Genomic DNA, 229,886 nt, shown 5'->3' on the forward strand with positions numbered 1-229,886 from the left:
TATACAAAGTTTGAAACTAATAAACTCGAATCTCTTATAATCACCCATATTTTCTACTCGATTTAACAAATTTTCGAATTTTATCATTAAGAATGAACATTTCATTGTGCTTTGACACGTTGAGGAAATCAATTTTTTTTCGGAGATTTCCATCGATGAAAAATTATAATGTTGTGGAGTTGTAAATGTATACAAATGGATTTTCGGATTGATAGTTTTTCTAAAAACATTCAATGAAATAGTTACATTTATTACTAATCTAATCAACATATTTTTATACATTTTTTCTCAATCTTCCACTTTTTTCGTGTAAAATTAACACCGTGCAATTGAGGAGTTGGGGAGCCTCATAAACATACTCTTCCGTTGAGGTTGGTTGGTTTTGATCCTCACTAACTCACCTAAACACAAGGCTGGCTTAAATTATTCGGTTCGTGCAATAGCTCTATCTTTTGATCGATTCAGATCCTTCCCGCAACTGATCGGCTACATAAGATGCTTGAATTCGACGGACGATTTTATGGAAACCTAAAAGAAACCATATATTTGTAATTTAAAAATCAAATCTGTATTTCAGCACTATTTGAAATACCTTACCTGCTGTATCTCTTATTTTGAATAAATTTCACAAGGCCTCCCTTCCGTGGGGCAGCAGCCGTCCTTCAACCAGCGAAAACTTTGGTGAAATTGAATTGGAGTTGTTTCGCGACAACAAATCAGAAAGTGGGGCGAAAGCAGCAAACCAAAACAAACTTTCGGTTGCTATGTCTTTCGACGCTGCATTGTGATGCAAAAATCTTCGGTTGCGTCGCGTCAGCGTTTTAGTACTCGACGACGGCGTTGACAGCTGACGCGACGCGACGTTCGACGCTGTATTGTGTTTCTGCCTTAACTCACTCCGAATATATTATTTTGCCAACTTTTAAGCGGTTATACTGATGCGAGGAAAAATTTTCACGACCGTTACAAAAACGCTAACGATTTTCTTTGTTTCTTCTCTTTTGACGTTTATCGCCCTCTCTCTACACGCTTAAACTAAAGTCTGCTTCATTTAATATTGGAACAAATTCTTTTGCTCATTGTGGCGCTCCTAGTGGACGGATTTGGAAACTTTTTTCACCCACGTGTCGGGAAATTCATTACCTTTCACCATGTATTTATGTCATAACACCAAACGATAGCATTTTGTAAACAACCGCCATGGAAGCCGAACGGAGAGATCAAATTGTGCACAGTTTTCTTGAAAATCCATTGTTGTCGGCATCGAAGCTAGCTAAACAGCTTAAAATGCCCAGAAATACCGTATGGCGTGTTATCAAGCAGTACAAGGAAACATTGACGACGGCTCGGAAGCCGCATTCGAAGCGTCGGAGTGGAACTGTCGACCGGAAACTGCGTGGGAAAGTCATCAAGGCCGTCAAGAGGAATCCCAATCTTTCAGACCGCGATTTGGCCAATAAGTTCCAGGCCGCTCACAGTAAGGTGCGACGAATTCGTCTCCGGGAAGGAATAAGGTCATTCCGAGCCAGCAAACAGCCAAATCGGACGCTGAAGCAGAACAATGTGGCCAGAATCCGTGCTCGAAAGCAGTACGACCAAGTGCTGACCAAATTCGACGGATGTATTCTGATGGACGATGAGACCTACGTGAAGGCAAATCCCAGGTCAAAAATTTTATTTGGCGACGGCTCGGGGGGATGTACCTGCAAAATTTAAGTTCGTGTTTGCGGATGAATTCGCCCGCAAGTACATGATTTGGCAGGGGATATGCAGTTGTGGACAGGATACCAAAGTCTTTCTCACTGACAAGACAATGACATCAGAAGTCTACAAAAAAGAGTGCCTACAGAAACGGATTCTGCCGTTTATTCGTGCCCACGACCGTCCAGTAATGTTTTGGCCGGACCTCGCAAAACGGCTATGGAATGGTACGCAACGAACGGGGTCAGCGTAATACCGAAGGACCTCAACCCCCCAAACTGCTCCCTGTTCCGGCCGATAGAGAAATACTGGGCAATCACGAAGCGGAGGCTTAAGGCAAAGGGAAAACTTGTTAGGAACATGACTCAAATGAAGAACTGATGGAATCAAATCGCCAAAACGGTGGACGAAAAGGGTGTGCGCCGCCTAATGTGCCGTATTACGGGAAAAGTACGAGAATTTCTTCGAAACAGCAATGAATAATTTTTTTTAATTTTTTGTCTTTCTAATTTCATTTTTCGGGTTCTGTATACAATTTGGAATTCTTCAATTTAAGTGCGTATCATCATAAGAAAAAAAGTAAATACTGTTCCGCAATCATGTTTCAAATAGGGTTTTGCATTTCGTTCTAAATCTGATTCATAATTTTCGTAATTCATTTGAAACGCATTTTCAATATTTAGATTAGAGATGCACCCAATATTCGGTCGGCCAAATATTCGGCGCCGAATATCGCTAAAAAATCGTTAAGCCGAACATTCGGCTCAACGGATAGTTGAGTTTCGGCCGAATACACAGTGGTTAAAACCTCGAAAAACGTGATCATGGGCTTTTTGAAGGCTTAAATGTCAAAATAGCTTTATGGTGTGTTCTACAATATTTCATCATTTTGAAATGCCCATATTTTGTTGTAATATTTGTTAGACAGGGAGCACTTTCGGAGTGGAAAGGAGAGACAAAACAACCAACACGTTCTGTGGTTAAAACTGGAATAACTTTATTTTGCGTAAACCGCTTGTTTATATACACGAAAAACTCTTAGCGCACACTATTGGACTGCGTGTGTTGCATTGTTCGGTGAATGCCAACACTCCTCCTCAACACACGCTTGCCACCGTTGCCGTTTCTCACGGCCCTTCGCAATGAATCGAAACTCTCCGCCTCGACGCTCCTCCTGAGACCTGACACCTCCCAGTAGCTCCAGCCCAATGACCTCCACTTGGCGTTCCGGTCCGACGCCCTTCCATGGCACCGGCTTGACGACCTCCCGTGTTTCTCGGCTCGTAAGTCCTCCAGAGGTTCCAGATCCGACGATCACCACCTGGCTTCCAACTTGACGACCTTCCACGGTTCCGGCCCGCCAACCTTCCATGGCTTCCGGCACGACGACCCACAAGTGATTCCGGTCCGCTTCCAATGGCTCCTGCCAAACGACCTTCCAAAGCACCTGTCCGACGACCTCCCTCCCGTGTCTCTTGGCTTGTCGACCTCCAGCTGGCTTCCCGGTCCGACGACCTACCAGGCTCCTGGTCCGACAACCTTACACGGTTCTGGCTCGACGACGTTTCTCTGGATTCCCGGCGCTGGCTTGCCCTTCCATTGGTTTCCTCTTGGCTGGATACCACTACCGATTCCACTCTTCTCTCCTCCTTTCCACTAGTGCTGGGCCCATAACCTGTCGGTGCCCACGACCCGAGAACCCAACGCAGGTAATTATCTTTCGCGTGGAAATAGTAAAAAACCGGGAGGTCGAATAAAAACGCGTGGAATTTTATTTGCTGATTTCGTGCAACTGGTATCGAGTCAATATACGTCACACAGAAGGTGTGAACAAAAGTACATCGTAATGGTATGCGTTTATTGATTAGCGCACTCAGGGATGCCAGTTATCACAACACTCCTCCTCGCTAATCGGATGAACCATTACTCGTTGTGGAGAAGTCCCAAGGTCCTGGAGAACTGTACCATCTTCGTAGAACCCAGCGGCTTCGTTAGCACATCCGCTAACATCGTTTCGGTTGGACAATATCGAAGCTTAATGACACCTTGCGAGCACAAATCCTTGGCTTGATGGAACTTAGTGTCAATGTGCTTGCTTCGCTTATTCTGCCTTTCCAGGGCCACAAAGTCAATGCAGCTGTTGTTGTCCTCGTAGACAGTCGTCGGTTGAACCTGCGGCTCACCAAGGTCTTCCAAGAGCCGTCTCAGCCAAATTGCTTCAACTGCCGCTTCCGAGAGTGCGACATACTCCGCCTCCATCGTAGATGTCGCAACACAGCTCTGTTTTCGACTTCCCCAACTCACTGTTGCCTTGCCGAGTTGGAAGACGAAACCGCTCGTTGACTTTCGGTCTCGTGAGTCCCCTGCCCAGTCGGCATCACTGTAGCCGATGAGCATCAGACTACCTGCTTGTTCACTATCCAGGCGAAGCTCGTACTTATGCGTGCCTAGCAAGTAGCGAACAATCCGCTTCAGCTCTGTCCAGTCGGCTTGTGTCGGACAACTGCTCTTCCGACTAAGGATTGATACCGCCGCGGCAATATCCGGTCTGGTGTTCGTGGACAAATACAGTAATGCGCCAACCAAAGAATGATACTGTACATTGTCCGGCAGTGCTTCGCTTTCTTGCTGCCTCCAATAGCCGGTGTCTAGCGGGAATTTCGAAGGCTTCGCTCCGCTAAGACCAAATCGATCCGTTATCTCCTGCACAAATGCTCGCTGGCTAAGCGAAAACACACCAGAACTGTCCTTGGAAATCTTGATACCCAAGAACTGCGACACACTTCCAAGAGCTGTAATTTCGATCTTCTTGCCAAGAGCTGATTCTACTCGTAGAATCTCCGCCTCATCCTTGCACGCAACAATCAAATCGTCGACATACATCAATAAGTATATCCACTCACCGTTAGCCAAACACTTTGAGTACAGACATACATCGGAATTCGACTGCTTGAATCCCAAGCCCTGCAGAATCTCCTTCATTGTTGCGTTCCAAACTCGAGCCGCCTGCTTTAAGCCGTACAAGCTGCGGTGGAGTTTGCACACGAAATCTTTCTTTTCTGGCACTGCGTACCCGGGCGGCTGTCTCATATAGATTTCTTCTTGGAGGCTGCCGTTTAGGTAGGCATTCTTGACGTCCACATGCCTTACGTGGAACTTCCGATGACCCGCAATCGTCAGCAAGACCCGCAATGTCGATTGCATAGCTACAGGCGCGAAAACCTCTCCGAAGTCAACGCCAGACCGCTGCGCGAAGCCTTGGGCCACCAATCTGGCTTTGAACCGCACAGTCTGACCGGATGAATTCTTTTTCTCCTTAAACACCCACTTTGATCCGATGGCATGGCGACCTTCCGGTAATGGCACGAGAGTCCAAGTTTTGTTCGACTGTAGAGACTCAAACTCCTCGTCCATTGCTGCCACCCACTTTTCTTTGTGAACACTGTTTAACGCTTCCTTATAGGTTTTCGGCTGATATTCACTGGGCTTTGCCACCCCCACTATATAGTCATCCAAGTGTCTTGGTAACACTCCAGCATTGGATCGTCGCGTACGACGACACTCACTTTCACTATCACTTTCACTCATCTCAAAAAACTCTTCGACAGAACTATCTGCCTCTTCAAAACCGCGCAATAAGGGCTCTTCGCGCAAACTGCGCTCTTCTCCGTCACAAATATTCTCCTCCTGTTCCTCTGGAACCAGCTCCCTCTCAGGCTCTTCACCCGACGCCTGAGGAATTCCGCCGATAGTCACAGACTCACGTTGTGCAGGAACATCGGATTCCTTGTACGGACCCGAACCGAGCTCCAAAAATCGAGCATCTCGACTTATCACGATTTTGTTCGTTTGTTTATCGAGGAACCGATATGCTTTCGAACCACAAGCATACCCCACAAAAGTTAACTTCACGGACTTACTGCCGAGTTTTTCGCGCTTCACTTCGGGAATATGGACAAACGCACTACACCCGAACACTTTCAAGTGGCTAACGTCCGGCTTTTCACCACACCACAGTTCGAACGGAGTCTTATTCACAGCACGAGAAGGCAATCGGTTTTGGGTATAGGCCGCTGCCGCCACTGCCTCCCCCCAGTACTGTTTCCCGAGGCCTGAATCAAGGAGCATACAAACCGCCATTTCCTGCAAGTATCGATTACGGCGTTCGGCCACGCCGTTTTGCTGCGGCGAATAACCCGCAGTCAGCTGCATTTCTATGCCTTCGGCATTGTAGAAATCCTTCAACTCCTTATTCAAAAACTCCCCGCCACGATCAGAACGAATCACTTGTGGCTTTCTACCGAACTTATTCTCCACCATCCGAACGAAGTTTTTTATACAGTTCTTCGTTTCTGCTTTATTTTTGAGCAGATAGAGAATCAAATACCGACTAAAATCATCTATTAACGTAAGAAAGTACTTATGTCCACCAGGAGTAACATTCCGCATAGGACCACACAAATCACTGTGAATCAGCTGCAAAGGTTCGGTAGTCTTCCGCTTTGCCTTTTGCGGGAACGGCAACCGTGCCATTTTACCCTCTAAGCACTCTTCACACACCAGATTTGTTCCGCAGTCTACAAGCTTTAACCCCGTCACAAGATCACCTTTCTTAAACTCGTCAAACACTGAAGGATCCCGATGACCAAATCTTCGGTGCCATGTATGCTGGCAGTGCAATGTATGACACTTGCCCTGAGCAATCGCAACACTCTCTGATTGCTTCAGCACATACAACCCGCCACTGCGCTCTCCCACAGCAACCACTCGATCATCGTTGTACACTTTTACACTCTCCTTCGTAAACAAAACACTATACCCTTTATCCGCGATTCGGCTCACTGATAAAAGTCCACTTTCCAAATCAGGAACATAAAGCACTTTTTCTAGATTTACTTCGATGCACTTTCCACTGTTGTCTATTGCACTCACTTTACCGCTTCCTTGTCCGTCCGACTTGGAGCTTTGCCCGTTGGCCATAGACACACTCACACTAAACGATTTATTCATCGTCTCGAAGAACTGCTTATCCGACGTCATGTGGCAGGACGCGCCACTGTCCACCGTCCACGAATGACGAACATCCGGCATCACACTGCAGTGCTTTGCCGAAAAACTAACAGCAGCTGTTTCTTCGGATTCAGCCACCTTCCTGGCTCTAGCTTGCTGTTTCTTCTTGCCAGATGATCTATTCCTTTCCCGGTTCTTCAAGGCTATCCACTCCGGACAATTAGCCTTAAAGTGCCCTGGCTCGTTGCAATGAAAGCAGGTTTTAACACTCGGTGCTCTCTGCGCTTTCAAAACTTGCTCCTCGGTCGAGCGCCCTCCGCCCCGATCCGACCGCTTTCGATATTCGTCCAACAACTTCGAACGAATGAGATCCATGGTGATATCGGCATCTGGGCGAGCTTCGAGTGCCGATATCAGAAAATGGTACGAAGCTGGCATGCTTCGGAGCACCATCGCAATCTTTAACTTTTCGTTCAGGTTCAATCCGGCTCCATCCAATCTGGCAAACAGCGCGTCAAGTTCCAACAGATGTTTCTCAACGCATCCTGTTTCCTCCAGCTTTGCATCACAAAGCTTCATCAGCAGGCTCAACTGGGAGCTGACGGACGTTTTTTCGTGATACGCCCTCAACGCCTCCCACGTCGCTCGCGCACTTTCGCAGTCCTTGATCAAAGTGTACTGGCTTTGATCAACACAAAGGCAAATTGTCGCTCGCGCTTTGCGATCAGCTGCGGTCCAAACCCCTGTAACCGGCTCTGGCTTGACATCCACCACGCAATACCAAATGTCGTCTCTCGCCAACAACATTTCCATCTGGAACTTCCAGGTGGCGTAGTTACCGTTCCCCAACTTATCGATAGAAAATTTTCCGGCGTCCGCCATTTTCTTTTTCCGGGAACTGTACGCGACCAAACAAAGAACGTTCCGAAAAACTACTTATTTCGACCGAAACAATCCGTTTTCACGATTTTCGACTGGGCCCATAACCTGTTAGACAGGGAGCACTTTCGGAGTGGAAAGGAGAGACAAAACAACCAACACGTTCTGTGGTTAAAACTGGAATAACTTTATTTTGCGTAAACCGCTTGTTTATATACACGAAAAACTCTTAGCGCACACTATTGGACTGCGTGTGTTGCATTGTTCGGTGAATGCCAACAATATTTTCCCTGATCAATTCACCTATAAGTGAGATAATTTTTCTATTTTTTGTATTTATAATTTTATCACTATGATGTCTTCGAAAAAGTTGTAGATCATCTAATTTTAAGAAATTTTTTTATTGTCACAATTCTCTTGTTTGGGATTTTTGTAGTCTGTCTCTTCCGCTCAACTCGAGTGCCAGGTTACGCATACTGCCTAGCGCCTGTTTACAATAATAAATTTAGTAATTTATAAATTTATCTGGCGAGAAGAAACTTACTTGGCAATAGGACAATTTTATCCAATCAATAAGCCGTTCTATAAGCCTCAGTGGCTTTGCCGAAAACACGCCTCAACAACGTAAGTTGGCGATTTGCTGGATTCAATGAAAGAACTAATCGAGCCTAACTCACTCCGAATATATTATTTTGCCAACTTTTAAGCGGTTATACTGATGCGAGGAAAAATTTTCACGACCGTTACAAAAACGCTAACGATTTTCTTTGTTTCTTCTCTTTTGACGTTTATCGCCCTCTCTCTACACGCTTAAACTAAAGTCTGCTTCATTTAATATTGGAACAAATTCTTTTGCTCATTGTGGCGCTCCTAGTGGACGGATTTGGAAACTTTTTTCACCCACGTGTCGGGAAATTCATTACCTTTCACCATGTATTTATGTCATAACACCAAACGATAGCATTTTGTAAACAACCGCCATGGAAGCCGAACGGAGAGATCAAATTGTGCACAGTTTTCTTGAAAATCCATTGTTGTCGGCATCGAAGCTAGCTAAACAGCTTAAAATGCCCAGAAATACCGTATGGCGTGTTATCAAGCAGTACAAGGAAACATTGACGACGGCTCGGAAGCCGCATTCGAAGCGTCGGAGTGGAACTGTCGACCGGAAACTGCGTGGGAAAGTCATCAAGGCCGTCAAGAGGAATCCCAATCTTTCAGACCGCGATTTGGCCAATAAGTTCCAGGCCGCTCACAGTACGGTGCGACGAATTCGTCTCCGGGAAGGAATAAGGTCATTCCGAGCCAGCAAACAGCCAAATCGGACGCTGAAGCAGAACAATGTGGCCAGAATCCGTGCTCGAAAGCAGTACGACCAAGTGCTGACCAAATTCGACGGATGTATTCTGATGGACGATGAGACCTACGTGAAGGCAAATCCCAGGTCAAAAATTTTATTTGGCGACGGCTCGGGGGGATGTACCTGCAAAATTTAAGTTCGTGTTTGCGGATGAATTCGCCCGCAAGTACATGATTTGGCAGGGGATATGCAGTTGTGGACAGGATACCAAAGTCTTTCTCACTGACAAGACAATGACATCAGAAGTCTACAAAAAAGAGTGCCTACAGAAACGGATTCTGCCGTTTATTCGTGCCCACGACCGTCCAGTAATGTTTTGGCCGGACCTCGCAAAACGGCTATGGAATGGTACGCAACGAACGGGGTCAGCGTAATACCGAAGGACCTCAACCCCCCAAACTGCTCCCTGTTCCGGCCGATAGAGAAATACTGGGCAATCACGAAGCGGAGGCTTAAGGCAAAGGGAAAACTTGTTAGGAACATGACTCAAATGAAGAACTGATGGAATCAAATCGCCAAAACGGTGGACGAAAAGGGTGTGCGCCGCCTAATGTGCCGTATTACGGGAAAAGTACGAGAATTTCTTCGAAACAGCAATGAATAATTTTTTTTAATTTTTTTTATGAAAGATTAAAGAAAATGCTACATTTGTATGCAAAACAAATTACGAATTCGTTAATAAATGACTGAACTACACGCAATTGTTTGTGTTCCAATATTAAATGAAGCAGACTTTAGAAACCCAATCTGTGGGCTATAATCCCACGCAACATCTCTCATACAAAGTTAGTCTCAAAACTCGCTTCGAAAAAAGTTAAACGAATGTTTTCCTTTTTTCAGGTTAGTTTTTGAAAAAATGTCTTTAAAACATGTTGTTTCAAAAGATAGAGCTTTGACGTCTTCTACAGAGTTTCTTAAAATTAGATGATCTACAACTTTCTCCAAGACATCGTAGGGATAAAATGATAAATACAAAAAATAGAAAAATTATCTCACTTATAGGTGAATTGATCAGGAAAAAAATTACAACAAAATATGGGCATTTTAAAATGATGAAACATTGCAGAACCTCAAGCCTTCAAAAAGCCCTTGATCACGTTTTTCGAGTTTTAAACCACTGTGGAATAGGCCGAATTTTCATTATTTATATTTATACAATAACAGAATTGTCAAATTTTTAAAATTATTTTGAATAATTTATGAAAGTAATGTGGAAAGAGCTAGACAATAATCAAAAACTTATGGTTTCAGCAAAACATCTTAGGGGTCTCTGTATACCTTTCACTGTAGATCGTACAGGAGAATGCTGACGAATATCGCTTTATACTTTTATTATCGTTTATTCCAGATTTTCTTGATACATCCAGGTTTGCCCCTAAATCAAATAAAAAATTCGAGATAAGTTCAATCAGGCCGGAATGCCCAGATATTGTTTAAAACTTTTCGGATTCCAGATTATTTGATAAATCAAACAAAAAAAAATGTTTTTGAAAATTTTAAGATTTCGTATTCAAAAATGATATTAAATGAATTTCCAAATGAACATACATTTTTGTTTGATCCTTCGATACGATTTTTACACTGCTGCTGTAATTAGCTTAGCTTAGCTTGATCGACTACTCACATCCACCTTAAGTCATTGAACCCGAAATGCCACTTATAAACTATTACTGAAACTGACTTGATGCTTTTTTTTTTTTTAAATATGTCTTTATTAGTCTTTTAATCATTACATTTAAGTTACATTATTAAAGTTAAATTAAAGTGTTCAGATCAAATATGATCAGTTCAACTCTTTGATACAGTTAATTTTAAACATTGTTTATTTGATTTAAATTTGCTTAAGCAATAAATAATTTGATTTATAGGAGAATATCCTGTTGAGCAAAAAAAAAAATGTATAAACTTAATCCTAAATCCTAAAAACTAACTTAATTGTAAAGAGAACGAATCTCTGCGATGGAAGACTGCATCCATTTGCCTCTGAAGTTGGAGATGATGTTGTTGGCCATCTCTTCGATCGATTCAATGCCTGCAATCTGATGAAGATCTTCGGTGCTGTGCCAAGGTGGAAGCCGCAAAATCATTTTCAGAACCTTGTTCTGAATCCTCTGGATGGCTTTCTTCCTCGTCGCGCAGCAGCTAGACCAAATCGGAACTGCATACATTATCGCTGGTCGAAAGACCTGTTTGTAGATTAACATCTTATTTCGCAGACACAACCTGGATTTCCTGTTGATGAGAGAATAAAGAGATTTAGTGTATTTATTACATTTAGATTGAATATCTTCAATGTGATTTTTAAAAGTAAGATTCCAATCAAGTGTAAGTCCCAAGTACTTCACGTGATCAGACCATTCTAATGAAACCCCATTAAAAGTTATGGAATAATTTTCATTAGGTTTTAAAAAATTTGCTCTTGGCTTATGGGGAAATAAAATAAGTTGAGTTTTGGAAGCGTTAGGAGAAATTTTCCACATTTTCAAGTAATTCAAAAAGGAATTTAAATTTTGTTGCAATCTACTGCGTACCACCCGTAAATTTCGACCTTTTGCTGAAAGCAAAGTATCATCAGCAAATAATCTTCTACCTTTTCCTTCTGGTACATCAGGAAGATCAGAAGTAAAAATATTATATAAAATTGGCCCAAGTATACTACCCTGAGGGACACCAGCTCTAATGGGTGTCCTTTCAGAGCATGAATTTTGATAACTTACTTGTAAGGTTCGGCTAGTCAAATAATTTTGAATAATTTTGGTGAGATATACAGGAAAATCAAATCGAGCTAATTTAGCTACTAAACCTTTGTGCCAAACACTGTCAAAAGCTTTTTCAATATCAAGAAGAGCAACACCAGTTGAGTAACCTTCAGATTTGCTAGCGTTAATCATATTAGTTACACTCAAAAGTTGATGTGTAGTAGAATGCCCATGACGAAAACCAAATTGTTCATCAGGGAAAATAGAATTCTGATTAATGTGAATCATCATTCTATTCAAAATAACTCTCTCAAATAGTTTACTTAAAGAAGGAAGCAAACTAATTGGTCGATAACTTGAAGGCTCTGAAGCACTTTTTCCAGGTTTCAAAATTGGAGTTACTTTGGCATTTTTCCATTTATTGGGAAAATAAGCCAAGTGAAAACATTTGTTGAAGATTTTAACTAAAAAATTTAAAGTACTTTCAGGCAACTTTTTAATAAGAATATAGAAAATCCCATCTTCCCCCGGAGCTTTCATATTTTTAAATTTTTTGAAAATCAATTTAAGTTCATCAATATTTGTCTCACAAGAACTTTCAAACACATTTTGCTTTGAAAGAATATCATCAAATTCTAGGGAAATTTGAGCGTCAATAGGACTAACAACGTTTAAATTAAAATCATGAGCAGACTCAAATTGTTGGGCTAATTTTTGAGCTTTTTCTGAATTAGTTAAAAGAAGTTTATCCCCATCTTTCAAAGTAGGAATTGGCTTCTGGGGCTTTTTCAGAATTTTTGTTAATTTCCAAAATGGCTTTGAGTAGGGTTTTATGTCCTCTACTGCTTTAGCAAAATTTTCATTACGAATGAAATTTAAACGACGTTTGATCTCTTTTTGAAGGTCGCAATAAATAAATTTTAAATAAGGATCCCTAGTACGTTGATATTGGCGTCGACGAATGTTTTTCAGTCGTATCAAAAACTGAAGATCATCATCAATTAAAGGTTGATTAAATTTATGTTTAACTTTAGGTATTGAAGCGGCTTTAGCATTGACTATTGAAGTTGTCAAATTTTCTACAGCCAAATCAATATCTTCAATTGAATTCAGTGGAACGTTTACATCTAAATTACGTTCAATAAAATTCATATATCGCTCCCAGTTAGCCTTTTGAAAGTTAAAAGTTGATTTTAAAGGGTTTTCAATGGGACTTTGGGATAAAGAAAATGTTACTGGAAGGTGGTCTGAATCGAGGTCCGCATGAGTAACTAATTGACTACAATGCTCGCCTAAATCCGTTAGAACCAAATCAATTGTGGAAGGATTTCTAATTGAAGAAAAACAAGTATGCCCATTAGGATATTCAACAGTATAATAACCTGCAGAGCAGTCATTAAATAAAATATTCCCATTAGAATTTGATGAAATATTATTCCAAGATCGGTGTTTTGCATTAAAGTCACCAATAATAAAAAATTTAGATTTATTTCTGGTGAGTTTTTGTAAATCTCCCTTAAAAAAATTTTTCTGTTCACCGCTGCATTGAAAAGGCAAGTATGCGGCAACAATTATTATTTTCCCCATAGAAGTTTCTAATTCAATTCCAATTGTTTCTAAGACTTTTGTATTGAAAGAAGGAAGAAGTCTAAATTTGAGACGACTATTGATGACAATAGCTACACCCCCACCTTGTCGATCAAGTCGATCATTCCGTAAAATTTTAAAGAAAGCATTGCTTTTCAGGTTATTGTCTGGCTTTAAAAAAGTTTCAGTGATGGCAGCAATATGTATGTTTTGAGTTTTCAAAAATAAAAAGAATTCATCTTGGTTAGCCAGCAAAGATCTAGCGTTCCAATTCATAATATTTAAACATCTATTTGGATCCATGAGGGAATCGTAAAGTCATAATAATTTTGTTAGCATAATTAAAAGAAGTTTGGAAAGCTTCAAACATTGAATTTGCTTTCAACATAAGTTGCATCATTTCCATTAAATTTTGATGCAAAAATTTTAACTTTTCCTCAGTAATCTCACCCAAATCAACAAAATTGTTAGGATCAGAAAATGAAGGAGAAGAACAAGTATTTGAATTTCGGGGATTTTCCCAAGCCTTCGCATGAACGTTGAGACTTGGTTTTTTCCCATTTTTATTAGTTAAACCTGAAGAGGGCAACCCATTTTCAACCACCTCTGAGAACGATAAACAACGAGTCTGTGGCGCAGAATCAGCCCAGGTAACATTAAAATCACTTCGGGTATTACCCAGCCGTGATTCCAATGTAGGCCGAGGCTGACTGCGAACAGGCAGGTTGTTTGCCGGTCTGATGTGTGAAGACGAAAAAGAGGAAGGAGGAGAAGAAACTTTTCTGGAAACTTTGGGATTTTTCCTAGAAGCAACAATTTTTGCCCTAACGGGACAGTCTAGCGAATTCGAGGAATGATTACCTGCGCAATTCGCACACTTAAAAAATTCTGTTTTTGGCTTATCACCACCAAAAAGGCATTTAGATTTTTCATGATCGAATGAGCCGCAAAACATGCATCTGGCATTCATTCTACAATTTTTAGTGCCATGACAAAAAGCTTGACAACGACGACATTGCGTAATATTTTGAAGAAAATTGGTAGAAGATTTACGAAAAGGTTCGAATTTGACTCGACAATGAAACATAAGACGAGCCTTTTCAAGAATTTGCAAATTATTAACCTGATCCTTTTTAAAATGGATCAAATAAAGTTCAGGAGCAAAACCAACACTACTGGTATTATTCGTGTTGGTTCTTTTCCTCATTTGAATTACTTGAATTGGAGAAAAACCTAACAAAGAATTTAATTCAGTTGTGATCTCATCCGGTGTTTGATCGCCAGTGAGACCACGAAGTACAACTTTAAATGGACGATCACTTCTAGTGTCGTACGTAAAAAATTGGTGTTTTTTATTATTCAAATAATTTAAAACCTTTTGAAAATCATTAAAAGATTCCGCCAATATACGAGCAGTTCCCCTTCGACCGATCTGAAAAGAAATCTTCACATCCTTGACGGAAGTGACGATTTCTTTTCGAAAGGCATTGAAGTCAGGAATCGTGACCGTTATTGGTGGAATCTTTTCGTTTTTAAGAGTATAAGAAGAAGAAGGTTTCTTAGTACTCTTATCAGAATTAAATATGAATATTTCCTCATCACCGATGTTATGAAGGACATCGAATGAGTTGGAAATTTCAACTTTTTTGGGCGATGGACCTGAATTAGGCTCGGCAATCCGTTTCCTACCGGCCCTTGAGCCAGCCGATGACTTCCCCATGCTGGAAAGAAAAGAGAAAATATGAATAAAAGAAAATGAAAATAATTTTAGCACTGAAAAGTGCTGATTGAAATACAGGTAAGGAAAAAATAAATAATGTAAAATGTTCCTGCAGGTACACAGCAACGATACGATGCTCCGGCGTACGTGTTGACGGCTCAACGGTACAGATGGAAGTGACTTGATGCTTTTGTGTTCGACTATGTTCGGTCATTATTAATACTTAAACATTCCGAATTCCATAACCGCAGGCGTGGCTAAGTAGAACGAATTCCACATCGCCAATGGATTTTCACACTGCTGCTGTAATTCAATAAAAACTTTAAATTTAAAGTTTTTTCGTTCTTTTCCTCTTGTATGTTTAAGAATAAAGCCTGGATTTCGTTCAGATTTACTCATCTATATTCTTATTATTCAAAATTCAGATGCAGATTCAGCTCAGAAATTAGTTAAGTTTTAAAAATATCAAGATGATTATTTCGTTAAGGATTTCAAACATCGTAGATTTATAATATTGATGGCGGGTAAATCAAATTCGATATTTCATATTTTGAATCACAGTCAATTTGTTCACACAATTCAGCTGAAAATCACAAATGGATTTGAGTTTACTTTCAATTTTTGTTTGGTGAGAAAACTGATTTTTATTTTCCTTAAATTAACCACAAAACTTTATTTATGAAATTTTTTTTAAATGAAAAGTATTCTCTGATAACGAAACATTCACGTGAAAAAAGAACCTGCAGGGAATGCCACATTTTTCTTGGTGAATTCAGTTTTAAATATTGCCATTTTTTAAGAGCTAAATTTCGAACTAAAATCTTAAATTTGGATCGAGTTTGCTAGAATCAAATTTGTACCGTAAAATTTTAATTTCAGTTACTTTTCAAAATTTGATTTATAATTTTCATCGATGAAAAAAAAAACATAAATTTACCCAGAAGTTAGGTAGATTTATTTTACTTTTTTAAGCATAAAACAATTTTTGTTCAAAGAAATTTATAGCCTTTTTTTTTAAAAAAAAAAAACTTATTTTTTCCAAAATCATGTAACTTTTATTTTGTGGTAGAAAAATTCGACTGAAAAAAGGTTTTTTCGGGAAATTTTTTCGGCTTGCAGTTTTGTTTTTAGCAAAAAACGGCGTATTGATTTACGGAAACGTAAATCAATACGTGTTTTTTTGCTTATAACAAGACTGCAAGCCGAAAAAACTCCCCAACATCAAGTAACTTGAATCTTCCAGATTCTTGAGCAAATTCAAAGATTTTAATCAACGATGAAAGTAAGTTCTCTATTTCGTTAATGAAGGCTTCATTATACAAATTTAACTAACCATTTAAAAAAAATATTTAGGACGTTTATTCAAAAGTTACTTTTTATTATTCGAAAACTATTAATAAAAAAGAACTTAAAAATGAATAATCAAATATGTACCTACAGTAGTTTTTCGGTTTTATCACTGCTCGACTTTTTCTCTACTCGCCAAATTCACACTCAATTTTATCACGGTTGTTGTTTCGGTTTTATCACTCTTTTTTAATTAATATCACAAATCATTCAGAAACCGTTTCAAATATTTTCATATTCATTCAAAAATGTAGAACTCTTTGTTCATGGTGTTTTAATGTTTTATGGAGTGATATATGAGCATTAAATAATTTAAAAATGTCACTGATTGGTTTATATTTATATTGAATAGATCTTTAATCGTCATTCGGATTTTTAAAATGTTTTATTTAATCGACATAGGTATTTTAACGTCCAATTACGTGTTGAGTTGGAGATGTGCCCTGTGTTATTTGTGCTTGGTTGATCATTTTTGATTTTTGGTTTTATCTCAACGAAAATCTTGTTGATGAAGCTTAAATTGACTACCCACATGCATCTTCATTCAATGAACTCGAAATGCTTTCCTGAACGATTTATTTTAAGATGTATTCTAGTGTTATATAGTGTAATATATTTCAAAATATATTTTCAATTTAAACATTTCGAATTCCATAATCGCTGGCGTGGCTAAGCAGAACATACTGCTTGAGATTAGCAATAAATTCTCAATGTACTTAACCGATGCACTTTATTATATGATTAATAACGGCGCTGGCCACGTCCTTGTAGTCAATGGAGATAATAAGAATGAATATTTTGTTGATGAAGATAAAATTCTGTTTTCCTTGGCTTGAATATGCTCTAAAAATTTTTTTCTGAAAAATATGGTAAAAGAGAGATGATCGATGGAAGATTATGTGAGGCTTTTGAAGGCAACAACTTTTTTCGAGAAAATACGACTTCAAAATTCTAAGTTGTGCAAGTTCACACATATTTTTAAAAAAGGTAAAGTTTTCTTTTAGAATAAAAGAAGTTGGTTCAAGATACAACCACTGTTTTCCATAGTCATTAGATTCACTCAATGATACACTTCAATGAGTTTAACACTATTAAATTGATGTTTTTTAGGCTTTGGCTTTGAGCAGAAATTGTAAGACTGCTTGGAGGAGAGTATTCAAAACTAAAGTCGATTCTTTGTGCAAGGTAAATTTCTATAAAAAAATTTAATGATCAAAACTGATTGATACAAACCCTATACACTAGTTAGGACACTACAACTAATCATTTAAGACTAAAAATAATACTTGTTTTCGCAACTTTTTAGTTTCGCCAAATTTACGGTTTTCCATTTTCACGGTGAAATTTTTTGTAAGCGTGATAAAATCGATAAATTACTGTACTGCTATTTTTTGTTTGTTTTTTTTTTAGTTCATGCATTGTTTGAGCAAAAATATCATAGAAAACAATCATTCACCAACCCTTTCCCCCACCTCTCTCCCCCATGAGACGGTTCTTCCTACGGCCCTGATGATAACTGATAAATTAATTCATTTCCACATTCCATTTTTTCAAAAAAAAATTATACTATTTTTTTGTAATTTTAGGCTTTTTTTTAAATTTTTTTTACGATTAGAACCCTAATATAATTCAGACCGCAGAACATTTTGATCTATTCCTTTTGAAATCAAAGATTTATGTTATGTTCAAAATTCTTCTGAGAATTCATTGAAGTTCTAACATTTTACCAAATAGTAAATCAAAACTTCTGCAGCATTTTCATAATTAAATCTTTGCATCTTTTAGACATGAACTAATGAAAAATAAACGGATTGAACAAAATCAGCTTTCAGGTGAGTTTCTTCTATTGGAAAAAGCTGTTTGGATAAGCATGAATTTAAGATCAAGTCTTGATAAAAAACAAATGATAATTTTAAAACTGATTAAAATAAGTCTGCTTATTTAATATAATTCTTAAATATCTAGATGCACTCAACATCAATCCCTTATTATTCTTCGTTCTGTCCTTCAATGATTCTGGAATCAATTGAAAAAAAAATCTTCCAAGGCCAATTCTTAAATGCGTTTCAAATCTGAAAGTGAATTTTTCACTGACTTTTAATATATCGAAATCTAATCGTTAAGAAAATAGTCGACTAATAACGAAAAAATTTTAATAATCATTGTGAATATGTTCTCAATTAAGTGCAGGGATCAATTTGAATGTATCGCCATTTCTAGATTTTCAACGTTCAAACTTGAACATTTTAGCCAGCTCGATTCAGGTAAACCTTACCTCGCTGTGCAGTGAGTTTCACCCTGATGAGGTAAAAGTTACCTTTTTGGATTTCAGGACATTCATCGTTGTATTCTCAAAGGGCGCGGTTCGTTTGATTGATTTGTGAACTGAACTAGTGAGTCATTTCAGAAGTTGTTTCATATTTCAAATAAACCATCTTGCCTGGAAAAGTAATTTTATGGTTAAGGGGGGGTAGGGTCTAATATTTTCAAAACATCGATTTTTTTATTTTTTTTTCTTATTGTGAAACATTTCAAGAATGTTGTGTCAAATTTTCAAGTCAATTGAAGCAAAACTGTAGAAGTTATAGGCCTTTATCTCCTCCTATCTAATACTGCAAGAAAGCAAGAGCAGAAACTTCAAACGCGTTTTTCTCGAAAGCACTTTTTTAAAGTCCATGGACATCGTCATTTGAAAACTACTTATCCGATTCTTTTCAAATTTGGTACATATTTTCTATATATAAAATACCAGACCCCAACGTTTTTCTTTTTTGATTTTTTTTATTTTGGGGAGATTTTACAGGTGAAAAATGGCGGATTTTTAAGTGAAAAATCGTAGTGTTTACTTCAAACAGCCACAAAAATTTCATAAAAATATTTTTAAGTTAAATAAAAACGTTGGGGTCCAGAAAAACATCTATTTAAAATATTTTGCTCTGATTTTTTGACCTCAGATGATTCTGTGCTGAGATACAGTGTCCACCGCAAATCCTGTTTTCTAAAAGGCATCCTCGAAAATGCTCCGTCACCGGCTCATTTTTCAATATTTTTCTACGAAAAAATTACTAAATGTTCTTTTAACAATGTTTTGTATAATGCAAAAAAATTGAATACATTTATTTGAACGATAGCTCCAGAAAAAAATCGTGAAAATGGTACTTTTTTTATACCCGTTAGACCCTACCCCCCCCCCCCCCCCCCCCAGAGTTAAACATAAGAAACGATCGTTCGGTTATAATATTGAAATAAATGGTCAAAAAATTTTATGGGTTAGTTTATATTTTATATTGTGAAGGTTGGCTGATCGACTATGCCTATTTTTCAACAGTATTTTTCTGCGATGTATTTTGATTTTGTATACCCTTTGTATCTATTCAAACATCTTTGGCGGCTTTTCCTGGAGCTTAATTTGACAAATATTTATTTGATAAGTATTGTGAATAAGCCAATCTTGAATTTAAATTGGTAATTTGACAAATTTTCAAAAGGAATTAAATTTACAAGAAAATTAATTATCGTAGACGTTCCGACTTCTCATAAATAATGCATCTCGCGCAGAGCACTTCAGCCAACGACGAATTGAGCCAAAAAACCCGTAACGTTGCTCTGCCAGCTCAGCTCCAAAAACCACGACGGCCAATCCAACAGACCAGGCCATCAGCTCGATAGCAAAGAGGGCATCGATCATAGAAACCGGCACAAAAACGCTATCACCAATGCACGGCGGTCGATGATTCGAGTGGGCTATCAGCTCCCGCTGTTGAAAGCCACGCTCACGAAGCTTTAACAATCTGAAACGGAATGGAACGACGACTTAATTCGTTTGTTGATGTAAATTTTACCCAGGATATTACCCAACTTTAACATGCTCCAGATATGGTGAATCCTTGGCCATTGAGAAGTATCCATCCAGTTTGGGAAGAAAATCCAGCGTTTGCAGGTTGCATTTTTCCTCCTCTCGATAGTTATCGAGCATGTACCTGTAGATGTCCGATGTTTCCCCGTGGAAGGCAAACAAACCCTGTCGAATGCGTTCCGAGCCATCCGAAATTGAAATGAAATTATTTTCTTCGAGAATTTTCGTGTAAATAGCGTTTCGAGTAGGGTCAGATTGATTCTGTTAAAGAAAAACACAGAAATGTTGTAAAAACTGTAGAAACTAACGCTATCGACCACTTCATACCGTCATGAAAATTCTATTGATTCGATCATCGTTAGCCGCCAAAATCATTCCGGAATTCAACAAACTATCCAGGCTTCGAATACGGCTCGAGGGTGATTGGATCAATCCCACTATGTTAGCCGAGAAGCAGATGTACAGGAACATCAAACTAATCAGCATCATCATGTTGAGGGTTCTGGATGAAAGACTTCGCGTATTGACCAGTGCTTCCTGTTGACCTACGATGCTGATCATACTGAGCAGAGCTTCACTGAACGTAACCTTTCGCAGATGACGATCCCTGACCAGGGTCATTCGACGCTCGACACTATTGATGGTCACTTCAACAGCGGCAGCCATCAATATTATGACCAAAGTTGAGAGCCAAACTTTTCGGTGGAACGCCGAGGCAAATACGTTGTCTGTATAGGAAAGTTTCGGGGATCGAAACACAAATCTGTAGTTCAGTGGGCCGGTCATGCTAAGGAAACGAACGCGTTGGATGCGTTCAGTAGACATATAGCTTGGAGTGATTCCTATGTCAGACACACCGTTTTGCAGGTCTTGTACCAATCAATTTTCCCAATCCGATGCACAGCGGAAGGAAATTTTCACATTCAACATGTGTACCAAATGTGCTGTAAATACCCGGTTAACTTCCGTTAAAGGATCTTCCGTACCCGCACAAACTATCGAAGCTTTCAAGGTTTTACCGTGCAAATTCCACTGGTTGTAGTTGTTTTGTAATACACGTAGTCCTCTTCCAGAACCCCAATATCCATAAGTGAGTGTTTTCAACGGGTCCTCTGCGGAATACTTTAGAACTTTCTCGATTTTAAAACAATCTCCTTCGTTGATCAGATGATATAAATTGTTGACTTTTATCATATTATAGTTTTGAATCAATTTCGTCAACTTCTCCGCTGAAACCCTGCCAAGTCCAGAACTATTGAAGAAAACCACCTGTGTCTGATTCATGATAGCAAAATCGATTTCACAATTTATTCCGAAAGATAGATCCAGTAGAACAACTGAACTGAAGGCTTCAGTTTCATTTCGAGAATGGCTTAGTTTTCCACCGTTGAACATGTTTTTCAAGAAAACTTGTTGTCTTTCAATACTCCATCCGCTGCAAACGAGCGACACAACCCCTGGACGATTCCAGTGGTTCAACAAAGCTTCTATTGGCGAGGCAAAATCTGGACCGTCCATAGATCCTTGACAAAATACTGTTAAGAAAGTAACGACAAATGCTCCAAAAGGTTCATTAAACTTTTTCATATCGGAAAGTAGACGTATCTATCTGGGGCCTGGAATGGTTGTGGTTCAATTGAAGGGACAGTTGCAATCACTTTCCGTTTATTAGCGTGCAGTTCCCTCGGACCAAATTGAGAAATCAAATCAATTTGTTCAAATGATAGGTTTGCTTAATCGCAATCGTTAAGAAAGTGAAATTGGATGCAGAAATAGTAGAATCTAACAAAATTATTTGTGAAAATTGTTCGCAGGTGCATGCTCATAAGGGTACCGTCAACTGGGGCAACATGCAACAATTTTCAACTTTAATGGCTTCTAAAAAACTTATTTTCACAGTTAATCGTATCCTTTATGCATCAAAAGTTTTAAGGATGCTGGGACATTAAATTGGCGTAGTTAAAAAAATTATTGGTTTCTTCATTTTTTTTTTTAATTTTCTAAAAACATGCGATTTTCACACTCCTTAGAAAATGGGGTAACTTGCAACAAACTTTGTTTTTAATGAAAAATCTTATGAACACGTACGAAAATTCATAGTTTTTAATATATTTGCGATGCCTTAAAGACCATTACGCATGTCAACACCAATTGCAGTAGTTTTTGGGTCTGTAAAAACAAATTTTCACATTTTTTCTGAAAATAAGGATGCTGCATACATTTAGGGGTTAAATAATACTACAAAAAATTCTAAAAGCTGAAATCATGAAAATAAATGTTTGGATGAATGAAATTTTAATGTTTACAAACGCGTGATTCAAAACATTCATATTCCAACATTTTGTTGCATTTAACCCCAGACACCTAACTGAATTTTAAAAATATTCATTTAAAAAAATTGGGTGATTGTTCGAAAAATATTTTTACACTAACAATGTTGGTATAACATGAGGAAACCTGTAAAAAGTTTGTAGGTAATTTTATCAAGCCGATCCGTCATACTGGGTAAAGTTTTTTTCGGCATCAAAAAATGTTAAAATTTGTACATTTATTGCTCGATTTTTCAAATTTTACATAAAAATAAAAAACTTAAGACAACTAGCTTAAGATGCGAGAAATTATGTCACCATCACTTTGTTATCAATAAAATATAACTTTATTACAATACATTAAATTGAAAATTGATTCAATGTAGTATTATATAAATGTTGCATCGAACCCCGCTGTTGCATGATGCCCCGTTTGACGGTAGTTCAAAATTGTATTATTGTGGATCCTAATAAAATTTTTAGAAACGTCGGTGGTGAACTGACAACAAAACACATACTTCCGACAATCTAGTACTTCACTTTCCTTTGTCGGAAGTCGGCGCGTTAATATGGTTGGAATTATGAAAGCCTAACCCACGGTGTACAATAACATAAGGGTTATATATTCCCGATAATGACGGCATTGCTATCCATCTAGTGAGCCTCGGTTTATGCAGCATTAGCTTACGCGGGCAAAGGTCATTGCCTTCCACGCTGTTCGAAGATAGCCAGTTTACATTCAATCGAGTTGTTTACACGTGAGAGTAGCCTATTTTCTGAACATAATGTTTTACGGGAGCTTCAGGTGACTCATGTCACGTTAAAGTTAGTCAGGAACTTCCATCGTCTTTTGAAAGGTTAAAATATCGATAACGGAACTTCTAAGCGATTTTGAAGAAGGTGCGTTGCGTTCGCTAAGCACTTTCTAACAAACCTTTAAGATTTTTCTTGGTGTTTTAAAGAACCTATTTGGGAATTCTAAGCGACATGTCCAAAAATGTCTGTCAATTTTTGTCATGGTATTCGTTTTGTTTATATTAGTACTGATATTTACAAACGGAATTCAAGAATTTTTTTTACGATTTTTTCTTATCAATGTTAAGATATTCGAATAAATTTTTGATGATGAGAATTTTTGTAATTATTCATTAAGTGTACTGAAAGTCCTTTGAACGAAATAAGGTACAATCTATTGACCAACCTATTCAATAATCTTAAATGACATTAAGTTTAAATACCAATTATTACAGTGGCAATGAACTATTGCTGGATTGGTCGAGAAGCATTAATGGTTTCGGGAACTTTGTAGATTTAACTAGTTTCTAACTCATTATTTTATTAAGTTATCATTAAGATCAACATGTGATTCTTTGATGTTTTACACAAATGAACAAGATGGTGAGTTTCATTGCAACCTAGAGAGCAAGGGTTCGATTCTCTAGGCGTAAGTAGGATTTGTAATCAAAACCATATAATTTAAATCAATGAGATAGACCATGATAGACCGGCAACCTAACAATGAGTAATCTGATTGTTAGAGCAATCTTTCAACCAGATTTTTTTTTTCGGCGCGTATAAGTTTTATGACATTCTCTCAAAAGCTGAATAGCATTCTTTTCAGCAAATTAAACGAACTTCAAATTAAATTTAAGAACTTCAATTTTGGGCTGATTAGCATTCTCTTCAGACAGAAACGAGAGCTGATTAAGCTTCTATGGAACCTTTTTAAGGGAATTCTGGTTGCTTGGGTTGTCTTTTTTTACCATGGTTTTTTGCCTTTACAGCATGAACAAATTAAATTGTTGCTCTGATTTCATTAGTGAAAAAATGTATGTAAGTGTGCAACATTTTTTCTCTTAAATTATTTAAAGTTTCTATAGAAAACTTGGCAAAATCCAGACATTTAGTTACAAAATTTTCAATCCAAAATCCAGGCGATATCCAACTTGAAACATCTTTTTGTTATTGAAACACATACATACATAATTTTGAATCTCATTTAAGGATACCAAAAATCGAAAATGATAGTTATTCAATTTGAGTTTCTTTTACACAAGAAATTAAGATTGATGATAAGCAAAATCATTATCATCATGCGGAGCCAGACTGTATTCCATTTTACCGAAAACGTGTGCTTTGAATGATTTTTCCTCAGAAAGACAAACACTAGTCGAAATCAAATTTCGAATTTTCCAGAATGGATCATTCCCCAGAGTTGCACAAAACCGTTAAACTAAAAGATTTTGTCTTCTAGTTTTACATAAAATTTTCTTGTGCTATAAGCCAATTTTTCAAAAGCTTTTGATTATGATAAAATATTGGCAATACAATAACAAAAATATAAGTGGTATGACAATAAAATGAATTACTTAAAAAAATCTGTGACATAAAATTGACAATAAAATGAGAAAATCCGACAAACCTTTGTCAAAAACTTGATAAATGTGATAAAAATAAGATGAAATTAAGACATAATTATAACAAAAATAGACAATAAAATGACAAAATTATGACAAATGTGGTAATAATATGACAGAATTTTGACAAAAATTTGAAAACTATGACAAAATTATGATAAAAATATGACAAAAGTTTGAAAATAAAAATGACAATAATCCGCCTGTTTAAAAATATGACAAAATTGCACAAATATGACAAAAATATATGATATCTGCCAGATTGTTGCCATATGTTTACCACATTTGTCATAATTTTGTCATTTTATTGTTGATTTTTTGTTATAATTTTGTCATATTTGTCAGATTGATGTCATAATATTGTCTTACTTTTATCACATTTGTCATATTTTTGACGAAGGATTATCAGAATGTGATTTAATATACCGGCTTTATCGGTGAGAAGTGATGTCCTTTTTAGTAGGGACATCTTAAGATAATGAAATTTGATAGATGGATAGAAGGTTAGAAGAAATGAAAGATGGTGAAAATGAAATTTTCACTATCTTTCATTTTTTTGCACCTCTATAAAACTTCATTATCTTAAGATGCCCCTACTAAAAAAGACATTACTTTTCACCGATAAAGCTGATAAATTAAATAACAAACATACATTACGATGATTAATCTCTTCATAAGGTTATCAGAATTTCATCAATTTGTTGTTAAATTTATATCATATTTTTGTCATAATTTTGATATTTTTATCATATTTGTCAAAATTTCGTCATAATTTTTGTATGTTTTGTCATACTAATGGGATTTTTTTTTTTATTATCTGACAATTTGCGCCGGGGGTCTTAAGAATTTTTACCAAAATTTAAAAGTGTTTTGTTTCAGCAGCTTTAAAAACGTGTGTTTTTACAAATTTCTAAAACTTTTATTTTTTGAGTTAGATAACGTTGAAGTTTTTTTTTTTTTTTTGAAAAAAATTACCCCCTTTTCTAATGCCCATAACTTTGTCAATTTTCAACGTAGAATATAACATAGCACATCAACACGCATTAAAATTTTAATAACTAAATATTCTATTAATATAACGAAGAAAAATTATCTATTTATTTTCGGTTTAAAATATAGTAAATATGTTAAAAACAACGTCCGAAAATACCGTCTGCACCACCAAAAATTTCGAAACATTTTCCCATTTTATAGTCCTATTAGTTTCACAACTTTTATCTGAATACACCAAAGTGGGCCAACAACTCCTTTAAGAGTTATGATAGAAACAGTGACAATAAATCACTTTTTTTAACGCCCAAAACCAACAATTTTCGAACAACTGCACTCACACATAGGAACTTCTTCTCTTATCGTACGCATGTGCATCAGGGGTTAAAAATCTGTTAAAAAAACCATTTTATAAATCTGCAAAAACACATGTTTTTTTTGGTGGTGAAACGAACCCCGTCGGATCATTTTTTATCACATTTGTCATATTTATGTCATAGTTTTGTCGGATTTTTGTCATTTTATTGTTAAAGTTTTGTCATATTTTACCACATTTATCATATTTTTGTCATATTTTTTAGACTTCCGTCATAGTTTTATCATATTTGTCAGATTTTCGCCATATTTTTACCACATTTGTCATATTTATCAGATTGTCGTCATATTTTTATTAAATTTGTCATACTTTGTCATAAATTAAATCCTCAGGAAATTACGTTCCCCCTTTGAATAATCGTTCAGTCTTAGCGATTTTTTTTTTCGAATCCTAATTCACAATTTGCAGAAATGACAAAAACAAACGCCTACTGAATTATTAGCAACTTTCACAGGCACTGCTTGAATGCTAAAGCTGCATTCACTGATCGTATACACAGAAATGCCTAAGCGAAAAGACGATTTCGCTTAGACGTGGTCTTTGTTCCTGGGTCTTAGGGCGTATGTTAGGCTGGGGAAGTTTTCGGATGGGTGGATTCCTAAAAAATAAATTACACCCAAAATAATCCACACGTAGGGGCTACGTGAAAAACTACATAATTTCTATCAAATTGATTTTCACGTAGATGCTACGAAATCGATATATGAACGCGTCTCTATAAGAATTTGTACTTCATGGAACGCACCTACATTTTACGTGAATTTTTTGTCAGTTGTTTATGAAAGCCACGAGGAATGTTTTTAATATCCGAATTGTTGAAAACGCAGGTTTAAGTGGTGGAATAGAGTTAATCTTTATTCGTTTTGTTCGTCAAGTCCTTAAATAACTACGTATAACATAAGCGATAGTTATTAACATTATTCACTGAAGTGATATCCTCACTTATTAGTTTTCTCAATTTCGTGTGATATTCTGAGCTAACCACTCAGAATATCTGGCAACACTGGTGAGTTACCACGAACCTAAATTGAGTTGTTTGGCTTCACAGTGTGATGATGTAAACATTTGTACCGTGTTTACCATCATCAGCTGTCATCATCAATCATCACCGCTATTGTTTCAATAGCGAATTGACTCAAAGCATGCGGAACCAAAACAAACTGTTTTAGTTTCGCCGACGGAGCGGCAGATTTCCTCTGCCGAAACTGTAAGATCAACACGAATGAAAGTAAGGGTGTTTTTTTTTCATCCTGTTTTTTTTTTCATTTTTGGTAATGATAAAAAAAACTATATCTAGTTGTGAACAAACTTTATTTTACGCACATCTTAACCTTACACTTTTAAGTATAAACAACACTTTCACGCAGTTTTCTTTTTGAAATAATGTGAAAATTGAATAGTATACATTAATAAAAAAAAAAAAGTATTATTTAAATAAAACATAATTTACCTTATCTGTTGTTCCGTAAATGGTGTTCCGTAAATGGTGTTCCGTCAAATATATAATTCGAACAGACCCACCAAAGAACGAAAGCTCATCATCAGGTCCAACGGAAAAGCACTTGTATCCAGAGCCATTGCTATCAGAAAATTGAAAAACAAAAATAAGCTGATTACAATTAAGAATTATTATCACTTACCAAACAAAAATTCAGAACAGTTGAGTATCCGATCATGATGACAACAGGCACAACGGCTTGAAAAAATTTCACAACATGGTACAAAGCTGACGGACCACAATTCCATATTCTAATTTGAATTTACCACCACACGCTGGAGAAAAATGCACAAAACGGGTTTGAAATCATCCGCTTAGACTTTACGTGAAATTCATGAGTCAGTTATTTGGAAGTTAAGTAGTTGCTACCGGGACGTCCTTGCTACACTGGGCTTACTACAAAATTCACGTAGAATCGTTATGATGCATCAAAATCTTAGTTTACGTGAAAAATACCGTAAAAATAATTTCTAAATTATTTTGGGTGTACCTTGGTTTTGAATCAGATATATTCGGCGAATTCTCGATGGGATGCCTCGACGATCGGTCCAAAACTCGAGCTGATGTTTGTTCGGACCGTGGAAATTTGTTGTCGAACTCACTTTTTGCGGAGCGCTTGCTGGAAAAGTCCGTCATCAATCGCCGCCGGAAACCAAGAGACTGGGTGATCGTACATACTATTTAGTAAACACCTTGATTGGTAGCCATATCAGACGGCTTGTACCATGGCTTAGAAATACCTCTCTCGGAAATGGCGATGTACTTTTGCTAAGTCTTTCTATTCAAACTTATGTTTAAATTTGTATTCAATGTTCGGAGATGTAGTAGAACTATCCTTGGAATAGTATCGATCGTTTCCGGGATGTGCGTCTTCGAAAAAGGAAAATAACTTTCATCGTCCAAAACAAAAAAATGTCCGAAATATTTTTTTTATCATCAAGCGGCATTGTGATTTAAGAGTCGAAATCTGATCCTTAGTGTATTCTGGGGTTTTTGTCTTCTTTCGACACTTAATTCCAACTTTTTTTTCAATATCTTGCCAATATATTGATTAAAATTATTGAGCTGTTTGGCGGCATCCCGTCACCGGGATGCAGTTCTTTTCAACCCGTATGGAGCACATCTCTCAGATTTAAGCTTTTATTCTCAGATATAACACTTAATTTTGACACTTCGACGGCGCACCGTAAGGTTTCAAAATCTTACGTAAGAAATATTACATCAAAAATTCATCACAGCCACAGCCATACGAAACCATATTACTCAGGTTTTTTTACTCACTATACCTATTTGTTGGATAATTTTGATGTTATTTTATTTATCTTTTAATGTCTTTTTTTTGTCTTTGAATTAATAAAAAATTTGCAGGTTCTATAAAATTTATGAGAATCAATTCAAACTAACATGCTATCAAAAACACTAAATCACATTATTAAAAAATCGTCGCTTTTCGCTTTCCATCATAAAAATCTTTTTAATTGAGAAATTTATAGAAACAAAAAGGAAAATGGCGCGTTGTGCCGCCACGATTTGAATCCATCATATTTCGAAAATGACTTCATCCAGATAAAAATCTTTAAAAATCAATATAAGGCGCTTTAAATAATGAATTTCTAGACAGTTTTTTCAGTCATAGACAGTGCCAACGCTAAATTTTACAAACGGTTTATCAAAAGAATCCTAAAACTTTATCGCTTACCGCTGAATGAGTTTGAGCTTTTAGGTTAGTTGACAACGTGATTGTCGTTAAACATTTTTGTCCCAATTCTAGTAGTATAGAATGATCTTTATGATTTTCAGGTAAAAACCTTAACAAGTTTGATAAATTTTTTAAGACTTTTATGATTTTCAGGTAAAAAACAAAACAATTTTTATGGTACCTTGTGCTAACCTGATCTCTCTTTTTTAAATCGGAATCTAGATTTTATATTGTTTATTCGATTGTGGAAATTTATTGAAAATTATTGTTACCCCAAACATGCTACGTCTTGAATAATGTTTTCTTTAATCGTTTATGACATTTATCTGTTGTTTTGTATAGTTTGTACAGTTTTTTAATTTTACTTAAAAGGTGCTCTGCTTTGAAGCAAGTAAAATATTCTCAAGCTATTTTTGAAAAAAACTTGTCAATTCCTCAAAGAATAAAAACGTAAGATCTTACTAGGGGGGCAGCGGGGGTTTTGAAAAATCTTACTTTGTCTTACCAGGGGGGGAGGGAGGGTTGGAAATCTCTAAAATCGTGCTTACGTAATGAGTGAACGGCCCCATTGGGCCTCAAAAAAATTCAAAAATTTTAGTTCCCACCCGTTACATTCAGATCCCTACGCAAATCCAATAACAACACTCATTTCATGAAGATTTAAAGTTTTATTGAAGTAAAACAACTCAGGTTACAATAAGTATGAGATGACGTAAAGTTTCAAAAAGTCCAATGCAGTTGTTCTAGCTTATTCTGAAAATTTACGAGAAATGTCAACTTACCCCAGTCAATATCACTGGATTGGTTGTATCTATTTGATGGAATTCCTTTTATTGGAACTGCTAAAATCTGGTAAATAGTAGTTTCTGAAACGGATTTCCGGTAAATGGAATAGTCTGGTATGTATGGTTTCCCAATAAATGGTATACATAGTCGGGAAAATGAAATTTCGGTAAATAGTGCTGGTAAATAGTAGTCCGATAAATGGTTCTTCCGGTAAATGAAATTTCGGTTTTGTTGTTATTCTGGAGCTACCATTCTCTTTCCTTAAGTCCATCTAAGGAAATAAAAATATTTAAACTATTATACTATCAACCATTTAAAAATTGCACAGCCATCGTATCGGGAATAATGGAATCATTGGAGCTCAACCCTAACTCGGATCCGTCATACTTGGGCGAAAGACTCCGTTTCTGAGCTTTGCATTTCTTTTTGCTCTTCTTTTTGATACCCAAATGAACCACCCGATAGTGCCGATTGTAAGCTGGCTTAGAGTGAAACACTTTGGCGCACATGTTACAAACCACTTCCTCACCCAACTTGTGAACATTAATCCGGTGCACCCTTAGCTGCCGAGCATTCATTTCCACACCGCAAATATCACATCGGGCCATTTCGTGTTTGTAACTGTGCAGCACCAGATGGTTTCGGGAGTCAAAAACTTCCGGACAGTGTGGACACTGGAAGAGTTTCTCCTCCTTGGTGCCGTGCTTCCGTTTGATGTGCGCAATGCAGCATCGCTCGCTGAAGAATGTCGCCTCACAGTGATCACATTTTATGGTTCCCGGCTTCTGGTGAAATGCTATGTGCTCCATGATGTGGTGTTTGCTGGTTAACTGACGGTTGCAACAGGTGATGAAGAATTTCTCATTGCGGTGGTGCTCCTTGAAGTGGTCTTTAAGATCTGTGTAGGAAGATCCTCCGTAATCACATAATTCGCAATCCATTTGGAAGAATTTCTCGATAAGAGCCTCGTCCTGATCTGCTTTGTTGGGTATATCTCTAGGCGCAAATTTCTCCGCAGTTGCACTCGGTAATCCTTCCCTATGACGTACCAGGTGTAGTATTATTCGATATCTGGTAGAGATTTTCTTTCCACAACACTGAACGTATAGAGATTGGTTTGGATGACCTATTCGAAAGTGCTCTCGTCGACCGATGTAGGTGGATATCTCTATCCCACAGAGATCACACTTCAGCGGACAATGTTTAGCTATCAGGAAGTCCTGCATTTGAAAAAGTTGTTTCTGCATTTCGTTGAACTTAGCATAAGGGACCTTGGTAGGGGGAGAATAACCTCCTTCGATTAAGTCTTCTCGGAAGTCATACATCAACGGATGATAGGTCGAGCGTAATTTTTGCTTCCAATCACCTTTCATTTGGAGTACATCTTCGGACTCCTGGCGACAAATCTTGGCATAGGTATGTTCTTGAGCCACCTTGTCAACCATCTTCCAGTGTTTGTTCAAATGTCTCATTATACTTATCCGCTGCGAAAATCTTTCACCACAACAGGAAACAAAATATTTCTCCTTCGGATGTTGCTGCCGGAAATGACGCCTTCGCTCATCCTGATCAACAAGTTCGCTGTCACACAGTTCACAATTCAGCTGGAAGTACTTCTTAACCAAGAAATCTTGAACATCGTACAACTTTTGCTGCTCAGCTGAATCTCCTTCAAGTGCCAGCTCCATGTTTGGCAGCGGTTCGTAATCGCCCAAAGCTTCTTCAAAGTCCTCCAATATCGAACCGAAGACCTTGAACACCCTCAGTTTCCAGTTCGATGTCTGCTGCATCGCACTGTTGAGATTGCTTCGAACCATGTGCTTCTCCAGATGTTGAGCGATCATGTTTTCCGTAGTCAGCTTCTGGGCACAGCATATGATGTAGCACCTGCCTCCGTGACACTTTTTGAAGTGACTCTCCAACTTCGTGTACGTATACATGTCTTGCTTGCAAATGTCACAGCTCATGTTCAAATGTCGACTGATGAGGTTTTTCTGAAATCGACTCTTGTTGGTGACCGAAGCTTTTCCTTTCGTTTGTTCTTCCACTTTTGGGGACTCCGATGCTTGAGTTCCATGACGATTTTCCGAGGAAGACGAAGATGACGGTCCATCCGGTGTTCCTGGAGGTGGTGGTGGTGATTCGGAACCCCCGTCTTTAACATCAATAGAGTTTCGTTCCGTAGTTTCAGAGGAAGCTAGCAGACAATTCTTGTTCAACTGCGCATAAAGCTGCAGCTGATTTTGGTGCACGTTTTCAACATAATTGTAGAATTGTTCAATCAAGGCAATACAACAGGAACAAACTGCTTCGGATAATCGTGGATCGGTAATTATCTAAAAGTATGGAGAAGGAAAAATATCGCATAAGCTAGGGCAAATTCACTGGTGTTGGGAAAAAATGGTAGAAATTAAGACATTTCAAAAATTTTGCCATGCAAAACTGTTTTCAAGATCTGGCGGCGTATTTTTTTACAGCACTGTTCCTATTTCAGCCGTATGTGATAGAAATATTTCTATTTTTGCATCACAGCATGCGAAACTACAACACGTGTTGTTAAAAAACTTGAAGGTCGCAGATCTTGAGAATGTTTTTGCATGGAAAATTTTTCAAAACGTGCAAAAAGTGACAAAATTTCTATCACGTTTTCCTTGCTCTTAGTGTATTTCGACTCTGATTTCACTAACAACGCAAACACCTACTTAATGTTAATGTATATGCAGATGAGAAATTATTCTCAACGCTACAGGGGTAATTAATTTGTATCATGTTTAAAAAAAATAGGCCAAACCAATAAATTTCTGTGCCTTCGAAAAATCCCAACCCACTGATTAATATTTATTCCCTACCAATCGAACCGCCACCCAAACAAACTTCCGCAAAGAAAAAGAAAGTGAAACCCGTTGTTGGTTGGTCCTAACGATGGTAACAACAATCAATAAATAATGAGGTGAATGTGAATCGCTTTCATTTATCAAACCGTAAATGCATTCGGGCACACCATAAACCGTTACGAATAAAAACACACGTGGAACGCGTTCCCGCCATAACAACAATTGACAACACTCACCTCAAACTTGAACACGGCACTGATTTGATTCTGTATTTTATGTATGGTGTATCCATTTCCATCCACCAAGTGATCCAAATCCTGGAGGCACAGACGACACGTTGTCATCCTTCCGGTTTGACTGTTTTGCTACGAATGGTTTACCAAAGATAGGTCCCAGAACTTAAAAAACAACTTCTCCCCAGTAGTGCAATTTCAATAATAATTGGACCAACAGGTTATTGGAGTTCATGGTGCAAAGCAAACAGAAACGGCTCTCATGATGCAACTCGGCTCCGGGCATTTCCGGTGCAGTTGGAAATTGTTATACTCCGAGCGAATGGCGTCGCGACGCCCCATTGAGAGAAGTTTGAAACTGACTCTCACCGCGCTTATGATAACACTTGGAAAATTGTAAAACCTACTACGGTGTGTCGATTCTAATCGCTTGGATAGTTCCTATTTGTATAATAGCAACTAGGCCGGAACAAATTTCAAATCCTTCTTTTGTCACTCGGAGTTGGAACATCGCGCGAAGGGGAATATAAAAAATAATGCGAAAAACAAATAAATTGGAATAAATTGCCCGAAAGCTTGTATGCAATTATTGCATATCTACTATATCATTGCGCAAAACCTATAAATGAAGTAACATTTTATCGAAACAATCAATAAAATTAAGATTACAAAAGGTGAAATGACTCCCATCTTCCACAATTTGCTTTTTGATCTTGTAGTCTTTCGGATATTTGATTTTTGGTTCCGAAATTTACATAAAACAATTCAAACTAAATTTATTCACCCCTTCGATGCCAGTTTTACAGATTTAGTATAGCCAATTCAACTGGCTCCCATCTCGGCCCCCTGTTATTTATTTTATACGTAAGTGTTATAACTTGTCTTCTCAAGCAGTCAAATGTGCCAATTTATGCTGATGATATGAAGCTTTATATGAAAGTAAATAGCGAAGAAGACTTCAGAATCTTTCAAAACGAAGTTAATGTATTTAACAAATGGTGCATCAAAAGTCTGCTCAAACTAAACGTGGCAAAATGTTCAAATATTGTATTTACCAGAAGAAAATGTCAGTCATATGAAATTGTCAAATTGGGAGATGATCCTGTCGAGAGAGTCAACAAGTTTAGAGACCTTGGAGTTATATTGGACTCGAAACTTACTTTTGTAGATCACTATAACTCAATAATTCAGACATCGATCAGTATGTTAGCATTTATAAAACGTTTTAATTATAATTTCAAAGACCCATACACAATAAAAACATTGTACACAGCTTATGTTAGATCCATTCTTGAGTATTGTAGCGTTGTGTGGTCGCCTTTTCAAATTTCACATAAAAGCCGTTTGGAATCAGTCCAGAAACAATTTGTTCTATTCGCTTTACGAAATTTAGGATGGTCTCAGAGCCAATAACCTAGCTATGAGTCACGTTGCCTGCTAATAAACATAGAAACATTAAGTAAAAGAAGAGAGTTTGCTGCAATCTGTTTCGTAAAAGACATAATTAATCAGCGCGTTCAGTCTGCTTATCTACTAAATCAATTAAACTTTTATTGTCCTTGCCATCATTTAAGAACAAGAAATCTTTTCATTATAACCTCTACTCGAACTGATTATGGAAAATATAGTCCAATGAATTGTTTAATGTATAGTAACAATAAATATTATGAGAACATAGACTTTACTATGTCAAAACAGCAGCTGAAAAAGGTTAACAGGCACCAAAGAACCTGACTTTGTAAATGTAAAGAAAAATCATTATTATTAAGCCTATTTGAAAATTGTAATCCCTAGCTTTAAGTTATTATATATGTAGCCTACAATGTTTGGCGAAATAAATAAATAAATTCCTCGGTCAGCCAACTATGCCACATTCGTGTTGAAGCAGGAACTTATGTAAGTGTGTGAAAAAATACTGAAATTAGCCAATCTACCATCTTTCATTTACGTTATTTTAGTAGTAAAAACTCATGTGCCCTTTATAATGTATATATTTTTGTTTTGGTATGTTTGCAACTTTCAGATATATTAAACCATAAAAACATGCAAATTTTGAAAGAAATCACCCAAAAAGTACCATTTAACTTCAAAATAGTGACTTCTCAGGGCAGTACAGTTTTGGCAAAAAAGTTATCTCAAACAATAAATATTTAAAAAAAAGGAAAATTTGGAACAGGATATGAGAAAATGACCGTTGCAATTCATTGGACCAGAAAGCTGTTCATCACCTTCCTTTGTGCTTATTTTGGTTTTGAGTTCAAGCTGAAGCATCACACATTTTATCCTGTTGAATCGTCAGACGGACGCTCCGAACTGGCTTAGGATGTGCTATGCTATGAAAGTAAAGAAGTTTCAATTGAGCGTTATAATATGGGTGAAACTTTAGGGTTAGAAAAAGATGAATTGACGATTTTTGATTGACTTGGTTGCCAACCATACAGCTGGCCACCTTGAAGCGCGGCACCACAGTCACCCACGCCACGAGTGGCCGACAGCAGGCTGGTTAACGGCTGATGGCCATATCAGCAGTCGCCGAACAACCCATCACGGTCAAACCATCACCGGATTCCATTCTAATTCCCAACCAGTCACGCTACATAGCTGCGCAATTGCTATGCGGTGACCGGTTGAACAAAAAAGGTTCTGATCGCCCCGTCTTAGCTACCTGAATAGGCCTCGACCAGCGAACATCAGCCGGGAAGCCGTTAGGTAGCCGCAAAGGAGCGACCGAACACGACGAGACTTACATCAAGTCCCGCCAACAGCTAGCAGTCCGAGTGAGTACTCATAATCAGCCCACCCATATCCTCTAGCGATTGTTATACAATCTGATACATGTGTTTTCGCAGCTTGCACCGTATCTTTTGGGCCGGATGTACAAAGTGCTTTTTGCATTTTCTGGCCGGAAAATCTAGTTTTTCAGACCGGCGAGCCGACAAAAGTAGCCTTTTCACCACCCTCGAGGTGGAAAAACCGGAAAATTAAGCAAAACTCAAATCATTTTTCTTCGCAAATTTTCTAAGTTGTTTTGCGAGAAACCAAGCGTCTCCACCGAAATGCACTGCTAGGTAGAAGTTTGAAAGAGGGAAAAATAGTTTAGGCCTAAGACAGTACTATGTAAACACAACACAACACACATAAAAATACAATAAATCGAACTAATTATTGTACCTGAGCAAAATGCGAATGTTTTCACGATGAGAACCTAATTGGGGTAACTCGAAAGGGATTCACACGCTGTTCGTTGTTCGGGATTTATCTTGTATCTTTACTGCAGAGATTGGCCGCGAATCCAATCGATTTCTGTCTCTTTTGATCCAGGTAAGGGGTTTGGTCTCGTCCGATGATTAGCGCCCCTAGCTTGCTTTCGTAACGAACAGCTAACTCTCTTTTCCACGGATTTCTTCCGGGTTTTGTCTCGACTTCGGGGCGGCCCTTAGGGGTCGAAGTACGGATCCCTTTTTAGAGTCCCTGCCGCTTCTTTCCCAAAATCGGGAATCAAAAGGAACTCGCGACCGAGTCTCATCAGCTGGGCAAGATAAGAAAGGGTAGGTGGTCTTCCAAACGGAAGTGACGCTTAAGCCACCTGCTTAAAACCGGAAGCGTGTCGGGCCTCTCGTTATAACTTATGTGGCTAAGCTCCAGTCCGATCCTCCGTATCCTTGTTTCGAAAGTGTTACGTTCGCATGGAGACATCTCATGCTACTCATGCATCTCATGCTACATGCATCTCACAACTCTTTTGTTGGTCACGAGCAGAACTTCGGTTTTTTGGTGGTCTATCTGAAGCTAAACTTCCTCCTTCCAGATGCCAACCCTTTCTACGGATACCGTTGCAAGGTCCTGGAAAAACGCATCCTCTGAAGCGCTTTGGCAATAGCTTTGTTGGAATCGTAGAGACCCTACTTCCCTGCGCTAGCTCAACAGGGGAAACTAAATTCATCACCGGAGAATTATTGAACAACAAATAGAAAAACTGTGATTAATGAGCGGACTTTACAACCTTGCCAAAATTTAAAACTAGAAACGGAAACTATGAGGAAAATCTAGGTAATGCACATTTAATGAAAAAGACTCAACAATTCGGACGAAATTTTAGACTATACATTTATTTTAAGATTTCCAATTATCCCAAATAGTGATGTGGGAAATATTTGTTTTGGGAACCAAGTAACTTTCTTGGAATAACTTTTGATATTTAGGGTAAGTATTCTTTAGCAGAGACAATGATAATTGTATTAGGTTTTGTTTTTGGTACTTGCGCATTTATTTTTAACTTCGATGATTTCGTTGCGGCCGTTTCTCGGTGGTCGACTCGTTGGGGGACTACTGCAGGAACGACGTGACGAGATCCGGATGAGACAGCAACAGGACGATTACAGGAACTGGTAGGATTACACTTCGGGTAATCCAAGCAACCACTCGGCCTGTTGGGCATAGGCCTATCGTTTCACAACGCGGTCCGGGGAGCTTGGTTTCGTGCACTGGTTACCACGCGAGTTTCTCACTTCAATCGAGGGGCTCTAGCTTTTCGGTCGGCACAAGAACTCAAGGGGGGGAATTCCCACCAGGCCTCACCACAGCACGAAGTGCCCCGAAGGGGGTTGTAACGGGTTGGGGCACTGGCACTTGCACGACCTTAGCACTCACGGGACACCGGTGTGTTCTCGAGAAGGCTGATGATGATTCGCGGCACTGGGGGAAGACTATTGTCTCTTGGTTCACTTCACAGAAGCCACACTCGACCGACCAACCGGGAAATAACGGTGTGAAGTCTTCCAGTTGGCCGTTGTTTTTTTCACGGGGATCTCTACTAGATCCTTACTAACGGGGAAGCGGGTCAGAGCCACCCAATTACGGTTTGAAACGATCGTCACGTTGGGTGTGTGACCGCGCAGTTGCTGCTCAACCTCGGACCGGAACTTCATCAAAAAAGCCTCGCGTCTTGCGAGCTCCTTCTATTTATACATTTTCTGCCTCTCATTTCAGCCCTGTTCCCATTTCCCGTCTGTGATGTTCTCGTCCCCTTCGATGACAGCAACATGACAGGAACGAAACAGGAACTTGACAGGTAGAGGGCTGGTGTCTTATTTTCTAACATCTCTTTTTATGGCGTGCATTCCAGAACAAATTATACTACACTAACAAAACTAATTTCTAACAAATAACTAACTAAATAAATAATGAACGCGAAAATAAATAAATAAGCAAATGAATGAATAAATAAATAACGAAAAATTGAAACTAAACAAATAAATAAATAATTATTATTTTATTTATATAGTATTCCGTCTCACGACATAACTTGACGAACATAATTCCTAAAATTCACTCGGTCCATGGCAACCGTTCTCCAATTCCTCGGGCACCCCACGTTCGCCAGATCACGCTCCACTTGGTCTAACCACCTCGCTCGTTGCGCCCCCGCTCGTCTTGTTCCTACCGGATTCGTAGCGAACACCTGTTTTGCAGGACAGTCTTCCGGCATTCTCGCAACATGTCCCGCCCAGCGTATCCGGCCAGCTTTCACCACCTTCTGGATACTGGGTTCGTCGTAGAGTCGCGCGAGCTCGTGGTTCATCTTTCGCCTCCACACTCCGTTCTCCTGTACGCCGCCAAAGATGGTTCTTAACACTCGTCGCTCGAATACTCCGAGTGTACGCAGGTCCTCCTCGAGCAATATCCATGTCTCGTGCCCGAAACAATAAATAAATAAACGAAAACTTTATCCCTAGGTGACACCAGCCGATTGCTATTAAAATTAGGACAAGACACCACACAAACATGTAGATATCTTATCCTAATTTTAGACATCAGCTGTGTAACTTCTTTTTATCAGGGTGAAGTGTTCACGGTAATAAAAGCTATCTTATCGACTTGTTGATGATATTCTAGCTCAATATTTCAATTCATTTTTGAAAGGCATGATGAGAAAGTTCATCTTATCTTGTGTCCGATAACTAGATAGCTAAATTGTTCAAATATTGTCATTAAATTAAAAACTTATTGAATAACTATAAAAGCTTTCGGGAACACTATAAAAACAGTTTTATAATGAAGTTGTGTTTTCAAACAGCCTTTCCGTTCATTGGCAGATGCAACTTAACTCTCCACGAGTTTCGCTCTAACTGTTGTCGTTGTGTTCGTAGGGGAACATGCCCTATTATGCGCCACCTAAGCAAATCGCTGATTTTCTATGTATTCCACGTACAAATTGTGTTAAAAATGGGTGCAATCGTTGAAGAAAATTGTTTTCTACAAACGCCTATGATTTTTTATTGCTTAAATTGCTATAGTTGCTTCAAAAACTTGATTTTTAAAAACCTAATTCAAAGCCACAGAACAAAACTGTGTTGCAAATACGCGCCGCTGTGTATTCAATACGCGCCTAGCAGCCGAACACACCCGAAAGCAGCCGAAGACCGAAAACACACCAATACTTACAGACACTTTGACTGAAAAGAAAATCAAAATGGACTAATCAAAATTTAAAAAAAGAAAAGTAGATTTTTTGGGGTGAATTAACGCTCAAAATATGGTTTTAGACTATTTGTTCATTTTCAATTAAAATTGGCCCTTTTGAACAATTAATGCTATTTTCAGCCTACTACGATTGGCGCGTTATAACGAGCGCATGGGCCGTGATAGAACATACCCATAAAAAGCATACCTTAGCGAGTTCAGTATGATTTTTAGCGTAAAATCATAGTTTAGATTCTCCTCTATCGATGTGTCAGAAAATATTGTCTTATTCGTTTTTCTCTGCTTGGTGACACCTTATTGAAAGTGTTTTAAAATTTAGATCGAAATGGAGAAAAACCTAAATTGTGAAATTATTACGACACAAGGGCATTTTAAGGAAAAATTCATACCTGCCATGATCAATCACAGCATTTAACACAAATTGGTAATATTTTGCAGACTTGAAACGTTTCAGATTCTTCAAAACAAGGGTGGCGCGTATTAGCCACATGGGGCGTTATATGAACTTTTCCCCTATTCCACGTACAAATTGTGTTAAAAATGGGTGCAATCTTTGAAGAAAATTGTTTTCTACAAATGCCTATGATTTTTTATTACTTAAATTGCTATAGATGCTTCAAAAACTTGATTTTTAAAAACCTTATTCAAAGTCACAGAACAAAACTGTGTTGCAAATACGCGCCGCCGTGTATTCAATACGCGCCTAGCAGCCGAACACAGCCGAAAGCAGCCGAAGACCGAAAACACACCAATACTTACAGACACTTTGAATGAAAATAAAATCAAAATGGACAAATCAAAATTAAAAAAAAATAAAAGTAGATTTTTTGGGCTGAATTAACGCTCAAAATAAGGTTTTAAACTTTTTGTTCATTTTCAATGAAAATTGGCCTTTTTGAAAAATCAATGCTATTTCCAGCCTACTACGATTGGCGCGTTATAACGAGCGCATGGGCCGTGATAAAACATACCCATAAAAAGCATACCATAGCGAGTTTGGTATAATTTTTTAGCATTAAATCGTAGTTTAGATTCTCCTCTATCGATGTGTCAGAAAATATTGTCTTATTCGTTTTTCTCTGCTTGGTGACACCTTATTGAAAGTGTTTTAAAATTTAGATCGAAATGAAGAAAAACCTAAATTGTGAAATTATCACGACACAGGAGCACTTTAAGGAAAAATTCATACTTGCCATGACCAATCACAGCATTTAGAACAAATTGGTAATATTTTGCAGGCTTAAAATGCTTCAGATTCTTCAAAACAAGGGTGGCGCATATTAGCCACATGGTGCGTTATATGAACTTTTCCCCTACTGGCTGATTCAGTTAGATTCCGCTCTTCTTACTAAAGCAGCAAAAGTGGTCGCGAAGAGGACTTCGTCTCACCTATGAGAATTTAGTTCTCTTAGATCCTAAGCAAAATTTTACGCTTCAACTCTTGACCACGAGGAGGGCCACCCAAAACGCCATTCTTACCTTGTTAAAAACAGTGAATTTTAATGAAGAATTTACCTTTGAAGATTCATCATTTTTAGTCCTAACTCTCCATTAAATTTGAGATCACTTCTAGAGATGCATAATTGTCTGGTGTCCTCACAATTTGACAGCGCTATTTATAGACCGAGAGTTTCCGCCATGCTCACGACTGCCCATTATTGCGATAGCCCAACCGAAAACATCATTTCACCGCGCGCCTTGTTGTCAAACTCTCCCACGCAGCAGCAGCACATGTTTCAATGTCAATTGTTTTCCCTCCCAGCCAGTCAGTCAGTCAGCCAGGTGTGTCAAGTTCAGCATACTCCCGCGCACATTTTCCATCCTTCCCTTCTACGTTCCTCGTGCGGGAGTTTTGCTGCATGTATGTGAGAGTGTTCATATCAGTGAGTTCCTCCCTTGGCTTTTTTGCCGCTGCCTCGTAGAGTTTCGCTTATTTTAGCGAGACCTTGACGCGCCAAAAAGTGGACCCCAAGGGCTGTGTAGGGGGTGGATGTGGGGGATTCAGTCAGCCGCCGTCGACGTCCTTCGAAAGATGTCTGTGTGTCCCATCAGGATCATCATCATCAACATCATCATACGGCAACAGCAGCAGCAGCAGCAGCAATTATCCTGTTCATTCCTTCGCTCGAGTTGGTCGTTAGCGGTTTGAACTTCCTTCGTGTCCCAGATTCAGTGTGTTTGTTCTGCTATTTTTGGCTGCTGGATAGACTCTTACAGACTGTGGAAGGGTTTCTAGTTTGAAGAAAAAATTCGTTTAAAGAAACAAAACTCGGGTTTCGTGCGTCCGGTGACAGTGAATAGTTACTCCTATTTGCGGAGCGGTTTTGAAAAAAGGGTGGAGTGCAAACTACTATCTGGTGCAAGTTCAAGGGATTTTTTTACGATGGCAAACCACTTGAAGGTGATTATAAGAGAAGGAGGAAATCCAACAAGTCAAACGAATCATCCATCCTAAAGTGCAGCATCAGTGAAAAATCAATACGATGTTTTATGTTTGAAAATGTTCACGGTCCTCCTACTAAGTCGCATAGCATAAATTTCTCCACCTATTTCTGTGTAGTCTTCTTCTATCGCATAACATCATCTTGATTGTTCAAACCTACCTACAGAAAAATGATAAAAACAACCATACATCCATAAACATTAACATTTAGAAGAGCACTCATGTACATGCATTCCCACATAAAAAAAAACTTGCACATCATTCCGCCCTGTCATCCCCATTCATCCAAGTCAGTGTACGGCAGACCGAAGCGTAGCGCTAAATGAGATTCTTCTTGCCCTGGCTCCACCATTTCGTAGATTTGTCTAGTCGATAGTTTCGCTTCCCCAATTCCTCCAGTCTTGGTTCTGTAGCATCTTTGCCATTTCTCCTCGCTCACGTGTCAGTGCCAGTTTATGTCAAGCCACTTCACAACATCAGCCAGCGGATGGGTGTGGGAGGTAATTGTCCTTGTTGAGATAGGCCACGCCACGCCACCGCTTGAAGGATGTGTTCGCTCTTCTTCGGAGCCCTCGAGGCCTTTGCAATTCTGAGCGCAGGTCAGTGATTCGCTTCGCACACGGTAAACGATTGGCAACAACAATAACAAAAGAAACAAACAAAAAAAACATCAAAGAAGGCATTGGGAGAGGCTGTGGATGAGTGGGTGAGTTCCCAACTCCCATTGATGGGTGGGTGGAAAATCTCTCGGAGGAAATTCAGCGCAAAGAGAATACTAGGTATATGTATGTAGAGAATACATTCAAGAATTTGTCTCTGTTGTTTACTTCCGTCGAGAAGCAGTGGCGTACATATCGAGAAAAGTTGAGTTTTGAGTGATATACGACGATTTTTGGTTGATAGTGTCGAATTGACACAATAAACCTGATTAGGGAGGGATTTTGTTTAAGCTTGCAGGAGCCCCGAAAAATTTCATGAAATATTTTGATCAAATTATGGGCCCTGTTGACGGTGGGCGTTACAAAAAACCGATTTTGCTAGCGAAACGCTTCAAACTAAAAAAATATTATAAGTATTATTGAAGCGACTTAAAGTTATGCAACTTACATTAATAGTTTTCAGGTATGTTCAACGCGTCAACGTGTTTGCTGATTATGCCGGGAAACAGTTAGGAAACCTGACTTTCTAATAAATTTCGGTTAATACCATTTAACAATATTTTAACTTGAAATCTAAGCTGCTATGTAGCGGAACCGATTATAAATCAACGGAACCGATGGAATAATAAGCACGGCAAGCTTAATATTCGGGAACAACTATTATAGAAGACAGAAATTAGTTCACATTATTTCACAATTTTTCATTAATTTGTGTGATTCACATTTGTTAACCTCGAAGTAGTCACGTCGGAGAAGTGTGACAAAGTAAGCAAGGAAACGACGGCGATGTCAATTGGATGCCGGTCGTCGTTGCGTCTGTCAAATAGCCTCTGCGTCCGCCCCAAATAGTTTCAAGATTCGTCACGATTGTTTGGCGGCGTCTCGAGGTACTCTCAAGCAGTGCACTCAGTTCTCACAGGCCCTGTTACATAAGACGAGTCGAGTAACTCGACTCAACTCCAGTCACTGTAGTCGAGCGAAATGTCGTATTACGGTAGTCGAGTGAAACAGCTGAGTCACGAACCTTCAAGCAGTCGACTCAGTCGAGCTACTCGACTGAAATTTGACTCGACTCGACTACTGTAATACCAAAATGGCTCACTCGAGTAAAATAACTCGTTACTCGTCTTATGTAATAAGGCTCTGCCATTACCTTTAAAAATGTCAAAACACTCGCTTGTGATTCTTACCACAGGCTTAAAAATACCAAATCAGCCTAGTTTAACACGTGATACGAAGCAGAAGCGAGCAGACTGGTTTCACAGGCAGTCCTCCCTGAGTATAAAAAAAGCTAATGTGGAAAGAACACGTGAATCACCAACTCCCGAAAATTGACAAATTGGTTAAGTTCAATATCAATTTTCGAGGAAACACATAGAACAACTTAGAACCATTTGTCGAATGAACACATAGTAGATTTGTATTTAATGAACGTTTATTTAATATGGCTAACGACAAATCTGCTGCATGCTGATTGGTGTTCATTTCTTATCCTAGGATTACATTTATATTTGATCGAATGTTCCTTACTTCTCCCTGTTTCCAGGGGGTTAAAGTTGTCAGATTGCCCGGTTTTATCCGGCGCTGCCCGGATATTTAATTCTAAATTTAAGAACAGTCCGCCCCGGCACGGTTGCCCGGATTTCATTGAAAAATGCTTGGATTTAGCCCGGATTTTTTCATTTTATTTGGCAAATTAAACAAAAAAAAAACCTCCAAAACGAAATTTTTTGAGCAAGTTTTATAAAAAAATCATGAATGGTTTTTTGGAAGCCTAAAATACGGTTCAAAATCAATCGATGAGTTTTGATTAAAAAAAATGTTTTTTTTTCATTTTTTTTTTTATTTTTGTGAAGGAATTTCTGAGTTTTGGCAAAATTTGCCCGGATATTGTCCGGAATTATGGTCGCTAATTAGAAATCGAATGCCCGGATTTTTCCAGGTTTTTATATAAAAATTGCCCGGATTGTCCAGCCCGGATACGTGCTTCTCAATATGTTCATATCTTCGGTGGACGAACAGCGGATCAGTTCCACGACAGATATTGAAGACGGTGTTTCAGTAAGGATGGTGGCGTGGGAAACGATTGATTGAGTCATCCAAATGACGGCTGACGACTTTTCCGACGATAAAGGCCGGAATCCGAATCCTAACCGTGGAATTGTACCGGAACGAGAACCGCTGGTCTGAAGTTGGCTTTGCATCTGCATATGTACATAACTGTCGAATCACGACAGTTTTTAAATTAAATCACACACAGATTGACCTAGTATTTTTACTTTCAATTATTTTTGATAACGCACACGGAAGCTAAATAATAAATCTTCCTGGGAAGGTACAAGGAGCATTAAAACACTCAAATCAGAAGACACGTGGCATAACGTATCTCACGGTACAAAGACGCGGAACAAGAACCACCTCACTATCTGTTTGTTTGCCACGGTTAAGTTCGGAATAACCCAGTAGATTCAAGGGATTCTTTAGGGGACTCGAGGTACTTCAAGGGACTCGAGGGATGTAGAGCGCAATGTAGCATGTAATTGACCACACTAATGGAGGAATTGTTGTCACTTCTGTCATTTTTGCAATTTTTGTTATCTTTTTGGTTTTTATTTTTTGTTATTTATGTCATTGTTGTTATTTTTGTGCCATTTTTGTCATTCATGTCATATTTTCCATTTTAGTTCACGTAAATTGTTTGAGTTAACTAATTTCTCCACGAGTTTCGCCCTAACTGCTGTCATTGAGTTCATTTATCCATTCAGAAGTCTACGAGTTTTGTCCGAGTTTTGACCCTCAAGCAGGCGGCTGCTACCCCAAGTTATCATTGTTCGGGTAAAAACATGATGGTGAGTGTAGCAACCAGGGGGGTTTTGGGGTTTAACCCTTTTTCCCATGGAGATTTTCTATGTAAAATTTTCATTTCAAGAAATGAATTTACCATAGTAACGGAAAATGACTATCAGAAAAGGTGGTTTAAAAAAGTGTTAACAAAAATATCGCATAATTGGCTAGTCTCCGGCGAAATTTATTTCTAAATCAGACACGGTCACAGATTGAAACTAATTTTTAAATTTTGAATTGAGATTTGTAATTCATAAACCTTCTTTTTATTGAAACTCAAATCTTGACACACAAAACCTTACTCGTCTTTAGAAAGGGTTTTTATTGAGAAGCGTAACTAAACATGTTCAGAATTTGAAGTAATCCATTTTAACTTCATCGAGTAATAATTTTACACCTCAACAAGTTGGTACTTACTGGTGTTTACTACTCACGAAAGTCAACAGAATCAGCAAAAAAAAATATCTAAAACCTACTATCCATTGCTTTATTTCTAATCACTTTGATTATAGAAAGTTGTTTATGCCGTATTTTCTGCTCATTTATGTCATTACTAAAGCTATGATCATTAGACTAGTTCACTTTTCGGCTTTTTTTGCTGATATCAACGCCACTTACAGAGTTTGATCCTCATTCATTTTCAAGTACTCTGGCCGAATTGAGCTCATTTGAGTAAGTTTCCAGCGTGCGCTAGAAGTTTTATTGAAAAAAGTCCATTTTTCTGGAAAATTTTCGTAGATGTGTTCTAGCAAGCTGTTGTTAATATAAAATGATAATTTTATAATGCTCGGTGATTGGTATGACAAGCATTCGTATGGACCTGTTTTAGATAATTGACTAAATCAAACCGAAAAAATTTAAAAAATCATAAACTACCAACTTTTACAGAAAATTTACTCACAAGTTAAGAGCTTAAAATCAATAGTAAATAGAAAAAAATATTTTCGATATAAAATTTTCATAAAAAGATAGCCTTATTTATAACCTTTAATTTGATGTATAACACTTAATTATCGCAACAGTACAAGCAAAGATATTCATACATTCACATCACATTCTTTGAATCATAATGTTGTCTCCATTCAAGTTTTAGCATCATGCAACCTGCAAAACGTGGCATCAAGAGGACTTGCTTACAACTTGATCAAAGCGCGCGCTTTCTTTAACTCCTGGCCCCGTCATGGGGTACTTGATTGAATAAAATATCCTTTCTTGTGCAAAGGTTGGTGTGGAGCAAACTTGAATGAAAAATATTTTATCAAATCAAATTTGATGCATAGATATTTGAATAACTTGGCTCGGACTCTTGCGATCATTGTATAACATCAAACTAAAGGTTATAAATAAGGCTATCTTTTTATGAAAAGTTTATATCGAAATTTTTTTTTTCTATTTACTACTGATTTTAAGCTCTCAACTTGTAAGTAAATTTTGTGTAAAAGTTGGTAGTTTATGAATTTTTAAATTTTTTCGGTTTGATTTAGTCAATTATCTAAAACAGGTCCATACGAATGCTTGTCATACCAATCACCGAGCATTATAAAATTATCATTTTATATTAACAACAGCTTGCTAGGAACACATCTACGAAAATTTTCCAGAAAAATGGACTTTTTTCAATAAAACTCCTAGCGCACGCCGGAAACTTACTCAAATGAGCTCAAATTTGGCCAGAGTACTTGAAAATGAATGAGGATCAAACCATGTAAGTGGCGTTGCGATCAGCGAAAAAAGCCGAAAAGTGAACTAGTCTAATGATCATTTAGTATCCGAACATTTCATTTCGGTGATAGCTACATTACTAGAGATCGTATTTGCAAAACTTTAGCAGCGTTGTGTTGGTTATGAAAAGGACTATTTTGTCTATTTTTGCCAGATTTTGAAGTTAACGTGTGTTTGAAATATTTATGATGCAAAAAGACATGGTAAAAATAATTTTGCACAAATTTGCGCCATTTGCGCATTTTGCGCCTCGAAAATTCTTCATTGTCGACTTGAAAACTCACGAACTGTTGATTTTTTCTGATTTTTTTTTTGGACCAAATGGTTAAGAAGTATAAGGAGCCACTTTAAAATCCACACGAAGTTCAAACCAAGCATCAGAGTGGAACCCTTGATATAAATATGGTAAAAAGTCTATGGTTATTGGGGATAACTTAATGCAGACCCCTTAAATAATGCAATAAATCCATTTCCGGTAGGCAAAAAGTGATGCCTGACTAGTAGACACCATGTAACCGATTTGATGCAGATGTGTTCTGATGGAGAAATAAATTTATGTTAAAACCGAATTTAAGAAATCAAATTCTTCGAGATGCCTACTCATGAAAAGGTTCCAACCAGATTCCAATTGCTTTTTCCAGGTGAGTTTGTGTAAAATATCATGATTTTACAAAGTTTTTGCTCCTGTGGTAAAAATAATAGATCAGAACATGATTTAAAAAGTGTGCAAAGATAAAAAAGAGATTTTATGAAAAAGTATGAGTATTTCTTGAAATCATTTATAAATATTTTTTTATATTTTTACATTAAATGTCATATTAACACCTTCATTTCCTCCATAGAAAGTTTTTCGAGCAAATGAATAGTTATTAATATACACACGTTTGTAACTGTCCGGATTCTAAATGATCATAGCCTTAATTTTATGCTGATATAAAATATTCTGGAAAAAACCAATTTGAGTCTTTTCATTCAAAATGGTTTTGATAAATTACACAAGGCCACACAATTCACAGTTTTCCAAGGTGCACAAAATAGCTCATTTTAATCAATTTGGGTGCAATAAGTTTTTATTCCTTCACCTTTCATTTTTGAAATAACTTCTAAAAAAAGGAAATCATTTATAAATTTCTGATTTATTTTTTGACAAAAATTGAAAACTGTTCGAGCCAAACTCGAAGAATTGGCAACGTCGCAATTGCGCCACCAACGAAAAAAGTCATCACCGATCACCGCCTGCTACTTTTGTGTGTTGTTTGTCCATTCAAGGACATGCATTCATATGTGTACATAGGAAACGCCGGTAAACGCCGGCCGGCGTACAACAACAATTGCATGCTGTTACTTCAGTCAGCGAGCAGTGGAAAGTTCCATTGCGCACACAGATGTTTGTGTGCGTGTGAATGAAGCAATCATTCAAGCAACTGACGTGTTCGCCAATCCATTCAGATCCATTCAAGTTTCCGGCCAGTTAAGACGTGGCTCTTTAAGAAGAAGTTCCAACGAGTTGAAATTAGTTCCTGCTGAGTTAAGTTCCTCCTTTAATTCCTTCCAAGTTAAGTTTTCCTTCCTCCGTTAAGTTATGTTTCCTTCAATTAATTATAAGTGTAAATAGTGTAAATAAAACTGTAAATAGAGAACATTTAAGTGCCAAGTTATTCAAGTCAAATCCCTCCAATTAGCATCCGGAAAATTGTGTCTTCGGACTTTCGAACGGTCCCCAAATTCGAGCAAAATACAGTCCACGGCTCTTTCATTGGTCCGATTCGAACCGGATAAGAACTTTGACTGTTTCGAAAGTCTGCTGCGCTCCGGATGCAAGTGTTAAGTGAGAAAAGGCACGCAAAAAACTTAAGTGAAAAATTTAAAAGCTTTACCGTAAACAAGTGACTTGACAAAATTTTCCTGCCAGTGAATCGGATTCAGCGTTAATTGGTGCTGCTCCAATTTTTAAGTGGTGTTGCTGATTTTCCCAAATTTTTATAACCGAACACAATATGAATTCCCCGACCCAGAAAATGAAGAAAATAGATGCTCTGATTTTCCGCAGGGAACATGAGTTCCAAAAAGTGAAGAAGATTTTCCATGTGCTCCATCCGAGTGATGATTTGAGTATCCAGATGACTGTAGGAAGAATCAGAGCCTACTTTATGTTTATCGGCCAAGCACAAGAAGAATTTTATGCCGCTCATAAACAAATCCTTGATCTAGCTCCCTTCAAGGATCTTGAAGCCCACTTCCAGTATCTTAGTGTCTTTGAGTTGCTCTGTTCTGAAGTTTTGATCGCTCTTCAAAAATTCTCTTCTAACATTTCAACAAGTTGCATTAGCACAACATCCGCCTTAAGTTATGCACCATCTTTAAGAAATGAAATTCCAAGCATAAAATTAAGAGAAAGTTTCTCGATCCAAGAAGAGAACATCTGCCCTAAGTTTGAACAATCTTCCGTTCAGCACCTTAAATCCGAAGAAGAATCAAATGAAGATTTTAAGACCAATTCTGTAGACATTAAGAAAAATCCTGAAGAAGATAAGTCTTACCCTGATGAGGATAATATTCCTCAAAAAAGTGGAGTGAAATTTCCCCCAAAAGAAGACGCGAGTAAGAAGCAACTTTCGGTTCCGCCCCAGAATGAGTTCCATGTCCAATCCGCCAGCCAACTTTCCAATGATTTGTGTTGCAAAAATCTTATCTTCCCTACCGATGATCCCTTCCAGTGTAAGATACCATTTCCACCTGTTGAGAAAAATCCTGAACTTAAGTCAGTGAAATGTAAAATTCTTCGAGAAAGAAACATTCAGCTACAATCTAAGATGCCAAATTTTCCTACCGTTGCTGAAAAACGTCCGGATGAAAATCCAAATTTTAAGTGTAAAAAACTGCCTGAGAAAAATAAGAAGTTAAGCCGTTTCCTTCAAAACCGTGAGTGCCTCAAGAAAATCCAGTTTAAAAAGAGTAGCAGATTTCCTTACTCCAAAAAGCACCAACTTTTCCAACTGAACGACTGTCGTTTGGTGCATTTTCCTGAAAGAATTTTGCTTCGTCGCCATTCCCAAGCAGATCCCTCGACACTCAGGGAAAATTGTGTGTTCCAGTCCTGGCTCGTGAGTGCGGGGTCGACAGTGCGCAAAAAACAAGACATTGCGCGCGCTACTTCAAGGTCCCCAACGTTCCTAACAGCCCGACGTCGAGGAAGATTGAAATTCCGAAGATTCCCGGGGAAGTATGTTCGAGCCAAACTCGAAGAATTGGCAACGTCGCAATTGCGCCACCAACGAAAAAAGTCATCACCGATCACCGCCTGCTACTTTTGTGTGTTGTTTGTCCATTCAAGGACATGCATTCATATGTGTACATAGGAAACGCCGGTAAACGCCGGCCGGCGTACAACAACAATTGCATGCTGTTACTTCAGTCAGCGAGCAGTGGAAAGTTCCATTGCGCACACAGATGTTTGTGTGCGTGTGAATGAAGCAATCATTCAAGCAACTGACGTGTTCGCCAATCCATCCAGATCCATTCAAGTTTCCGGCCAGTTAAGACGTGGCTCTTTAAGAAGAAGTTCCAACGAGTTGAAATTAGTTCCTGCTGAGTTAAGTTCCTCCTTTAATTCCTTCCAAGTTAAGTTTTCCTTCCTCCGTTAAGTTATGTTTCCTTCAATTAATTATAAGTGTAAATAGTGTAAATAAAACTGTAAATAGAGAACATTTAAGTGCCAAGTTATTCAAGTCAAATCCCTCCAATTAGCATCCGGAAAATTGTGTCTTCGGACTTTCGAACGGTCCCCAAATTCGAGCAAAATACAGTCCACGGCTCTTTCAAAAACATTACTAAAATAAAGGTTCTAAATAAATTATCAACTTTCCCCAAAACCGCTAAAAATTTTGACTTCTGCGTCTAAACAAGATATTGAAGTTTTTCATTTGTTCACTTTTCCCCTTTCTGTAAAATAAGAGATTTTTAACAAATTTTTAAAAAAGTCTTAAACCAAATTGCGTATAAAATATTAAAGCAAAAATCAAATCGCTGTGCAGACTCCAACAAATTTGTCAAATGAAATAATACCAAATTCTAAAATTTAAATTTAAAAATTAACTTTAATAGGACCCAATATTTAAATTTAAGGCGACCAAATATTCAGAGCTTGAAATTTTAAACTTTAGGTTAAACCTGTGCTTGACAATTTATAAACTTTTCACTTATTTCTATTATTTATAATCATCTTTTGTGAATCGATCATGAATTTTTAGTAAATTTAAAATTATTAACTTTTAAAAGTTTCAAAAAATGAAGTACCAACTTTAATGCTAAATTATAATTGGAAATGCTAACTCAATTAGTATTTACTTAGGCCTTCAATATTTACACCAAAATTTGAAATTCATTAGTTTTATTTATAAGCGGTTTCTAATCAATTATTAAAAAGTCACTACCTCTACTTTGTCAGTATGTTTTATTATGAATATATTATTTTTATTGTGAACTTCGAAAATGAACTTTGTAGCCTTGTAGTTCTCATTTTGCCCCTACAGTGACTGGTTTTCAGCTTTCGGCAAAAAAATTTAAAATGCATTTTTAAACGTTTTTATCTACTTTTTCAAGTTTCATCCAATTAGGCAATAGACTGTTTGAGTGTCTGAACACGAAACAATGATGTAATTCACATATTAAAGCTGTTCTCTATGGTTAAATAAGCGTTTTCCTTAAGGTGGCCATTATGCCCTTATCTTCCCTATGTGTGTTGAATAAATTTTCTTAAGTTCTAAATGATTTTTTTTCCTAATCGAGTATTCGCTTTTCAAACCAATTTAAATTAGGGATTCAGATTTAACTCAATAAAGGATTTGGAAATAATATTTTATGTATAATATTTCCTTTTATGTCCAAAGCTTAAAATTCTGGTTATATGTAGCAGTTGCACCATTTGAAAATTTCGATCTCCACAAACCGATTCAAGGTATCGGTTTGGCGCCTTCATGTAGTCTATTGGAACTGCTCGATTCGATGTCTTCATCGAACTTATGTTCGAAGATTGAGATCCGTGGCTTATTCACCTCAAGCCGTTTCCTTTTAATGTTTCATAAGGTATGGATTGAGAGGGCAAGATCCAGAATCCAACCAATGAGCGAGCGACGATCTTAAGTAACCAAAATCCCGAAGTTTTTCTAAAGATCGCTCGGGAAAAACGTATTTCCTGCTTAGGTCAACGACCGGGATCACTTGCCCTGATCTGAGGCTGCACTCCACAAATCACTTTGATCTGGGTAGTGAATGTGCGTGGAAGTGCGCCTTTTTGACCGCGTATCGAGTTTTACCTTTCCTTCAGAAAAGGTACATGAGATGATAGTGATTGGATTTCAAAACTGAAAATTAATATTCTTTTTCTTGTGTAGCCCATCGCTTTAGGCTACACCAATTAATGATAGGTCAAAGTGCGTGCTTATCGAAATTAGGCCAGGTAAAGACGTGCGTTATACCGTGCCCGTGTCAGTGCTAACCCCGTTGCCGTAAGGCACATTATTTGTTCGCAGCAGCTTCAGAACACGCCGTTAACACGCATCCAGATTTCTTCGGCAAGACGCCGAAGCCGAGCGACCCGCTAACCTAAGCTCGGTTACCCAATTTCCGAAACATCAGCCTGCCCACATCGGAAACCGTCCGCGTGGTTCCGTCACGTTCCGGTTCGAGGTCGAACCCAGTACCCTGAACCTCTGTTCTACAAGAGGGTCTTATGTTGCGCCCGAGAGGGAAATCCGGAAGTGACCACCAACACGGGGAAGGACCATCGCATCATCGAAATTCAACTCCGCTCAACCAGGAGCGAAGGAACCGCAGCAGTATCACCACTGAACGAGAAGCCGCATCGTCATCATCGCCCGTCATCGCAGCCGTGACGTCATCCGCTCCATCCAGTCGATCGAGCCGAGCGGTAGAAGGTATGATTCTCGCAGAGCACATGGTGAGTCGAAACAATTGTGATGATTTTGTATTTGCCTTTCCCTCCCATAGAGAGCGTCCGCAAAGAACGCAATTATTGCAGTGAAATTGTTTCGCTCGGAATGCGATCTCAACAATTTTAATCGCTTCCGCGAATTCTATGATTTATCCGAAATATTAATGAATTCCCTGCATTAATCTTGGCGAGGCCAATGACGCCCAAAACTGCTGTTTGTAAATCCTTTTGACCCATAAATTGTGTCACATTAGAAATCTATATATATAGTCCTGAATTTTACTTCGGCCGAAGACCGAACAGAATTACCATGATCATGATCGAAAACCTTTATTACTAAAATTCGAATGCATTCGTTTCACGAGTTACGGATGACCACGTAAACTCCAGCGGGAGCAGCTATCCATCATCGTTCCTGATTGGCTGAGTAGAGCACTGCACGGTAGAGATAGTTAGAGAGAATCGCACGCACTGGTAGGCTAGCTAGAAATAAAATGTAAATAAGAAGAAGTATCTTAGCGCTACGAATAAATCCATCTACATTACATTATACTTACCAAAATGAACTAGCAAAATGAAAAACTGTTGATATCACTCCAAAATTAAAATGTTTATTTTTTGAATACAAGATACCAAACTATTATCGTCAAACCTACCTAAGAGTTTTAATTTGATGATTTGGAATTCCATCACTTCGCGAAACGTGTCCACTTTCAATTCAAATGTTTGAATCTTTAGCTCTGGCAACTTCCACTCGCTGCCGCCATCTGGTGATGAGTAGTTTCGTGGACCAATGATGATTATTTCTCAGGTATGAGTGATTTCTACTGGGAGGTTTTTAAGTAAAGTTTCAGGGTTTTGAATATTTTTGAGAGTTGGCCGAGTTAACCTCGAGTTCATCGGTTGCTGGTTTTGGCAAGTCAAACTGTCTCGATCCTTCTGACCTTTTGGAAGAGCTATAAGGACTCGCCTTGTGGAGAGTCTCAGCCGGGCAAATTAATCTTGGTGTGTCGTCCCTTTTAAGGGTGGCGCATAAGCGACACGCTTGCACCGGATCGGACAGTTTACGGCTACAGATTTGGCGCCCAACTGCAGGTTTCTAAGGCTGCATTTACGGGTATTTTGGAGAATCACAGTAATTATATATAGACTTGTTTTTGCTTTAGAAAATAATATTCGGTATATACTATGTACACTAAGGATTCAATTTTCATTTGGAACTTCCTATGAAAGATTATTAATAGATTATTCGGTTCACCTTTTTGAGATTTTTGGGATACTGCGTATAGTAAAATACTATACAGTTGCGTGTGCGAATGCTCACTGCTTAATTACAGCTTTTGCTATAATTCTTCGGTTACTTAAAAACTATACAGTTTTCGTTATATAGACCCGTAATCTTCGGATAAGTCGTTACAGACTGCGTATAGTAAAACACTATACAGACACGTGTGCTAAAGTGCACCATTTCTGATCAAGAAACGAAGTAGTTTCTGTCTTTAAAAAAAAAAAAAACTGCTCAATGTTTTTGTTTAGAATATTTTCTCAACTATTAAGGAGAAGAAATTTGTTGATTTTCTTGTGTTTTTTTTTATTCAATTTAATTTTATTTTTCTAGTTTAATTATTCATATTTTATTTTCTATATTTCCATTTACTATTTTTTTTCTTATTTACTTATTTATTTTTAATACATTATTCATTTTTTTTATTCATTGTTATAATTTTTTTTAAACATTTTTGGAAAGTGCATAACGGTCAAAATTTCTTCAAAATTTGAATTAAAAATGGAGAATTTCCCGCGGGTTGACCATTTGAATAATGACGAAGTGAATTACGAGTTATTGATTCGTGGAGAAGTGAAAGCAATGGAGAGTGATCTAGACGAAAAATGTAGGTTGTTACGGAGGCTTTTCCAAGACGATGTAAAGGAAAATCGGGAACATATTTCTCCGTATACAATTGAGCAGGAGTTTGACCGGATTGCGGGGATTGTAAACGATCTTAGACAGAAGCTGGAGGAGAAACCTGATGAGATCAGTTACTCTCGGCTTAAGCACTACCTCCAACGAACCCTTAGATGTCATGCTCCGGATTCAGCGGCCAAGGAAATGGTCAGGGAATTGGCGAACGATATTCGGTTGGTCTTGGGGAAATTTCGTCCGATCAGGTCTTCAAAGAAAGGCGTTTCGGAGACTGAATCGGATAGGGATCCTCAAAGGTCGAGGCGAGATCCGAGGCAGAGACCGCCTAGTCAAACATCACCGCGAGGTCATCAGTACACGGCACAGGGAAACACCCCTCAGATTAGCGCTCCTATTTTGACAACTTCTCCTCTCGCACCAGGAACGCCAACAGGTGGGGGTGTAATGGGGGTTGCAGGTACACAGCATTCACTTGGGAATGTCTCGGTACCTCAGCCGATCCATGCATCTCCAGTGTTGCCGTTTTCTGTGCCCACCCTGAATTACTACACAGCACCGTCGGTTTGGCCCGTTGGCCAATACACAGCATCTCCTGTCGTGAACACGGTGTGGTCACAGGCTAGACCCAGCACAGGAGCTATTCCGAAGCAGCCAAAAGGACATCAGGAAAGCGGAAACGAGCAGGATACGGCGGCGTTGTTGAGGCGTATCGCGGATCTTGAGCAGCAGCTGCTAGACACGTGGCGTGATAAGAGCGAGAATCCAAAACGACAGCCGGTAAAAATACCACATATGGGATCAGAGCAGACTAGAACGGAACCACAATCGCAGCAGGACCAGTGGATCCAGCCAAATTATGACAGATGGGAGGAGCAAAAATCGGTAAAGCAACGTGGGTATCCTGGGAGTCAATTTCGGCAAATACCAGACGAAACTGAAGACGAAATTCCACATCGTCTTATGTACGGGAATCCGAGGAGATCAGACGGTAAAACTCCCAGAGTTCAGCGTGGTCCTTGGTCGGAGGATCGAAGGACGAGAAACCGACGTCAATTTACCGAACTGGACGGCAGTTCTTCGGAGGAAGGCGCGTTTGTTGAAGTCAGACGTGGCAGACAACAGCGGGTAATCAGTGATGCTGAAATCCAAAACGCTGATAGACGGATGGAGAAATGGCATCTGACCTTCGATGGCGATTCACGCAACCGATCGTTGGAGGACTTTCTTCTCAAAGTCCGGAGATTGGCGAAGATGGACAGGATCGCCGAGGACGTGTTGCTTCAAAGGGTTCATACAATCTTAAGGCGCGAACCATATGATTGGTACTTGTGCTACGCGGACGAGTTCACGAGCTGGCAAGAATTTGAAGAGAACATAAGATATATGTATGGAAATCCTGGTAAAGACTGGGGAAATCGGCAGAAGATTCACGAAAGAAAGCAACAAAGGAACGAAACCTTTCTTTCCTTTAAAATGGAGATTGAAAGGCTTAACATGACTCTTTCAGAACCGATGAGCCAGCGCAGTTTATTCCAGGTCATCTTCGAAAACATGCGGCCGCACTACAGGTCGAGATTATCTTTGAGAACGATAGACAGTCTGGGGAAACTGGAGTACTATGCGTACCGAATTGACGCGAACGATCCTGCATTGCAGAGCTGTCGGGGAGGAATAGTCAAACCGAATCTACACCACATTGAAACGGCCGAGAATTCGGACCACACGTATTCGGGGTACTCAGAAACAGAAGAGGTGAACGAAGTCGCTGGGAGGTTTCAGGATAGGCGCAGAGGACCAAACGCGTACGACAAGAAGACGGTGGGCAAGGAAGTTGCTCAGGCGCCAGCAAGGACTGCGGACCGGCCAGAGGCCTACTGCTGGAATTGCAGGAAACCTGGTCATCTGTGGAGGAACTGTAAGGAGGAGAAACGGATATTCTGTTACATCTGCGGGAATCCGGGTAAGACGTCGACCTTCTGCGACAGCCATCCTCGGAAGTCTCGAACGGGAAACTAGAGGAGGGATGCAATAAAGGGAACAATAGCATTCCGATCAAAGAACCAGTTCCCAGCCAAAAGATGTTCGACGATCCTTTTACGCGTGTGTGTGAGGTAAGGGTACAAACCGAAACTTGCCCACACGTGACGGTGAGAATCTTCGACAACGACTACGACGCACTTCTCGATTCCGGGGCGAGCGTAAGCGTGACCAGCATAACGGACATCGCGGAGAAAAACGGTCTACGACTTCACCAAAGCCCACTCAAGATTGTCACGGCAGACAAGACGGTTCACGAGTGTTTAGGGTTCGTCCAACTGCCGATAGAATTTCGAGGGACTACGCGAGTGATTCCGACGCTGGTGGTACCACAGGTTTGCCGGAAGTTGATACTGGGGTATGACTTCTGGAAATCATTCGGTATCCAGCCAATGATTGAAGGGAGAGACGGTTACGAGCAGATAGCGGTTCTACAGAGCGAAGATAGGAAGTACGCCGGGGAAGGGGTAATCGACATCACACTGTGCCCTATTGAAACGTTGCCTGCTTTAAGACAATCAGACCCCGACGATACCTTGGATATTCCAGCGCTTGAACTACCAGAGCCATCGAAAACTACGCCTGAAACCATCGAAACGGAACACGACCTGACCCCTAGGGAGCGAGCACTGTTGGTGAACACCGTCCGGGAGTTTCCGATTACCACCGAGCACCGCTTAGGCAGGACACATGTTTTGCAGCATGAGATAATTCTTAAAGAAGACGCAAAACCGATTCGACAAGCATTGTACCGATGCTCTCCAGCAATCCAAACGGAAATGGACGCGGAACTGGAAAGATATAAGAAGATGGATGCGATCGAGGAATGCACGAGCGAGTGGGCGAGTTCCTTAGTTCCGGTGAGGAAATCCAATGGGAAGCTGCGAATCTGTTTGGACTCTAGGAAGATAAACGCGCTTACAAAAAAGGACTCGTACCCGATGCGTTCAATGAGCGATATATTCCACAAACTGGGAAGGGCCAAATATTTTTCGGTGGTGGACCTGAAGGACGCCTACTTCCAGATTCCCTTGAAGGAGGAATCGAGAGACTACACGGCTTTCCGCACTAGTCAGGGTCTCTGGAGGTTCAAAGTTTGCGCTTTCGGACTGACCAACGCACCTTTCAGCATGTGTCGACTAATGTCACGAGTCATTGGATTCGATTTGGAACCCCACGTGTTCGTATACCTGGACGACATCGTCATCGCAACGAACACGTTCAGCGAGCACATCAGGCTTTTAAAAATTGTTGCTGGGAGACTTTCGGGGGCCAACTTGACCATTTCGCTGGATAAAAGCCGCTTTTGTAGAAAGCAGGTGACCTACTTGGGGTATTTGTTAACGGACGAGGGAGTTTCGATAGACAATTCGCGTATCGGTCCTATTTTAGATTACGCACGACCAAGATCCGTCAAGGATATCCGCCGTTTGCTAGGGTTGGCGGGCTTTTATCAGCGGTTCATAAAAGATTATAGTAGGATTGTCGCACCGATTTCAGATTTACTGAAAAAGGTTAAATCTAAGTTCTCCTGGACTGAGCAAGCAGAGCAGGCGTTCACCGAGCTAAAAGGAGCTCTGGTTTCGGCACCTATCCTGGGTAATCCTGATTTTAGTCACCCTTTCGTCATCGAGTCGGATGCTTCGGACAACGCGGTAGGAGCGGCCCTTGTTCAAGTAGTCGAAGGGAACACTAGAGTCGTGGCCTACTTCAGCAAGAAGCTCAGTAGCACACAACGGAGGTATGCAGCAGTGGAGAAAGAGTGTCTTGGAGTTCTCTTAGCCATCGAGCATTTCCGGCACTACGTGGAGGGGACGAGATTCAAAATCGTGACCGACGCGCGTAGTTTGCTGTGGCTATTCACAATGGGCGTTGAAACGGGGAACTCTAAACTCCTAAGGTGGGCTCTCAAGATACAGTCTTATGACATTGAACTTGAGTACCGTAAGGGAAAAAGTAATGTCCTAGCCGATTGTCTGTCGAGGTCAGTCGATGCCATTTCGGCCATGCAAATCGATAACGAATACCAGATCCTTCTAGAAAACATCATCAAAGATCCTCAAAAGTATCCCGATTTTCGCGTTGTTGACGGGGAGATCATAAAATATGTTAAAACCGAGGGAAGGTTAGAAGACGCACGATTTATGTGGAAGAAGTATCCACCGAAACCGTTTCGCAAGGAAATCGTAGAGGAAATCCACAATCAAGCTCATCTCGGAGCGGAAAAGACCCTCGCAGCTGTGAAGCAAAAATATTTCTGGCCTCTCATGAGCTCTGAAGTTCGAAAACTTTGTAAGTTCTGCTTGGTCTGTCAGACAAGCAAAGCTACCAACAAAAATACTACACCGCCTATGTCTACGCAGAAAAAGATTGCCGAGTATCCATGGCAATTTTTAACCATGGACTATGTTGGTCCATTACCTGCTTCAGGGAAAAGTAGAAGCACATGTTTGCTCGTAGTCACCGACCTTTTTAGCAAGTTCGTAATGGTTCAACCATTTCGACAAGCAACCGCGGAATCATTAGTTCAATTCGTGGAAAATTCCCTATTTCTTCTTTTTGGAGTACCGGAAGTCGTGCTGTCGGATAACGGGACTCAATTCGCGTCAAATTTCTTTCAGAGTCTGCTCAAAAGGTACAACGTTACTCATTGGAGAACGCCGAATTATCACCCGCAGGTAAACGATTCAGAGAGAGTAAATCGCGTTATCACGACCGCCATTCGTGCGTCTATTAAAACCGATCATAAGGAGTGGGCGAATAACGTCCAAACGATCGCGAACGCTGTGCGAAATTCTGTCCACGAAGCCACGCGTTATTCTCCATATTTCCTGATGTTCGGCCGGAATAAAGTAGAAGACGGGAAAGAATATCGGCACCTGAGGGACACGAACGCGTGCAGTAGCCTGTTACAACCGGAAGAGAGAGAGAAGTTGTTTGAGGATGTCCGCAAGAATCTGAAACGTGCCTACGAGAAACATTCATCGTACTACAACTTGAGGTCTAACGCGAACTGTGCTACGTATGTGGAAGGGGAGAGGGTCCTGAAGAAGAATACCGAACAGTCGGACAAGGGGAAAGGGTATTGCGGGAAACTAGCTCCGAAGTACATCCAGGCAGTCGTGAAACGTGTAGTCGGAAGTCACTGCTACGATCTAGAGACCCCAGAGGGAAAAAGATTGGGGGTTTTTCATTGCAAATTTTTAAAAAAGTTTGCAAATCCTTCTTGAACTATCCTGAGTTCAGAGAACTAAATATTCTAGCTATGAAGTTCTAGTAAAAGAACAGACAATGCACCAGTTTGCTTCGGCACTGGCGGCTTAAAATATCTTTACGATCTTACAATCGGTTATCTAACGAGTGCTTTTGCTAACGTCCTAAGACGACTTAATCATTTTTCATAAAGTATCAGCCAATTGCTTTCCCCTCGACCAGAATGTAAGAGCGAGTTCTTCGGTACACCGTTAGAACGATGACCTACCTAACCAGAAACTCGGAGTCGATGACGTTGATGAGGAGTACGATATTTCGGAAGTTAAAGCGGGAGTCCGGCGGTGGGGAAACCCGGACGCTGATCGCATTCAGACTCAGAAGTCCGTAAAGACGATGTTGAGCAACCCTAGTTAATCGAGCTGGCTGCAACTTTTTGAAAATTTGTTCTAAGAAGTTTTGGGAATCGCAAAACACCGTTTAATGTGGGAGAAGGGATCGCGCCTAACAAAAAAAAAAAAACTTGCACCTACACAAAAAAAAAAACCCGGTCGCGACGGCCCTATACAAAAAAAAAGGTTGGAAATGAGAAATAGGTGGCAAAGCTTGCATTACGCATAATTTCCCTAACCGGAACCTAATTTATCATCACCTTTCTCATTTTTTCTCAATAGTTCTATTTTTTTTTAGTAATGTTAGCAATAGTTCACAATCTTAACCTAATGTTAATATTAAAATTAATGTGGTTTGATTTTCCCACTTACAGAATTTTTCTTCCCTTATATTCTAGAATTACAATTGGTCCTTAGATCTAACATCGAGTACCTTACGTAACTAGGTGGAAGATTTAACTTGTATATATTAGTTTGTAGTTGTTTTATTTTTTTTATATATTATTTTGAATTTGGTTGAATATTTAGATTTTTAGATAATTTTGTTGTTTTAAGGTTCGGTATTAACGTGGAGTTGACCACGTGAAAATGCACAGAGCATTTTAGTCTTCGGCTATCTGACAGCCAGTTTGGGTCCAGGTAGAGGCAATCGGGACGTAAAAGTTCCATATCCTCGTCGAATTGCCGGCTCCAGACTTCCGTGATTCCGTCCGAAGACAACCGTACCTGCACGGTGAAAAAAGCACAGCGTTTTCTTTGCTTTCCGACAGTCAGCGTGAGCGCAGTGTCGGCAACTCGGAAACCGACAAGATTCCATCACCCCATTGTGTCGTAGTTTACGGATTGAAACGGTTCCCATTCGAAAACAGTACCAAGGGAGGCTGATTGGAAAGTGGTTTTATCGGGAAATTAGTATGGATCTTGGATTGCTTCGGTGAAGAGTAATTGAGCGCGAAACGTTACTGGTGCCGTTCGCCAGTTGGATTGGTACCAAGTCGTAACACGGAAGGGGGAGTCAAATATTGTTTCCGAGTCACCTATCGAACCGATTAGCAGGACGTCTCTTGTTCGTAGGGAAAACGATCCGGGAACCGACCAGCTTCCATCAGGTGGCATCATCAAGAACCGGAAACTTCGTTGATTCATCCGGCAAGGTCGTCTTGTTTTACCTAAAAAAAAAAAAAAAGAAGAAAATTAAAATTAGTTCTCTAGCCTTACCTTTGGAACGATAGCAGTTTCCTTGGGTCAAATCCGGAGCTGTCTTCAAGAAGGCCATTGAAATAAGTTCGTTGAGGGGTGGAGGCCAACAATAATTCCAGCCTTGCAGCTCGCGTCAAGAACAATCAGATCTGCCTGAAGATGCATAGCGATTTTTTGTTTCCGGATTTCTGACATTCAGGTATGATCCCGTTCCGCCATGGCGTAAAATTCAAGCTACAAGCTTGGACGCTCTAAGATTGGTTTCCAGCTTTGCGAGCCTTCGGTGAGGTTGCAGTGCGAAGTAACACTGAATGATCATCCAGGGATGACACTCAGAGAGAAGGAAAAAAACATCGCTGATAGCTTCCGTTCGAAGCAACAATTGCTTTCCGGGTGTGAGAATGAACATCTGAGGCAAAATTCCAGATTCATTAGGAATCGTTTTCGACTTTCTCGAAGTACCTTCGGATACCCAACATAGTAAGCAGCAGCACCAGGAAATTTTCGCTCAGAGGTCAAGTCAAAGTTCGAACAACAGCATCCCGGAACAAAAATCGTCACTCACGATTCTCTGTTTCGCACGCAGGAACAGTACCGTCGCTAGCCGCTGCACCTAAAAAAACAAAGGGAAAAGATTACAAAATGTTCATAAAACTTACCTTTGGATCGATAGCTGTTTCCTTAGCAGTCAGTCCGGATCGTTCTTCAAGAGGGTCGCTTCGGGAAGATGTCCAGTCGTCGAGCCAGCGCAGCAGTGGTTCAGCAGATTTCGCGTTTCCATCATAATTCCAGAGAGCCAACGTTGGTGTTTTTGTCCACTGAAATAAACCAATAAATAATCAATTACTCACCGCTAATTCATCGTCAAAATACACCCGCTTACGTTTTTCAAATGTTAAGAACATTTCCGGCACAAATTAGCAGATTAAAACAATAATTTCGTGAAAATTTTGAAAGACACAAAAATTTTCAACAATTTTCGTTTGTTTACATTCACTACCTGACGTTTCTCGCGGCCGTGCGGCCAACTTGGTTTTTGTGTTTTGGAGATTTTAGCTGTTGGGATTAAGGGTATGCGGTACGCATATTCAGTTGCGTATGATATTAATCGAAAGTTTTTCGATGCAAATTTCTCAATTAAAAGATTGAGGTTCTCAAGTATGTTCACTGCGGAAGTGTTCGTTTAACCGAAATTTTGGTTCGGGATTAAAACATTGAACGGTATGATGTTCAAGTGGGATTTCTTTTACCAGATTCGACTTCTTTGACCAGTTGTAAAACTGGGTTTACAGTCGAAATCAGGAAGATTTCCGTTTAAGTAGGAGTTTTAGTTAATCACTTAGGAAAGTGATCTGCGGTATATTCTGTAAAGAATTTTTTCCCAAACAATTGATTGGGGTTGATTTACGGAATTACCTGTTTTGGGGTTAAATATATGAAGAATAATCATTACGCTAGATGGGAGATTGGTGCGAAATTATGTGTTTCAAAATTGTTTGAAGTTTTCAGAGCCAATGGACCATAGTAATGAAGTATTTGGGTTTGGATTCTCAGTGAATGAGATTCATGTGTAATGTGAAATGATTGTGAAACCAAGAAAGCCAAATAGCTTAAGAGAAAAGTCAAGATGTGAATGTTTACATCCTTTTATGGTGAACCTTTCGAATGAATGGATTTTGTAAATATTTAGGATAGTTCTAGTTTTTATTTTGTACATAGTATTTGATTAGTTAGTAAAATTTTCAATTGGTTTTCCCCTCACGAAAATTTGGTTTCCTTCTGAAACCAAATTTTCGTGAAACAAGTCTGGTGTTATGTAGCAGTTGCACCATTTGAAAATTTCGATCTCCACAAACCGATTCAAGGTATCGGTTTGGCGCCTTCATGTAGTCTATTGGAACTGCTCGATTCGATGTCTTCATCGAACTTATGTTCGAAGATTGAGATCCGTGGCTTATTCACCTCAAGCCGTTTCCTTTTAATGTTTCATAAGGTATGGATTGAGAGGGCAAGATCCAGAATCCAACCAATGAGCGAGCGACGATCTTAAGTAACCAAAATCCCGAAGTTTTTCTAAAGATCGCTCGGGAAAAACGTATTTCCTGCTTAGGTCAACGACCGGGATCACTTGCCCTGATCTGAGGCTGCACTCCACAAATCACTTTGATCTGGGTAGTGAATGTGCGTGGAAGTGCGCCTTTTTGACCGCGTATCGAGTTTTACCTTTCCTTCAGAAAAGGTACATGAGATGATAGTGATTGGATTTCAAAACTGAAAATTAATATTCTTTTTCTTGTGTAGCCCATCGCTTTAGGCTACACCAATTAATGATAGGTCAAAGTGCGTGCTTATCGAAATTAGGCCAGGTAAAGACGTGCGTTATACCGTGCCCGTGTCAGTGCTAACCCCGTTGCCGTAAGGCACATTATTTGTTCGCAGCAGCTTCAGAACACGCCGTTAACACGCATCCAGATTTCTTCGGCAAGACGCCGAAGCCGAGCGACCCGCTAACCTAAGCTCGGTTACCCAATTTCCGAAACATCAGCCTGCCCACATCGGAAACCGTCCGCGTGGTTCCGTCACGTTCCGGTTCGAGGTCGAACCCAGTACCCTGAACCTCTGTTCTACAAGAGGGTCTTATGTTGCGCCCGAGAGGGAAATCCGGAAGTGACCACCAACACGGGGAAGGACCATCGCATCATCGAAATTCAACTCCGCTCAACCAGGAGCGAAGGAACCGCAGCAGTATCACCACTGAACGAGAAGCCGCATCGTCATCATCGCCCGTCATCGCAGCCGTGACGTCATCCGCTCCATCCAGTCGATCGAGCCGAGCGGTAGAAGGTATGATTCTCGCAGAGCACATGGTGAGTCGAAACAATTGTGATGATTTTGTATTTGCCTTTCCCTCCCATAGAGAGCGTCCGCAAAGAACGCAATTATTGCAGTGAAATTGTTTCGCTCGGAATGCGATCTCAACAATTTTAATCGCTTCCGCGAATTCTATGATTTATCCGAAATATTAATGAATTCCCTGCATTAATCTTGGCGAGGCCAATGACGCCCAAAACTGCTGTTTGTAAATCCTTTTGACCCATAAATTGTGTCACATTAGAAATCTATATATATAGTCCTGAATTTTACTTCGGCCGAAGACCGAACAGAATTACCATGATCATGATCGAAAACCTTTATTACTAAAATTCGAATGCATTCGTTTCACGAGTTACGGATGACCACGTAAACTCCAGCGGGAGCAGCTATCCATCATCGTTCCTGATTGGCTGAGTAGAGCACTGCACGGTAGAGATAGTTAGAGAGAATCGCACGCACTGGTAGGCTAGCTAGAAATAAAATGTAAATAAGAAGAAGTATCTTAGCGCTACGAATAAATCCATCTACATTACATTATACTTACCAAAATGAACTAGCAAAATGAAAAACTGTTGATATCACTCCAAAATTAAAATGTTTATTTTTTGAATACAAGATACCAAACTATTATCGTCAAACCTACCTAAGAGTTTTAATTTGATGATTTGGAATTCCATCACTTCGCGAAACGTGTCCACTTTCAATTCAAATGTTTGAATCTTTAGCTCTGGCAACTTCCACTCGCTGCCGCCATCTGGTGATGAGTAGTTTCGTGGACCAATGATGATTATTTCTCAGGTATGAGTGATTTCTACTGGGAGGTTTTTAAGTAAAGTTTCAGGGTTTTGAATATTTTTGAGAGTTGGCCGAGTTAACCTCGAGTTCATCGGTTGCTGGTTTTGGCAAGTCAAACTGTCTCGATCCTTCTGACCTTTTGGAAGAGCTATAAGGACTCGCCTTGTGGAGAGTCTCAGCCGGGCAAATTAATCTTGGTGTGTCGTCCCTTTTAAGGGTGGCGCATAAGCGACACGCTTGCACCGGATCGGACAGTTTACGGCTACATATATTCGAAAGTTTTATTCATATTAGTTTTCTAGTGTTTCGGAAATATTTGAAAACTGGACTGCCTGAAATTTTTTTTCAACCAAATTTCTAGTTCAGAATAATGAACATAATTTTGAGTACCGTAAACTGGGGGAACTTTGATCACCGGGATAACTTTGATCAACATGAAATTTTTGCAGATAACCATCATTAACTAAGTATGGAATTAAAATATCTGAAAACTGATTTCTACGTTTGAAAGCTATAGGTATTTGGTTTGTAGTTGGAGATTTTTTATATTTCTTAAAATGTAGTTTTAAAATTTTAAAATATCTGTTTTTTTTCGAAGACTCACAAACAAACACCTATCCTGATAAAATGAGTTTTAGAGTTATTTTTATGTGCCATTCTATGATACTTTTGGATATTAAAAAAAACGGACATTTTCTAAGAATAAGCTTGTATAGAACAAATGGCCAAAAACCCTATCTAATGGTTAAGTTTCAATAAAAAAAAAGTACATAGCAACAGTGGGAGGACCTAGGGAATTGCATGAAGGTAAAATTTAATTTGTTCTTGAGGCCAAAATCTATTAAGAAACGTTTGAAATTTCTTCTATTGATGATCATGCTTTATACTCCTTACTTCTGTAAGTATTTAAAAAAAATTATTATTACAGTATTAGTATTACAAAAAAGCAACCCCTTCCAAAATATTCGAAAATGAACTAAAAAAGTGATCAATGTTTCACCAGTTTACGGTAATTTATTATTGACATACCGGAATCAGAAAAATCAGAAAAAATACCAGAAAAATATTCAATTTTTTAGAGTTTTTTTGATGGCTAAAATGGTTTTAAAAAATAAATATTTTTGTTTTTATTGCGCATTTCTGGTATTCTTATAATTTCTAGCTAAATTCGAAAATCCCCCCATGCCAGTGGAGAAAACGAAAACGCAATACATTTGTCACTTGTTTAATTTTTGTTATATTTGTTATTTTTCTTATTAGGTATTCATATCATTTTTGAAATTCTCGTTCTTAAGGTTATCTCTTTCTTTGATGTGTGAGGCATATTTCAAGTCAATCTAAAAGATTGTTTTAAGTTATCGATTTGTCAACAAAGGTTCAGAAATAGCTTATTAATTTGCGAAATAACGCCGTATCTCAAAATAAAATGCATATTTAATACCCCAATCTTAATGTTTTGAGCTGCATGAGACTGTTATAACATAATGCACAGGAAAATATTACACGCTAGTCATTTTTTACATTTACATTTACATTTACATTAACATTTTTTTGAGAAGTACCGAATAGTGGTATTCGACGAACGGCCGAATACCGAATATTGACCTTTTCAACTATTCGGCCAAACGAATATTCGGTCGAATATTCTGTTGAGTTTTCAATAGTAAAACTTCTATATCTTCTGTTTTCAAGTCGATTATTTTCTAACAAGATGTATCAGGTCTTTTTTAAGCAGAGGTCTCTTTGATTTTCAAAATGTCATCAGCTGAAAGGACATCAGATGAATTGTCGTTTCTTAGACGTTCATCACAAATGAGTTTGAATTCCGGTGAAATCTGAGGCAAAACATTGCTTTTTTATATCGAATTAAATGAATGTAAAGATTTTGCTAGATGTCATCGAAATAGTTGCCAAAAAGAACGATGAACTTTAACCTTGAGCATACAATACTCTCTACGACACGTATCCACACGGCTGGGTTGATCGATTTTTTGAAAAAACCTGTAAAAAATGAAAAATCTGGACAGAGACTAGGCATTATTCTCAAACATATAAGAGGAAAAAGAAATAAAATTACTTGAAAATTAAAGTTTTCGTCGAATTCCAAAGGCAGTGTTCAAATTTTATATAACGAATAAATTTACTCTAAAACATCGTTCTGTAACAGACGATTTCAAAATTTTCAAAGAAATATTTGTTTTTTTTATTCGATTTAGCCAAAAACTCTGAAAAAACACGGTGAAAATCCGGAAAGTTTAAAAAAATATGTGGCCAATTCGGTCAGATTTTACTTTTCTCGAATTCTTTATTTGGTTATGGGCAAGCCTTTATATATCAAGAAAATCTGGAATAAACGATAATAAAAGTATAAAGCTATCTACAGTGAAAAATGCATGGATACATCTAAAATGTTTAACTAAAACCATAAGTTTTTGATGATTTTGAAGGTTTTTCAACATTACCTTTGGATGTTTAATAAATGATCCAACATAAGTTGAAAAATTTGAGATGTCTGTTTTTGTATAAATTTCAAATAATAAATATTCGCCCTTTTTGGCCGAATACTTAGCTCAGCTCAACTATTCGGTGAGCCGAATATTCGGCTTAACGGTTTTTTGGCGGTATTCGGCGCCGAATATTCGGTACATCTCAATTTTTTACCTTTCCAAAAGTTATTACTATTTGCTGGTATTTAAGATCTCGTATGAGAATTTAATTTTTTTTTATTAAGGAAAATAAATTGGATTCTACGATAGATTACGGTTTTCTGAATTTTTATCTTAAATCATGAATAAAAGTTTTTGAGAAAAATTGCGCCATTTATGTTAATTTCAATCAACAATCTAGTTAATAAATGAATTTCATTGCATATTTTTTTCTAAACTGTCTATAGAATCCAGAAATATTTTAAATTCTATAATATTTTCTCTATATTCACTTTGAAAGTTGATTTTGGTTAGAAAATCACATTTTCGTAGATGACGGAAAGAATTAAAGAAACATAAGCTATCAAAGAACGAAAGAACATAAGCCGTAAATATCATGAATTTTTTGAAAAAGATACAACGGCTCAGCGACAGGACTTGAACCTGCAATCTCCGCTTTATTTAAGTTTAACAAACACAGATAAAATAAGAAATAGATACTATATTTTGTTTAACTGTACCTATACGAATTTGAGGTGCAAATGTCAATGTTAATGGATTGTCCTTCTAAGAATTCTGGCATCCCTGGTGGAAATCCTTCCTCTCTCTGAGCACCGAGAATGAGTACCGAGAACGGAAACCAACCCGAACGGTAGCTCATCGGTGGAGTTGGGAAAACTTCGGCGAAAAATCCGTAGCATTGCTTCCACGACCACCGACCATCAAATCGACACCCGAGTTGAGCTTTGGCAGTGAAAGTAACCGGATGGTCGTCGTCCTTGTTCTGTGAGTGCGCGAGTTTGTGGCGTGCGGATTTTCCAACTTTTCCACGGTTTTCTACTCTATTTTCTCTTGAGGTTGACTACCAGGAGTGGGTTGATGTGGAACAGTGCACAATCACGGGTTTCGGCCATTACTGTGTTGTTAAGGAATACAGCCGGATAGGGAAGCAAGCAGCGTGAGATTCCCTCGGGAGAGCCCACTCGTCGGGAGTGGAAAGTTAGTCGTGTGTACGTCGTGTTGCCTACATCAGGGCGGAGATCTGCATAACTTTTCCCTGCGTGTGATGTTACCTAACAAATTTTTGTGAATGGATAGTGAAAATCGATTGGATGTGATTTCGGTTTAGAGGGAATTTGTTTCGGTGTGGAGTGTGTGGTTTCGAGGCTTCCCAATTTGGTTTGAGAGTTTACCTGTGGAGTCTCCTCTAGGAGGTTTAACAACAAGTGCATCCGAATTTCCGGGATAAGCGTTCGAGATTTGACTTTCCATATGTGGGAGGGCGAGCTCAATGATGCGGATAGTGGAAATTTTTGCCAACACAATGGAAATTCCTACGGCGTCATTCAGTGTTCTCTGCTCGTGAAATTCATCCTTCCAAAACAGGACACAAAAGCAATGAAACACAATAACAACAACAAGAAAAACAACAACACAGCATCCTTCCTCATACCATTCTCGGATAACAGAGATCCCATTGATGTTCTCTTCAACTTATATATGTGTATTAATCTATCTGACTCGACTCATCCTGTATCTTTTGTTTCGATGTGAGCTGTATCGATCTTTATGTACATATGAATGAAACCTATCAAAGCTAGAAGTGCTATTTTTAATCATCTCTCGCTTATGGAAATGTGAATCTCTTCCTAATTATCCTGATGGAATAACAAACGATTAGCGACCATCCATACAGAGAGTGGACCGCCATAAATATAACCATATCTTTATGGCCCTTTTCAGTAGATGAATCATAATAAACAGACCGAAAATATTGCCCAGTTGAAAAAAAAAACAACAGCCCAGCATGGTTTATCCATTAAGGGGCCACCCCGGTAGCTTAACTATTTTTCGCACGCAACACTTGTGGTGAACAGTGGACGAAAAATGTGAACACTGAATAAAGTGGAAGTATTTCACAGGGGAACAACATTTTTGGTGCCTCTGTTTCAACAACTGATTCTGGAAGATCTTGACAGCCTGAATTCAAAACGTTCGTTGGATTTTGTCTATCACTTCTAGTTTTGGTGATATGGTGTGAGGAAATTTGAAAATTGATCAGCTTTGGGAAAAATCGATCTTTGATAATTGATAAATTAATTAAGCTAAATGCAAACCTGTTGATTTTGAATCAATTTATTTTCCTTTATTCAATTAAGGATTCAGGTTTTGCCTAGACCTGGAAACGCTTTAAAAAAATTCTACAATTTTAAAAAATTAGATTACATTAGAATATATAAATTGGATTACAACTTTTCCTGACATCATTCCAAAAAGTCATTGAGTAGTTAATGTTGATGATTTTAATTCATTTAACAACTTTGTTTAAGTTTTGCCTTTCTTACAAAGAGGTTTAGCTATCGGTCGATTTGGGAGATCATAAATTATGGGTGTCTAAGATATACCTTTATAGGTACCTATTGAATCAACTCGACGAATTCTAACAATGTCTGTGTATTTGTGTGTTTTGTTGTAAAATTTTGTAACCTTTGTTATCGGCGTTTTTGCTAAACAGGGCTGCATAATTAGAATGATTTTTATCTTGACAAACAGATGGTTTTTCTTTTCAAATTATAAAAGAATGAAAATAAAAACAAAATACTTTGAAAATAAAATGTTTATAGTTAATATCATAGAAATGGTAACTTTAAAAAACGTATCCCTTTGCTAGCAATATCCAGCATTCACAAATCAAGATGATAAAAAATATGACCTCGATAGACGATGGGCTCACTTTTACTAAATGCAATTTCCAATGACATAAAAAATGAAACATAAGATCTGAAAATTTAAATCAATTGATGACTAACCTGAAGTCTAGCTAACCCATTTCTGTCAATAGTGAAAAATCTTTCTCAATTATTTTAAATTTTTGCATCAAGAATCTGCAATTTTAGGATATACTCCTAAAACGGTATAACCAGTGGAGTATAAAATCAAAAATGTAAATGTTTGTACATAAAACTTAATAAAGAAACTAACCTAACTAAACTAAACTAAACTAAACTGTCATGTTTGTCGTTTTAAGTTCTTAGTTTTTGGGTCTCGATTTTTATAGGTAATTGAATTAAATTAAATTAAATTCAATTTTTGATGCATTAAAAAAGTTTGAAATGTTTTGCAGTGTTTTGCAACACTTTTATCTAAAAAAAAACATATAGAGAAGGTTTCGTAACCAGTAGAGTATTAAAATCCCAATTTTCAATTCTTCCCGATTCTCGGATCCCGGGAATTCCCGGGAAAAGGATCGTCAGATTTCCCGATTCCCGAGAAAGCTAAAATGGCCGGGAGATGGACACTCTAGAGTCTAGAGTCAATCGAAGAGTCACTTGCTGAAGCCAATGGAAGATAATAACCAAAGAGTAGCGCTACCAAGTCCTCCATAGTAAAGTTTAGAGCATTTGGGAACATCAAAAGCAGATAAGCTCCTCATGTCATTTTTGACAAAATTGATAAATTGACAAAATTGACCGAATTGACAAGACTGACAAAATTGACAAAATTGACAAAATTGACAGAACTGACAAAATTGACCACATTAACAAAATTGACCAAATTGACAAGAATGACAAAACTGACAGAAATAACAAAACTGACAAAATTGGAAAAATTTAATACAATTGAGAAAATTGACAAAATTGAATAAAATTGACAAAATTGACAAAATCTTCGAAATTCACAAAACTAATAAAATTGACAAAAATTACAAAAATGATAAAATTGACAAAATTGACAAAATATACTAAACTGACATAATTGAAAAATATAACAAAATTGACAAAATAAACAAAAATTGAAAAAATTTATCAAAATGACAAAATTGACAAAATTGATAGAATTGACAAAATTGACAAAATCGACAAACTTGACCAAATTGACAAAATTGACAAAATTGTCAAAATTGTCAAAATTGTCAAAATTGTCAAAATTGTCAAAATTGTCAAAATTGTCAAAAATTACACAAATTACAAAAATGATAAAAATGACAAAAATGACAAAAATGACAAAAAATGACAAAAAATGACAAAAATGACAAAATTAACAAAAATGACAAAATTGACAAAAAAGACAGAAATGACAAAAATAACCAAATTGTCAAAAAAGATGAAATAGACAAAAATGACAAAAGCGACAAAGATGACAAAAATTACAAAAATTACAAAAATTACAAAATTGAAAAAAATGACAAATTAGAAAAATGACAAAATTGCCAAAATATACTAAGTTGACAACGATGAAAAAATTGCCAAAATATACTAAATTGCCAAAATTGACAAAAATGACAAAATTGACAAAAATGACAAAAATGACAAAAATGATAAAAATTACAAAAATTACAAAAATTACAAAATTGAAAAAAATGATAAATTAAAAGAATGACAAAATTGACAAAATATACTAAATTGACAAAGATGAAAAAATTGCCAAAATATACTAAATTGCCAAAATTGACGAAATTGACAGAATTGACAAAACTGATAAAATTGACAAAATTCACAAAATTGACAAAATTGACAAAATTGACAAAATTGACAAAATTGATAAAATTGACAAAATTGACAAAATTGACAAAATTGTCAAAATTGTCAAAAATTACAAAATTGGGAAAAATTTCAAAAATGACAAAAAATAACAAAAATGAAAAAAATGACAAAATTAACAAAAATGACAAAAATGACAAAATTGACAAAAAAGACAGAAACGGCAAAAATAACCAAATTGCCAAAAAAGATGAAAAAAACAAAAAGAATAAAATTGACAAAAATGACAAAAGTAACAAAAATGACAAAAAGGACAAAAAGGACAAAAATGAGAAAAATGAGGAAAATGAAAAAAATGACAAAAAAGATAAAAATGACAAAAATAACAAAATTGAAAAAAATTACAAAATTGCCTAAATATACTAAATTGACAAAGATGAAAAAATTGACAAAATTGAAAAATTGACAAAACTGACTAAATTGACACCATTTAAAAAATTGACAAAATTGAAAAAATGACGAAATTGACAAAATTGACAAAATTGACAAAATTGCCAAATTGACGAAATTGACAAATTTGACAAAATTGATAAATTGACAAAATATACAAAATTGACCAAATTGACCAAATTGACGAAATTGACAAAATTGACAAAATTGACGAAATTGACAAATTTGACAAAATTGATAAATTGACAAAATATACAAAATTGACCAAATTGACAATATTGACAAAATTTACAAAATTGACAACAATGACAAAAATGACAAAAATGACAAAAATGACAAAAATGACAAAAATAATAAAAATGAAAAAAATGACAAAAATGACGAAATTGCCAAAATTGAAAAAAAAATGACAAATTTAAAAAAAATGACTGACAAAATTGACAAATTTGACAAAACTGAAAAAATTGACAAAATTGACAAAATTAACAAAATTGACAAAATTCACAGAAATGACAAAAATGACAGAAATGAAAAAACGACAAAAAAGACAATAGTGAGACAAATGACAAACATTACCAAAATGACAAAAAATTACAAAAATGGCAAAAATGAAAAAAAATTAAAAAATTGATAGAATTGAAATATTGACAAAATGGACAAAAATGACAAAATTGACAAAAATAACAAAATTTATAAAAATAATAAAATTTTCAAAATCGATAAAATTGACAAAACTGACAAAATTGAAAAAAACTGACAAAATTGACAAACTTCAATAAACTGACAAAATTGACAATGACAAAAATGACAAAAACAGACAAAATGACAAAAATTTAAAAAATGACAAAAATGTAAAAAGGACAAAAATTACCAAATTTGCAAAATTGACGAAATTCATAAAATTGACAAAGTTGACCAAATTTACAAAATGGATTAAATTTACAAAATTGACAAAATTGACGAAATTAAAAAAAATACAAAAAATACAAAAATGAGAAAAATGACAAAAATGACAAAAATGACAAAATTGACGAAATTTAAAAAATAACAAAAATGAGAAAAATGACAAAAATGACAAAAATGACAAAATTACAAAAATGACAAAAATGACAAAAACGACAAAAATGACAAAAATGACAAAAATGACCAAAATGTCAAAAATGACAAAAATGACAAAAACGACAAAAATGACAAAAATGACAAAAATTAGTAAAATAACAAAAATGACAAAAATCATGATATTGACAAAAGTGACAAAAATGACAAAAATGACAATAATGAAAAAAATGACAAAAATGACAAAAATGTCAAATTCGACAAAATTGACAAAATTTACAAAATTTAAAAAATTGACAAAATATGGAATATTGACGAAATTAACAAAATTGAAAAAAAAAATGATAAAATTGACAAAAATGATACAGTTGGAAAACTGAAAAAATTGACAAAATTCACAAAACTGACAAAATTGACAATGACAAGAATGGAAAATATGACAAAAATGACAAAAATGACTCAATTGACAAAAATGACAAAAATGACAAAATTATAAAAATTACAAAAATGATAAAAATGACAAAAATGACAAAAATGACAAAAATGACAAAAATGACAAAAATGACAAAATTGACGAACGTGACAAAATTGACAAAAATTACAAAATTGATAAAATTGAAAAAAAACTGACCCAATTGAGAAAAACTGCAAAAATTAACAAAATTCACATAACTGACAAAATCGACAATGACAAAAATGACAAAATTGACGAAAATGTCAAAAATGACAAAAATGACAAAATTGACAAAAATGACAAAATTGACAAAAATGACAAAATTGACAAAATTGACAAAATTGACAAAATTGACAAAATTGACAAAATTGACAAAATTGACAAAATTGACAAAATTGACAAAATTGACAAAATTGACAAAATTGACAAAAATGACAAAAAATAAAAAAATGACAAAATTCACAAAAATGACAAAAATGGCAAAAATGACAAAAATATCAAAACGACAAAAATGACAAAAATGACAAAATGACATAATGACAAAAATGACAAAAATGACAAAAATGATAAAAATGACAACAAAAATGACAAATAAAAAGACCAAAATGAAAAAATTGACAAATTTGACAAAAATTACAGAAATGACAAAAATACCGGAAATGAGAAAAATGACAAAAATGACAAAATTGACAAAATAACAAATTTGACAAAATTGACAAAATGACAAATATGACAAAATTGCTAAAATTGACAAAATTGCCAAAATTGACAAAATTACAAAATGAAAAAAAATTCGAAATTGATTAAATTGACAAAACTATCAAAATTTACAAAATTGACAAAAAGACAAAATTGATAAAAATGACAAAAAATGACTTAATTGATCAAACTGTCAAAATTAACAAAATGGACTCAATTTAAAAATTAGTTGCTCATAATGTTTTCTAAATGAAAATAATAATTATTTCAAAATACTTTAATCCTTTAAACAATTTTACTGCGTTCGAAATTTTTTGATCATAATTCAGAATTTATTAATCTTAAATTTGTTTATTACTTTCTGTCATATGTATCCAAATATAATTTACAGGTTGTAAGAAAGGCTACAATTCACTGTCAAGTGTATTAAATGGGGGTTTTCAAATATCAAAGATTCAATTTAGCTTAAATTTTGTTAAATATTTCATCCGAATTCCCGTGTATTGCAGATTTGTAAAAAAATAAAAAATAGAAAACTTCAACAATTTACTTTCTCAGAAACTAATTTACTCACAGTTTTCTGAAAAGTTGATCATTGTGTTAAAACGTTTATTTTTAAAATATTGATTATGTTTTGAAGCTTTGTCAAAAAGGTAAAACAAATTTATTTAATGAACTTTTATCGATTTTTTTTTTTCAAAGTTATCTCGAAAACAAGAGATGATAGAAAAAAAACTTAATTAAATTTCCAAAAAGCGTTCCAAAATTAGTCAAAATTAGCCCATATATGCTTTGCACGCACCTAGGAAAAACGTGAACTTCTTCGTTGTGTGTGTTTCATTTTAACGACAGTGGACTTACATAATTTTCTTATCCTAGTTGGAGAAGTGGCGGGATTTGATCCCCGATCGTCCGATTACAAACAAGACATAATAGCCATCAGGCTAAACGACCGCCCCTTACTATCTTCTTCAGTAAGCATTTTTGATTGACTCATGGGTAATTTTTAGCACAGCTTTATTGTTTTAACTCATGTAAATTCAACGTAAGAGTTAATTTTTTTTCCAAAAATATGGCTCGGAAGGAAAATTGGCTTTTTCCATTATTTGCTTAGGTTTTATCTTTATGCGTTGGTTGTCAACTTTGTATGGTTATACCTTCATTATTCATGCCCTCGGGTGACGTCCCAAAGCCAAAGGAATTTGGTTTCCCATTCCATATTTGTCCATGCTATTGCTACGTAAGTAGGTATGTATATCTTCCAAAGAACGGTAATCCAAATCTATCAGGCAAAATGTAGCCCACATTCTTTCTTTTCTGTTTGCTTACCTCGCTTCTTCAGTGAATGTGTCCCAAACAGAGCCTGGCGGCTATACATTCTTTAGTAGTTTTTCGTCTTTCCGCCCTGCTGAACCTTCAGGGATGTTACTCTATTTTCACTACTACTTCCTACTACAACTTGATACTACTGTGTGTTGCTACTTCTACTTGTCCCAAGTATATCAATGTCTTGTCGTCAGGAGAGGTGGAAAAAATGTTGCTGGGTTTAGGTGTCATAAAACGAGAATAAGTTTTCTGGTACGTTTTGTCCGTGTAAGTTTCTCCCTGGTAGAACCTACGAAAGGTTCAAGGTTGTACAATTTCATTCGAAGACCTCCAACTTCTACACCTCAATATACACATTGGACTCTTTCTGAAAAATTGAAAACTTTTGATATTCATTCCAAGAGAATTAGCAAATCAGGTCCTTCTGGAACTGGGTTGATCGATCGAAAAACAATTCTGCCGAAAAAGTCTTCAAAGCTCTAGAAAATCACAGAAACGATCCTAAAAATGGCTTGTAAAATAGCTCTGGTTGTGCACCGAACCGTCATAAAATAGATTGGGTATTTCATTTTCGCTTCACCAAACCTGCGGGGCCATCCCAGCTTCTGGTTTCGATTGATACCCTCCCTACCGAATGCCCATCTTTAATTCATTTTCATGGGCTAAGTTTAGATCGCCCCCATCTTTTTCCATCCCATTCCTTGAAACGCAACAACGGCCATCGAACGTGACCGTTTTATAGTTTACGGCTTATCATTTATTACTTGGACTTTGACTTTGAATATTTAATCACAGGGCATCGCAGCAAAGCCGAAGGCTATGGGAATATCGGCTGAGATTTTGTCTTGAGATACACAAAATTTGGTTCAATGATGAATAAATTTAACAACCATGGTGAGATAAGAAGGTGGCATTTTTCAATTGTAAATTTTCATTTCACAGTTCTTTTTACTGAAAATTTTTATTTATTTTATTTATTTACAACATAAAAAATACATTACATACATGAGATTTCTTTTAAAAACAGCACGTCACTGATTTTCAATATTTGATTCAATAACATTCTTATTTCTGATTAATGAAAATTAATGCTTCTAAATAAAATTCTATTTGCTTATTTTCACCATCGTTCATTTCTTCTACCTTTCTATTCAGCTATAATATTTCATAATTTTGAAATGATTTTACCTAATAGAACATAACTTTTCACCGACAGCGCCGATAAACTATGGTTAAAAATCAGTAACTTTACGTGGGAAAAATCGAAGCTTCTTGAAAACATTACAAATCTGGTCGAAAAAAAAAAGTTTATTCATTATGCTCTTTTCAAAAGTTATTGAAATTCATTGATATTTACATGAGGGTTTTTTTTCTAAAATGGCCATATTGTCCAATTATAAATACACTGAGGTTTTTTTTACGCGGTTTTTTTTATATGGTATTTTTTACGCGGCTTTTTTACGCGGATTTTAGAATTAACGCGGTTTTTCAGAGAAAATATTCTAAGACTTTTTCAAAGGAAAACACTTGGAATCTTTTTGTAGTTCGGAAAATCTTAGCTCTGAGACTAAGAACGTGATACATGAGATCTGAGACCTGAGACCTGAGACTTGAGACCTGAGACCTGAGACATGAGACATGAGACATGAGACATTAGACCTATGACAGGAGACATGAGACCTGAGACATGAGACATGAGCCATGAGACATGAGACATGAGACCTGAGACATGAGACATGAGACCTGAGACCTGAGACATGAGACATGAGACCTGAGACACGAGACATGAGACCTGAGACATGAGACCTGATAGCTGAGACATGGAACATGAGACCTGAGACATGATACGATTTGAATTAAACACTGTCAAATAAGCCTCACTATATTCTACTATTCTATAAATCTAATTGATTTTGTTATTTATCTTAAAAATAAACTATCATTGTACGCAAATTTTTAAATAATCATGGTCCTTACGCGTTTTTTTTAGTAACGGGCTTTTTGCGCGAATTTTTTAATTAAAACGGATTTTTTACGTGGATTTTCGAATAAACGTGGTTTTTTTACGCGGATTTTCGAATTAACGCGGATTTTCAAATTAACGCGGTTTTTTACGCGGTTTTTTACGCGGGACGAAATAAAGCGTAAAAAAACCTCAGTGTACACAGAAAACACTGACGAAATTGACAAATTGAAAAAAATTCACAAAATGGACAAAATTGACAAAGTTGACAAAAACATAAAAAATCGACAACATTGACAAAATTGACCAAATAGACAAAATTGACAAAAGTAACAAAACTGACAAAATTGATAAAATTGACATAATCGACAAAATTGTCAAAATTGACAAAATCGAGGAAATCGACAAAATTGACAACATTACCAAATTGACAAAATTGACAAAATTGACAAAAATGACAAAATTGACAACATTGCCAAATTGACAAAATTGATAAAATAGACAAGATTGACCAAATTGACAAAATTGACAAAAATGACAAAAATGACAAAAATGACAAAATGAAAAAAATGACAAAAATGCCAAAAATAACAAAATTGACAACATTGACAATATTGACAACATTCAAAAAACTGACAAAAATGACAAAAAAGACTTAAAATCATAATAAATACAAAATGATAAAAATGACAAAAATGACAAAAATGACAAAAATGACAAAAATGACAAAAATAACAAAAATGACAAAAATGACAAAAATGACAAAAATGACAAAAATGACAAAAATGACAAAAATAACAAAAATGACAAAAATGACAAAAATGACAAAAATGAAAAAAATAACAAAAATGACAAAAATGACAAAAATGACAAATGTGACAAAAATAACAAAAATAACAAAAATGACAAAAATGACCAAAATGACAAAAATGACCAAAATGACAAAAATGACAAAAATCAGTTTGTCATTTTTGTCATTTTCGTAATTTTTGTAATTTTTGTAATTTTTGTAATTTTTGTAATTTTTGTAATTTTTGTAATTTTTGTAATTTTTGTAATTTTTGTAATTTTTGTAATTTTTGTAATTTTTGTAATTTTTGTAATTTTTGTAATTTTTGTAATTTTTGTAATTTTTGTAATTTTTGTAATTTTTGTAATTTTTGTAATTTTTGTAATTTTTGTAATATTTGTAATGTTTGTAATTTTTGTAATTTTTGTAATTTTTGTAATTTTTTAAATTTTTGTAATTGTTGTATTTTCTGTAAGTTTTGTAATTTTTGTTATTTTTTACATTTTTGTCATTTTGTAATTTTCGTAATTTTTGTAACTTTTGTAATTTTTGTAATTTTTGTAATATTCGTAATTTTTGTAATTTTTGTAATTTTTTGTAATTTTTGTAATTTTTGTAATTTTTGTTATATTTGTTATTTTTGTAATTTCTGTAATTTTGGTAATTTTTGTAATTTTTGTAATTTTTTGTAATTTTTGTAATTTTTGTAATTTTTGTTATATTTGTTATTTTTGTAATTTCTGTAATTTTGGTAATTTTTGTAATTTTTGTAATTTTTGTAATTTTTGAAATTTTTGTAGTTTTTGTAATTTTTGTAATTTTTGTAATTTTTGTAATTTTTGTTATTTTTGTAATTTTTGTAATTTTTGTAATTTTTGTAATTTTCGTAATTTTTGTAATTTTTGTAATTTTTGTAATTTTTGTAATTTTTGTAATTTTTGTCATTTTTGTAATTTTTGTAATTTTTGTTATTTTTATAACTTTTGTAATTTTTGTAATTTTTGTAATTTTTGTAATTTTTGTAATTTTTGTAATTTTTGTAATTTTTGTAATTTTTGTAATTTTTGTAATTTTTGTAATTTTTGTAATTTTTGTAATTTTTGTAATTTTTGTAATTTTTGTAATTTTTGTAATTTTTGTAATTTTTGTAATTTTTGTAATTTTTGTAATTTTTGTAATTTTTGTAATTTTTGTAATTTTTGTAATTTTTGTAATTTTTGTAATTTTTGTAATTTTTGTAATTTTTGTAATTTTTGTAATTTTTGTAATTTTTGTAATTTTTGTAATTTTTGTAATTTTTGTAATTTTTGTTATTTTTGTAACTTTTGTAACTTTTGTGTTTTTTGTAACTTTTGTAACTTTTGTGTTTTTTGTAATTTTTGTAATTTTTGTAATTTTTTATTTTTTGTATTTTTTGCGATGTTTGTATTTTTTTGTTATTTCTGTAGTTTCTGTAATTTCTGTAATTTCTGTAATTTCTGTAATTTCTGTAATTTCTGTAATTTCTGTCATTTTTGACATATTTGTCATTTTTGTCATTTTTGCCATTTTTGTCATTTTTGTCATTTTTGTCATTTTTGTCATTTTTGTCATTTTTGTCATTTTTGTCATTTTTGTCATTTTTGTCATTTTTGTCATTTTTGTCATTTTTGTCATTTTTGTCATTTTTGTCATTTTTGTCATTTTTGTCATTTTTGTCAATTTTGTCATTTTTGTCATTTTGGTCATTTTGGTCATTTTGGTCATTTTTGTCATTTTTGTCATTTTTGGTCATTTTTGGTCATTTTTGGTCATTTTTGTCATTTTTGTCATTTTTGTCATTTTTGTCATTTTTGTCATTTTTGTCATTTTTGTCATTTTTGTCATTTTTGTCATTTTTGTCATTTTTGTCGTTTTTGTCATTTTTGTCATTTTTGTCATTTTTGTCATTTTTGTCATTTTTGTCATTTTTGTCATTTTTGTCATTTTTGTCATTTTTGTCATTTTTGTCATTTTTGTCATTTTTGTCATTTTTGTCATTTTTGTCATTTTTGTCATTTTTGTCATTTTTGTCATTTTTGTCATTTTTGTCATTTTTGTCATTTTTGTCATTTTTGTCATTTTTGTCATTTTTGTCATTTTTGTCATTTTTGTAATTTTTGTAATTTTTGTAATTTTTGTAATTTTTGTAATTTTTGTAATTTTTGTAATTTTTGTAATTTTTGTAATTTTTGTTATTTTTGTAATTTTTGTAATTTTTGTAATTTTTGTAATTTTCGTAATTTTTGTAATTTTTGTAATTTTTGTAATTTTTGTAATTTTTGTAATTTTTGTCATTTTTGTAATTTTTGTAATTTTTGTAATTTTTGTAATTTTTGTAATTTTTGTAATTTTTGTAATTTTTGTAATTTTTGTAATTTTTGTAATTTTTGTAATTTTTGTAATTTTTGTAATTTTAGTAATGTTTGTAATTTTTGTCATTTTGTCATTTTTGTCATTTTTGTCATTTTTGTCATTTTTGTCATTTTTGTCATTTTTGTCATTTTTGTCATTTTTGTCATTTTTGTCATTTTTGTCATTTTTGTCATTTTTGTCATTTTTGTCATTTTTGTCATTTTTGTCATTTTTGTCATTTTTGTCATTTTTGTCATTTCTGTCATTTTTGTCATTTTTGTCTTTTTTGTCATTTTTGTCATTTTTGTCATTTTTGTCATTTTTGTCATTTTTGTCATTTTTGTCATTTTTGTCATTTTTGTCATTTTTGTCATTTTTGTCATTTTTGTCATTTTTGTCATTTTTGTCATTTTTGTCATTTTTGTCATTTTTGTCATTTTTGTCATTTTTGTCATTTTTGTCATTTTTGTCATTTTTGTCATTTTTGTCATTTTTGTCATTTTTGTCATTTTTGTCATTTTTGTCATTTTTGTCATTTTTGTCATTTTTGTCATTTTTGTCATTTTTGTCATTTTTGTCATTTTTGTCATTTTTGTCATTTTTGTCATTTTTGTCATTTTTGTCATTTTTGTCATTTTTGTCATTTTTATCATTTTTTGTCATTTTTGTCATTTTTTATGAAATTTTAATTTTTTTTTATTTTATTCATGTTATTTTTGTCATTTTGGTTTGAAATTTATATAATTTTTTGTCATTTTCGTCATTTTCATCATATTTATCACTTCTGTCCTTTTAGAGGTTTTCGTTTTTTTTGTAATTTATTGTCATTTTTGGCAATTTCATTTCTTTTCATTTTTGTCGTTGTTGTTATTTTTTTAGATTTATGTATTTCTTGTCGTTTTTTTGCTACAACAACAAACACATTTTTTGTCATTATTATCACAGCACTTTTGTCAATTTCATCATAATATTCTTATCAACATGGTTTATACTTCAAAAAAATGATTCATTAGACCGTTGCAAGTTATGTCAAAAAAATTCAAATCATGAAATGCTTCCTTATGAGAAAATTTTTCTGTTATTTGGGACGCTAATTAAAATCTCTGTAAATTGAAGAAGCAATTTCATTTAGTTCTGAATTACCGTAAAAGTTTTAATTCAGATTGGGAAAACCAAACTATCATTTAAAAAATCACCAGAGATCCACTGGAAATGAATTACCATATTTTGTATTGTACCTCAACTTCAACAGAATCTCAAAAATTCGATCAACGAATTCAGAATTAATCAACCGCGATATTTCAACAACATTTATGCCCCGATATAAAAAGCAAAAGTATGTAATGTAGCAACAAAAAAAAACGTGATCAACGTTATTCTAAATAACCGTCGAAAATTGTCGACACAAAGTGAAGTACAAATGACCTCTTATTCAAGTAGGAACCGGAAAAATCGTATTCCGTCATCCGATGGGAAATCTCCCTGAAACGAGAAAATTATTTCATCTTCGGGTGTTTTCACTCTGTTGCATTTTTATTTTGGTGAATACAGAGAGAGAGAGAGCGGGCGCCAACAGGTCTGCTAGGAAAGGTTTTTCACTTTTTTTTCAATTTTCGTACTCATTCAATTAGGTTATTCGGGGTAAAGCATTCTATACGTATGTATGTAGGTAAAAACTGCTCAACAACAACGCAACCACCACCAGTTTTACCATCAGAACGTGACCCCGGTCGGAGTTCCTACTTCAGATAGATTGAGATGAGCGCTGTGATATGGGACCCCAAGTTAATTAAGATTAAAATCTGAAAATGGTATGAGGAAGGGTCAGGGACGGTGTCAGGTTTTTGGTGCAAAAAGTGGCGCAGTGAAGTTTTCCGGTATTTTAATCGAATAACAAACTTACACGCTAACACACACCTACTCAAATATTCGACCCACGAGGACGGGTGCTTTTTGAGACTTAACGGAAGGAGAGAAAAAAAAACAACCACATACCCCAACCTTCCCCACAATTTTTCCTCCGGTCACAGGAAACAGGTGTAGCTTGAATTTCGGATCGATACCGGAAGCGATAAACCGCCACCAGCAGGGATATTTGTTTGAGTTGTTGTCAGGAAAAGTCGTTTAACGTTTCTCGCAAAAAGCCCCTACGTTTCCTGCTATGGCAGAGAGTGTTTCCTATCATGATAATGGACAGAGTGCAAATCTCAGGTAAATATCGTAGCCAAAGTTTTTCCCCATAGATTGTTTAGTAGACGAAAAAAGATCCCAAAAACAAATAAATACTGCAAGGTTTTTGAATCCGACCTACAAAAGCAACACAACCCTATACAGCACCTTAACACCGAAAAAAGCTGGTGGAGAAGATGATCATTTTGCTAGCAATTTGCACTGAAACAAATCCCGACTACAGAACGGGGGAAAAACACCCTTCAAATGGAGATATTCCACCTTTTTAACACACTATCTCAGTGCAAGCAACAAACAACAGACAGACCAAAAGCTGCAAGAAGATGTCGTGGTTTCGCTCGAATTGCCTCCATCCCCCCATTTCTTAATTCACAAATTTGTTTTCCCCGAAAAAAACTTGAATTTATGCTCGTGTAAATCCTACTGTTGCTTGAACTCGAAAGTTTTCCTGCTTGCTTAAAAAAAAATAAAAAAAGCTTCTCTCTACTTTTAGCTTAGCATAGCAATTCCTCGTCTTGATCCCCCACGCGCACTTTTACCAGTAACCTTTGTATTGTTGTGATCACTTTACTTGCCAAAATCCACTCAGTTTCAAAGCTTCTCAAAACTCTAAGACGGCGAAAAAAGCCCCCGAAACTCCAAAATGCTGAGCGTGCCACAAACTGGGGTTGGGTGGGATAACTTTTTATTCCCTGTGTATGCTAGCTTTGTGTGTGACACTTTGTGCTATGTATTTCAAAGTTTTTATTTTTTTGATTTTAGGGGTTTTTCTCAAATTGTGTTGCGAACGAAGTTTACAAGCTTCTTGTATTACTTTTTAGAACGTAAATTTGTTATCTTACTACACCCGCATTTCTCGAGAACTTTTTGGTGAGATCGGCTTTCCGAAAAGATTTTGTGGGATAGGTACTTTCGCGAATTGTTGCTTTCTGCTTGCTTGTGAGATACGAGTGAATTTGATGAAAAGCTCTTTTAAATTAGAAAACAGTTCCATATTTTCGTTTGAAAAAAGTGTCGACAGTAGTGAAAAAGTTGATGAATTTTAATGATATGTACCGAAATAATGTCCGAAAAATTTAGATGAATTTCAAAAGGTAAATATCAATAAAAGAAACTGTTCTGTATGAAATTTTAGAAAAATCGACAAAAATGACAAAATAAACAAAATTGAGAAAATTGATAAAATGACTGAACTGAAAAAAATTGATAAAAAAAATGACAAAATTGACAAATATTCAAAAATGCAAGAATGCAAAATTAACAAAAATGACAAAATTGACAAAATTGATAAAATTGACATAGGCGGAATTTGCAAAGTTGACAAAATTTGAAAAAAAAATGACAAAAATGACAAAAGTGGCATTATTGAAAAAAATGACAAAATTGACAAAATTAAAAAGATAATCAAAATTGACAAAAATGACAAAATTGAAAAAAATTCACAAAAATGTCAAAAATTACCAAAATGACCAAACTGCAAAAATGACAAAAATGACAGAAAAAAACAAAAATGAAAAAAATTACAAAAAATGGCAAAATTGAAAAATTTGACAAAATGATAGAAATTTTAAAAAAATACAAAATAACGACAAAAATGACAAAAATGACAAAAATGACAGGATTGACAAAATTGAAAAAATTGACAAAATTGAGGAAAAATTTGCAAAGTTGACAAACATGAAAAATATTTACAAAAATTTATCAAATGGACAAAAATTACAAAAGTGACATTATTGACAAAAATAACTAAATTGACGGAACTGAAAAGATTAACAAAATTGACAAGAATGACAAAACTGATAAAATTGACCAAAATGACAAAGTTGATAAACTTGACAAAATTAACAAAATAGACAAAAATTACAAAAATGACAAAAAACGACAAATATAACGACAATAACAAAAATGACAAAAAAAACAAAAGTTACAAAAATGACAAAAATGGCAAAAATGACAAAAAAAATTATCGAAAAGCCGAAAAACTCTAGAAATTACCAACAAAATTCCAGAAATAACAAAAATTACTTTAAGAACAAAAATATCAAAAATAACAAAAATAACAAAAATAACAAAAATAACAAGAATGATAAAATCGACAAAAATGACAGAATTGAAAAAATTGACAAAATGGACAAAATTCAAAAAAATTACAAAATTGACCAAATTCACAAAATTGACAAAAATGACACAAATGATACAAATGACAAAAATGACAAAATTGACAAAAATTTACAAAATGAAAAAATAACATAAATGAGAAAAGTGACAAAATCGACACAAATGACAAAATTAAGAAAGAATGACAGAAATGACAAAAATAACAAAAATGTCAAAACGACAAAAATTTACAAAATGACAAAATTAATATAATTGACAAAATTGGAAGAGTTAACATAATTGGCAAAAATGAAGAAAAAAATTTCAAAATTTAAAAAAAGTTGAAATTGAAAAAAAATTGACAAAATTGAAAAACTTGACGAAAATGAAAAAAATGACAAAAATAATATAAATGACAATAATGACAAAAATGACAAAAGTGCCAAAAATTACAAAAATGACAAAAATGACATATTTGAACAAATTTACAAAAAAGAAAAAAATGACAAACATTACAAAAATGACAACAATGACAATAAAGGACAAAAAAGACGAAAATGACAAAAATGAAAAGAATGGCAAAAATAACAAAATCGACAAAAAAAGACAAAATTGAAAAAAAATGTCAAAATTGACAAAGATGACAAAATTGACAAAATTGACAAAATTTGCAAAATTGAAAAAATTGACAAAAATTGACAAAATTGTCAAAATTGAAAAAAAATGTCCAAATTGACAAAATAGAAAAAAATCACAAAAATGACGAAATTGACTAAATTCACAAAATTGACAAAATGGACCAAATTGAAAAAATTGATAATAATTGACAAAATTGACAAAATTGACAAAATGGAAAAAATTGTCAAAATTGACAAAAATGAAAAAAATGACAAAACTGGCAAAAAAAAAAATTGACAAAAATATTCAAAATGACTAAATTGGCAAAAATAACAAAATCGACAAAATTGACACAAATGACGAAAATGACAAAAATGACAAACATTACAAAAATGGCAAAAATAACCAAATTGATAAAAAAAAACTAAATTTATTGAAAAAATGACAAAAAGACAAAAAAAGACAAAAACGACAAAAATGACAAAAATTTAAAAAAATTAAAATATTACAAAAATGAAACAATTACAAAAATGACAAAAACGAAAAAATTTACAAAGATGACATAAAATGACAAAAATTACAATAATGACAAAAAAGACAAAAAAGACAAAAATTGATAAACAATACAAAAATGCAAAAATAACAAAATTGATAAAAATGACAAAACTAACAAAAATGACAAAAACTACAAATATTGTAAAAATGACAAAAAATGCCGAAAAAGACAAATAAGACAAAAATGAAAAATGATGACAAAAAATACCAAAATGACAAAAATTTAAAAAAATAAAAAATGACAAAAATGACAAAAACCACAAAATGACAACAATGCCAAATTTGACAAAATTAATAAAATTGACGAAATTGACAAAATTGACAAAATTGTTAAAATTGACCAAATTAACAAAATTAACAAAAATTTCAAAAAAGTCAAAATTGACGAAAAATGACAAAAATTCAAAAATATGACAAGAATGAAAAAAATGACAAAAATGAGAGAAAATGACAAAAAATACTAAAACTACAAAAATAACAAAAATGACAAAATTTACAAAAATCACAAAATTTACAAGTATGGCAAAAATGATAAAAATGACAAAAATGACAAACTGACAAAAATTTCAAAAATGACAAAATTGACGAAAAACGACAAAAATTCACAAACATGACAAAAATGAAAAAATAAAAAATATAACAAAAATGACAAAAATGACAAGAATGAAAAAAATGACAAAACTGACAAAAATGACAAAAATGACAAAAATGACAAAAATTACAAAAATGACAAAACTAAAAATATGACAAAACTTAAAAAATGCCAAAAATGACAAAACTGAAAAAATGACAAAAATTTTAAAAATTACAAAAATGACAAAATGTCAAAAATTCAAAAGAATGACAAAAATGGCAAAAATGACAAAAATGACAAAAATGGCAACAATGTCTAAAGTGACAAAAATGATATATATGACAAAAAATGATAAAATCGACAGAAATGTCAAAAATGAGAAAAATGACAAATATGACAAATTGACAAAAATTCAAAAGAATGAAAAAAATGACAAAAATGACAAAAAATGCCAAAAATGACAAAAATGACAAAAATGACAAAAATCACAAAAAAGGAAAAAAGTGACAAAAATTTAAAAAAATATAAAAATGACAAAAATTACAGAAAAAACAAAAATTACATAAAAGACAAAAACGAAAAAAATAAAAAATGTGACAAAAATGACAAAAAATGACAAAAAATGGCAAAATGAGAAAAATGAAAGGGAATGACAAAAATGGCAAAAATGACAAAAATTTAAAAGAATGACAAAAATTACAAAAATGACAAAAATGACAAAAATGACAAAAATGACAAAAATGACAAAATGACAAACATGTCAAAAATTCAAAAGAATGACAAAAATGACAAAAATGACAAAAATCGCAAAAATGACTAAAATGACAAAAATGACAGAAAGGACAAAAATGACATAAATGACAAAAACGAAAAAAATTAAAAATGTGACAAAAATGACAAAAATGTCAAAAATGACAAAAATGATAGAAATGACAAAAATGACAAAAATGACAAAAATACAAAAATGACAAAAATAACAAAAATCACAAAAATGACAAAAATTGCAAAAATTACAAAAATTACAAAAATTACAAAAATGCCAAAAACGAAACAATGACAAATATAACAAAAATCGCAAAAATGACAAAAATGACAAAAATGACAGAAAGGACAAAAATGACATAAATGACGAAAACGAAAAAAAAAAAAAATTTGACAAAAATGACAAAAATTGACAAAAAATGACAAAAAATGGCAAAATGAGAAAAATGAAAGAGATTGGCAAAAATGACAAAAATTTAAAAGAATGACAAAAATAACAAAAATGACAAAAATGACAAAAATGACAAAAATGACAAAAATGACAGAAAGGATAAAAATGACATAAATGACGAAAACGAAAAAAATAAAAAATGTGACAAAAATGACAAAAATTGACAAAAAATGACAAAAAATGGAAAAATGAGAAAAATGAAAGAGAATGACAAAAATGACAAAAATGGCAAAAATGACAAAAATGACAAAAATGACAGAAAAGACAAAAATGACATAAATGACGAAAACGAAAAAAATAAAAAATGTGACAAAAATGACAAAAATTGACAAAAAATGACAAAAATGGCAAAATGAGAAAAATGAAAGAGAATGACAAAAATGACAAAAATGGCAAAATTGACAAAAATTTAAAAGAATGACAAAAATAACAAAAATGACAAAAATGACATAAATGACGAAAACGAAAAAAATAAAAAATGTGACAAAAATGACTAAAATTGACAAAAAATGGCAAAATGAGAAAAATGAAAGAGAATGACAAAAATGACAAAAATTGTAAAAATGACAAAAATTTAAAAGAATGACTAAAAATGACATGATCGCAAAAATGACAAAAATGACCAAAATGACAGAAAGGACAAATATGACATAAATGACAAAAACGAAAAAAATTAAAAATGTGACAAAAATGTCAAAAATGACAAAAATAACAAAAAAAGACAAAAATGACAAAAATAACCAAAATCACAAAAATGACAAAAATGACAAAAATGACAAAAATGGCAAAAATGACAAAAATTACAAAAATGACAAAAATGCCAAAAATGAAAAAAATGAAAAAAAAGACGAAAATGACAAAAATTACAAAAACGACAAAAATGACAAATATGAAAAATATGATCAAATTGACAAAGTTGACAAAATTGACCAAATTGATCAAATTCACAAAAATGTCAAAAATGACAAAATTTGGCGAAATTGACAAAAATGAATACAATGAAAATATTGACAAAATTGACAAAATTGACTTATTTTGAAAAAATGACAAAATTGACAAAATAACCAAAACACAAAAATAACAACTATGGCAAAAATGACAAAATTATAAAAATTGACAGAATTTACAAAATTGAAAAAAATTACAAATTGACAAAATTGACAAAATTGACAGATTGACAAATTTGATAAGACTGACAAAATTGGCAAAATTTGCATAATTGACGAGAATGACAAAAATGACAAAAACTTAAAAAATAACAAAAATGGCAAAAAGGAGAAAAATGACAAAAATCACAAAAATGACAAAAATCACAAAAATCACTTAAATGAAAAAAAATAAATAAAAAGAATGACAAAAGTAACAAAAAGTGACAAAAAATACAAGAATGACACAAATGACACAAATTATAAAGATTTCTAAAATGACAAAAATGTCAAAATTGACAAAAATGACAAAATTGACAAATTTAAGAAAAATGACAAAAAATGACAAAAAAAAACAAAAATTTCAAAAATTAGGTACAATAATTGCAAAATTTACACAAATAGAAAAAATGACAAAAATTACAGAAATGACAAAAATGACAAAAATTATAAAAATTATGGAAATGAGAAAATAAAAAAAATACAAAATTGACAAAAATAACAATAATGACAAAATTGACCAAATTGACAAAAATGACAATAATTTCAAAAATTACAAAAATGACAAAAATCATAAAAATAATGAAATTGCAAAAATTATAAAAATTATAAATACTTTAAAAAATTATGTAAATAACAAAATTACAAAAGTGAAACAAAATTAATAAAAAATTACAAAAATGACAAAAATGTTAAAAAGGACAAAAATGACAAAGCAAAAAAAATTACAAAAATTATAAAAATTATGAAAATTATAAAAATTACAAAAGTTAAACAAAATTAAAAAAATATATAAAATATACAAAAATTTCAAAAATTATAAAAATTTCAAAGATAGGTAATAGAAAGTACAAAAAAAAATACAAAGATTTCAAAGTTTAAAAATTTCAAATATAACAAAAATTAAAAAAAAAATACAAACATTACAAAAACTATAACTTTTACAACAGTTAAAATTAAAGAAAAGAATTGTATTTTGTGGGACACCCTATAGCTATCAATCTGGTTTTGAAATTTGAAAGAATCAAATCAAATGTTGAAATGCAGCGGCTGGACCGTTGGTCAGATTTCGAACCTGAAACTCATCTAACTTTTTAAAGCATTCCTTATTTTTCAGAAAAATTAACCTCGAAATGGCCCTCGACATCTAATTTCCTGTCAAATTAAAGATTCATACCGAAAAAACCCACCCACATCCGACATTGTACCTGAGCTCAGCCGATTTACTTCTTGACGAACAGCAAAACAAATGGCCTAGAGCAGCAAAAGCTTGTTCTTTTTCTGTGTTGCGTCAAGAGGTACGTCTCCCAGAAGATTTCATCGGAGATAATTCCGTTAACGAAGAGTAAAAGCGAATTTCAATCCTCCGCGCAGGTTATCAGAACCAGTAGTGGCTGAAAGGTCCTTGTTTTGTGCGCTTCCAAGAAGACAGACTAACAGTCGCCAACAGCCGAAAGCTGAAGAGGTACCTACCCGGAATCATCAATCTCGTAAATTTATTTAAGACTTTTCCGGCAAGACTTCGCTCATGTTCATTCGTTGCTTTGTGGCAACGGAAAGGTAAAGTGTTGTCAAACAGAGGCAGCAAAAAAGCCGAAAATTGGAATTGGGCTGTTGGCACGTGCTACGTGATGTTTGAATAAAAGCTGCCTCTTCAACGGGGCACAAATGCCTATAATTCCTCATAGACTTACGAGAATGCTGATGATGGTGGCTCCAGAGAGTGAAAGCACCGGCCTCGTTTTAACTCACGCACCCTTCAACTTCATTGGGTTATTAGAGCCAGGCGAAGCAATCACACTCACTTGAAGGTGAAAGTCTACACTGCTGACTGTTGGGTTTTGGACCACATTTGAAGAAGAAATCTTATCATTTCAGAACAGCAGGGGCGAATCAATATTCTCTTTTGAGTGTTATGGTTATCGTTCCGTTTTTGTCACCCAATCTTTTGAGCTACATTAAACTATAGCGATACTTTACCCCCTGCTTGGCATCTGGCCATTAGCCTGATTAAAGCTTCATTCAGCGTCGTTTGGCATAAAGGTTGCGTTCCACAAGTTTAATCAAAATCAGTAAAGCGTGTAGCGAACCCAGACTATGTCAGAAACAGTGACACCCACCAACTGTTAAATTTTTCGGTTGAATGCTTTTGATGTCTGTAACCCTTAGTTGTTGGCAAAGATTTCATTAAAAAAATACCCAAAAAATTTAAACACTCAACAGAATTAAATCTCTTAAATCAAACTTATAAGAAAACATTCAACCGGCGCTGTTTAACGGCAGAAAATTTCACAGCATCTTTCACCCGTAAAGCGTCTCGAGAGGCCCTTCTTCTGTCGGCTGATAAAGAGGACAGCTAATTTAGTTATCCGCAGCTTGACTTTGTATGATGATATAGGTAGAGGTTGAGTCGGAACGAGAAATTTCCAGTTATTACGGTTGTTTTTCTACGTGCCAGTTAGTTTGTGTGAATATCATCTGCTAGACAGGTTGGTGATTTAAGCATGGCTCAAAATCATCGATATTTTCATTTTCCTTCGAGGGTGTTTACTTCAGAATCATCCTACATCATAGCGGCTTCCATCAGAGGTTCGAGAAGGTTCATCATAACTTAATTCTAATGCTATTCGTTGTTTTCTTAAACCTTCGCCATATTTATCAAGTCCAAGCTCCAAAACACCCAAGAAATCGTGAGCGAATGGAAACTTTTCCGTTTCGGCATCATTCCTAGCACACCAACAACCTATTCGAAAATATGGCTAGCAATTTCGTGATCTCATTCAGTATTCATCGCGCTGCTCAAGGTCACAATCTGGAAGTTTACAGAAAGTTAGGTCTCGTTTCCTCCTCCCAAATAAAGGTCGCGCACAATTTCAGCATCACGACGACAAATTGCGGCTCACAAACATCGAAACGAGAAACGTGAAAGCGTGACACTTCCGATTCGGGTTGGTCCTTCACTCTTGTAGTGCGGATGAATCGACTGGCTCTGATCTTAGAGAAACGTGAGTCGAGGAAGCTCCACTAACTGGAAAGTTAAAAGCATTCAAATCGCTCAGGAAAGTGCTTCCATCATTGATTGAAAATTACCTGGAAGGTATCACGAGCCGGTGCATAATTTTAATGATGCAATTGAGTTGAGCCCGTTATATTTTATTTGTGTGTTTTGCTTTACAGATGAATGGTATGAAATAGGCCATATCTCGCTTGAAGTGCTATTATGCTAAAAGTCGTTATATAACATAGCAAAATTTGGAATCATTAATGTACCTTCCATTATGATTCGAGAATTTAGAATTATGTTTGTCTATTTCCGTTTCCAAAGCGCCTTGTTTGCTAAGATTTCACAAAAAAGACCATTAATAAAGTAAAGTAAAGTAAAGTAAAGTGCCCCAAATTACCCGACTTTTGAAAAAGTTATGTGCTGCAGGCTTATTCCGTCAAAACAAACCGGTGAACCAAATTCTATCTTCCACTTGCCAAAACTCCTAACTTGTTGGAGCATACTTATGATGATAATTTTTCGATTATTCATCGAATTTATGCCGACATCATCCGCAACCGCAAAAGAAAAATTTCAACCACATATGGGCTTAAGCCGGAAAAATAATAATAATTTTCCTTCGACTGAGGTCGTCTGGAACCCAAAAAAAGGGTCCAATCGCTTACAGCGCACTTTCATATCGTAACAAAATATTTGCAATTCGACTGAGAAGGTTCAGACTTTTCACGTTGGTGAAAGTGGTTGCCGGCGGAATAAAAATATTACGTTGAACAATTTTTTTTCGGAAGACAAACAAGACGGTCGGCCATCGTCTCGGTACAAGATACGTAATTTGGCAAGGAGTAGCACCAAAGTTGTCGGTTGCGGTGAAAACCCAACTAGTTTGGGGAGACGAGGGGAAAAGTTTCGCTTCCGTTTGATCTGTTCTGCCGGGTGGTGGAAGAAATTGAATTTGGAAGTGATTTTACCTCCGGCGGCACTGAAATTGATTCAACTCCGGGGTTTTAATTTCTTGCCTCTTGAATTATTGATGCGATAGGTTAATTAGCTAATGGCGATCTGGAATCAATCTGCAGCAGACAGTAATTAGGATGCAAATTGAAAAAGTTTCACCATGCTTTTGAACACTTCCGAATAAGCTTTTCTGGTAATGTGTCATTAGTAGGTCGGAAAGCAACATTTGAAGGAGAGCAGGTCAGCTGTTTATTGACAAATTGATGCTGTCGCGATAAACATGAGTCAAACTTGTGAAGGGAAGACAAATTCAAAGGTGTTTTTTTTCTTAAAATAAAACGTTCCAAAATTTACCAATTTAATTTGAAACAGATATTAGAATCAGAAGACAAAATCAGAAACTAAATATGTACACAGAAATATGAAAAAAAATTAAAAAAATTATGATAACAATTCTTAACTAGAAGGAAAAAAACAGAGAACAGAAGAAATTTAAATAACTAACAAAATTAAGAAACAGCTCTCCTAGTTGAATTTCGAGATTCAATTTGTGGCTGGGTCAGTTAAATAAGTGTCAATTTTCACTTAAGACCCGAATGAACACTCAGCGTTTATAGGTCAGTAATAAAATTTAAAAAAAAAATTCACTTGGCAAGAAATTCACTTGTTTTTTCTTCTACAACAGATGCATCCCAAACATTTGTCAGAGTTGAACGCGTTTACGCTGCACTAGGTCGGACAACAGAATCAGAGATGAAGCCAGCAGTGTCCAGTTTAATAGAAATATTGCTGCGATGGAAAATAACAACAAACTCGATTCAAGGAATATCTAGGCGGACACTTCCGTTATCAGCGTGCTCGCGATTTTTTTTATCCGTTCTTCATACAACTTCAAACGGAATTGCGAAATTATGGACAAATACAATCATGTTTCTAGATTGAATTCTTCAAATTGCAAATCGACGTTGTAAATACATTTTGACTAATATGAACAAAATTAATGCCCTTATTGAATACATAGATAATTTTTGAATCCATTTCTCAATTGAATGTCATGTTTTCAGGCAATTATTAACAACAGTTTCAAATCTAGAATTTAAAAGGTGATTCGGAACTTCCACAGGGATTTTCTCGAAACTCGTTGAGTGGCTCAGACAACTGATTAAAAAAAATCCAGAATTTTTCGAAATTCAATCAAACTCGTTGGGTGATGCTTATAAAGCGCCTTTTCTTAGAGTACAGGTGCGTGGTCTATTCTTGGGTCTAATGTATTTACCCAAGAATTGGATCAACGAAATTAGATCCAATCCAGTGAAAAAACGAGCAACCCCACTCGTGTTCCATTAACTGTCAAACGGATGCGGTTGCTTTGGTCGGAATTGGGGTCTATACTTACCGGCTGTTTGGACCACGGATACAGGTGCTCTCAGGCTCCTAAGTAAAGAACAAATTACCCCGTCAAATGATATTTCACGGCATTTTAATTAGCATTTTGGTTCGCCAGAGGGAACTGAGTGTTAAATCCAATTTTCTACTAAACGTGATATAAAATTCATATTATTCAAATTATCAACCAGTACAGCCCTAATGCCTCGATAAAAGTCCAAATTAGTTGGTAAAATGACTAAACAACAGTGTTTGGCACCGCTAACTGATTTTTTTTTTTTTTTTTTTTTTCAAGGAATTTAACAGCAAGCTGTCATTCTTCCCAAGCTAACTGAAAACCTAGTGCCGCTAATTAAATCGTAAACGTATTCAAAGTTAGCAATCGCTAATTTTTTTTTTTGTTTCGATTATAGTCGTTTTACCATATTTATGGCATTCGCGACTTTATCAACGTTACAGTTGGCGGATCGTTATTGAGAAACTATCCGGTACAACTGTGTTCGATGTTTACTCTTGGGCTCGAACTCGCGGACATCGGCTCAGGAGACAACAGACTTGCCAACTGAGCTATATCACAAGCCCTTCAATGAAATCGCTAAATAAATCTGCTAAATGTGCTGAAAAAGTTATCGCTTCAAGCTAAAAATCCCAATCTATGATTAAATGTCATGTTCTTAGGATTTACAATATATGTACATTTCTTTTGTCTGCGAAGATCCACTGCGACCAACTTTTTGTGATCTATTGTGGAATAACCCAAATTATTTTTTGTCTGATCACGCAATACTGTCACCATTGATAGAGATGGCGGTTGTTGTTGAAATCGAGACATTATTTCAGTTTGGGATGGCATTTCTTCAAAATATCATCGGGCGTTAAGATTCGCTTACCAAGAACTTTTAGTCGATGTGTCATAAGATATCCACAGCCACACATTAAGTGCTCTACAGTTTTTTTTCTTTATTTTTACAAAACCGGCACTTCTCATTACTGAGTTTGACTATTTTATGTAAGTGGTAGTTGCATGGACAGTGCCCTATGACAGGTCTGTAATTGTTGTAGGGTCCCTTTCCGATAGACTTATGAATCTCTTAGATTGTCTAGCACCGAAGGCTACAAGCCATTTGAATTTCATCTTTGAGTTCTCCCATTTTTTAAATTCACTTGTAAGAGCACAAGTAGGTTTAGGGCCAGTCATACGCCTTTCAGATCCTTTCCTAGCGAATGCATCTGCTTTTTCATTTCCTTTTATACCACAGTGGCCTGAAACCCATTATAGGTTCACTTGATTTCAGATTGATAATTGATTCAAAGCATTAATACAATCCCATACAAGCTTTGAATTGCACTTCAGGGCTTTCAGAGCCCGTATTGCTGCTTGGCTATCTATACAAATATTAGCGTGTCTATACATTCTCTTCTAACATATTTCCACACAACAACATATCGCATAGACTTCTGTTTGAAAAACAAGTATACATTTGTTGGATCTCGATTCTTTTGACTTAACCAGTTAAAGCACGTAAAAAAACATTGGGTAAACAACTAAAACTACTGTAAATTTTAAACGCGTAAAGATGCATTTGTAGCACAAAAGCACCCCTCAATCTGACAAGACTAGGCAGTTTAGCTTAACGTCAGCTTGTCACAGAGAAGATGAAGAAGAATTCTTTTGACTCAAAATATTTACAAAAATAGTCCAGATTGGTCATTGTGTCCGAAGCAAAATACTTAACCAGTATTAAATATTTTCAAGCTTGTAGGATAGAAAATGAAAAATTCCTATGATAGAAGATTGCCAAACGTGGATCTTTTTACAATTTATTTATTTGTTTGAGTCTTTGACTACTGTCATACAGACTTAATATTAAATCTAACTTATGAATAAGATTACAATACTATTAAAAATTAGTTAAAAATAAGTTTACATCACGGATTGCACTTTTAAACGAAGATTTAGATAAATGAAAGTCAAATAAGTGCGAGACAACATTAAAAGCTTGACAACATCGGTGTAAGGGGTGACTTTGTCCAAATACTGTTCTGATTCTTGGCTACCAAAAAATCAACTGATTGCGTAATTGTCGAGCTGGAGCGTAGAGGTTTAAACTCTGTAGCAGTTGGGGACAGTCAATAGCGTTGTTCAAAATATCGTAGATGAAGATTCGTTGCAGATAGTTTCTTCTTTGACTCAAAGGCGTCATTGATAGAAGGCCACACCTCTCAGAGTAAGGAGGTAGCCGTACGGGATCTTGCCAGGGCGGACGGCGTAATGCGTACCGCAGATTCTTGCAATCCTGTCGCTGTGGATGGAGTGGTAGGGTGCCCAAACTGGAACCGCATATTCTAAGACGCTGCGTACTAACGAACAGAATAAAGTTTTCAATGCGTACGGGTCTTCAAAACTTGACGTATTCCGACGAAGAAAACCGAGCAAAGCAAAGCCTTTGGCTGTAGTCGTCGCGACATGCTGGGAAAAAGTGAGCTTTTGATCAAAAGTAACCCCAAGATCTTTTATGGAGGTTACCATTTCAAGTGAGCTTCCACTCAAAGCGTAGTCGTGAACGATTGAGGATCTACTTCTGAAGAAGCTTATGCACTTACACTTACCGCCATTGACTTCCATTCCATGTATATTGCACCACGCCGATGTCATCTTGAAGCGCAGCGCAATCCACTATTGAATCTATGATTCGATAGATTTTCAAATCATCAGTAGTTTCGGTGATTGAAGGTATGTTGCTAAATCGTTTATAAACAGCACGAAGATAAGCGGTCCTAAGTGGCTTCCCTGCGGTACACCAGACGGCATGTTGAACACAGTAGAGAGAGTACCACGAATGTTGATAAAACCTCGACGATTAAGCAGGTACGACCACAACCATTTGGTTACCCATACAGGAAAGTCGTAGCAATTAAGTTTTCCTATGACGATTCTGTGTGGAACTTTATCGAAGGCCTTGGCGAAGTCAATGTATATTGAGTCCACTTGCAGTTTCTTATATGTTGCGGTATGCAACATGGGTGTATGGGTGTATAGATAACTGTATTGTGCAAAGTAAATGTGTCAAACACATTAAAACAGGAGGCTGATTAAAGGATGTTAAACAAATTTTTGAACAACTTTTGTTGGATTTTTCTTCTATGAATACTCCTTTTGTCTGACCATCCGAAATGACAATTTCTGCCTAGAGCACATATTGGAGTCGGAATGATACCCAAAGCTTCCTCAACTTGATAAATGACAAAAAGTGACTTCTATCATTAATAATTTATCAGCTTAAAACAAATATACCTAAGTTTAGAAGCTACCGGTCTTCAATTAGCGGAACCAATTCATCAGCATCAGATGAGCTTCATAGAATACAGTTTTGGATAGCATAGCATAGCATAGCAGAGGGTGACTGCACACATCTTGCATTGGCTGATACACGAGGTACAACTGATAATCAAGAGCAACGCAAGATGCCAAAATGAGTATCTGGATTCAAAATTCATTCCAAGTGCTGCTCTTGAAGATCAGTGTGGTACCATGATGCACACCGTGACAAGTCAATGTAATCATAGAAGGGATTATCTGAAACAGCAAAAAGAACTCTTTAGGTGCAGAGAACTCATACGACCCATAAAGCTGTTTCAGAAAGGAATGAGAAGGGATGTTCAAGTGGAAAATCCTACATGGCAAATAGGATTGACGAAATATGTATAAATATAATTAAAATAAAATGAAATAATCTCACCAAAGTCCATTAAAAGGCGATGAGAGAAGGAGGCAGCACGGGTTGATTTATATTTGATGGTCCTGTTGTACAAATGGTGGTCATCCCTGCACCTTCCAGTCACTGTTGCTTGATAATCCAGCAAGCGTTTAAGAGTCAATTTTCGGGATTTGAGTGCTTCTTTTCTTCTGCTGATCTTTTGCTTATCACACTGCTATCCTTACACATATTTCGAAAAAGAAGCTCGAAAACAGATAAGAATTATTGTTTTTCCACGAAAACAAATGAGAAAATTGCGAGGTCGGAAAAAACTCCTTCAACAATCTAGATCTCGTTCAGACATAAAATTGACACTGGTCCTTGTAAGACAAAATGTAGGTATTCACAACACTCGGGTCCGTTCACTGCAATTAATGATACAAAAATCCCCAAATATTTTCCTCTTTTGAGCTTTAAACTTTAAAAAATCCAATCAATTCCTTTCTATTTGAGAACGTTTTCCGCAGCACGAAAAAAAACGCGTGTTGACGCTTCAGCACACGCCTACTCTTTTCATAGAATACAGTTTTGGATAGGTGTTAAAATTGTAAGTCTAGAAAATTTTTGTATTGGAAAGCACAAAAGTGTGGTGGTACGCCTTTGCCGTACAACAGACTACTCTTGAGCTTGAGCTTGAGCTTGCTATCAACTACGGTTCACCTGCGGACCCTCTTGGCCAATGGCATAATAGTTGCACTTCGTGATTGATTCGAGATAATCAATATTGCACAATAAACCAACTAAAAGATTGCTGGTAATAAGCAATTCAATCTCACCGTACAATCTTGAGAATCTTTTACTTTCAAATGAACCAATAACGACGCCGGCCAAGTTCGTGTAGTCGATAGAGGAAAAGAAGTGCAGCACATGTGATGATTTGTTTTGCGGAGACCGGCTGTACGCCATCCCTCCACAATTTTCACGCTGATTGTTTGGGAGTAAAAGTGATGTGGCATGGAAAATACTTTGGAAATTTTGTGGCCACTTGAAACCTATTCTCCTACTCTCTTGAAATGCGTTGCCTTGAAATGCGTTGCCTTGAAATGTTTCCTGTTGAAACTCCTTATTAATCCTAAAGGCCTGACACAGAAAACTTTTTTGACTATTCCGTGTCACTGAAAACTGCAACCTTTAAAATAAATCACCTATAATTAACAAAACCTGTAATTTTAAATTGTTTTCCTTGAATGTTAACGAAGATTCATTTATTATTACAGCACATGTCCTGTAAAAAAGTTGTATGTATGTTGTATGTTGGATATCCACCATGGGTGCACGGATTCACCGCAGTTTCTGCCTAAGTATGTGCTCACATGCATTCTTTAGATTATTAAGTTCGACAAATCTCCAATGCACCGCGTTCATCATACCCGGACCCCATGGCTTCGTGTGAACTGTTATGGAGTGAGTGTATTGTGTTGATGTATGTTTATTTTGGAAGAACGAGTCAATCAGGTGGGCTAGTTTACTTACAGGTATTCCGGCATCCGTGTATATACCTGGCCAGCTGGCAACTGATTGAACATTCTTATTATATAGTCAGTTATATGAGGAAACACATCTTACCTGTCGGCAACTCATGGGATTCGAACCCAAAAGTTTTCTTGCCGATCGGGGGGAATCGAACCCAGTACGCCTGGCATACTAAAACCAGACTCGCGCCAGCCTATCCACTAGACCACATCGGCGCTTGCAAATGTCCTGTAAAAAAGTTGTACACTAAAAATTAAATGTCACGTAATCATGTTTTCGACCTGTAAAATTACGGTAAATGTCCTGCTCCTTTTTGTTACAGGACATTTGCGTAATTTTACAGGAAATAATTTTTGCTGTGTGGAAAGAAGGTTGAAAGTATCCTAAAACTAAGAAGAATATGTGTCAACCAAATGTTTGTATGGAATCATTACTTGCTGTACAACAGACTACTTTGTATAGGAAGCGCTATCGACTTTTGCTCCCACATTCCTAAACACAGCAAGCCAGTTGGATTGTGTACTGTGAATACACAATAGTAATTTAGCGGCATAATTAAACCGCTAACAAAAAGTTAGCGGACTAACTAGCGACTAGCGGATTAGCGTTTTTGTACCGAACACTGCTGAACTAGATATTGTAAACTTTGAACTCATTTTTCTCGAAACCACGTTCATGGCGTTCAGATTGGTCTGGTCGAACCCCGACCTTGGAGAGTATAGAAATTTATTAAAGAATTGTAGTTCAAAGATGGTACAAGCAATAAATTCCTGTATTTCCTGTATTCCTGAAGCGAGTTATTTTCCATATGTCCAAGCTTCATTTATGACGCTTTGGATATGTCAGCAGTGTCGTGATTTTACGAATCTCAATTCAGAGATTTACTTAAACACGTCTGTCGGTCATAAGAATAGATCAATGATTGACTTTGTTTTGTTTGTTTGTCAAGTGTTGCCAAAATAGCAAATGTTGTCATAGTAATTTATTTTATTTTACTTATCTTCAGTGTCGCCGAATACACCTGTTATTTAATTTTATTCTTAATTAAATTTGATTTGACGCGTCAACTTTTGTTCTTTTTTCTTTAAGAGCAAATTTTCTTTTTACCAAATATCCACAATCTTTATTCCACATCTTTATTCTCCATCCTAAAAATATTATTTAATTTCTGCTTATCCTTCATCTCATCTCTACATTACTTCTCAACTCTATTCTCAACAGGATCTTTAATTTATACATTTGTTTTTCTTAAATACAAAATTTTATATCCCAAATATCCCTCATCTATTTTCTTCATTCCATCCTCTGCAAATGCTTACAAATCTTTTTTTTTTTGCATATTCTTCATTTCATCCGAAAATATTCTTCACAAAAGCTTTCCCAATTTGTGATTTCCCTGTCGCTCTGCTTTTATTTACCAGAGCCGGAACAATCCGCAAAAAAAAGCATTCTTAGCATCAGCTTTCTCAAACTGTGCTTTCCTTGTCACTCTGTCCCAGTTTAAAAGAGCCGGAATAATTCGATAGTAAAAGGCTTATTCAAAACAAACAATCAGCAACAGTAGCCTTGAAAATAACAAATCAGAAGCAGCAGCCTTAAAAATCTGTGCTTCTTAAGCCAATTCTGTCCTTTTCCACCAGAAGGCCAAATTAAAACAAACAATCAACAACAGCAGCCTTAAAAATCTGCGCTTCCAAAGCCAATTCCATCTTTTTCCACCGAAAGACCAAATCAAAGCAAACAATCAGCAAAAGCTGCCTGAAAATCTGCGCTTCAAAATCTATTCTGCCTTTTACCACAGGGTGGCCAAATCAAAACAAAAAAGCAGCAGCTTCAAAAATCTGCGCTTCTAACGTAAATTCCGTCTTTTTTCACCGGATGGCCAAATCATAACAAACAATTAGCCGCCATAGTCCTGAAAATCTGTTCTACCAAAGCCATTGCGTCTTTATCCACCGAAAGGCCAAATCAAAATAAACAATCAGCAGAAGCTGCCTGAAAATCTGCGCTTCCAAACCCATTCCACCGGAAAGCCAAATCATAACAAACATAATATCACAATTCCGTCTTGTTCCACCGGAAGGCCAAATCAAAATAACCAGCAGCAGCAGCCTTAAATATCTAGGCTTTCAACGCCAATTCCGTCTTATTTCAACGGAAGGCCAAATCAAAACAATCAACAGCAGCAGCCTTAAATATCTGCGCTATTTATGCTTATTCTACCAACCACGCCATTGTCGTGATTTTACGAATCTTAATTCAAAGATTCACTTTAACACGTCTGTCACTCACAAGAATAGATCAATGATTGACTTTGTTTTGTTTGTTTGTCAAGTGTTGCCAAAATAGCAAATGTTGCCATAGTAATTTATTTTATTTTATTTATCTTCAGTGTTGCCGAATACACCTATTATTTAATTTTATTCTTAATTAAATTTGATTTATTTTCTGTATATCCTTCATATCATCCTACAAGCAGGAACTTTATAACGAACCTAAGCGCACCTAATAGGTTTTGTAGCTGTTTTAGAGGTTAATGCTTAGAACGCTCAAAATGCTCCTAAAACTTCTCGAAACTTCATGAAGATAAACAATATCTGTTATGAAAGCAAAGATTTTTTTTCGTAGATGTATGAACTCTGAAACTTACTTTTTTGTTAAACTTTTTCCGAGTCAGTCAAGTCATGTTGTTTACAAGAATGAGCCTTGTTTTGCAAACCAGCATAAACAAAACCCATCAATCTAACGGTTCTACGTACTAATTCTCTCTGCCCTCAGCCAAACGATCATAACTGTTTAACGCCCATTAGAGAAAGGCGCACTCGCTTCAACAAGCCGTGGAACGCCAACATTAATCGGTCGACAGCGAGTGGGTGCCTGTTGGTGGCTCTAATGGAAATGAAAAATAATCCATGGAAAATCTGACACACATATTTCAGCTGAATGTCAGAACCGCACAATAATGCACAGCACACACACTCAACAACGATTTTCCATTCGCATGCCATCGTGGCATGATAAATCGATTTGAATAAACCAACAAGTTGCTCCACTTGCAGCTGGGTTTCGCTCGACAGGACACGCTCTCTGTCTCTCTATCTGTAGGGTGATTCAATTGGTTCCGGAAATTTATTCCTAATACAAGATGATGGAGATTTCAGGAAGTATCACCCTAGGCTAGTGGTCTTCGATTGAATTTTACATTCCAGCATAACAACAGGGGGCTCATGTGCAACTGACAGATGCTTTTAACATTTTTTTCCTTCGACATTGTATTGTTTTGTTTTGTGTGCTTCAGAATGGGTTCTTCCTGGAAGAATCGTGGGAAATTCCATTCAGTTTTCTTAAAATTGATTGACCTGAAGAACTGATATTCTTATGTATCTTGAAAACAAGTTTTTTTGGACCTGTTAACTCAACAATTTGACTATTCTAGTCCATTATTTGCATTTTGAGAGGATTGAGGTTGACATATTTCTTAAAGCAGTCCAGGAATGTATGGCTTAATAAAAAAAACCAACAAACGGCAATCCCGAAATGAAATCATTAGCCTCTGATTTGGCCTTTCTGAAGCATACTTGAATAGTAAAGCTGCTCAATTTATTACCGGAGCAAGTCGAACCAAAGAAATAATACACCTAATCTAACTCGTTCTGTCTCTAGCTTGAATGACCAAGACCCAATTTAGCCGGGCACAATATGAGCTCGAATTTATCTTATTTGAACCTGACCGAGCCAATTTAGTTTGAGGATGGTGGGAAAACGTGGAAGAAAAAAAAGTCCTCCGGGAGGCATCCCGATCCGGGATGAAATTTTCCCAAAAGATTTCTGTAGCCGGAAAAATGGAATCAAATGGTTACGGTTAGCTTAGGAACTTTTTCCCATCCTTTTATTCCATCGAAGGACGGAACTAAGAATATGAGTATCTTTTACAGGGCTATCAAACAGGATAAGTTATTTTTTCCGAACATATCATGTTGATCTGATTATCTAGTCTACCGATGTCCACTGCTTAGAGTCTTGAATCCTTGAAATTCTCAAAAAAAAACCTAAATAAAACTGCTTTTTCTTCCTATAGACAGTCATATAGGACGAGATCATTCACCGACTGTCTAAAAATTCTTTTCCCACCGAGGCGGCGACAAAAAGCAATAGCTCATTGTGCGAAATCCGACGCTATTCATCTTGTTCGTGTTGTTGGATATCGCCTTTCAACGCCGGCCGCCAAAAGTTCCGTAGGTTGTGAAGAGAGAAGATTGAACAGTCCGGGCCGGTATGAAAATCTGATGACTAACCGAACGAAGAAAAGGTTTTCGCCTTTCTGAACGGAGAAGCAAATCCCTGCGGGTGGATAAAAGCACAGAAAATAAATCGGTAATATGAAGGCTTTCCACTGGTTTCACTGTAAGGGGAGGTAGTTTTGTGCGTTTTGATGAAGGAAGCAAAAATGTGGAAAAAACAATAATAACAAATTTTTTTTCAATGAAAATATGCTTTTTCTTCGTTTAAAAGAATCTAGAATTGCATGATTAAGAGCATAATATAAAGTTGTCGAATGTACGCTCTAGGCCTCAAAAGGGAGTTTTCAAGGGACTTGCAACATTTTTTTTTTCAGCTTTTGCCTAGGTACTTTAAATCCGGAGTTATGTAGAACAAATTACTTTTTTGATAGCGTTTGTGAAATACTGTTTTTGTAGCATTCGTTTACGTTTTTAAATATTGTTGACTATCTTGTCGACGTTTTCTACGAGAGTTGCCATTTTTTAGATGCAAGGAGTTCAAGGCCATTCTCTGAATCAAATTTCGCACTGTATTTGTCAGTAGGGGATCTCCGATAGCACTTCAAGGAGAGAACGATAAAAGAAACATTTATCGCTTTTCTGTTTTTCTATCCCTCCAAAAGAAAGAAGAATGGGCCCCTAATCATCGTAGAAACATTTCTCGTACCCATGTAATCCCCCGTGCCACATTTGGTTCCATTTGCTCCATAACTTCTGATTTATGCGAACGAATTTGCATGAGAGAGTGACCCCTTCCCCATTTTCTGCACCCCCGTCCCCCCCCCCCCACACTGGATGGAGAGAGGGGTTGAAAATAATCATAGAAACATTTATTTAATCCAAATAACCTAGGGTTGCCATCCGTCCCGCAAAAGAGGGACATGTCCCACTTTTTTTTCAAAATGTTCCTGAGAAAACTTTTGTGATTGACTCAATAGACTGAGTCGATTTGGGGTCATTTTGGAATTTCTAAAACCCTGGGGTCTTAAAAACTTCGTCTTGGTCCAAAACTCATCCATGATTTTTTGCAAAATTTTAAAGTAACGTTTACATGAGTAAATTTGAACTTTTAGGTTTGTATGGGAAAATTGAATATTTTGTACTGAAAAATCAACATCATTTTTGTTTCGTCTGTGGAAGCGAGCCAGCTTATGGTTTTTGTGCCAATTTATAAATTTCCTAAAGGAAATTTTCCGCTGAACAACTTTGTCCAACACCGTAACTTCGTATCTTATTAGGGAAAAAAGTTATTAGCTGTTTAACATGGGTATATCTTTTCGCACTGATAAACAATAAATTCAATTGACATCCCTGCAAAGTGCCTAGCGAGGTACTGCGTGACTACTTTCCATGCAACACTTCGCGAGGCTCAAGCAGTGATGTCAATTGAATTTATTGTTTATCAATGCGAGAAGACATACCCCTGTTAAACAGTTAATAGCTTTTTTGCCTAATAAGATACGAAGTTATAGTCTTAAGGAATTTTATAAATTGGCATGAAAACCATAAGCTGGCTCGTTTCCACAGACGAAACAAAAATGATGTTGATTTTTCAGTACAAAATATTCAATTTTCCCATACAAACCTTAAAATTCAAATTTACTCATGTAAACGTAACTTAAAATTTTTGCAAAAAATCATGGATGAGTTTTGGACCAAGACGAAACTTTTTAGACCCCAGGGTTTGAGAAATTCCAAAATGACCCCAAATCGACTCAGTCTATTGACTCAACCTTCTTTGATTCTACCACTTCAAAATATTTGGTCCGTGCTTGATGAAAACGCCATTTATAACATCTCTCCTCGATCAATTTCAACTGCTGTTATTTTCTTCTAATCTTTTTTATCCAAAATTTGATTTTCAAAACTAGAAATTTTCTTACTTGAAATTATCAAAATTCACCGATAAGGCTGTAAAAATTAAATTGGTGGGGAGATAAGGGCATAATGGCCACTTTAAGGAAAAGGCTTATTTAACCATAGAGAACAACTGTAATATGTGAATTACATCATTGTTTCGTGTTCAGACACTCAAATAGTCTATTGCCTTATTTGATGAAACTTGAAAAAGTAGATAAAAACGTTTAAAAATGCATTTTAAAATTTTCTGCCGAACGCTGAAAACCAGTCACTGTAGGGGCATAATGAGAACCCCCCCTGTGGCAGTATAAGCACCACGGGAACAGACGTACAAGCTGGAACAAAAAATCTTCAGAAAAGTGTGTAAAATTTCAAATGCTGGCATCCAAAAAATACGTTAAAAATTGACTTGGAACAGTGCCATCTGTTGCGCCGTTCAAAAGTTACAGATCACATTTTTAAGTGTCCAGTTTTCAAAAAGGCGTAGTCGTATATGAACTCATTAATATTTAAACTAACGTCGCTCTAAAATGGATCAATTTATTGCTAGATAAATGCAATAAGAGTTACTTCTGACTAGAGAGAATGTCACTTCCTTTATTTTTGCACTACTGTTGCAGTCAGAATGACTAACAGTTTTGGATTAAGTTTTTCTATTTCTTGAATGGTTATCGTCAAAGGACGAATCAGCTATATCCAGTCAGATCTGATTCTAGACATCTCAACGCGAGATACTTTCAAGTACCTACCTATCACTTTTGCATCCCATGGTTCAAAATGTAGGTAATACTTCTACGATATTTTTCAATTATGCAATGTTTCGAAAGTGTTAAGAAACTTCAACAGCGATTTTTTTTATACATGCCGAACAGTTCATACGACTTGTTCAAAACTGATCAAAATTTTGCTTTTTTTTCTCAGTTTGGTTTTAACATTCTCTTTGGTGTGTTTGGAGACATCTGGTGGCCCAGTCAAAGAAAAAAAATTGGTTCAAAACGGTCGTTGGAAATTTTACACGAATTTCGTGGGCTAGCTGTACGTCTGTTCTCTGTGTAAGCACCATTAATCGGGGCACGATTAGCGTTTTCTGTCGAGGAATCTAGCAGCGAATTCGACTCGATGAAGTCAACTGAATAATAGAGCTACAGCTTGACTTATTTCATCTGACAATTTGGCCTATTGATAAAGTGTCGGAGAGGTAATCAGTAGAATCGAGTTCGATTCCTGGTCAGGGTGATTTTTTTTCACTCATTTTAGTGGTTTGTGCCAACGTAAGAACTTTTAACTACACAAATAACACACGACGTATTACAGGACACGACACTTAACGTTCTTACTTACGGAAAAAAGGGAACTAAAATTACCTTTTTGTCGACCGGTTTCGGGCTCGATGTTGCCCATCTACAGGACGATGTCCGACTGATTCCGCAGAATTCCGCTGATTTTTTTTCATTCATGATCGATGCATGAAGTGTAACCTGTATATGACGCTCATTAGACCGGGTGTTCTCTACGGGCACGAGACATGGATATTGCTCGAGGAGGACCTGCGTACACTCGAGGTATTCGAGCGACGAGTGTTAAGAACCATCTTTGGCGGCGTACAGGAGAACGGAATGTGGAGGCGAAGGATGAACCACGAGCTCGCGCGACTCTACGGCGAACCCAGTATCCAGAAGGTGGTGAAAGCTGGCCGGATACGCTGAGCGGGACATGTTGCGCGAATGCCGGACGGCTGTCCTGCGAAACAGGTGTTCGCTACGAATCCGGTAGGAAAAAGACGAGCGAGGGCGCAACGAGCGAGGTGGTTAGACCAAGTGGAGCGTGATCTGGCGAACGTGGGGTGCCTGAGAAATTGAAGAACGGTTGCCATGGACCGAGTGAATTTTAGGAATTATGTTCGTCAAGTTATGTCGTGAGACGGAATACTATGTAAATAAAAATAAATTTATGCATTTTCCACTAAACGGTGTGGCGTTGATTCATCAAACAAAGCAATAACAAAATAATCTAGGTCTGTTTGTAGAATTCGAAGAATTAACACATGCACATACATTATGTTTCTAGTGTTTTGTTTGACGGATGATGCTACTAGCCGTATAATGTAACAATCAAAAAAATCAATCATGAATGTTATGTGAAAAAAATATCCTCGAACAGGAATCGAACTCGAGTCTACTGATTACCTCTCCGGCACCTTACCAATAGGCCAAATCGACAGATGAAACAAGTCAAGTTGTAGCTCTATTATTCAGTTGACTTCATCAAGTTGAATTCGTTGCTAGATTATACGGCAGAAAACGCTCATCTTGCCCTGATTGATAGTGCTCTGTTCGCCCCAGGTCAACAAATTTAAATAAATACGCGTTTTAAAATTGATTAAAGTGAAAAATCAAAAATTTTATGATGGTGAAAATTGAGAAACAATGTGTAAATCATGTTGCCGGTCGTACATTTCTGATCAAGATGATTTAAAGGTCATAAAAGCTTATTTGGTGGTGCTCAAAAATTATAATATGTTCGTCACTTGAGAACCCAGCTGGTTATTATTTAATATTTCTGTAAAGATGAAAAGGATATTTCTTTTTTGGTGAAAAATTAATACTATAGGTAGTACGAAATAAATCCTCATGAAAATTGGTTTAAGAAAATACGTACTTTTTTAGAAAAAAGGAGTGCTTATTATGCCCTGGGTGCTCGTTATGCCCTTATCTCCCCTAACACTTTTATGAAGTTTTACCGACTTATACCGGAAATATCAAAATTTAGCCTCAGGAGGCGAAATCCGTGCAATTTTATTTGAAAACTATCTATGCATCTGATATTAAAATTTTCAACACAAAAGCCGTGTAATATCCGAGCAAATTTGTTCCAAACCACGAAATTATTCAATAAAAATCAAAAAGAATCCACTTGAAAATATATTTTTACATCAAAACCAAACAGCATATTTTATATCGTGTTTTAGGCTTCCAGATTTTATCTGGATCTTCCAGACTTTTTGAACTTTTGCCAGAAATTTTTCCAGGTTTCCAGACTTCCAGACTTTTGGCTTAGGACATAAATTGTTCTAATAAACTATGGAAATTCAAAATGGTCATGGTATAATATAGCAGAAATATATTTATTTATTTATTTCGCCAAACTTGGTAGACTACAACAAGGTGTGTATATATAGGAGGTGTAACGATATGAGAAACTCCCGATTCAGCCATTTCGATTTGGCTACTATGGAGTTCGTGGAGTTTATTTACCAACAAAGCCCTCAGCTCGAACAAATTTTCCGATGTTTACAAACAAACTCACTGAACCTCACCGCGCTCTCCTAGCCTACTTTCTGACAAAGTCAGAGAACTTTGTGATCTAATAACCTTGGACTACAATACTTAAAACAAGTTATAACTAATGTAATCTATTATTATTTAGTTGTATGAATTTGTTTTTAAATGCGATTTTTAATTGTGTTTTATTCATTGATACGTCTATAATTTCACCTTGTGCATTGTATTTGTACATCATTTGATTAATGGGTTGATATTTTGCATAGTCCTTGTCATAAAATTTAATGTAAAATAGTTGTTTGTTTCTTAATGGACGGTAGGATGCATAAAAATGGAGATTTGAAAGTAATTCAGGACTGTTTATTCCTTGTGTAATAATATCATTTACAAACGAAATTTGAGAAAATTCCCTACGTTTACTGAGAGGTTCTATGTCAATTAGCTTACAACGTGATCCGTATGATGAAAGAGGGAATGTGATCCAGTTTTTTTTACGGAGTGCATACAATGAAATTTGTTTTTGAACAGATTCAAGACGTTGCTCGTGAATATTTGAATAAGGATTCCATATAACTCTACAATACTCTAATATTATAAGATATATAAATTGATTTTATGGTGTATGGATCTTGAAAGTGGTGGCTGAAACGCTTAACAAATCCTAAAATGCAATTAGCTTTATTAATAATAGTGTTCTGATGTTCTAAAAACGTAAGTTTCGAATCCAAGGTGACACCAAGATCTCTTACAATTTGGCATTTTTGTATCGGTTCACTGCCTAACTTAGTTTCAATGATTGGGTAAATTTGTTTTCTACTAAACGATATGGAGTTGCATTTTTTAACGTTCAATTGAAGTAGACTTTTGTTGCACCATTCATAGAACGAATTGATTTCGTTTTGAAACGCTTCAACATCCTCGGTTGTTTTGATTTTCAGAAAAAGTTTCATATCGTCAGCGTATATAAGGAATTCAATCCGTTTTAGAATGAATGAAATGTCATTTACGAACAGTATGAAAAGAAGAGGTCCTAGATGAGACCCCTGAGGCACACCGGAGGTTACAGCTACGGGTTTGGATAATTCGTTTTTGAAGCGAACAATTTGTGTTCGATCGGTTAAGTATGATTGAAGCCAAGAAAGAAGATTTGGTTGAAAGCCATTTTTGTAAAATTAAGAATCAAAAGGGGTGTGTCGATGCGGTCAAAAGCTTTGCTGAAATCAGTATAAAGAGCCTCATTGTGAAAGCCTTGGCACATGGAATTGATTACGTATGTAACGAATTCGAGAAGATTTGATGCAGTAGAGTGTCCTTTGAAGAATCCATGTTGTTTGCGGGTTACAATATTTTCTACTTGCTGATAAATTTTGTCATTTATGATTGATTCAAAGAGTTTAGGAATGCGAGATAGAATGGCTATTCCTCGGTAATTTCGTACATCTGATTTTTTTTCGGACTTGATAATTGGGATCAAAAATGATTTTTTCCAAAATTCGGGCACTTTTTTATTACTTGTTAAAAAGAAGCAGAAGAGGGTCGCTTAACTCAACGGCTAAATTTTTAAGGAAAATGAGTAGAATTTATGAATTATGTATACAGAAGTGATTGAAGCTATTAATAATGGCATAATGGCAGATGCTTCGAAAATGTATGTTAAATTGAGAGTCAAACAGAATACGTAACTGATACTGTCAGAAACAAACTATCTGTGGCTATCTGCAACACTGGGATGTGGCGACCAAAAAAAAGGACATAACCTTCAAAAAGTAAGCCATCCAGACATATTCAGACATTTCCAGACATTTTTTCAAAATCTTCCAGACTTTTTTTAAAAACAGTTGGCAACTCTGATTGCAATGCGATTACAGATGTTTTCCGGAGAAGGAAATTCTCTTCATCAGCGGATGTGAATGCTCTTTCTCACCCATTTGTGTTGACAATCTCACTCTTGATTGCAGTGCGATTTCACCGCCATTTTTTTTAAATAATTATTTTTATAATTTAGTAACCTGTCTCGGCTAAATGCATCAACCATCCAAACATTAATTTTTATTATTTCAGCTAGAAGCTTTTTATTGGAGTTTTTTACCCCTAAATGTATGCAGCACCCTAACGTTTTAAATATTTTTGACAGAAAAAAAGTAAAATTTCATATATATCACACAAATATATCAAAAACTATAAATTTTCAAACGTTTTCAATTGATTTTTCATTAAAAACGATGTTTGTTGCAACTTACCCCTTTCTCTTTGTAGGGTGAAAATCGAATGTTTTTATAAATTTAAAAATAACTGGTGAAACCAATAATTTTTCTGACTACGTCAATTTGATGTCTCATCAACCTTAAAACATTTGATGTACAAGCTGTATGATTATCTGTAGACATTAAGTTTTTAGAATCCATTGAAGTTGAAAATGTTGCATGATGCCCCAGTTCACCGTAACCACTCTCAATTAAAGATTTTGATTTTTGTAATGAACATTAGAATCCCGACCACTAGACGGTAATAGAGACTGGGAAAAAACTAAGCAAAAATATTAAAAAATATGCCGGTCTAGTCAGTACCGAGAGTACCGACGTGTGAATGTGAATCCTTGACGGGCTGCTGAAAACCCATTTTTCCACTTCGCTTCCTGTTGCTTGCTTGCTTGCTTGTTGGCTTCTAACTGGCATGGCAGTGGTGGTGCTTCAAGCCGTTCTCGCATTGAGGTAGATTGCTTTTGCTTCCTCAAAGCTTTGCTTTTTCAACTGTGTTTTTACGTTTTGTATACAACTAGTCAGGCTGTCTCTATGGACCCCGGAAAAATATGCAAATCAGTTTCGAAGCTTTCATAATGAGAAAGCCTTTTCCCTTGGTAGCGTGAAAGAAACACACCGTATGAAATATCGCAGGATGGAACATTACTAACAACTCGCGCTCAGATATGCTGCCAGTCCAATCATAAATTTGAAGATTATCGCCGGAACTAATTGAATTGTGGCCGATGTGGTTCACTTCTCATAACTTTCGGTTTATTAATTCTATTTGTTAGCTTGATTTGCCAAGAGACTTAAGCCGGAAAATTTCTCCTATTGGGGGAACTTTAATAAATTTGCTCCATTGGCTGTAGAGTTTTGAGGCCATAAGATTGGTACATATACAAGCATCAAAGTTCAAAAACAAACATTGACCTTCCAACTTAATGATAAATTTCTGAAATTGACACCAGCACGACTTTTTAACCGGCACATTTTCCAAATGGTTTGGGTTTGGGTCCCGTGCTGAGTTTTTAATATTAAACATACCAAAATTATTCGTATGACGTTGTTTGCATACGGAATCAGATCACGTATCGGGTAGACTATGGACTAACAAAGTTGAGATGGTTTCTTCGCCGTGTGTTGCATATACAAACATAATTATGAGCCTGATTTTTGAGGTGGGATCAATTCTGTTTAAAATGACCAAAAAGCTTTAATCGTATTTGATTCGTAATATGGTTGTAGAGCCTTTTTTCAACATATCAATAACACAGAAGAAAGGGATGCTAATTATATATGCTAAATTTAATATTTCTTGCTTGTTTGGCCTTTGTATCTAAAATAGGAACCCTAAACATAATCAGATCGAATTTAAAATTCAAGCACATGTCGCAACAGTTCAAACAGTTTCTCAATAACATGCCCTATCATCACACCTTAGCTCACCTTTTGCCAGTCATGTCACATGTTATCACCTCAAATTGCCCGCTTTGTCACGCACATCAGATCACATGACAAAACGAACTCAATTTATCACTCACGATTCACAAACTTCTCCCGCTTTCATAAAACTCGACTTCCGGCACAAACCAGAAAAAAAACGATGATAACACCAAAATTCACATCTGCACTAGGCAGTCGTCACAGCCTCAGAGATTTGCTCGAACAAATAAAAACCATTGGACCCAAAACATTAATATCTTTTATTACGATTGTGCTCTCTGTTGCTTTCTTTCTCCATCAATCATTTCCCGCTCACTCGCCCATCATTTGATTCAACAACCAACAACCACCTGGTGGCGACTGGGCGTACCTGGCCACATCCGGAACATTCCTGCTACCTCGCACCCGACAAAAAAAACAGAACGTCACTTCCGGTGCCCATGTTCTCGCGCAATGACTTCAACATCTGGTCCGTGCTGAAGAATTGTATCGGTAAGGAGCTGAGCAAGATCACGATGCCCGTCGTCTTCAACGAGCCGCTGAGGTGAGTACTGCTAGGCAGTAGATATTCTAAAACTGTATGATTTTGTAAATATGTACGTTCGTTTGTTGGTAGATTTATCATGTGCGTAGATGGTTGGATCCTTTAGCTGCATTGGAATCAGTTCAAGTGTTCACAAAACTAAAATTTTCATGCGCTAGCAAAAATGCAAAATGGCACCCGAAACGTTTCATGATCAAGACCGGAGACACCCGTAGAATAGAACTGCCTTTCATAGCATCAACCATCGAAAACACTTTAGGTTTAGTTTGTTAAAAGCGGCGTCAGATCGTTGTCGTTGCTTAGAGGTTCTGGTATAATTATTCTGTAATACAATCGACAAACATTAAGAAATATTCCTCTAACTTTTTGTTAGCTGAGTTATCGAATTAGAAAGTTCCGTTAACTGAAGACCACCTAATGCGTTCAATGTTTGATGCGGTCTCACATGAGAAACTACATGATTAAACTTGAAACATTCGTCGCCACATGATCCAACAACGGATGACCTTGTTAAAATTATTCTTCTAGGTAAACATAAATATAAAATTGGCTAACCGCGAGACCCTGGTGTTCGTTTAGCCGAAATTTAGAGCCAAAAGGTTATATCTCCATGTCTATTTTTGATATCTTGATCTTACTGGACGACGTTGGGCGACGAACGATATCCTAAGAAAATTTATTAGTGTAGTCAGTTAGTTCACTTTGATTCTAACATTTTTTCTCTTAAAAAATATAAATAAAAATAAGCACTTTTCCATTCAATAGTACATCTTTAATGATAGCAAGAGCTGTTTTACATGCTGCCGTGAACTCACAATTGCTAAATATAATTAAAAGAAAAGTTAATCGATGGAGCTTTCAGTGTAAAATTGATCGCATTTTCGCTTGATGCCCTTCATCAAAGTCTTTACAGTGTCATCCGGTATCAGTTTCTCAGTTTTTTCCCTTTTCATGATGTGTCCTTCTCGTCTTTGACTGTCTTCTTGCTCTTCCGAAGTTCCCGCTTAAGTATTGCCCAGTACTAGTCCAGGTCCGGACAGTTTTGCGGGTTCATGTCCTTTGGAACAAAATGGACAGAATTGGCCTCATACCACTCCAGGACACTTTTAGAATAGTGGCATGATGCCAAATCTGGCAAAAATAGCGGAACTTCGTCGTGCTGCTGCAAGAACGGCAAAAGGCCCTTTTCGAGGCACTCAGATTTGTAGATCTGGCCAAAGGGCACAAAAGGCTCACTCCTCAGTCCGCAAGAGCAGATGGCCTGCCAAACGAGATAGAATAAAGGCCCCTAAGACAACGGCGTAAGGAAGCTGTTTTCAATTTCAATTTCAACTTCAATAGAATTCCTTCCATGTTGGTTTAAAACTGACATTTATTCATTGAACTATATTTCTAATATTGTGCAACGAAACTATGCAGGAAATAGATCAATCCATTACGTACTTTTGAGCCAATTAATAATTTTGTATTTCACATTCAAGTTCCCTCATTGTCGTACCAGGTCCTTACTTCCATCGTACAAGAAGACCGAAATTGTGTGTATGTATGTATGTATGTATGAGAACCCACCAGTGGCTGATAGGTCCTTCGACCCGAGGCGGTACGGGAAGTCTCGATCGCACATTCAAATATTATCTATGCTTAACTCATCAACGATATTTGCAGCGCAATCAAGGGGACGTACAAGAAGACCGAAATTGTCTCAATTTATTCCACCTCTTCAGGGATGAATTAAAAATGTTGCGGGTGTGGTTCATGCAATTGGCATTAGCTTAATTCGAACGGATCAACCGCGCAGGATAACAGCAAACGTTTTTCCAAGTAACCAGTCGCAATAAGCGATGAAACTAGGATAGCTTTATTGTAAAAAGGTTCACCATTGCTTGGCTCATGCGTCTGCAGGCAGCAAAATATTAAAATGGAAGTTTTAATATTTTGCTTAATTCTACCGAATTTATCTCAAGCTACTGCACCCTCTTGAGAGATGAATTTAAAATTTTGCGGTTGCGATTCATGCATATGATATTATTTACTTCGCAAGGATCAACCGCGCAGGATAATTGCAAAGTTCGGATGAGATCTAAGTCGCAATAAAATGGTCTTGCCATGAAACTAGGCAGATCAAAAGGTAGCTTTATTGTAGCTATAGGTACCATTGCTTGGCTAAGGCAATTGCAGGCATCACAATATTAGACCTTACAAATCGAATTCACCCTGCAAATGTGTTTTATACCAACACACTCCCCAACGGATTGGGCTGCCATGAACCAGGATTTGTCTGTAAAATACGAATTTTTAACGATCATCCAGACATTTTTCACAAATTGCTTTGCAAAAATTTACATAGAAACCGCACATATTTAAAGAACATTAACAGTTTTGATAGTACTATATGTTTTTCCACGTAATGAGTCTGAATAGTAAAAGATTTGAGAAGAGGCAGATTCACACATGTGTTTTGTCGACATTTGTATTCTTATGCATGTGGGAACCCTGGCGGAGGATATCGGAACAAAGCAACGCCACGTTGATTCGGGAAATGTGCATTAGACTGGTTCAGCTCATCTATTCGAATTTTTTACGAGTGATAAGAGTTTTGCAAAAAATTTTTTTTCGGAAATTGAAGCTCGTTATTCTAACATTTTGTTGTAGTCAAAGTTGCAAAAAAAATCAGCTAAATGCAAGTTGCAAGTTTATTGCATTGTTTTTCAATGCATCGTAAAAAATCAATAGAAATTGAGGTTTTCTGTCCAGGAATTATTGCCATTATTGATTCCCATTCAGAGAATCTTTGAAAACTGGAGAATTTTTTGTTTTAGTTTTCAAACATCTTAATAACTCAGTGCAGTTTGAATGAAAGAAGTTCAAAAAGTAGAATTCATGTACCTTATGTTACCAATACTTGAGAAAAGTTTAATGTCATCAGTTAATAGATCTAAAAATGATCAAATCTTAAAACATAAAATTTATAAGAAACAATGTCATTTAAGTTAAACGTTGGAAATGTTGTTACGGGCTCACATGTGGTCTAATGCCACGAATAACCAATGTAAAGATTCGCAAACACATTTCCAGTGCAACCTTAATTTATGATTGCAAAATTTTCGAAAATACACATTTTGTTTACCTCCTAATAGAGAAATACTAAAAAAGCGACTTACGTGGTTTGTTGCTCTTTCTGGTTCTCAAGGCCGAAGTGGTTTTCGTGGGACTTTTCTAAGACCACTGACCGACTGTCGTACCAGGGAAACCGAAATAAAAAAAACGGCAAATTCAGCAGAAAAAACAAGCGACGATTCGACGAAATATGCTAAAAAACGCTCTACAGGCGCCTTCTGCCAAGGCCAACCTCGTACCTCGGGTTTCCTGAATCGGCTGTGAACCGTTTTTCGACCACCTGCCAACTGCTGTGCCATGAAACGGTGTTAAAAAGGGGTCCTGTCGGAACAAGAATTTTGGGCCAGGCATGAACTTCTTCTTTTTCCATTTAATTTTATTGTTACAGCACACGTCTGACCCCATTTATGGATCTTGATCTTTGGCCTGTTTCCTGGCCGCTTCTCGGTTTTTGAACCGGCTAACACGCCGTCTTGAGTACACGGAATCTTTTCTCGTGCCTCGTCAGCTTCCCGGTTGTGTATCAACCGGATTTTGTGGCGATCAGTTAGAGACACTGACTTAAAAATCTTTAATTAGCGATCGGCTGAGCTGGAGCTAAATTATACACGGTACTGTTAGTAAATAATTTGTACAAGTTGGTAATAATCTAAAAATCAATCCACTTAATGAATCACCAACCAATTAGCTAAAAAAAAAGACATAAGTTCTTTATTCATTTAAAATCATGCATTTTACGCAGTGCTGAATACTTTCAAGTAATTTATTAATAGAAATAGACTTTTTGCACTTATCTTCTAGCGCATCAAGTTCCTAGCTTCAATGAGGTCAAAATAAACAAAATTACTTGGAATTAATCTCTATGAGTCCGACTGTGGTCAGCAAAAATTAGTAAAAATGAACCGGTCTAATTCCAATTTTTGCAAAACGGTTTCCTATTCGCTGTCGCAAAATTACAAATTTACATAAATCAGATTAATTTGAAATCATTTTTTCAATCTTATTTCAATATTTTTCTGTTGAATTTTATGATTTTGATAGTTACAATCATTGACAGGAAGATTTAAATCAAAGAAACACGTTAGGATCACTATATAACATGGCGGAGTGCACCAAAAATTTATTTCACTTCGTGATTTCATTCATGAATTAAGACGAGTCAAAGGGATACGACGGAGGTGGGTGCTCTTTCCCTATTTGGAGGCTAACTTCGACATTTTCTTTTTCTTGAATTTGTCGTTCACATCGAACTTGCATTTGCCGGTGAAAAACTCCAACCCCGGAATTTGCTTAAAATCGGCTTCTACATACATATATACGTTTCGTCGTCCATCACACAGCAGCCATATTTTGTCAGCATCTTCTCGTAGATCTTCCGTACCTGAATTTTAGCCGTCGATTGTTGTTGCTCATCGCGGTTTTGGACGTTGTTCTGTACCTTTTATGTATGTAGTCCAGCTCTTTTCTTTGCATTCTGGACGTAGCTCTGCAACAGGCTGATCTTTTTAGCTAAATTACAGCTTGAAACGTTGGGATTTGCTTTAATCATCCGCTTCACATTTCCTCCGTCTTTTTGTTCTCCGGTCACGGTTTTCTTCCAACTCCTCTGCAGTGCTTCAACACTCCAACGTCAACCACTCCGGGAACCGCTTCAACACTCTGGAGACGATTGAACGGTGAATGATCAACATTTTTCCCAACTGCCGGTGCGACAGTTCAGGAAATTCCAAGTGTTTGGATAGAATTTGTTCTTTCGACTCGCGTAGGTTCACCTCTATTTTCATTGAATCGAAAAACGCGACTTCGAGTTTGACAGCATGTAAACAATACACATCAATGAGAAAATGTGCAAAATTTTGTTGGTTTTTACCCAATGATAAAAAAGTTATGCCCTGCTGAATGTGTCGCAATAATTTCGTGTTCGCCCTTTATCATCCAAAAAATTCTGACATGCCAGTGGAAATATATGAATATTATGCATATGAAAATATATCATATGAAGGAAGTGACTTTAGGCTCGAAAAATCGTGTAGGATAATCTTAAAACACATTCATCAATCAAAAACGCTCACTTAAGAAGATAGTAAGTTGCTGTCGAAATACCGGTGTCTGAAATTTTCTTATACTAATCAATGTGAGCAAATCTTCGCGAAATTCTTAAAAAATATTCAAACCTTTCTAAGCATTTCATTAAGAACTCCTAAACGGGTAAATTTACGACTATTAATTTCATAGTTTCATGTAGCCTGAAAATGTCGGAGCATGGTGTAATATTTGTATATATATATAATTTTGAGCGCTCAAAAAATCGACTTTCTGTCAGCTTTTGTGGGTTCAATGACCACTGTGCTCAAACCGCGTCAATTTCGGAACGAGAGACTAAACATATGAAGTGCGGCTCCCTTCAGCTAAGTCCAAGATGGCAGCCCTATCGCGGGATAGGGACTTCAGGCTAACAACCTACTGCTCCTGATATTAACCTTCATCCGCTCTTGAGTGTCAATATGACACTGTTGGAGGTTTGGCGGCTTGTTACTTTATTCGGGTGCATCCGAATAAAAAAAAAACCCTAAATAAGTTCTTTAGACCTTTAATGGCAGCGCGCCCTGAAAGCCCAGGAAAAAAAACTTCCTAATCAATTGATACTCAAGCAATTTGCACTCATCGCTTAAAATTGTTATATCTCTCCTGTTTCTCAACCGATTTTTATTAAATTTATAGTTTTGGAAACTTCGTAATGTAACTCAAATATATTTCTCAGGCAATATTCACAAGGTTGCCGAAAAAATTCCGACTTTCTGTGATTTTATTCAAAAATTCTGGGACGTTTTTCAGTGATGCTTTCCCATTAATTTCATTCAAAAGCTTTACTCAAGAAAAAGCAACATAATGAATTTTATCATATTTTCCCAATTCAAAGATAATTATCAAAAGTTTCTATTGCCATGAATAAAGCCGGAACAAATTTCAAATCCTTCTTTTGTCACTTGGAGTTGGAACATCGTAAGGGAGGGGGACAATAAAAAATAATGCGAAAAATGAATAAATTGGAATAAATTGCACGAAAGCTTGTATGCAGCTAAATTGCATACTATATCATTGCACAAAACCTATAAATCAAGTAATTTTTTATCGAATAATTCAATAAAATCAAGAATACTAAAGGTGAAACAACTTCCATCTTCCAAAATTTGTATTTTGGTCTTGTAATCTTTCGGATATTTGAATATTTGTCGAGAATTACATAAAATATTTCAAACTCCATTTATTCCCCCCTTCAGGTTTTTTGGAAATTTCGAAAGGGGGGGGGGGGGGGTGTGACAAAAGAAGAAATTGATATTTGTTCCAGCCTAGTTGAATTTTGAAAAAAAAAAAACGTCTAAAATTTAAAATTCTGTGAAATCTGTGAATATTTCTAAAATTCTGTGTTCTGTGAAATTATAGATTTTTCTGTGATTTCGGTAACCTAGTATTCAGCATAAATACTGCAGTTTCCGGCTATTCAAAGTCTGTGAAAAAAAGCAGAAAAAAACATGCTTCGGAAAAAAGACTGTAGATTAGCTACGGAATGCTCAAAAAATTCCCTTAGTGTCCAAGAAAGCTGAAGTTAGAAGCTATACGTAGTACAGGGTCCGGCAATTGAACTGCTACGAAACTTTAGGAGTGATTATTACGAAGTATACAAAACCGACTTAGATGACACCTTGTCACCTCGTTAACATTATGTCTAAGATGTCAGAGGATATTTTTGTTAATTTTGTAATCAAGTGTTTTTTTTTTGTAAAAATAGTCCTCGAATCTTAACGTAGTGCTTTGATTGCCTAGTTCCAGGCTGTGAAACGGTAGAAAGACATATTTCGTGAGTTGTCCAATGAGTGTATGTATTTTTTTTTTATTTTGGCTCGCACTTGGAAGATACCTGGAGATCAGAAGTACCCAAGAATAGTATGGTGGGAATCTTCAAGCTACAGTCATCAAGATGCACCCTGAGAGAATTTCTTGGTGTAGTAACACTAAATTGGCGATAGATTTTAATACACCGGATCAAAATCGCTGTCGGATCTTGGAAGATCTTTAGGCCCAGCCTTACAAGATCCTAAGATTTCAAGACCTCTCGTTTGAACAGAAGCAAGAGCGGGTAGAAAGGGCGAAGGCGCAGCTTATGCGGTCCGCGCATGAATGATTTGGAGAATATCGTCACGAGATCTCGAACCTATGCAAACGTTTTAAAGGCCACTAGACGACAGAAATCTGTCTTATTAAATGTCTGGGTCGGTATCGCCCGTACTTTCCTGGTGTAGATCAACCGAACACCCTGAAAAGGTGTACATCAATCAATTAACGTATCGAAAATAGTTCTACGGCATGTCCTCGAACTGTGGACACGTCCCAATTTTGGTTTTGGTTGGTGGTTTTTCAGCAGAACTTCACATTGGCTTACCAAGGAAAGAGATCCCAATTTTTGTGTGAGATTTTTTTTGAGGGTTGATTTCGAGTACGGAGTGGTCGGGGAGTTCGCCGGACCTGAACCCTATGGACTTGGCTGCCTAGCGTATACAGAAGCCCGAAGTCTACTCCACAAAACATAACGGGTTGGAAGTTCTAAAGCGCCATCTAGTTGAGTCCTGGGATAAAATACCACAAAAACCACCTGCGGTCTTTTTAGAATATGTGCCTTGAGCTTCTGCAGCAAGTGATTAAGCTCAAGGACAAAAAAAATCGGAAGGCGCTATGGATTTTGAAAATATGATCTGTTTTGATGTAAATCGTATTAAAGTTGAAAGAAAAAGTTTTTGTTTTGATCAAATTATTTGTTAGTTCCAATGCAGCACTTCAATTGCCGGACCCTGTATAAAAGGATTTTTTTTTATTATAAGATCATGACCACAAACAATGTAAAAAAGTGGTGTAAAAACTGTACTTTTCAAACAATGAACCGTCAAAATTATTTAAGTCACACCAAATAAATTTTGAAAAGAGGGTTGGAAAGATTATGTAATTTTGCACATTTTCGCATCTTTAGATTATAGAAATACAAAAAAGAACAGAATTTCTGACGAATTTTCAAAGGAAGCTGTTTTTTCAAACCTTTTGTCAATTTGCTATTTCTCAGATTTTTTAGCACTTAAATTCAACTTTGCATTGGATTTTTCGCAATAAATTTACATTCACCAGAAAGCCAATTTCATACCGATTCTAATCGTGTACCTAATTATGATTTGATAAATATAGAACTAAAAGTAAATCAAGAAAATTTACGCGGACGCTTGCGTTTTTGTCTGTTTTCGTTCACCATAAGTGTCACCTATTAGACAAGTTCGCCCTATAAGAGTGTGGAAGAGTGGAAGAGTGAGGACACCTAATCCCTGGGATGCCGAGTGGTCAAAAATGCTAAAAAAAGTTATCGTTGCTTATAACTTTTTTATTTTGCAGTAGAAGTTATTGATGTCTTGGGAGAAGTTTTTCAGTAAAATTATCTCTATAATAGAGTATTTTCCTGATTAATCTATCTAGAAGTGAGATACAATTTCTTACTGCTCTGTGATTGGTCCTAGCTCTTTGGAGTCTTCTATATAATTTTTGAAACTATTATTTTTAGTGGAAATTTGGCATGCTGTCTATTTTCAACGAGTAACAGAGCTTTTTTGACGAATTTCGTGTAAAAACTGGAAATATATAAAAAAAATACAATGTTTATTATTTCAACTTTGAATAACTCACTTAATCTAATCAAATGAATTTTCTCCCATTGAACATTTACAGCTTCCTGCAGCGGATGACCGAGTACATGGAATACGCAAAGTTGCTGCGGATAGCATCGGAACAAGCTGATCCAGTAGACCGTCTCAAGTATGTTTCGGCATTCGCTGTCTCAGCGTTGGCTTCGAACTGGGAACGTTTGGGCAAACCCTTCAATCCACTTTTGGGGGAAACCTACGAGCTTACACGACCGGAGTTCAGAATCATTTGTGAACAGGTATGAAGACGGATTTGTTACTGAAGGTCAGATGATTTAAGTTCTTTTTGTGGTTTAAGGTTTCCCATCATCCACCGATATCAGCTTTTCACGCAAGCTCGGACAGCTTCAGCTTCCATGGATCGATTCATCCGAAGCTGAAGTTTTGGGGCAAGAGTGTCGAGATCCAGCCGAAGGGAGTGGTCACTGTTGAGTTTCCGAAACTAGGTGAAGCCTACTCCTGGACCAATGTCAACTGTTGCGTACATAATATCATCGTCGGCAAGTTGTGGATCGAGCAGTACGGAATGATGGAAGTCACCAGCCATCAGCACGGACTGAAGGCGATGCTCAACTTCAAGACGGCCGGATCGGGTAACAAGGATCTGCACCGAGTCGAAGGATACATATCGGATAGGAAGTATGAGTTGTTCCAAGTATTAGTTTCTTGTTTTGCAAACATTTTTCTCTCTGTATTTACAGTAAGCGGAAAACCCATTTCCTGTACGGAAAGTGGACCGAGTTTATCAAATGCACCGACTACACCTCGTACGAGGAATACTGCAAGGAGAACGGTTACAAATTCAAGCGTGCCGACGAACGCTGCAAAAGTCCCAACGAATCCCCTGGAACCACCCCTCGGAAAGTGTTTTCCAAGCTGAACAGCCTGAAGATGAGCTCGTTCAAAAGTTTATCGATATCAGAAGTAGGTTAAACAAAAAAAAACAACTCTTATTTCCAATCCAATACAAACAACCTCATTCCAGCCGGACGATCCACCAGAACCCTCCGATGGGGACATACCGAAGAGCGATAGCACCTACTCGATCGATATCCCCAATTCGGTGCTGCTATGGGAAGCGGAGGCGCGACCGAGCAATACAGCAGAATACTATCAATTCACAAACTTTGCCATGTCCCTGAATCAAATGGAGGACCATATGAAGCAACCGAGAGCGTTGTGTCCAACGGATTCGCGACTGCGGCCCGATATCCGTAAGCTGGAGCAGGGCGATATGGATGGGGCGGCAGCCGAGAAGACCCGGCTGGAAGAGAAGCAACGGGAAAACCGGAAAAAGAACAAAAAAGGCGAGGAACCCATTTTTCCGAGGTAAGTTATTATTAGTGGGGCATTTTACTCTCTGGAGCCACCATATGAAACCATTACGTTATCTCGAACCGTCCAGGTTCAAAAAAACTTGGTTTTTCAAACAAAATATTCTCGATAGTTTTCATGGTTTGAAAACTTAAATGGGTTCCGGAACCTCTGACAAAACAGTTACACCGACTATCAGAATAAGGTAACTAGAATCTCGTGACGGTAAGGTGACTTAACTATCGTCACCTCACGCGCGGCGCAGAATATGATCCATAATCCTGGGGCTTAAATTGATTATTTATCCACCGGAAGGCTCCATATCAACATTCAACTCATTGAACTCTTTTGAATAAAAGTGAAGATTGTTGATTCCTTGAAGTGAGAGGGTTTTTCAAGCTCAATCCGAAAATATGAATGAGGTCAAAGTCAATTTTTTCTGACTGGTTCGTCTAGCGTACTTATAAACAGGCTTGACTTCATTTCTCCAAGTTAGAAAAGCTGCCCGGCGGTTAAATAAACAAAATACGGTGGTAAAATCGTGCAAAAAAAATTGGACTGCTTGTAGAGAGATATTTTGAAAAATTTCGTAATGGACGAACTCTTTAGCGGTCACCTGGTAGGTTCCCAACCAGAAACTTTTCGTTGGCAGGTCTCGCCTTTATTTCCCGGAGAGGAGGCTAACGATCTGCAAACTGCAAATTACTCATTCTTTCATAGCGATTGACAGGATAAAAGGCTAAAAATACAAAAAGCCTCCAAATGCGGCCGTTTCCTCTGAAAAGCACTCCAATAGGTTCAACAAAAATTAAACTCTTTTAAGTTGGATACGTACCATTACGAAAAAACGATGGTGGAGTGATAAAAAATCAAATATGATATATTTATGCCGAAGGCTGACAATCGGCTAAATTTGTTATAACTTCGACCAAATCAAAATTTTGAGTTATTTTGAAGCTTCAGGAAACAGCAACAGCAGCGTAATCAAGAATTGTCAAAAGGTAGTTCATAGTATGCATTATAGATGGTGCACGTGTTGCCCAAAAATTGAAATCGAAAAAATTCTTCATCAAACGCTATCTCAAAAACCGCTGAACAGAACACCACAATCACAATTTACATATGTTAACATTACATTACCAGGTAACTTCGCTGAAAATTTCATGAGATTCCATTCATGCATTCAAAAGTTATTCACAAAACAAAGTGTTGCATTTTTTTTTTTCGAATACACTCATCATACTCAAGAAGGTTGAAATTCCGTTTATTTCAGATTGTTGAGATTATTATTGTTGTATTGTTTATGAAATATGAGGGTCATACCGGCCGTTTGATTTTTCGTTTAAATCAGACATTAGAAAAAAAAATATCGCCCGTACGTTTCTCCGTTTAATGGTGAAAATTCTCCATGAATTTAGAGCTTTATACGGTAAGGATAAAAAAAATTGGATGAGCATTGTATTTATAGAGGGCTGGAAGATAAACAACATAAGTCGTACTTAAATTTCTCATTTGTTATGAATCGTGTGCTTGAAATGGTGTCCGAACTCCTAATTTCAAATTAGGGTTCAGATTTTGCAATACATTTAGATTGTCAAACTAGAATTGAAAGCTCGATCAGATTTAAAATAAGAATTTTAATAACAAATATAAGTGCACAGGAAACTTGTACATTTTGAAATAAAGAGACTACATAGAAAGAGGCGCAGTCTGATCCCTTTCGAAATAATAAGCTTGCAACCCTGCTGTAGGGTTGCTTTTAAGGCTGCTTGATTTTGCTCGATTGAAATGACACTGACAGGAAGTTAAAAATTCCAATCGTGACATTGCGTCTCTTTGTTTACTATAGGCTCGATATATGGTAGAAACAGTTAAGTCTGCTTACCATATTTTTGTGAAACATCAAAGCATAATTATTCATTAGAAAAAACAGCTGTCTTTGAAATTCTTTTAAAAAATCTGTTTTTCGTATTTTGAGTCCTATCTAATGACGTCAAAATGTTAAGAAAACAAAATTATTTTTAATTGTTCAAATTGTTTCTACAGTGATTGAAACTATATTGGCGGTTGATTGATTGAAAAGTACGATTTCTAGGATCATACAAAAATTTAAAAAAAATACATCTAAATGTGCAACATTAAACGATTAAATGATGAAGTCATTTTTAGCAATAGATGGCGGATTCTTCGACCTTGAATAACATGAAATTTAATTATTGTAGCTGAATATTGTCTGAGTATCATTGTTACGTTTAAAGGTTTGCAAAACAGAAAATTTAGTACAATTTTTACGGTTGAGGAACAAGCGACATAAACCGCTTTTAAGCGATGAGTGTTAAATTGATACTTTAGATTAGGGATACCATACGTACTCTTTTAAGAGTACATGTACACTTTTTCGATCGAAAAATGAGCGTACTCTTCTTTTTGTAAAATTTTACCAAATGTACTCTTTTTTTTTTGGTGGAAGGAAAAAAAATGAAATTATCTTATATAAATTAAATTATTTCTTTCGATACATGAAGATTGTATTCTTATAAATCCAAAAAAATCCAAGTTTTTATGTATTCGTTACACAACACTTCAGTTTTGCTTCTTTTGTTAAATGTTTCAAAGGATGGATTCCTAAGGAATGAATAACGAGTACATTCACGATTTCAATCTGGATTTTTCGTTCAAAATTAGCGCGAACCAATCAACAATAATGTTCCCAAGTAGCACCGATTGTTTTGTAAGACTCTTTCAGCCTCTTATAAAACCTAAACTTGGTCGAGTAGCCTGCTATAAAACTTTAAATGTTACTTGGGTTTTGAAGAGTGAAAAACTACGCCTCTAAAAAAAAACTATTTAAAAATTCGGTTTTTTATAAACTTTGGTGTGCTTTCTCAGTATAAAATCGAAACTTTGAATAATCCAACTTAAAATATTGAGCATTTGTCATTTAATTTACATATCTAGCAACAAATTGGCGCTATTTGAATGACCTAAAACATCATAGCTTATAGTAAATGGCGCTTGTCTTTAAATTTTTAAAACATATCATTACTCAATGTACTCTTTTTGGCGTAGCAGGATATGGTAACCCTACTTTAGATCCCTTTTTTGGTCAGGGCTCTCTGTGTTACAAGCCACCAAACTTCCAATAGTGTCATATTACCACGTTTTGGGGTTTTTGCAGTTCGTCCTCGACTGAACTCAACTGAAATTTATTTTCAACAGGTAGGTATTTGAGGTTGAGAAAGTTATATTAAATCGACTTACAAATTAGTCCCTTTTCTTGAAAGACCAGCTAATCTGAACGAAACTTTATCCGATCCGTTTAAGAATACGGCTAGCTGGAGGAATTTTATCATTAGGGTATTTTTAATAGAAAGATCCAGAGGTAGACTTACTGGTTATATCCGATTAATCAGACTAATTAATAAAGTAAAGTGGTTCTTTAAGTGGGTCTAAGCCGAAAAACCTCGCACAAAACGCTATCGAGAAGATAATTTTAATGAAATATAATGCTTCAAAAGATTTGTTTTAAACTTACAAGGAGTTCACAGAGAACTTAACTATGAAAATCTATGAATAACCAGAAATTATAAAAATACCAAGTTGCTGAATTTGCTACGGCTCTTTTTGGAATCAATGTCCTTTTCATTTCTCGGCTTCTTAATTATCTTCTCTTTATCAGTGACAATTCGCGGCATGTCAACGCGGCAGATGATGATGAGCGCTTCTCACTTGTGACTTGCTGATCGGTCACAACAGCCCGGCTCGTTACAGATCGGCTTTATCTTCTTCCCTCAGGTCCAGTAGGGCCACCTTAACCGGTTCTCGTTGTAGAACACCGGCATCTGTCCGAACATCCACCTTCCTGACCTGACCCTCGTCGTCTAGATAGGTTTTCACAATCCGTCCACGCAGCCAGCCATTCCGTACTGTTTCATCTACGATGACCACTAAGTCGCCCTCTTTCAGTGGTCTGACATCACTGAACCATTTCGTCCAATTGGCAATTGTTGGAAAAGAACCTGAGATCATTTTTTTTTTTCCAAAATTGATTAAAGATAGGATCCAACGCCTTCCAATTTACTCTCAAGTTTACGTGATCATCCAGTGACACTTTTGGAGGGTTGGAGTGGACGGTGGGTTGAAATGCCACTCGGTTTCGGCATTGGTGAAAGTTCGGGCAGCTTCATGATTCGCGTTCTTGATCTCGGTGGATAGTTCTCTCGATGCACCACGAAAATTTGTTCCATTGTCGCTGTAAAAATGCTTCGGGGGACCTCTTCTTGCGACAAACCTTCTAACAGCCTTTATACACGAATCGGAAGACATGGAGTGCACCACTTCGAAGTGTAGAGCTCGTACCGTGAGGCACGTGAATAAACAGATCCAGCAGCGAGGATGTCCCCTGTCAACGATTCGGAAGAAGGCCACACAAGAGTAAACCAGCTCGCTGGCGTCAGCGAATATGTGGAGCTGGAAGATATCGTAACTGCTGATTTCGTAATCGGGGAAGTAGCACCTGGGAATTCTCACTTGCTCCAAATTTGGTATCAGGGAAACCCAACGTTTCGAGTTGTCGAATTCGGGTTTGGCTGATCGGTTGATCCCAGACCGCCAGATGTCCTGGATCGGGATTTTACCATGGATTGTGAAAGCAGCAATAATACCAATTGGATCGAAAAACAAACTCATCACCACTTGCAGAACTTGGCGCTTTGTGGGGATAGTAGAAGCTCGCAATAACTGTCGGAGATCGTCCCGAAACTGTACGGTAAAGGTGAACACATCGTGATCCGGCATCCACACTATGCCGAGGATCCGCTCAGCAACCGATGATCTGTCGGAGAACGTTTTTTACTCCATTTTCGAGAGTCCTGCCCGATCTTTTGAAGAACTTCCTCGGAATTCGATTTCTAAGAAGGTATTTCAAATCCGGCAGCGCTGTTGATGATGGCTACTTCTTCGGCGAGCTTTACCGTCTCAGCGATGGTGTCCTTACTGTCGAGAAAGTCAGCAACGTATGCTCCGTCAACGATAGCGTGTGCTGCCTCCGGATAAACAGTGAGGTGTTCGGAGGCATTCAAGTCCTTCACGTAGAGCAAGTGGCCCCAAAAGTAGCCACATTCATGACAAAAACTTCCGGGGGAGATTTCTCATCGATGCGTCACACGAACCGTTGGGCCTGTCGATCTTCCGATCGGATCAAAAGCTGGTGGAACATTTGTCAAATGTCACCAGCCACCAAAAACTGTCTTTCTCTAAAGCGAAACAGAACCTATAACAAAGACTTCAGCAAGTTAGGGCCTTTAAGCAGCATAGAATTTCACGAAGTGGTGCCAACACGGGCTGCCGCATCCCAGACCACTCTTACTTCATTTGGTTGGCAAACAACACTTATCGGCAAATACCATAAAGTCTGTTTCACATAGAATCTAGTCGCATCCTTTCATTTACTGCAGCGCCCCTAGTTGTCATATCGCGAATCTATTGACAATGTTTTGACCCGGATGGTTTGTTTACTTAGTGGTGAAAATTTCATCAAGATTGAAGCAGTCTGTCAAAAGTTATCGACGATGGAACGCGAAAGGCGAGAGAAAATTCTGCACACTCACGTAGAGAAACCGACGTGGTCAGAGGTAAAGATCGCGAATTTCCTGAAATATCCAAAATCGACTGTAAATTCGGTGCTGCAATGTTACCGGGAGACCCTTACGGTGGATCGAGCAAAACAAACCAGGCGTAAAAGTGGAACATATGACCGGGAGCTGCCAGCAAAGGTAATTCGATCAGTTCACAATTATCCTGGAATCTCCTTGCGTGATTTGGCGAAAAAGTTCAAGACGAACCACAGTACAGCTCGACGAATTTGTTTGCGAGAAGGCGTGCAGTCGTATCATGCAAGCAAACACCCCAACAGGACGCTGAAACAAAACCCGGTTGCCAAAACTAGGGCAAGGAAGTTGTATGAGAAAGTTTTGACCAAGTACAACGGATGCATTATGATGGACGACGAAACTTTCGTCAAAATGGACAAATGCCCGGTAACATATTTTACCTTGCGAAGCGTATTTTCCCTTTACGCTTTATTTTACAAAGAAGAATGTCTCCAGAAGAGGGTTTTGCCATTCATTCGGTCACACAAAGGTCCGGTGAAGTTCTGGCCGGACCTGGCAAGCTGTCACTACAGCCGGGATGTCGTTAAGCGGTATAAGGAGAACAAGATCGATTTTGTTGAAAAAAGTATCAATCCACCAAACTGTCCGGATTTTCGTCCCATCGAGAAATATTGGGCTATAGTTGAGGGCAAACTGAAGAAATGTGGCAGAACCATGAAAAAACTCGCTCGAATGGAAAAGTGATGAAACAAGATGGCGAATGAGGTTACCAGAAAATCATGGGTGGTATCACAAAAAAAAAGTTCGAAAACTCATTCGAAAAGCTGACGAATGATTTTTATGTATTTTTTCCTTAAAGGGCAATAAAACCCTACAAAATGACATTTTTACTTTTGTTGTAAGTTATTTCTTTGCGAAGAAATGATCTATTTTATCCGACCAGATTCTATGTGAAACAGACTTTACACGGTTCGGGTAGGATTCTCGTAGCTCTTGTTCCGCCGCTTTATGGGCATATCCACGTTCCTGATATTCTTCAATTTGTACAACGTTTGCCTTCAAAAAGGGATCTTTTTCGAAGGGGAAATAAAAATCAGGATTAATCTGGCTAATATAAATTAATCGTCTTGAGTGCCTGAGTGCCGTCTTGGTACTGATACACAGTACCGTTCATAATTCTTTCAAATTAGCTTTACGCGCATTATCACTTAAACTTTTAAATGCGATATTTTTGGTTGTCATGAATTTTATTCATATTTCCTTTGAAAGATTGACCCAGCTACCACACGTTTAACTGACGAAATATAGCGTTTTTCAAATATGTGATAGCAGTTGTTCGAAAATTTGCCTTTTCGGACTTGTTTTATTCAAATTGTAATATTTGAGATACTAATCAAAGCCTTTTGAAAACATCCTTAATAGTAAACGCCTTACCAGTAAAAATAGGATGCGATACACAAAATCGGACGAAAGATTCATGTTCAGGACGCCACAATCTCCAAAAACTAGTTGTAAAATATTGATGGAAGATTTGAATCTAATAGAGTATGAAGTTTATTGAGTTCAAGGTTGCAGTGACGACGAACAAGCATCGAATTGCTATTGAGATTGAACGGATCTGTACAAAGTTCTGACTTCTGAAACATTCAATTTTCTGTGAAAACCAAACAAATGAGGCAAAATCAGGCTTATTTCCAGGACGTTCCTTCAAAAATCAGGCACATTGGCATCTCTGGCTACGCGAAAAATGTATTCGTATTTAATACGTATACAGGACTGTAGGAGAGCTTATTCCAGAGAGAAATTAATAGGGTCTAAAAAGCTTCGCTTTGGCTCAAAACTTATCCATGATTTTTGCAGAATTTTAAAGTAACATTTACATGAGTAAATTTGAACTTTTAGGTTTGTAGGGGAAAATTTCATATTTCGTACTGAAAACATCATTTTGTGTCAATTTTTAATTCTATAAAGAATAACAACGCTAAACAACTTTGTCCAAGATCGTAACTTCATATCTTACTAGCTGATCCCGTACGAACTTCGTTTCGCTTTAAATCATTGGTGCGTCAAAATGAGTTTAGAAAATGAATTCGAAACATTTTTTCGACAATTTTCGGTAAAAAATTCAACAGTGTTTAAAGTCGCTACTGTTACTATTACTTGAAATTCAAATTAAACGGTTGATTGGCTTTTTATTAAAATTTATGTGAGAGTGTTTTCTTCTCGATCGGTTGCAAAATCTAGACATGATGGCAAAAACATGTACTATTTGTTCATGTGCACGACTCTTCTGCTTGACCTTCACACTTAAATTGGTATCAATTAACTGCCTCCAACAAAATTATTGCCCAAAACACTGAACTTTCAATGAAACCCTCTTTTTCTGTCCCATGGCCCGAAATTCGATAATTGAAACCAATTTTACGTTGCTCAAAACTCCCTTTTGCCATATTTTCTTCTCAATTTATATGTAAAATAACGTCAGGAACTTGAAAACAGTGAACAGTGAATATAGACGCCCCTTTCGCCGACCCTTGACACGGAACATGCTACCTGGAGTCAATTGCTCATAGTTTATTATCCTCATCTGAACATTTGTGTAGATGTAGAATAACGTCAAAATCGCAAAAAACATTAAATTTGGGTATGGACGACTCCTTCAGCCAACTTCTGATCCGCAATTCGAAACTTGAAATCGATTGCTGGTCCCTCAAAACACTCATGTGCTAATTTTCATCACAATACGATCTATAATAACGCCAATATCGCAAAAACATTAATCAGTGGATATGGACGACCCGTTTGGCCGACCCCTGACTCTAAATTTGATAACTGTAATCGATTGTTCGTCTCTCAAAACACTCATGTGCAAATTTTCATCACAATCCGACGGAAAATAACGTCAATAACGTGAAAACAATATTTGTCTTGTATGGACGACCCCCTTCAGAAGGGGTCCTCCGAAAATCTAAAAACATTTTTCATCATTCCTGGTCCTAATGAGCATCCATGCCAAATTTCAGATTCTAGCTCTTAAGACGGCAGAGTCTATAGAGGACAAACAAACAAACAAATAAACAAACAAACAAACATATCTGTATTGCTTTTTATATATATAGATTTGGGAAAAGAGTTATCAGATGTTCAACAGGAGTATGTCTTTTGGCATTGAAAAATAATAAATTCATTTGACATCACTGCTAGTGCCTCGCGCAGTATTGCATGAAAAGTAGTCATGCACTACCTCCCTAGGCACCCAGCAGTGATGTAAGATGAGAGACTCTTGTTCAAACTTCAAGTAACATTTCTAAATTACTAGTTCGCTTTGATTAAATCACTGTCGGCCACTCCTAACAGCCTGGATCTCAACAAGGCCCATAGTAGTCACTTCATAAAAAAAATCTATCATTTCGATTATATTTAAATTTCAATGCATACATAATACTAATAAGAGAGTATAGCTAGATCTGTCATTTCAATACTTGTATGTAAAAAAACTGAACAAAGAACACAGTTTAATCTTCTAAATTGATAGTTAAACGTTTAAAATCGATCAGCAAAATATAGTTGAATCTACTATATATATAATTGAATGAGTAATACTTATAGTAAGTCAAGAATGCACCAACAATACTGAATAACAATGGAACATTGTTAGAAAAAATATACTTAATTTTGTCTCCGTGTTAATTTTCTCTTATTTTCAGCTTTTGTCAATTTTTTTTTATATCAAGTAAAACCACCTTAAAACTTCTTTCTGGTAAAAAAAAATAACTGATATCTTTCCATAGGTGGTTCCGGGAAGCAGTAAATCCTCACACGAAGCTGGACGACTGGCTGTACAAGGGTGGCTACTGGGAGCGAACAGACGACAAGCTGGATTTGGAAATTTTCTAAGCACGATCATCGATCGAAGATCGTTATAGGCAAAGTTTAGCACCCCACAACAATGTGTACGCGTTTGCTTGTAGCCATTATAGCTGCCGCAAGGACATGTTTAGTAGATTGTTCAAGTTACCCTACTTAGAGTTAGTCAAAACCAGAATGTAATAGCAGGTTGATTTTGAAAACTATCATGCGCTTCTTATTTTTTGCAAGAAGCTAGTGATTTATAAAGCATGGGAAAACTGTGGGAGAAGATTAATTCGAATTAGTGCCAACGAGCCAACATTCGGACAAATGTGTACTGTATGATAAGTTGTAATGTATCTGAAAACAGCTAAATAAATAAACATACCTAAATGTTTTTAGTCTGACCAAAACACAGAACCATAAAGTAAAATCAAATCAGGTTGATTTGACGTCCTAAAAACTTTGTTAGTTTGTGGACGATTTTTAAAGGAAAAAAATAGAAACAAACAAACGTTACAAATAAGCTGATGCGATTAGCAATATCACTCAAACCATTGTTGGCATCCGTATATTTATATTTTCAAAGACTTAGGAAATAGACTCTGAATTGAAAGATAAAAAGAAAAACGTCTTTACCAGATGGAAAAAGGAAAGAAGAAACAACGCAAAACGAGCAGAGCAAAAAAAACTCACAGCAAAGTTTGACAATATTATTTTAAAAACGAAAACTACACTGATAAAAGCATAACATAAAATTAAAAAAAAAACATATTTAGAGAGTTTAAAACCAAAAATACAATAACGCGTTACTTGTGTATATTATGACCATATTGGAAAATGTATCTTCTTCACGTTAGGTTTTATTATAGAAAGATTTTTATTTGTTTGGTGGGAACGAAGGTTTTATAAACTTTCCATAAACCAGTTGTATATGTTGTTTTAAGCTTAGTAAAAAAAACTGTTTAGAATGATTTACTCTAACACTTCTCAACCTGATTTGAACTGAATACAATCTACCTAAACTGAAACATAGCCCAAAGATTGGAAAATACACTAAAATGTCTACGCTAAAAATATACCAAAACATTTGTCGAAATCTCTACGTGCTATCGTCATTCTTGGGGTCAATTATTTTACACTGAGAAAAAAAGCTTCAATCATTGTTGGATGCGATGTTTGGAATAAAATTCATTCTAGAGCGAATGAGCGATATTCGATTCATCGATTTAAAGGGATAAATAAATATTGGTAAAAAAATCTACATGAAAATATATAGGTATTAGAGACTTGAAGAAGGAGAAAACCTAAATCTTCCAATGAAGCGATCGTATCGAATTTCATTTTCGAGCCATTATACTGTGTGCTACTGTTAGAATTAGAAATGGAAAAAGTACTTGGATTGATGTGCTTTCTAATCAATAATAAGACCGGAATCTTCGCCTGTAATTCGAATAGTTTGGTTTGATTCTTTTCCAATATAACTCTTGTTAGATGTGTCAGTCTAGGTTTCAACATTTTTGAAATCAAACAAAATTTGTCCCTGTTTACGAATTTTATCCTTCTAACGTTTTTCAACGTTAGAATCAAATCATGAATTCATTTGTTTTTAATAAGAAAAAAATCAAACTCTTGAATTGACTTTCCAAAATAAAGCATTCGTTACACATAAAACCAAAAAATAAATCCAACGATATTAAATTAAATGTTTTAAAACATCTTTCGACCAGACGAATCGAAATTCTAGGAACAAATGATCCGTGAAAAAAATAAAAGCATTACCTACATTAAACAGAACATATTTGACATGTAAAATAGTAACATCAAACATATACGCAATAGATGTGTAATATTGGAAGAAAACAAAGTGAATAAAATTAATAAAACATCAGCCCACAGTGAGTTGCTTTAAGCTTCTAGAACATCCGAAAAATATCCATAATTTGGTCTTCAATTTTTAAAGGACAGTTTCTTTTTTGTTCCAAATTCAACGAAAGTCCATACGTCTATCTTGTTATAATCTTGGAATGAATTTTAATGGTTTAATAGAAATATCGATTCTCCCCTTCTTATTTCTTCCTCGTTCGCATGTGGCATTTTTGTCCTTTCTTTACAATAAAAGTGTGCTTATTCTGTTTCCTCATATCTGTTTTTTCTAGTTCCATCTGTTGCGTCCGAACCAGCAGCGCCAAGCCTATGAGAAACTACATATTTCCCCTTGCACACATACGCCAGAAGGACCTTGGATCTCCGCCTCATTTTTGTGTCTCGGTTTATTTACAATTTGTGACTTGATAAGAATCCAAAATTAATAATCAACATCCAGCCTAAATTAGTGTCTATTTGCTCTAGTTAGCTCTTGCTTTACGCTACTACCTACTACTCTTTTTGCTAGTCTTTTGTTCTAGTTTTGCTTTTATATTTGTTAAAATTAATAATCTGATCAACAATGATATAGCAATATAATCTCTGAATTCTGTTTTTTTTTGGATGCTGCTAAAACGTTTATGTGCTGAATGTGTGCCTTCTGTTAATTTGTAGTTGCATCTGTCTAAAAATCTGCTACACGATAATACAACTTATGAGTTGTCAAATGCTTCTACTACCCGGAGTGCCCCCATAATGGAACCGATTCTTCCTCTTAATTATTATTGTGTCTAGGACTATAAAAACTAGTCATGTTTGCATGGCGGCGTATTCTTTCATAAAGAGACTAATTTGCCCCAAACGAAGCTTCGCTTGGGTTTTCGTAAAAGACCTTAAAAATTACTTACCCCAATGACAATCCTGAACAAGTTCAACTCAAATCCAAATTCGAGGTTTCTGCGTCTTCCACATCCTCATCAAAACTTTCGTTCGCGTATTCGTACCCATCCGTAGTACTGTTGATGTCCTCACAGGTAACATCATCTTGCTCCGCCACCAACAACAAATCTTCATCCAAAACAACGGCCGGCATCGATTGATGGTGCCTTACCCCAGCACCGGAAGAAGTTTCCCAGGCTCGCCTTCGATGCCTCCTCTGGCGATCACTCTTGCTCGGGGATCGATACACCGGAACGGGACGGCAATTGCTAGAGCCATTTTGTTGAGTCGACGACGCCATATGCGAACTTTCCAGCTCTTCACTGGTAGCATCTCTGCTCAAATCGTCCACCAAATCATGATCATTATCATCGTCGTCGTCGTCCAGCACCACCAGCAGGATGTCACCTTCGCTGGAATCATTGGGATCCTCCTCAACACCATCAACATCCTCGCCACCCCGTGTGGATTGATTCGTCACATCGCAGCAGCAACTTTCATTTAGGGTCGTATCATCGCCGTTGCTTATCAGTTTTCGACGCCCTGCGGAAAGGTAGGAGTCGAAAAGAAACGGATTCCAGAAAAATAGAAATAAAACCGAAACAAGAAAACAAATCATAAATCATAGCAAAATATAGTTGAGAACGAGGGAGTTGAAACAAGATACGGAAACGAATAGTAGAAAAAGCAAAAATTGTAATTGGAGTTCAGAGAAAAGATAGAGGAAGGAGAAAAACGAAAGAACCCGTCAGTACATTTTCGAGTAAGAAGCGATAATTTTGATTTTTGGTTATTGGTTTTTGTGGGGACTGGCAAAAGATTAGGCAGATGTTGTGACCTGTGGAATGCTAGTTTTATCTATTTTACTAATCTAAATTTGGAAAAAATGGAGTGGATTTGTACAAAATTGTATAAAATAGTTTTCAGAATTGTGTGTTGAAAATCCAGGAAATTCAAATTACACATTTTTAAGCGCAAATGTACACTTTTGAAAGATATAAACGCGTGTGAGACTTATTTACAATCTGAGTCACATTTAGTCAAAGGTATGAAGGTGTAGGGATTTTTCCGAATATCATTCAAATAATTACAAACCGAAACTTCAAAATGAATCTTGAAAAAAAAAGATAACCGTGGGGTACTACACTCCGGCAAATTCTTATTAAGGTACACCGGGGTAAGTGGGGACGCGGGGTAAGTGGGGACGGTGGCTATTAAAACAATACTATCAACTATTTTTTCAAACTTTTAATGCAGAATGTTAAATTTACTTGTAATCTATCCAATAACTGTAAAAGAGACACGGTTCTGACAATAACGGATGTTTACGATGACTTTTCGTAAATTTTCTATTTTTAACTACGATGTGGAGTTGATGTGCATCTTTTTCAATCGCGAATTTCTCGTAAACTAGCTGGCTCTTGACGAAAAACTCTACATGGAAACAATCCTTACATTAGAAACAACTAGTTAGGAAAAGAAACGACGAGTAAAAATTAGGAAAAAAGAGTTTATTTTCAAAAATCTAAAATATTGTCTCCAAACCCTACCTGGGGTAAGTGGGGACGGCTTCAAACATACTTGATGTTTAGATATTTTTTCAATTTTCTCTCCTTCATTCAATACATTTTAGCTTTATTTAGCATACGAACCATGAAAAGTTGGGAAAAAACTTGTGTTTTCTGGAATAGGCATAAATTTTCGATAAAATCGGATCTCGTGTGTTGCAACATAAATTACACACAATTATCACTACCATGAACTTTTTTTCAAAATTTTTGACGGTTCGAGCAATAAAGTAACGTATTCAACCAAGAAAACGCAAATTTTTTGAAAATTTCCTGAGAAATCAAAGGGAAAATCTACCGTCCCCACTTACCCCATAAAGCGGGGTAAGTGAAGACACCAGCAGTCCATAACACTTCACGTGATAACTTTTTTCGCTTTTCGTTTATCAAGCTCATCTCTTCAGCATTTGTAAACAACATGTTCTGCATCACATTGAATGCAATTTTATCAAAATTGATCAACTGCTGATTTTTTAATGATTTTTTAAAGTTGAACTATACGAAAAACCGTCCCCACTTACCCCGGTGTACCTTATACCTTATATTTTTTATAAGATACGTTTCATGAAGCGCCTTTAGAGTGTAAAATTATTTTTCATAAGAGTCTTATGAAATTCTTACAATGTTCATACGAAGTTCTTATAAAAAAATTTTTTTTTTTTGTTTCGATTATAGTCGTTTTTCCATCTTTATGGCATTCGCGACTTTATCAACGGTGCAACGGGCAGATCGTTATTGAAAAACTTATCCGGTACAACTGTGTTCGATGTTTGCTCTTGGGCTCGAACTCGCGGACATCGGCTCAGGAGACAACAGACTTGCCAACTCAGCTATATCACAAGCCCGTGAAAAATATAAAAAAACGGCATTGTGAAAAAATAATAAAGACATTCATTCCATCAGTCATTTTTTAACCGTCAAACGAAGTTGGGGAATTATTATTTCAATCTTCTAAATGATAAGTTTGAATTTAAGTTTTTTGTAAACGTTGAACAGATTCGTAAACTCACGTGACCGGGAAAACCCCAAGGTCAAAGGAACGGATGAGAAACAACTTCTTTGGAAACCGGTTATGGATTTACTGCTGATGGCGTCAAAAAAGTATGTAATTCCATCAAATAAAATTCCAACAATAAAATAAAAGTGTTTAAACATAAATTGTTTCGAATTTTTCTCATTAAAAGTGAAATATCCTGTTTTTATAAGCCCCTCCCATGAAAAGCGGGAATCTCTCATTGAAGAAGGTGTTCATCTGCAGAATTCATTCGCGTCATAGGACAATGTTATGATTTTCATTGATTTTTCGTATGGCGCCAATCCTTAAGAGAATCTTATGGCATATATAATAGTATTTTTGTCAGTGTATGGTAAGAGCATGTTCACTCGTGTTGGAAGGAAGTGGTAAGAATGTTGACACTTGTAGCGCATTTTGAAAATTTACAATACAGAACATTTTTTAAGATCTGCTCCCGTGAAATTTCTTTACAACACTGTTTCTATTTCTGGCGTATCTGATATAAATCCAGCTGTTTTTGCATCACAGCATGCGAAAATAGACAGTGTTGTAAAAAAATTGACGGCCCAAATCTTGAAAATAATCTGACATTATAAAATTTTCAAAATGTGCTTGAAGTGTCAAAATTTCTACCACTTCCTTCCAACACGAGTGAACTTGCTCTTATGAGGTACACTTTTATTAAGGTGGTGCAAGAGAACGCACACTATTTACAAGTCCGAGAAAAAAGAAAATAGGCATAAAAAAGACGCGACGCGTCTTTGTCAGGAAGCTTTATTTTTCCTAGGCAACTTCACTATCTTTGCAATGGGCGATGAAATCGAAAAGTTATTCTTCCTCCTTAAGAAAAACCCATGAGGTCTGCCAAAAGTTGGGTGAAATTTCAGCTGCATCCCACTTGCACTAATTGAAAATCATCACCCAAAATCGGCCGCGCTTTCATCGCCTATGTTTATTTTTCATCACCTCTCTTTCCACCACATTGGTACTATCTTCGGTTACGTTTACTCAATGAGGCACACTTTAACTAAGGTGGCGCAAAAGACCGCACACTATTGCACATCCGAGAGAAAAAAGAAAAAAATAAACATAAACGAAAAAACTCTGACGTTGTCAGAGAACCAAGGAAGGAAAATTTCAGTCAATATATTTTCTCCTGACCAAGGTCTAGTAGTCCACGGTATAAATATATAAGTTAGGCTACTAACACGAGTAAACAACTCGTTTGAATGTAAACAAGTGACGTCATTACTATCTGCCTATAGCGTGCCAGGCAAAAAGTTTGCGCGCGTAAGATAATGCTGCATGCACCGAGGATCACTAGATGGATAGTAATGACGACATTATCGGGAAGATATCACCTTATTATATTGTACACCGTGTAGTAGTCAATGTTATCGAATCAATATCAAAGTCCAGTTGAATGACCAAGCTACAATGTCAGTCAGGCAGCATGGTCAATAATATTGAATGACATTTTTGCACTCCACTCGCATCACACATACGATCGTCTTTCTATTTCATCTTCTGACTGTGTTGGGATGGATTTTACGTTATAAGTTGTGCAACAGTTGAAAAAATGTAGTTGTTGGCTGTAAGAAGAAAAAAGTCATAGCAGGCACGATGTCGTTCATTAAACTTGGTTATGACATTGTAAGCTTTTGTCGCTGACCAAAAATCAGTACCGCGTGACATAGACATGCTAAGCAGTATTAAAGTCGGCTGATATTGCCTGTCTGACACTGATTATTTGCAGCTCTGCAGAAAACTTTATTTATCCTAGGTAAAATGCATCGCGAAAACTGTCTGAAGTCACGTCACTTTTGTCATGGTAAATATTAACGAGCCTATAGTAAACAAAGAGACGAAATGTCACGATTGGAATTTTCGATTTTTTGTCAGTGTCATTCCAATCGAGGAAAATCAAGCAGTCTTAAAAGCAGCCCTACAGCAGGGTTGCAAGCTTATAATTTCAAAAGGGATCAGACTGCGCCTCTTTGTATGTAGTCTCTTTAGTAAATATGTTTGCGAAGAAAAGACTCCACCACATCGACGTTTACTAACAACCAACGTGTTGTTGTTATTCTTCGTCATAAATTGCTTCACCCAGCAGTAAGAGATCTGTCTTTGGTTCGATGACCTTCCAATGCTTTGGATTTGTTTCCCAACTGGCTTCCATTTTGACGACCTCAGGTCGTTGACCTTCCTATGGCTCTGGCTTGAGTACCTTCCAATGCAATGATTTCTAATCCGACGACCTTTGAGCGGCTTTGTCTAGAGTAGGGGAAAACTGTACAAGACGCACCAGCGGGGTAAGATGGCCCATGTCATTCTTTCTCAAATATACACTAACCTACGGCTTCGAATGATGTTTTTCTTCATTTTTATTGTAGCAAACAAGCATTTCCATCATTCAATAGATGAACAGTTCACAAAATTTACTTTAGTTCTTAGAAACAGAGGAATTAATGGAATCAGCGTGAATCTTGTTATTTTTCACAAGTAAAATATAAGGTTTTATGGTAAACCAGGCTGCGCAATCTGATCAAACTACAGCTTATCGTTTTACCACTCATGAGCACTTTCGGAAGACTATAAAAAATTTTTTGTATTTTATTAACTTCCTACAAACTTTATAAAAAAAAAACACTCATATGGAAATTGGGGCAGAATGCCCACGAGACCACGTGTTTTACGCTTAAATTTGGAATTCTGTTAACTTATGAGAAAACTCGAATATCAAAACAAAATGCCATTCTTTTTATTTGCTGACTCCCAAATAACGATAACAATGCATAGTTATAACATATTTTGTCCTTGTTCGAGTTTAAATAGTGCACCAATATTCGACTCGAAAAAAATATCGGCCGCCATGTTTGCCGCAATATCACTATATCAGTCAAAAAAATTGAATTTCGTTGCCTACTTGAAGGCGTTTTATCTATAAGGATATTTTGAAGTGTATTTTGAAAAGCGAAATTTTGGATGAATTTAGCAATACTAAATGAATTTTAGCCAAAGAATGGTAGTTTACAAAAATACGATGAACATGTAATTAAACATTTTTAGTTTCAATAATTACATTCCGTACAATCATTGTTCTATTTCTTACCACCCTTCCTGTTTGGTGCGTTCTGTCCACTAGTTATGGCGTTCTACCCCGCGGTTTGTTTTCTGGCTGTTTTAGTATTTTACCAAAATATAGTTAAAATCGTGTTTTTATCATATTTTTTCTTTTCAATAATACGTAAATTGCATCCTTGAATCGTCGTCGACTTTCAATTTGGTTCTTAAATGATTGGTATCGCTGTAAATAGCAATTTTGCTTAGCTGGTGCGTCTTGTACAGTTTTACCCTACTTTCCATGGCACCAGTTCGACAACCTTGGTGTTGGCATTCGCCTGATCTTGGCGAATGTGAGCAACACAGAGCTTTCTACTCTGACTGAAAGTATTCGTTGCTCAACAGGTTATGGGCCTAGCGCTAGTGGAAAGCGGGAGGAGAAGAATCGGCAGTGGAAGTTCAAGCTCCCAAGAAGCCAATGGAAGGACAACGAGCCTGCGTTGGGAGGTCATAGGATAGATAGGTCACAGAGCCGGAACCAAGGAATGTTGTCAAGCTAGTAGCCAACTGGAAGGTCGTCGAATCGGGAAGCCAGGTTGGGGTCCGTTGGGGTCGTCGGACAGGTGCGTCGGAAGGCCGAGGGCCGGAGCATTTGGGAGCGAACCGGAAACACTTGTAGGTCGTCGAACCAGAATCCACTGGAGGACTTACAAGCCGGGAACCATGGATGGTCGTCAAGCCGGTGCCATGAAAGGTTGGCGGACCGGAAAGCCAATTGAAGATCATCGGGCCTGGAACCAATAGGAGGTGTCAGGCCTGAAAAAGGCACAGAGAAAGCTTCGAGCCGCAAAAAGGGCGTTGACCTTTTTATATCCCGATATACAAACAAATCTAATCAACCAAACAATATGAACATTTTTTGGAATTTCGCTCAACAGGTTGAACCGAAAAAAAATACAAGAATAGCTCAAAATACCTTCTGTAGACTTCTATACATTCTTTTCAGCAAGTAGAACATGCATTCTGCGCTGCTCGCTAATACAACTGAGTCACTTCACTACGATCAATTGCTCAAGGAGGGTGAGCAGAAGCATTTTAACGGGTGTTAAATAAAAAAAGAGATTTTCAATACCTTTCAGTAATCAAATAAAGAGCGTAAAATTTTCTTTCTCCAAGAAAATTGCTCTTTGGGCTCCCTAGAAACAGTAAGCGTGTTTGGTTTTGCTAGTTTGAATTTAGTCAAAGCAAAGATGGCGTCGAAACAGCACGTGCTCCGCGAACGCATTGTATTTACGGTTCTACGAAACGCATTTCCAGCAAGGAAAAAAGTTCACTGTGGCACATTTTAAGGAAGAAAATGTACCTGTCAGTACGGTATATCGTATCCTGGGTTCCCTGAACGTAGAGCGGAAGGTCGGAAGTGGTCGTCCGGTGACGTAAATGACGAAGCAGAGGAAGACATCGTTAAAGAAGCTGTTTAACAACAAGGACGCAACCAGCCTGCGTGACGCCGGTCGGAAATATGGCTGCTCCCACGTATTGATCCATCGTACCCTCAAGATGGAAGGAATCGTCTGCAGGAAGAAGATGAGGTCGCCGGAGTACACGGAGGAGCAGATTGAGACGGTTATCATCACGCGGATGGGAAAAACGTCTCTGGCCGGAAAGGCGTCTTCCCATTACGCCAAGAAGACGCTGGCGTACCTTGAGGAGAAAAAGATACCGTTCGTGCCGAAAGATCGTAACCCAACAAACTTGCCCCAGTGCCGCCCAATAGAGGATTTCTTTGACTCACTCAGTGCCCTAGTGTATAAAAACAATTGGAGGGCCAAGGACACGAAGCAACTGACTACAAGAATCCGGAATTGTATCCGGAAAATGGACGTAAGTACCGTACAACGTTCTTGTGAGAGCATCGCGACAAAGTTGCGTCGAACATCAGACCACGGCCCTTACTTAAACATTCACTGACATTTTTTTTGAAGAACATACATTATGTTATTAATAAAAAATACTGAAAGCGATGAAACAAATAACAATTTTTTTATGTGAATAAAAAATTCTCATTTTTTATTTAACACCCGTTACATCCAAAAAAATTTCCTGGAATATTTTCAGGCTTTTTCCGTAAAAAAAATCAAACCTGTGATCCACAACCCACCTCCCCTCCTCCCCCTCTGTTCTGTGTAGAGTCCAGTTAAATCGTTCTCCTATTCGGGTACGCTTATTCTTTCAGCTCCTACTTTTGACGTTTTCACTTCTAAACTATCAAATCACTTCTCTCCCTTTTTTAGGGGCCAACCTACATGCTATTTTTGAGTGTGACTTCAAGAAAAATACTGCTAACAACTCAGTACCGAATCCTCCGTGACGTAACGTACTGAAGCCGTGCACAACTCAACACTCTGGTCCAGATGGATTCACAGCTTCAGTGGGCTTGGAGCTTAACGAATTCGATCATTGTCATTGTTGAAAGCTGTTTGTTTGGCTTTTGGAGCTTTAGGGTCAAGAATACCTAAAGGGATGTTCCTTGTAATCCTTGTTGTAGGAAAAACTCTCAGCTTTACGAGTTGTCCTAAAAGTGGCCCTGATAGGATCTATAACGAAATATCGGGAAAAGTACCAGCGAGCATCGTCGGAAGCATTTGTCAAGGTACCATAGCATGTTGCATGTTATTCAGGTTTTTCGATTTAAGGAATGATTAACCAGGGTAATAATTTTGAAGAATTTTTTTAAAGTACTTTTATTCAGTGAACTTACGTAGCACAACAAATTAGTAGTTGTTGACCTTTTCTTGACGAATCCATGTTGATAGTCCGAGATCAAAGGTTTAACAGCGACATACATTCGCTCGTGCATCAGAATTTCGAAGATCTTTGATATTGAATTTAAAATCAATATTGGCCAGCAGCCGGTAATTTTTCAAGCTGTGAGCATTTACAGACTTGTGTATCGGAGAAATAGCCGCAACTTTCCATGCATAAGAAACGGTTAAGGATACTGCAGATCGGGGTGGATAAAAATGCAGCACAATGGTTCAGAAGAGCGGAAGGTATTCTATCTGGACCAGAACTCTTAGAAGGATCGACTGAGCACATATTTTCATAAATGGCCTGTTCGGTGAAGCACGTTGATGGCCAATTTTCCTCGTTAAGCTTAGTTCATTTAGAAATAGAACGTTACGAATGCACGTATCTAAAAAACCATTCGTTTAATCCCAGGGCTGGAAAACAGGAAAAAAAATGCTCAAACGTCAACGTGGTCTGATCAAATCACCGACCAGTGCGAGCAGGTAACAAATTTTGTTTCAATAGAATGATCATTACTAAAACTTTAAGTCTTTAAAACAGTTATGCATTGAACAGGTTTACGAACTGAGCAAGCAATAGTTTTGTTTATTTTGTTTGGTTCCGGCACGAATTTCTATTTGGCTGACCTAGGTTTGATCGAAATATTTTGTATGAAGGAAATGAAGGTAATCTTATGATAATTCATGAAATAAATTTAAAATAAATATTTATAGTTTTTTGTAAGAAATATTTCTACTTTATTCTTGGTATCTCCCAAGGGAAATAAATAATAGGTAATTCGATCTGTAAAATTTCAGAATCAGCTATGTTGATTGCTTCGTTAGATTTGTTCTCTTTTAACCCATCGAAAAGTTGAGACCTAAGCATGCCTTTTCATTTTAGCACACTGGTAGTTTGTTAACAAATGTAACGAGCATCACCCCTCTACACCGCGCTCCATTCGCCTACTTACTGTAAAAGTTAGATAACCTAGTATTTTAATGACCCTGGATATCTCCCATCGTCCGGCGCACACTTTTTTCAGTCATGTCACGTTTATTGATAAATTTTACTGGAATATCTCTTTTCAAAATCTGACAAAAACGAAACAAAAATTACAAAATTATCATGAGATTGAACTTCCATATAATCAATTAGTTAAGATCGTAGGTTCCGAAATATACATAAATACAAGAGTACCTTTTCAAGCTTTTAAAAACAGCGAAAACCAAATTTTTCTTTTGAAAATTGATGTTTTTTTTTCACAGGAGCAGAGTCTTGGCCATTCATTATATTTTTTTACAAAACAACCAGCAAATACATACTTAATCTGCTAGGGACCTTGCCACAATCCGAAATCTTATAGGATTAAACCGCTGGAATTGGTTTGGAATTGGGTTTTTTACAAGTTTTGTCGTCCATCAGAAATCACTCGTCTCATTGCCTCGGATATACAGCTTACGAGCTCTGGAACACGCAAAATTTTCTCGTTTGAGGTTAGGTTTTAATGACTATAGCTGGGCAACACTTTTAGTATATCGGATAAAAAATTTGCGGAGCATTTCAGCGATTTACAGTTAAGTATTCGCTTATTAACAATTAAAAATTCTGGTATGACTTCCCTCATGACCCTTACCCGTAGTTGCATTAGTGAACATTTTGAACAGTGTTTGCATACTTTTTCACCACTCAAGCACAGAAATTTTTTGAACAATCATCGATTTTGCCAGCAATCGATTTGATAATGATGGATTTTAAAAGGAAACTGTGCCATTTTTTTTTCTTTTTTTTTCGTCGTAACTATCTGTCCGCGTCAGGGAAACATTTCGATATGGACTATTCAAAATAGCAGTTTTTAGGTGTTCTATGTTCATCTCACGATTTTGACCAAAAACTCAATAAAGATTGAAATTCTGAAAAGGCCTAGATTTTATGGTGTTTAACGTGATTTAACCGTTAAAAAAATATTGCTTACCTTGTCTCTGAGAAATGTGTCCATATATTGAACAAGTTCTCGTCGGAATTCGTCAATCTAATTGAATCCGAAGTTAACATTCTGATTCGATGAGAATGAAGCTTATTATTGCATAGATCGAGCTAGCGAGGTATTGGATTATTTGTAAAGCAGTTTTCAATTACTTGCTTATTGAATCCGCACCGCATCTATACAAAATTATCGTAATTGTCCCTAGCGCACTCTCTAGAGCCACTCTTAAATAATCTCAAATTTGTTTGAAAAATATGAGTATCGATACATCCCCAGCAGAATTGCCGTGAAATATAGGTACGTTATAATAATAATAATAAGGAATTTCGCAGAATCGCGTTTCTCCAGTATACTCTCTGGAGCCACTGGTAATTTAAAGGAGACATTGACAAAAATAAGAGTATTCTCAAGGCAACTGTATCTAAAACTGTTCTATGCTTGAGTTCAATTTATACAAGAGTTGTAATTCTTAATATTTATGCAGGTTTTTAAGACAGTTATTCCAAGACTTGAAAGAATTCACTGAAACAAAACCAAAAACTCCTGCTTGAAAACAATATTCGGCAAATCCTCACTCACCAACCTTCATACCCTCTAGTTATGAAATCTCGTGTTATCTTACAGCCACAGTGAAGGAGATATTGAACCAAACACGTTAGGAATTGCCAATATGAGTGAAGATGACATCAACTACAAACGGAAGTGGTCGCTACAAAAAGAAGCTAGAACTACAACAATCAGTATGAAAACTAGGATTTTTTTTAAACTAAACATTGTGCGAAAGAAAAATCTACAACTATATGAATGAGTCGCGAGGGGCAGGGATTAGCACCGAAATCGTCAGGCAACTGATAGTGACAATAAACGGAGCATTATATTATGGTGGAAAACCAACAAACCATACCTTGCCGGGAGTGATTTTGTTTCTTTGTCATTTTACAACGCACCGCGGTTTATATCAGTATGTACACAAGGAGTATCAAATGTAAACGATATGGGTAGCTATAATATGTTTTGCTAGTGTAACAATTGCTCGATTATTTTTACTATTTTTTTTTGTGAGAATATTCTATGTAGACACAAGTTAGTATGTATATTTATCGTTAGACGACATCACATGGAAGGAAGATAGTCTTTTCTGGAGTCTAAATCAACAACGTAGTTCAGTACATTTTAAAAAGCAATTTTAACAAGTTGCTCGCAATAAATTGTAAGCTATTTTGGGTAGTCTTAGAAAATTTGATATTTTGTCAGTCGGTATATTTTAAATATTATCTAAAACATCAGGACAAAGAGTAATAGTAGTAAAAAAAACTTAAATCGGTCCGAACTAAATTTACACAATTCGAACAAAGTTTGAAGAGGCACAAAAGTTTCTCGAATAAGATGCTATTGAGAAAAACATCAGATTTCAATGAAAGTATTCCATCGAATGCAACCTATTGTACCTCAAAAACAGCATTGGTCGAATGGTGAAATTTAGATCAATTATTCGCACTATTTGCGCTCCAAGCGTAGATCCGCTAGTAAGTCGACATCTGATAGTTGGTTGAGAAGGCGTGGTTTCGAGAGATCGTTCATGACCGGAAAGTTTCCGGGTGCACCGGACCCAATGCCGGCACTGCTTTCGCCATCGCGAATATCGGTTAGACTTACCACGTCGTACAGGGAGTTGAAGGTCGAGAAGGTACCATCGAAAATGTTGTTTTCCGACTTGGACGAGGTGAGTGAAGAACAAGGACTGGTAGAGGTCGATGAAGCGGCTACCAAAGGGTATGGAAAGGTAGTGTCTAGGAATAGCTGATGTGGAGACTCATCGTATGCCTGATATTTTTGCTTCTGAAGGGAGCATGATAGGGGAGATGGATTGAAGGGTAGAAGAGGAGTATTTTGTGGGGTAGGTAGTGATCGAGAGACTATCAGATGTGCTGCAGAGTGAGAAGAATTAGTCGGGGTGTTAAGTGTACTAGTACTGCTGTCGAAGGGAAAAGGATCGTCTTCGAGATTGAGACTACTGCTTAAGGTGTTGGCACTGCTGCTGCTATTGAGAAGGACCGAGTAAGTGCATTTGACTGGAGGTGGACAAACTATGCAATCAACTTCACATAACGAGTGTCTTGTCACTGTTGTTTTCGAAAGCGTCGGATAGATTACTTGTGCACTATTGTTTCTGGTGATATCTTGTTCAACTACTAGTTTCTTGGCTCGACTATTACTAGGTGTACTAACTGAGTATTGAATGCTATTGCTGTTACTATGGGCTGCGGCTAGCTTCGCCGAGCTGCTGGTAGTAGAAATGGGTATTGGAGCGGAAGTGTTATTACGTGATTTGGTCACCCCGAGTACAGACGAGGGACCATAACAAGGCTCGGATCTAATATTTGCTGAACTACCGTTGGTTGGCTGTAGAAAATTATTAACATCCACACTTCCAGACGAACACGGAGGACACAGTGACGGGGATGATGATAACGATGACGAAGACATAAACACCGAACTAATGACCGGACCGGAGATTCCGCTGGTGTAAAACAGCGAGTGGCCGGTTTTTAATCTATTATTACCTGTGCAGTTGTTGCTGGCGCTGGGATGGGCCGTGGAGCCAACGGTCATCATAGCCGACTGACTTCGCCGATCACTGGTGCCGTCCACTAGGCTGATGCAGGTACCGTCAGGTTCTCTCAGCGAAAGGCTGGTTAAACCCGTGGACAGCACTCTGACGTCGCGGTCCGAGCAATCAACTGGAACGAAACAGTTAAAACAATTTTTACACTATTTTTTTTGGCTACAATTTTTTTAATAGTAAAAAACAAATGTAACAATAAGTTGTTCCTAGAAAATTTTCTGTACAAAAAAAATCATTTAACACTAGAAAGACCGCACCAGTCAAAATGACTGGTGGGACACTTTGTTTGTAGAATATCTTTCAAACTCTACGCTCTAAAAATTCGCAAAAAATACGACTTTTCATGAATTTTGAATCTCTACAAAACTGTGTATTTCTTATTTTTCTAGCTCTTTTAACCTTCCAAAGCCGTTCGCTAAATATCCGTTTCGGGGAAATATGCGTTGTAATTTGATTTCGTTCTCCTGGCTGTAAATGTTAACCGATTTTGATGATATTATATTCATTGTGTAGGTAATTTATTCTAATTACTCAACATTTCAAAGTAAAGTCGATATGTATTACCAGGATTTCAGAAACTGGTTCAGAAAGTTAAAAGTCCGAAAAATCAATTTTATTTTTAAAATTTTTTTAAAGCTTTTCTGTATTTAATTATTTCATTGATGTTTGAAATTGTCAAGAATCCATCTATCCGACAATGTCACTTTCGGTTAAACCGTCGAGGCGAGCGTACGTGTTCTGAAAAATTTTAAGCGAGTGAAGTGGACGTTCGAATTTGTTTAGGTTGCCGGGAAAATAAAAGTGTTGGAGGATCGGAAAACGAGTATTGAGTGATAATACCAAAGTTGAGTGCATTTTTTCAATTCAAATTGCCATCAAGGCGAAATAGACGCCAGTGATATTGGGAAGCAAAAGTGAGGTTATAATTTCTTCTACGATGAAAACGTGGAAAAATTAAGAAAAGAAGATGGCTGATTCTAATGAAGAAGATCAGGAAATGGAACGTCCCAATAAAACAAACCCCAAAAATCGCGAATTCGGTGAAAAAGAAAGATCAGTTCGTAAAGAAAAAAACCAACTACCAGTATGAAGCCGGTGAACAAGGTCCGTTCAGAGTGCTAGTGGAAATTATTGAGAAATCAGAAGAAAACCAGATCAACAAGCTAGCTCTGGCCAATGTCCTACGGAAAATGATTGTCTATAAGGCCCATATTTTGGATCTTAAACATGTCGGTCGTCATAAAGTAATGGTGTATTTGAACAACTTTCAAATAGCTAACCGCCTAACCAATGATAGTTTGCTTAAAGAACAAAATTATCGGGCATACATACCTCAGCATTTGATTGCTGTATCTGGTGTCGTTGCTGGAGTCCCTGAGGACATTTCGGAGCAGGATCTCTTAGACGGAATACAATGTGAGTACCCTGTCCTAAAAGTACAACGTTTAACTCGCTGGGTCAATAAAGATAAAGAACCAACACAAAGGATTAGCATCCTTTTTTGAAGCGAAGCAATCCTTGAAAAGGATGTGTCAAGCGATCCTGAAAATTTTCATTAGTCTGATACAAACTCCCGAACATAAAAGATCATTTTTTCTTCGTAATAAACTTTTTGTTAATTATTACTCAAAGCGTTTCTCTGGCCACTGCGGATCCCAAGTCTTCAGGTTATGGGCTCCACTTCAAGAGAAGGCATTCCGCAGTTGGTTGGTCCCAATTACGAGAATTGGAAGTTCCGCGTGAAGCTGTTCCTGGATGCAGCGGAGGTCTCGGAAGTCCTGGAAGAAGGTGCCATCCCTCCTCAAGACGGAGCAGCGCGGACCAAGTGGCGGCAGGCGGATCGGAAGGCGAAATCCCTGTTGGTGTCGTTCGTTTCCGATGAATGCCTGGGTATTGTACGGGAGAAGGAAACGGCTAGGGCTATGTGGAAAGCCCTGGAGGAAACCTTCGCTACAAGATCAGTAACGAGCCAAACGTTGCTCCGGAAGCAGTTGGCTCGCCTGCGGATGAAAGAAGGGTCCTCGATGCAAGCGCATTTCCAAGCATTCGACGATTTGGTCCGGCAGTTGAAGTCTGCTGGGGCGAAATTGGAAACAAGCGATCTGGTGTCTCAACTTTTTCTGACTCTACCAGACAGCTTTGATCCTCTGGTGACGGCCCTCGAGAATCTGGACGAGAAGGATCTTTCGATGGAAATGGTTAAACAGCGACTGTTGGCGGAAGTATCCAAACGAGAAGACCGGATGGAGGAATCGAACGAGGACAAGAGCACGGTGTTCGTCGGACGAAAAGGAAATCGACCGAAGAAACCCAAAGGACCGAAATGCTACCGATGTGGCAAGCTTGGCCACGTTCAAAAGGACTGCCGAAGTCGACAGCCGGAATCTAGCGCTAACACGGTGGTATGCGACCGAAGGACTGTTTCGTTTATGGTCAATCCTACAGCGAGAAAATCGAGCCACCTTGAAGCAATTTTCTTCGTTGATTCGGGATGCAGTGACCATCTTGTTAACTGTCGGAGTTATCTGCAATCAATTCGGAAATTGAAGGAACCATTCGTTGTCGATGTGGCAAAAGAAGGCGTTACCCTAGTTGGTCATTACGAAGGCATTGTACGAGGTTATACTTCTTGTGGTGTCCGGTTCGAGATGAAGAATGTGGTTTATTTGCCAGAATTGCGAGGTAACCTGCTGTCAGTCAAAAAGCTAGCGAGAAGTGGAATAAATGTTTTATTCACTGGCTCCCACGGTCGGGACAAAGCGGTTCTTAGCAACAGAGATGGTCTTATCGCTGAAGCTCCTCTTAAGAACAATCTGTACGAGTTGCACCTAAATTTGGAAGCTGGAATGCCAACCACAAACTTATGTGCTGCTGAAGTTGGCAATCTGTGGCATCGTCGTTTGGGCCACGTAAGTCAGCAGGCGATGGATGTCATGGTAAGAAACAAACTGGTAGACGGCATGTGCAAGAAGATTCCTCTGGTTGGTTTCTGCGAAAGCTGCGTGAAAGGAAAGCAGTGTCGAGAGCCTTTTGATGGAACGCGAAGCCGTGCTTCAAGACCCTTGGAGCGAGTACACTCGGATGTTTGTGGCCCCATCGATCCGGTGGCCTGGGATGGCTCCAGATATTTTGTGAGTTTCATTGACGACTTCACACATTGTGCAGTTGTTTATCCGATGAAGAAGAAGTCCGAAGTATTTGCTTGTTTCAAACAATATGAAGCCATGGTTACGACGGAGTTGCAAACGAAAATTTCCAAGCTTACGGTTGATCAAGGTACGGAATTCAATTCGAATGAGCAGCGAGAATACTACAAGGCCAAAGGGATCCAGTTGCAACCAACCGTTGCTTACTCTCCGCAGCAGAATGGGGTTGCAGAAAGATTCAACCGTACCATCGCAGACAAGGTAAGAGCCATGCTGGTTGATTCTGGTGTACCAAAATTCTTGTGGCCGGAAGCTGTCCAAACCGCAAATTTCCTCATCAATCGAAGTCCGACGTGTGCTGTGGGTGGTAAAGCTACCCCAATCCAAATGTGGTCGAATAAGAAGCCGAATATCGAGAAGCTACGAATTTTTGGTTGTCAAGCTTTCGTCTGGGTACCAAACCAGTTGAGGAAGAAGTTCGATGCGAAGAGCAAAGAGGCAATACTGGTTGGTTATGCTCCCAATGGGTATCGACTTTGGGATCCGGCTATTCGAAAGGTTATCATTGCTCGAGATGTGAAATTTAATGAAGCCAGATTCCCCTTTCGAGATGAAGTAGTTCCAAAGAAACCCCCCTTGGTCATTCCTGTGCAGCATGAGCCAGAGGTGGCAGTTGAAAACGATGTTGGTGATGGATCAGTCCCCGATGAATTTCATCCTCTGGTCAGTGATGACGAAGTGGAATTCTCAAGTCCTTTGGCTGTGATCAATCCAGAAGAAAATCCTGGCGCGCTCCCTTCGCAAGAAAGACGTGGTGACTTTTCAGGGTCTAACACGAGGCGTGGCGAACGGGAGCGCAGGCTCCCAGGTAAGTTCCTTGACTTCATCACTGGTTTTCGGGCAACTTCTGCTGGTGTGAATTCTTTCCCAGATGTACCGAGTACATACGACGAAATCCGAGGCCGGCCAGACGAGTCCAAATGGTTGGCGGCGGTGCAGGACGAACTTGATTCCATGAGGACGAATGACGTATGGGCTCTTGTAGAGCGGCCCGTTGGTATCAAGCCCTTACACTCCAAATGGGTGTTTTCGACGAAGGAGAATGAGGACGGGCAGGTTGTGCGCTTTAAGGCAAGATTGGTCGTGAAAGGATTCCTCCAGAAACCCGGGATCGACTATCAAGAGACGTATGCCCCGGTAGCGAAACTAACCACGATACGAACAGTGCTGGCCGTCGCTGTTCAGATGTCCTTCCACATCCATCAAATGGATGTTAAAACAGCTTTTTTACATGGCGTGCTACAAGAGCGGATCTTCATGGTCGTTCCTGAAGGTGTCAAGGCTAATCCAGAGTCGGTTTGCCAATTGAAGAAATCACTCTATGGATTGAAGCAGAGTCCCCGGTGCTGGAACGAGAGGCTGAATGAGACTTTATTAAAGGTAGGGTTCCAACGGTCTCAACACGATTATTGCCTCTATTCACGTATCGACGAGAGGGGGAGAGATGAAATATTTCTGGTCCTGTACGTCGATGATCTGCTTGTGGCTGGAAGGAACTTGGAAACTGTTTTGAATATGAAGCAACAGTTATCAAATGAGTTCCAAATGACGGATTGCGGGCAAGTGCGAAACTTTCTTGGCGTCAAGATCGATTATGACATGAAGCGTGGTGAGATGAAGTTGTCGCAAACTGCTAGTATCGAGAAACTTCTTCGTAAATTTGGCTTGGCTGAATGCAACCCTTGCAAGACTCCGATGGAAAAGGCGTTGCAGTTGGAGAAAAATGAAGCTGAAACAACAAGCGAACCGTACCGAGAACTTTTAGGAACCATAATGTACCTTATGATGTCCACCCGCCCTGATGTATGTTTTACGATTGGCTATCTAGGACGTTTCCAGCAGAATCCTGGTGAGCATCATTGGGGTGCATTGAAGCGAGCTGTTCGATATTTGAAGGGTACAAAAGACGTTTTTCTGAGGTACTCCGTCAACAAGCAGACAGAACCACTACGAGGTTTCGCGGATGCGGATTGGGCTTCTGACACGGAAGATAGGAAGTCTGTAAGCGGTTACATGTTCCAAGTCTTTGGTAAAACAGTATCCTGGTGCAGCAAGAAACAAACAACGGTAGCTATGTCGTCCAGTGAAGCTGAATATGTGGCTCTGGCAGCGGCGGCGATGGAAGCGATATGGCTGATCGGTATTTTGGAAGACCTGGGATTCCGGAAGGTATCACCTGTGACCATCTTTGAAGACAACCATGGGTGCATTGGAATGGCAAGAAACTGTGAATCCCGACGTGCCAAACATATTGACATAAAACATCACTTTCTTCGAGATCGAGTTGCTTCTGGTGTGCTGAAAATCGAACCAATCAAGAGTAATGAACAACTGGCTGATATTTTCACGAAGTCCCTAGATGTTGGCCGGTTTGAAATCCTTCGGAGATCTATTGGATTGGCGGATCGAGAGGGGGTGAAGCGAAGCAATCCTTGAAAAGGATGTGTCAAGCGATCCTGAAAATTTTCATTAGTCTGATACAAACTCCCGAACATAAAAGATCATTTTTTCTTCGTAATAAACTTTTTGTTAATTATTACTCAAAGCGTTTCTCTGGCCACTGCGGATCCCAAGTCTTCATTTTTAGATCGAAAAAACTGCCTGAATCGATTAAAATATTTCATTGCTCAGTGCATGTAAGAGCCTTTTACAGGAAAACGGTACTTTGTACTAACTGTCTGCGATACAACCATCGCACAGATAACTGTAAGAGCAAGCAACGATGCCAAAAATGTACCCAGGTTCACAAGACTGCAGAGGAATTTGAGAGCTGCGCCCTAGGTGTGAAGTGTTTCCATTGTCGCACTGACCACGCCACTACGGACCCGAAGTGCCCAGAAAGAAATCGACAAAATAACATTCAAGCTATCTTGGCTCGTACCAGTTTGACCACGGTTGAAGCTTTAGAACAATTCCCAATCAAAACACAGAACTACTATGAAGCTCTAGTGGAATTTACACAAGAGCCGACGTCGGGAGAGTCATATGCCAGCATGACAGCAGGAAAATATCAGCGAAAGTCAGAGCGAGGAGCAATTCGACGTAAAAGAGAGGCGGAAAGATCGAAGTCCCCGATTATAAGTGACGCAGTACGCGTATTCGGAGATGGCTCGAAGCAGGCGAACAAAAGTAATCCAAGTAACGGAGTGGCGCTGTTTAATCAATACAGAAGTACTGACGCAGAGCGCTTCAAGGCTAACCTAAGGAAAATGCAGCAAAATAAGACATCCACCATCCGGTCATCCGAAGAAACTGCAGCCATACCGTCATCGAGCAAACAGCAACGGCTTGACGGCAAGGCATTCTACGAAGGAGAAAAGTTCTCGTCATTTGTCACAGGCATGATAGATAGAGGTAAGTTAAACCCTAATAGTCTGGAATTCATGAACAAATCAAGCAATGTAAATAATACGCAATAGTAATATGAAAATTATACAGTCAAATATACAAAGTTTGAATAAAAACAAGGAAGAAGTATTCCGAGTACTATCAGGAAATAATTATGAAATTGCTTTACTGTCAGAAACATGGAGTAAACCAGGGGACGAAAATAAAAGAGAGTACAACATCAGCGGTTTTCACAGAATCCTTGTTTCCCGTCAAGATGGTTACGGTGGAGTGGGGATATTTTTGAAACATTCACTAAATTACCTGAAAATCTCTTTAAATGTAAATTCCGATTTAATTCAAATGGCAGCTATCAAACTTACAAAATTCGATATAGTTATTGCAGCAATATATATTGCTCCTCACATCGATAGGAATGAATTTGAGACCAATATTCAATCTATCTTCCGTCAGTTAAGTCAATACCCACGTGTAATCCTAGGCGGAGATGTTAATTGCCACCACCCCGCTTGGGGTGACGATAGGGCTGATACAAAAGGCTCGATCCTCATAAGTTAAATCAACTGTTCAAATCTAATACTCACAAATACAGGCGAAAAAACTTATGTACCATTGGAAACAGGTAGAAGGTCAACAGCAATTGACATTTCGTTGTGCTCTGCGAGTTTGTTCAATGAAGTCACATGGAAAATTCATAATCAGTCGATTGGTTGCAGTCAGCACCTATTGATTGAAATGGAATTAACATGTTGCAAGTCCAATGACGCTCGTTTCTACACAGACTCTCTTAAAATTTACGAGGATATATATTCTCTGAATAGCTGGGAAGTATCAGGATTGGATGACCTCAAGGAAGTTATTAACAGAACAATAAAGAACAATAGGAAAAAGAGCAAATATGTACCAAAAATTTGGTGGGATCCGCAAGTTGAAGAGGCATGGCAGAAGAAGTCTGATGCCCTCAGAACCTTCAACACCCAAAGTACAATTGAGAATGCGATTTTAGTGAAGAAAACGAGAGCATTATTTATTAGAACTAAAAGGGAGGCTATGAAGAAAAGCATTGAAAAATTCGCTTCAAGTCTTGATCCGCAGATCAGTTCAAAAACACTTTGGGAGAAGGTTAACAAAATTGCAGGTAACAACAAGAAACGTAAGGTCACTAACCCCGTACAGGAGGACATTAATATGGGGAAAAAATTCATGGATCTCCATTTTGGCAGTAATGATGTTGACATGGACATTCCTTCGACATATGGACGAACTTGCCAATATAACATCTTAAACTCAGAGTTATGGAACCAAATTCTACATCGAAAGAAAAGCAAATCTGCTCCGTCCAGCGACAAAATAACGTATGGTATGCTCAAACACCTCAACTCCTCAATCAGAGACATAGTTATTGAAGATTTGAACAGAATGTTCATAGCTGGAATGCTATCTGTTCAGTTGAAGGAAATTAAAGTTATTGCCATACCAAAACATGGTAAAGATCAGTGCAGCATAGAAGGTAAAAGGCCAATTTCACTTGTCCCCACTTTAACAAAAATTCTAAATAGTGCGGTATTGGAAAAACTCCAAACCCACATCGAAAATAACAACGTTCTTCCAGAAAACTCTTTCGGTTTCCGTAAGAAAGTATCAACGTCAACTTGTGTAAATTTTCTGGTTAATACCGTGAAAGAAAACAAGAGAAATAACTTTATCACAGCAGCTGTCTTCATTGACTTAACTAATGCATTTAATGCTGTAAAAACTGAAATCCTTGAAAACATCATGGGTGAACGACGATTTCTACCAGAACTTGTGGTGTGGGTCGGCTCATTCCTTAGAAACAGGAAATTAACCATGCAAGTTGGTCAAAACTGCGTAACACGAACTATAAGCAATGGGTTACCCCAGGGAGATGTGATGTCTCCGACGTTATTCAATATTTACACATCCAAGCTCCACCTGATACAAGAAGAAAACGCTATACTTATTCAATTCGCTGACGACTTTGCTCTGATAACTAGAGGGAAGTCGTTGCAAGCGGTTGAGCAAAAAACTCAGGAACTGTTAGACAAGTTTGTGTCAAAAGCCAATGAATTGAACTTCCAAATCAATCCATCAAAAACAAAAACATTGCTTTTTCTTGGAGGAAACCGAAAATTACATGTACGAATAAACAATGAGCCAGTAGAAATGGTCAGAAACCATAAATATTTAGGAATCCTTGTAGACAGCACCTTAACATTCGGCAGTCACGTCAAACAAAATATCCAAAAAATCCAAGAACGATTAAAAATAATGAAAGTCATCTGTAGCATACGTGGTGGAGGTCACCCCACCACTATGACAACTGTTTTCAATGCACTTCTTCGCAGTACTGCCGAATATGGAGCCTCAGTAGTAGGAAATTCAAGCAAAACCAACAAAGACAAAGTACAAGTTACCCTTAACGACGCTATGCGTAAAGCTACTGGGTGTAGCAAAACTACACCTCGAAATACATTACTCGCTATCGCTAGTCAAGAACCATGGCAGATAAGGAGTGACTTCGTAACCTGTAAGGAAATTGCAAGAATTGTACACTACAAAAACCCAGTCAATGAACAACTAGAAAAAGTTATAGGACTCGAATGCGACCCCAAAAAAATGAGCTATATGGAAAAACTATTTTTGGAACATGAACAAACCTTTAAGTCCATCAGTCCTATGGTCAAAACTACAACAACAGATGTAAATGTATCTACAGGTATAGGAATCCATACCTCAAAGATAAATACAAATCCTCGAGTGCTAAAACAAACAGTTTTAGGCTTATTAAACAGTCGTTACTATCGTTTTCATAGAATCTACACAGACGCATCTAAGATTAGCGAGAGATGCGGAATAGGAATCTACCTTGAGTCCAACAAACGGAAGGTGACCTTAGCACTGGATAGAGAGACATGTATCATGACTGCCGAACTCATTGCTATTAACGTCGCAACCGACGAAATACGACGAGCGCGTCTGAACAAATCTGTGATACTAACAGATTCACTGTCGTCATGTACGTTACTGGAAAACAATCTTAATCGAACAAGCCGCAGCAAAATCATAGATGACATCCTCAAAGCATGCAAAGAACTAAATATAGACATCCAATGGATTCCCAGCCATATAAATCTCCCGGGTAATGACATAGCTGACGAACTGGCCAAGAACGGAGCGGAATCAAATAACGTTGAAAAACTACAAAACTCTATGCTTTTAAAAGATTCCTACCTTTATTTCCAAAAATCAAAACAAACTCAAACAAACTACTGGTACCGTAACTACGCCGAAGAACATTCAAAAGGACTCAAATTTTATAACATCCAACCGCAATTTTGTGAGAAGCCTTGGTTTCACAAGTTAGATTTGACAAATACAGAAACTCGAACACTGAATCGACTAATGGCCGGACACGATTATAGCAAATACTGGTTACACAAAATGAAACTAGCAGATACTCCTAATTGTGAAACTTGCGATCAACCTGAAACCGCCGAACACATTATCCTTCATTGCCACCGATACAACACAATCCGAACAAAATTCAACTTTGACTGTAAATTCCAAACTATTGCAGATTTACTGAAAACAAAAAATACATTGCACTTCAAAGAAATAATTGAATTCCTTAAAGCTTCCAATATGAGCATATAGACTATTAGTGGAAAACACAAAACCTCTTAAAACCTCTCTAAGCCTCGCTGTGACAATAATATAAACCGAATACCGCTGGATATATGGTAACCGTCACCGATCCAACCATGGCTTCACAGCCAAAGTAGAAGAAGAAGAAGAAGAAGAAGAAGACAATGTATAAATATGTTGGGGTCCAATGAAAGTTTTTACCGCTATGACAGATCTTCCGGTTGAAAAAAGTCTTACTTTAAAAAAACGACATCCAGTTTTTGCTTTGCTTAGCTGTATTTCATTTCTCAATGAACCGATTTTAAAAACTCAAATTTTAGTTTTTTTGGCGTTAATTTGATCATTATTTTCATAGAACATACTTGGTCTGTCAAAACTACCAGTTCATCAGTATATTGGAATGATAATAAAGATGTTTGAAATGTGCGCTTCGGGTCATATTGACCCGAACGGCTTTGGAGGGTTAATAAGCGAGAAAAATTTCGCCATGGACACTCGGACCGTGACCAGTCAAAATGACTGGTAAAATTCACAAACCTATATATATAACTCAAACAAGATAAATTTTTTTCGCTTGCTTTTGGTTTTATTTGCAATCTACATTCAAGACAAAGAGCCTTAGTTGATGTATGGTGGGCAGGAGTGTGTCATTAGCTATGAAATTATTGATTTTTGATGCGAAGTCATGGAAATTTGTAGAAAAAGTTCTCGTATCGACCGCTGTGTGGCGCTTCAAGCACTTGACTCCCAATTTTTTTGGTCTATTTTGTTGCTCAACTATAATCGAACTTTCTGTCAAAATTTGGCGAAATTTCATCAAGATTTGTAAAAGTTATGTTAGTTTTAATACATGTCCATTCGAGTAATCGAGTTATTTTAGGTGATAAATATGTTTTATACTGAACTAGTATGAGTAAAATAATTATGAATTTGGTACTTATTTATTCAAATTAGAAGACCTTATGTCTATGAAACTGAACAATTTAAATGATTTTTTTTTATATTTGATTATTCTTCATACGTTGGTTATCCACCATGGGTGCACGGATTCACCGCAGTTTCTGCCCAAGTATGTATTCACATGCATTCTTAGATTATTAGGTTCGACAAATTTCCAATTCAAGTTCCCTTACAGGTATTCCGGCACCCGTGTATAAAGCTGGCAACTGATTGAACATTCTTATTATAAGAGAAAACACATCTTACCTGTCGGCAACTTACGGGGTTTGAACCCTAGAGTTTTCTTGCCGATACCGGGAATCGAACCCAGTACACTTGGCATACCTAGACTAGACTCACGCCAGTCTATCTGATAGACCACATTGGCGCTAAGATTTTTCAACATGGGTGCACGGAATGGCTGTAAATTCGCCGTTGTTAATTATATAGAAATAAATAGTTTTCAACTTGCTTCAGAACACAGAATATTTTTGAGTTAGATATGATAGGTATTTGAAATGCAACATTAGTCAATCGAAAAACTTTTAAGGAAAAACAAATCAATGTGTACATTTGACCATGTTGATTCATTATTTTTATTTCCACTGTTTTCCGTCGCACGACATAACTTGATGCATATAATTCCTAAAATTCACTCGATTGATGATAACCGTTTTCCAATTTCTTGGATGTTGATCAGATCTTATCAGATAAATATACGATGGCAAAAACCTGTTTTTTAATAATAAATAAATAAATTTATTATTTCAAGATATAATTGAAATATTTCTTTTCCAGGAATGAAAAAACGGAGCTTAAAATAAAAATCGTTATTTAAATAATTATGTCTTAACATAAAAGACATTTGTTAAGATTTGTAATAATGCTTTTTAAAAAAATTGCAAAAAGTCCAATATTTGATTAAAACGCGGTGAATCCGTGCACCCATAGTGAAAAACCATGTATATAACAGAAATTTTCATTTGAATCTTTAAAAGTCTTTATTCTTTACCTTTAACATGCAAAAAAAATGATTTTGGATGAATGGCGGTGAATCCGTGCACCCATGGTAAATTGCTCTACTTATATAGAAAATATGCTTCAAAACCAACAATATCAGGTATAATTTACAGGCAACGTGTTGAAAAACTTCAGAGCGATGGATGCTAGAAAACATCTACTAAAATAAAACTGAAGTGAAACCGTGCACCCATGGTCAATAACCTTAGCCATCTAACATGTTTTTATTATTAGATTGATAATGTGTTTCAATTTTTTGGTAATTATTTGACATATTCATTTTATGGCATATACGCATTCGTCAACTATGCCAAACTGAGGTGATTCCGGGCACCCATGGTGAAAAAATATTTCAATTTCATAACAAAAATGTTATCGAATTAATAACAAAATAATTTCAAAAGAAAAAATTTAAAAATATTTTGATAGAAAAAATTTCCCCTTTACCAGTCATTTTGACTGGTCACGGTCCGAATAGGTATATTCAATTTGCCGGTCCTTCTAGTGTTAACAGAAAACAAGTTTAGGAAGACATTCTCATAAATAACTGTTTCAAATTCAATGTTCTTAATTGTCGAAGAAATCGAAGAAACCTTCAAAAATGTCTTTCCGAATAGGTTGTGAATTAAAACTTCAAACTTACCACTTCGATTCGGGGGCAGTTCCTCATCGTGGGACAGCTGACAGACATCATCATCCAACTCGTCCGGATCGATAAACGAATCATCCATGTGTGCATCGTCATCGTCCCCATCGACATCGTCATCCACCAGCGAAAGACTGTGCGGCGAAGTGGACAGCCCCGTTTGACTGGAACAAATGTTCGGATCAGCCCAATACTTCTCCGGATTGGTTTCGAACGGTTCACATGGAATGATTTTGGCAAAATTGAACTGGGCCGGATTGATTTCCTGAGTCATCCATTCCGTTTCTAGCAGCTCCTTAATGGTCACTCGCGTTTTGGGGTTTTTGTCTAGCAGCGACAGCAAAACGTACTCCAACTCTTCGCTTATTTCGTGGGGGATGATCAATTCTGATCGCAAAATTTCTTCAACATCAACAAAAGGATTTTCAAAAAACATCAGGACATAAAGCGTTACTCCCAAGGCCCACATTTCTAACTCTGGGCCAGAGTACCGATTGCCAGCGAGGACTTCCGGACTACAATACTCGGTGGTCCCGTAGAAGGTGGAAAACAGTTGACCTTCCTGGACGAAAGTGGCAGAACCGAAATCGATTAGTTTAATATGGAAATTATGATCGATTATCACATTTTCGTCCTTTATGTCCCGATGCAGAATATTCAGCGAGTGGAGGAACGCGACTGCGTTCGCAATCTGCCGGAATATGTGGCATGCTAGCTTCTCCGTCATAACCGGCCTTCGATCGATGAACTCGAACAGATCCATTCCGGAGCCATGAATTTCCATTACCACTTGGAAGAATTTATCGTTCTCGAACCAATCGAACATGTTAACGATATTCGGATGTTTCACATGCATCAGCAGGTACACCTCCATGGGAATCTCTCGATTGTCCTCAGTGTTAATCATAAACTGCGGAACCAACTTTTCCTTAAGAATAAATTTTGATATCACTAATAGCCTGCAAGGGAAAACAAATTGAAAATGTGCTCACACATTAAAAAGTGAGAACCAATACTCACCGGTCCGAATTGCGGTAGCTCAGCTTAACATACCCGTAGGCTCCTTTGCCGATATGTTTGACCAGCGTGTAGTACTTGCTGTACTCACCGTGAGTCAGATCCTCGTCGCACTGGGACATCCGGGAGACGGAACTCGGACGGTCGGAATGTTGTGCGGTAGCCGTATTTTTTATTGCTTGACCAAGTGAATTGTCCACGGTGCTCGTAACGCTATTGAAGGTCAACGTAAGGTTTTGGTGTTTTTCTTCGTCCTCCAGATTGTTGTACGACGAGTCCGGATCACGACTGATCCATATGCAATAGACCTTTCTTCCACAAGGTAGCGTTTGGTTGGATATGGTATACAAGATATCTATCACATTGCCATCGTAGTGAACTGCTTCTCCCCGATATTTGCCATCGGAATAGAAGGATCGCCGATGTCCAGAGCTGACTGCATTGGGAGGCACTCCAGCTGCCGAGTGTCGCTTGTGCTGATCCGGCGTGGAAGTTACCATCGTTTTGGCCAGTTCATAAGGTTTAACGTATCGCGGGGTTGTTGTAGTTGGTGGAGCACTCATTGGGGGCGCCATCGAGTAATCTCTTCCCGGAGAGCCTTTCAAAAGCGCCGTATTGATATCTTCGGTTGAGTACAGTTGTTCCTTCGAGGAGGTATTGCTTTCAATTGACAGATTCTTACCAAGCATGTTCAAGCACTTTGAGGTATCATTAACAGGGGTTAACAAGTCACAATCAGGCAAAATTGAACAATCTTCCAGTGGGGTAGGTTTGGTCAAATTTTCCTTCGGCAGGGTAGCCGCAGCCGATCCGGTGGCTTTCAGGGCCGAACAGCTTACCGAACTGGTAAGATTGGCATAGTTCCGGTCGTTTTCGCTATTGACACCGTCCAGAGAGAGTAGATTTTCCGGTACCGAACTAACAATTATGGAGCTCAACAAACCTGGACTTGTAGATTTGGCGTCATGAGCTCTCGGGGAGCGACGGTCTTTTTCAGGTGGCCCTGGGAAAGCAGAGCTTTCCGGTGGAACAGGAGCCGACGTCAGAGAAATGGACATTGTGTCGGTATTGTTGGCCGTTCGACTATTGCTCACTGAGGTTGATGTGAAATCCAGGCATATCTGTGAACAAATAATTTTCGTTTACCGCCTGGAAATAAATATCTGAAAATAAACTTACCTTCCTAGATTCCTTCATCGGACTGCTCATCGCATCAGGGGCATTTTTCATGCTGTTGATGGCGTTATTTATAAACTCATCCTTATTCTCAAAATCTACGTGATCGGTCTCAGTTTCCGACTCGTCGTTGTCTAGTGAAGAAAGGGTAGCATTCCGACTGCGGTTCATAAAGCCCAGATAGTCACACTCCTGTCCAAAGTTTGGCAGAATCTTAGTAATATGCTCCCCGATTATTTTACTTTGCGGATAGCCAAACATCAGCATTGAAAAATGATGGTTGCAAGACTCGATAACGGAATTTTCATCGATCACTATCAAACCGGACAAATTGGTAAACACCCAAATTGTTATCACGAACAGATGATTTGCATTCGAGAGGCCACTGTCGGTGGTATCGGTGCCTGAGTCGTGATGGGCTATCATGAGGCAAACTGGAAAGGCAACTCCTTCGGCTGTCTTTCCCGTAGCTTTCTGCTTCCGAATGTGCTTGGCAATCATACTATTATCGGCGTCCGGCAGCTGAATTGCCGGAATCAAAAGTGAAACATCCATTCCATTGAACTTGTCAATCGAATCCAACTGGAATAACATTAACGCCTCGTAGTCTCCAGAAATAACGTAACCAGCTTTGTCAACGAGAAGTTGAGCGACTCGCCTCTCGACAGGCTCAGCGACTGCTAGACATCGTGATTCGTCATCGATTTGTCGGACCCACAATGAAACGGCCACGTTTTCACCCGATTTGGTACACAATTCGACCACCTTACCGCTCAAGATAATAACCGTTCCATCTTCGCTGTTCAACTGTCCTTCGGCTAGTGCCGAGACGTGCATTTTGTTTTTATTTGGTAATAGGCTGGCAAACTGCATCTCGCATAGCTCCTTGGAGCTGTACCCAAGCAAATCACATGCATTCCGATTCACTATCAGTATTTGCGAAGATTTGGCATCGATCGTGAAGATTGCCTTGTTCGGGTTGATACCGCTCTTGGGCAATCTGCCGATCGATTCCGAAGTTGAAGCCACATAGGAATTGTTATATGGCGAGCTAACTCCATGCGTCAGGCAACCTCCTTTGGGTCGCAAAGCCGAAAAGCGCAAACCATTGGCTCCGTCCACTCGAACCCGATCCATGTAGGCTACCGTAGACCGTTGGTGTTTTCCTCCTGTTGTGGTAACAGACACGTTCTTCGGTGCTGTCGCTGCCGATACTGCCCCTCCTTTCCTTCCGGTGCCAAAGAGTCCCACGCGGTGGGTGCGCAACGGTGTCTTCAACAGCTGGTCCAGGTGACGCTCGGTATCATCTCGTCGGCGACGTTCACGCTTGTTTGCGATCCGGGGGAAGCTCTGGTTAACCTCGAACGAATTACTGAGGACACTACGCCAATCTGAATCGGTACCGGATTCTATCAGTTGAGGAGCTCTGAAAGAGGAAACGATAAAAAAAGATAGTAAAGAAAAATTTCAAAAATGAAATTTACCGCACAAAAAATAACATAAATCACACAAATGACAAAAATGAAAAATTGACAAAAAAGACAAAAGAAATAACATAAATAACAGAAAGAAATTACAAAAATAACAGGTTTGACAAAAACAACAAAAATGGTCAAAAATATATACAAAAGTGACAAAAATTACGCGATTTAAAAAAAACTAAATTGACCAAAATTACACAAATGACAAAAATGAAAACCCAAAAAAGATAAAAGACATTTAAAAAAACAAATAAAAAAAAATGGTTAAACTGTCCCAAATGATTAAAATTACTCAAAAGACAAAAATAGCAAAAACGTCAAAAAATAACAAAAATAACAAAAGTTTAAAAATAAAAAAAGGACAAGAATTGACTAAAAAGACAACAATCCCCATTATTCTGCGCCGCGCGTGAGGTGGCGATAGACGAATCACCCTTGTCACCCGATTCTAGTAGACACCGTGAGTGACAAATTGATGCTTGTAGTGACATTTACAGACGAGAATAGTCGCTGGGCATGAACCTCTGTCACATCGGCTTCGAGAATAAGGTAACAAGACTCACGTGACTCCGACTCGACTATCGTCACCTCACGCGCGGCGCAGAATAAGGGGGAATGGCAAAAAAATAACAAAAATTACAAAAAAAAAAAGTTTGAAAATGACAAAAAAGTAAGGATTGACTAAAAAGACAAAAATGACAACAAAAAAAAGTTGAAACTGAAAATAGTTAAAAAATTACAAAATATGACTAAAATTACACAAATGACAAAAAAATATGAAAAGACAAAAATACGCTAAAAACTCTAAGCAATAAAATGGTACAGATGATAGAAATGCAAAATGTCACTAATGAGAAAAGGACAAACATTACATAAATGGCAATTGTCACAAAAAAAAAAATAGAATTTACAAAAATGATCAACATTACAACAATGATAAAGATGAAATTACCAAAAATTACAAATATCTAATTAATTTATCATTTTTGGAATGTTTAATCATTTAGCTTTTGAATATTTTCCGAAAGTTAACATTCTCTAGAGGTAGAAAAATACTATTTAACGAATCCACAAGCATAACTAAAGTCATTTTATATAGTTTGTTCGTTCATCTTCTTAAAATTGTAAATCGAAAGCAGAAAATCTAAATTTTCGACCATGTAATAACAGCCTTGATAGCTTATTTTTGCCTTGTTTACAACTTCAAATGCAAAGCTTTTAAGAACATTGTAATAATGTCGATCCTTGGGACTGAAACCTAATCGATATGTCAATCACTGCTCTACATCCACTTTAGATTTATATCTGGAAGATTTCAAAATTTTGAGATTACTGGGATTACAATTCTTAAATGGCAGATTACAAATATTTCAAAGTAATTTCGTGGTATTTATTGCTAGAGTTGTACGAAAAACTGTGTGCATTCTCGCAATATTTCATATCTGCAGATAATTTTTAACTCAAGAGGTAACAACGAATTAAAGAACTTAGCTCAAAATAGGGATAAAATGACTGAAATTTGTTAAAAAAAAAACATACCTCAACTTCCCGAGCGGTGTGAAAACGTTGCAGGGTTTCAATCTTCTGCAATCAGCTGTTATCTGAACGAGACTGGACTCTACGTCGCCCTTGCCCAGTCCACGGAAGTGCCTTCGAAACGAGCCTCGCTTCTTGCCCGTGGTACAGGCCACTCGCAGCAAAGTTTTTCGATTTTCCTTATTTTCCTCCCCTAGTCGGTAGAATGAGCTCCGATTTCCTGGAGGAGTTTTCGGATCCAGCTCCTGTTTGGGTAGGAAATCCTGTTGGCAACCTTCGTCTTCTTCTTTTTCTTGGTCCTCGTTTTCGTTGTCGTACACCAACAAAAGCAGATCGTCGTCCTCTAGGGTGTCGCTTTCATTGGCACGATTCCTTTCTCCTAGGAGATTATTCCAACCGATTCCCCGTTGATTGGTGGTCTTCGATGGTGTCAAGGATCGAATATTGCTAGAGTTGGCACTGTTTCACGGACAGAAATCGAAATAATTTTTACCACGAAAAATACACACAATCAGTGGAAACTTCCGTTCCGATATTAAGGCGTGCCAGGATCCGTAACACACTAAACTTCAGATTTCGTTATTACGTTTGAATTTCCATAAGCCCGGTACGAATTTCTATCACCGTTTCGGTTGAATACGAGGGATTTTTACAAAGATTTGGACTCGACAAAAGCTCGAGTATTGGCCTGATTTTGACAGAATAGGGCACAGGATCAAAAATCGATAATCCATGGAAAGGTAGAAAAACGGATGTCAAGCTGCGCATGCTTGAATCCCAGTGTTTATTTGCCGCGAAATATCGGAATCCCTGTTTGTTTTGTGTGAGAATCAACTGATTCTGAATCAAAACATAAAAATAACAGACATTTTTTCAAACTGAATTGTACTTACCCATCCATGGTGAATTTTAAACGATTTATAATGATTTTTAAAAATAAAGTAGGAATCTATTAACAATCATGCATGTGCACAAACAGAGAAAGATGATAACAACTAAAACACGCAGCACATCAAGACAAAGAATATTAATATTGAAATTTGAACGGATCGACAGACGTGAATCGAAAGCGTTGGCCAAATTTAAATGCGATTCTTTTGTTCGAAGTGCAACAAAAACCGACAAAATCCAACGACGGGCGGTAAAAATTTAAAAACCGGATGAAGAGAACAAAACAAAAGCGCTAACATCTTTTTTCGCGAAGGGAAGCGGAACGCTTGAAAGTGAAATACACTGAACAAATTTTTCATGTGAAACAAAAGAACTTACCACTATATACAAGTTCATTTTCTTAAATTTAGAATTTCAATAAAACTTTCAATTTTTAACGAGAACGCGAGAAGCAGTTTGATTATCTAAGCGTAAGAAGATGAATATCAGAGCTCAATATGATCGTGATTATTAATCCGATATGTTTGAATTTTCGTGGGAAAAACAACAAATTCAGAAAATTCTCAAACGTGAGACCAATATTAATTTCACTTAACAAAATTATACCGTGGTGCAAATCATAAATATTTAGGGTGGTTGATTTTTTGATAAAATAAAAATTTACATTGATTTAAAATGTAACTGATTGGATCGATTGACTGTGCACCGAACCGAGGATTGCCGTGGAATCCTTCAACAATGGAGCAACTGAACGACCTTGACCTGGCTGACGATATTGTTTTGCTCGCCCAAACACAACCAGATATGCAGAGCAAACTCGACGACCTCACCGAAAGTTCCAAGGCAGCAGGTCTCAAAGTCAATGTCGGAAAGACCAAGTCGATGGAGATCAACACAGGAGATCCCTCCTGTTTCCTGGTAGCTGGGCAACAAGTTGAGAAAGTGGAGTGCTTCCAGTATCTTGGTAGCCAGATTACGCCTGATGGTGGTACCAGAAAAGACATCGAAACACGGATCAGAAAGGCCCGATTTGCGTTTGCGAGTCTCCGAAACATCTGGCGGTCACGCCAGATCTCTCTACGAACAAAAATCCGAATCTTCAACTCAAACGTCAAATCCGTATTGCTGTACGGGTGCGAAACTTGGTGCACATATGCGGTAACGACGCGAAAACTGCAAGTATTTGTAAACCGCTGCCTGCGGAATATCATCCGCGCTTGGTGGCCTGGCAACTGGATCTCGAATGAGGAACTACATCGCCGGTGTCATCAAAAGGCGCTAGAAATCGAGATTCGGGAACGTAAGTGGAGATGGATTGGGCACACGCTGCGAAGAGATGAAAACGAGATTTGCAGAGAGGCGCTAGATTGGAATCCAGAAGGTCATCGAAGAAGAGGCAGACCCAGAAATTCGTGGCGGCGAAGTCTAGCCGCTGAAATCCGAACTGTCGACGAGAATCTTGACTGGGACCAGGTGAAGACGCTGGCTCCGGATCGTCAACAGTGGAGGTCTTTTACCACGGCCCTATGCACCGGAGGATCGGCGCGGGATCATTAAGTAAGTAAGTAAAATGTAATTGGAACAAAAAAAACATGAAATAAAAAAAGAACTTTTTTTAGTTTACCAATAAGGAAATAAAACGGGATTATAAATGTGATTTATATTCACATGTTTTAAATATTGTTATACTAAATAAACAATTCTAGAGTTTGTTTTGATTAGGTCGTATGAACCAATGTAAACAAAATTGAGTTATGGGCAGCAAACGATTCATAAATATGTATTCTATGTTGAATTTTGGACGCATAATGACTTTCTAACTTTCGAGTGTAATTTGGTTTTTGCGACTTTTAGTACTGCACTGGATTGGCGTGCAAAACAAAGGTCGCAAAATAACAGTTCGGCGTGTTGGTTTTTGCGACCTTGTGCATTTTCTCCAGAAAATGCTCCGCCGAGTGCAGTTAGACTTGAAACTTTTTCTTAAATTAGTAAGTGAAGGGGGGTAAAGGTGGTTTAAGTCATCTCAGTAGGTTAGATGGTTTCAATTTGTTGCTGGGTAAGTACAATAAGTGATAACTTTAATGGCTAAACAAATTTTCACTTTCATAATTATGTTACCACAGCATCAGCCAGCTTTGGAAAAGTTTCCACTCTGGTTTTTGAAGTCATGGATATACATCTATTTTCGGTCCAATAGAAACCTGAAGGGCAGTTCCTCGAATCAACGATTCTAGGCTGCAGCAGCGATGGAGAGGGTATTTCTTCACTGGAGCAGGAAAAGAGATTTAGGCATATGGTCCTCCACACAAAATTGTCGACCTAGTAATAGAATCCGAAGATTCTGTAGGGCACATATCACCGGCAGGGATTTAAACAGCGCTGCAGTGAGAAACGTAAGTCCTTTTTTCTACTATACTTTTTTTAAAAGATGCTTGGCATTTTGCCACTTATTAAATTACTTCAAATGGCATGTGCCACTCAGCACAAGAGTATTGTTATATCAAGCCTTAGTTCTTTAAGCTTTTAATCAGGAATCCACGAAGTTTAGGACAAAATAACTGGAATTTTGAATAAAATTTGTCAATGTGCAAAACGACGTCTACGCCAAATGCGTAATGCGAAAGGGCGCAAGTGCATGTTCACTCGAACAACTAAATTTATGCCTGAATTGAATGCATTAGCCTATTTCTCATCTACTTGTGCATCGCATATACAATTTTCAGACTATTCTGAGCAATATTTTAAATTCTAGAATTAAAAATGGGTTGCAAAACTTTAACAGCGATTTTCTCAAAACACTTGAGGTGGCTCATACGACCTAACCAAAACAAACTCTAGAATTTAATTTTCTTACAATTTTCTTCGAATTTTTTTTTTTGAATAGCTCCCGTTATTTGGATCAGTGTATTTTTCAGGTTGTGCACCCCTCGTTCGTTATTTTGTTTACGAATAAGTTAGTAAAACAAACGAAACGTAAAAAAGTTTCGATTGACCCGCAGCTTCATTTCATTCAATTTTCTATCGATTATTCGCAATTTTCTCCCCAATAACTCTCATATCCATCATGTCCCTGTTCAGAATACCTAAAGCAACCTTCAGGTACGTTGTCGCCATAACGCTACTTCTGCTGATTCTGATCCCGGAAACGTTACCCATCGAGATGGATTGCTCGGATCTACGAATGGGACAGTATCTATGCCCAGATCCATCGGTGCGGCATATAGATCCCAAAACGCAACAGCTAAAGGGATGCAACAAAGACGGAAAAGCACGGGTCTGGTGCTTAGCCACCGAAGGAATCGTTTGCAGTGAAACCAAAAACGGAACCTTCACCCGAGAGATGCCCTGCAAGTGGACGTGTGTTCATCAGTTATCAATAATTTATAATTTTTCGAATTAAAATTGTATTACTTTTTTTTAGAAACGGTTATCACTTCGACACGGCCATGCTCCTATCAGTGTTCCTCGGGATGTTTGGAGCGGATCGATTCTATCTCGGTTATCCGGCCATTGGATTGCTCAAATTTTGCACCCTGGGGTTCATGTTTCTCGGGCAGCTGGTGGATGTGATACTGATTGCCACCCAAGTGGTGGGTCCAGCCGATGGTTCGGCGTACGTGATTCCTTTCTATGGTCCCGGTATTTCCGTTGTCCGGAGTGACAACTGGACGTACCGGTTGCCCCAGGACAATTGGTGATTGTTGGCGAACATTTTCAAAACGCATAGAATAAAATAAAAATTATTAGAATATATTAATATTTTTTTCTATTTTATTCACGGAAGCAGAAAGAAAATCGGCTGCAATGCTAATACGGACAGAATAGAATTATATTATTTTTTTAAAATTCTTTTATTCTGGAATTTTAACGCTTTTTCGTTATTCATCCCCAGAACATAGGCGAGAAGATCATATTGGTAAGATTAGGTTAGATCAAATATTAAAGTTTGAAAATACAATAGTTAGAGCACCTGTATCCGTGGTCCAAACAGACGGTTTAGACCCAAATTCCGACCCGAGCAACCGCACTGGTGATCCATTATAACAGTTTCTACTCAACTTTTTTTAGAGCTGGTATAAGGATTGATCCAAAACTGATGAGATTTGGATCCAATTTGACGCAGTTCTAAACCGTTTGACAGTTAATGGAACACGAGTGCAGTTGCAAGTTTTTTCATTGGATCGGATCTAATTTCTTTGGTTCAATTCTTGTATAAATTAAACCCAAGAGTATACGGGTATAGGTGCCCTTATTAATGAACCGTTGCTAAATCTATGATCTTCGTTTATGCTACTTGTGAACATTAAAGATGGTCGATTCAGTCGATTGACGTTCAATCAGTTTTATTTAACCACGATTTTCATCTATTTGGACTGCGGACTGCGTTCTGCGTTTCAACAAAAATGCAATCTGTCAAACTAGTGTGAAATCTGTTAGTTTTTTTTTAAGTTTATCGCTTTGTTGGCAAAACTTTGTACATACTGGGATTTTGAGCAAAATTGATCCATCATTTTAGGAACTTATTCATTTCGTTATGATGCTTCAGATTATACAACTTAAAATACTGGTTTAATACGCCTTAATTTAAACTAGTGAATCTGATGTCGAATATATTTGGAGGAAAGCTAAAATTTTGCGCCGTTGTATAGGCAACAATTGCCATTAGGTAGATGATAAGAAAATAAATAAGCAAATAGGCCATTCCGTCGTATTACTGTTACGTTAATTAGTAAATATGTATTAACCACCTTTTCCTTGCTTCTTTTCATATTTAGGGATGAATCATCCCAGAGGATGAAAATCCCGTATAAAAAAAAAAAAAAAAAAATCTTTTCATATTTTTGTTTTTTTTATTCCGTCCTCGGATCTTTTATGATATGAAAGAGTCCGACATCGCTAACTGAAGTTGGGGGAGAATTAAATCGCTAACTCGGTTAAAGCTAGCGATTGCTAATTTCTGTCGCTAAATGTACTAGAAAAGTTATCCATCTCTTTAAGCACTATGCGCTGAGAATTAATCTAACTGATCAATTCGATCTGGCGATAAGATGAACATCGCAAGACCAAACAATATATGCTCGATGTTATAAAGGTGCAAGCAAGGCGGGTAAAGCTTCAGGTGTTTTCTTATAAGAATGCACGGAATCGTCCATCTTGTGACAGGCAATCGTAATCGTAGGCATGGTAGACGAACAATTCGCTGTCAAAAAACGCTCCGTCTCCACCCCCCACCAATGAGAAACTTTTGGTACCCCTTGCCTACTTTTCCTCAATATGCACCCACCCTACTGACTCACCCTGGGTGCAAGGTTTCCTTAAGCGGGCCATAGACTACACAAATGGCATGTGCAAATTCGATGATTCCACAACGATTGTTTGATTCACAATGCTCGGCCACACGATACAAACATATTTCGCGCGAACACAAACGATTGCTGGCAAAAATAGCAACAGCAACAAAAAAAACCACTTCCACCCCGGCTGGGGCTGAATAAATAACCTGAGGTTTGTACAAACAGTACCATACACCATGCCACAGAGGGTTGTTTGTGAAAAAAAATTTAAAGAAATATAATGATTGGACAAGAGACGGGAAAGTATCGGTGCTGTTCTTATTTATGGAACATTTTAATATCTCTATAGACTCTAGAGACTTTATGATACAAAAGATGAAGTGCCCTAATTTGAAGTCGAATATCGTGTTTACATTATCACCCAAAACACCGATACCGACGCAAACTCAAACAACTTAACTCGTTGAAACATTTCCGGCCCAGATGATAAAAAAAAGAAACTTTAGTCATAATCATGTTTTATTGCATATCAAAAGGTTCACACAGATCTCTCACTCAATCAGAACTCGAACTTTTTCCGTTGTCCGCAGCAGCTGCTACAGTTCAAACTTCGTTTCTCGGGGGATTTCATCTCTTCTAGAATCTGATCCAGCGGTTTGCCCTTCGTCTCCGGTACCAGTACGAACACAAAGATCAGGAACAGCGCCGAACAAACAGCAAAAATCCAGAACGAAACGTAGGTTCCGAGCTCATCGGAAATAACCTGGTACAGTTTTGACACTCCGAATCCAACCGTTGCAGCAACGATCGTGTACATGGCAGCGGCAACGGCTTTCACGTTTGTGGGGAAAACTTCTCCGAGGATTGCGAAGGGAACCGTTGCTAAGCCGATGGTGTAGGAGATGATGTACAGCATCATAACCACGAGAGGTATCCAGCTGTAGCTTTGAACTTCGACTCCTTGCTGCTGAAGGAAGAAATACAGTCCAACGACAAAAGTTCCAACTGCGCAGCCGGCAGTTGAGATGAGGAGCAGTGGTCGTCGACCTGCGCGATCGACGATTGATGAAGAGAAGGCTGCGGTGACCAGTTGAATGCCTGCCATCATGATTGATGATTCATGAGCCTCCAGACCACTTTGGACTTCTTCGAAGATCTGCTGGGAGTAAGCGATAACAGCTTGACTGCCGCAAAGCTGTTGAAGGGCTCCTAAACCTAGCACGATGATGAGTGATCGACGATTACCGTGAGTAAGTAGATCCCGGAACGTTCCTTTGTTCTGTTTGGATCGAACTACGGCGGCTTTCATCATGGCTAGTTCGTCCTCGATACCATCACGCTTCCGAAGCCATCGGAGACTTTTCTCGGCAGCATCGGCTTTGTCCTGGGAAAGCAGATAGTATGGAGATTCGGGCATCCAGATAAACAGAAAGACGAAGGCCACCGGAAAGGTTAAAGAGATCCAAGCTAGGGTTCGGAATCCAACGAATGGGCCGATACTGTATTCGATGAAGATGCCTAACTTAGCCATTACGGTCAACAGAGTTCCGATGGATCCTCGGATTGGATCGGAAGCTATTTCTCCCAAATAAATCGGAATCGAGGCGTAGGACATGCCGTAGGAAATACCGCTGAGGAATCGAGAGATGTAGAGGACAGTCACCGATTCGGCAACACCGATCAGAATCCATCCGATTATGGTTGGGAGGGCAGCAAATAGCATGGTGTATTTCCGACCAAATCTGTCTATTGACCAGGCCGTAATTACCGGTCCAGCGATTGACGCTAGGACCAGTATCGATACTATCCATGAGCTTTCGTCCGGTGTAATAGGCAAAGGTGAATCAGCGGCCAGCAGTATCGGAAGGGTTGGTGACGTCCAACCATACGATGCGATTACTGCGAGTGTCAGCAGCGTTACTGCAAAAGAAAAATGATGAGTATACCTGTGAGTATACGATTGTAGGGCATGAGTCACGACCTCTAAGAAAAGTCGTTACGGAGTTCACTCTTTAACTGTAAGCATACCTGTGAAAGCTGCTATGTATTGGTTGGAGTATTTTCCAAAATCCTTTATGCTTTCCAGAACCCCCATAATTGTAATACTTTTAAAACTAGTTTTCTAATAAAAATTGTTCAGATGAATTATTTTCGGGTTACACAACACCTTCGCCATGGACGAATTCACGACAGCAAATAAGCCGAGCTGTAAATTCTTCTCCCATTGACCACACAGATAGATAGCATTGGACGGCTATTCAGGGTTTTTTCGGCTGAAGATATGATTGATTGTCGTCCCATGGGTGCTAGTCATATACAGGTATACATATTAAACGAGATAACCCATGGTAATATTTTGTTTCAGCGCCCCGTAATCATCATCGCTAGGAGGTTGTTGCAAAATAGTTCAATTCAAGTTCATATCAGTTGGAAGCTCGGCAGGCCTACCAATCGAAGACCGGCCAATGATAACAATCTCAAACGAGTCGTGTGTGTGGCCTTTCACAGCCGATAGCCAAAATTCTCACGCGATTGCCCTTTTTTCTTTGACGTTACAGAAGCAAGGGAGACGTCATAATTGCTTAGGAGGTGCGAACGATAGAGTCCATGCCGAATTTTGTTTTATTCCACAGATAAGTTTCATACTGGTGTGCTTATCAATCCGATCATTAAAATTGGCAATACTTTTAGGGGTATCAATTATTCATCATTCTGCATTATGCACCCGCTTATCGTGGTTTAAAGACCATCTCAATTTATAAATTACCATTCAATCAAATTTCTGTTCAAATACAAGCGTGTTGACAAATTGCCAAGAAAGCAAAGGAATCTGATCTATTATTTTTGTTGAAGGACAAAACAGCAGCAAAATACTCAGATGGCGACCGTCAAAAATCTCTGTTAGAATAAAATGACAAAATGGGACAAGGCCGGCCGAAAACTTGGCGCAATTGGAAAATATTATTTATTGACTGTTGAAATGGCAATACCACCCCCCTCTAACGCTATGAAATTCCAGTTTAGATGATGTGCATAATAAAATCTATGCACCGACGATCAATCAATCAACCAACCAAATCGCAAAGGTCACGCTAATTTCGCAAAAGTCATAACTCGTCAAATCAATCGTTCTTGAGATGAGGCAAAAAATCATCGATGTAGCGATTTATGACTTCAAGTTGCAAATTTTAAACGGAAGGATTTTGTTTCATCGCATTGACAACAGTCAATAAATTTGTTTTTAGTTTTACGTGATTCCACTTTTAAGAACTTAAATTGAAACAACGCTTATTACGTGTTGTTAACAAACTGTCATTAATTGGTACTACCATCAGAAAACTTTCCTACAAGATCTGATCGCTATGATAAATGATAGTTGGAAAAGCAAAGCTCTACTAAACTTGATGGTAATAGAAACAAAGGATGTGAAAACACCATCGGAAGAAGCAAAGGTATTATGGGAAAGTCGTTTCGAGATGATGTTCCATAGCATTGGGACATTTTATGACAAAAGCAATAATGTTCGGAAACTTAACCGAACCTGGCAAGATGAACAGAGCAAAAAAAATGAAAGGATACAACTCACGGCAGTCAGGCAGCAATTTTTCGGTTTTTGTTCTGCCATGATTGATTGATGGGTTGTTTACTTTTTGGCATGAAAAAAGTGTCACTGTGAGCATGAATCTGTAGCGAAAATTCTATATGTCATACGACTTATGAAGTTTAGAAAAAGAAAATGTGGAAATTATTCTCAGCTCTGTAAAATTGACAAAATTGTCAAAATTGTCAAAACTGACAAAATTGTCTAAATTGTCAAAATTGTGAAAATTGTCAAAATTGTCAAAATTGTCAAAACTGTCAAAATTGTCAAAACTGTCAAAATTGTCAAAATTGTCAAAATTGTCAAAATTGTCAAAATTGTCAAAATTGTCAAAATTGTCAAAATTGTCAAAATTGTCAAAATTGTCAAAATTGTCAAAATTGTCAAAATTGTCAAAATTGTCAAAATTGTCAAAATTGTCAAAATTGTCAAAATTGTCAAAATTGTCAAAATTGTCAAAATTGTCAAAATTGTCAAAATTGTCAAAATTGTCAAAATTGTCAAAATTGTCAAAATTGTCAAAATTGTCAAAATTGTCAAAATTGTCAAAATTGTCAAAATTGTCAAAATTGTCAAAATTGTCAAAATTGTCAAAATTGTCAAAATTGTCAAAATTGTCAAAATTGTCAAAATTGTCAAAATTGTCAAAATTGTCAAAATTGTCAAAATTGTCAAAATTGTCAAAATTGTCAAAATTGTGAAAATTGTCAAAATTGTCAAAATTGTCAAAATTGTCAAAATTGTCAAAATTGTCAAAATTGTCAAAATTGTCAAAATTGTCAAAATTGTCAAAATTGTCAAAATTGTCAAAATTGTCAAAATTGTCAAAATTGTCAAAATTGTCAAAATTGTCAAAATTGTCAAAATTGTCAAAATTGTCAAAATTGTCAAAATTGTCAAAATTGTCAAAATTGTCAAAATTGTCAAAATTGTCAAAATTGTCAAAATTGTCAAAATTGTCAAAATTGTCAAAATTGTCAAAATTGTCAAAATTGTCAAAATTGTCAAAATTGTCAAAATTGTCAAAATTGTCAAAATTGTCAAAATTGTCAAAATTGTCAAAATTGTCAAAATTGTCAAAATTGTCAAAATTGTCAAAATTGTCAAAATTGTCAAAATTGTCAAAATTGTCAAAATTGTCAAAATTGTCAAAATTGTCAAAATTGTCAAAATTGTCAAAATTGTCAAAATTGTCAAAATTGTCAAAATTGTCAAAATTGTCAAAATTGTCAAAATTGTCAAAATTGTCAAAATTGTCAAAATTGTCAAAATTGTCAAAATTGTCAAAATTGTCAAAATTGTCAAAATTGTCAAAATTGTCAAAATTGTCAAAATTGTCAAAATTGTCAAAATTGTCAAAATTGTCAAAATTGTCAAAATTGTCAAAATTGTCAAAATTGTCAAAATTGTCAAAATTGTCAAAATTGTCAAAATTGTCAAAATTGTCAAAATTGTCAAAATTGTCAAAATTGTCAAAATTGTCAAAATTGTCAAAATTGTCAAAATTGTCAAAATTGTCAAAATTGTCAAAATTGTCAAAATTGTCAAAATTGTCAAAATTGTCAAAATTGTCAAAATTGTCAAAATTGCCAAAATTGTCAAAATTGTCAAAATTGTCAAAATTGTTAAAATTGTCAAAATTGTCAAAATTGTCAAAATTGTCAAAATTGTCAAAATTGTCAAAATTGTCAAAATTGTCAAAATTGTCAAAATTGTCAAAATTGTCAAAATTGTCAAAATTGTCAAAATTGTCAAAATTGTCAAAATTGTCAAAATTGTCAAAATTGTCAAAATTGTCAAAATTGTCAAAATTGTCAAAATTGTCAAAATTGTCAAAATTGTCAAAATTGTCAAAATTGTCAAAATTGTCAAAATTGTCAAAATTGTCAAAATTGTGAAAATTGTCAAAATTGTCAAAATTGTCAAAATTGTCAAAATTGTCAAAATTGTCAAAATTGTCAAAATTGTCAAAATTGTCAAAATTGTGAAAATTGTCAAAATTGTCAAAATTGTCAAAATTGTCAAAATTGTCAAAATTGTCAAAATTGTCAAAATTGTCAAAATTGTCAAAATTGTCAAAATTGTCAAAATTGTCAAAATTGTCAAAATTGTCAAAATTGTCAAAATTGTCAAAATTGTCAAAATTGTCAAAATTGTCAAAATTGTCAAAATTGTCAAAATTGTCAAAATTGTCAAAATTGTCAAAATTGTCAAAATTGTCAAAATTGTCAAAATTGTCAAAATTGTCAAAATTGTCAAAATTGTCAAAATTGTCAAAATTGTCAAAACATTGTCAAAATTGTCAAAATTGTCAAAATTGTCAAAATTGTCAAAATTGTCAAAATGTCAAAATTGTCAAAATTGTCAAAATTGTCAAAATTGTCAAAATTGTCAAAATTGTCAAAATTGTCAAAATTGTCAAAATTGTCAAAATTGTCAAAATTGTCAAAATTGTCAAAATTGTCAAAATTTGTCAAAAATTGTCAAAATTGTCAAATTGTCAAAAATTGTCAAAATTGTCAAAATTGTCAAAATTGTCAAAATTGTCAAAATTGTCAAAATTGTCAAAATTGTCAAAATTGTCAAAATTGTCAAAATTGTCAAAATTGTCAAAATTGTCAAAATTGTCAAAATTGTCAAAATTGTCAAAATTGTCAAAATTGTCAAAATTGTCAAAATTGTCAAAATTGTCAAAATTGTCAAAATTGTCAAAATTGTCAAAATTGTCAAAATTGTCAAAATTGTCAAAATTGTCAAAATTGTCAAAATTGTCAAAATTGTCAAAATTGTCAAAATTGTCAAAATTGTCAAAATTGTCAAAATTGTCAAAATTGTCAAAATTGTCAAAATTGTCAAAAATTGTCAAAATTGTCAAAATTGTCAAAATTGTCAAAATTGTCAAAATTGTCAAAATTGTCAAAATTGTCAAAATTGTCAAAATTGTCAAAATTGTCAAAATTGTCAAAATTGTCAAAATGTCAAATTGTCAAATTGTCAAAATTGTCAAAATTGTCAAAATTGTCAAAATTGTCAAAATTGTCAAATTCAAAATTGTCAAAATTGTCAAAATTGTGAAAATTGTCAAAATTGTCAAAATTGTCAAAATTGTCAAAATTGTCAAAATTGTCAAAATTGTCAAAATTGTCAAAATTGTCAAAATTGTCAAAATTGTCAAAATTGTCAAAATTGTCAAAATTGTCAAAATTGTCAAAATTGTCAAAATTGTCAAAATTGTCAAAATTGTCAAAATTGTCAAAATTGTCAAAATTGTGAAAATTGTCAAAATTGTGAAAATTGTCAAAATTGTCAAAATTGTCAAAATTGTCAAAATTGTCAAAATTGTCAAAATTGTGAAAATTGTGAAAATTGTGAAAATTGTCAAAATTGTCAAAATTGTCAAAATTGTGAAAATTGTCAAAATTGTCAAAATTGTCAAAATTGTCAAAATTGTCAAAATTGTCAAAATTGTCAAAATTGTCAAAATTGTGAAAATTGTCAAAATTGTCAAAATTGTCAAAATTGTCAAAATTGTCAAAATTGTCAAAATTGTCAAAATTGTCAAAATTGTCAAAATTGTCAAAATTGTCAAAATTGTCAAAATTGTCAAAATTGTCAAAATTGACAAAATTGACAAAATTGTCAAAATTGTCAAAATTGTCAAAATTGTCAAAATTGTCAAAATTGTCAAAATTGTCAAAATTGTCAAAATTGTCAAAATTGTCAAAATTGTCAAAATTGTCAAAATTGTCAAAATTGTCAAAATTGTCAAAATTGTCAAAATTGTCAAAATTGTCAAAATTGTCAAAATTGTCAAAATTGTCAAAATTGTCAAAATTGTCAAAATTGTCAAAATTGTCAAAATTGTCAAAATTGTCAAAACTGTCAAAACTGTCAAAATTGTCAAAATTTTTAAAAATTGTCAAAATGGTCAGCATTGTTAAAATTGTCAATTACAAAAATTACAAAATTTACAAAAATTACAAAAATTACAAAAATTACAAAAATTACAAAAATTACAAAAACTACAAAAATTACAAAAATTACAAAAATTAAAAAAATGTATGTATGTATGTATGTATTTAAACCCACCAGTGGCTGGTAGGTCTTTCGATCCGAGTCGGTACGGGAAGTCTCGATCGCATATTCAAATATTGTTCATGCTTAACTCATCATCAATAATTGCAGCACAACCAAGGGGTCCGTTACCACTGGCTTGGGACTCCCTTCCAACTGTTCGTAACTAATAAAGAATCTTGAAAAGGTACATAAGTAGGTAACCTACTCATGATTCTAAATTTGCCAAGATACTCCGGCTGGCTTGAACCCACAATCCATTGTATATTAGTTTTCGGATCGTTCGATGCCCTGTCCAACCCCCCACCAATCCCCTTTAATAGAGTTAAGCTATTTTGGTTATTGAAATATAAATATAAGTCATTTGCACATTTTTAATATCTTACCTCGTACCATTTTAAAAGGATACTAGAATTTATTAAATGAAAGAATACTTATCTGTATTCATAAAAGGCCTCAACAATTTGAACTAACAATTTATCATACTGGATCCATCTCAAAATACTTTTTCACAACACAACATAACACGTTGCAATGGAAACACAACACAAATTGCCGACTTTTCAACGGTATTGATGAAAGAATCACTTCACAAATTCAATTCAATTATTGAACATTTGCATCATTTTTTGTAACTCTATCAAAAATCACGAAAGGGCAGGAATCCAAGGAAAAAATCTTCCCACACGATTTGGATAGTAAAGCCCAGAACCAGTTTGATCACACTTGTTCACTTTCCCGAACATAGCTAGTAATTAATGACTCTACTTCGGAGGAAGTTTCGAAAATTCTGCCAGAGGAGAATTTGTTCGATCGATTTTCGATAGCCTGACAGGATAGACACTTTTCGATTAATTTCTTTTAAAAAAACAAAATTTTCCTCAACACAATGATTTCGACACACGCGGAAAATTTTCTTCGTCCTATTCCGCCAAAGCCTACTTCGGTTCAAAAATCACAAAAATTAAAAAAAAAATACAAAAAATAAAAAAAATACGAAAATTACAAAAAATTACAAAAATTACAAAAATTACAAAAATTACAAAAATTACAAAAATTACAAAAATTACAAAAATTACAAAAATTACAAAAATTACAAAAATTACAAAAATTACAAAAATTACAAAAATTACAAAAATTACAAAAATTACAAAAATTACAAAAATTACAAAAATTACAAAAATTACAAAAATTACAAAAATTACAAAAATTACAAAAATTACAAAAATTACAAAAATTACAAAAATTACAAAAATTACAAAAATTACAAAAATTACAAAAATTACAAAAATTACAAAAATTACAAAAATTACAAAAATTACAAAAATTACAAAAATTACAAAAATTACAAAAATTACAAAAATTACAAAAATTACAAAAATTACAAAAATTACAAAAATTACAAAAATTACAAAAATTACAAAAATTACAAAAATTACAAAAATTACAAAAATTACAAAAATTACAAAAATTACAAAAATTACAAAAATTACAAAAATTACAAAAATTACAAAAATTACAAAAATTACAAAAATTACAAAAATTACAAAAATTACAAAAATTACAAAAATTACAAAAATTACAAAAATTACAAAAATTACAAAAATTACAAAAATTACAAAAATTACAAAAATTACAAAAATTACAAAAATTACAAAAATTACAAAAATTACAAAAATTACAAAAATTACAAAAATTACAAAAATTACAAAAATTACAAAAATTACAAAAATTACAAAAATTACAAAAATTACAAAAATTACAAAAATTACAAAAATTACAAAAATTACAAAAATTACAAAAATTACAAAAATTACAAAAATTACAAAAACTACAAAAATTACAAAAATTACAAAAATGACAAAAATTACAAAAATTACAAAAATTACAAAAATTACAAAAATTACAAAAATTACAAAAATTACAAAAATTACAAAAATTACAAAAATTACAAAAATTACAAAAATTACAAAAATTACAAAAATTACAAAAATTACAAAAATTACAAAAATTACAAAAATTACAAAAATTACAAAAATTACAAAAATTACAAAAATTACAAAAATTACAAAAATTACAAAAATTACAAAAATTACAAAAATTACAAAAATTACAAAAATTACAAAAATTACAAAAATTACAAAAATTACAAAAAATACAAAAATGACAAAAATTACAAAAATTCCAAAAATTACAAAAATTACAAAAATTACAAAAATTACAAAAATTACAAAAATTACAAAAATTACAAAAATTAAAAAAATTACAAAAATTACAAAAATTACGAAAATTACAAAAATTACAAAAATTACAAAAATTACAAAAATTACAAAAATTACAAAAATTACAAAAATTACAAAAATTACAAAAATGACAAAAATGACAAAAATGACAAAAATGACAAAAATGACAAAAATGACAAAAATGACAAAAATGACAAAAATGACAAAAATGACAAAAATGACAAAAATGACAAAAATGACAAAAATGACAAAAATGCAAAAATGACAAAAATGACAAAAATGACAAAAATGACAAAAATGACAAAAATGACAAAAATGACAAAAATGACAAAAATGACAAAAATGACAAAAATTACAAAAAATACATAAATTATAAGAATTTAAAAAAAATTACAAAAATTACAAAATTTCACATTTGTAAAATTGCATCTCAAAGAAGTATTTTTTTGAATTTTTGTCATTTTATTGTCAACACCTGCCTTTTCTTACTCAATCTATCTTTGGCTACATTTAATCGGCCTGTATCTTTAGAAACTGACCTTTGCTAGATAACAAGCTTATCAATCTTGAATTGATGCACCAAATTAGTTTATGACACACGGTTTATCTCGGTGGATAGATAAAGTATTTTGAAAATCATCAGACAGAAAAGTTTATGGCGTGTCAAAACAAATGCCAGATTGCAGACTAGCAAATTTTTTCTCTCAGATGCAATAACAGGATGAGCCACGGAGAACAGACGTACAAGCTCGAATCGAAAATCTTAAAAGAAAAATTTGAAAATTTTCATTGATCCGAAAATACGTTAAAAATTTACTTCAATCAGTGCCCTCTACAGCGCCGTTCAAAAGTTACAAATCGACTTTCTTTTGAAGGCCCAGTTTTCGAAAAGGCGTGATCCTAAACTTTTGGTCGACAAGCTATAGCTAGCCGATATTAGATAAAGATATAAATAAGGAGGCCACGATAAATAAAGCCTAAATATTACAGATTCAGTTCAGACTCCAATTAGAATCCTGAAATTCAAGTCTTTCTATTTGGATCCGGCAACATTTTCAGAAGTGGATGGACCACCCTTCACCCTTGGATTGGAACGAAAGAACATTTTTCGAAGAAATCATTGGCCAGTAGAAGCCACGAAGTGATGCGGAATGTCCCGGGTGCATTCGGTAAAACTGAAGGTGTTCCGGTTGTTCCAGGCACTTGCGCTGCCAAGATGGCAGACAGTGATGGAGACGAAGATCGCGTTGGACGTACGAATCAAAACATTTTCTGAGAGGTTTGGATTTTAGTCATATAGAAATATTAGCTATTGTCATAAATTTCAATAAAATTTGTACACTCGAAATTAGTTTTATGAAAAGGATTCGGCAAGTGACATCGAGGATGATGGAATTGTTCATACAGATATAAATAAAGCGTAAATATGACGGATTCAATCCATACACCAATCAATAAAGATGGGAAACTTGAAGGTCAAGTCTTTCTATTTGGATCCGGACACATTTATTTATTTCTGGTGGCCTCGCCAAAAAAAAAAAACAAAAAAAAAGTTCAAAAAGCTGGTTTAGGTTTTCCACAGCTTTCGTGGGCTACACCGCAAAAAAAAGTATTGTGAATTTACATCAAATACCTGTACATAACTTGGGTTGCAAATGTTACTTAATATTACATCGTCAGGATGTATCCGGCTGTTTGAAACCATCTGATATTTATTTTACCGCTGATGCAAAATGGACCAAATTTCCTAGAAATGAAAAATAAGGAAATTATAATCGAAGCTATAGGTTTGCTTATATTTTAATTCAATTTTGGTAGTACTTACAATCCAAACACGCAAAGCTGAGGTCCGTAATCCGTTTCTAACTTTTTGAAATGAACACAATTTGAACGTCAATGGAAGAAAACATTGACTACTTGATGCGATATCACAAAGAAAGTTGTGATATTACACCACACGACGTATTTACATTGTGTACATCGTTTAGATGTATTATTTCAACAGAAATCCCTAATACTACATCATCTCCAGAAATTACATCGTCCATCTTAACACTTTTTTTGCTGTGTAGCTTGTACGTCTGTTCTCTGTAGATGAACTGCCAATATTAGAAGTTTTTGGTTAGATAATTTGTGCAGAGCTTCCCAAATTTTATTTTTGCACTCCTTTAATTTAAGAAAATCTTTGTTTGAGTTTTGTTTTTATAAGTGTTGATGTCTTCACGTCGCTGGAATTTACTTTTTTACAACCTCATCTTATGACAATGGAGTAACGGAAGATGACAGAAAGATTCAATTAAAAATTCAACCAATTTGATAAACCGTAGCAATGACTCGTATGAGTTCGACGACATCTGATTGTGTGATGAGATGCAAGGTGTTTCCGAATTTCGTCGAAGGTGGTCTCAATAAATTCCCGAAAATCTTGGAGTATGAAGCATGTCACAAACAACTTCCAGGTTGTGGCCCAAGATATTGTATAGATTCTCAACAGACCTTGATCCAAACTTTTTTTTATAAATTCAATTTCTAGAACCACCCCAGTTTGATGACAAACTTTCCGAAATGGAATGGCCAGTTTCCAGTTTGCTCTGGATTCCCTCCGTTAGGTGGGAAGGAAATAAATCATTGAAGATAGTTTAATCTCCGATTTTAAAAGCAACGACGACGGCACAGAACGGGATCACTATTCACATAGCAGCACTGAGGCAGGTGGATGCAAGTGAATGAACTATTACAAAGTTACAAATACCCCGAGACCGTTATCAGTCGTAAGGCCGGTCGGTCTGGCGGGTCGGGTTGTGTTGTGTTGTTTAATCTTTATTAGGGGTTGTACTTCCGAAATTGGATATCAAATAATGACATCTTTCGGTACCTTTAGTAGTGTGTCGATGTCATCGCCTTGCCATCCGAATCTCTTGGCGCTGCAAGGTGAAGTTCAGAGATTATTCGTTCGGTGAATCTGGTTGAAGATGGTTGAATTTCGTCGGAATGAAGGTTTCTTCAGGTATCGCTACGAGTACTTAGCCGCAGTGACTGGTAATCAGGTCGAGAGGATGATTATAGTATTGAGATTTTAACCTATTTTACTTTAATCTAATAGCTACAATGTCATTAGTGGCGACAGTTGCGGCAGCCGGCTGGTCATCGCCGGCAATTCCGGCTTTGAAGCAGGCAGACTCACCGATTCCTATTACTCCAGATCAGGGATCATGGATTGTGTCGATTCTTTCGATCGGATCTTTGTTCGGTCCGATCATCACTGGTTTCACAATCGATCGATGGGGACGCAAATTAGTCCTTCTCCTTTCAGTGATTCCTCTAACCATAGGCTGGATAATGATCGTGTTTGCCTCAAATATTCCTATAGTCTACGCAGCCCGATTTTTACACGGAATATCTTACGGAATGGCCTACACAATAACCCCGATCTATCTGGGAGAAATCTCCTCCAACGCGATCCGTGGCTCAACAGGAGTTTTAGTGACAGTGATGGCAAAAGTAGCATTCTTAATCGAGTACAGTGTAGGACCTTACGTCAGCTTCCAAAGTCTGGCGTTGATTTCGATGACCTTCCCAATCTTCTTCATAACCGCCTTTTTGTGGATGCCAGAGACACCGTACTTCTTCCTAGCCAGAGGCAACGACAAGGCGGCACTTAAGAGCCTGCAGTGGCTTAGACAAACGAGCTCCGATGAACTCTACCTCGAGCTCCATACAATGAAAGCTCTAGTCCAAAAAAGTGCTCAAAACTCCTCACCCTGGAAAGATCTCTTCACAAAAGCCAACCGAAGAAGCCTAGCAATGATTTTGCTCCTATCGTTCGGGATGCAACTGACCGGTATCAACGCCATCCTGGGATACTCACAAACGATCTTCGCCAAGCTAGATATGGATCTAAACGCAGCTGAACTCTCGATCATCCTGGGTGTAGTTCAACTGATTGCCGTCTTCATACCGACGTTCTTCGTTGACAAATGCGGGCGACGACCGCTCTTGCTTCTGTCCTGCACCGGATCCCTTTTCGGTCTACTTTGTTGTGCCTGCTTCTTCACTCTAACTGCTTTCCAGTATTCCGTAGAGCAATACAGCTGGATTCCCTTCGTAGGCGCCTTGATTTTTATCATATTCTTCGCCTTCGGGTTGGCAACGGTTCCATTTGCCATCCTCGGGGAAGTTTTCCCCAAGCACATCAAAGCTTGTGCCAATGCCCTGTTTGCAATGATCAGCTCGGTGGTGGTGTTTACCATTATCAAACTGTTCCAGGTTATATCCGATGGAGTCGGAACGTACGTATCGTTCTGGACCTTTTCGGTTTGTACCGCCATCACCGGACTGCTGATATACGTGTTCATTCCGGAGACGAAGGGAAAATCCTTCGAAGAGATTCAACAGCTGATAACCGATAAGCGGAAAAATACCACCAAACGGGCGCCGCTGTTGTGTTGAGATTTTGTTAGAGTAGCGTAGAATGTTGAAAAAGAAGACAAGAGTAGAAATACTCTTTCGTGCTAGTTGAGTGTCTCGTACAAAAAGCTGTGTCTGTAAATACCCTTGTGTTTAAAAGTGTTTAACTTTAAGTTTACTATTATAAAGATAACCTATATCTATACTTAAGGCTTTTATATGTTCTTTAAAGAACACAAATCTCAGGAATATACATAAATAAAAAAGTACTATTCTTTCTGTTTCTGTTTGGAGTTTCTGGTGTCACAACGAAAGCTAAAGTGTGTTTCACATAGAATCTAGTCGGATAAAACAGATCATTTCTCCGCAAAGAAATAATGTACAATAAAACTAAAAATGTCATTTTGTAGGGTTTTTATTGCACTTTAAGGAAAAAAAATACATAAAAATCATTCGTCAGCTTTTCGGATGAATTTTCAAACTTTTTTGTGATACCACCCATCATTTTCTGCACAGTACTGCTGGTAACCTCATTCGCCATCTTGTTCCACCACTTTTCCATTTAAGCGGGTTTTTTTCATGGTTCTGCCACATTTCTTCAGTTTGCCCTTAACTATTGCACAATATTTCTCGATGGGATGAAAATCCGGACAGTTTGGTGGATTGATACTTTTTTCAACAAAATTGACATCCCGGCTGTAGTGGCAGCTTGCCAGGTCCGGCCAGAACTTCACCGGACCTTTGTGGGACCGAATGAATGGCAAAACCCTCTTCTGGAGACATTCTTCTTTGTTAACATTTCCATTCATTGTGTCCCCAGTGATGAAAATCTTAGTCTTCTTCCCACAACTACAGATCCCTTGCCAAATCATCAACTTACGAGCAAATTTATCTGCGAAAACAAACTTGAAACTACCGGCAACATTCCCTTTACGCTTCGCAAGGTAAAATTTGTTACCGGGTATTTGTCCAAAATCCATTTTGACGTAAGTTTCGTCGTCCATCAAAATGCATCCGTTGTACTTGGTCAACACTTTCTCGTACAACTGCTTTGCCCTGGTTTTGGCAACCAGGTTTTGTTTCAGCGTCCTGTTGGGGTGTTTGCTTGCATGATACGACCGCAAGCCTTCTCGCAAACAAATTCGTCGAGCTGTACTGTGGTTCGTCTCGAACTTTTTCGCCAAATCACGCAAGGAGATTCCAGGATTATTGTGAACTGATCGAATTACCTTTGCTCGCAGCTTCCGGTCATATGTTCCACTTTTACGCCTGATTTGTTTTGCTCGATCCACAGTAAGGGTCTCTCGGTAACGTTGCAGCACCGAATTTACAGTCGATTTTATATATTTCAGGAATTTCGCAATTTTACTCCTGACCACGTCGGTTTCTCTACGTAAGTGTGCAGAATTTTCTCTCGCCTTTCGCGTTTCATCGTCGATAACTTTTGACTGACTGCTTCAATCTTGATAAAATTTTCACCACTAAGTAAACAAACCATCCGGATCAAAACACTGTCAATAGATTCGCGATGTGACAACTAGGGGCGCTGCAGTAAATGAAAAGATGCGACCAGATTCTATGTGAAACAGACTTTATGGTTTAGTGAGTAGCGTAGCGTCACATCGTCGGTTTCACTGACTCAAATTGAATTGTATGCTTTTCTTTTGAAGCTCTTATCTAGACCGCACATCGTCATTTTTTTTTTCTTAATTCAATTTTAGCAAACAATAATAACCCGAGCAGACTTGGATGCCCACATCAATGGCAAGCAGTAGCAAACAGTCAGTGTCCAGATGATAGCATGATATAGTGTTGCATTTTGACCGATGCCATAAATAGGTGAATGGTAGATAATGTATAAATCGAGACCCCATACAAACTGAGATTGACCTCCATGTCAGGGATGGCGTGCGGAGTGTTACAACCTTCTGGTGGTGTTCGGGACCCAAAACAGCAACATTTCGACTTTCCTCCTGCGAGATAGTGGGGTCAGTAATTTTTCTCGATTTAAAGCCCATTTCATGTTTATATCTTTTTCACGATGTCAAGCCGTTTTAGGTCGTTTTTTTGTTTCGTGTCGATCTAAAAAGCTATTTAAGCTTTAATTCGTTTTTCACGATTTTAGGCCGTTTCTGAATTCTTATGTCAATTTAAGCTGTTTTTCGTGTTTCGAGTCGTTTTTCACGATTTTAAGCTATTTATTTTGGGATTTTAAGTCAATTTAAGCTGTTATTCGTGATTTAGGTAATTTTTCTCGATTTTAAGCCCATTTAGCTTTTAAAGTTCGATTTTAGCTTCTTTTCCTGATTTAAGTAATTTTTCTCGATTTCAAATGTTGAAGTCGTTTTTGCGTTTGTTTGTCAATTTCAACTGTTTTTCTTTTTTTAGGGGGGGAGGGGGGCATTTTCTTGAAGCTTGAGGTCTCAAAAATATGTTGGTCCAGGATCCAAGTCGATATCTTCAAAAATAACGAAGTTCTGGCAAAAAGAGTGAACCAACTCCAGAGTGCGCCGTAGCGTATGTTTTGCAGAACAGGATGAAACTCGCATATCGAAAGCCGAGGTATAAGCTCAGGAACAGACTAAAGAAGCTCGAATTCGGCGCCGACAACAAAATTTGGAGAGTTTGGACATTCCTTCGGCTGTGGAAGACCTGCATTACGGGCCTGGTATCGATGATTCCATGTAAGTGTAGTTCATGATTTTTTCTTACCCAAATTTTCAAACGCGTTTTTTCTCGAAACCAAGTCTTGAAATGTGGGGACCGCAATTCCTCGAGAACCAGTTGCAGTGGGCCGATTTCCATTCTTTTGGTTTTTTTTTATTCCTTATAAAATCAACGGTCCTTGATGAACGAATATTAGAAATTTTTCGCTTATTTTTTTTAATTGTCATAATAGTGACGAAATTTTAGGTAAAAAAAAGCTTTTTATGTTCAAACGTCCGCCATTTTGTCCAAAATCAATTTTTCCAAAAAATCTCTAAGTCAAGGACTCGACACATGTTTTACTGTAAAAATAACGTGGATTCACTCATTTCAGATGAAAACTGTCGCCATAATTGCGGTCGCCGTAATTGCGATCACCGCAAACCATGTTTTGCCAGCAGAGCTCCACGGAAACCGCCATAGCGTCGCCATTTCTGGACCGATTTCAATGGTAAACAGTGAAAACGATAAACTAAATATTGTAATATAGGATGAATAAAACGTTGATTCGATACACACAATAGTTGATTTCTAATAAGGCCCTGAAAATGACTTTTTTTGGCCTCTACTCATATTTCCCCCTTTAAATCGTTTTTCACGATTTTATACCGTTTTAAGCCGTTTCTGAGTATTTAAGTCGATTTGAGCTGTTTTTTTGTAATTTAAGTCATTTTTTCGATTTTAAACCCATTTTGCGTTTTTAAGTCAATTTAATCTGTTTTTCGTGTTTAAAATCTTTTTCACAGTTTTAAGCAAATTTGAACCGTTTTTGTGTTTTTAATTCGGTTTAAACAGTGTTTCGAATTTAATTCGGATTTTTTTGTGATTCGAGTCATTTTTCACGACTTTAAGTCCATTTTACGTTTTCTAGTCGATTTAAGCTGTTTTCCTGATTTAAGTAATTTTTCACGATTTTTGGCCAATTTTACATTTTAAGTCAATTTAAGCTTCACGTTTTCACGATTTTATGTCATTTTGACTCATTTCAGCCATTTTAGAGGCGAATCGTTTAATGCTATTTTAAGCCGTTTTTTCGTATTTAGGTGGATTTAAGCTGTTTCTACAGATTTATGTCATTATTCTCGATTTTGAGCTCATTTTGCGTTTCTGGTAAATGGTTACCCCTCTAAACCCCCTCCCACGTTTATGGGTGGATAGTAGAGATCTCTGCATCTACCGTTTAAGTAAACGTGAGTGACTTAAAGCGACTAATATACCTTTCCCTTTCCCCACACAATCCGCAGGGTTCGGCCAGGGCACCTTCAACATTCTGTGGGGGAAAGTTTTTCAATTTAAGAGATTCTATAATCTGAGGCAACGAATTGGAAGACTTTGCTTCTTTTGAAATTGAAAGTCAGGAAGTGTAACACCATCTAGGGAAGAAAGTGGTGCAATTCTTAATGACTGTAATTTCAAAAAACGGAGAGTTGACGAGTAGTAGTGAAAAAAATATCCCCTCGAACAGGAATCGAACTCGAGTCTACTGATTACCTCTCCGACACCTTAACAATTGGCCAAATCCACAGATGAAAGAAGTCAAGCTGTAGCTCTATTATTAAGTTAACTTCATCGAGTTGAATTCACTGCTAGATTATACGGCAGAAAACGCTTGTCGTGCCCTGATTAATAGTGCTCTGTCCGCCCTTTGTCAACAAATTTAAGTAAAAACGCGTTTTAAAATTGATTAAAGTGAAAAATCAAAAAGTTGATGATGGTGAAAATTGAGAAACAATGTGTGAATTATGTTGCAGTGCGTACATTTCAGATCAAGATGATTTAAAGGTCATAGAAGTTTATTTGGTGGAGCTAAAAAATTATTATATTTCCGTCACTTGAGAACCTGGCTGGTTTTTATTCAATATTTCTGTAAAGATGATAAGGAGATTTCTTTTTTGGTGAAAAATTAATACTATAGGTAGTACGAAACATATCCTTATGAAAATTTGTTTAAGAAAATACGTACTTTTGTAGAAAAAAGGAGTGCTTATCATGCCTTGGGTGCTCGTTATGACCTTATCTCCCCTAAATGCAATAAGAGTTACTTTTGACTAAACAGAATTTTACTTCTTTAGTTTTATACGGTTTTTGCTTATTGATTTTTTTTGGTGCGTGAAACAACTTTTTTCTTTATTTACGTAACGTTTCTTGTTACTTTTCTTCATCAATCATCAGATGTCCCCCAGAGTTATCCAAAACGTTTCGTAAATTTAAAAAAAAAGTTGTTTTACCCACCAAAATAAGGACCGTATTAAAAGTACCGTTGATAAACTGTTATTCATTTCTTTATTTTTGTACTATTGAGGCAGTTGAAATAACTAACAGTTAGAAGATTACTTTCAAGTATCACTTTTGCATTGTCCAAAATTTAGCACTTCTAGCTTGTTCGAAATATTTAGCGATTAACTTTTAAGATGTTTTTCCATTATGCAACTGGACGAAAGTGTTACGAAAATTTTATAGCAATTTTCTTGAACCATGCTCAGCGTTTCATTCGACCTATTCAAAACTGACCAAAATTTTATTTTTTTGTTCTCAGTTTGGTTTTGACAGTTCTATTTGGTGTATTTGGAGACATCTTGTGGCCCTGCTAAAAATCAAAAATTGGTTCAACACGATCGTTGGAAATTTTACACAAGTTTCGTGGGCTAGCTCAAACGTCTCGGTTAGCTTAAACGTGCGGTTAGCAGAAGATAAGAATTCGAAAGCGAAAATATTTTGGTCCGCTGAGAAACTTAAAATTTAGCTGTCCGGTCATAGACAATTTTTCTCCAGTTTTTTTTTTCAAACATATGATTCTTTCTGGTTTATCAAAAAACTTTTATGAAAGGCTTCAAAGCAGTGTTCCGAAAATCACTAAATTCTCATGAGAGACACTGAAACGTTTTCAACAGCGAAAGTAAAACCTAAATTATCAGTTGGTTTATCTCCCAGCGGGGCAAAGATTGTGTTCGACAGCGCTGCTCCGAGAATCAAAGAAATAAAATTTGAAGGAGAGAGACGTTCCTTCCCCAGTTGTAATTCTTAACTGATTGAGGAGCTACCTGATTTTCAGTTTCTTTTTTCACTCGATAATTTTTCTTGCTCACTCACTCACTCATTCATTCATTTTCTGATCGATGATCGAATGCTGTCTGTCATCTTGCTTTGTTGTTGCTGTTGTTGGGGAGGACCAAAATAGCCATTCAAACACGCAGGCAGTATGTATGTAGGACATATGTATCTGCCGCTATGGGAAAATACGCAGGCAGTATGAACCGAGGCAAGGCCGCATTGATTGAGTTTGAGTGAGTGAGTGAGTGGATTTTCTAATTGGATCTTGTATCAGTAAATGGCTCAATCACTTCTGATACACCAGGTAGTGAGCTTGAGAGATCGACTTTGATGCGAATCCGCTCACGCTTTTGAATCTTGTTTACATTGACTTCGCATTGTCGCTCTGCCGACTCTCTAGGGAACTACAGGCAACAGCATTCGGCTTTGAATTTTTCCGACTAGAAACCTATCTTGAGCGTTTCTTCCGAGTGATTTTCGGAACACTGCTTCAAAGAATGTTCAGTATTCAAAAACCCGTACTCACAAGACCTGTGCAAATGATTTGAGTCGTTTTGCTACGTTTTTTGTGACATTCATGACAACTTTGGTGAAGTAATTCGTAATGTCCGGTCATAGACAACACTTCTGCAAATTGAGCACATGAAACTGTCAAAGTTCGCGAAGAAATATCTGGTTTGGCAAGCCATCTGTACCTGTGGCTTGAAAAGTAGCATTTTCATAGCTTCCGGGACTGTCAACCAAGAAATTTACGTGAAAAAGTGTTTGAATAAACGTCTGCTGCCTTTCCTGAAGAAACACGGTTGTTCCGTACTGTTTTGGCCGGATTTGACATCTTGCCATCACGGTGAAAAGGCCATGGAGTGGTACGCCGCCAACAACGTGCAGGTGGTTCGGATTTGGAAAAGCGGAAGCCTAACCGAATATTTTTCCTGAATTTTATACTAATTAAACTTGAAAAAGAAATTTAATTTGATTTTTTAAATAATCGATATCACCGATTTACACGCGTTTTCCCTTGACAAATTTTGACCGATCACCCTTTATGTCGCGGCGCTAACTATTATTTCCTAGAACAAATAACTTCCTAGAACAAATTTTTTTTTTGTAACAAAATATGTTTAATTATAAAAATATCTTGTTTCATTTAAACTTCTTGTAGAAAAATTCAAGTTAATGTTGAGCAAGGTCAATAGGAAAATCGTTGCCCTTTGAAATGAACCACAGCCATCAGGAAACCGAGAATGTTCCCGGGAAATCGTGATTTGATTTTCGCAATATGGAAAAACTTTCCGCGCGAAAGTTTTTGCGTTTTTTGGGCCAATGTTTTGACATTGACACCGCGCTCCGGCGTAGCCGCGGCAGGGAAACAAGGAAGGACTCCGAGGACAAGTGTGCGTCGGAATGAGTTCCGCAGCCTATCCGCCATAGTTCCAAACGGTTCTGCGAAACGATTTTCAATTTATTTAATAATACCTGCCACTAATACTAATAATAATGAAGACCATTAGCAATAACAATATTTTTCGGGGGAACTGGCTCGTAAAAGTTTTAGCATACTTCACGGGCATAGAATCGTACGAAAATCGGCGAAATGTGCGCTCTGACCTCTAAATTGTGCAAATAACTGACAGAAAACTGCCACAGCGGAAACAGGTCAAACAGGGTGTTGTGTCCTCAACGGATTAGAATTTTTATTTTTTTCTATTATATCCAAAGGTATGCCCTTTTTGATGTGTTCCCAAGTGTTAAATCTTATCTTAGAAAGTACATCGAATGATCTTTGGATCATTCAAAGAATCTTCTATATTCCTTTCGAAGTTCTTAGCCCAGCAAGACACTGTAGTTACAGTTCTTGCCCCAATTTCGAGGGTGGGGGTGTGTGTGTGTGTTGCGAAGAAATAACTTTATAGTTCTGTACCACTACCAATTTTGCTGCTTGCTAAAATAAGTTCCCCGAAAAAGAAACATAAACGATTCTCGGAGAACAAAGGTATCCAGTCCCTCCACCCACTGTTGTGAAGGAACCATTGGGGCTTATTCTGCGACGCGAGTGACGTGACTCACGAAATTTCACTTCTTCGTCCTGACTCCAGAAAATCATTCAGAAAAGATATTTGTCTATCGATGAGCTCTGAAGACCAATAACAGCTCATCCGAACGAAAATTTTGAGGCTAGAGAGACTATTTAAGCCAGCAAAACGATATGAAATTTCGTAAGTCACGTCACTCGCGTCGCAGAATAAGCCCCATTGTTTAGTTTATGTTACGGATCATGGCGTCGCCTGGTGGGGAAAGACGAAGGGGCCATAGTTTTTGATGAGTTGCTGTTTGGTTGGAAGGATTTTTTTTTTGAATTGGTATTGGTTCAAATGGTAGCAACTGACTGGAACCGATTTGCAAGGAATGACATGTCTATTCAGCTACAAGTGTTGCAACGTTTCTTACTGAATTTCTGATAAATTTCAAATGAATCAAAAAAGAAGTTTTGTGGCTTTCGAGTCCTTAAAATTTATTTCTAGTGAGGAATGTAGTAGCTCAGTTGGCAAGTCGGTTGCTTCCTGAGCCGAAAAGTGAAAAACGTCGAAATGTCACATGTGACAATTATGCGTCCAACGGCAGTATAATCGAAACAAAAAAAATCTTGTATTATATAGTAAGACTGCTGTTTCTGGTCATTAATTTGCTTCGAATACATATATTTACAAAAAAATATAAGATCGTATATTACATCAGGTAGAATGAATGCCATCAGCCTATCGTCCTTTCCGTCTAGCACCCATCCCGCATAATTCTCATTCGACCTATCGTCTATTTGATCAAGCACCCTTTCCACCTAAAATTAATGCGGCCCTACAACGTCTATTCAGCATGACGGTCTTCGACCGAAAATCCTTTGGCCTTGTGGAAAACAAATAAATGCCAAATTGGTTCAGCCATTACTACATCGATGGGTAGGTACAGGAAAGGTCTGTTGCATAAGCGATGCACAATAACGACGGTGAGCGTAGGTGATAGACAGCATTAATATGAGCTACAGACACATTCCACGCGCTTGTACCGCTCAAAAGTGATTTTTATCCGTTCGCGTATCAAAAAATCTCAAAATTGTCTATAATTTTGATAATTCAAATCACACAAAACCAACGGAAAAAAGAGAAAAAAAATTTTTTACACATGTTTTAGATGATTTTGAAAATCAGTTTTTTTGTTGAAAAAAGTGGTGTTTTTGACAACTTTTACAAAATCATTAATTTTAATACATGGATGATTTTTTTTGGAAATATTTTTAGTATGTTCAGAAGCCAAAATACACGGCTTTATTTTGTAGAAAAAAGAATTTGTTTATATCCAATGAAGTTGGTTTGAAAAGCGAACAAAAACAGTCACAAATGAGTGAATTCACGTCACAATAAAATGGAAGTTTTTAATTTTACGAGAAAACTCTGACTTTTTTTGGAATAAAAAAAGAGATTTTCTTTGAAAATGATAAGACGATTCTAAAACTCTAAAATTTATAGAAATCGGTTGAAATCTTGCTGAGTTACAACAGCGCGAATGAGTGAATTCACGTCACAAAATATGTTTTTTGTTAAATTTTATACGAAAAGTGTGCTCTGAAAGCTGTTTTGACCCTCCAGATGGTCGGATTTTTACAAATCGAGCATAATTTAGTTGATTTTTTTAACAAGTTCATTATTTTGAAATAAAAATACAAAAAGATTGAAAAAAAAAATTTTTTTTTTTGTGAATCTTTAATTGAAGACAGTAATAATTTTAACATATGATCCCTCAATATGTTGCTATTTAAGTGTTAATCAAAATAAGGAAAAAATTAGGTGCAGATACTGAAAATTAATTATTGTTAAAGTCGGAACAACAGAATATCGTTTTTGAAAGTGTATATAAAATTTGAAGGCTCCAAAGAATGGTTCAGTAAAACCACAGGTATAACTTTATATTCGTGACGTGAATTCAGTCAACTACCCTGTTCTGTTTGAACTGAGTGAATTCACGTCACAACTTCAAATAAGCATAACTTCGCTCGTTGTTGATTAATCGAAAAGCTACGTACATCAAATTGTGGGTAATTGTTTTCTTTACAACTCTTTCGAAGACACCGATATTCTATTTCCACATAGAGAACAGGAAATCAAAGATGTATGTACTAAAGTCGGAAAAGGGTAATTCTAGCGTGAATTCACGTCACAAAAGTAATTAATCACAACAAAAACAACTTAAATTTTAAAATGACCAAATTATATTCATTTTGAAGGAAATTCAATTTGCGACCGTTTGCTACAATTTTTTTTTCATTTTCAAGTAAATTGGTTGACTTCTAGAATGATAACAGTGCAGAAAAGTCCGGAAAAGCGATTTCACGTCACGGTGGAATGTGTCTACAGTGCATTGATATATCATGCTATATTCGCATGACGTTCCTCTTGTTGGGCCTGGGCCACACAGGCCTTTTGACACATTCAATAAGCATGGTATGCGACAATAGGCCTAATAAATCCTCAGAATCCGGACTCCGGACACATTCACAGTCCATATAAAACGGTTCATGATCCGCCACAACATTTTCCGAGTCGCTGATCAAACTTGTTCGAATCAATTTCAAAAGTCCTCCCAATGGTTCTGGCTCGAACCATTCGAATGGCGTCCACAGTAGTTCTCCAACTTCTATGCAGATCATCAATAGGCTAAAGATTAGTTTTTTTCTAATACATAGTTTACCAAGAGTATAATACAGCTAGTAGATCGTGGCCTAGAGGATAGCATCCGTGTCTTCAAAACCAATGGTCATGAGATCGAATCGCGATCAGTTTTAAAGTCCTGTGATCAAAACTCGCGGAAATGGAATCGAAAGAACAGCTCGTGCGTGATAAAATCTTGCGCGTTCATCACGAGAAGAAGGAGCTGTCGCATAGTTCCATCGCTCAAATTTTAGGAATCGCGAATTCCACGGTGTAGCGAGTGATTAAGGGGGGAGTAGGGTCTAACACTTTCAAAATATCGATTTTTTCTTTATTTTCTTATTGTAAAACATTTCAAGAATGTTGTGTCAAATTTTCAAGTCAATCGAAGCAAAACTGTAGAAATTATAGGCCTTTATCTCCTCTTATCTAATACTGCATCATTTTTAGAGCAGAAACTTTAAACGCGTTTTTCTCGAAAGCACATTTTTAAAGTCAGTGGACATCGTCATTTGAAAACTACTTCACCGATTCTTTTCAAATTTGGAACATATTTTCTACATATAAAATTTCAAACCCCAACGATTTTATTTTTTTTTTACTTTGGGGAGATTTTACAGATAAAAAATGGCGGATTTTTTCGTGAAAAATCGTAGTTTTTACTTCAAACAGCCACAAAAATTTAATTAAAAATTTTTTTAAGTTAAATAAAATCGTTGGGGTCCAGAAAAACATCTATTAAAAATATTTTGCTCTGATTTTTTGACTTCAGATGATTCTGTGCTGAGATACAGTGTCCACCGCAAATCCTGTTTTCATACAGGCATCCTCGAAAGTGCTCCGTCACCGGCTCATTTTTCAATATTTTTCTACGAAAAAATTACTAAATGTTTTTTTAACAATGCTTTGTATAATGCAAAAAATTTAAATACATTTGATTGAACGATAGCTCTAAAAAAATTCGTGAAAATGGTGTTTTTTTACCCGTTAGACCCTACTCCCCCCTTAAGGAAAAATTGTGTCAAATATTTGGTTTGGCATTGAGTCAATAACCGAATTGGAACTTTGGCAACGACTTTTAGCATGAAAACACGGACTAGAATTGGAACTTGGAATGTTTTGACCCTTGCCCAGCCAGGAAAGCTGGCTCAACTTGCTAGAGAAGCTAGACGCCTCAAGCTAGAGATATTGGGACTGAGCGAAGTCCGTTGGCCTAACACTGGAGAACACAAGACACAGTCCGGGCAAGTACTGCTTTACTCTGGGATACGAGGAGAACATGCTACTCGGGAACGAGGAGTTGGTTTCCTGTTAGGCCCGCAGGCCCATGCGGCCCTCATAAGATGGGAACCGATAAACGAAAGAATAATCGTAGCCAGATTCAGAACACGGGTTAGAAACCTTACAATGGTCCAGTGTTATGCGCCAACTGACGTTGCCGATTTGCAGGAGAAAGAGCAGTTTTACAGTCAATTGAACAGCGTGGTTGAGAGAATTCCGAAGGGTGACATTCAAATCCACTTAGGCGACTTCAACGCAAAGATTGGCTCCGATAATCAGGACTTTGAGCGCATCATGGGGCGCCATGGCCTAGGACAGATGAGCGAAAACGGAGAGCTGTTTGTAGAATTTTGTGGCAACAACAACATGGTGATCGGTGGATCGCTCTTCCCCCATCGACCAGCACATAAGGTCACTTGGGTATCCCGAGATGGCCGAACAGAAAATTAAATTGACCACATCTGCATCAGCCGAAAATGGAGAAGGAGCCTTCTTGATGTCCGCAACAAGCGAAGCGCAGACATTGCATTTGACCATCACCTCGTCCTTGGCGAGATACGACTGAGAGTTGCGCGTGTCCAACGGCGCGAGGAGAAAGTCGGTTGTCGATACGACGTCCGCCGGTTGGAGAATCCAGAGGTGAAAAGGGCATACGTTGAACAACTAGAATCCCGAGCCTCGGAATTGCCGACAGACGGAACAGTCGAAGAACAGTGGTGTGGAATCAAGAATGCCTTTATCACGACGAGCCATGGTACTCTCGGTAAAGTTTGTGGAAGACGAAGTGAATGGATGTCGGATGAAACCTGGAGGATGATCGATGATCGGAGAAAGGCGAAAGTCGGAATTGAGCAGGCATGTACCGGGTCAGCCAAAGCAGCCGCCCGCTTACGATATGCGGAGCTGGAAAAGGCAGTTAAACGAGCTTGTAGACGAGACAAGAGAGCCTGGACAAACTCCCTAGCCGAAGAGGGAGAAAGAGCCGCCGCCATTGGAGATATCCGATTACACTAGTTTACAGCATTTTTGAACTCAGTAAACTGAAGGTCATTTCCAATGTGAAATCGGGCGCTGAATCCGAAAATGAAAATCAAAAAAATCTCAGTAGAACCGTTTTTGAGTTATGCTCCAAATATGAAATTTCGAAAAAATCAAAAAAGTTCTTGTACTTAGATTAAAATATTTCGGAAGGCATAATAGTAATTTGAAATCCCTCTTTTGCATATTGAAGGTGAATAAGTTTTCTATCGACCATCTGAACACTGTTTTTGCGTTTGACCAACAGTATTGCTGATATTAGTGACTTTATGAGAAAAAAAAATTATAAAAAACGCATTTTTTTAGAGAAAATTTTGTTTCAACGAAAGTTTTAGACTCGATAGTAGCATTTAAAAAATCTGATTTTCTTTTGCGCTTAAATGTGGATTTAAAACAAAGATTTCAAGTGGTTATTTATCAAAATCGGTTGAAAATTGAAGAAGTTATGGCTACTTTACCATAACTCAAATTTTTGGAGTTTTTAATAATTTAACGAACCGCAGTACACTTATCATAGTATAGGAAGAATGAAACATGATAAATCTTACTCGCTTCAAGTCAAAATTATTTATTAGCTTACCAGAAGGTCACATGCCAAGTTTCAGGAAGATCTGGCCATAGGGAGGGGTTGCTTGAGTCTCAAACGTGAATAAAATTTTGAGGTATTTTGCCCGGAAGGAACGAAAAATACTGGTTTTTCATCAATAACTTTTTTCATCACTAGCTGATTGTTTTTTATGGTTATTTTTCTTAAAGCCTAAGTTGAGAGAAATATTTAACCCGAAGACTGTAACTCGATTGGATTTGAAACAGAAAAGTTATTGCGGTTCAAAGATTGTATTTTGGTCGAAAATTGTTGTATAAAACGCAATGCGTAAAAAGTACTCATTGCGTGTTGGACAAAATTTGCGGCCTTTAAACCTCAATAACTTTTCTGTTTCAAATCCAATCGAGTTACAGTCTTCGGGTTAAATATTTCTCTCAACTTAGGCTTTAAGAAAATCAACCATAAAAAACAATCAGCTAGAGATGAAAAAAGTTATTGATGAAAAACCAGTATTTTTCGTTCCTTCCGTGCAAAATACCTCAAAATTTTATTCACGTTTGAGACTTAGGCAACCCCTCCCTATGGTCAGATCTCCCTGAAACTTGGCATGTGACCTTCTGGTAAGCTAATAAATAATTTCAACATGGAGCAAGTGAGATTTATCATGTTTCATTCTTCCTATACTATGATAAGTGTTACTGCGGTTCGTTAAATTATTAAAAACTCCAAAAATTTGAGTTATGGTAAAGTAGCCATAACTTCTTCAATTTTCAACCGATTTTGATAAATAACCACTTGAAATCTTTGTTTTAAATCCACATTTAAGCGCAAAAGAAAATCAGATTTTTTAAATGCTACCATCGAGTCTAAAACTTTCGTTGAAACAAAATTTTCTCTAAAGAAATGCGTTTTTTATAATTTTTTTTTTCTCATAAAGTCACTAATATCAGCAATACTGTTGGTCAAACGCAAAAACAGTGTTCAGATGATTGATAGAAAACTTATTCACCTTCAATATGCAAAAGAGGGATTTCAAAATACTGTTATGCCGTCCGAGATATTTTAATCTAAGTACAAGAACTTTTTTAATTTTTTCGAAATTTCATATTTGAAGCATAACTCAAAAACGGTTCTACTGAGATTTTTTTGAATTTCATTTTCGGATTCAGCGCCCGATTTTACATTAAAAATGTTGATCAGTTAATCAAGTTCACGATTTTTTTTAAATTTTGTAAACTAGTGTTATTATATGATATTATATGATATTTCTCGCCGCCTTAGTGGTGCAAGGACTAATGCAAGAATGCCGCTGAAAAACCGAGCAGGTCAGCTGCTGACAGATCGAACAGATCAGCTCAAGCGTTGGACTGAGCATTTTGATCAACTTTTTCGAGTTACAAATAGCAATGGCCAACAGAACCCGCAGCTCGAGGCGCCCACAGTAAGTCGCATTAATGGCGTCAACTCGGAAGCGCCCTCGCTGGCTGAAATAGAAGCGGCAATCAAAGACATGAAATCCAACAAAGCGCCTGGAATCGATTGCATTCCTGCTGAAATGCTCAAAGCCGACCCTGCCTTGTCAGCACAAATGTTGCACCGTCTATTCGCTGACATTTGGGATACTGCAACATTCCCGGCCGACTGGATGCAGGGTATCCTCGTAAAGGTCCCAAAGAAAGGAGACCTAACAGAGTGCGGTAACTGGCGTGGCATAACTTTGATCTGTACAACCCTCAAAGTACTCTGCAAAGTGATCCTGAACAGGATCCAGGAGAAAATCGACGCTACACTCCGACGGCAACAAGCTGGATTCCGATCCGGACGATCATGTGTGGACCACATCACAACGCTACGAATAATACTGGAACAAATCAACGAATTCCAGGACTCTCTTCTGCTGGTGTTCGTTGATTTCGAAAAAGCATTTGACCGACTGAACCACGAAAACATCTGGACTGCTCTTAGACGACGAGGGGTCCCAGAGAAACTAGTCCATCTCATCGAAGCACAGTACGAGGCATTTTCGTGCAAGGTCTTGCACGACGGTGTCTTGTCCGAACCAATCCCGGTAACTGCTGGAGTGAGACAAGGATGTATTTTGTCACCGCTGCTTTTTCTCATCGTAATGGATGAGATCTTGACTGGATCGATTGACTGTAGACCAAACCGAGGATTGCCGTGGAATCCTTCAACCATGGAGCAACTGAACGACCTTGACCTGGCAGACGATATTGTTTTGCTCGCCCAAACACAACAAGACATGCAGAGCAAACTCGACGACCTCACCGAAAGCTCCAAGGCAGCAGGTCTCAAAATCAATGTCGGAAAGACCAAGTCGATGGAAATCAATACAGAAAATCGTTTCAATTTCGTGGTAGCTGGACAACAGGTTGAGACAGTGGAGTGCTTCCAGTATCTTGGTAGCCAGATTACGCCTGATGGTGGGACCAAGAAGGACATCGAGACCCGGATCAGAAAAGCCCGATTTGCGTTTGCGAGTCTCCGAAACATCTGGCGGTCACGCCAGATCTCTCTACGAACTAAGATCCGAATCTTCAACTCAAACGTCAAATCCGTATTGCTGTACGGGTGTGAAACTTGGTGCACATATGCGGTGACGACGCGAAAACTGCAAGTTTTTGTGAATCGCTGCCTGCGGAACATCATCCGCGCTTGGTGGCCTGGCAACTGGATCTCAAACGTTGAACTTCATCGCCGGTGTCATCAAAAGGCGCTAGAAATCGAGATTCGGGAACGTAAGTGGAGATGGATTGGGCACACGCTGCGAAGAGATGAAAACGAGATTTGCAGAGAGGCGCTTGACTGGAATCCAGATGGGCATCGAAGAAGAGGCAGGCCCAAAAGCTCGTGGCGGCGAAGTCTAGCCGCTGAAATCCGCACAGTTGACGAGAACCTCGGCTGGCAGCAAGTGAAGACGCTGGCTCCGGATCGCCAGCAGTGGAGATCTTTTATCTCAGCCCTATGCGCCGGTCAATCGGCGCTGGACCCTTAGGTAGGTAGGTATTGAGTCAAGTTGGATTATTCAAGGTTCGTTCAAGGGACGTTTTGTTCAAATCGACTAGAAAATTATTTGGTATCTATAACATGTTTGCAGCTTATGGACTGATCCAAACTTCTGATAAGCACTTCAGTCCCATTTGGCAATGATATACTAAGATTTTAAATAAGATTCAGAGCTACATAATGACCTGGCTACTCTGGACAATGGTTTTTTTAGCAAAGTTTTTGAAACTTCACAACAAACGAGTGGAGATGGATTGAAACGAGATTTGCAGAGAGGCGCTAGATTGGAATCCAGAAAGACATCGAAGAAGAGGCAGACCCAGAAACACGTGGCGGCGAAGCCTAGCCGCTGAAATCCAAACTGTCGACGAGAATCTTGACTGGAACCAGGTGAAGGCCCTATGTACCGGAGGATCGGCGCGGGAATATTAAATAAATAAAACGTCATATACATTTATGACTAGTAGCAATTTTTATCACTGCTCTGGTGTTTCGTTTTTGTAGTTAGAAAACAATGTGCTTGTTAACAAAATTCAAATCATTCATACCGTTTATCGCGATCCACCGGGTATCAAATTCTATATTGTTTTGTTGGATTCACTAGGCGTTCACTTTAGGGCTTGAATATTGAGCCACAAAACAGGGCTGAGGTTTTTTTTGTTGAAGCTTTCGGCGATGTGGCCAGATATTTTATTTTAAGAGGGATCAGATGTCGCTTCTTTTATATGCAGGTTCACTAGAGAAAATCTAATCAAATGTTAATGTGTTGAAAAGCAAAATCTAAGGGAAAATATATAAATATGCCTTCTGAATGTGATTTTATTAGTTCAACATTTTCAAATTTCAATTAAAATTTATATTAACAGAATGACAAATTATTTGTAAATAAACTTCACACATTTGTCTAAAACTGTTTTGTTAACAAAATCACTTAAATTTAGTCCTATACTGATAACAACACCCATTCCTGCCAAAATTCCCAAAAAGTAATTCGAGATTGAAGGCTTAATAAACCGCTAAACGTTGCTAGCAACGGTTGCTGCAAATCGGGGAGAACCCCAAAAGCCAGTGGAACCTGGTAGCTACCTAGTTGTTGTGAGCTGGTCGGCGCGGCAGAGCATCGCAAACAAAAGGCAAAACCCGTGCAACCAACAAACGACGGATTTTCACCTACCGGGAACTCTTCTCTCTCTGCGTTTTCTCGCCATCCATCGTTCAAGTCTATTCGTGGCAGTAGTTCAGCCACCAACCAGAAGACATACATCAAACAAAATATCCTCCTGTAACTGTAACTAACTAGACGCCAACCACTGTTTCAGTTTTCTTTCCGAAAGGAAGAAAATTGGTGGAAGTCACGACGACGAGGACAACCGGGAGCGGCCGGAGCGGTTTCTGATGATGTTTGTTGCCGCCGTTTGAGAAAATAACAACACAGTCTTGGATTGGCTTGGAGAAGGCTCTGTGTGGCTGACTGTATGTAAAAGGGCATTGATCCAAGTTCAATCGGTGCTCGGTGGCGAATACGGCAGGACACAAAAAACCGGGAATCATCCTCCGGTACCTAGTTAGTTAGAAGAAGGTCCCCATATAGTAGTCGAAGGGGGTGTAGTCGGGTTTGTGTCGTTTATTAGGATTAGAGGACATATAGATTTTTCTTCTACTTCTTCTTCTAAAGGGGAGAGGTGGTCGGTTGGCAGACAGACAAGGCCGTGTCGTTGTCTATCAAAAAACGACCGTGCCGTGGCAAACGGGCTAAATAAACGGGAGCTGCTTTTTTGGGTAATGAAGAGCATATCGTTTGCGACTCGCGAAGGTGAAAGCAGTTACTTACGTTAGGTCCCGGGTCCAGGTTTGGGGACACAGTTTGGTCGCGGTACACGGGAAACGTCAAACATAAATCTGTAGCTGAGTGTCTCGAAAATCTATACAACTGCCAATAGAAGAAGAAGATATTGGATCGCGTGGTGCTTGGCAGGGATTTTTCGGTTTGGAATTGCAGGCCTAGGTCTAGTGCACGTGGTGGTTCTGTGACATATTGTTTGGTGGATCGAATCTTGGGACCTCTTCTCTAAGGCAGTAAAACCCGATGCGGGGAGGCTATAAATTTCAACATCGTGTCTTGTGGCATCCGAAACCGGTCCTATTATATTTTATTGTACATATCTATTGAGAGGAAAAAAAACCCTTGTTTGCCGTTCAATCACCGAAGACGGGCAAATTTCATCGGCTGACGGCGCGTGGATCCAAAGAAGATTTGCATAGAACAAACCCAGAATGTCTACCAGCCGTTACTTAAACTGGTCCCGACCATCACCCGGGAGGCATCCTCTTCGCAAGCAGATGTCTTGCTTCGAATCTTTCTCCGGCAGCGGCAACGGCAGAAGTCTTTCGGTAAATAACCTCGCCTCAACCGCCGATTCCCCATCGGGTTCGGTTCAGTTGAATGGCGGTGTCGATTTTGCCACTTTCGTGACTTCGGCAATTATTCATACGAATCGTTTTCAAAATTATCACACTTACCATCAGGCTCGGCGCGGAAGTTCCGGTGGCAGTGGCACAGCGACACCGACATCAACCACCAGCACCCACATGGGAGGCGGAAGCGCCCTAACGCGGCGTAGACCTGCCAGTGCCAGCGTCAGCTCCTCCTATGGCCGCAGCACCCGCACCCAGCCGCTCCACGGAGAAATGCCGAAGAAAGTGACTGCGGATGGGCCAAGGAAAGTGAGCCTCAGTAAACAGTTCTCCCTGGATCGTCCGGCGGCGGGACACGCCTGGACGACAACGGCACCGGTTTCCAATAGTAGTCGGATGACAGCTGCCGGTGGGACAGCATTAGCAGGATCTGGTAGCGCGAGAGCAACCATCAGCACCAGAACCACTGATAACGACGACGATATTCAAATTATCGACGATTTTCTTGGTGGATACGGTGATCGCAACAATTACAGTAGTTCTAGTGGTGCTGGCAACGGGAACGGATTTGCGCCCTTCGATCGGAGGATTATGGCACCGCCTCACGCCGTCGAAGGACATGGGAAGAAAAAGTTTGTATTCCGATTTAGCTTTTGCTTAACTTTAAGTTTAGGTATTTTTGTTTTGAACATTCTGTGCTTCAATGGGGTTCATTGCTCCGCATTTTAATCGCTTAATAGCATCATCTTTAAGTTATGAATTTCATGGTTTTTTTTCTTAAACCGGTACCTATTTTTTGAATTTGTTTTTATTTTGTTTTAATTTTAAGCTAATACAAAAAAGTTTTTAAAAGTTCTTAGGCAAGAAATAGCTTTTCTGTTCTGTAATAGTTATCGATCTGTTCGAACCACTAGATCAGCTTAACACAAATTCCTAAGAAATTTTTAAAAATTAAAATTATTTCAAAGATGATGGCTGTAAAATGGGATTTATAAAACCAGTTTTTGAACTCTTCCTGTAATTTTTCTGTCGAACTCAGTTCCTTCAGTTCTAAAAAAAAAGAAACCCAATATCTTCTGGAATCAATCTTTGCTCTTCTTTTTAATATTGAAAGTAAGATTTTAACCGAATTTTGACCTAATTATTATCCATTTCGTCTATGTCCAAATCAACACTAAAGGGCTTAGGGTTACATATAGAGTGACGAACCTATTTTAAACCGCTTTAAGAAGTGGTGATTCTCTTTCTTGAAATAAAAAAGTATATGATACTACTTTAACCGCTCTATCAAAGCTATCAAAGTTTTTTCTATCGAAACATTTCATCGTTTGTTGCATTGCAATGCAACAAAATTTAAGCCTAAAAACTCGTTTATTGGAAAGTTACTCTGGTCAGTATTTTGGACCACCCTTATTAGGACCTTTTTTGGATCACCCTTAAACTAAATGAAATATTTTTTCTAATTTTGCTACAGTTTCACCAGAAATTTATTTATGCGTATAATTAAGTTAACCTTTTCATTTTTACCCTCGTAGTCAAGTTTTTTTTTACGTTAATCCTTTGGTAAACCACTTTCCTTCAACTTTTCCTCAGATTTGTTTCTAAACTTATTTGTTGGATATTTAGTACTACATAAAACCATCTGTTAATTGTTGTACAACTGTGCTGTAAAACAAAAGTTGGTGATAAGAAGAAAGTGCCTACCAATTGCAAACTCATTCGTTTATATAGCTCGTTTCAAATGTTTTGGAAATTCCGAAAGCATTGCAATCTCGACGAAACTTGTTGTGCAGTGTAAAAAAATACTGGTCAGTTTTTTGTGACCAGTTTATTTCATTTCAGGACTCAATGATAAATTGAGAAAGTCTTTCATCATCAGCTCAGCGACACTAACATTTCTTTCAAAACCTGAGTGGATTTGGTTTGGCTTTTGAACTTGTACTTTTACATAGACTCGACCAACTTGAATCCTTTTAACCCTCTCAAATCCCATTTTTTTGCATAAAAATTCACAGAAATTTTGTTCTACAAAAATCATTATCGTTGAGGAAAAATTTTTTTTTCTCAATTGAATAACTTCAGGGGCTGAAGAACTACATTTTCAGTACACTTTTTCGGTTGTAGTTTTCCAACATTTCAAAAATTTTTTCCTTATTTTTGAAACGTACAAGAATTGTTTCATAGCTATTATTTTATGTTTTTTTTTTCAAATTGTTCCACAAATAACTGAGATATATCATCTTATACAAAAATTGAACTAGCGAAATATTTGTCCAATATTTTCTTTTTTGCCAACTCCGCCATGCCAATTTACATGTTTCGAAACTTTCTGCGCAAAAAGTAAGTTGAAATAAAGATTGGCTTTGAATTTATGCCGATTATAGTAACCCCGTCTAAAGGCGGGATTGAGTTTAAGAAGCTTAAATTGAATACAAAAATAGCATAAATTCAAATTCTATTTTTCCTTAGCGAATGAAATAGTGTTTACCATTACATTCATATCGTCGTACCACTTCTTATAACGTTCATGAACATTCAACAGCAAGTTTAATACCCTGGTTTGGTTTAGTTTAGTTTAGTGGTACAAAATAAGTGTTTGAGGAATTAAGTAGAACCTATTTTCGCCAAGGGTAAGTTTTTTGGGTTCTTCGAGCTTGTAAACTTGTTATTAAGTGTTCTATCATAGCTTTAAACATGTTTGTAGTTATTAAATTCATCCCAGCTATGCAGAGAACCTCTTGAAAGTTTACTCCAATAATGGCACGTCTTCCTGAAATGAGCATGATTTGGTACAACATTTTCAGTTTTCTAACCCTTATCAGCTTATTTAAATGGAATGTTAAATTAGAATGATTGGAAAAACCTTTAACAACATTTGTTAAAAATTTCATTATTAACTTGATTTATGAGTGAAATATTGGAAAACAATTGTAAGGCGGTCCAAAATATGCACCCGGTCCTAAAAGTCCGTTACCCTACTTAGTGATAAAATTGCAACAGAAAATGTATGAAAAACCCGTCTTGATTTTCATATAGAAACGATTTTTAAGATTTTTTCTATAAAATGATTTAATTAAGGTATAAAGCTTTTCACAGTTGGCGAAATTTTAAAATAAGTGGAATTATCTAATTCGCTATACAGCTGCTTTTCGCAAGACTGTCCCATATGAATTTTAACCATTTTACAGTTTATCTCATAAATCGTTCTTATACAGTTATTTCTTCAATCTAGACTAAAAACTCCCATAATTTTGTTCCCAACATATATGAAAAAATACCAAGTCATGTCCGTTCATGTCCTTATTTACGTTAATTTTACAAATATTTATACTGTGTGAATAAACTTTTTTGTAGAGGTGATTAAATTTTCAATATTTTTACAAGCTAAGTTTAGCTTAACGTGTAAATTCCACCAAACTGATTTTTTTTTAAATTTCATATGAAGCTCACTGAATTGTTCGTTGTAAAACATACAAAATAGTCAGCTGCAAAGCCATATTTTCAATTTTTTTTTTGTCATGTTACTTGCTTGGGATTTCATAGAATCTATCAACTAAAATACGCGTACTTGATAGCACACGCGTGAGTCATATTGGAATGATTTTTCTCATTATATATTTTCAGCCAAGATGCTTTGCTGTTTCTGATTCATTGATCGTAGAACTTTTTTAAAATCATTGATCGAAACACTTTCGAAAAGGTGAAGGTACAGGTTGTAAAAACCATGGAACGTTTTATTTATTTTATTTTAGACCTACTCAATTCTTATGATTTACGTTTTCTTCATCTAGATACGTCCTAAACATCATTTCAAACATGTGTTAATCAGTAAACAACCAGATAAGTGAATAATATAGCACTGATAGAGGGAATGAAATAATCAACTAACAAAGGAATAGCCAAATATGGGACAGCTTTGCGAGAACGAGTGCGAGTAAATTCACGATAAAATAAGCCAAATAAGGCAATTTTGGTGAAAGTCTTAGCATGACTTTTGAATTCAAGTATGGAAATTTATGAAATTTTCAGTGAAACAACCAAGCAATGTAATGATCATGTGTAAAATTTTTTGACGATTCGTCAAGTGGATTTTTAGATAAGCGTGCAATGAAAATGTGTACGACTTGAATTTTTGGGCTTAACTCGGATTTTTTATTTTAATCGAAGTTAAGACAAGTTCTGCATAAAACTACATCGCTGTCTTATTATCAAATCTACACAGTTTTCTCATAATGAAACGATTCCAAATCCTTATCAACTTTGTGAGACCTTTATCCATTGTATATTTGGTCGTTTATTGTGAGAATTGTTATGAACCACTTACTGATTCCCATCTTTCACGAACTGCCTGCTTTATAAAAAAACAGATTTTCCTTCTCTTTCTTCGCGTTCTTCTCAATAACATCCAGGCGAAACTTTCCAACGAAAGTTTGCTGTTTTGCCGTTTTGTAGTTCATTTCGTTTGTTCCTAAATTTCACCCCAATTATTTTACCGGTGGATAACTTCTTACACTTGTTAACATGGAGTTTGACCTGTTTTTAGTCTGTTGGACGAGCCAAACATAAAAATTAACATTTTTTTACCACTTCTACAATCGTTAAAAACCGTTTTCTTTTTTCATCAATTCTCATAAAACACCTGTAATGGTATCGACAAATCTCAACAGAATATCCAAACTATGATGAGTAATATTTGAAAAATGCTTGAAAAAACTGAAACATGTTTTGTGCAATACAAAACTTCATCTTGAGTACTTAAAACTATTAGGCCGGATCAAATATCGAATTCTTCTTTTACTTAGAATTGTAGTACCTTTATTTTTTTATTTAATTTATTTCCGAGCTGTGAAATTAATAAAATTGTAGTTTAAATTCTTTATCATCATCAATTTCTTCATTTTGCCTAATTCCGCTATTAAATAGTTTGCAGCATTCTCTAGAGCTTCTGTTGTGAATTTTTATTGAGTTGGTTGATAATCTCTTCTATTCAAACGGGTGCAATGTTGTGTTCCAGAAAATAGTATTTGAGAATTGATCCGGATTTTTCTTTTATATTAAAGATTCACTTTCAGCAAAAGTTGTAAAAATTTTCATTCTCTACAATTTTCATTTCAATCTGCTGGGAAGCAGTCGTAACTTGGTATCCCAGACAACCATTTGGTGGGTACTTCGAATTTGCAACGCAAATATACATGCAAATATACCTGTAAACATATCGTATATAATGTAGCAAAACCAGTATATACGTATCATTTTGGAGGCCATATAGGTACATTAGCAAACATATTCTTGATTTGGATTGTATTAAATTACGATTTCCACGACTTGTCATGCGCATCATTTACGACTACCCTGATTCTTTTTGGAATATACTAAGACAATTTACATTATCATATAGATGATTGAGGTTGTAATATACGACATTTTTCGTAACAATATGGAAAGTTTGACGACTTATTTGGTCGTCTTTTGCGACTTGAGTGCAGGGCTCTCATTTTCCCTCAGTTGAATAAAAACATGATTATTATTTTTTTTATAATTTAAACCAATCAGTTTATTCATCCATAAAAATAATAAAAATGAGATTATTTCAAAGAAATGCATTTTTTGCTGTCAAATTCAAGTTTATATCGTACAAGTTTATTATTTGCCAGATTGCTGATTTTATTGTTAGTACCTGGACTTGATCCCCTGACCATACGATCTGCAGCTCATGATGATTCCTCGAAGCTATCTGGGATATATAAATTCAAGGGGATTTGCTTCAAAGGCATTAAACCAAAAGCAAATCGTATATTTCTATAACTTAAATCTTTTAAATCGTAGAACACGTCATCGATGATCTAAAAATAGATCAACATTTTGAAGTCACCTTTAATTCGATTCCAATCATCGATGTCCCATTATCATAAACGATTTTATTGAACTTTTTTGTATTCTTTTACGATTGCCAGCAAATACGTTTTACGAAAATCAGACATGCGAATTAATTTGCAAAGGTATACGATTGCATGCACATTATTACGAATCAATGCAGTTATATACGTTTTTTATTTCGAATTATTTTATGCATAGCACGACAAAATCTCTCAGTCACGGCTGATCACCGTATATCGGTCGTTTCACGGATTTTTTGCGAATTGTCGTACACAAAGGTCGAGTTCATATGTACATAAATTCGAGTCTCTCTTCTTGTCATAATAAAATCATGCAATGCTTTTAAATACGATAAAGAATATGCATGAACCGCACATTGTAGGTGCAGATATACGAAAATGAGTATAAACAACATTCTATACGATGTAATCTGTAAAAGAAAATACGACTTCTGGTTATCTGGGATGGACATACTGTCCATTTAACACCAATTGCGTTGTTTTAAATCTGATAAAGCTTCTAAGAATGGTAAAGTTGAGAATGTCCAGGAGCTGGTCTTAAATGTATTTTCCGAGTGAACATATTCGCTGCAGAGATGTTAAAATCGCGAGTCTACATACTCGCACTTTGCCCTTCTTTGCAGAACGATTTTATTTCGTTAAACTCAATCTGCAATGATGCTATCTAAAGTTCAACTCGGAAAGCATCAGGAAGTAAGCTTCGGGTAAACTCGGCAGGAGTAAACAGCAATCGGGGGAAACATCAGCGAAGCAAACGAACAGTTCTGCGAATTTGAAAAAAATCGTTTTCGTTCGGCAGCCGAACACATCAATCGGACAACATGTGGGGGCGTGGCTAAAAGTGATAGGTACAAGGGAACGGGAAACGAGCGAGAGAAGGGTGCGAGGAATGTTAACTCGGTCCGTCGAGCAACGATCGCTCCTGAGCATTCGTGTACGGTAAGCTTTGTTCTGTTGTTTCGTAGGTGTGATTTTATTTCTGCGAGGCATGGAAAACATCAATTCGGAACTGTTCTTTTCGTTTTGTGTGCAATCACGTCATGATTGGAACGAAGATAAAATCAATCTGCACACAACAAGTTAAACTCGGAAAAAATCAGCCGAATGATTCTTTCCGATGCGAGTTTACACACCGCTGATTCGCTGTCGAGATTTCCCAACTCTGCAGCCGATTCCGGGTCTCAGGTCCCGGTTTTCACGTGATTTTTTCTTGCGGTATTTTATTTTTAACTCCGTTTATTTATTTGACAGTTTTTTATTCGTTTGATTTATTGTCTGACGAGCTTCGTTTACAGTTACGTTCAATTATTTCTCATTTTGATGAAGCTTGCGCGAAGTTTTTCCGAAGAACTAAAATCAGCAAAAACTGAACAAAAATATGATTTAAAAACTACAAACGATTAAGAGAATCACATTTTCTTACCATTTTCTGCGGTCCATATTTCCTAATTTCACAATTTACATAAAGAATGTTTAATTTTCTGTTGCGATTTCCAAAAATAATTGGCGATTTGCAGCAAAGCTGTTTGACTTGCAACGCCAACTGGATTTCACATATAGAACTAACAAAAAGGTGACGATAGCTGTTTTTAACACGACTGTGAATACAAATGGCTTCTAAAATTGAGATTTCTGAAAAAAACAGCAAAATTTCAGATAATGAAAATAATTGAATCTTTTTAGAAAATCTTCAATTAAGTAGTTTCAATGCTTTTGGCATTTTTAAATAAAGGTTTTCGTGATTTTTCTAATAATAATCCATCGAGATTTTGAATTCGAATCATGAAGAATCTATTTCAGAAGAAATAGTTTTTTTTGACAATTTGGTCCCTTTTTTATCAAAAAACCAGCGTGATTTTATATCGGACAACGTTTAAAAGAACGTTACATTCAGCACTAGAGAAGATAGCATAAAACGCTGAAAAATCTCCATTAAGAAGAGAAGACTAGGAATGGGCCATTAAAATCGTCAAAAAATAACTTAGTGACATGACGATTAAACGGATCATTGTTTCATTCAGAGATTTTCAAGGTTCAATATCCAAAAATATCATGCGAATAATGATTCAAAATAAAAAAAGAACTCTGACCGCTCTTCCTCCAAAAACCTTATAAAAATTGTCACAGGTCATTAGATTATTTTTACTATTTTCATTTTTGATTTGTTTGGATTTGTCACCTTATTCGGAATTTATTTGAACTTGCATATCTAATTTCTAATACGCATGACCCCTTTGGATTCTTAGTTTATTTCTAGAATTTGGTTTCAAAATTTTAATAACTTCCTTAGAAAATCTCATTTGTTATTAAATGTTCAACATAAAATTAAATTATTTGAATAAATTAACAATTTTCATCTCCGTGATTGAATTTTTGGATTTCATGTTCCACCTTCGCTATAATGTTATTTTCTTCGAAGTTTAATGAGCGTTTTGACGAAGTGGTTCGAAGAAGTCGACGCTACGGATAGAAATTGGGTCTTAATTCAACTGCATATAATTTAAGAAATCAGTGTACCTTTATTGGATTACGTTTACGTTACGTTACGATTGGTTACGCGCATAATAATGATTCGAATTAATCATAAGATATTTGCTATACTATTTTTTTTTCATATTTTGATTACTTTTCATATAGCCAGTTGCCGTCAGAGTTTGGGAAAGCCAAATAAGTTGTTCGTTCACACACACGCAATTATTTGCAACCCGAATGCTTTTGTTTGCTTTTTTATGTCCAAACAAATGTCTTCTTGTAAATTGGTGGATATCTACAAGTGAACGTTCTAGAAATAACAAAATAGTTTTTTAGGAATTTTATCATTGTTCAAGAATACCATTGATGTTTTCAGCGCCTCTGAAATGTTTCGAACTAAAACATTTTGTTTGAGTTGTTTCTTCAAAAAATTGGTCCCTTTAAATAACCTTGCTTTCAAAATCCTTCACTGAAACACGATTACCACGGGAAGACTTCCTGACACCCAAGCTTTTCAGAAACTAAAATAATATTATGGTTTAATTTTTAACAGATCAACGTAATTCACTTTTTCTTACCTTATTGTGTTGTCAAATCCAATATTAAATATATTTGAGACCGAAATTTTGAAAATTTGAACTTTGTTTTGAAAAAAAATGATATGCGTTCTGACATTAGAGCTTCTAACATCATCATTTTGATCGCAGTGCCCTCTGAGTGTCGTTTTGAACTGCAAATCGCCAATAGGGAAAAAACCTTATCTCAGTAACACCGAGTGTTTTAAGCTTCCCGAACCCGCATAGAACTAAAACTATGTTTTTAGTGAATCATGGAATATAAGTCAAAACGAAAAAAATAAATGAAAAAATAACATCATTTACAATTCTCCTTAAAACCATAGCTATTGTTGGTTTTCAATTTCATGAACTTCACCTTTATGCAGAAGATTCTAGTGTATCTAGTGTTGAGGTCTCAAACACAAGACTCATAACTAATTTTACTTTTTTTCTATAACCCCACCGAAAGCCACGCCAAACCGAGCGATCAGGGCGAAAAACCGTTAAACCAGGGCAAGGATTCGCGCATCAACATCAAAATCTTCCTTGGCCAATCCGTCACCCAGCAAGATTCGTCCGACAACGGAATTAGTGACACGGAATGTTCAACAACAGCAACAACAACAACAACAGCACAGCGACAGCAAACAGCTCGCACCAACACCTCTGACAACACCACCAATCGCCAACACCATCAACAGAATGAACAACAACAACAGCAACGCAACCATGGACCTTATCAAGCACAACAACAAATCCACCAATACAATCAACAACAACAGCAGCAACAGCAGGGCAATCAAAAGGCGGAAACGGAAAATTCGGTAAGTTTTCTACGATTTATTTTGTTGTTTTTCTTGCACCAACACAGTTTTCCAACAAACCAACTATGTAGAACTACCCATTCGTTTGGGAAATCGATTTAAATTTCAATCAGAGACTTCTACTGAGTCTTCGCCAGTTGTGAGTTCTGGGAAACGCGAAAACTTCCGAAAAGTAAAACTTGTGTGCAAAATAACATACCTATATGGTTTGGTGTAGGTATATGTGTCTTACTAGTTGAAGGATGGATCATACGGCGGAAATGGAAATCGAAAACGGAAATAGGCCGTTGCTGTCGGTTCGTATGATGTTTTTTTGTTTTTTTTTTTGGAAGGCTCGTACCTACCTATCTATTATTTTTCCTCATTCACAAAAGCGGTCAATAACATTCCATCATTAAAAGTTTGTCAAGGTGGTTCACTGTCTCTAATTCACCCATGTCCTTAGTTATAAAAATAAATGAGTCACAAAAAAAAATCTCTTATTTTTTTAATGAAAAAAATTTAAGGGCACGAAAATGACAAAAATTACAAAAATAACAAAAATCGCAAAAATGACAAAAATGATAAAAATGACAAAAATGACAAAAATGACAAAAATGACAAAAATGACAAAAATGACAAAAATGACAAAAATGACAAAAATGACAAAAATAACAAAAATGACAAAAATGACAAAAATGACAAAAATGACAAAAATGACAAAAATGACAAAAATGACAAAAATGACAAAAATGACAAAAATGACAAAAATGACAAAAATGACAAAAATGACAAAAATGACAAAAATGACAAAAATGACAAAAATGACAAAAATGACAAAAATGACAAAAATGACAAAAATGACAAAAATGACAAAAATGACAAAAATGACAAAAATGACAAAAATGACAAAAATGACAAAAATGACAAAAATGACAAAAATGACAAAAATGACAAAAATGACAAAAATGACAAAAATGACAAAAATGACAAAAATGACAAAAATGACAAAAATGACAAAAATGACAAAAATGACAAAAATGACAAAAATGACAAAAATGACAAAAATGACAAAAATGACAAAAATGACAAAAATGACAAAAATGACAAAAATGACAAAAATGACAAAAATGACAAAAATGACAAAAATGACAAAAATGACAAAAATGACAAAAATGACAAAAATGACAAAAATGACAAAAATGACAAAAATGACAAAAATGACAAAAATGACAAAAATGACAAAAATGACAAAAATGACAAAAATGACAAAAATGACAAAAATGACAAAAATGACAAAAATGACAAAAATGACAAAATGACAAAAATGACAAAAATGACAAAAATGACAAAAATGACAAAAATGACAAAAATGACAAAAATGACAAAAATGACAAAAATGACAAAAATGACAAAAATGACAAAAATGACAAAAATGACAAAAATGACAAAAATGACAAAAATGACAAAAATGACAAAAATGACAAAAATGACAAAAATGACAAAAATGACAAAAATGACAAAAATGACAAAAATGACAAAAATGACAAAAATGACAAAAATGACAAAAATGACAAAAATGACAAAAATGACAAAAATGACAAAAATGACAAAAATGACAAAAATGACAAAAATGACAAAAATGACAAAAATGACAAAAATGACAAAAATGACAAAAATGACAAAAATGACAAAAATGACAAAAATGACAAAAATGACAAAAATGACAAAAATGACAAAAATGACAAAAATGACAAAAATGACAAAAATGACAAAAATGACAAAAATGACAAAAATGACAAAAATGACAAAAATGACAAAAATGACAAAAATGACAAAAATGACAAAAATGACAAAAATGACAAAAATGACAAAAATGACAAAAATGACAAAAATGACAAAAATGACAAAAATGACAAAAATGACAAAAATGACAAAAATGACAAAAATGACAAAAATGACAAAAATGACAAAAATGACAAAAATGACAAAAATGACAAAAATGACAAAAATGACAAAAATGACAAAAATGACAAAAATGACAAAAATGACAAAAATGACAAAAATGACAAAAATGACAAAAATGACAAAAATGACAAAAATGACAAAAATGACAAAAATGACAAAAATGACAAAAATGACAAAAATGACAAAAATGACAAAAATGACAAAAATGACAAAAATGACAAAAATGACAAAAATGACAAAAATGACAAAAATGACAAAAATGTCAAAAATGACAAAAATGACAAAAATGACAAAAATGACAAAAATAACAAAAATGACAAAAATGACAAAAATGACAAAAATGACAAAAATGACAAAAATGACAAAAATGACAAAAATGACAAAAATGACAAAAATGACAAAAATGACAAAAATGACAAAAATGACAAAAATGACAAAAATGACAAAAATGACAAAAATGACAAAAATGACAAAAATGACAAAAATGACAAAAATGACAAAAATGACAAAAATGACAAAAATGACAAAAATGACAAAAATGACAAAAATGACAAAAATGACAAAAATGACAAAAATGACAAAAATGACAAAAATGACAAAAATGACAAAAATGACAAAAATGACAAAAATGACAAAAATGACAAAAATGACAAAAATGACAAAAATGACAAAAATGACAAAAATGACAAAAATGACAAAAATGACAAAAATGACAAAAATGACAAAAATGACAAAAATGACAAAAATGACAAAAATGACAAAAATGACAAAAATGACAAAAATGACAAAAATGACAAAAATGACAAAAATGACAAAAATGACAAAAATGACAAAAATGACAAAAATGACAAAAATGACAAAAATGACAAAAATGACAAAAATGACAAAAATGACAAAAATGACAAAAATGACAAAAATGACAAAAATGACAAAAATGACAAAAATGACAAAAATGACAAAAATGACAAAAATGACAAAAATGACAAAAATGACAAAAATGACAAAAATGACAAAAATGACAAAATGACAAAAATGACAAAAATGACAAAAATGACAAAAATGACAAAAATGACAAAAATGACAAAAATGACAAAAATGACAAAAATGACAAAAATGACAAAAATGACAAAAATGACAAAAATGACAAAAATGACAAAAATGACAAAAATGACAAAAATGACAAAAATGACAAAAATGACAAAAATGACAAAAATGACAAAAATGTCAAAAATGACAAAAATGACAAAAATGACAAAAATGACAAAAATAACAAAAATGACAAAAATGACAAAAATGACAAAAATGACAAAAATGACAAAAATGACAAAAATGACAAAAATGACAAAAATGACAAAAATGACAAAAATGACAAAAATGACAAAAATGACAAAAATGACAAAAATGACAAAAATGACAAAAATGACAAAAATGACAAAAATGACAAAAATGACAAAAATGACAAAAATGACAAAAATGACAAAAATGACAAAAATGACAAAAATGACAAAAATGACAAAAATGACAAAAATGACAAAAATGACAAAAATGACAAAAATGACAAAAATGACAAAAATGACAAAAATGACAAAAATGACAAAAATGACAAAAATGACAAAAATGACAAAAATGACAAAAATGACAAAAATGACAAAAATGACAAAAATGACAAAAATGACAAAAATGACAAAAATGACAAAAATGACAAAAATGACAAAAATGACAAAAATGACAAATATGACAAATATGACAAATATGACGAAATTGAACAAAATTGAACAAAATTGAACAAAATTGAACAAAATTGAACAAAATTGAACAAAATTGTACAAAATTGAACAAAATTGAACAAAATTGAACAAAATTGAACAAAATTGAACAAAATTGAACAAAATTGATCAAAATTGAATAAAATTGAACAAAATTGAACAAAATTGAACAAAATTGAACAAAATTGAACAAAATTGAACAAAATTGAACAAAATTAAACAAAATTAAACAAAATTGGACAAAATTGAACAAAATTGAACAAATTGAACCATATTGAACAAAATTGAACAAAATTGAACAAAATTGAACAAAATTGAACAAAATTGAACAAAATTGCACAAAATTGAACAAAATTGAACAAAATTGAACAAAATTGAACAAAATTGAACAAAATTGAACAAAATTGAACAAAATTGAACAAAATTGAACAAAATTGAACAAAACTGAACAAAATTAGACAAAGTTAGACAAAATTAGACTAAATTTGACAAAATAAGACAAAATTAGAAAAATTTGGACAAAATTGGACAAAATAAGACAATATTAGACAATATAAGACAAAATTAGACAAAAAAGGACAAATTTTTTTTTATCATATTACAGTAATTTTTTTTGAACTTACACCAATGTCTTGTCACCTCAATTCCAAACCTACGATTTCGTCAAACTTTTTTCCTCGATAGAAGTGAACACACAGACGTTGACCATTCTTTTAAAAATGTGTTTTGAAATGTTGAATAGCAGACATCTGACGTAAATTATTCTTTTGTGCAAAAAATCATTGTTTTTTTTATTTATACGGTTTTTAGTTAACGTAAATTTGAATTGATTCCCAATTCTGATATTTTTAATAAAATGTATGGATTTTAGAAATAAATGAGTTAAAAAAGTTAGTTGAAAACTGAAAATAAAACAATCAGCTGAACTCATTCTTCTTTTGCACAAACCCTCGCAACCAATCCTAACCTACACTACCCAGATAGTTATTGCGATAGGCACAGAAAACTGCTCCGCTAATGTGGGCCCACGACTTTGGGATGAGAATTTTAACGGAAAATCCGGCACCACCACAAAACAAAGCTGAAACTTTCGAGACAGTAAAACTGGGCCATCATCGACGTTTTGTTTGCTGAACAAAAAAACCGATACCTATCTAATTCAATGGCTGGTAAACGGTGGATAATGTGCAACACGAGACCCCATAGTGGTCATATCACCTCTTATTCACAACTCCTATCTCTACCTCCCCGCGGTGCCGGCTGGGGTGCGAGTAACCTAAGCGGAGATCGGGTACCCAACCCCGGTGGATGCTTTGGTCGCATGCAGACTGAGAAGGTGGCCGCACGCGTCTGTTCCCCAGGTCAGGGGCGGCGTGCAACAACAACCGAGCGTCTGTTCTCCAGGTCAGGGGCGGCTCAAACAGCGTCTGTCTTGTAGCAAGCGGCTGAATTTATGAAATGCGGCTCCCGCCAGCTATGTCCAAGATGGCAGCCCCATCGCGGGATAGGGACTTTAGGCTAACAACCTACTGCTCCCGATTTGAAATTGTTACGGAATCCGAAAGAAATGACCGACCTGGAACTTTGGCGACGACTTTTAGCATGAAAACACGGACACGAATTGGAACTTGGAATGTTTTAACCCTTGCCCAACAAGGCAAACTGGAACAACTTGCTAGAGAGGCTAGCCGCCTCAAGCTTGAAATTCTGGGACTGAGCGAAGTCCGTTGGCCTAATACTGGAGAACACAAGACACAATCCGGGCAAGTCCTGCTTTACTCTGGCATACGAGGAGAACATGCTACTCGGGAACGAGGAGTTGGTTTCCTGTTAAGCCCGCAGGCCTACGCGGCCCTCATTAGATGGGAACCGATAAACGAAAGAATAATCGTAGCCAGATTTAGAACACGGGTTAGAAACCTTACAATGGTCCAGTGTTATGCGCCAACTGACGTTGCCGACTTGCAGGAGAAAGAGCAGTTTTACAGTCAACTGAACAGCGTGGTTGAGAGAATTCCGAAGGGTGACATTCAAATCCATTTGGGCGACTTCAACGCAAAGATTGGCTCCGACAATCAGGACCTTGAGCGCATCATGGGGCGCCATGGCCTAGGACAGATGAGCGAAAACGGAGAGCTGTTTGTAGAATTTTGTGGCAACAACAACATGGTGATCGGTGGATCGCTCTTCCCCCATCGATCAGCACATAAGGTCACTTGGGTATCCCGAGATGGCCGAACAGAAAATCAAATTGACCACATCTGCATCAGCCGAAAATGGAGAAGGAGCCTTCTTGATGTCCGCAACAAGCGAAGCGCAGACATTGCATCTGACCATCACCTCGTCCTTGGCGAGATACGACTGAGAGTTGCACGTGTCCAACGGCGCGAGGAGAAAGTCGGGTGTCGTTACGACGTCCGCCGGTTGGAGAATCCAGAGGTGAAAAGGGCATACGTTGAACAGCTAGAATCCCGAGCCTCGGAGCTGCCGACAGACGGAACAGTCGAAGAACAGTGGTGTGGAATCAAGAATGCCTTTATCACGACGAGCCATGGTACTCTCGGTAAAGTTTGTGGAAGAAGGAGTGAATGGATGTCGGATGAAACTTGGAGGATGGTCGATGATCGGAGAAAGGCGAAAGTCGGAATTGAGCAGGCATGTACCGGGTCAGCCAAAGCAGCCGCCCGCTTACGATATGCGGAGCTGGAAAAGGCAGTTAAACGAGCTTGTAGACGAGACAAGAGAGCCTGGACAAACTCCCTAGCCGAAGAGGGAGAAAGAGCCGCCGCCAATGGAGATATCCGATTACTTTATGACATTTCTCGCCGCCTCAGTGGTGCAAGGACTAATGCAAGAATGCCGCTAAAAGACCGAGCAGGTCAGTTATTGACCGATCGAACAGATCAGCTCAAACGATGGACTGAGCACTTCGAACAACTCTTCCGAGTCACGAATAGCGATGGCCAACAGAATCTGCAGCTCGAAGCGCCAACAGTAAGTCGCATAAATGGCGTCAACTCGGAAGCGCCTTCGCTGGCTGAAATAGAAGCGGCAATCAAAAACATGAAATCCAACAAAGCACCTGGGATCGATTGCATCCCTGCTGAAATGCTGAAAGCCGACCCTGCCCTATCAGCACAAATGTTGCACCGTCTTTTCGCTGACATCTGGGATACTGCAACATTCCCGGCCGACTGGATGCAGGGTATCCTCGTAAAGGTCCCGAAGAAAGGAGACCTGACAGAGTGCGGTAACTGGCGAGGCATAACGTTGATCTGTACAACCCTCAAAGTACTCTGCAAAGTGATTCTGAACAGGATCCAGGAGAAAATAGACGCCACACTCCGACGGCAACAAGCTGGATTCCGATCTCGACGATCATGTGTGGACCACATCACAACGCTCCGAATCATACTGGAACAAATCAACGAATTCCAGGACTCTCTTCTGCTGGTGTTCGTTGATTTCGAAAAAGCATTTGACCGACTTAACCATGAAAACATCTGGGCGGCTCTAAGGCGACGAGGGGTCCCAGAGAAACTAGTCCATCTCATCGAAGCACAGTATGAGGCATTTTCGTGCAAGGTCTTGCACGACGGTGTCTTGTCCGAACCAATCCCGGTAACTGCTGGAGTGAGACAAGGATGTATTCTATCACCGCTACTTTTTCTAATCGTAATGGATGAGATTCTGATTGGATCGATTGACTGTGCACCGAACCGAGGATTGCCGTGGAATCCTTCAACAATGGAGCAACTGAACGACCTTGACCTGGCTGACGATATTGTTTTGCTCGCCCAAACACAACCAGATATGCAGAGCAAACTCGACGACCTCACCGAAAGTCCCAAGGCAGCAGGTCTCAAAGTCAATGTCGGAAAGACCAAGTCGATGGAGATCAACACAGGAGATCCCTCCTGTTTCCTGGTAGCTGGGCAACAAGTTGAGAAAGTGGAGTGCTTCCAGTATCTTGGTAGCCAGATTACGCCTGATGGTGGTACCAGAAAAGACATCGAAACACGGATCAGAAAGGCCCGATTTGCGTTTGCGAGTCTCCGAAACATCTGGCGGTCACGCCAGATCTCTCTACGAACAAAAATCCGAATCTTCAACTCAAACGTCAAATCCGTATTGCTGTACGGGTGCGAAACTTGGTGCACATATGCGGTAACGACGCGAAAACTGCAAGTATTTGTAAACCGCTGCCTGCGGAATATCATCCGCGCTTGGTGGCCTGGCAACTGGATCTCGAATGAGGAACTACATCGCCGGTGTCATCAAAAGGCGCTAGAAATCGAGATTCGGGAACGTAAGTGGAGATGGATTGGGCACACGCTGCGAAGAGATGAAAACGAGATTTGCAGAGAGGCGCTAGATTGGAATCCAGAAGGTCATCGAAGAAGAGGCAGACCCAGAAATTCGTGGCGGCGAAGTCTAGCCGCTGAAATCCGAACTGTCGACGAGAATCTTGACTGGGACCAGGTGAAGACGCTGGCTCCGGATCGTCAACAGTGGAGGTCTTTTACCACGGCCCTATGCACCGGAGGATCGGCGCGGGATCATTAAGTAAGTAAGTAAGTATCTAATTCAAAACTGCCTGCCCTAGGTTTATGATTAAGGCGCAATTTATGTTTTTACTATTTGAATTCAAAAAATTCGTTGGGATTTGGAAAAATTACCAAAAATTTCCAACATTCTGTATTGAATCGAAAAATGAAATTTATAGTTGAATTGTATTGATTTTCATTTATATTCTCATAAATTTAGTATTTTCTTCTTTCTAAATTTTAAATTGAAGCTCGATACGAAATTTTAAATTGCTTTTTTAAATCTTAAATTTTGATGATGCTTTTAACATCTGGATTGAATTTCTTGAAGTGAGCTTATTTTCACCTTAAACCATTAGAAAGTTGATTCCCACCTCCCAAAACGTGACGATATTCTACCACCAAAAGAAAAGAAATTGGAATTGGAAGGTTGTTTCTAGAGCAAAACAAAGCTTGCAATATAAGACTTGACGGAACGCCCCATAAAAAAAGAAGTCTTCCTTCCGAAGAAAAAGCTTAACTTACACAGCGAAAACTTTCACTTCGAACCCGATTCTCCAGAAGTCGGGACAGGAACTTTCTGTTGACAGTAAACTGTTGAATGTCGAGTTTGGAAGGTGTCGTCCATGGTTTAGTTCAGTTATTTTTTGTGTCCTTCGTTTATGTGCGGAGGAGAAATTATATTTTTCCGGAGAACTTACTGCAGTGCGATGTCATTCAAAATTATGCTTTGTTAGTGCTTTCACTTTTATTGGATTTGCTGAACTTGATCTTCTGGAAGAATTTATGATCCGAAATCCACGGTGACGGTGGATTTTAACTGCATGGTAGGTCTAGGTTATCAGCTTTAACAGCAGCACTATGAAATGGTCGTTGTTTTTTTAATTAATGGCCTGGTAAGGTCTCTGACTTTTCGAGGTGCCATGCTTGTTTAGTATACTGAGTAGACGAGTGATTTTTTAATTCCTCAAACCCTGAAGTCTGAAAAGCTTTGTTTTGTTTCTACATTCATTTATGATTTTTTGCATAATTTAAAAGTAATTTTTAATCAAATAAATCTTTATTTTTAGGTTTGTATGGGGAAAGTTCAACTGATTTCCTTCTGTGTGCCTATTTAAAAATTATTTAAAGGTAATGTTCTGCTGAAGTTTTTTTTTAATACTTAGAACCTCTGCAAAAATCGAGAATAAGTTTTAAAGTAGAACGACACTTTTCAGATATCAACCTTCAAAAACTCTTTAATGTCCACAATTCTATTGACTATTGCATAGCTAAAGTACGACCCATAAAAAATGCGAAAATACTGTACAAATTCAACTGTAGAAACCATAATCCCGAACTCATATGTTTAATCATATACTGTGGACTTGAGTTTTTAAAGGTTAGAATTTATTATTAAAAATCCTCTCCTTGAAATTCAGAAACCAAAGTTTGAATTCAGATAGTGATTTATTAGAAAACATGTGAAACTTTAAATTTGAAATTGAAGATATGGATTAGGTATTAAAATGTATAGGGTACTAGCTGATCCGGTACGAAATTCGTTTCTCTAGCAACATCAAAAATGTGATCTGATTAGATTTTACTGCTTTAACAAAATGAAATTTCCATATCACTCACACTGAAAAAAAACTTTTGGAAATGTATAGTGAAATTCGCACGATGACCCGTCGAATTATTTTGTTGTTGTTGTACGGTTATCCAAAATGAAACAAACAAAAAAGGATGGATTTTCTCAAAACATTCCTGTGCATTAATTTTCAAATCGATCCATTTTCACGTCATTTCAGCAAAAGCAGTAACAGTTAATATGGAAGACACATTTCCTGAATTTTAACCTCAAATTCAACATTAGAGAAAGATTGGTCGTTCCTCAAAACCCCGGTGTCAACAATTTTGAAAAACAGTAAACAATTTATGGTAAAGTGTCTCAAATAAAATATTTAAAATTTTTTACTGTTCTTATGGACGACCGCGATGTGAATTTTTGCAAGAAATATGGGCGACCCCTTTTGTCGACACATTGCCTAAAATTTAATTCCTGAAATAGATTGCTCGTCTGCTTATCAGTTTTTCATACAAGAAGTACAAAGCTTCAAATAATTAGGTATTTCGATAACCTGTACTCATAAAGTACCATCCAAAACCTTTGAATTATTTGCAACTGTGTCGGTTGATACCTCCCTTATTTAGGACAGAGAAGAATTTCCTTCATATGACCAACAAATTACGACAACTTAACCAATGAATTAAAAGAAACAAATAGTCGCTCAACGTTCAAAATAAAATTGCTTCGAATATTTGAAGAAAAGCTTAGTCGATAAAACAAGCCGAACAAAGCTAGTCTTAAGAATTTTTCAAATGGAAGCGTTGATCCTTTGAAATTTTAAATTTAGATGTAGAATGTTTTTAAATTTTTTTGTACAATTTAAAATGAATTTCTTAAAAGGAAATCTCTTTCTATTGAGATTCATAGAGTAAGTTAGTTAAGTTCGTATCGTCACATTTCCTCGCACTAGATTATACACAGTTTGAGTTCTCAGCATGAGTAAAATTTTGCTCGCGTTTTAAGTTTTTTTTTCTGTTCATTTGCTGCAAGATATGCTAAGAACAGTGGCGTCCATTACCAGCGGGGAATAATTCAGCCTTGTTTGTTTGTTTGTTTGTTTATTTATTTATTATCGCTACAAAAAAGATTAAACAAACTCAATTATAAACTCTTCTGTTCGTTCATTTGAAAAACTTAGTGAAAAAATCTTAACAAAAATTTTATACTTTTATTTATTTTAAGTTATTTTTGTAAATTTATTTTCGGCATATCGGTGATATGAGATTAAGAATATAAATTTCACCGATATGCCGAAAATAAATTTACAAAAAATTTTATATTTTAATAGAATTTGCTATCGCATTTTATGTGTTTATCAAGAATGCCTGTTTAATAAAGTTTATTAAATAAGCTTCTTTTCATAAAATTTAATGTCATGTATGAAGTATGAATAGCTTACGATCTTTATATTTCGTTTTAGATGTTGATTATGTCGTAAGTTCTAGGATTTCTGGTTATTTTTATTTTGTAAATGTTACTATTATTTGAAGCTTGAATTTGGATTCCAAATTTGAGCTTCAAATCTTCAATTTAGGAAGTCTGATTCTGTGCTAGGGTTCTTATCTTGAACTTTTGTCTAAAATTTAATGATTTTTCAGCTAGGGCAAATTTTCAAAATTTCAGAGTTTGAAAGAGCCACATTAAAGATTTTTTTTCTTTTAAAACTGAAAAAAATACGAATGATCAATGAATTTATGAAATTAACTTTAAACCATTATAGTGTTCTACTAACTCTAGGATATTTTTTTTTAAATATGTTTCAGATTACCATTAAGTACATGGATTCTCTTCTGGATCGACAGCATTTCAAACATGGTTTGATTTTATATCAATTACTAGCAGACCCGGTAAACTGCGTCTTACCATGTTAAACTTGGCGTCCATTTTCCATTTTTTCTTCGCTGTTTGACTTTAAAAAAGCATCAAATCTTGAGTTGTAAATCGTCTCGCTTTCGTAAACATGTCCTAGTTTTTTTTTACATATCCTTCCTTTCCGTTTACTCGAATTGTCGCGCTTAATTCTATCGGAATCAAACCTTAGAATTTTAACTCAATTCTACGGGTCTTCACATAATGTATCAAAAAATTCTAAAAATATCCACTCGTTAATATCTATAATATATATGTTTCATTTATTGAACACCATTTAGTTGATTTACTCTGCTTTGCTTGAGTTCACTTTAAGGTTGAAATCGAAATCAAAAGATTCTCATCAATTAGAATTTATTGAATATGAAACTTTATGGAAAAAGAATTTAGAATATTGAGACAATGTTTGAAGTATTTGCCCAATATTCTGTCTAACGCAGCACTTTCAGCTCCCGAGTAGCTTAGGTTGGTATATTTTTTAGAACTGAAGAAATGAAAAAAACATAAGAGAAGGTTTTTTACTAACCATTTTAAAGCAGCTTTTTGTTCACTATCCTCATCCTTGGAAGCAGTGGTAATTAAATAATATCCATATTTTTATCAAAATCATGTCCAAAATAAAAAGTTCGCCGTTTTTTATATTTGTTCGAGCAAAAAATGCAAATTAAATTCCTTTGAACAATAACCCAATTAATCAAGAAAACGATTGTTTTAGAAAGAAGGAAGATATATGTTTAAATGGGGTTGTACCTCTGTCCGCGGTTTTCACATCAGCGGTATAGTGTTTGGCGGTACGCTATTTTGGCGGTTTACCATTTGTCAAAAGGACCTAAAACGCGGTATAGCAATTGGCGGTTTGGTCGATTTGGCGGTTTACCATTTGGCAAATGGTCTTGTTTGGCGGTATTATATTTT

At 36.6% G+C, this 229,886-nt stretch overlaps 9 protein-coding genes across 19 annotated transcripts in view; 5 read left to right on the forward strand and 4 right to left on the reverse strand.

Moving 5' to 3' along the window:
* Positions 1 to 19,597: 19,597 nt before the first annotated feature.
* LOC129757150 (uncharacterized) lies at positions 19,598 to 21,079 on the reverse strand. Its single transcript, XM_055754276.1, has 3 exons — positions 20,487 to 21,079; positions 20,158 to 20,420; positions 19,598 to 20,094 (listed from the first exon to the last, which is right to left on the reverse strand). Exons 1-3 carry the CDS (start codon positions 20,982 to 20,984, stop codon positions 19,812 to 19,814), a joined length of 1,044 nt encoding a protein of 347 aa, XP_055610251.1. The 5' UTR covers positions 20,985 to 21,079; the 3' UTR covers positions 19,598 to 19,811.
* Positions 21,080 to 30,197: 9,118 nt separating this feature from the next.
* On the reverse strand, positions 30,198 to 33,716 carry LOC129756361 (zinc finger protein 569-like). Its single transcript, XM_055753218.1, has 2 exons — positions 33,305 to 33,716; positions 30,198 to 32,570 (listed from the first exon to the last, which is right to left on the reverse strand). Exons 1-2 carry the CDS (start codon positions 33,410 to 33,412, stop codon positions 30,540 to 30,542), a joined length of 2,139 nt encoding a protein of 712 aa, XP_055609193.1. The 5' UTR covers positions 33,413 to 33,716; the 3' UTR covers positions 30,198 to 30,539.
* Positions 33,717 to 41,884: 8,168 nt separating this feature from the next.
* Positions 41,885 to 136,212, forward strand: LOC129757834 (oxysterol-binding protein-related protein 2). Of its 10 annotated transcripts, none has more exons than XM_055755154.1 (8): positions 41,885 to 42,185; positions 84,105 to 84,285; positions 114,570 to 114,692; positions 123,573 to 123,786; positions 123,846 to 124,186; positions 124,249 to 124,471; positions 124,533 to 124,876; positions 134,265 to 136,212. In XM_055755154.1, the coding sequence occupies exons 2-8, from the start codon at positions 84,236 to 84,238 to the stop codon at positions 134,368 to 134,370; spliced, it is 1,401 nt and encodes a 466-aa protein (XP_055611129.1). In that variant the 5' UTR covers positions 41,885 to 42,185; positions 84,105 to 84,235; the 3' UTR covers positions 134,371 to 136,212. The 10 variants fall into 10 exon arrangements, with proteins under 10 accessions (XP_055611129.1, XP_055611137.1, XP_055611134.1 ...); XM_055755159.1 differs by lacking the exon at positions 41,885 to 42,185 and adding an exon at positions 69,192 to 69,268; XM_055755153.1 differs by lacking the exon at positions 41,885 to 42,185 and adding an exon at positions 69,205 to 69,339.
* Positions 48,635 to 53,346, forward strand: LOC129752056 (uncharacterized). The gene is made up of 3 exons (XM_055747850.1): positions 48,635 to 50,374; positions 50,548 to 50,904; positions 53,090 to 53,346. Exons 1-3 carry the CDS (start codon positions 49,450 to 49,452, stop codon positions 53,344 to 53,346), a joined length of 1,539 nt encoding a protein of 512 aa, XP_055603825.1. The 5' UTR covers positions 48,635 to 49,449.
* Positions 136,213 to 136,327: 115 nt separating the features above from the next.
* LOC129758510 (PAS domain-containing serine/threonine-protein kinase) lies at positions 136,328 to 169,278 on the reverse strand. The gene is made up of 7 exons (XM_055756019.1): positions 169,105 to 169,278; positions 168,215 to 168,670; positions 165,198 to 166,620; positions 164,022 to 165,139; positions 162,999 to 163,960; positions 150,115 to 150,291; positions 136,328 to 137,670 (listed from the first exon to the last, which is right to left on the reverse strand). The coding sequence occupies exons 1-7, from the start codon at positions 169,110 to 169,112 to the stop codon at positions 137,120 to 137,122; spliced, it is 4,695 nt and encodes a 1,564-aa protein (XP_055611994.1). The 5' UTR covers positions 169,113 to 169,278; the 3' UTR covers positions 136,328 to 137,119.
* Positions 169,279 to 172,072: 2,794 nt separating this feature from the next.
* On the forward strand, positions 172,073 to 172,851 carry LOC129758511 (TM2 domain-containing protein CG10795). The gene is made up of 2 exons (XM_055756020.1): positions 172,073 to 172,459; positions 172,524 to 172,851. Exons 1-2 carry the CDS (start codon positions 172,167 to 172,169, stop codon positions 172,798 to 172,800), a joined length of 570 nt encoding a protein of 189 aa, XP_055611995.1. The 5' UTR covers positions 172,073 to 172,166; the 3' UTR covers positions 172,801 to 172,851.
* Positions 172,852 to 174,955: 2,104 nt separating this feature from the next.
* On the reverse strand, positions 174,956 to 176,491 carry LOC129752057 (facilitated trehalose transporter Tret1-like). The gene is made up of 2 exons (XM_055747851.1): positions 176,425 to 176,491; positions 174,956 to 176,316 (listed from the first exon to the last, which is right to left on the reverse strand). The coding sequence occupies exons 1-2, from the start codon at positions 176,489 to 176,491 to the stop codon at positions 174,956 to 174,958; spliced, it is 1,428 nt and encodes a 475-aa protein (XP_055603826.1).
* A 10,789-nt stretch (positions 176,492 to 187,280) lies between these two features.
* Positions 187,281 to 188,763, forward strand: LOC129752058 (facilitated trehalose transporter Tret1-like). Its single transcript, XM_055747852.1, has 2 exons — positions 187,281 to 187,353; positions 187,418 to 188,763. Exons 1-2 carry the CDS (start codon positions 187,287 to 187,289, stop codon positions 188,761 to 188,763), a joined length of 1,413 nt encoding a protein of 470 aa, XP_055603827.1. The 5' UTR covers positions 187,281 to 187,286.
* A 17,681-nt stretch (positions 188,764 to 206,444) lies between these two features.
* LOC129755161 (serine-rich adhesin for platelets-like) overlaps positions 206,445 to 229,886 on the forward strand; it is an 86,764-nt gene continuing 63,322 nt past the window's right edge. The window contains exons 1-3 of one of the 2 annotated variants that reach the window (XM_055751518.1): positions 206,450 to 207,459; positions 207,595 to 208,115; positions 216,879 to 217,233. In XM_055751518.1, coding sequence (XP_055607493.1) covers positions 207,343 to 207,459; positions 207,595 to 208,115; positions 216,879 to 217,233 — 993 coding nt within the window. In that variant the 5' untranslated portion in view covers positions 206,450 to 207,342. Of the gene's footprint in view, positions 208,116 to 216,878; positions 217,234 to 229,886 lie in introns of both variants that reach the window. The other variant, XM_055751517.1, reaches the window with a different exon arrangement.

The sequence above is a fragment of the Uranotaenia lowii genome, chromosome 3, assembly GCF_029784155.1.
Source record: "Uranotaenia lowii strain MFRU-FL chromosome 3, ASM2978415v1, whole genome shotgun sequence".
Taxonomy (NCBI): Eukaryota; Metazoa; Arthropoda; class Insecta; order Diptera; family Culicidae; genus Uranotaenia; species Uranotaenia lowii.

Bases quoted from the DNA above. Each gene is read 5' to 3' on its own strand.
- LOC129758511 (XM_055756020.1), top strand. From the start codon at position 172,167: ATGTCCCTGTTCAGAATACCTAAAGCAACCTTCAGGTACGTTGTCGCC. The intron at 172,460-172,523 runs GTGTGTTCATCA...ACTTTTTTTTAG, and splicing joins GAGATGCCCTGCAAGTGGAC to AAACGGTTATCACTTCGACA.
- LOC129752056 (XM_055747850.1), top strand. From the start codon at position 49,450: ATGAATTCCCCGACCCAGAAAATGAAGAAAATAGATGCTCTGATTTTC. The intron at 50,375-50,547 runs GTGAGTGCCTCA...TGTGTGTTCCAG, and splicing joins AAGCCGTTTCCTTCAAAACC to TCCTGGCTCGTGAGTGCGGG. The intron at 50,905-53,089 runs GTTTGTGTGCGT...CCGAAACATCAG, and splicing joins GTTCCATTGCGCACACAGAT to CCTGCCCACATCGGAAACCG.
- LOC129752058 (XM_055747852.1), top strand. From the start codon at position 187,287: ATGGTTGAATTTCGTCGGAATGAAGGTTTCTTCAGGTATCGCTACGAG. The intron at 187,354-187,417 runs GTAATCAGGTCG...TTAATCTAATAG, and splicing joins GTACTTAGCCGCAGTGACTG to CTACAATGTCATTAGTGGCG.
- LOC129757150 (XM_055754276.1), bottom strand. From the start codon at position 20,984: ATGTCTACTGAACGCATCCAACGCGTTCGTTTCCTTAGCATGACCGGC. The intron at 20,421-20,486 runs GTATGAAGTGGT...TTTCTTTAACAG, and splicing joins TCAATAGAATTTTCATGACG to AATCAATCTGACCCTACTCG. The intron at 20,095-20,157 runs GTAATATCCTGG...ATTCCGTTTCAG, and splicing joins CTGGAGCATGTTAAAGTTGG to ATTGTTAAAGCTTCGTGAGC.
- LOC129756361 (XM_055753218.1), bottom strand. From the start codon at position 33,412: ATGACAACGTGTCGTCTGTGCCTCCAGGATTTGGATCACTTGGTGGAT. The intron at 32,571-33,304 runs GTGAGTGTTGTC...CCATACTTTTAG, and splicing joins GTGCCGTGTTCAAGTTTGAG to ATAATTACCGATCCACGATT.
- LOC129758510 (XM_055756019.1), bottom strand. The intron at 166,621-168,214 runs GTATGTTTTTTT...TTCCTCTTTCAG, and splicing joins ACACCGCTCGGGAAGTTGAG to AGCTCCTCAACTGATAGAAT. The intron at 150,292-162,998 runs GTAAGTTTGAAG...GTTTCGTTCCAG, and splicing joins ACTGCCCCCGAATCGAAGTG to TTGATTGCTCGGACCGCGAC.
- LOC129752057 (XM_055747851.1), bottom strand. From the start codon at position 176,491: ATGGGGGTTCTGGAAAGCATAAAGGATTTTGGAAAATACTCCAACCAA. The intron at 176,317-176,424 runs GTATGCTTACAG...TTTCTTTTGCAG, and splicing joins ATACATAGCAGCTTTCACAG to TAACGCTGCTGACACTCGCA.
- LOC129757834 (XM_055755154.1), top strand. From the start codon at position 84,236: ATGGCAGAGAGTGTTTCCTATCATGATAATGGACAGAGTGCAAATCTC. The intron at 84,286-114,569 runs GTAAATATCGTA...CAAAAAAAACAG, and splicing joins GGACAGAGTGCAAATCTCAG to AACGTCACTTCCGGTGCCCA. The intron at 114,693-123,572 runs GTGAGTACTGCT...GAACATTTACAG, and splicing joins GTCTTCAACGAGCCGCTGAG to CTTCCTGCAGCGGATGACCG.